The 221,653-nt window shown below is 52.3% G+C and overlaps 7 protein-coding genes, 3 long non-coding RNA genes, 1 other non-coding gene and 1 pseudogene across 73 annotated transcripts, besides 66 other annotated features; 4 read left to right on the plus strand and 8 right to left on the minus strand.

Moving 5' to 3' along the window:
- Positions 1 to 659: 659 nt before the first annotated feature.
- On the minus strand, positions 660 to 9,270 carry C1QL1 (complement C1q like 1). Its single transcript, NM_006688.5, has 2 exons — positions 8,419 to 9,270; positions 660 to 1,334 (listed from the first exon to the last, which is right to left on the minus strand). The coding sequence occupies exons 1-2, from the start codon at positions 9,013 to 9,015 to the stop codon at positions 1,155 to 1,157; spliced, it is 777 nt and encodes a 258-aa protein (NP_006679.1). The 5' UTR covers positions 9,016 to 9,270; the 3' UTR covers positions 660 to 1,154.
- Positions 2,685 to 3,185: an enhancer, noted in NCBI's record as "H3K4me1 hESC enhancer chr17:43039086-43039586 (GRCh37/hg19 assembly coordinates)". NCBI's record gives its function as "activates a minimal SCP1, AML or CMV promoter by ChIP-STARR-seq in naive H9 embryonic stem cells {active_cell/tissue: H9 hESC(naive)}" and the evidence as "EXISTENCE:reporter gene assay evidence [ECO:0000049][PMID:30033119]".
- Positions 9,201 to 9,560: a silencer, noted in NCBI's record as "silent region_8604". NCBI's record gives its function as "represses an Ori minimal core promoter by ATAC-STARR-seq in GM12878 lymphoblastoid cells {active_cell/tissue: GM12878}" and the evidence as "EXISTENCE:reporter gene assay evidence [ECO:0000049][PMID:35858748]".
- On the minus strand, positions 11,143 to 29,593 carry LOC112268183 (basic proline-rich protein-like; annotated as a pseudogene).
- Positions 11,397 to 11,466: a silencer, noted in NCBI's record as "silent region_8605". NCBI's record gives its function as "represses an Ori minimal core promoter by ATAC-STARR-seq in GM12878 lymphoblastoid cells {active_cell/tissue: GM12878}" and the evidence as "EXISTENCE:reporter gene assay evidence [ECO:0000049][PMID:35858748]".
- Positions 29,594 to 29,815: 222 nt separating the features above from the next.
- Positions 29,816 to 54,968, minus strand: LOC107987243 (uncharacterized). 2 transcript variants are annotated; one of them, XR_007065771.1, is made up of 6 exons: positions 54,454 to 54,968; positions 49,256 to 49,450; positions 39,179 to 39,224; positions 37,333 to 37,526; positions 33,022 to 33,132; positions 29,816 to 29,853 (listed from the first exon to the last, which is right to left on the minus strand). It is a non-coding gene; the product is annotated as an uncharacterized LOC107987243 (long non-coding RNA). The 2 variants fall into 2 exon arrangements; XR_007065772.1 differs by lacking the exons at positions 29,816 to 29,853; positions 33,022 to 33,132; positions 37,333 to 37,526; positions 39,179 to 39,224 and adding an exon at positions 43,527 to 45,195.
- Positions 38,387 to 39,139: an enhancer, noted in NCBI's record as "H3K4me1 hESC enhancer chr17:43074788-43075540 (GRCh37/hg19 assembly coordinates)". NCBI's record gives its function as "activates a minimal SCP1, AML or CMV promoter by ChIP-STARR-seq in naive H9 embryonic stem cells {active_cell/tissue: H9 hESC(naive)}" and the evidence as "EXISTENCE:reporter gene assay evidence [ECO:0000049][PMID:30033119]".
- Positions 44,562 to 45,325: an enhancer, noted in NCBI's record as "H3K4me1 hESC enhancer chr17:43080963-43081726 (GRCh37/hg19 assembly coordinates)". NCBI's record gives its function as "activates a minimal SCP1, AML or CMV promoter by ChIP-STARR-seq in naive H9 embryonic stem cells {active_cell/tissue: H9 hESC(naive)}" and the evidence as "EXISTENCE:reporter gene assay evidence [ECO:0000049][PMID:30033119]".
- Positions 46,615 to 47,571: an enhancer, noted in NCBI's record as "H3K4me1 hESC enhancer chr17:43083016-43083972 (GRCh37/hg19 assembly coordinates)". NCBI's record gives its function as "activates a minimal SCP1, AML or CMV promoter by ChIP-STARR-seq in naive and primed H9 embryonic stem cells {active_cell/tissue: H9 hESC(naive and primed)}" and the evidence as "EXISTENCE:reporter gene assay evidence [ECO:0000049][PMID:30033119]".
- Positions 49,102 to 49,602: an enhancer, noted in NCBI's record as "H3K4me1 hESC enhancer chr17:43085503-43086003 (GRCh37/hg19 assembly coordinates)". NCBI's record gives its function as "activates a minimal SCP1, AML or CMV promoter by ChIP-STARR-seq in primed H9 embryonic stem cells {active_cell/tissue: H9 hESC(primed)}" and the evidence as "EXISTENCE:reporter gene assay evidence [ECO:0000049][PMID:30033119]".
- Positions 53,591 to 54,377: an enhancer, noted in NCBI's record as "H3K4me1 hESC enhancer chr17:43089992-43090778 (GRCh37/hg19 assembly coordinates)". NCBI's record gives its function as "activates a minimal SCP1, AML or CMV promoter by ChIP-STARR-seq in primed H9 embryonic stem cells {active_cell/tissue: H9 hESC(primed)}" and the evidence as "EXISTENCE:reporter gene assay evidence [ECO:0000049][PMID:30033119]".
- Positions 59,593 to 59,722: an enhancer, noted in NCBI's record as "active region_12268". NCBI's record gives its function as "activates an Ori minimal core promoter by ATAC-STARR-seq in GM12878 lymphoblastoid cells {active_cell/tissue: GM12878}" and the evidence as "EXISTENCE:reporter gene assay evidence [ECO:0000049][PMID:35858748]".
- Positions 60,233 to 60,482: a silencer, noted in NCBI's record as "silent region_8606". NCBI's record gives its function as "represses an Ori minimal core promoter by ATAC-STARR-seq in GM12878 lymphoblastoid cells {active_cell/tissue: GM12878}" and the evidence as "EXISTENCE:reporter gene assay evidence [ECO:0000049][PMID:35858748]".
- Positions 60,233 to 60,518: a biological region, named in NCBI's record as "ReSE screen-validated silencer GRCh37_chr17:43096740-43096919".
- Positions 60,339 to 60,518: a silencer, noted in NCBI's record as "fragment chr17:43096740-43096919 (GRCh37/hg19 assembly coordinates)". NCBI's record gives its function as "represses an EF-1alpha promoter that drives an FKBP-Casp9 reporter gene in an ReSE screen in K562 erythroleukemia cells {active_cell/tissue: K562}" and the evidence as "EXISTENCE:reporter gene assay evidence [ECO:0000049][PMID:32094911]".
- Positions 62,999 to 63,348: a silencer, noted in NCBI's record as "silent region_8607". NCBI's record gives its function as "represses an Ori minimal core promoter by ATAC-STARR-seq in GM12878 lymphoblastoid cells {active_cell/tissue: GM12878}" and the evidence as "EXISTENCE:reporter gene assay evidence [ECO:0000049][PMID:35858748]".
- Positions 64,305 to 102,098, minus strand: DCAKD (dephospho-CoA kinase domain containing). Of its 9 annotated transcripts, none has more exon segments than NM_001288654.2 (5): positions 64,305 to 65,691; positions 71,059 to 71,146; positions 75,154 to 75,357; positions 75,741 to 75,969; positions 101,855 to 102,096. In NM_001288654.2, coding segments are annotated over 4 exon segments (696 nt in total). In that variant the 5' UTR covers positions 75,853 to 75,969; positions 101,855 to 102,096; the 3' UTR covers positions 64,305 to 65,399.
- Positions 71,474 to 71,523: an enhancer, noted in NCBI's record as "active region_12269". NCBI's record gives its function as "activates an Ori minimal core promoter by ATAC-STARR-seq in GM12878 lymphoblastoid cells {active_cell/tissue: GM12878}" and the evidence as "EXISTENCE:reporter gene assay evidence [ECO:0000049][PMID:35858748]".
- Positions 76,511 to 77,011: an enhancer, noted in NCBI's record as "H3K4me1 hESC enhancer chr17:43112912-43113412 (GRCh37/hg19 assembly coordinates)". NCBI's record gives its function as "activates a minimal SCP1, AML or CMV promoter by ChIP-STARR-seq in primed H9 embryonic stem cells {active_cell/tissue: H9 hESC(primed)}" and the evidence as "EXISTENCE:reporter gene assay evidence [ECO:0000049][PMID:30033119]".
- Positions 77,012 to 77,512: an enhancer, noted in NCBI's record as "H3K4me1 hESC enhancer chr17:43113413-43113913 (GRCh37/hg19 assembly coordinates)". NCBI's record gives its function as "activates a minimal SCP1, AML or CMV promoter by ChIP-STARR-seq in primed H9 embryonic stem cells {active_cell/tissue: H9 hESC(primed)}" and the evidence as "EXISTENCE:reporter gene assay evidence [ECO:0000049][PMID:30033119]".
- Positions 81,022 to 81,656: an enhancer, noted in NCBI's record as "OCT4-NANOG-H3K27ac-H3K4me1 hESC enhancer chr17:43117423-43118057 (GRCh37/hg19 assembly coordinates)". NCBI's record gives its function as "activates a minimal SCP1, AML or CMV promoter by ChIP-STARR-seq in naive H9 embryonic stem cells {active_cell/tissue: H9 hESC(naive)}" and the evidence as "EXISTENCE:reporter gene assay evidence [ECO:0000049][PMID:30033119]".
- Positions 81,657 to 82,291: an enhancer, noted in NCBI's record as "OCT4-NANOG-H3K4me1 hESC enhancer chr17:43118058-43118692 (GRCh37/hg19 assembly coordinates)". NCBI's record gives its function as "activates a minimal SCP1, AML or CMV promoter by ChIP-STARR-seq in naive H9 embryonic stem cells {active_cell/tissue: H9 hESC(naive)}" and the evidence as "EXISTENCE:reporter gene assay evidence [ECO:0000049][PMID:30033119]".
- Positions 82,292 to 82,926: an enhancer, noted in NCBI's record as "H3K4me1 hESC enhancer chr17:43118693-43119327 (GRCh37/hg19 assembly coordinates)". NCBI's record gives its function as "activates a minimal SCP1, AML or CMV promoter by ChIP-STARR-seq in naive H9 embryonic stem cells {active_cell/tissue: H9 hESC(naive)}" and the evidence as "EXISTENCE:reporter gene assay evidence [ECO:0000049][PMID:30033119]".
- Positions 84,081 to 84,966: an enhancer, noted in NCBI's record as "H3K27ac-H3K4me1 hESC enhancer chr17:43120482-43121367 (GRCh37/hg19 assembly coordinates)". NCBI's record gives its function as "activates a minimal SCP1, AML or CMV promoter by ChIP-STARR-seq in primed H9 embryonic stem cells {active_cell/tissue: H9 hESC(primed)}" and the evidence as "EXISTENCE:reporter gene assay evidence [ECO:0000049][PMID:30033119]".
- Positions 84,967 to 85,851: an enhancer, noted in NCBI's record as "H3K27ac-H3K4me1 hESC enhancer chr17:43121368-43122252 (GRCh37/hg19 assembly coordinates)". NCBI's record gives its function as "activates a minimal SCP1, AML or CMV promoter by ChIP-STARR-seq in primed H9 embryonic stem cells {active_cell/tissue: H9 hESC(primed)}" and the evidence as "EXISTENCE:reporter gene assay evidence [ECO:0000049][PMID:30033119]".
- Positions 88,091 to 88,623: an enhancer, noted in NCBI's record as "H3K27ac-H3K4me1 hESC enhancer chr17:43124492-43125024 (GRCh37/hg19 assembly coordinates)". NCBI's record gives its function as "activates a minimal SCP1, AML or CMV promoter by ChIP-STARR-seq in primed H9 embryonic stem cells {active_cell/tissue: H9 hESC(primed)}" and the evidence as "EXISTENCE:reporter gene assay evidence [ECO:0000049][PMID:30033119]".
- Positions 88,624 to 89,154: an enhancer, noted in NCBI's record as "H3K27ac-H3K4me1 hESC enhancer chr17:43125025-43125555 (GRCh37/hg19 assembly coordinates)". NCBI's record gives its function as "activates a minimal SCP1, AML or CMV promoter by ChIP-STARR-seq in primed H9 embryonic stem cells {active_cell/tissue: H9 hESC(primed)}" and the evidence as "EXISTENCE:reporter gene assay evidence [ECO:0000049][PMID:30033119]".
- Positions 92,240 to 92,739: a silencer, noted in NCBI's record as "silent region_8608". NCBI's record gives its function as "represses an Ori minimal core promoter by ATAC-STARR-seq in GM12878 lymphoblastoid cells {active_cell/tissue: GM12878}" and the evidence as "EXISTENCE:reporter gene assay evidence [ECO:0000049][PMID:35858748]".
- Positions 101,064 to 102,055: an enhancer, noted in NCBI's record as "H3K27ac hESC enhancer chr17:43137465-43138456 (GRCh37/hg19 assembly coordinates)". NCBI's record gives its function as "activates a minimal SCP1, AML or CMV promoter by ChIP-STARR-seq in primed H9 embryonic stem cells {active_cell/tissue: H9 hESC(primed)}" and the evidence as "EXISTENCE:reporter gene assay evidence [ECO:0000049][PMID:30033119]".
- Positions 101,064 to 102,094: a biological region, named in NCBI's record as "H3K27ac hESC enhancer GRCh37_chr17:43137465-43138456".
- Positions 101,915 to 102,094: an enhancer, noted in NCBI's record as "active region_12270". NCBI's record gives its function as "activates an Ori minimal core promoter by ATAC-STARR-seq in GM12878 lymphoblastoid cells {active_cell/tissue: GM12878}" and the evidence as "EXISTENCE:reporter gene assay evidence [ECO:0000049][PMID:35858748]".
- Positions 102,056 to 103,047: an enhancer, noted in NCBI's record as "H3K27ac hESC enhancer chr17:43138457-43139448 (GRCh37/hg19 assembly coordinates)". NCBI's record gives its function as "activates a minimal SCP1, AML or CMV promoter by ChIP-STARR-seq in primed H9 embryonic stem cells {active_cell/tissue: H9 hESC(primed)}" and the evidence as "EXISTENCE:reporter gene assay evidence [ECO:0000049][PMID:30033119]".
- Positions 102,195 to 102,554: an enhancer, noted in NCBI's record as "active region_12271". NCBI's record gives its function as "activates an Ori minimal core promoter by ATAC-STARR-seq in GM12878 lymphoblastoid cells {active_cell/tissue: GM12878}" and the evidence as "EXISTENCE:reporter gene assay evidence [ECO:0000049][PMID:35858748]".
- On the plus strand, positions 102,284 to 149,983 carry NMT1 (N-myristoyltransferase 1). The gene is made up of 12 exons (NM_021079.5): positions 102,284 to 102,427; positions 122,611 to 122,719; positions 127,475 to 127,619; positions 134,652 to 134,770; positions 137,161 to 137,252; positions 138,095 to 138,211; positions 139,349 to 139,519; positions 140,372 to 140,480; positions 143,918 to 144,088; positions 144,676 to 144,843; positions 145,826 to 145,963; positions 146,586 to 149,983. Exons 1-12 carry the CDS (start codon positions 102,297 to 102,299, stop codon positions 146,604 to 146,606), a joined length of 1,491 nt encoding a protein of 496 aa, NP_066565.1. The 5' UTR covers positions 102,284 to 102,296; the 3' UTR covers positions 146,607 to 149,983.
- Positions 102,408 to 102,702: an enhancer, noted in NCBI's record as "tiled region #28; HepG2 Activating non-DNase unmatched - State 1:Tss, and K562 Activating DNase unmatched - State 1:Tss". NCBI's record gives its function as "activates a minimal TATA promoter and a strong SV40 promoter by Sharpr-MPRA in HepG2 and K562 cells {active_cell/tissue: HepG2 | K562}" and the evidence as "EXISTENCE:reporter gene assay evidence [ECO:0000049][PMID:27701403]".
- Positions 102,645 to 102,724: an enhancer, noted in NCBI's record as "active region_12272". NCBI's record gives its function as "activates an Ori minimal core promoter by ATAC-STARR-seq in GM12878 lymphoblastoid cells {active_cell/tissue: GM12878}" and the evidence as "EXISTENCE:reporter gene assay evidence [ECO:0000049][PMID:35858748]".
- Positions 131,691 to 132,192: an enhancer, noted in NCBI's record as "OCT4-NANOG hESC enhancer chr17:43168092-43168593 (GRCh37/hg19 assembly coordinates)". NCBI's record gives its function as "activates a minimal SCP1, AML or CMV promoter by ChIP-STARR-seq in naive H9 embryonic stem cells {active_cell/tissue: H9 hESC(naive)}" and the evidence as "EXISTENCE:reporter gene assay evidence [ECO:0000049][PMID:30033119]".
- Positions 139,095 to 139,595: an enhancer, noted in NCBI's record as "H3K4me1 hESC enhancer chr17:43175496-43175996 (GRCh37/hg19 assembly coordinates)". NCBI's record gives its function as "activates a minimal SCP1, AML or CMV promoter by ChIP-STARR-seq in naive H9 embryonic stem cells {active_cell/tissue: H9 hESC(naive)}" and the evidence as "EXISTENCE:reporter gene assay evidence [ECO:0000049][PMID:30033119]".
- Positions 139,596 to 140,096: an enhancer, noted in NCBI's record as "H3K4me1 hESC enhancer chr17:43175997-43176497 (GRCh37/hg19 assembly coordinates)". NCBI's record gives its function as "activates a minimal SCP1, AML or CMV promoter by ChIP-STARR-seq in naive H9 embryonic stem cells {active_cell/tissue: H9 hESC(naive)}" and the evidence as "EXISTENCE:reporter gene assay evidence [ECO:0000049][PMID:30033119]".
- Positions 140,508 to 140,557: an enhancer, noted in NCBI's record as "active region_12273". NCBI's record gives its function as "activates an Ori minimal core promoter by ATAC-STARR-seq in GM12878 lymphoblastoid cells {active_cell/tissue: GM12878}" and the evidence as "EXISTENCE:reporter gene assay evidence [ECO:0000049][PMID:35858748]".
- Positions 144,493 to 144,993: an enhancer, noted in NCBI's record as "H3K4me1 hESC enhancer chr17:43180894-43181394 (GRCh37/hg19 assembly coordinates)". NCBI's record gives its function as "activates a minimal SCP1, AML or CMV promoter by ChIP-STARR-seq in primed H9 embryonic stem cells {active_cell/tissue: H9 hESC(primed)}" and the evidence as "EXISTENCE:reporter gene assay evidence [ECO:0000049][PMID:30033119]".
- Positions 147,826 to 148,327: an enhancer, noted in NCBI's record as "H3K4me1 hESC enhancer chr17:43184227-43184728 (GRCh37/hg19 assembly coordinates)". NCBI's record gives its function as "activates a minimal SCP1, AML or CMV promoter by ChIP-STARR-seq in naive H9 embryonic stem cells {active_cell/tissue: H9 hESC(naive)}" and the evidence as "EXISTENCE:reporter gene assay evidence [ECO:0000049][PMID:30033119]".
- Positions 149,926 to 173,482, minus strand: PLCD3 (phospholipase C delta 3). 3 transcript variants are annotated; one of them, NM_133373.5, is made up of 15 exons: positions 173,215 to 173,482; positions 162,178 to 162,339; positions 161,869 to 162,097; positions 161,292 to 161,421; positions 159,782 to 160,010; positions 159,258 to 159,459; positions 158,961 to 159,105; positions 157,599 to 157,751; positions 156,311 to 156,457; positions 156,061 to 156,211; positions 155,217 to 155,333; positions 154,406 to 154,572; positions 154,089 to 154,224; positions 153,830 to 153,979; positions 149,926 to 153,671 (listed from the first exon to the last, which is right to left on the minus strand). In NM_133373.5, the coding sequence occupies exons 1-15, from the start codon at positions 173,375 to 173,377 to the stop codon at positions 153,583 to 153,585; spliced, it is 2,370 nt and encodes a 789-aa protein (NP_588614.1). In that variant the 5' UTR covers positions 173,378 to 173,482; the 3' UTR covers positions 149,926 to 153,582. The 3 variants fall into 3 exon arrangements, with proteins under 3 accessions (NP_588614.1, XP_024306322.1, XP_011522555.1); XM_024450554.2 differs by having other exon boundaries at positions 155,217 to 155,468; XM_011524253.4 differs by lacking the exons at positions 149,926 to 153,671; positions 153,830 to 153,979; positions 154,089 to 154,224; ... (2 more) ...; positions 156,061 to 156,211; positions 156,311 to 156,457 and adding an exon at positions 156,476 to 156,553.
- Positions 152,897 to 153,762: an enhancer, noted in NCBI's record as "H3K4me1 hESC enhancer chr17:43189298-43190163 (GRCh37/hg19 assembly coordinates)". NCBI's record gives its function as "activates a minimal SCP1, AML or CMV promoter by ChIP-STARR-seq in naive H9 embryonic stem cells {active_cell/tissue: H9 hESC(naive)}" and the evidence as "EXISTENCE:reporter gene assay evidence [ECO:0000049][PMID:30033119]".
- Positions 153,763 to 154,627: an enhancer, noted in NCBI's record as "H3K27ac-H3K4me1 hESC enhancer chr17:43190164-43191028 (GRCh37/hg19 assembly coordinates)". NCBI's record gives its function as "activates a minimal SCP1, AML or CMV promoter by ChIP-STARR-seq in naive H9 embryonic stem cells {active_cell/tissue: H9 hESC(naive)}" and the evidence as "EXISTENCE:reporter gene assay evidence [ECO:0000049][PMID:30033119]".
- Positions 155,334 to 155,400, minus strand: MIR6784 (microRNA 6784). The gene has a single exon (NR_106842.1). It is a non-coding gene; the product is annotated as a microRNA 6784 (primary transcript).
- Positions 155,494 to 156,359: an enhancer, noted in NCBI's record as "H3K4me1 hESC enhancer chr17:43191895-43192759 (GRCh37/hg19 assembly coordinates)". NCBI's record gives its function as "activates a minimal SCP1, AML or CMV promoter by ChIP-STARR-seq in naive H9 embryonic stem cells {active_cell/tissue: H9 hESC(naive)}" and the evidence as "EXISTENCE:reporter gene assay evidence [ECO:0000049][PMID:30033119]".
- Positions 161,736 to 162,273: an enhancer, noted in NCBI's record as "H3K27ac-H3K4me1 hESC enhancer chr17:43198136-43198673 (GRCh37/hg19 assembly coordinates)". NCBI's record gives its function as "activates a minimal SCP1, AML or CMV promoter by ChIP-STARR-seq in naive H9 embryonic stem cells {active_cell/tissue: H9 hESC(naive)}" and the evidence as "EXISTENCE:reporter gene assay evidence [ECO:0000049][PMID:30033119]".
- Positions 172,564 to 185,143, plus strand: ACBD4 (acyl-CoA binding domain containing 4). Of its 37 annotated transcripts, none has more exons than XM_047436765.1 (12): positions 172,564 to 172,683; positions 176,308 to 176,559; positions 176,809 to 176,920; positions 177,075 to 177,199; positions 177,467 to 177,587; positions 177,659 to 177,743; positions 177,986 to 178,106; positions 178,335 to 178,421; positions 178,727 to 178,797; positions 178,880 to 178,955; positions 179,988 to 180,127; positions 184,410 to 185,143. In XM_047436765.1, the coding sequence occupies exons 4-12, from the start codon at positions 177,112 to 177,114 to the stop codon at positions 184,536 to 184,538; spliced, it is 918 nt and encodes a 305-aa protein (XP_047292721.1). In that variant the 5' UTR covers positions 172,564 to 172,683; positions 176,308 to 176,559; positions 176,809 to 176,920; positions 177,075 to 177,111; the 3' UTR covers positions 184,539 to 185,143. The 37 variants fall into 37 exon arrangements, with proteins under 37 accessions (XP_047292721.1, XP_016880581.1, XP_047292719.1 ...); XM_017025092.3 differs by lacking the exon at positions 172,564 to 172,683 and adding an exon at positions 173,586 to 174,168; XM_047436763.1 differs by lacking the exon at positions 172,564 to 172,683 and adding exons at positions 173,586 to 173,630; positions 173,998 to 174,168 and having other exon boundaries at positions 176,308 to 176,920.
- Positions 173,286 to 173,415: a silencer, noted in NCBI's record as "silent region_8609". NCBI's record gives its function as "represses an Ori minimal core promoter by ATAC-STARR-seq in GM12878 lymphoblastoid cells {active_cell/tissue: GM12878}" and the evidence as "EXISTENCE:reporter gene assay evidence [ECO:0000049][PMID:35858748]".
- Positions 173,516 to 173,735: a silencer, noted in NCBI's record as "silent region_8610". NCBI's record gives its function as "represses an Ori minimal core promoter by ATAC-STARR-seq in GM12878 lymphoblastoid cells {active_cell/tissue: GM12878}" and the evidence as "EXISTENCE:reporter gene assay evidence [ECO:0000049][PMID:35858748]".
- Positions 174,206 to 174,275: an enhancer, noted in NCBI's record as "active region_12274". NCBI's record gives its function as "activates an Ori minimal core promoter by ATAC-STARR-seq in GM12878 lymphoblastoid cells {active_cell/tissue: GM12878}" and the evidence as "EXISTENCE:reporter gene assay evidence [ECO:0000049][PMID:35858748]".
- Positions 183,920 to 184,642: an enhancer, noted in NCBI's record as "H3K27ac-H3K4me1 hESC enhancer chr17:43220320-43221042 (GRCh37/hg19 assembly coordinates)". NCBI's record gives its function as "activates a minimal SCP1, AML or CMV promoter by ChIP-STARR-seq in naive H9 embryonic stem cells {active_cell/tissue: H9 hESC(naive)}" and the evidence as "EXISTENCE:reporter gene assay evidence [ECO:0000049][PMID:30033119]".
- Positions 184,643 to 185,364: an enhancer, noted in NCBI's record as "H3K27ac-H3K4me1 hESC enhancer chr17:43221043-43221764 (GRCh37/hg19 assembly coordinates)". NCBI's record gives its function as "activates a minimal SCP1, AML or CMV promoter by ChIP-STARR-seq in naive H9 embryonic stem cells {active_cell/tissue: H9 hESC(naive)}" and the evidence as "EXISTENCE:reporter gene assay evidence [ECO:0000049][PMID:30033119]".
- Positions 184,643 to 185,529: a biological region, named in NCBI's record as "H3K27ac-H3K4me1 hESC enhancer GRCh37_chr17:43221043-43221764".
- Positions 185,290 to 185,529: a silencer, noted in NCBI's record as "silent region_8611". NCBI's record gives its function as "represses an Ori minimal core promoter by ATAC-STARR-seq in GM12878 lymphoblastoid cells {active_cell/tissue: GM12878}" and the evidence as "EXISTENCE:reporter gene assay evidence [ECO:0000049][PMID:35858748]".
- Positions 186,087 to 186,807: an enhancer, noted in NCBI's record as "H3K27ac-H3K4me1 hESC enhancer chr17:43222487-43223207 (GRCh37/hg19 assembly coordinates)". NCBI's record gives its function as "activates a minimal SCP1, AML or CMV promoter by ChIP-STARR-seq in naive H9 embryonic stem cells {active_cell/tissue: H9 hESC(naive)}" and the evidence as "EXISTENCE:reporter gene assay evidence [ECO:0000049][PMID:30033119]".
- Positions 188,545 to 189,427: an enhancer, noted in NCBI's record as "H3K27ac hESC enhancer chr17:43224945-43225827 (GRCh37/hg19 assembly coordinates)". NCBI's record gives its function as "activates a minimal SCP1, AML or CMV promoter by ChIP-STARR-seq in primed H9 embryonic stem cells {active_cell/tissue: H9 hESC(primed)}" and the evidence as "EXISTENCE:reporter gene assay evidence [ECO:0000049][PMID:30033119]".
- Positions 189,442 to 193,066, plus strand: HEXIM1 (HEXIM P-TEFb complex subunit 1). The gene has a single exon (NM_006460.3). It carries the CDS (start codon positions 190,158 to 190,160, stop codon positions 191,235 to 191,237), a length of 1,080 nt encoding a protein of 359 aa, NP_006451.1. The 5' UTR covers positions 189,442 to 190,157; the 3' UTR covers positions 191,238 to 193,066.
- Positions 189,831 to 189,880: an enhancer, noted in NCBI's record as "active region_12275". NCBI's record gives its function as "activates an Ori minimal core promoter by ATAC-STARR-seq in GM12878 lymphoblastoid cells {active_cell/tissue: GM12878}" and the evidence as "EXISTENCE:reporter gene assay evidence [ECO:0000049][PMID:35858748]".
- Positions 189,931 to 189,980: an enhancer, noted in NCBI's record as "active region_12276". NCBI's record gives its function as "activates an Ori minimal core promoter by ATAC-STARR-seq in GM12878 lymphoblastoid cells {active_cell/tissue: GM12878}" and the evidence as "EXISTENCE:reporter gene assay evidence [ECO:0000049][PMID:35858748]".
- Positions 190,031 to 190,140: an enhancer, noted in NCBI's record as "active region_12277". NCBI's record gives its function as "activates an Ori minimal core promoter by ATAC-STARR-seq in GM12878 lymphoblastoid cells {active_cell/tissue: GM12878}" and the evidence as "EXISTENCE:reporter gene assay evidence [ECO:0000049][PMID:35858748]".
- Positions 190,545 to 191,100: an enhancer, noted in NCBI's record as "H3K27ac hESC enhancer chr17:43226945-43227500 (GRCh37/hg19 assembly coordinates)". NCBI's record gives its function as "activates a minimal SCP1, AML or CMV promoter by ChIP-STARR-seq in naive H9 embryonic stem cells {active_cell/tissue: H9 hESC(naive)}" and the evidence as "EXISTENCE:reporter gene assay evidence [ECO:0000049][PMID:30033119]".
- On the minus strand, positions 190,629 to 202,505 carry HEXIM2-AS1 (HEXIM2 antisense RNA 1). 2 transcript variants are annotated; one of them, NR_186789.1, is made up of 3 exons: positions 202,428 to 202,505; positions 200,297 to 200,459; positions 190,629 to 191,886 (listed from the first exon to the last, which is right to left on the minus strand). It is a non-coding gene; the product is annotated as an HEXIM2 antisense RNA 1 (long non-coding RNA). The 2 variants fall into 2 exon arrangements; NR_186788.1 differs by lacking the exon at positions 200,297 to 200,459.
- Positions 190,771 to 190,830: an enhancer, noted in NCBI's record as "active region_12278". NCBI's record gives its function as "activates an Ori minimal core promoter by ATAC-STARR-seq in GM12878 lymphoblastoid cells {active_cell/tissue: GM12878}" and the evidence as "EXISTENCE:reporter gene assay evidence [ECO:0000049][PMID:35858748]".
- On the plus strand, positions 201,141 to 211,007 carry HEXIM2 (HEXIM P-TEFb complex subunit 2). Of its 15 annotated transcripts, XM_047435323.1 has the most exons (5): positions 201,141 to 201,910; positions 202,798 to 202,998; positions 203,455 to 203,602; positions 203,714 to 203,826; positions 209,982 to 211,007. In XM_047435323.1, exons 4-5 carry the CDS (start codon positions 203,761 to 203,763, stop codon positions 210,774 to 210,776), a joined length of 861 nt encoding a protein of 286 aa, XP_047291279.1. In that variant the 5' UTR covers positions 201,141 to 201,910; positions 202,798 to 202,998; positions 203,455 to 203,602; positions 203,714 to 203,760; the 3' UTR covers positions 210,777 to 211,007. The 15 variants fall into 15 exon arrangements, with proteins under 15 accessions (XP_047291279.1, XP_011522610.4, XP_011522609.4 ...); XM_011524308.4 differs by lacking the exon at positions 203,455 to 203,602 and having other exon boundaries at positions 201,141 to 202,215; positions 202,798 to 202,906; XM_011524307.4 differs by lacking the exon at positions 203,455 to 203,602 and having other exon boundaries at positions 201,141 to 202,215; positions 202,798 to 202,906; positions 203,717 to 203,826.
- Positions 201,477 to 202,092: an enhancer, noted in NCBI's record as "NANOG-H3K27ac-H3K4me1 hESC enhancer chr17:43237877-43238492 (GRCh37/hg19 assembly coordinates)". NCBI's record gives its function as "activates a minimal SCP1, AML or CMV promoter by ChIP-STARR-seq in naive H9 embryonic stem cells {active_cell/tissue: H9 hESC(naive)}" and the evidence as "EXISTENCE:reporter gene assay evidence [ECO:0000049][PMID:30033119]".
- Positions 202,093 to 202,708: an enhancer, noted in NCBI's record as "NANOG-H3K27ac-H3K4me1 hESC enhancer chr17:43238493-43239108 (GRCh37/hg19 assembly coordinates)". NCBI's record gives its function as "activates a minimal SCP1, AML or CMV promoter by ChIP-STARR-seq in primed H9 embryonic stem cells {active_cell/tissue: H9 hESC(primed)}" and the evidence as "EXISTENCE:reporter gene assay evidence [ECO:0000049][PMID:30033119]".
- Positions 202,362 to 202,591: an enhancer, noted in NCBI's record as "active region_12279". NCBI's record gives its function as "activates an Ori minimal core promoter by ATAC-STARR-seq in GM12878 lymphoblastoid cells {active_cell/tissue: GM12878}" and the evidence as "EXISTENCE:reporter gene assay evidence [ECO:0000049][PMID:35858748]".
- Positions 202,709 to 203,324: an enhancer, noted in NCBI's record as "NANOG-H3K27ac-H3K4me1 hESC enhancer chr17:43239109-43239724 (GRCh37/hg19 assembly coordinates)". NCBI's record gives its function as "activates a minimal SCP1, AML or CMV promoter by ChIP-STARR-seq in primed H9 embryonic stem cells {active_cell/tissue: H9 hESC(primed)}" and the evidence as "EXISTENCE:reporter gene assay evidence [ECO:0000049][PMID:30033119]".
- Positions 202,742 to 202,941: an enhancer, noted in NCBI's record as "active region_12280". NCBI's record gives its function as "activates an Ori minimal core promoter by ATAC-STARR-seq in GM12878 lymphoblastoid cells {active_cell/tissue: GM12878}" and the evidence as "EXISTENCE:reporter gene assay evidence [ECO:0000049][PMID:35858748]".
- Positions 202,952 to 203,081: an enhancer, noted in NCBI's record as "active region_12281". NCBI's record gives its function as "activates an Ori minimal core promoter by ATAC-STARR-seq in GM12878 lymphoblastoid cells {active_cell/tissue: GM12878}" and the evidence as "EXISTENCE:reporter gene assay evidence [ECO:0000049][PMID:35858748]".
- Positions 209,772 to 212,452, minus strand: HEXIM2-AS2 (HEXIM2 antisense RNA 2). The gene is made up of 2 exons (NR_135646.1): positions 211,931 to 212,452; positions 209,772 to 211,297 (listed from the first exon to the last, which is right to left on the minus strand). It is a non-coding gene; the product is annotated as an HEXIM2 antisense RNA 2 (long non-coding RNA).
- Positions 211,344 to 212,302: an enhancer, noted in NCBI's record as "H3K27ac-H3K4me1 hESC enhancer chr17:43247744-43248702 (GRCh37/hg19 assembly coordinates)". NCBI's record gives its function as "activates a minimal SCP1, AML or CMV promoter by ChIP-STARR-seq in primed H9 embryonic stem cells {active_cell/tissue: H9 hESC(primed)}" and the evidence as "EXISTENCE:reporter gene assay evidence [ECO:0000049][PMID:30033119]".
- Positions 212,389 to 212,683: an enhancer, noted in NCBI's record as "tiled region #8248; HepG2 Activating DNase unmatched - State 1:Tss". NCBI's record gives its function as "activates a minimal TATA promoter and a strong SV40 promoter by Sharpr-MPRA in HepG2 cells {active_cell/tissue: HepG2}" and the evidence as "EXISTENCE:reporter gene assay evidence [ECO:0000049][PMID:27701403]".
- Positions 212,849 to 213,143: a silencer, noted in NCBI's record as "tiled region #499; K562 Repressive non-DNase unmatched - State 7:EnhWF". NCBI's record gives its function as "represses a minimal TATA promoter and a strong SV40 promoter by Sharpr-MPRA in K562 cells {active_cell/tissue: K562}" and the evidence as "EXISTENCE:reporter gene assay evidence [ECO:0000049][PMID:27701403]".
- Positions 213,261 to 214,219: an enhancer, noted in NCBI's record as "H3K27ac-H3K4me1 hESC enhancer chr17:43249661-43250619 (GRCh37/hg19 assembly coordinates)". NCBI's record gives its function as "activates a minimal SCP1, AML or CMV promoter by ChIP-STARR-seq in naive H9 embryonic stem cells {active_cell/tissue: H9 hESC(naive)}" and the evidence as "EXISTENCE:reporter gene assay evidence [ECO:0000049][PMID:30033119]".
- Positions 214,220 to 215,177: an enhancer, noted in NCBI's record as "H3K27ac-H3K4me1 hESC enhancer chr17:43250620-43251577 (GRCh37/hg19 assembly coordinates)". NCBI's record gives its function as "activates a minimal SCP1, AML or CMV promoter by ChIP-STARR-seq in naive and primed H9 embryonic stem cells {active_cell/tissue: H9 hESC(naive and primed)}" and the evidence as "EXISTENCE:reporter gene assay evidence [ECO:0000049][PMID:30033119]".

Here is a 221,653-nt window from a genome sequence, read left to right on the forward strand (position 1 = left end):
ATGGCTGTCACTAATCCTAAATTGCGTTGAAAGAAGTGACTTGCCCAGGATCATACACGGTGGCCCAGAGCCGGACCTAGGTCTCCCTGTTTAAAGATCACCTGTGCCTGTGGAATGCTGATGCCACTTTCAGCGAGGCTCCCGCCTGTAATCCCAGCACTTTGGGAGGCTGAGGCAGGCGGATCATGAGGTCAGGAGATTGAGACCAGCCTGGCCAACATGGTGAAACCCCATCTCTACTAAAAATACAAAAATTAGCTGGGCGTGGTGGTGTGCGCCTGTATTCCCAGCTACTCGGGAGGCTGAGGCAGGAGAATCGCTTGAACCCGGGAGGCGGAGGTTGCAGGGAGCCGAGATCTTGCCATTGCACTCCAGCCTGGCAACAGAGCGAGACTCCGTCTAAAAAAAAAAAAAAAAAAAAAAGGAATGTGTCCACCATGGAAGATGATGAAGTAACTGGGCTGCTTCCCATCCCAGCTGCCCAGGCCCACTTGGGTTGTGGTGGGCTTTAGGCCCTTTGGCAACTTCTTCTTGGAGTAGCTCTGGCTCTGGCACCTGGTTTCCCCTAGAAACTTCCACCAGACCCCTTCCTAATCTGGAGGAGGGCACGGTCCACCGTCGCCTCCCGCAGCCCTCCCCAGGGCACAGACTGAAACCCCTGCGGGGTGAAAATGTTTTTATTATAACTTTGGTCAGACGGGGCACAGCCGGGCGGGGGCTCTGAGGGTGCTGGGAAGCTATCCAGCCCCCAACTCCCCCCTCCCCCGGGCGCGCCACCCCGGAGGGAGCGGAGGGCAGCTCATCTCAGAGCGCAGGAAGCAAACCCGCCGCCGCGACCTCTCCCCAGGCTGGGGTGGGCTGGCAGGCGGAGGTGGGCAGTAAACAGTCCTATTGTACAAATATATAGCGCGGGCTGGGCGGGGGCGGTCAACCCCGGTTCCCTGGCACGGGGACAGGGCGCGCTGGGCCCGGCTCTGCAGCGAGCCGGTGGGAGGGCCTAGCTGTGGCCCAGGCGGTGTTGAGCACGGGCCGGGGGCGTCATAGCCGGGGAGGGCCGGGCAGCGAGCGGGTGGGCGAGGGGCGAGTCATCGTCTGCCCCGCCCGGAGGGGACCCCGGCGGGTGAGGGACGTGGGTGGAGGGAGACGTGGGGAGCTCAGTCGGAGTAGATGATGAAGCCAGAGAACGTGCTGTATTTGTTGCTGTTGCCGCCGTGTGCTTTGCCTCCATCCAGCTTGATGAAGACCTCGTCGCCGGCGTCCAGGTGCAGGATCACGCTGTTGCTGGCGTAGTCGTAGTTCTGGTCCGCGTCCTGGGCAATAGCACTGGCCCGCACCTGCGGGTGGGGGACACGGGAGGGAGGGCGAGAGGAGAGAGAGGATGAGAAGGGAGGGAGGTGAGGCAGTCCCGTGGGGGAGGATCAGCAGACCCAGAAACCTGGCCTCCAGCCTCGCCTCATCCCTGCCACGCTCCCCCTCCCCCGCCCCCTTCCAATCATACAGGACTTGTTTCAGGAAAGGGGCAGAGAGGATCCCTGGATTTCTAGGGCAGGTCTGATCTGGGCCTGAATTGGGAGTCAAGGCAGAGTCTTCCTCCTTAACTCTTATAGGGCTTTCCCTCCAGCTGGCTGAGAACCTCAATACCTCCAGGAAGCCTGGAAGCCTGTCCTTGCAAAGAGGAATTCTCTGGACCTCCAGGGAATGGAGGGCCTTCCCTACTCTCATCATTCCTTCCTCTCTGCTTTCATAATGATGCCATCGTTTCAGCCACACCCGCTGGATCTTATGTCAGTGGATGGACACAAGGGCACACCTTGGCCCCACAGGTCAGGCAGCTGGACCAATGCCAGGCTGCCAGTCAGCAACCACCCTGGAACCAGGGCCAGGTCTTTGGTCTGAAGTGCATTCCAGAGTCTCTCCTGCTGCAGCAGTGAGACAGAAGGCCTGGTAATGCTTTCCCCTCCCAGAGTTTAGAAGGGGCCTGGGTGCCAGCCTCCATGGAGCTGTAGCTATGTACCTGTCACTACCCACCCAAAGAGGATTGTAGCTCCTCCTGTCTCACCTCAGGGTGGTAGAAAGGAACTGGGTGGGAAGAAGGGAATCCAGGCCTTACTTCCCTCTGGGATTCTCAGTCTGATGTGACATCCTTGCTGGTCCCTGCCTTGATGGGGGATGGGGAGGGACAGGCAGGATAATGGGTCAAGGGAGCACCAGCATTTGGGCTTGGAGCCTGCCGTCACTTTTGGGGGCTCTGACTATAATCATAAGAGATTGTGTGGTGGCTGCATACGGTGGCTCATGCCTGTGATCCCAGCACTTTGGGAGGCCCAGGCAGGTGGATCATTTGAGGTCAGGAGTTCGAGAACAGCCTGGCCAATATGGTGAGACCCCCATCTCTACTAAAAATACAAAAATTAGCTAGGCATAGTGGCACGCCTGTAATCCCAGCTCCTGGGGAGGCTGAGGCAGGAGAATCACTTGAACCTGGGAAATGGAGGCTGCAGTGAGCCGAGATCATGCCACTGCGCTCCAGCCTGGGCGACATAGTGAGACTCAGTCTCAAAAAAAAAAAAAGGCCAGGCGCGGTGGCTCACGCCTGTAATCCCAGCACTTTGGGAGGCCGAGGCGGGTGGATCATGAGGTCAGGAGATCGAGACCATCCTGGCTAACAAGGTGAAACCCCGTCTCTACTAAAAATACAAAAAATTAGCCGGGCGCGGTGGCGGGCGCCTGTAGTCCCAGCTACTGGGGAGGCTGAGGCAGGAGAATGGCGTGAACCCGGGAAGCGGAGCTTGCAGTGAGCCGAGATTGCGCCACTGCAGTCCGCAGTCCGGCCTGGGCGACAGAGCGAGACTCCGTCTCAAAAAAAAAAAAAAAAAAAGAGAGAGAGAGAGAGAGAGAGAGATTGTGTGGTGGTGAACGAATGATCTACAGACATTCAGCTAACAGGTATGGAAACATAAGTCCTGAGTTTGAGGATCGGGGCCTCTCCAGGGTATCCTGGGTAGAGACATGGAAGAGAAGCGCCCTCTCCAGGACTGTGGCTTGTGGTGTGGGGAGGCTGCACTGAGTGGAGTTCTCTCAGCCAGGTTTCTCCACGGCCCCTCTCTATCCTGTCCCTTCACTGAAGGCAGCTTACCATCCCAACTCCCAGGGCTGAAGTCTGGGTAGAACCAAGCCAAATTAGGGGAGGGGCCCATCCTCTCTCCTGGGCTGGAGGCAGCACTGCAGGTCAGCTGTGCCAGAGCTGCTGACTCAGCCGCGATGCTGCAATGAAGAGGACCCGACATATTTGCATGAGGGCCTCCCTTTAAAGCCCTTCTCCAGCCCCTTCTTTTCCCTCAACCTCTTCTTCCCAACCTGAGAAGAAACTCTTTGTGTGCTTAGCTGGGAAAACTGGTCTAGTTAAAGGTGGGAGGGAATAAATGAAGGGGGAGATGCTGTCTGCCAAGGAGCTCAGTTTCTCTGTCTAGAAAATGGATGAGAAGACTTTGCCTCACCACTGCCACCTCTGTAAAAGTCTTTTGATGATAAAGAAAAAAAAACATTAGATCTTGATGGGGCTTTGAGTTATTAGGGAAGAGCTGAAAGCAAACAGCCAACTTCTGTATTGTTCCCTGAGCCCTAATCCTGGTAATATTTATTATTACACATGCATTTCATTATCTTTGCTAATAAATTACTACTAATAACAATTATTTTTATTGCCCAGATTAATTTAGCCTTAACTCATTAAAACAGTGTGCTCCTTAATAGCCAAATCCATTGGAACAGAGTCATCTGTCATCAGGAATCTCCTGGTGATGTGACTGCATCAGAACTGTTATGCTTATGTTTATTATTTATTCATCACCATGATTGTTGCCGTAATTATCCTAATTATCCATGGAGGCAGAGAGAATTTATGCCCTTCCATCCTTAGATGGTGGGGGATCCAAGAATGGAACCCAGGGGTCCCAATTCTCTGCCTGACTGGAGACAGTTGAGGCCTGCAGCTCCTCCTGGGGTCCAAGGGGAAGTGTGGGGAAATGAGGTTGCCAAGGAAGCAGGAAAGCAGGTTTGGGCCTTGTTATGAGGGAGCGCTGTATAATCAGCTCCTCAAGGGCTGCCAGGAGGGGAAACTGAGGCAATGGTCTGACCAAGGGAACTGGGTGAGAGGGCATCCAGGAAACACGTTCCTGCCCTCAGATCAATGCTGGGGTCTTGGGTGTACAGATGTGGCTCCCATAGGGGAGCCAGCCTGGCCCATGGGGGACACTTGCATTTTCATACATACATTAACTGCATTCCCACTGTGCCAGGCACTGTGCTCTGTGTTGTGAAAGGTATTAGGGGCCAGAAAGGATAGCCAGGGGGCCATCTGCCACCACCAGGGGAGAGGCTGATCTCCTTAGGTCTTTTTTCTTTTTTGAGACAGAGTCTTGCTCTGTCACCCAGGATGGAGTGCAGTGGTGCGATCTTGGCTCACTGCAACTTCCACTTCCCAGGTTCAAGTGATTCTCCTACCTCAGCCTCCCGAGTAACTGGAATTACAGGCACCCACCACCACACCCGGCTATGTTTTTTTGTATTTTTAGTAGAGACAGGGTTTCACCATGTTAGACAGGCTGGTCTCGAACTCCTGACCTCTGGTGATCCGCCCGCCTCAGCCTCCCAAAGTGCTGGGATTACAGGCGTGAGCCACTGTGCACAGCCTTCTTAGGTCTTTATACCACCACCTTCAATTTATATATGCCAGCACCTCTCGCCACACTCAGATTCTGTTGTCAAACCCCTGGCCCATTGGTGATACTCACCTCCCCACAGCCTCCTACCCTGGATAAGCAGCACCCTGACCACAGGCCCTGGCACATCCTCACAAAGCCCCCTGCCCAGTTTATTAATTTTGTGTCCTCTCCAACCCACCTGAACTGTGGATCTTGGAGGCAGCTGCAGGCAACTCACCACACCCAGGGCCCCACTGCCAACCCAGAGTCCTTTCCCCAGGCTCCTTGCATCCTAATGGCCAGGACTTGGTGCCATCAGGGGTGCTGATGCAAGGCTACCCCTAAGGACTGGGGCCAGTGGGCCTCAGATAAGGACAGAGGGAGCCTCAGTGCCAGGCATGAAGGTGGTGCTCCCCATCCCGAACTTGCCCGGAGAGGAGGCAGAGCCCAGATTCAGCTCTGCCTCCCTAAAGAAATTCTGGAAGCCTCTCTACAGGCAGGAAGCCAGGAAGGAAAAGCGCAGTGCTCAGGGTGGCCCCTGGTTCTGAAGTCACAAGAGATACAAGCTTCTCTCTTTTGTTCCCATACATTGTCTGGTCCTGCCATTTTTTTCTCTGCTTATTTAAATGTCCTTGTCCACCTCTGAGCTGGCTTTCCCCTACACTTGACCTTTTATATTCTCCCTTGTGGTATCTCCTCACTTTGCAGACCAAGGTTCACCATCTTCTCCCCCTGCATCAGGTTGGTCTGCACCAGGGTAGGCCCTACTGAAGCACTCCCTCCCAGCCAACACATTTGGGGACCAAAGTCATCAGCTGGGCTCCCAGCCCACCTTTAACACAGTATTCGCTGGGGCGTGTGGTTGTATGTTATGAATGTTCCCCCTGCATAGGCCATGAGGTCTTGGAGGGCAAGTGGACTGAACTCCTACAAAGCCTCAAATCTGGCTCCTAGTAGGGGCTCAAAACTAACAAGTGGGATGGCTAGTGAGATCAAATGAGTCTCTTGGGCAATTTGGAAGAAGTCATAAAGGACATGGGAGAGGGGGCTACGGGCCCCACTATTTCTCCTGGTTTTCTTTTCTTTTCGTTTTTATCTTTTCTTTTCTTTTCTTTTTTTTTTGAGACAGAGTCTCACTCTGTTGCCCAGGCTAGAGTACAGTGGCGAGATCTCACCTCATTGCAACCTCTGCCTCCTGGGTTCAAGTTATTCTCTTGCCTCAGCCTCCTGACTAACTGGGATTACAGGTATGCACCATCACGCCCAGCTAATGTTTGTATTTTTTTTTTTTTTTGAGACGGAGTCTCGCTCTGTCACCCAGGCTGTAGTGCAGTGGCGCGATCTCAGCTCACTGCAAGCTCCGCCTCCCGGGTTCACGCCATTCTCCCGCCTTAGCCTCCCAAGTAGCTGGGACTACAGGTGCCTGCCACCACGCCCAGCTAATTTTTTGTATTTTTAGTAGAGATGGGGTTTCACCGTGTTAGCCAGGATGGTCTTGATCTCCTGACCTCATGATCCACTTGCCTCGGCCTCCCAAAGTGCTGGGATTACAGGCGTGAGCCACCGTGCCTGGCCTAATGTTTGTATTTTTAATAGAGATGGTGTTTCGCTGTGTTGGCCAGGATGATCTCAAACCCCTGACCTCAGTTGATCCATCTGCCTCAGCCTCCCAAAGTGCTGGGATTACAGACGTGAGCCACCAGGCCCAGCCTCTCCTGTTTTTCTTTTGAGGGGGCTGGTCTGAATAACTATTAAAGTGCTGGGCCTTTGAAACCCCTAGTTAAAGCCACCTCCTTTTTTCCTACTAGCCTGTGGTCCCATCTCCAGTGAGCACCCCTTCATCAGACTCTGTCAACACCCTGCCCCTGCTGGAGGGAAAAGGAGCTTTTGAGATGGTTTTACCTCCCAGTGACTGAAGCAAGTTCCCCATTCTAAGCACATAGCATCTCCGGGGCCTCTTGTTGCCTCATCTCTGGGGACCTGCTGGGACTTCCTGAGGTGGTGCAGGGTCTAGGGCCAACCTGTGGCCCAATGACTGCCTCCCTATCCAGGCAAGCTGCCAATCCCCTGAAACCTCAGCTCTGTGTCAGCCCAAACTTCTTTGGGAAAGGAAGACATTCCATTGATGAAGGTGACATTGCTGCATCCCTTATTGGTGATTAATAGGGGGAATCATGGGGCTGTCTGCAGAATGAGCCTTTGCTGGATACTGGGGCCTCCCATTTGGTCAGGAACCAAGGACAAAGAGGAGAGACACGGGGATGTCTGATAGACACACGTGGGAAAGAGAGACATACAAGGAATAGAGAAGAGTGGGGTTAGATCCGGGGAGGAGAGGCCAGAAACCCAGGGAGAGATGGAAAAGGCAGACACAGGAGAGAGATGGACAAGAAACAGCAAAATAGAAGAAAGAGGCAGGGGAGAGGCAGAAACCAGAGAAAAGGTGTTGGCGGGGCAGCAGCCAGGCAGAGGAAAGAGAAGAAGGGCTGACTTATAAGCACCTGGCAGGCTATCTGCTCACTTTCCCTGCCTGCCCCTGTCTCTGCCCCTAAGACTTGCAGACCCGCAGGCTGGCAGAGCCTCAGGGCAGTGCTGCTGTGGGAAGGGTTCCAACAAGGTCTTGTATCTTAATCGTGAGAGATTCCTTCTCAACTTCCACTAGCTCAGCTTTAGTTCTGACCAGTGGTCCCCTTCTTCGAAGAGAATGCTCAGCCTGACCACACCCCCAGGTCACAGGCCACCACGAGTGAGAGCACTGGGAAGGGAGGTGGTATCAAGAGAGCTGGCTAAAATTGTCACCCCAGGGCGGGGCTGGGTGGAGGCTGGTCCTGGGGTCGGCCATTCCAAGGAGAGCTACACGCACATGCGAGTCCCGGTACCAGAGTCCCCGACACACTCAGTGCTTTCCAGCTGCAGCGTCTGAGATGGGGACGGAGAATGGAGAGGACCCCACACACTCCAGAGTCAGGAGGGGCTGGAGCTGGGAGACCAAGAGGAGGGGGAGTTTCCATCTCTTCCACCACCCCCCACCCCCCACCCCCTCCCCGCCTCAGGAGGAAAAACTCCCCCGCCCCCCAGACTGCCTTCTTTTTGGGGAAGCTCTGCTACAGTGGGAAACAGCTCCCCAACTCCCGGATTTTGCAAAGGGTGTCAGATTCGCCCAATGGTCCCTTCTCCAGGGCAGGGGAGGCACTGCAGCCAGGGCTGTAAGCACCGGGCTCCCTTTGCCTTTGTGCCCCAAACATTTCCTGCAGCCAGCCTTCTCCGCTCGCGCCCATGGCCACGCGCCTAGGCGCCCGCGGGCGCGGATGCTGCTTCTCCCTGTTCCATACGCCAGAGCCCATCCTTGCCCTCCCCTTATCGCCCACTGCTGTCGGCCCGAATCCACTTCCCAAGGGGCAAGCCCCCAAGGGCAAGTCCGTGCACCTGGGAGCCCTGCGCTCTGACTAGTTGGGTTCATTTCCCGCATTTCCAGTAGCGTTCCAGACGGTGCCCAGCAGCGTCTGTCTTGGAGCGGGAACCCAGGAACTGAGGATCGGCGATGTCCGCTGGCTCCGACCATCCCCACACGTGATGACCAAGCGGGGCCGCTGTGGGGTGGGATCTCCACCTGCGTCCGCCTGGCGCCCCCGCCAACTCCGATCAGGTACCCATTTGCCCCGGGCTCCCTGGGTGCCCTGGGCCCAGCCCAGCCCCATGCCCCCGCCTGGCCCACCTGGCCATTCTTGCAGAGGTCTGCCCACATACTGGTGCCGTCGCCGCCGCGCATGAGGACATGGTAGGTGAAAAAGTAGGTGCCGGGAATGTTGCACGTAAACTTGCCGCTGGCCGCGTCGTAGTTGTTGCCTAGGTTGGTGACCACGTCGTCAAACTTGAGTACCTCGTAACCCTCGTGGGGGTTCTTGAGGCCGGCGTAGAAGGCCACGCGCGGCACCGTGGTGTAGGTGGCAGTGCTGATGGCGCCGCTGCCCCCCGCGCCCGGCAGCCCCGGAGGGCCCGGCTTGCCTGGCTCACCCTTCTCCCCCGGCGGCCCCACAGGGCCGGGAGGACCTGGGTCCCCGGGAGGCCCCGGAGGGCCGGGCTTGCCGGTGCGGCCCGGCTTCCCCTGGGGGCCCTGCACCAGCGTGGAAGGCGGGGGCGCGCCGCTCTGCTCGCTCAGGGCGTCGCCGCCGTCGGTCCGCGCGCCGGCGCCGGGGCCCCGCGCGGGGTAGGGGTCGCACACCATGCGGCAGGTGCCCAGCATCTCATAGTGGCCTTCCGGGCCGCCCGAGCTCACCAGCACGGGGATGAGCACCACCAGCACCAGCAGCATCACCACACCCGCGGCGGCCGCTAGCAGCGTCTTTCGGCCCGCGCGGAGCCTGGGGAGCGCCGGGCCGCCCGGCCGCGCCGTCGGGGCAATGGTGCCGGCGGGCAGGGGGCGCGGGCTAGGCGCCCGCGCTCAAGGACGGTCCGGCGGGGCTGCGGGCATGGGGCCGGGCCCGGGGCGCCGCGCTGCGCTGGCTGCGCTGCGGAGCCCAGCCGCCGGCTCCTGCCTCGCGCCTCCCTCCTGCTGCGCTGCCGGACTGAGCGCCGCGGCCGCCGCCTCCCGCCTCCCGCCTCCCGCCTGCAGCCTCCCGCCTGACTCCTCCCGCCTCCTTGAGCCGGGCCACCGCCCCCTCGGCCGGGCCCCGCCCCGCCAGCTCCGCGCGGCTCTGGGCTCTCTAGGGGTGGGGCTGCGGGCGGGGCCGGCGCCTAATTGGGCCGCGGGCGCCTCGAGGTGGGCGGGGCATAAGGGGGCGGGGCCGCGGAGACCCCGGGCGGGAGCAGGGAGAGGAAAGAAGAGACTGAGTACGCGGAGACCGAGATTCGGAAATGGGGTGGGGGCCGGGGTCCGAGAGACCCGAGAGGCGCTCCAAGGGAAGGGGAGAGTAGGGACCAAAATGCGAAAGGGAGAGAGGGCCACAGGGAGAGCTAGAGAGCTCCGAGGGGATCGGGAGAGGAGAGGCTTCGAGGGTCGGTCACCAGGAAAACAGAGGGACTGGGGTCGCGACGGGCCAAGACCCGCAGGGGGCGGAAGCGAGGGGATAGCGCCCAGGTCTGCAGGGGACAAAGAGCGATTGAGGGGAGGACGGAGCGGGGAGCTGGAAGGTAGGATGAGAAAGGGGGTTATGAAGCGAAGAAGAGGATACGGAGGGGACCATTTGGCACTCAGGCCTCGCAGACCACCCGTCTGGGAGATCCAGATATCGGATGAATGCCTGTCCGGGGGCCCAGCGGAGCCAGACGGCAGCCGCCTCCTCCTTTCTGGATCTGACTGTTCCGGGACCCGTCTCCCCCGAGGTGGGGCAGGAGCTTCCAACCCCTCCTCGCCTCTGCCCCTTCCTCACCGAACTGTGGCCAGGCTGCTTTTTCCTGGGCCCTTTTCTTCCATCTCCCTCTGCTCAATCCCTTTACTTCTGCCTCTAGACCAGGGAGAAAAGGGGATCCTAAAAAGGTGGGCACCCCCACGTTATTTCTCCATGCTGACAGATGCAAATACGTCCCTGAGGGGTAACCCCCTTTTCCAGCCTCCAGGATGAGGGGTGGATCTCATCCAGCCCCTCAGCTCCTCCTCCCTCACTCCCCAGCCTCCTCCGCCGCCCCCTAACTCTTCTCCCCATCAGGCTGTGGGAGGCTCTCCTCTTCCTCAAGTGCAGCAAAGTGTTTAGGTTGCATAAACCGAAACGTGTCTGCTTCCATCAAAATATTTGTCACATTATCTGAGGCCCAGGTCGGGCTGCTCCACCGCTCCTCCTTCGCCCTCCTTTATCCGGCCCACCGGGGAGGATTCAGCCATTCGGAGGCGACTGGCCGGCTGCTAAAGAATGACATCCCAGCCTCTCCTCTCCCGAGAGCTACCCCCCGCCGGCTCACACTCTCCCTGTTGACCCTTCACCATGGGCAAAATGATTCCCTGGCCTTCCCTACCCAAGGTTGAGGTCGCTCACCTCATCCAGGGCTGGGAGTAGAAGGACACAGGGACATCCAACGAGGGGGCTGTGAAAGAGGACCCTCCAAGCACTAATGGCTGAGGCCAGGTTGGAGTGACCCCACCACCACCAAGGAGGGAGCTAAAAAATTTTCAATAAGTAGCATTTATTCAGGGTTTACTCTGTGCTAGGCCCTGTGTTGAATGTTTTACATACATGATCACCCTTGATCTTCACATCAGTCCAAAGAAGTAAAATCCAAGATTATTTTAATTTTACAGATGGAGAACTGAGGCTCTGGGAAGTTAAGAGATTTGCTTAAAGTCACACAACTAATAAGTGGGAGAGCCGGGACTCAAACTCGTAGCCTGGCTCCAGGCTCTTCCAACCTCAGCGCGATAGAGTCTCTAGGTACCGTTTACTGCCCAAAGCCCAGGGGTAGGGGGCTCAGGGCAGCCAGACCTCCCTAGGCTCAGGAAGAGTAGTCTTCAGCGCTCGGCTGTCAGGCAATCCGGTCCCCGGTTCCCCACGGCGGTCTCCTCGGTGTGCCCCACCAAGAGCGACAGGGCTGGTGACCCGAGGGGCGCGTGCGCGGTCGTCAGCCTGGGATTTGCACGGACCCCCTTCTCCCTAGTACGCTCGCTCGGGGGCCCCTCCTCTGCTACGCCGCTGGGGCTCGCCCGCCACCCACAGCCCTCGCAGAGCCCTCCGGGCACACCGCGGCTGGCCGCCCGGGGCCAAGGATGGGGCGGGAGCGCCCACCCACCCCCGCGCCGGCCGGGGCATCCAAGAGGCGCGCTCGCAGCCACACGGCGCCCCGCCTCCCGCTCCGAAAAAGCTCCTGCTCCCCTGGCGCGGTGTGGCGTCTCCGTCAGCCCAGCCGGATTCTCCCCGCTTCGCTGGAGTGGAAAATAACGGCTTCAAACTTTGCAGAGAGGAGCTGGTGCCAGCACTTTAATTAACAGCCATCTTGGCCTGTGAGCTGGGGCCACCGGCTTGGCGCCTCCCCTGGGCTCGCCAAGCCCCGCCCTGGCTCCGCCCAGGCCCCCAAAGAAGCACCCCTTAACCACCTACCCGACCCTCCACCCCCATCCCCTGCTCTCAGCGCCCCTCTTTCCGGGAGATGAGGGCTTGGCTGATTGGGGAGAGAGTGCTGCCTTGAGGGGCATCTCCCAGCTTAACACCTGAAGACAGTCACAACCCCCCCATCCGCCATACTGCCCCCCAACATTGTTTAAAGCTGGACTGTTGAAGATTCTGAAATTAAAGACCTGAGTGCCAGCCGGGCGCGGTGGCTCACGTCTGTAATCCCAGCACTCTGGGAGGTTGAGGCCCGAGGATCGCTTGAGCTCAGGAGTTCCGAACAAGCCTGGGCAGCATAGGGAGATCCTGGCGTTGTGGCTTTTACCTGTAGTCCCAGCTACTCAGGAGGCTGAGGCGGGAGGATCGCTTGAGCCTGGGAGGTCGAGGCTGCAATAAGCTGAGATTGCGCCACTGCACTCCAGCCTGGGCGACAGAGCAAGACCCTGTCTCATTAAGAACAAAAACTAAAACGGCTTGCGTGCCAATCCTACCCGGTGATTTTAGGTAAATAGCCTACCCAGCAGCCCCTGGCATCCTTTGGTAAAAGGGTGGTTGTGAGGATTAAATGATGTATTACGTATGTAAAGTCCTGGGCTCAGTATCTGACCCTTATTATACACCTCGTAAATGGTAGCTAATATAACTATTTCACCTCAAGGCCAAGAAAGCCCTCTCAGGAGACCCCCGGGCCTTGGGTCTACTTGGTCCTGCCAGCTTCCTACCCATTGCTGTCCTTGACACTAGGAGAGGGGGACAATGGACCTAGGCTCCCAGGTTCAGAGATGGAACTGGATGAGTGAGGGAAGAACCCTGAAGTTCCGGCTTCCAGGCCTCTTCTTCAACCACCTGCTAAGAACAAGGACTCAGGTTTTCTTTTTTTTCTTTCTTTCTTTTTTTTTTTTTTGAGACTGAGTTTCGCCCTTGTTGCCCAGGCTGGAGTGCAACCGTGCGATCTCGGCTCACCCCAACTCCGCCTCCCAGGTTCCAGCCATTCTTCTGCCTCAGCCTCCCGAAGAGCTGAGATTACAGGCACGTGCCACCATGCCCAGCTAATTTTTGTATTTTTAGTACAGACATGGTTTCACCATGTTGGCCAGGCTGGTCTCAAACTCCTGAGCTCAGGTGATCTGCCTGCCTGGGCTTCCTGCTGGGATTACAGGCTTGAGCCAGCTTGCCCAGCCGGGGCCAGGACTCAGGTTTTCAGAAGCGAAAAGGGAGGGAGGGTTTCAAGGTAAGGAGGGCGGCTGCACTCTCTGTAGCTGGGATGCTGTCAGTGGGGGGCTGAAGGTCTAACTTTGCTTCCCGAACTTCTATGAGTGTGAGGGGTCACTCCCACAGCCCCCATCTGGAATGACCCTACCATAGGAACTCCTACAGTGAGGGGGTGGTGCCGACAGCCCCAGTCATTCCAGGCATTGAGGTAGATTGTGGAAGGTACAGGGAAGAGCGTAGGTAAGGCTTTTTACCCAGGCATGACTGGCACTGACTTTAGGAACTGAGTGACTGTTCTGTGGTATTTTGGGGTTCTTTGAATGAATGTGAGTGGGTGTGAATGTGTAAGAGGCTGTTGATGTTGCTGTGTGTCTGGGTTTGGGAGTGAGGAAGGGGGGTGCTGTGCCCTGACTCATCAGCTGCTGGATCTGCATTGAGTTGTTTTTACATTTACTGAAAACAGCTAGCTAGGTCCTGCCTGGGTGAAAACACCTAGCTAGGTGGTGATGGTGTGTCCCAAGATGAGTAGGACCGGAAGGCTGAGCGGTGCCCCTGAGGAGTTCACTGTTTGGTGGGGGACACGTGCAGAAAGATAGGATACTTTGCCACAATAATTACCATAGCTAACAGTTTTTGAGCACTTACAAAGTGCAAGATCCTGTTCTTTTTTTTTTTCTTAGATGGATTCTCTCTCTGTCGCCCAGGCTGGAGTGCCGTGGTGCGATCTCGGCTGACCGCAAGCTCTGCCTCCTGGGTTCACGCCATTCTCCTGCCTCGGCCTCCGGAGTAGCTGGGACTACAGGTGCCTGCCACTATGCCTGGCTAAGTTTTTTGTATTTTTAGTGGAAACAGGGTTTCACTATGTTAGCCAGGATGGTCTCGATCTCCTGACCTTGTGATCCACCCCCAATAGGCCTCCCAAAGTGCTAGGATTACAGGCATGAGCCACCGCGCCTGGCCAAGATCCTGTTCTTAAGCACTTTTATGGATTATCTCATTTACACTTAACCTATTATCATGGATTTAAAACTATTACATGGCTTATGTCACGTACTAGTATTAACCTCATGAGGTAGGTACTATCATTTTCCCCATTTTATGGCTGAGGAATCTAAGGCTTGGGTAGAAATTTGTAGGAGGTGTTACGAAGTCCAAATGACGCATAGATGAAGAATGTCCTGCCCAGGCTGGACACAGTGGCTCACTCCTACAATCCTAGCACTTTGGGATGCCAAAAGGCGGGAGGATGGCTTGAGTCCAGGAGTTTGAGACCAGCCTGGGCAACATAGTGAGAACCCTATCTCTACAAAAAATAAAAAATTAGTCGGGCCTGTAGTCTCTGCGACTTGGGAGGCTGAGGTGGGAGGATCGCTTGAGTTCAGGAGATTGAGACTGCAGTGAGCCATGTTTGTGCCACTGTACTTCAGCCTGGGCAACAGAGCGAGACCCTGTCTCAAAAATAAAAAATTAAAAATAATCCCCTGCTGGGTGCAGTGGCTCACGCCTATAGTCCCAGCACTTTGGGAGGCTGAGGAGGGTGGATCACTTGAGGCCAGGAGTTCGAGACCAGCCTGGCCAACATGATGAAACCCCATCTCTGCTAAAAATACAAAAATTAGCTGGGTGTGGTGACATGCACCTGTAGTCCCAGCTACTTGGGAGGCTGAGGCAGGAGAATCACTTGAACCCAGGAGGCGGAGGTTGCAGTGAGCTGACATCGTGCCACTGCACTTCAGCCTGGGTGATAGAGCGAGACTCCATTTCAATAATAATAATAATAATAATGCCCTGCCCAGAGGAGTCCAAGAAGACTTTACAGAGGAGGTGTCATTTTTTTCCATTTATCCATCCATCCATTCATCCATCCTCCATCCATTCTATAAACCATATTAGCTGACTGCCCACCACATCTCTTGTTATCACGGGACACAAAGATGAGCAAAAAAGACTTCTGTTTGGCTGGTAAGGTTGGGGAGAAAAAGAGAAAAGGCTCCTGACCTCATGTAGTTTACCATGTATTGCTGAAACCTGGACAATTAAACAAGCAACTGCTATCTAGCCTGACAAGGTCACTTAGAATGTGGAGTACTTTGGGCACACTCGGCAGTGTCACTTAAATTCATCTGGGGGCAGGGAATAATAGGAAACTTTCTAAAGGAGATGATATTTAAGGTAAGCCCTGAAAGGAGTCATCAAGGTGAAGAATATGGCCACTGGAGGTGGAGGAGGGAGAGAAAGAAAAGGATTATGGGTAGAGAGAACAGCATGTGCTAAGGACCATGCTTGCAGAGCCTCGTGGGCTGTGACAAGGAGTTTATAATTTGTCCTAAGGGTAATTAGAGATTACTGGAGGGCCTGGGCATGGTGGTTCATGCCTATAATCACCAGCGCTTTGGGAGGCCGTGATGGGTGGATCACCTGAGGTCAGGAGTTCGAGACTAGCCTGGCCAACATGGTGAAACCCCGTCTCTACTAAAAATAAAAAAAAATTAACCGGGTGTGGTGGTGGGCGCCTATAATCCTAGCTACTTGGGAGGCTGAGGCAGGAGAATCGCTTGAACTCAGGAGGCGGAGGTTGGATTGAGCCAAGATGGCACCACTGCACTCCAGCCTGGACAACAGAGCGAGACTGTCTCCACAAAAAAAAAAAAAAAAAAAAAAAAAAAATTACTGGAGGGTGTTAAGTGAATGAATAATATAATCAGATTTTTCAGATTAGAATGAGCACTCTGGCTACTGTGAGGACAAAGGATTAAAATAGAGTAAGAGTGCTGGTAGGGAGACTTAGTACCAGGCAGTTGCAGTGGTTCAGGTGACAGCTAATGATGGCCTGACTTGGGAAGGTAGGAGGTGGAATTGGCTGACTTATTGACAGATTAGTTGGGGATGGGGATGGAGTAGGGGGCAGGAGACTTCCAGGCTTCTGGAAGGATCTTGAGATGTTTATTGAATGAAGGATGGATGGATGCTATTGCTGTTGCCTGGGTACTGATATGTGCCAGGTGCTTCACATACTCTATTTCATTTACCCCTCACCAAAAGTCTAAGGAATATGCATGATCTCCATATTGGAGATAAGGATGCTGAGACTTAGAGAGGTTCAGTGACTGGCCCAGGATCATACAGCTGGTAAGAGGGAGAGCAGGATTGGAACTCAGGTCTGTTTGACCCCAGGTGGGGGCTCTTTACACTCCCACTCTACCTAGCCCAGCAGGCACACACCTGGTGGGGAAGACAAGGAAAGGTACTTTAGGGTCAAGACCCAGGAGTATAAAAGGCGTATTTTTGTTTTCTGGTTGAAGCCACCAGTCTACAGCCCTGGCTTGGGCAGGATGAGGAGCTGGGCACCAGGAGGCAGAGACCATCTCTCAAGGCCCAGTGAGGATACCAGTTTGCCATGTGTGTTTGGGGATGTCTCATCACGCCCATCCATTTCTTTCTCTGGGCTGGGTAATTTTCTGGCTCTGAGAGGCTGTATTTCTTACATTAAAGACAGCCCAACACTGGCATCCATTTATATATTTTTTTAGATGGAGTCTTGCTCTGTCGCCAGGCTGGAGCACAGTGGCACAATCTTGGCTCACTGCAACCTCTGCCTCCTGGGTTCAAGCGATTCCCCTGCCTCAGTCTCCCAAGTAGCTGGGACTACAGGTGCGGGCCACCATGCCTGGCTAATTTTTTGTATTTTAGTAAAGATGGGGTTTCACCATGTTGGCCAGGATGGTCTCGGTCTCCTGACCTTGTGATCCACCCGCCTTGGCCTCCCAAAGTGCTGGGATTACAGGCATGAGCCACCATGCCCAGCCCATTTTAAACCCCAAGATGACTTTTGAATTCAGACATTTCCAGATCCTTCTTGTGAAAACCCTCCATAATTTCAGCATCCTTTTGGAGAGGGGGACTTTGGCCAGAAAGTATGGGAGAATGGAAGTTGAGTTGCAATTTGGGGTGGGGGTTAGGGTATGCCTCAGTGGGCTGAACTAGGCTGGGTCTCAGAACTCCTGAGTCCGGATCAGGCCTCAGAGGTTGATGAGGGGAGTTTGTTCAGGGGCCTCTCTTCCCAGCTCCATCTTCTGAGGAGGAAAGAGTGGGATTCAGCTGGCAGAGCCCAAGTACCCAGGTCACAGGCAGATTTTCTTATGCCTCTCTCACCAGAGAACCCTGAGCCTTGTGTCTGGGGTTCCAGGGACCTGCCCGGTCCTGGGGGTCCTCCCTACCCATTCTGATCGGCAGCTGCCTGCTGCCCATTCCAAATTCAGTTCCAGGGACACAGCTCCGAAAAGGCCCCACGGGAGGGAGGGAGAGACCTAAGGGGAGGGGCTATCTCCCCTCAGCCCAGCCTGCGGCTCCCAGCTGCATGTATAAGTGATGAGGCTCCACAGCCCCAACAGGAACCAATATAATGGCAGGTGCGCCGGGTCAGCTGGAGAGACAGATAGCAGGACGCGGGAGTGACAGGCGGTGCAATTATGCTGAGCCTCCTGCAAAGGCGGCAGAGAAGGCCCCGCCTGGCCAGCATGGCCCGCAGCCTCCCCACTCCCTCCCACAGGCCTTCCAGCCCCACCAGCCCCCAGCCCCACTCCAAGGTAAGATGCGGGGAGGCAGAGGATCCAGGGCTAGTTGGGAGCAGCTGGTCTTCCTGATTTCTGGGTCTGAGGAGGGGGGTATCAGGGAGAAAGCCTCCTACTCCCCAGAAAGCTTCCTCTTTGGAAGCCCTGTCCCTTCTAGGGAAAATGTCCCTTCTTCTTCCCACCTCAGGAGATCATAGGACTTAAGGTCTGGAGAGGTCTTAGAGACCCCACCTTTGACAGACAGGGAAACTGAGGGCCTGAGAGGGAAATAGCTTGCCTAAGGTCATAGAGCCAATCTGAGGCGGAGCCAAACGGGAATCCCAGGGGCTCTTTCCAGGATGGATGAGAGACCCCAGGGTGAGGGGAGGAGGGCCAATTGCTGGCCTCTGTGCTTCGGGGAGCAGGGGGGTTCCTCACAGAGCCTCTGAGGGTGGACATGGAGGGTGAGGCTCAGGGAGGTCTTACAGCTGGGTGTGTGGTTGGAACTATGGCTGCAGCAGTATCCTTGCAGGGCACCAATCAGCCAGGGTTGGGGGTGGCCCAGCCCCCTTCCATGTTCAGAGAGGGGTCTTTGAGTACCTCATCTCCATACATTTGAGGACAGGGTCAGAGAGGGGGTCTCTGGTGTGGCAGAGCCAGAAGAGCTGAGCAGTGGGTGCTTAGTAAATGTTCATCAAACTGAACTCCTACACAGGGCCGGCTTCATAGATGTGCCACCTGTTGGTGGCAAGGGCCCCGCACACAAAAGGGACCTGAACTTGGTTTAATGCTCTGCTATCACCACCTTGAGATTCTTAATGATTTTTGAACAACAGACTCACATTTTCAGTTCCCACCGGGTCCCACAAGTTATGTAGCTGGTCCTGCCCCTGAAACAGAGATGTGGTTTGTTCTTTGGAAGGGCTCCCCTGCCTCATCCCTGCCCCAACCTCATCCCAAGATGCCCCAAGCAGAGGAGGACACAGAGCTAGGAAAAGCTGATGTTTGCTGAGCTTCTTGGAGGTCTCCCCGAGTCAGGGCTGACCAAGCATGTGTCAGGGCAGGAGAACTTGGCTGCTCTGTCCTGGCAGCCTTGCTCCCATGCACAGGCCTGCACCTTGCCTGTCTGTCCATCTGTATACCCCTATCCCTGACCCTGGCCAGGGCGGGGATGGAGGGCTGCTGGGCCACAGAGCTCCTGGTCCCAGGGGGGATTCCCTGTTGTTTGGGGAGACTTGGCCCCTCTGCTCACTCCTACCCCTGCCCCCACTAGGACGGGAGGGGTTGGTGGAGGGGGTGGGAGGCTTAATTAGCAGCCGAAGCCAGGCAGCAGGCAGGAGAGGTGGAGGGGGGCGCAGATCGGGCTGACTTTTCCCACTATAGATCTGCTCTCTGGGAGAGGCACTAGCTGGCTGGCTTAGGCTCTGGCTTGGCTATTTTAGGAATATTCTTAACCCTTTCCATGCCACTGCCATCATCAGACTTCTCTTCCAGAGCACAGAACATCAGGCTGTCCTCTCTCCCTGTTCCCTCCTCCCCAGTCCCTGCTGTTCCTCCCTGGCAGCTGAGAAGGTCAGAGTTTTCTCAGTGGTGGGGCCAGTTGACTTTTGCCAAGGAAAACTCGCAGCCCCTGAGCCCCCTTCTTTGTTCCACCCTGAGCCTTCTCCCTCTCCACTTCCTCACAGCTCTGGACTCAGAAAAGTGGCAGACTGAGCATGGCCTCAGCTCTTCTTCTCATTTTATAAAATTGGGAGGGTTAGACTCCCCCACCCAGGGGAAAACAGCTGACCTGGATCCCAAGAGTAAGATAGGAAGCGTAGTCCTGGCTTCCAGCCTCTGGCAGAGCAGCAGCCCCTGCCTGCCTGACTTTGACGCCCACTAGGGGCGAGTTTCCAGGGGGTGTCCCACACAGCAGCCAGAGCCCCTCAGTGTCATGAGATTCCCTTTGCCTGATTTATCTCCCACTCTAGGTCCTTCCCAGGGTCTCACTTCTTGGGAAAACCTAGGCTAGGATATAGGCACCGCCTGGGCAATGCGAAGGGGAGTCCCACTGGGGACCAGGAGGGCTCAACATTGATAAATCTGAAATTCCAGCCAAGATGGGAAAGAGATCTCGGCTCTCACTGTCAGGAGTTCCTGCATCCGAGATGGGCTAGACTGAGCTGGGAGGCCCAGGACATCTGGGCGCTGTGGTGCCATCCCTCAGGCACATGACTTCTGGGACTAGAAGTTGGAGTTTGCCACAAAGTGCTATTGGGAAAGCTTGCTTTGGAAATCGAGGCATATGGCTGATGATGCCACATAAATGCCCAAGGGCTTGGGGTGTGCCTGGCACTGTGCTGGGCACTGGGGATAGAGGATTGATAATCAAGAATCATTCTCTGCCTGAGAAAGGAAGCTCTCAGGGGCTGGTTCTCCAGGTGTCTGACCACCAGCCTGGGCCAAGTATTGACGGGCTCGGGGGAGTGAGTCCTCCCTACAGGTGCCACGTAACTCTCCCTCCTCCAGATTGTCACAACCAGCCCAGCTCCAGAAGTGACAGGGCTGGCTGGGGGTAGGGGTGAGGCCAGAAAAAATGCTTTAGTTCCTATCGGGGGCTACAGAAGGGGCTCTTGTGATGGGGGTCACTGAGCTGCAGGTCTTCCAGCTTCCAATCTAGAAAGAGCCTGATGGATTGATCGTGGGTCCAGGGAAAGATTTTGAGTTCAAAGACGTAATACCCTCCAGGGACTCCAGGAGAATTTTCTGTGTCATGTAAAAAGTAAGAAGAGGCTGAGTGTGGTGGCTCGGCCCTGTAATCCCAGTCCTTTGGGAGGCAGAGGCAGGAGGATTGCTTGAAGCCAGGAGTTGAGATCACAGGCTGGGCAACATGGCAAGACCTTGTCTCTACAGAAAAAAAAAAAAAACAAAAACACAAGAAGATCCCTCTCTTTGCCCCTAATTGAGAGACATGACTAGAAGGCAGGAGGTTGGCTGTCGAGTGGGGAGTGCTTATCAGGTAGGGGTGGGGCAGGTTTCCCATGTTATCTTGGAAGGTATTTCTGGCTCTACAGTTCCTGATGAAGACATACTCGAGCACTTTAGGCCAACCATTGGTAAAACTAGGAGCAGAACTCAGGAGTCCTGGATGCCTGCCTCTCCAGTCTCCAGTGCAGTCCCACCTCTCCTCCCCGCTGCTCCTCGATTGCTAGCTCCCTCCCTGCCAGTTTCCAGGCTGGGAGCCCCAGCTGGCGGAGGATGTCTTGCTCCTCAGCAGCTGGGATTTGTAAATATTTATAGGAACATGGAACAGATCAGTGGCTGACAGGCCCAGGGAGCGGGCAGGGCCCTGCCCGGAGCTCAGCAGCTTCACTCCCCCTTCCCACACCCTGGCCTGATTTGAGGGAGCCCAGGATGACAAAGAGGGGGTGATCAAGGAGGGTATGGGGCCGGCAGCCTCTATATCCAGGAACACGAGCTTGAAGGATGCGTTTGTCCATCTGCCCTGGGCTCCGCTTTCACACCCAGTCACTCACATCCTTCCACCCTCACCACAGCTCACCTGCGTGCTCATGTGGCCAAGGCCACACTGACCCCCACCCTCACTCTTTCAACACTTCACTGTCACACTCACACATGTACACACATGCTTTCCAACTCCCACGTCCACGTTGATACTCACTCTCATAGGCTCACACTTTTGCACACTCACCACCTCATGCTCACAGACCCACTGGGGGCCCAGATCCCAGCCACTCCCCATAGGTCTTAACACAGGTCCTGGGAGGGCAAGTCCTGTTTCCTATCTGAGGTGGGGTATGAGTGCGTGTGTGTGTGTGTGTGTGTGTGTGTGTGTGTGTGTGTATGTGTGTGTATGCATGCTTGTAGGGAGCAGGAGGGAACAGGTCCTGAAGTCAGGAAGTGAGGAAGAGGGAGGAGAGAGGGAGAGAGGCATGGACCAAGGGCCATTCAGAGCTGATAGAAGCCTGGTGTGGAAGCAAGGCAGAGACAAAGGCAAGGCAAAGAAATAGAGACTGACAAGGGTCAAGCCAGAGGGGGAAGGGGGTGGGGACCGAGGCCCCCCCACCCAGATGAGAAGCTGTCACATTGCTGCTCCGGTGGCCATGAGACCAGCACCACCCCCAGCTGGAGCCTTTCCCCTCTGGATCTTGTCACTGTGGCTTTGCTGCTTGGGCAGCCGGGAGTGGTGACAAGCAGGGAAGACAGTCCCCAGGGCAGCTGGCCATGCCACTCCAGCCTGGCTGCCAGCTCACCCATCACTGCCCATCTCATCACCCACAGGGGCCCAGATGAAACCAGGAATCGGCCTGGCTGCCCTTGCCTCCCAGTGTCACAGTAGAGAGCAGGGGAGCCACTGGCCCCCTCCCCAAAACGTGGGCAGTGTTAACCACACCTTGCCCAGGTCCCTGGACCTTGAAGCTGGACTTGGGGAGAATGGGCCAACTCTCTGCTCCCAGGCACCCAGGACCTGCTAGACAGGGAAGGAACTGGTGAATGAGACAGGGTGCTTGAGGAGGGGGTTGGGGAATGAAGCCACTATGAGGAACCCAGTGTGTTTTGGGCATAAACTTTTTATTTCGTCGCTTTACCATGCACAAGAATGATGACCCCACATGCCCCTGGTGCTGTGTTAAATAATCGTCCTTCTCGCCTCGGGTCTGTCTCACGGTATTAGTTCTGGGGCATCAATCAGCCAGTTTGTGCTCTGCAATCTGAGAACAATCATTTCTATAAAATCAGTAAGGCAAAAAAGGAATCATAATACAAAGGAGGGAAAGTTGCACTGACTGCTGTTTTCCTGTTTTTTTAATCAGCAGTGCAGCTTTCCGTCCAGGTTTTGATGTCCTGATTGATTCATGCTTTCACGGGTTCATTCATGTATTTACTCAACAACCATTGCTCATCCGAGTGCCAGGTCCTGAGCTGCGTCCTGGGAGCCAGTGAGAAAGCCAGACAAGGTTCTTGCTTACATAGTGTTTAGAGTTGATCAAAACCAAACAAACGCACAACAAAATGTGATTCCCCCAAGGGGCCAGAGAGCAGTGTCAGAGTGCCCAGCCTGGGGACCCAGACATTGGGCTCTTCCAGTGGAACACTTGGAAATCACCCAGAATTCTTCTCTCGTCCCAGGATCAACATCTTCCCATCCCTCTCCTGCCTTGGCAGTTTCGCTTTTCCTAACAATCAGGCCATCTGGTAATGGGGGGATGTACGAATGTGAAACTGAATCTCAGCTTGGACACTCGCTGGCCAGGTGACCTTAGGCAAATTGCTTCATCTCTGAGTCACAGTTTATTTACTTTTCTGTGAAACGCAGTAAGTAATACCCATCACCAGGGTACCATTGACTTTTTAAGTATATACGTCACCAAAGAAGGTGCCTGGTACACAGTAGGGCCTCGACCAGTGCTAGTACCTTTCCCTGCCCCTTTGCCAGTGATATATGCTGCATCTCTCCTCACAGGCAAGGAAAGGAAGCTTAGGGGGTATGGGGAGTGCAGGAGGACCCAGCATTCCATGTGCCATTAATCTATGTTTTATGCTGTCTTCCCAGGCATCTGATTCTGTTCTGCTCTATGGGAAGCCTCTTATTTAAGGGGAAGAGGGTGAAGAGGCCTGGCTTTGCCACCTGAACCACCTGAATACTCCAGAGAAACAGCCCCTTTCTTCACTGTTTCTTCTTTCTCTGGCTTTCAAGTTTATAAAAGCATATTGTGGGTCTGGTGGTTATGGAATGGTGGTGGTAACAGTGGTGTGATGGAAGTGGTGGTGGTGGTAATGATATTGGTGGTGGTGATGGAGGAGGTGGTGGTGGTAATGATATTGGTGGTGGTGATGGAGAAGGTGGTGGTGGTGGTAGTGATGGAGGTGCTATTGGTAATGATGGTATTGGTGGTGATGATGCAGGTGACGGTGGAGGTAGATAATAGAGGTGGTAATTGTGGTGGTGGTGGTAGAGATGGTGGTAGCGATGGAGGTGATGGAGGTAGTAGAGCTGGTGGTAGTGATGGAGGTGATGGAGGTGGCTGTGGTGGTGGTGGTGATAGTGATGGAGGTGATGTTGGTAATGATGGTATTGGTGGTGATGATGGAGGTGATGGTGGAGGTAGATAATGGAGGTGGTAATTGTGATGGTGGTGGCGATGGAGGTGGTAGTGGTGGTGATGATAATGATGGTAGCCATGGAGGTGATGGTGGTGGTAGAGATGGTGGAGGTGGTGATGGTGTTGGGAGTTTATCTCAAAATCCCATGCTCAGATTTTAAGAGCTAGAAGAGGGCTCCATTTCAGTGAATCTCTGAGGGCCAGCTATATGCCAGGCCCATGGTGCTCACCTCCTTTTCACAGCAATGCCCTGAGTTTACTATCTCCTTTTGCAGATAAGGACACTGAGACCAAATATCAAATGACCTGGTCAGAGGCATGGAGAAGTTTTTTTCTGTTTTTTTGTTTGTTTGTTTGTTTGTTTTTTGTTTTGTTTCTGTTTTTGTTTTTGTTTTGAGAGAGAGAGTCTTACTCTGTCACCCAGGCTGGAATGCAATGGAACGATCTCAGCTCAGCTCACTGCAACCTCCACCTTCTGGGTTCAAGTGATTCTCCTGCCTCAGTCTCCAGAGTAGCTTGGATTACAGGTGCCTGCCACCATGCCTGGCTAATTTTTGTATTTTTAGTAGAGACGAGGTTTCACCATGTTGGCCAGGGTGGTCCCGAACTCCTGACTTCAAGTGATCCACCCGCCTCGGCCTCCCAAAGTGCTGGGATTACAGACGTGAGCCACCTCGCCTGGCCTATGGAGATGTATTTAAAACCTGGGTCCTTTAACTTCTAGTCCATTTTTCTTCTCTATGCCATCATGATGCCACCCACATTTCACGGTAGGGGAAATGGAGATCCAGAGAGGTCAGGTAATTTGCCTAAGGTCATGCAGCAGTTAGAAGCAGAGCCTGGCCATTTCATCTGCACTCCTAGGTCTCAGCAGCCTTCTCATCACCAATGGCTGGGGGTCTCACTGAGAAGGTTAGAAGGACGACCAGCGCATTGCAGAGGCTCACAGCCATGACAGAGGCCCAGAGCCAGACCTCCTCAGGTTCCTGGGGCAGGCTCTCGATCTGCTGTCCTTCTGCCCCTGCACACTGTCAACTCCAATCTCCCCTCCAGCCTCAGAGTGAGAGTGACAGACAGGCCAGCCCTGGCCAGCCCATTAAACCTGACACCTCCTCTCCCAGATTTGGCTGTGGGCCTCCCTTAGCCTGAGCACCATGCTGCGGCAGCTCTGACTGGCACTGAGGTGGGGTGGCGGGGCTGGCATTCCTCTACTATCTCCTCCCCATCTGAGCTCTGAGGTGGTGAGCTTGGGGATCCAGTCATCTTGCTCTCCTTTTCCTTTACCAGTCTCAGACCTTAGTTTCCTGCCAAAAAAAAAAAAAAAAAAAAAAAAAAGAGTAGCTCTACCTTAACCCACTAGCAGTTAGTGAAAAAGGGAAGAGAGAGTAAGAATTGTGCCCAGGCTCTGTATCGTCCACAGGCCCCCTCCCCCAAGAAACCTTCTGGGACTCATCCCACCCCGTTCCACTCCCTCTGAACCCTCTGCACCATTTCTCCTATCTCAAAGCTATGTGTCTGGCTCTAATCTGAGTCATGATGATGATGGTGGTGGTGGTGGTGGTGGTGGTATTGGCAGTGGCAATGGAGGTGGTGGTATCGGTTGTGGCGATGGAGGTGGTGGTATCGGCTGTGGCGGCGGTGGTGGTGGTATCGGCTGTGGCGGCGGTGGTGGTGGTATCGGCTGTGGCGGCGGTGGTGGTGGTATCGGCTGTGGCGGCGGTGGTGGTGGTATCGGCTGTGGCGGCGGTGGTGGTGGTATCGGCTGTGGCGGCGGTGGTGGTGGTATCGGCTGTGGCGGCGGTGGTGGTGGTATCGGCTGTGGCGGCGGTGGTGGTGGTATCGGTTGTGGCGGCGGAGGTGGTGGTATCGGTTGTGGCGGCGGTGGTGGTGGTATCGGTTGTGGCGGCGGAGGTGGTGGTATCGGTTGTGGCGGCGGAGGTGGTGGTATCGGTTGTGGCGGCGGTGGTGGTGGTATCGGTTGTGGCGGCGGAGGTGGTGGTATCGGTTGTGGCGGCGGAGGTGGTGGTATCGGTTGTGGCGGCGGAGGTGGTGGTATCGGTTGTGGCGGCGGTGGTGGTGGTATCGGTTGTGCCGGCGGTGGTGGTGGTATCGGTTGTGCCGGCGGTGGTGGTGGTATCGGTTGTGGCGGCGGTGGTGGTGGTATCGGTTGTGGCGGCGGAGGTGGTGGTATCGGTTGTGCCGGCGGTGGTGGTGGTATCGGTTGTGGCGGCGGAGGTGGTGGTATCGGTTGTGGCGGCGGAGGTGGTGGTATCGGTTGTGGCGGCGGAGGTGGTGGTATCGGTTGTGGCGGCGGAGGTGGTGGTATTGGTTGTGGCGGCGGAGGTGGTGGTATTGGTTGTGGCGGCGGTGGTGGTGGTATTGGTTGTGGCGGTGGTGGTGGTGGAGGTGGTGGTATTGGTTGTGGCGGTGGTGGTGGTGGTATTGGTTGTGGTGGTGGAGGTGGTGGTATTGGTTGTGGCGGTGGTGGTGGTGGTATTGGTTGTGGTGGTGGAGGTGGTGGTATTGGTTGTGGTGGTGGTGGTAATGGCTGTGGCAATGGAGGTGGTGGTATTGGTTGTGGCAATGGAGGTGGTGGTATTGGTTGTGGTGATGGAGGTGGTGGTATTGGTTGTGGTGATGGTGGTGGTGGTATTGGTTGTGGTGATGGAGGTGGTGGTATTGGTTGTGGTGATGGTGGTGGTGGTGGTAGTGGTGATAGTAGTAATGGTAGAGGTGGTAGTGGTACTGATACAGAAGGAAAGTGCTGGGAAGGGAAGAGCATGGTCCCTTTAAATGATATGGAGGCGGGTAAGGAAAGTGCTGGGTAGAGGAGGGCGTGGTTCCTGACTAGGGCTCCACCCCCATGGATCTAGGTGAGGATAGGCATTCCTGTCCAAATGTTGCATTTCCCAAGACCACCCTGGCCTGCCATGCCCCATCCTCTGCCTATAAAATCCCCGAAATTCTAGCAGGCACCCACAAATGGCTGGACATCAAGAGGAGCATGTCAGAGGAGGAGCACGCGGGCTGCTGGATGTCGAGAGGAATGTACCGATAGTCCCTGGCATGATGGCAGGCCATCGACCATCGACCAGCTGAACTAGCAGAGTTTGGCTGAGGCAGAGTTTGGCTGGGAAGTCAGAGGAGAGTGGCCCAACTGCAGGGGAAAACCATCCCCCTTCTGGCTCCCCCATCTGCTGAGGGCTACTTCCACTCAATAAAACCTTGCACTCATTCTCCAAACCCATGCATGATCTGATTCTTCTGGTACACCAAGGCAAGAACCCCAGGACACAGAAAGCCCTCTGTCCTTGTGACAAGGTAGAGGATCTAATTGAGCTGGTTAACACAAGTCGTCTATAGACGGCAAAACTAAAAGAGCACATGGTAACACATGCCCACTAGGGCTTCAGGAACTGTAAGCATTCAACCCTAGACACTGCCATGGGGTCTAAGCCCATCTGTATGTTCCCCTAGAGGTTTGAGTAGTGGTGCGGGGCACTGCCAATCCCCCTGTGGCTACCTGTGAGGGAGACAAGGGAACTTTTCTCGTTTCAGTACTCTGGGATGGTCAGAGTTGGATAGGAACTCCTGGATGGAGGGGAGGTTGACTGGTTACTACCTTCCTCTATGTCTCCCCACCAACTCGTTTTTTTTTTTTTTTTTTTTTTTTTTTTTAGAGACAGGGTCTCGCTCTGTCACCCAGGCTGGAGTGCAGTGGCATGATGATAGCTCACTGTAGCCTTGAACTCTTGGGCTCAGGTGATCAATCCACCTCAACATCCCAAGTAGCTAGGACTGTAGGCACACACCACCATGCCTAGCTAATGTTTTAAGTTTTTGTAGAGATGGGGTCTTGCTGGTTACTCAGGCTGGTATCAAACTCCTGGGCTCAAGCGATCTTCCCACTTCAGCCTCCCAAATTGCTGGGATTACAGGTGTGAGTTACCATGCCTGTCTCCTGCCCTCAACTCTTTAATAAGATATTTATTGAGCATCACCCATAAAATAGGTACATGCTAAGCACCTTCCATGTAATAAATCATTTAATCCTTCCAACAATCAAGAGGTAGGTACTAATATTTTAGAGATGAGATAGCAGAATCACGGAGAGGTTGAATAATGTGCCCAAGGTCATACAGCTCACAAAATAGCAGAGCCTTGGCCAGGCATCGTGGTTCACACCTGTAATCCCAGCACTTTGGGAGGCTGAGGTGGGAAGATTGCTTGAGCCCAGGAGTTTGAGATCAGCCTGGGCAACATAGCAAGAACACATCTCTATTTTAAAAAATTAAAAATTGGCCGGGCACGGTGGCTCAGCCTGTAATCCCAGCACTTTGGGAGGCTGAGATGGGTGGATCACGAGGTCCTGGCCAACATGGTGAAACCCCGTGTCTACTAAAAATACAAAAATTAACTAGGTGTGGTGGCACGCGCCTATAATCCCAGCTACTCGGGAGGCTAAGGCAGGAGAATCGCTTGAATCTGGGAGGCAGAGATTGCAGTGAGCCAAGATCGCGCCGCTGCACTCCAGCCTGGTGACAGAGCAAGACTCCGTCTCAAAAAAAAAAAAAAAAAAAAATTAGGAGAGCCTAGACTCAGCCACAGCCCCACATCAGAGTCTCAGCTCCAACCCTGCTCTCTCTTCCTGTCTCCTGAGCAGAGCTCTCTCCATGGGGCAGAGCTGGTGGGTAAGTTGAGCTGGAGACTTCTAGGGGCTCCACTGTCTTGGGGTTTCCAGGGCTAGGCAGAGCCATTCTATCTTCCTGCCTCCACCCAGGCCTCCATCCCTTAGGAGCTCTGACAGGGGAGGTGGGATGGTGGATTGAGGGGGATGTTAGGCTCCTAGTGGCGCTGGTAGCAGTGGGGCGGGGCTCTGTCTGGCCCGGTGGGGCAGCTCACTCCACCTCCTGGCTGGGGCTCCCGCCCTTGGGAGTTCCATCCTGCCGGCCTCTCTCCCTCCCAGGATCTCATTATATCCCTAAGAGAAACTGACAGCCTTAATATCTTACTTTGCAAATATAGTTTATTCCTTCAATAAAGCCGCCAGCGCAGGGGAATGTTTAAGACTCGCTCTCCCCCGAGAGCCTCATTTGAATTTCTAAAGTCTTCAGTCGGCTTCTCCAATGGGGCAGCTGGGTGAGGAAAACGCAGCAGCCGCTTAGAGGGGATTCATTTCCTGTCTGGGTCTCCGCCGCCGCCGCCGTAGATGGGGGAGCTGAACTGACGGAAAGGACTGCTGGCTGCCTGGATGCTGGGGGGCAGAGGACAGGGAGGCCTTGGCCTGCGTCTGTCCTCTGGTTGGGGCGGGAGGGGGTGCATGCCTGGCTCATGCTCACGTGGGTGAATCTGTGCATTCACTCGGGGGCCTCCAGCCTCCATCCTTGTAGCCCAGGTTCTTCCTCGAGGGCCCAGCTCAGGGGCCCCTCCAAGGGACCTCTCAGCCCGGGAGCTACTCTATGGGATCCCCCTGCCTAGGGACCCCTCCGCTGGGTCTCTACGCCCAGGGGCCCCCAAACAGTATCTCTCAGAGGCCCAGGCCACCGATCCCTGGGGATGGGGCCTCCTCCCTGGCTGGACCCCCTCACTCCAGGGCAGCCCCCATCCCAGGCCCCCGTGGGAGTCTCTAATTAAAGGGCCGGCACGCCCCTTGGGGACTCATTAGGCCCACTGTGCAGAGAACATTTAATCATTGCTCAGAGCATCGATTGGAAAATCAATTTCTTTGTCTCTCCGCACGCGGCGCTGGAGAAGTGGGGGGAGCGCTGACCTCCTTCTGCTGCCATGTAAAGTGCTGCACATTTAATCAGGGAACAGAAATCAATTAGCCACTTACGAGGCTGGCTTTAGTTACCGAGTCGGCAGGGCCTGCGCTGCAGTTTGACGCTGACAGAAGCGAATCTCAGCGCGCTGGGCTGGTCAGCGCCGGCCCGTCCCCACAGCTGTCCAGGGCCCTCGGCTTCTCTTTCCCACGCACTAGCACCTGCCATCTAGAAAGGCCCCCTAGACCCGCCCCACAGAACCCCTGGGAAGGCTCCCAACCCCCCAGCCTCCCTCACTAACCTCCTTTCCTGTGCTCAGTTCTGCCAACCCTGAGAAGCCACCTGGAGACTCAGATGCAAATCTCAGCTGTGCTGCAGAACGCGGAGACGGGTGCCTGTAGTCCCAGCACTTTAGGAGGCCAAGCCTGGCGGATTGCTTGAGGTTAGGAGTTCGAGACCAGCCTTGCCAACATGGTGAAACCCCGTCTCTACAAAAAATAAATACAAAAATTAGCCGAGTGTGGTGATGCACACCTGTAATCTCAGCGACTCGGGAAGCTGAGGCACGAGAATGGCTTGAACACAGGAAGTGAGGTTGCAGTGAGCCGGGATCGCGCCATTGCATTCCAGCCTGGGCAACAGAGCGAGACTCTGTCTCAAAAAAAAAAAAAAAATTATATGGACATGGTGTTGCACACTTGTAGTCCCAGATACTGGGGGAGGAGGGATTGCTGAGCCCAGGAGGTCCAGACTGCAGTGAGCCATCATTGAGCCACTGCACTCCAGTCTAGGCAGCAAAGCAAAACCCTGTCTCAAAAATTAATTAAATTACACAAAATAAACACAGACCTCAGCTTTGCTTCCTACTGGCTTCCATGATATCAGTGAAGTTTTGAACTGGACTCTCAAGCACACTTTGCTCATCAAATGGGAATAGTAATAGTTACCTACCTTACCAGCGTGTTCTGGAAATTCAATGTGATCATCTTTATGAAGCTACTACCAAATCGAGCTCAATTGAAGAGAACTTTGAACTCAAATCAGCGGGACCGTGCCCTTGCCACCCCACAGTCAGCCAGGGCAGATGAGGGGACAGTGTGTGGGAGTGGGAAGGGGGACCTCTGGCCACTGCTCTCCTTCAGGACAAGGACAGGTGGGCCCAGTGTCCCCCTTTGCCCACTCTCGTTTCCCTACTGCCTCCTGGGGGTTGGGCCGGAAGCCCCTTTGCACCTACTCTCCACCTCCTATTTGTGCACCCCCTATAGCCACGCATGCTGGCTGCTCCCTCACCTGTGACTGTGCACTCCCCCCCCCAGGCTTTCCAGTGATGTCTCACGCACCCAGAGTTACATACACCCAATTACATAGAGTTGGACGCGGTCTGCACGGCCCATTGCACACCGTTTCGCAGTTTCTCCCACAGTCACAGTCCCAGCTTCCTGGTGCTCACACGCAGCTTCACACACAAGCACCCTCACCCAGCGCCACCCGCATGGGCTCACCCGTGGGCCCCCACCCCACAGAGTTGCACATTGGTGGCACACACGCATGCACACACACACGCACTCACACTGGTTCCGTAATAATATTAGACATGCCATTTCTTTTGCATGACAGTTCCAGTGGAGATGCTCAGAGCTGTCACTTGGATGAAAAATAATGCATAATCCTCATCTTCCTTCCTTCCCTTCCTTTTCTTTCTTCCCTGTTTAATGAGCTCCTAAAAATATTCCTTGCCGTCTCGCCGAGGCTGTGGGCTAACTATGAGTCGGGCCTCCCCCACCAACTGTCACCATCCTCGTTGCCTCCCTCAGCCCCCTGAGTGGGATGGAGGGTGAAGCGGTACAGTGAGTCCTGGTGGTTGGCCCAGTGGAGGTCAGGCCAAGGGGCTCTCACCCAGGCCTCCCGAAGATCTCAGAGTCCCACTTGTCCCCTCTCTTGGCTAGCCCACTTGAGCAGGGGATGAGAGAAACAGAGAGACATGGGGGAAGAAAGATAGGCAGGAATCTCCTTTCGGTACCTGACCACTCTCAGCTACCCCCTCTGCAGCGCCTGAGCAACTGCACAAGACCAAACTTACCTATCACCCCTTCTACCCCAAGAAGAAAAGGTCCCTCTCCACCCCCTTGCACACCTGGTTCATCCTCCCTCCCAGAACTCAAAGTGAAGGGGAATGGGAGAGACAGTCAGAGCCCCCTCTGACCCCCAGCTTCTCCCAGCACCTTATCTTGGCTCTGTTGGGAAAACTGCAGTGCTCAGTTTCCTCCAGTTCATCCTTTAAGCCCCAGATCAAAGTCAACTCCTCCCTGAAGCCTTCCTGATTCACACAGAAGGGGATATTTGTTCACTGCAGATATCAACACACTTTAATAATAATAAATTTACCAGCCAGGCACGGTGGCTCATGCCTGTAATCCCAGAACTTTGGGAGGCCAAGAAGGGCGGATCACCTGAGGTCAGGAGGTCAAGACCAGCCTGGCCAACCTGGTGAAACCCCGTCTCTACGAAAAATACAAAAGTAGCCAGGATTGGTGGTGCACCCCTGTAGTCCCAGCTACTCGGGAGTGGGAGGTGGAGGTGGAGGCAGGAGAGTCGCTTGAACCCCGGAGGCAGAGGTTGCGGTGAGCCAAGATAGTGCCACTACACTCCAGCCTGGGCGACAGAGCAAGACTCCATCTCAAAATAAATAATACATAAATAAATAAATTTGCCAAGGAAAGCTATTGTGTGTGGTACCTGGTGGGAACTCCTGTGTGTCGTTTCCTTATTTACGTGAGTCATTCTCACCGGATCTGAGTCCCTCCCAGCTGGGGACCTCACTAGGCCACCCAGCTCTGGCTAAGTGAGAGCTCATATTCCCCGAGCGGTTGGAGGGACAGATGGATGGATTCATGGACAGATGGATGGGAGATGGTGTAGGAGGAGGAGTTCAGGGTCCCGAGTCAGGGGCCTGAATGTTCACCCAGTTCCCGCCCACATTCACTGAGACTTGGGAAAGGCAAAGCTCTCTCTAGGCCTTGGTTTCTCCATCTGTAAAATGAGAGAGCTGGGTCAGGTGGTGTCTGAGAGCTCGGAGGTCTCTTGCAGCTCAGGTAATCTTCATTCTGTGATTCTCTACAGTGTCAAGCAGAGTAAGCCTTTCTAATGCTTTTCACTTCCCGCCTTACTGGCTGCAAGAGGCTGGGTGGTATGACGAACAGGACAAGGAGCTCTCTGCACAGCTATCTGGAGCTGTGTTTTCCCAGCCTGTCCTCTGTCTCCTACTTCTTCCATTTTTTTGTTCTAGTCTCCTTAATTCCACTTTTATGACTTCCTTTCATTCTGTTCCTTTTCTTGCTTTTTCTGGGCCCGCATCCTACCCATTAGTAGCTCATAGTGAGCAGCCCCCTCTGCCTCCTTTCCTCTGCCTCCCTCTCCCAGCTCCACCTGCTTCAGAAGCCCCCTCCCTGTGGCCTCCCCATCTCATCCCAGCAGCTCCAGTCCCGAAAGGTTAAGCTAATAGCAACTCCTTCCCCATCAGCTGCTCTTGTTTGCTCTACATAATTGCAGGAGAGGGGGGCTGAGATGGGAGGGCCCTCTCAGTGGTTACGAGGTATAGGGATGGGGCTGTGCAGCCTTGTCCCTGGGAAGCGGGGCTGGGGGAAGGTGGTACTTACAGAAATGCAGTGGTAGGCTGTGTGGGAGCTGATCCAATGGGACAAGAATTGGGCAGAAGGCCAGCTGCAGCATAGATGCCTAGAGAAGGGGGAGTGGAGTCCAGAGAGGGGCTACAAAGGAGGAAAATAATCATGACAGTGGCCATAAGTGGCATTTGTCAAGCACGTACTATTTGCCAGGCACTGTATCAAGCACTTTACTGGCGTTGTCTCACTGAATCTTCCCAACAGTCCCAGGAGGCAGGTTCAGCTCTTGTGAACATTATTTTTTTTTTCTTGTGCCCATTTTACAGGAAACTGAAGCTCCAGGAGGCTAAATCATTGTCTGAAGTCACGTGTTGCTAAATGGCAGAGCCTCAAGCAGAGACTGCTGTCAATCACTCCTGCTCAGAGACGGTCAGGGCTTGCAGGGACCTGGGAGGCCATTGGGTCCAACCCATTCATTATCCAGAGGGACAGAGGGAGATAGACTAGTCTAAATTCACACAGCAAGTTGTTGACACAACTACGCAGAGAATCCAGGCCTGATACAGAAGGAGTTGTTCATCTTCTGAGCCTAAGTCCCCCTGGAGACTTCCTGTGGATGGGTGCTTGGGTGAAGGGTGGTGATGTAGACAAGGCCAGCCCCAGCTGGAGAAGGCCATGTTGTGCGTGGTGTGTGCACAGTAGAGGGGAGGCCCACCTGGAGAGCTCCACCTGTCTGCCAGGGAGCAGCAGCCCTGGCCTTTTGCTGGGTTGAGTATCTCCAGTAATTCAACAGGAGCCTAGGGGAGCCCAAAGCAGCACACATGGAAGGTGGGGCAGGCTGTGTCACAGTCAGTGGGAGTGAATTTAGGTCAGCCCTGGGAAGTTGGATCAGGAAGTCAGTATGCCTGGGTCTCAGTCCATCACAGCTGCAGACTTGGGGCTGTGCTGGCCTCCACATTCCTGCCTCTCATCTCAGGTCCTGTCTCACTGGCACATCTGCTCCAATCAGGACAGCTTACCTCTTGTTTTCCTCCAAGCAATGGACACTCTCAAGGCAGGTACTTCCTCCCACTTTAGATTTGAGGGCTTCCCAAAGCAAGGACTCTTATCACACTGGAGCTTCGAGGACAGGGATTGAGTCTCCTCCATCAGAGTGGACATTCACCTAAGGCTGAGATTGTGTCTCCCCCATCAGAGGCCCCCTCCAGCCTCTACCCCTGTGATCTAATGGTCATAGCAGCTCCAGCATTGGCTCCATCCTGAAACATCCACCCCACCCCCGCCCCATCCCCATCTCACAGCAATGAGTTACCCTGTCCCTTCCCGGCTCCTGCCTGGGGACCCATGAGACTTTCCTTGCAGTGATGTGCTATCAGATGGGTTCAGCTCTGACCAAGTGGCCCCCTTCCCTCTGCCTGGACCCTTAGCAATGGTCGTCAGAGCAGCTACCCTCTGTCACTTCGTGGTGAGCATCCATAAGCCCTTGGCAGGGTATGACCCTTTCCCACCACTCACACCACAAATGGGACCCTCACAACAATATAGTGGCAGGGCTGGGGGAGAGGGGTGCCTCAAAGGCCATCTTTCTTGAGAGGGGGGGTCTTCTAGGCTCTGCTGGGACACACTGCCTCTTGAAGTAGGGAAGCTCTCTCTTATGGAGAATGACCTGCTTTTGGAGAAACTATCCTCAGAGGAAGCCAAAATCCATCTCCCTGTGACTGTCCCATGGAAACCCAATGCTCCCGCTCATCTGCCTGCAACTCTGCAGCTTGCCCAGTGCTGGGTTACTCCCATATCTGCAGCTCACCGCGTGCCCGGGTGCAGGCCCCCAGCTCCCACCAGCACTGCAGGGGGCAGCTGTGAAGGGCCTGGCGGATGAGCAGGCAATCTCATTTGTATTCTGAGTGGCCAGGCTGTGCCATGGCTTTCTCCAAGAGAACCCTATCCTCTCCCTCAGCTCCGTCTTTCAAAACTTCTCCAAGCAGCATCAATAATGGGAATCGATTCATCAATGAGCATCCTGGCCTCTCAGGCCCCATCCCCACTGTGGAGCTTTGCTGCATCCCTAAGTACTTCAGCTTCTTGCCCACTCCATCCCCCATGTCCCATGCAGCACTTCTAGGGACCTGGCCCTGCCTTCCAGCCTGCCAGGATCCCAGGAGACCAAGCCTCCACCTCTGCCTCCGGACAGCTTTACTTTGGCTGAGCAAGGAGGATAGCCTAGGCCTAGAGGAAGACATGAGGGCAGCGAACCTGGGGCTGAGCTCAGAGCTGCTTGAGCCCTTCAGGCCCCATTCAGAGTGGGAGAGGGGGTGTCATGCCTTAGAGATGTGGGGACTGACCCCCTTATCCCAGCCTCCAAACACTGACGACCCAACATCAACCTCTTAACACTGCCTAGCTAAGACTGATCATCCACCAAAGTACTGACCACCCACTGACCCAACCCAGCCTCCTAACACTGATGGCCCAGGCCCAGCCAACTGTCTAATGTCTCCCCAACCATCCACTGATCAGCTTGATGGCCCAACAGTACTATGGATGCACAACCAGAACCAACTGCCTGTCATGACCACCCATCACCGAGATCGCTACAATCAACATCCAATAATGACCTTCACTACAGACCTACCCTAATGGACCACCCCAAATTACCTGTCCGTAACCAGTCTCCACTGCCCATCTATCCAACAAGGATCCCCCAATCACTGATCATCATGTCACTTCCTGCTGGACCCTTGTGTGTCACCAGCAACTCTTCAGATGGCTGCTGGCTACAGCTAGATTTCCCTGGCACTGGCTGGAACTAATCTGAACCTCCTCCAGCTCCTAGGACTTGTCCAGTTGGCCAGTGGTGAAGCTGCTGGGTGTCTAGACCTGTCCCTCTCCTTCTCACCAGGCCCTATCGACTCCTACCAGCCAGTACTGCCCAGCTGCACTACAGTTGGGATGGGAAGAATTTTCTTCACTGCAGAGGAAGGAGGAGAGGGGAGGCAGAGGAGGCCCAGAAGGGCAGAGGCTGGGAGCAAGGGGAGGAGGGAACAAGGAGTTAAGAAATGGCCAGGGCAGGTCAGGCACGGTGGCTCATGCCTGTAATCCCAGCACTTTGGGAGGCCGAAGTGGGAGGATCACTTGCGGTCAGGAGTTCGAGACCAGCCTGGCCAACGTGGTAAAACCCTGTCTCTACTAAAAACACAAAAATTAGCTGGGTGTGGTGGCATATGCCTGTAATCTCAGCTACTCAGGAGGCTGAGGCTGGAGAATTGCTTGAACCTGGGAGGTGGAGGTTGCAGTGATCTGAGATCATGCCATTGCACTCCAGCCTGGGCGACAAGAGTGAAACTCCATCTCAAAAAGAAAGAAAGGAAGGAAGGAAGGAAGGAAGGAAGGAAGGAGGGAGGGAGGGAGGGAGGGAGGGAGGGAGGGAGGGAAGGAAGGAAGGAAGGAAGGAAGGAAGGGCGGGCCAGGGCAGAAAGGAGGCTGAGAGGTGGGAAGGGGGTGCAGTTCTCAGCATGTCGGCCCTGCGTGCTGCCTCGGCCCCTCCTGACCCCTCCTGGCTGCCCTTGCTTGATGGAAAGCTCCACAGAGACTTGGAGACTCAAGCAGAGCAAAAGCTCCTGATCCCCCTTCACCAGGGACTGAGGACCAGGGCCATTCATTAGACGAAGGAGCAGCTGCTCTGGGCCCAGGGACCGAGTGGCAGGAAATCACTCTGTCTCTGGAAGCTGTGGCCTGGCCCCGGCCTCCCGGGTTGGGAGGCTGTCTGTCCACCCTTGTGCTCTGTGGGGCCCACCCGGGGATCTGCATGTGCTAACTGTAATCCCTGCCTGCTGCCAACCTTGGAGCCAGGCCCAGGAGATTCCATATGCCCGAGGAGAAACCGGCTCCTGGACTGACTCTGACTTGCCATGGTCAAGTCATGTCCCTTCCCCAGGCCTCAGTTTCCCCATCATTCAATGAGGAGACTCAGTTCTTTCTCTGAGGAAGGAAGCTGTCTCTGGCTGCCCTGAGGGGGGATCTCTGGGCTCTCTTCGTCCTCTCGTGGGCACCACCATAGGCCCCCTGGACTTGTCTGGAGCTGAAACAAGGCTGAGCCCAGTGGCAATGACTTCTGGATTCTGGGTCCTTTATCTGCTCTCTAGCCCCGCTTTGGGAAGAGTCACCGTCTGCTCGGGTGCTGGACTCACATCACCGGCTGAAGCCGGCGGGGCTCAGGAGCTGGAAGGCTGCTCAGGGCTGCTGGCTCAAGACAGAGGGCGAATGTGGGAAGCACAAAGGGCTTGGGGAGCTGAGTAAATTGGAGATGGGGGAGATGGAAGGCAGGCCAAACGTCAAGATACCCACCCCGCTTCCACTGGCCACCTCCAGACGATACGGTGGAAACTCGTAGAGTGATGCAAGGACTGTCCTCTGTCATGAGAACGTTCTGAGTTGGTGGGAAGGAGACAAGATGTCCCAGTGGTTCCTCCCAGCTGCCGGCGTCTCTGAGGCTCGGAGTCTAATGCTGACCAGGCAGCAGCTGCCTGCTCTGCTGTTTCCTGCAGGGGTGGGGACAAGGGAGATGGATAAGATGTGGCTCCTGATGGATGGGGTCCTTTCTACCCAGTGGAGGAGATGGGACTGTTGTCCAAGAAATCACAGGAGTGCAGCATTCATTGAGCCTCTACGTGTAGATACACACACACACACACACACACACACACACACTCAAAGATGGCAGGAGTGAGGTTGCTTGGTATAAACCACAGGAGTTAAGGAAGGAAGAACTCAGGAGGCTTCAGACAGCTCGGAAGCCTTCAGCAGGAGGCAGGAGTTAGTCTGGGTCTTCAGGACTCCTGGGACATGGCTTCATGGAGAAGAGGGTAGTCATTCCAGGCAGAGGGAACAGCCCGTGCAAAGGCACAGAGAGGGGATGGTGGGAACACGGGCAACAGAACCAACTTGCAGGAGCCAAGGGAGCAAGCAGGATATGGAAGAAGCTGAGGAGGAGTGGTGGTTAGGGGACCTCTCAAATGCCCTTTTATTTTATTTTTACGTTTTATTGTTTTGAGATGGAGTCTCCCTTTGTCACCCAGGCTAGAGTGCAGTGGCGCGATCTCGGCTCACTGCAGCCTCCGCCTCCTGGGTTCAGGAGATTCTCCTGCCTCAGCCTCCCGAGTAGCTGGGACTAAGCACACACCACCATGCCTGGTTAATTTTTATATTTCTAGTAGTGACGGGGTTTCACGATGTTAGTCAGGCTGGTCTTGAACTGCTGACCTCAAATGATCCACCTGCCTCAGCCTCCCAAAGTGCTGGGATTACATGCGTGAGTCATCGTGCCTGGCCTCAAATGCTCTTTTAAGGCATGAAGATTCTTTTCTGATCCCCACATATGAGCATATGGTATGATTGGTTGTGTATGCTTAAGGGAGAGATAGGGCAAGATGTTTGAAATATGGGCCATTTTAGAAAAGCAGGCAATTTTGGCAGTGGAACCTTTTACTTTTGCATTTTCCCAGCCCTTCCTAACTTGCAGGTCATACCAGGTGGAGCTGGGGGCCATCTTCCAGGAACGTGCATCCCCAGAGGTGGATAGAGGAGGGGTACCATTTCCACAGGACACAGCCAAGGACCTCGTACCTACGTGAGGCACAGGGCCCTGGGTATCCTGCTTCCTGACTTTGCCTGCCTGCCCTAAACTAAGCTGCCCTTCCCACTTTAGTTCAAAACCAATCCTGTTCTTGCTGGTCCCAGGCCTCCTCTGAACAGGATGGAAATCAATGAACAACTTGCTGCTATTTGTAGATCTCATTTCCCTGCTGGTCCCCCAACCCTGGATGATCCTGACCAAGTTCAGCCCTGCCCATGCTACTCAGTCAGATGCACTGGCACTGTGCCCATCCACTCGGAGCCCAGTGCTCAGTACTGGGGCTGGCCCAGGGGAGCCGCAGCCCAGAGGCCCCTGCAGGGGGCAGGGCTTATCCTTTAGCTGGGACTAGAGGGTATGGATCCCTGAGAGCCTAGAGGAGATAAGGACAAAGCACAGACTCAGGAATCTGAACTGTTAAGAAAACCCTCCAAGGGATTCAAGGGAAGCTGGTGCAAGAATTGCTGGGAAATGAACAGCAAGCACTGGCTACTGTCAGCTTCCCTTCCACCTGCTAGCTGTGTGACTTTACTTACCTTCTCTGTGCCTCAGCATCCTCACCTGTGAAATGATGGCACGAAGAGCTCTGGCCTCGTTGAGCCTCTGCCTGGAGGGTTAACAGAGGAAACATAGGCATAGGGCTTAACTCAAAGCCGAGCACTTAACAGGCATTCGTCAGTGATTGACAGCAGCAAGTGAGACCAAGGGCCAGGAGCACCAGCACACTGGCCTTCTGCCTGGCCAGCCAGCCCCTCCTGGACACCCTTAGGGTCCCTGGGTGGGTAAGCTTGGTAACCTGTCCTAGAGCAGTGTGCCCATGCTGCACTCAAGGCCCATATTAGTCCCCTGGATGATGAGCGGGAGAGGCTCCCAGGAGGATGAGCAGGGGTAGGCTTGGCCTCGTGGAGGGAAACAAAACATTGACTCCCTAGGAGTTCCTGATCTGCCAGTCAGGATGATGCTGTTGAGGAAGCTGTAAGGTGTCGCCTTTAGGAGGGGTCAGGGAGGGGTCCCAGCAGGAGGCTAGACACTTCCATGGGTGCTCAGTCCCTCAGGTTAGAGGGAAAGCCATACAGAGCCTGGGGTGGTGGGGGCCAGTAAGGCAGAGGGGAGCTGGATGCTTCCTTCCCACTGGGGGTGGGTAGTCAATTCCAAAGAACCACAACCCTTTCTCTTCTTTGATCTCTCTCTCTCTCTTTGTTGCCTTGCCTGTATGTATGGTAAAGCTTTCTCTTCTTCAAAGGGGCCCCAGGTGCCCAAGACTCCCTTCCCACTACCTTGAGACACACAGGGCATAACAGTTACAAATGTGGAGTTCAGCTCAGCTTGCTTGGTTTCTTTTTTCAACTTTATTGAAGTATAATTTACATACAATAAAATGTACACATTTTAAGTGTTCAGTTTGATGAGTTTTGACAAATTTATAGACACATATAACTACCACTACAATGAAGATATAGGGCATTTGCATCATCCCAAAAAGCTCCCCTGTGCCTCTTCCCCGTAGTTCCCCACCCTTCCCCCAGCCCCCGGCAACCACTGATCTGCTTTCTGTCACTATAGATTAGATTTGTCTTTTCTGGATTTTCATATAAATGGAATTATGTAATATGTACTCTTGGTTTCTGGCTGCTTTAACTGAGCAGAATGTTGATGAGATTCATCCTTGTTTTTATGGTGGTACTTTATTCTTTTTGTTGCTCAGAAGTATCCCATTATTTGCACATACAACAATCTGGCCACTTGCTGATGGACATTTGTCTTGTTTCCAGGGTTTCAGTTGCTGTGAATGAAGCTACCATGAGCATGTGTGTACACACAGGTCTTTCAGTAAACATATATTTTCATTTTTCTTGGTTAAACACCTGAGAGTAGGATAACCGAATCTTGTGGTTATTGTATGCTTAACTTTTCAAGAAACTGACAAACTGTTTTCTGAAGTAGTTGCACCATTGTACATTTCCATTATCAGCATGTGAGAGTTCCAGTTGCTCCACAAGCTCATCAACACTTACCATGGTCAGTCTTCCAATGGCTGTGCAGTGTATGTAATTGTGGTTTTAATTTGCATTTCCCTGATAACGAATAATACTGAATTTTTTTTCATGCACATATTGGCCATCCTATCTCTTCTTTTGACCCTTTTACGATGGGATTGTTTGTCTTCTTCCTATTGAATTGTAAGAGTTTGCTGGATACAAGTTCTTTGTCAGATATATGTATTGCAAATATTTTCTCCCAGGATATGGCTTGCCTTATTTTCTTAGTTGTTTATATCTTGATTCTAGGCTGGGCATGGTGGCTCATGTCTGTAATCCCAGCAATTTAGGAGGCCAAAGTGGGTGGATCATCTGAGGTCAGGAGTTCGAGACCAGCCTGGCCCAACATGGTGAAACCCCATCTCTACTAAAAATACAAAAGTTAGCCGGGCATGGTGGCACATGCCTGTAATCCCAACTACTCAGGAGGCTGAGGAGTAGAATTACTTGAGCCCGGGAGGTAGAGTTAGCAGTGAGCCAAGATTGCACCACTGCACTCCAGCCTGGGTAACAAGAGTGAGACTGTCTCAAAAAAAAAAAAAGAAAGAAAAAAAAATCTTGATTCTATTAGTTCCATGTTGTGCACTCTTGAACAAGGTACTTAGTCTTTCTGACCCTTCATTTCCTTATCAATAAAATGGGTCTAAAAGTACCTAGCATATAGAAGTGTTGTGACATTTAACTCAATTAATATATGTAAAATACCTAAACCCAGAGGAGGTCTTCAACTCGTAGTGGTCATTACTGCTATTATTAGGCTGGTGCAAAAGTAATTTGCTATTAGTTTCAATGACAAAAACTGCAATAACTTTTACACCAACCTAATATTTTCAGGCAGTTAATGGCTTCTCTTTCCCCTCTCCTGGATCTGGCCCTGATAGGTTGATATCTCTTTTCTGTCCATCTAGCTCCTGAGGATCCCATGGGCAGGCAAGGCAGGGACAGGATGGAAATAGGATGATGACTTAAGTCATCCTGTGCCCATCCTGCCCAGACACACAAATTTGGGAACCACAAGGTACTGAGCCCAGGGGCCCACCATCCTGGAGCCTCAGAGAGAAGGAAAAAGTCTCTGGGACCCCATAGCTCCTACTTGTGGACCCATGCACATTCACAATTCCTTAGTCACAAAGTCTACACAAACATATGTATGCCACCCCATCACACTCTGCCTGGCACCTGCACAAACTCAGACACTTACACGGGAAGAGAAATGCAGCCATCACTCTACTCCCCAACCCCCACTGCCACTGATCAGGAAGAGCCAGCTTACTGGCCAGACCATGCATAATTCAGAGGTTTGGCCCAAAATAGTTCTATCAGGCCCAGATTCTCCAGTGGGGGCTAGGGGAGGAGCAGGAGCAGCAAAGGGAGTGGGGAGAGACATCTCAACTTGGAGAAGACCCTAGAGTCTGCCTCCTGCCCTAGGTGCCTGGGCAGAGCCTGGGGGCCAGGGGAACTTCAGCGCAGCCTGAAGCACTCACTTCCCAAGTTCCCTCTCCCCCCCACACATCCCCAAATCCTCCCACCCTGGGGAGACAGGGTCACCCGCAGGCAGCTGGGAGTGCCAACACCTGGCCATTCACACCTGCTGGGGCCTGGAGTCCTCACCTGTGTGTGTCAGGCTCCCCAGCACCTCCCCAGGGCCCAGGCTGAGAGGGACACTGCTGAGTTCTCAGGCATCTTTGTCCCAGGTCTCCTGTCTTCACTTCACCAATCAATCAGTTGATAAGTCCACAAATATTTACTGAGCACAAGCCCGGGCAAAGCTGGGTCCTAGGACTTCAGAGGGCACCTGGCTGTGCATGGAGAGGCTCAGAACTTGCTGAGGAGGCAGGAAATCCACAGAAAGGACAAAGACTGGGTCAGAGAGGGACAGGCCATGGAGCTAGGGATGCAGGCGGGGAAAAGCTTCCAGCTGAAAGCCTGACTTGAGCTGGGCCTGCCCAGGTGAAGGCCTGGATTCAGAGAGATGGAAAGGCAGGTGGGAGGGACAGGGTCGGCTGGATGGGGGCAGAGGGTCCGAGGCTATCTGGATGTTAGTAAGAAGATTGGCTGATGGAACTGGAGTCATGTGAGGAAGTCATGGGGCAGGACTGGCATGGCCTTCAACCTTTGGTAGTTCAACAAGGATGGGGACTGCACCATATACAACTCCCGGGGGTTTCCCAAGATTCTCCAACGTGATGTTAAGTGCTTTGCTTTGGAGTCAGCCTACTGGGATTCAAATCCCAAAATCACTATGTCATTGCCCCATGACTTTGGGCAAGTGACTTAAGGTGTGTTTCCTTATGTGTTAAATGGGGGTAATAACAGTTTGTACCAGCCGGGTGCAGTGGCTTACACCTGTAATCCCAGCACTTTGGGAGGCTGAGGTGGGTGGATCACTTGAGGTCAGAAGTTCAAGACCAGCCTGGCCAACATGGTGAAACCCTGTCTCACCAAAAATTAGCCGCGTGTGGTGGCACACGCCTGTAATCCCAGCTACTTGGGAGGCTGAGAGGCTGAGGCAAGAGAATCACTTGAACAAGGGAGGTGGAGGTTGTAGTGAGCCGAGATCGGGCCACTACACGCCAGCCTGGGTGACAAAGCTAGACTCCGTCTCAAAAAAAAAAAAAAAAAAAAAAAAGTCTGTACCTCTTGGCCCTGTCGAAGAGATTAAATAAGAAGTGGACATATATTGGGAGGCTGAGGTGGGCAGATCACCTGAGATCAAGAGTTCGAGCCAACATGGAGAAACCCCATCTCTACTAAAAATACAAAAAAATTAGCTGGGCCTGGTGGCAGATGCCTGTAATCTCAGCTACTCAGGAGGCCGACGCAGGAGAATTGCTTGAACCCGGGAGATGGAGGTTGCGGTGAGTTGAGATCGTGCCACTGCACTCTGGCCTGGGCAAAAGAGTGAGAGGCCGTCTCAAAAAAATTAATAAATAAAAAGAAGTGCACAAATAGTGCTCGGCTTGCCTCCCACGTTCTTCCCACCTGCGTGGAGACAGACGCAGCAGCACAGAGTGTCTTCAGGACCTGGGTGGCTGACCAGGAGAGAGTGTTACTGCCCAGCAGTGAAAAGATGGTGTTGGTGGGCCGGGTGCGGTGGCTCATGCCTGTAATCCCAGCACTTAGGGAAGCTGAGGCGGCGGGTGGATCATTTGAGGCCAGGAGTTTGAGACCAGCCTGGCCAACATGGCGAAACCCCGTCTCTACCTAAAAATACAAAAATTAGCTGAGTTTGGTGGTGCGCACCTGTAGTCCCAGCTACTCAGGAGGCTGAGACACAGGAATCGCTTGATCCCGTGAGGCGGAGGTTGCAGTGAGCTGAGACCACGCCACTGCCCTCCAGCCTGGGCGACAGAATGAGACTCCATCTCAAAAAAAAAAAAAAGAGAGAGAGAGAGATGGTGCTGGTGGACAGAAAGCAAGAGGGCCTTCTGACGGAGGAGGTCTTTCAGCTGTGATTTGAGACAAGGTGCCTGATCCAGAACTAGAGGCAATGTGAACTGGTGGGCCCAGTGATATGGGGGCCATGTAATCCGTGGAACACCACACTTTCCATGACACCCTGGGAGTCACAGGAGGGTTTTGGTTTTGCTTTCCTGTGTTTTTTCCCTGCACAGAGTCTGAATGAGGGTTGCTTTGACTCTACGTTCTGAAAGGCTCCTTTCCTCCTCTCCAGCTCGGGCTCCATCCATCTCTTTGGGCCTCTGGCTCAGTCTCTCCATCACTCTGCCTCCACCTCTTTTGGTCTTACTGATTTTGTCTTTCCCTGAGCCCCTTTCTCCCTCTCTTCCTGGTTCCAAGCCTCTCACAGGCTCTGATTCCATCTTCCCCACCTCTCCTTTGCGCTCTCTCTCTCTCTCTCTCTCTCTCTCTCTCTCTCTGTCGTCTCTCCAGGGACCTTTGTAAAACTCTGCACTCTCTTCCTGGAGACTGGGGGCAGCTGGGGAGTGGGGATCGGAGTCCCTGCCTCTAGGGGCCCATGCCCCAGGCCCAGCTCTGTTGATTAGGGCTTTTTTCAGAGGACTGGAGACATCAATGACTGTTACAAGCTTCACCAATGCTGCTAATATTAGCCCAGGAAGGCAGCTCACTGATGGATTAGGAGAAATTAAGAATTCAAATTCTGTAATTCGAATTGGAGGGCTGCTGCTTGCTGACAGCTAATACTTCCCCAGAAATTAATACTTCCCCAGAAATTAATGAGTGAAGGAGGGATGGCAGCACTGGTTTTCTTCTTTGACAATACAATTTTCCCCCGTGATCCACACCTTTGAAACCCCCATCTCCAGGCAGGCACTCGCCTGAAGGGCCGGGGTCCTGTTTGTCTCAGATCTTATTTGTGGATTCCAGAAATTCTCGGGAAGTGGCCTTCTCATTCCCAGCTGAGCCCTCTGCATCTGCCTGCTGGTGCCTCAGCATGAGGCCGGCTGGCTCTGGGAGAGGCAAGGTGAAGCTGGAGAAAGGACAGGGTCAGGGCACCGGCAGAGCTTGCTTTCAGTCCCCTCCTGGCTGTGTGTGACCCTGACAAAGGTCCGAACCTGTCTGTAAAATGGAAATTATAATTTCCCGCATTAGGGGATGTTGGAGGCACAGAGGCAAGCATCTCACAGCTACCTTCCTTCCTCTCTCACCGCTTCCCTTTCTCCCTGGGCATTTCTGCTGTTTGGTCCTTCAGAATACCCACCAACCTCCTCTCAGCCAAACCACACTGAGACCTCCTTGAAACTGCCTCCCCAGGAAGTCTGCCTGGGCTTCGTTCTGTTGAGATTGACTGGCTCCTGAGTGCTCACGGCCTCATTTCTGAACCATCTCTCCTGCTGTCTCAGAGTTTTAGATGATTTCTAAGAAGAGAGTGTCCTGTCTCCCAAACCAGATTGTTATTCTCCTGGAGGTGGCACTGGCCCTGTGCCTCAAACCCAATAGGTGCTCAGTACCTGGCAAATGAATTGAACCAACACCTTCTGTCCTCTTTGCGCCTGCCTCACTGTCCCTTCACCCATGCCCAGTGATGCTTGTTGATGGCAGGTGGGTGCTGGGGCTGGGGTCTGGCCAGTCTTCCCTGCAGTCCCAGTGCCCATGTCTTGGGTGGGGGGGAAGGGTGGTGGGGGAGACACATTCCTGCTGTGAGTAGTACATTCTCCAAAATGGCACCTTTAAGGCATTATATATATATATATATTATATATATATATAATATATATAATATATATATATGTTCTCAGTCTGTTGCCCAGGCTGGGGTGTAGTGGTGCCATCACAGCTCATTGCAGCCTTGACCTCCCAGGCTCAAGCAATCCTCCTCCTTTAGCCTCCTGAGTAGCTGAGACTATAGGCATGGCTGTACCCAGCTAAACTTTTTTTTCGTTTTTTTTTTTTTTGAGATGGAGTCTTGCTCTGTCACCCAGGATGGAGTGCAGTGGTGAGATCTCAGCTCACTGCAACCTTTGCCTCCTGGGTTCAAGCAATTCTCCTGCCTCAGCCTCCTGAGTAGCTGGGACTACAGGCACGCGCCACCACACCCGGCTAATTTTTGTATTTTTAGTAGAGACGGGGTTTCACCATATTGGCCAGGCTGGTCTCGAACTCCTGACCTCGTGATCTGCCTGCCTCGGCCTCCCAAGGTGCTGGGATCACAAGCATGAGCCACCACGCCCAGCCACCCAGCTAAATTTTTAAATGTTTTAACTTTTTTAGAGACTAGGTCTCCTAACACTGCCCAGGCTGGTCTCAAACTCCTGGGAACAAGTGATCCATCAGCCTCAGCCTCCCAAAGTGCTGAGATTACAGGCATGAGCCACCTAAGCGATTTTTTTTAAAAAGTGTTGAGTGAGGCAGGAGGATCACTTACGCCCAGGAGTTTGAAGTTACAGTGAGCAATGACTGGGCTACTGCACTCCAGCCTGGGTGACAGAGCAAGACCCTATCTCTAAAAAAATAAAAAATATTTAAAAAGCATTGGCTGGGCACTGTGGCTTATACTTGTAATCCCAGCATTTTGGAAGGCTAAGGTGGGAGGATCACTTGAGCTCAGGAGGTCAAGACTAGCCTAGGCAACATAGTAAGACCCCATTTCTACAAAAAATTTAAAATATTAGCCAGGCATGGTGGTGTGCACCTGTAGTTTCAGCTTCTCAGGAGGCTGAGGCAGGAGAATTGCTTGAACCCAGGAGGTAGAGGCTGCAGTGAACTATGATGGAGCCAATGCACCCGAGCCTGGGTAACAGAGCAAGACCTCATTTCTAAACAAAATAAACAATTTTTAAAGAAGTGTTGACATGGTGTTTGTTAAGGTGTGGAGAAAAGGAGTTACAGAGAGCCCTGAGAAAGCCAGACCTCAAGACCATGAAGATGCGTCCTTCCTCCTGGCCCCTCAACCTTTCAGCACACCCCTCCCCTCTCCTCCTGCCCCAATCCCAGGCCCACTCTCGCTCCTGGCACCTGGCTGAGCTCTGGCTCGGGGTGGGGAGGGACATCCTTAGCTGCGAGGCAGATGGGCTCTACAAGGCTCAGCGCCTACAAGCCCCTGCAGAATTGGCCACCAAAGAGTTGGTGCTGGACTTCTCTAGCCTCATGGAGAGCCAGAGCACAGGGAGAACCAGTGCAAATGGCTTCCTTCGTTCCTGGGAGGGGTCTTGGGGGTCACCTAGGACCCTCTCTTTGACAGATGGGAAAACCAAAGCTCAGAAAGGTTAGCATATGTTCAAACACCAGTCATCTGTCTAGCAGGGAGAAAGGGTGATCCCAGGAGCAGATAAATCCAAATCCCTTTCAAAGGCCCTCCTGGATCCTGGAAAATCAAATGTTCTTTCCAACTCTGCTTCCTTGGGCTAGTGTTTGAGCAAAAGTCTATTCCAGGTGGGCTGGGACTGGGGGCAGAGGAGGGAAGGAAATTGGCAGGAAAGTAGTTTTCTAAGTGGCTGATGGCTGCTTTGGGCAGGAGACAGGCTGCTAGGAACCTGTTCCCTCCAACCCCCTCCAACCCCCTCCAACCCCCTCCAACCCCTCCAACCCCCTCCAACCCCCTCCAACCCCCTCCAACCCCTCCAACCCCCTCCAACCCCCTCCAACCCCCCCAACCCCCTCCAACCCCCTCCAAACCCCCCCAACCCCCTCCAACCCCCTCCAACCCCCTCCAACCCCCTCCAACCCCCTCCACAACCCACTTGCCTGGGAAGCCTTTCTCCCCACACCCATTTTCTCTTTCCGGCTGAGGCTTACCCTCCATCTACGATGAACGTGGGGGGCCTGGGGAGAGGTAGGGGGCTGGGAAGCAGTCCTGTCTGCCTTTCGAACCTCATGGGCAGGTGGGGCTCCCCTGCCTGACATTCCTATGCTGCTCCCGCCCCCGCGTGGCTCCTCTGATGCCCAAATCGCCTTTTCCCAGATCCAATTAAAACAGCGTTTGGAGCAAGGTTGAAATAATCACATAATAATTTTCTCCAGTAAAGTTACTGGCTGGAGCCCGATTTGAAAGCTGAGCTGGTAATTGAATCTGAGGGGCAGCGACAGAAGAGGAGCTGGGGGGAGTGGTGGAGACTCCTTGTGGGGCCCAGAGGCTCCCGGCTGTGATTACCCCTCCCACCATTGGTAATAGGTGTTGCAACCCCCTCCTACTGTCCATCTCCATTTCACTCCCTCCCTCTAGTAACAGATGTCTCTTGGGGCTACAGAACTCCCAGACTTCAACAGGAGAACAGGCCCAGAGCCCATGCCATCAGACTTTCTCGGTTCACAGGCCAGACTGGGGAGGCCACATGCCCACAGTCACCCAGAGAGGTCAAGCAAAGCCAGGACTCCAACCCAGGTCTCGGACTCTCCAGCCACTGTTTTTTTTGTTTTTTTTTTTGACAGAATTTTGCTCTGTCGCCCAGGCTGGAGTGCAGTGGCACGATCTCAGCTCACTGCAACCTCTGCTTCCCGGGTTCAAGTGATTCTCCTGCCTCAGCCTCCCAAGTAGTTGGAATTACAGGCGCATGCCACCACACCCAGCTAATTTTTGTATTTTTAGTAGAGACGGGTTTCCACCATGTTGACCAGGCTTGTCTCAAACTCCTGATCTCAGGTGATCCACCTGCCTCAGCCTCCCAAAGTGCTGGGATCACAGATGTGAGCCACTGTGCCTGACCCAGCCACTGCTTTAATCTCCACTTCAGGTTTCCTGACTCCCAGGCCCTCCCCACTCTCTCCTGCTCTGCCCATCTTCCTCCACCATCTCCCAGGATTTCCTGGTCCCACCCTAACCTCTCTGCAGCAGGGAGGGGAAGTGACTACCTGCATGATCTCTGGGCCAGCGGGCTGTGCAGCAGGGGCTCCCTGCACATCAACAGCTGACATGACCAGACTGGGCAGCCCTGCTTGGTCCTCCACCATGTCCTCCCTCTCAGCATTTGACTGGGGGCTCAGACTATCTGCCATGTGTGGCTCATTCATTTCTTCCCTCCTCCCTTTCTTTCCTCCACTCTAAATATTCTTTATGTCCCTACTGCCTGTGAGGCCCTGAGCAGGATCCTCCCGCAATCGGGAGGTATAGACAGAGCGGCAGCTGTGCTCACAGGCCCGTGGCAGAGGTGAGCAAGTTAACACAACAAGAGGGGGCCCTCACCTGCAGCTGGGGGACGGGGCATCCTGGCTGAAGTGACCTCTAAGCTGACGTCTCAAAGCTGAAGAGAAGTGCGTGACTCAAGACAAATGCAAAGGCTGGGAAGCAGGAAACGCCCGGGTGTGATCTTGGGCAAGTTGAGGTCTCAGTTTCCTCATCTCTAGAATGAACTCCTGGCTCAGTTTGCCTCGTGAGATTCTGGGGAAGAACGAACATGGAGGTGTCTGTAAGATGGAAAATCCCACTTAACTGATGATCGTTTTTTGTTTTTTTTGAGACAAGATTCTACCCTTGTCAAGGCTGGAGTGCAGTGGTGTAATCACAGCTCACTGCAGCCTCGAACTCCTGGGCTCAAGCAATCCTCCTGCCTCAGCTTCCCCAGTAGCTGGGATTACAAACGTGAGCAACCTTACCTGGCTAATTTTCTTTCTTAAAATTTTGTGTAGAGACAGGGGTCTTGCTATGTTGCCTGGGCTGGTCTCAAACTACTGGCCTCAAGTGATCCTCCCACCTCAGCCTCCCAAGGTTGAGGATTAAGGCGTGATTAAGTGCTGGAATTACAGGAGTGACCCATTGTGCCCAGCCAATGATTGTTGCTAATGGAGGGCATTTGTCCCCTATCCTAGACAAGGGACAGAGTCTGGGGGCGGGGTGGGTCAGTGGTCGGGGTGGTGAGGGAGGCCGGAGGTGGGAGGAATGGGAATCGAGGACTTGCTCTGCAGAGTCCTTGTGGCTATTCGAGACTGGAAGCCAGCAGCTGGATGGGGGCGTTTTCTCACCACATGGCTGGGAGTTGTGGGGATGGAAGAAACCATAGGGTTTGGCCGGGTGCGGTGGTTCACACCTGTAATCCTAGCACTTTGGGAGGCTGAGGCAGGTGGATCACCTGAGGTCATGAGTTCGAGACCAGCCTGGCCAACATGGTGAAACCCCATCTCTACTAAAAATAAAAACCAGCTGGGCATGGTGGCGCGTGCCTGTAATCCCAGCTACTCGGGAGGCTGAGGCAGGAGGATCGACTGAACCTGGGAGATGGAGGTTGCAGTAAGCCAAGATCGCAGCATTGCACTCCAGCCTGGGCGACAGAGCAAAGAAACCACAGGGTTGGTGGCTGCTGGCAGGGCTAAGTCTGGTTCCTCTGGCCAGTGCCCAGCTTCCCCACGCTCACTATCCTCTGGGCCTGGGGCATGCTAAGCCCCAGGAGTCAAGGTGGGACTCTGAAGGGATCTACTCCCCTCCCTGCACCTCTCAGCCAATCAATGTCTGCTCTGCCCTCCCTGACTTCAGCAGAGTTGGTGCCAGATCCTGGAACTCACTGATTGGTTGAGGGAGCAACCCCTCTGCCCACCCCTCACCATGGAGGCTTTTGGAGAGACCTAGCCATGGGCAAGCTTTGTGCCCTGCAAATGGCTCAGTGGTACCAACCACTGAGCTGCCTGCCCCTGGGCCCTCATAAGACCATGTCTGCAGCCTCAGTGGCCTTCTGGGCACGGCTGGCCTCCTGGTCAGCAGCTGTAGGGGTGAGTCACGGCTCTCATTAGAGCTTAATTAATCAATTGAGCTAATCAGACAGCTGTGATGTGCTGTGGTTGCAGATGGGGGGGAGAGGGAGAGAGTTGGAGCGTGAGGGACTGGTAAGGCGAGCTGGGGCTGGCAGGGCCTGGAGTGGCGGCAGGGCCTGGAGTGGCAACAGAGTCTGGTGGGTTGGCAAGGGCGGAGGGCGCTGGAAAGGAGGATGAATGATCCTGACAAAGGCCCGTGATAGGTTGCTCTGAAAGGTGACCTTGGCAAGGTGCCAGAGACCGAGGCTGGGGGAGGAGGAAGCAGGACCTCTCCCACCTCCAGCTTCCTCTCTCATTTTTTATCTTGTTAAGTGTGTCTCCAAAGCTTTTTGAAATCCTCCACTGAATGGGATGGGAAAAGGAGACAAAGACAAAAAAAGGTAGGTCCTCACATTCCCAGTGATCCCAGTCTGATGGGGGAGGCCAGAGGTCTACTGGCAGCACAGACAGAGACCCAGACTAAGAGATGGAGACAGAGACACGGTGTCTCTCCAGGTGAGCTGCTCAGGCTTGGACATCTGGACTGGGTGGATGGGGAGGAGCCAGAGGGACCAGAGCCAAGGGTAGGCGGGAGTCCAGTAAGAATATTGGGAGGAGGGGAGCGCCTGAGCGGGTTTTACAATGTGATGTGCAAAATCTTGTTTCATCTATTTTTTTCTCACATCCGACCTTGGTGTTACCTTGGGGTGGGGAGCGAGCAGGGCAGGAAGTGCAATGGTGGGAAATGGGTTCCGAGAGGACTCATGGACAGCTGGGATAGCTCTGCCCTCCAGGGGCTTCCATTTCCAGAGGCTTACCGGGAGTCTGAGGCTGTGAGAGAGAAAGATCCAGGGCCTGGGACATGCAAGGGGCTACGGGAGATGGATCAGAGGAGGGCAAGCATTTCTGATGAGGCTACCTGGTAAGGATTCCTCCCAGAAGAGGTGGCATTTGAGCCAGGTCTTTCAGAATGGATGGATTTCAATCAGCAGAATTGGGTGTGGAGAGGAAGAAGGATGTTGCAGGAGGAGAAGCGGCCCAGGCAAAGGCAGAGAGGCTGGACAGCCTTAGGCAGGGCCAGTTGGCACAGCAAGTTGGGCCGGAAACAAGGTTACTGTTTGTGTCAGGTGGAAAGAGCTTGATGGTGAAGGGCTCTTGGAATCCCAAACCAAGGAGTTTGAAAGGGAATTTGGTAGACACTAGGAATCACTGTAAGTCTCTAACTGGGAAGAATAGGCTGAAAGTAGCTGTACAGAGAGGATGTCTATGGAAACAGTTCTTTGTAGGATGGAACCAAGAAGGAAGAAACCTGAAACAAGAAGAAAGAAATGGCAGGTGTGGTGACTCACACCTGTCATCCCAGCACTTTGGGAGGCTGAGGCAGGCAGATCACGAGGTCAGGAGTTCAAGACCAGCCTGGCCAACATAGCGAAACCCTGTCTCTACTAAAAATACAAAAATTAGCTGGGCATGGTGGCACATGCCTGTAGTCCCAGCTACCCGGGAGGCCGAGGCAGGAGAATCGCTTGAACCTGGGAGGTGGAGGTTGTGGTGAGCCAAGATTATGCCACTGCACTCTGGCCTGGGCAACAGAGTAAGACTCTATCTCAAAAAAAAAAAAAAAAAAAAAGAAGAAGAAGAAGAAGAAAGAAAGAAAGGCCGGGCGCGGTGGCTCATGCCTGTAATCCCAGCATTTTGGGAGGCCAAGGCGGGCGGATCACTTGAGGTTGGGAGTTCGAGACCAGCCTGACCAACATGGAGAAACCCTGTCTCTACTAAAAAATACAAAAGTAGGCAAGCATGGTGGTGCATGCCTGTAATCCCAGCTACTCAGGAGGCTGAGGCAGGAGGATCGCTTGAACCTGGGAGGGGGGAGGTTGCAGTGAGCCGAGATTGTGCCATTGCACTCTAGCCTGGGCAACAAGAGCAAAACTCCGTTTCAAAAAAAAAGAAAGGCCAAGTGCAGTGGCTCACACCTGTCATCACAACACTTTGGGAGGCAGAGGTGGGAGAATTACTTGAGGCCAGGAGTCCAAGGTCAGCCTGGGCAACATTGAGAAGCCCCATCTGCACAAAAAAAGAAAAAAAATTAGCTCGCTGTGCTAATGCACTACAGGTGCATGCACCTGTAGTCCTAGTTACTTGCAAGGCTGAGGAGGGAGGATCACTTGAGTCCAGCAGTTGTAGACTGCAGTGAGCTATGACCATGCCACTGTACTCCATCCTGGGTGACAGAGCAAGACCCTGTGTAAAAATAAATACATAAATAAGTAAAAGAAGAGGCTGGGCCAGGTGGCTCACACCTATAATCCCAGCACTTTGGGAGGCTGATGCAGGCAGATCATTTGAGCCCAGGAGTTTGAGACCAGCCTGGGTAACGTGGCAAAATCTGGTCTCTACCAAAAATACAAAAAATTAGCTAGATGTGGTGTTGCGTGCCTAGGGTCCCAGCTACTTGGGAGGCTGAGGTGGAAGGATCTCTTGAGCCCAGGATGTTGAGGCTGCCATGAGCCATGTTTGTGCCACTGCACTCCAGCCTGGGTGACTGAGGGAGATCCTGTCTAAAAATAAATAAATAAATAAATAAATAAATAAATAAATAAATAAAGTTAAATCCCAGATCTATCCCTTAGTTGCAGTCTGCAAAAGAAATAACTGAGGGGCTGGGCACCTCAAAGTGTAATCCTAGCACTTTGGGAGGCTGAGGCAGGTTGATCACCTGAGGTCAGGAGTTCAAGACCAGCCTGGCCAACATGGCAAAACCCCGTCTCTACTAAAAATACAAAAATTAGCGGGTATGGTGGTTTGACTATAATCCAGCTTCTCCGGAGGCTGAGGCAGGAGAATCGTTGAATTCTGGGGGCGGAGGTTGCAGTGAGCCAAGATTGCGCCACTTCACTCCAGCCTGGAAAGAGTGAAACTCAAAAACAAAAACAAAAACAAAGATATAACTGAGGGCTCACTGTGGCTCTCGGGACCTGGCAGGTGGGCTGGGGGCTTGGTCCTGGGGTAGCCTGGTGCTTCTCTCCACACTCCTCCCCAGGCAGGGCAATTGTGCAGCTAGGACAGGGAAGACCAGTGGGAAGTAGGGGCTGGGACCACTTGGGCACAAGATCAGCTGGCCCAGGTGTGAGATTCAGGTTTCCAGGTCCCCTTCCCTGGCTCCCAGCATCAGCAGAAAATGTCAGACTAGACCCACGAGGGCCTCCCAGCCAGCACTCGGCTGCCTTTGCATTGCCCTGAAATAGCCCTGTCCACTCCTTCCCACAAACCCTCGCGCCTAGAGCAGCTGAGAAGGAGGTCCTGGGTATCCTGGCCCCACCCCAGCGTGTCCAGCTCACCCACTGCTGGATGTGCTGTGTGGCTCTCAGAAAATCACACCCTTTCTGGGCCGCCCATCCTACCCTCTTTCTCCAGCCTCCCACTGAAGTTGGAGGGCCCCTGCAGACTCTGGGAGTACAGCCAGCAATAGCCAACCAAGGGAGGGGCGGCCTCAAAAGGGGCTCCCTCCCTCCCTCCTCACTTTCTCTTTTCCTCGCGCACGTTCATGGCTTACAAGCATACTGTCTTTGTATAAGAAACCTTTTTACAGCCTTTAAAGCAGGGTTGATCACAGCTATTCCCATTTGAGTGATGGTGCAGTTCCAAGAGGGGCCTTACCTTAGATGCTACAGCCAGAAGACTAGGCACTGACTGGGAATGAGAAGTACCCAAGCCCAGCTGTCAGGCTCTTCCCTCCAAACCAGCTGCTCTAGTTGCCAGGAGACTCTGGAAAGGAGAGCTCAGTGTCTGCCCCAGCCCGGCCCCTATCCTGGCGAAGTGGTCATTAGTCTGCCTCCCCCAGAGAGCCCCTGCTGGGGCACTGTAATGCCTCAGAGGCCAGAAAGTTGCTCCCACCCCCAGCAAAAGGGGGGCTCTGCCCTGTATTTCTCAGGGGCTCACTTCACCTTCTGCCTCCAGAGGTCCCTCCTCACTATCACAGGGAGGGGGCAGGGGTCGGGGCAGAAGCTCCTATCCTGTGGGCTTCTCATTCCAGATCTCTGCTGGCCCGGTGCGGTAGCTCCTGCCACATGTGGCTTCAGGGCACCTGGAATGTGGCTAGTGCCACATGCTGAAATGATATTTTAGATATATTGGGTTAAGTTAAAAAATATTATTTGAGGCCGGGCGCAGTGGCTCACACCTGTAATCTCAGCATTTTGGGAGGCCGAGGTGGGCAGATCACCTGAGGTCAGGAGTTTGAGACCAGCCTGACCAACATGAAGAAACCCCATCTCTACTAAAAATAGAAAATTAGCCAGGCGTGGTGGTGCATGCCTGTAATCCCAGCTACTCGGGAAGCTGAGGAAGGAGAATCACTTGAACCTGGGAGGTGGAGGTTCCAGTGAGCCGAAACTGCACCATTGCACTCCAGCCTGGACAACAAGAATGAAACTGTCTCAAAAAATATATATAATATATATATATAATATATATAATATTATATATATTATATACTATATATAATATATAATATATATAATATATACTATATATATTATATATAATATAATACATATTTAATTTGAATTAATTTGAAGTGTTTCTTTTCACATTTTTTTTTTTTTTTTTTAGACAGGGTCTCACTCTGTTGCCTAGAGTGCAGCAGTGCAATCACAGCTCACTGCAGCTTCGACCTCCTAGGCTCAAGTGATCCTCTCAGCTCAGCCTCTCATGTAGCTGAGACTACGGTATGCGCCACCACTCCTGGCTACTTTTTTTGTAGACGTGACATATCCCTATGTTGCCCAGGCTGGTCTTGAACTGATCCTCCTGCCTCAGCCTCCCAAAGTGTTGGGATTACAGGCGTGAACACCGTGCCTGGCCTGTTTTTACTTTTTTAAATGTGACTATTAGAACATTTAACAGTACATTGGCCGGGTGCGGTGCTTCACGCCTGTAATCCCAGCACTTTGGGAGGCCGAGGCAGGCGGATCATGAGGTCAAGAGATGGAGACCATTCTGGCCAACATGGTGAAACCCCGTCTCTACTAAAAGTACAAAAATAAGCAGGGCGTGGCAGTGCTCGCCTGTAGTCCCAGCTACTCAGAAGGCTGAGGCAGGAGAATTGCTTGAACCCAGGAGGCAGAGGTTGCAGTGAGCCGAGATCACACCACTGCACTCCAGCCTGGCGACAGAGCGAGACTCCGTCTCAAAAAAAAAAACCAAAAACAGTACATTGGCCTGGCATGGTGGCTCATGCCTGTAATCCCAGCATTTTGGGAGGCCAAGGTGGGTGGATCACCTGAGGTTGGGAGTTCGAGACCAGCCTGACCAATATGGAGAAACCCCATCTCTATGAAAAATACAAAATTAGCCGGGCATGGTGGCGTATGCCTGTAATCCCAGCTACTCGGGAGGTTGAGGAAGGAGAATTACTTGAACCCAGGAGGCAGAGGTGCGGTGAGTGGAGATTGCGCCATTGCACTCCAGCCTGGGCAACAAGAGCGAAACTCCGTCGTCAACAACAACAACAACAACAACAACAACAACAACAGAACATTTAACAGTACATATATGGGCTGGGTGCAGGGGCTCATTCCTGTAATCTCAACACTTTGGGAGACTGAGGTGGGAGGATCACTTGAGGCCAGGAATTTGAAACCAGTCCGGGCAACATAGTGAGAGCCCCATCTCTACAAAAAATACAAACAAATAAACAAGCAAAAAATCCCCCAAAACTAGCCAGGTGCTCAGGAGGCTAAGGTGAGAGGATTGTTCGAGCCCAGGAGGTTGAGGCTGTAATAAGCTATGATTGTGCCGCTGCACTGCAGCCTGGGCCACAGACGGAGACCTTGTCTCTTAAACAAATTAGTTTAAAAAAATTTTTTTAAGTGTATATGTGGCTTACAGTATATTTCTAGTGGGCAGGGCTCCCCAGATAACAATAGCCCCTCAGCCCTGTCCAGTGTTTTGTATAATCTCTTTTAAAAACTCTGAGACCAGTGGGGTAGGGGCCACCTGCCTCTATTTTACAGACAGGGAAGGTGAGACTCTATGAGGTCAGATGACTTGGTCAAGGTCATATAGCCAGGAAGGGGTGGAGGCCCAGGTTTTCCTGACTCTAGATCTGAGACAATCCAGAGAGATGTCCCTGCTTCCCCATGGGCATTGACCCACACTGGATCACTCACTACACCCAGCCCCTCCTGCAGCCACTGCCCCCTTCCCACACTCCAGGAATCTTCCACTAGAAACAGCCCCCTGACAAATCCCATTAAGACAAATGCCTCTTGGGCCTCTGTTGAAGCCGAAGTCTGATTTGAGTTAGACTCTGGCCTACGATTCCCCGTCAAAGCTGCTGCCTTCACCCTGCAACTAAAGCCATGGCTCCTTTGTACCTGCTGCCACTCACATACATCAGGGTAGAAGAAGCAATGGCCACTGCTCCCTGGGACATGCCCATTTCTCTCCCACCCATACTCCTCCACCTGGGTTCCGCCTTATCTAGCTACTCCTTGAAGATGGGCATATTCAGTGATTCTAGGGGACTGTTTCTTTAATTTCCCCCCCGTCTGTCCCTGGAACGTGATAAAAATACCCAGCATTGATCTTTTTTTCTTCCCTTTCTGCCAGGATAATGTTTACCCAGGTGTCAATCAGGAGAAGAATTTGGCTTCCTAATTTCTCTTCTCCTCCCTGGGGGCCGCACATCTCCCTGCCTCGCATGGACACTGAGCTGGAATCAAGGTTACTAATAATCCCCCAGCACACACAGACACCGAAAGCACATATATTAAAGTCACATATTGATTTATATTTTCGGGTCCCTCTGCCTTTCTGCCCAGCCTCAGCCTTTCTCTTTGCCAAGGAGAAAAAAGAATTACACAGCCATATTTTTCGCCAAGATGTTTAGTGTAAAGAGCATTGTGTCTGAAGGTAATTCCCGCTCTCCCACCCTCTTTGCGGGTATTTTAAAAAAATAGTGTGGCATTGCCTATCCATATGCATTTATCTTTTTGCTGTTCGTTGTTTCAATTTTCCCTGAGGGTACCAAAGAGAGATTTAAGGTAGACTGTCAGAAGGTCTTCCTGGCTTGACAAATGGTGGGCTGCCATCTCCAAAGAGGCTGGTTGTTTCGCCAGCAGAGATAATCCTATTGCAGGTAGGGGTGGAGTGGGTAAGAGTGAGTGTAGAAGGCAGGGCAATGGATTCAGCAGCCTCTAGAGGTCACCCCAGGCTGGGTGTGGTGACTCATGCCTGCAATCCCAGCATTTTGGGAGGTCGAGGCGGGAGCATCACTTGAGGCCAGGAGTTTGAAACCAGCCTGGGCAACATGGTAAGACCCTGTCTCTAAAAAAAAAAAAAAAAGAAAAAAATTAGCCACGCATGGTGGTGCACATCTGTAATCCTAGCTATTCGGGAGAGTCACCTGGGCCTAGAAGTTCAAGGTTACAGTGAGCTATGATGGCTCTGCTGCACTCTCATTTGGGCTAGAGTGAAACCCTGTCTCTAAAAAAATTAAAAAAATAATAAAAGGCCGGGCACAGTGGCTCACACCTGTAATCCCAGCATTTTGGGAGGTCAAGGCGGGCAGATCACGAGGTCAGGAGATCAAGACTATCTTGGCCAACATGGTGAAACCCCGTTTCTACTAAAATACAAAAAATTAGCCGGGCGTGGTGGCGCACACCTGTAGTCCCAGCTATTCTGGAGGCTGAGGCAGGGGAATCGCTTGAACCCAGGAGGCAGAGGTTGCAGTGAGCCGAGATCGCACCACTGCACTCCAGCCTGGTGACAGGGCAAGACTCTGCCTCAAAATAAATACATAAATAAATAAATAATAATAAAAGAGATTACCCACCAGTTCAAATAGCACCTCATAATTACTGGCTGTGGTCCCATTTCACAGATGGGAAAATCAAGGAGTGAGTTTGCTTCCCATTGGCAGGGAACTGAGGCTCTGGATTCCATATCAACCTTGCCTTTCCACCTGGATTCAGGATTTGATGGGAAAATAACTTTCCTCCAGGTGGGGCTGACTCTTGCACTGAGACCCTGGGGGCGGGACAGCTGGGGGGTAGTGCTGGCAGAGGAGGAGCCTCATTCTTTAAAAAGGGCTCTCAAAGCACTAAGCCTGAGGCTCACAGTCTTCCCCTAACCTCTCCTCCCACCCAGAGGCCCTGTCACTCTGGCAGAGCAGACAGTTAAAAATGCCAGGCTAGGCATTTGACTCCAGTTCCCTCAGGGGCTCTTGGGATGGGAGCAGTGTTGAGCATGGGAAAGGAGACTCCCACACAAACTTGGCCCCATCTTCTTCATGCTGGTTGTGAGTTTCCTCCCCTCTCCCATACTTCATTTGCTCCTCACAAATGCTCTGGGAGGTAGAGGGTGTCAGCCGCATTTTACACATGGGAAAATTGAAGTTAAGTACTTGACTAGCAACATGTAGCCAGGAGAAGGCAAAGCCTCAACTACAGCCCAGCTGTCCTGATTCCCCCCTGCCACAAGGCTGGCCTCCTGGTACTCAGCTTGGCAAGGGTCAGGAGCCCTTGGTGACCTTTTTCAGATCCCTCCGGCCTCCTTGCCTGGCTGTGGCCTTGGGATCATGGCTCTCTCATTCTCCACCCCTGGTACTGGAAAAGCGGCTTCTCTTTTGGTTGTGCCCAGATGCACTTGGGCTGGGGGTCAGGACTTTCCCTGATGGAGCTTGACCAGGGTCCTGGGGCCTGTCCAGCCCCTGCCAGAGACTCTGGGGATGCTGGCTGTCTGCTGCTTTCCCTTTGGTATTTTTCAGTGGCTTGGTTGAGTCGCCTCGAACTCACTGTCTCTCATTTCATTCTAGAGCCTGTTTTAACCCCTAGCAGGGTGAGAACTAATATCTGTGGAAAGTCACTGTGTGCCAGCCCTGGGCAGGGTGCTGTCCCTCCATGCTGTTGACCCCACAAGGTGAAGGTTGAGCCCCCATGTTATGGGGGACTCCGAGGCTCAGGGAGCATAAGTAACTTCCCCAAGGTCACCCAGCGGGTAAGGGGAGTTCCTATGACGGGGCCTGGTCTTCCTGACCCCAAGTCCTTGCTTTGAGCTCGCTCCACCCATCTGCTGTCTCCGTCAGACAAGCCAGGTGGGGGCAGGGGCCAGACAGCGCAGGGCGCGGCGGGAATCAGCAACAAGGACCCTCCCGGGGAACTTTTCCCATTGAAAATCTGTTCCCTCGCGGCCACGGGTGATGTCTGGCTGGAGCTGATGAAAAACGTGCAGTGTAATGGAGGAGGGCGGCGAGGGCGGCGAGGGCGGCGCGGGCGGCCCGGGCGGGGGCAGCGTGGCATTGAGATTCTGCGGGGCGCGGGGGGCGGCGAGGGCCCTGACACTGGCCGGGTAATTGATCTGGAGGTGCCAATTTGCAGCAACTAAATATTTGGTTTCTGCCTTTGCCCGCTCCGCGCTCTGCTCAAACAAACTTCAATTAAAAGCGAAAAGCGAGGGGTGGGGAGGCGGCTCACCCGGGTCCCTGCGGCCCGATCGATGGCGCGGAGCCCGCGGGCTGGCGAGCGCGGCGCGCCGGGCGGGGACACGGCGGACGTGGGCCGGGCGGGCGCCCTCTTCCGGATCGCCGAGCACCGGGCGCCCGGCCCGCGGGAGGCAGCGCCCGAGGGTGGGATGGCGGAGGCGGTGCTAGGAGCCCGGGAGCCGCGGCTTTAGCTCAGCTCAGCTGAGCGGAGGGGTGGCCACCGTGTGCCAAGCGGGGGTCACACACAGGGCCAACCCCAACACCTCCACCGCGGAGTGTGAGCCTGTGTACTAGGCTAGAAAACCCGGGGAAGGAGACGTCGCGGGGCGCTGACCCTGTTCTCCCTATGCACCTCTCCAAACAAACTTTGAAGATGACCTTGTTGTTCGGTGCAATCACTCAGGTCTTTCCTGAGCGCCACTGGGTGCTGGGTGCACTGGGCTCCAAAGCCAGTCTCCTCTTCCATGTCTGTCCACCCCTTTACTCTTGGGTTGGCAAAAGAGCTGCCAGTGAATCCATCCCAGGACCCAACCTTGGAGGGGTCTGAAGGGGAGGGCTTGGAATTGGGAGAAGAGTAGTGAGATCCTGGGGGTTTGGAGAGGGGTCCTGGGAGGTGGCCACAGCTTGGAGCAGAGGAGGAGATCATTGGGTCACAGTTGCCTTTTTTGGGGTTCAAGACAAACAGCAACAATAGTCATTCACTGGGTGAAGTTAGCCCACAGGGAAGTTTCTCTTCCTCAAGAATCTTCCAGTCCTTTGAGGGTAGAGGGGAAGGGCTGGGAAGAAGAGCTCACCACTGTGCGACAGGCAGAGCATCTCTGGTCAGCCGGGTAGGGCAGCCTGGGGCACAGGAACAGTTCTGGGAGAGATGTGATGGGAGGAGGTGGGGCTGGCAAAGAGGCATCCAGGTCGGCATAGAAGGCAGAGGTAGATTCAGATCCAAGGAAAGAGGAGGGGAGCTGGGGTCCTTTCATCTGAGTGAAATTTTCTTGAGGGCCAGAGGCAGGAGCTGAGGCAGAGGAGCTAGGAAGGTGAGGGAGGGGGCCCTTGGCCTTTCCCACATTTCTGTGCCCCACCTTCCAGGGTGGAAGACTTACTCCTTCACCAGATGAGGCTGCTGCTAGTTCACTCAGCTGTGGGCTGTGGCCCCTTTCCTTCCCGCTCCCTGTCGACCCCTTCCCCTGTCCTCCTAGGTACCCCGTGGCCCACAGCGGGCTGTTAGAGCACAGGTCTTGCTTGTGTGGACCCTAGCCTCCAGGCCCTCAGATGCCCACTCCTTGGTGCATAGGGCTCTGGGAGAGGGTGGTCCTGCTATCTCGGCTTCTATCCCTTTTGACACTAAGATGCCTCGCTTGCCGGACCCTCAACCACACTCAACTCCCAGCTCTGTCTCTCTTAGTGGCTTGGGGCACCAATCTCCCCATCACACAGAAGTTGGATCCAGAGCTCCGCATGAGGCTGAGGATGAGCCTAGGGCTGGCCTGCCCCTAGGAGCCTCCCCCACCCCCCACCCCTCAGGGGTGGGGGGCTGCAGCACTCCCAGCCTTCTGCCTGAAGCCCGTTCCCAGCCTGTAAGCTGGGCGCCTGCTCCCTTGAATTCCCTCCCTCCCTCTCCCTTCCTGAGCGCTGAGCTGTGGAGCAGAATGATTTCCTGTAATTGGCCAGCAATCCGGCCGCCCGACTTGTTCTATCGACATGCTGGTTAGCTGGAAATTGTATTGGAATCTAAGTGACTGGGAGCGGAGGGGAAGGTGGGGAGCAAAGAGAGGCGGTTTGGGTCCCAGCTGGGTGCAGCCTCAGCTCTGCAGGTGGGATGAGGAACCACCAGCCACGTCTCTCCTGGAAGGAGCAGGAAAGCAACCTATAGCACCACATCACCTCCTTCCTTTTGCTCCTTCTCTCCCACCATGTCCGGGGGTCTCCCTGCCCACTCCTATATGACCCCATGGCCTGAAGTCATCACTGCCATCGCATTCCCCCTCCTGCTCTGAGACTGTTTCCTTCTGACCTAAAGTGCCTTGGTGAGAACTAGGGGCGCTCAGCAGCGCGCCTATCCTGCTCCCATTCAATTTCTAGCCATGGAGGCTCATCATGGAAGGTCCTAAACCTTTCCCTGCCTCTGCCCTGCCCCCCATGAGGAGAGAGAGAGAATGAACATTTGAAGAAGAGTTGTCAATTACTAAAGAGCCAAAGTGTATAATGGGGGCAGTGCAGATAGCCGGAGGAGCACTGTACTGGGAGTCAAGAAGCTTGGTGGTTATACCTGTTGGCTACTTAGGCCCCTTGGCTCAACCTCTGAGCCTCTGTAAAATTCTGGACCTGTCTGCCTCACACAGCTGGGAGATTTCAAGGGGATAACTGGAACGTGCTTTGTAAACTGTGAAACTGCGAATGACCTTCGGGCCAGTCGGGCCTGGGGGTGGGGGTGTTTTAGAGGCCTGCCTGCGCCCTTCGTCCCCCGCCCAGAAGGCGTGTGCGTCTTCACCCTCGCTGGTGTCTTATTGCTCCGCTCCGGGTGCTAAGGCCCAAAGTGAGGGAACGGAACGCGGAGGCTGCAGGGTCCCGTCGCCGTCGCGGTGGGTGGGCAGGGGACACGCCCTTTGGCACCCAGGGCCCGCAGCCCAGGCTCAGAGGACGTGGGCGAACAACGCACCTTTTGAGTTAGCGCTCAGGGTCAGGCAGAGCCTCCGCGCCCACCTGGCCCGTGCTCCCGCGGCAGCTGCTCGGCAGGAGTCTGAGGCCGCCCGCGGCCTGGGAGGAGGAAGATTAGGCCGCTCGGCGAGCGCCCGCCGCGGAGGCCCGGCCCAGCCCGGGAGGGTGCTGCCACCTGCCGGCCGAACGGCAGGCCGCCGGCTCGGGCGCGGGCCTGGGTCCCGGAGGCCCGACCTCTGCAGTTGCTGAGCGGCCTCAACTTCAAGTCCCCTTCGGAGAAAGTAGTCCTTCTTTTAAGGCCGCCTTGGACCCCCAAGGCCGGGAAGGGGATCCTGGGGCAGGGAGGCAAGAGGAGCTGGAGAGGGAGCTCTGGCGAGGCCCGGGCAGGGCAGGGCTGAATTCGAGGTTTCTCCACACCTGCCATGCTCTGACATTCCTGCTTCAAACCCAGCTCACTGGGTCAGGGAAGGTTAATTCTCTGGAACTTTACAGTTTGCTAAGGGTTTTCAGTGTCCTCCACTATGAAGCCTAACGATGTATGAGTAGAAACTAAAGGCAGGAGGTCACATGGCAAGCGGAGCCGGAATGCGAGCCCAAGGCCCAACCCCAGGCTCCAGCTCCTCCTGACAAGAGGCTCAGGGCACAGGAGAGAGTTCAGAAGCCTGGCTCTGCAACCTGGACCAAATCCATCTTTCTGAGCCTGGGATGGAAATAATCAGTGTTATGTTAACTATAGGGTCTTACACATCCAGCAGTGCCTGGCATGCTGCCGATACTAGGAAGTGCCATTTCCTCAATTATTGGGGTGATAGGGCACTGTGGGGGTCCATACCTTCCCTCTCCTTTCTCCGTCCTGGCGGATCGCACCAAACCGAGGAAGTGGCAGGCTCCTGCCACCCTCATCCTGCCTGGCCACCCACCTGGCAGCCCACCACTGCCTTACCCGGCCCTTCTTTGCCCCTTAGGGGTTTGCAGCAAGTTAATGAGCTAGACTCAGCACAAGCGGCTCTGGGAAAGGGGGCACTAAGTATGGCCACCACAGCATTTGCATCCGTCACACTCATTTCTAGCCTTAATAGGCTTCTGGCTGCAGGATCAACACATCAGCAAGTCTGCAGGCCCTGGCAGGGAAGGCTTATGTCTGCGCTGGTCTAATTGGGTTGGGGAAGGCAGATGGGGAGGCGGGGCAAGAAGGTGTGACGCTGCCTCAGCCCTCTACCCACCTCCCACAAAGGTGCCTCGGGCCTGGCTGCAGTCCTCCTGGGACCCAGGGAGAAGCCTGATGGCAAGTGCACCTTCTGGGGCCCTCACCTCCCCCTGAGCTCCGGGAGGACTCCAGCCCAGTGTGGGAAGAAGCCAAGTCTGGGAATCTTGGTTGGTCTGGGGCATTTCAGATCAACACACTTTATTAAACACCAACAGCGGGCCAGGCTCTGCACTAAGAACACAGAGATGAATAAGACACTGTCCCTGTCCCTAGAGGGCTTACAGTCTAGTAGGAAAAACCAGGCAAGTTTCGGCTAATTACTGTACTGTTGGATTAAGGTAAAATGTTGAGGGGGAGTTGGTATCCTAGACCACCTAACCCAGCCTGGGGCTTTAGACAGTGCCTGAACTGAGAGCTAGTTGTAGGTTAAAAAAAAAAAAAAAAAAAAAAAGGAAGAAGAAATAAAAGAAAATAAAAGGTATCCCAGGCCAGGAGCAGCAGGTTGAAGGCACAGAGGCAAGAAACAGCAAGGATGGTGTACACGGAATACCAAGAGGTCCAGGCGAGAAGCAGGGGTGGCAGGCAATAAGCAGGATGTGGGAGCACTACACAAACCCTACGTGGGGAGAGGGGTCTCCCAGAAGAGGCTGGTCCTGCCTGGCTACAGCGTTACCCACGAGAGAATCCTTGCTGCTTGCTGGCAGCAAGCCATACTGGGGGGCCTGGGCCTTCAGTATAAAAAATATCTCAACCTAGGGGAGGGCCTTGTTGACTGTTTGAACATGGAAACCCTTGGTCCAACATGATTTCCCGTGGTCCACTGAGGAGGTTTAGGCCACAATGGGGTAGGTGCTTAGAGAGGATTCAAGCCCAGTGAACCCTTGGCCTCCCAGCTCTGAGGAGGGCCACAGAGCCAGTATTCCCTACCCCCACCCACAGAAATGTATAGCAGTCTCTGACTGTTGCTTTCACACACCATCACGGTTGCTGTTCTGTAGGTGCTGCTCAGGGAAGGTGGGAAGGACAGCAGGCTATTTCTTGATCTCAAATAGGATACACTCCAAAGACGGGATGGCCTGGCACAGAGGCCCAGCCCTGATTCGGAGAGTCCGTGTGTGTGTGTGTGTGTGTGTGTGTGTGTGTGTGTGTGTGTGTGTGTGTGTGGGGAGGGGGCTGAGAGGAAACAGGATGTGTTACCTGGCTTCAGCCTCCAAGGAGATAGATGGAGGCCTGGGGCTCCCTGCCTTGAGTGCCCCACTAGGCGTAAGGCAGAAGGTAGTGGGTGAGCAGGTAGAGGAGGCTGGCAATGGCAGCGAGCCCTGTGAGGACCCCAAACCTCAGCGGCAGGTACTCCAGGGAGCGCTCCAGCTCAGTGTGCAAGAGGATGACCTGGCGTTTGGTGACACTCCACTCGCCCGAGTTGTCTAGGACATGGCGGGCCATGCGGGCCTTGTCTGTCAGGGGCAGCTGGGCATTGATGCGGGCCTCTGCGTCCTTGCGGTTCAGGCTGTTCCGCCGCATCAGCCGTGCCAGCTGTGTGTCCCGGTCGCTAAGGATAGGGCAAAAGGGCACTGTAGGTCCTGCCTCCCTCTCACCCCAAGTTACAGGGATAGGCAGCCCTGCCAGGCCCAGCCTGAAACAGAGAGCATGGGGACTGGATCTTCCCTCCAACCCTACCCTGCTCTGGGCTACTTAGGGTCCCACAGCCAGGGAGGGAGGCTTGGAAGCTCACTGGCTGCCTCACACCCCACTCCACTCACTGTGAGGAACCCAGAGCTCTATGGGCTACGGAAGCCCCTTAATACAAACAAGGGGGGAACTTTGGCCACAGCTCTTTTTTTTTTTTTTTTTTTTGCCATCTGGGGTCTCTTTGCTTTGCTACTAGACCTGACATTCCCCAGTCATAAGGTGGGAAGATTTCATCACCTGGAACCAGCTACATCCTGGATCCCTGGATGGGTGACCTTTACTGAAAGGCCTATGCCTATGAGCTAGACGCTTCCTGCAGTTCCCCTGGGGGCCTGGGTCTTCAGTATCAAAAATACCTCCTTGGGCCATCACAGAGACCCCCTCTCCTTGCTGCTATACCCCTCCCCTGAACATTTAGAGTAAAAGGATTGTGCTAAGATGGTATCTCTTGTGCTTAATGCCACTGATGATGTGGGACAGACAAGCCCAAGGTGCTTCAAAGAGGATCAAGGACATGAGAATTGGTCCCCCTTAGTTGTGGGACAGGATTCAGCACTGCAGATTAGGTCGGACAATATCAAGTCTCCCAACTCCAAGAGAAATTCAAAGAATACCTCCTTCACCCACCCTGAGGTCACCATCTGGGTCCTTCCTCAGGAAACTCCCTCTCTTGCCTTGGGCTACAGTCAGTCCTCTGGAGCGGGGTTACCTCTAACACCCCTCTAGCTCTAAGAGCTACTTCAGCCCCTCAGTGAGGACAAGAGCACAAGGGGTTGCAGCAGCTGTTTTCTACCATTTGGGGTCTTTCTGCCTTGTCACGAGGCCTGAGTTTTCCCAGTTATAAAATGGAAGGGTTTGATCACTACATTTTGGTTCCTTCTTTTTTTTTTTTTTTTTTTTTTTTCCTGAGACAGTCTCACTCTGTCGCCCAGGCTGGAGTGCAGTGGCGTGATCTTGGCTCACTGCAACCTCTATCCTCCAGGTTCAAATGATTCTCCTGCCTCAGCCTCCTGAGTAGCTGGGATTACTGGCATGCGCCACTAAGCTCAGCTAATTTTTGTATTTTTTTTTTTTTTGAGACGGAGTCTCGCTTGCCCAGGCTGGAGTGCAGTGGCACAATCTCTGCTCACTGTAGCCTCTGTCTCTTGGGATCAAGAGGTCTTCCTGCCTCAGCCTCCCAAGTAGCTGGGATTACAGGCGTGCAACACCATGCCCAGCTAATTTTTGTATTTTTAGTAGAGACGGGATTTCACCATGTTGGCCAGGCTGGTCTTGAACTCCTGACCTCAGGTGATCCACCCGCCTTGGCCTCCCAAAGTGCTGGGATTACAGGCATAAGCCACCGCGCCTGGACTTTTTTTTTTTTTTTTTTTCTTTTTTTGAGATGGAGTCTTGCTCTTTCACCTAGGCTGGAGCGCAGTGGTGCGATCTCGGCTCACTGCAACCTCCGCCTCCCAGGTTCACGCCATTCTCCTGCCTCAGCCTCCCGAGTAACTGGGACTATAGGCGCCCGCCACCACACCTGGCTAATTTTTTGATTTTTAGTAGAGATGGGGTTTCACCATGTTAGCCAGGATGGTCTCGATCTCCTGACCTTGTGATCTGCCTGCCTCGGCCTCCCAAAGTGCTGGATTACAGGTGTGAGCCACCGCGCCTGGCTTTTTTATTTTTAAATAAATATAGAGACGAGGTCTTGCTGTGTTGCCTACACTGGTCTCAAACTCCTGGGCTTAAGTGATCCTCCCACCTTGGCAGTTTGGTCCCTTCTTAGGGATTCTGGGAAGCAGACCAAGTGAGGCCAAAAACAAATGCAGCCACTTGCCATGAAAATGAATTATACGAGCTATAGATTTCCTCTGTTACGGGGTCAGTGTACTGTGGCCATTGTGGGGCCAATACCCACCTCGCTGAGAACAAGGACTAAATCCAGCCTTCATCAGGGAGACCACATATCTGTGGGTGGGAGAATCTAGTGTGAGATTAGAGATGGCCTGGGGCTCCCAGTAGGTGCACATCCTCCTGAAGGTGTGGCCCAGACCACAGAGCCTCCTGGATGTGGGGCAGCACCTCCGACAGCCCTTCCTGGGGCTCAGAAATGGTCCTATTCTAGTTAGTCTAAGACTTGGTACAATTTGTTGTAATAGGATTTTTACCCACTTATTCCACAATTGACAAATTTTTCAAAAACATGAAATTGGCTGGGCACAGTGGCTCATGCCTATAATCCCAGCACTTTAGTAGGCCGAGGAGGAGGATCATTGAGCCCAGGAGCTTGAGACCAGCCTGGGCCACACAGCAAGACCCAATCTCTACAAAAAATAAAAAAATTAGTCAGATGTGATGCTGCATGCCTGCAATCCCAGCTACTCAAGAGGCTGAGGTGGAAGACTGCTTGAGCCCAGGAGTTTGAGGCTATAGTTAGCTGTGATTGTGCCACTGCACTCTAGCCTGAGCCCTGTCTCAAAAAAAAGAAACCAGCATGAAATCATGTTTTGGTATAATCACACTTCAGGAGATGTCCTAAGTAATTTCAAATGCACCAGGGGTAGTCTTTCAGTTAAAGAAATCCACAAGGGAGTCCTTATTTTTGTAAAGCCTAGATCCCTTTGGTGAAAAGCATCACCACCTCTCTGGCATCTCTCAAGAGTTATACACCCACACCCACTGAAAGCAGGGCATGAGTGGCACCCAGGACTCTGGCAAAGGCTCCTCTGGCCGGTGAGTGGGGCTGAAGGTCTCCTGGAGAGCACACACAATCAACAAAGCCCCACTCACCCACCAAAACCCATGGCCACCTCTGCTCTCGGCAAACAGACCAACCTCAAAGAACAGCACAGGAAGGGCCGGGCGCAGTGGCTCATGCCTGTAATCCCAGCACTTTGGGAGGCCGAGACAGGTAGATCACAAGGTCAGGAGTTCAAGACCAGCCTGACCAACATGGTGAAACCCTGTCTCTACTAAAAATACAAAACTTAGCCGGGCATGGTGGCGTGCGCCTGTAATCCCAGCTAATCAGGAGGCTGAGGCAGGAGAATCACTTGAACCTGGGAGGCAGAGGTTGCAGTGAGCTGAGATCGCGCCACTGTACTCCACCTTGGGTGACAGAGTGAGACTCCATCTCAATTTAAAAAAAAAAAAAAAAAGCAAAGCACAGGAAGGACAAATGGCCAGAGGTGGGCGCGGGGTCATCTGGTGAATGCACATGCAGGTGTCGGCCCCTGCTGTCTTCTCATCTACACTCTAAGATCCTTTTTTTTTTTTTGAGATGGAGTCTCGCTCTGTCGCCCAGGCTGGAGTGCAGTGGTGCGATCTCAGCTCACTCCAAGCTCCGCCTCCCAGGTTCACACCATTCTCCTGTCTCAGCCTCCCGAGTAGCTGGGACTACAGGCGCCCACCATGATGCCCAGCTAATTTTTTTTGTATTTTTAGTAGAGACAGGGTTTAACCGTGTTAGCCAGGATGGTCGCGATCTTCTGACCTCATGATCCGCCCACCTCGGCCTCCCAAAGTGCTGGGATTACAGGTATGAGCCACCACACCCGGCCTTTTTTTTTTTTTTTTTGAGACGGAGTTTCATTCTTGTTGCCCAGGCTGGAGTGCAATGGTACGATCTTGGCTCATTGCAACCTCTGCCTCCTGGGTTCAAGTGATTCTCCTGCCTCAGCCTCCCAAGTAGCTGGGATTACAGGCATGCACCACCATGCCTGGCTAATTTTTGTATTTTTAGTAGAGATGGGGTTTCTCCATGTTGGTCATGCCGCTCTCGAACTCCTGACCTCAGGTGATCCACCTGCCTCGGCCTCCCAAAGTGCTGGGATTATAGGCATGAGCCACTGCACCCAGCCTTTTTTTTGAGATGGAGTTTTGCTCACTCTTGTCGCCCAGGCTGGAGTGCAATGGTGCAATCTCTGCTCACTGCAACTTCCACCTCCTGGGTTCAAGCGATTCTCTGGCCTCAGCCTCCCAAGCGGCTGAGATTACAGGTGCCCGCCACAACACCGGGCTAGTTTTTATATTTTTAGTAGAGATGGGGTTTCACCATGTTGGCCAGGCTGGTCTCGAACTCCTGACCTCAGGTAATCCACCCACCTCGGCCTCCCAAAGTGCTGGGATTACAGGCGTGAGCCACTGCACCCGGCCTCTAAGATCCTTTAAAAAAAATGTTTTTATCCCTAAATACAAAGCTCCAATCGTGCTACTAAGGCAAAGAGAATTCCAGGTCTTCGTGGGGTTTGCCTGACCTTAGTTAGCCTCTCAAACAGGGAATGAAGAACCCAAAGAGGCTGCAGGTTTACTCACATAAGGCAGCACGGCCCAGTGCAGGAGCTGAGAGGATGCCTGCGTCCCTGCATTGGGCTCAAGGGATTCAGACTGGGCTTTCAACGACAGCCCATGGGGACCCAGGGGGAAAGGCAGGGGGATTTTCAGGGCACTGAGCACCACAGGCTCCGCCTCCAGCGTGCTGGGAGCCTCCAATGCCTTAGGCCCTTGAGGGCCAACCTATGCCCAAAATACCAGCAGAGCCAAGTGCCCACCTATGTGTCTGCTGTACTTGTGGGTGGCATCCGGGAAGCTTCTGGGTAGCAGAGATACCCTGCGGACTCATCTACTTTCACCCCACTGGGACAGGGACTCATTTTCCCCCCACAGGTTGATCCTCCTGTTTGTCAAACCTGGATTCTGGTTGGCTCCGTGTCCTGGGGAATTCTGAGAACAAAGTGCCTTCCTTAGCTGGGCTGACAGTCCCTTCCACGAAACCTTCTGTTCGTAACAGGTGTTGCCAAAGGGTGACCCTGGACACATTCTGTAACTGCCCCCTCTTTAATTTTATCTTCAGTAATAGGAATATCAACACCTGTCCTGACCACCTCCCACTGAGAGGTAAACTGTGCAAAGTAATAAAGGTGCTACAGGAGGAAGAAGGAGCCACTGAGTAACAGTGGCCCAGGGCGAGGCCAGGCATCTGGGCTGAAGTGCCTGCAATGGTCAGCGGGGGAGCGCTCCCCAAACACTAGAGAAGCCCGCGGGCTGTCCCTTCCCACACCTGCCCCCAGGACTATCCGCGTCAGGCACAAAGGTTGGTTTCTACAGACCCTGAGCACTGCTGCCCAAACCCCCATGCCTCTTGGCCGCCCCGTGGGGAAAGGGCAAAGTGCAAAATGATGTGGGCTGTTTCCCAGATACCCCCATGGTCCTCCCTTCCAGCCAGGGCATGCTACACACTCACCAGTATACTACCACGGTGTGCTTCATGTACTTGAGCAACTTCTTGGTCTCAAACAGCAGGGGGATATCCAGAATCACGTAGCGGTATCCTGGGGAGAGGTTGGAAATCCCCCAAGTTCAATTCTGCAAGCGCACACTGAGGACTGATGATATGCTGGGCCCCACCGTCCAGAGCGCCCAGCAGAGGGGCAGGCCTTCCAAGGACACACATACCCTGCACACTGGCCGGTTCCAATGCCGTGCAGAACAGAAGGCTGCAGAAAATTATTTCTGGATAGCTGATCAGGGAAGACCTTGTAGAAGGGCTGGCACTTGTGCTGGCCTTGAAAAGTGGGGGGCAGGTCTTTTGATACTTGAAAATGAGAAGGTGAAGGTGAGGATTCCACGAATGAGAACCACCACAGCACAGGGAGAGGGAGGCTCTACTGTGCGGGCTGAAGCAGAGGCCTCAGGCCGTGTGAGGCAAGGAGGTGATCAGGGCAGGCACTAAGGGTTTAGTTCACCTTGATCTTAAATCTCAAGTTGTTATTTCTCAGAAACAAACAAACAAACAAACAAAACACCCAAAAGATAGGTTCTCCCCAAAGAGCCAGGTGCAGGCCCAGCCCTGCTGACAAGAGCCAAGGTGGGCTGTCTCTACCAACTCTCCATGAGAGGCTCACGTTGGGGCGGCAGCAGCAGAAAGAAGCTGCTTCTCCCATCAGAGGCAGACCTACAGCCAGGGTAAGGCCTGGATCTGGAGTCAGAGCGGGCAGTTATGCCTAAAACTGTATTACACTCCTGCAGTGTAAAAGGCACTGGCTGGACCTCCCACCACAAGCCAAGGCCAGTCAAGGGCAGCACCCCCACCCACTGTGAGTGAGCACATCCGTAGGCTGCTGTGGGCTACACGCTCCTCGTTCTTTTTAGGTCAGTGACCCCTGTGCATGTGTACAAAGCTGGGAGGGCTCCAGGAGAGCAAGAAGGGTAAGAGATAGGAAAATGCTTCTCTGCCCAGAGACCCCTGGCCTGGCTGGGGCAGGAGACTGCACCCCTGGAGCATCCCACTCCAAACACTTCCAAGCACAGAACCAGACACACATCACACCAATTCCAAGGGTGTCACGGGAAACTTGCACTCAAAGTGATGCAGGGACAATGGCGGTGGGGGGGTGGCAATCTCAGCTGCTTGGTTTCCTGTTCCCCAAGACCTGCTGCTCAGGAAGCCCAAGAGAAGCCCACAGTTGAACAAGGGGGTTAAAACCATAGGCTCTGATGACACACCTTGGTTGGTAGCCCCCCCACCTTCCCCACCATGTGACCTTGGGCCCCCTTTTGTGTAAACCTCATCTGTGTAAATGAGTAAAAAGAATACCTACTTCACAGGATGATGGTAAAGATGAAATGAGCCTTGAAAATATGTGAACCATGCAGTACTACTCCTTCACCAGTCCCTCGCTAGGTGCCCCAAAATGATAGTTACTGTTGCAGGGGGAGGCCAACAGTGTGGTGCGCCTCCCTAACTTGGAGCAGAAGCCAAGACTAGATCCTCTCCGGGCCTCTTATCTCCCTTTCCTGTTCAGCTCCCATCACTTCCTCTCCCCTTGCTGTCCTTTCTCCGGCCCCTCTGGGGAGTACGTGGTCAGCTATTTGGTTCACCAGCAAAGGGCTATTCAGCTGTCACATCCCTCCTGTCTGATAAGCTCTGCAAACCATCCTGACTCTATTAAGACATCCGTCTGCCTACACAGAGAAGTCCCCAACAGCTGGTGATCTTATCTGACGTTTGATTATACCAACTTTGACAGTTGTATTTGTTATACTCATCAGGGAAAAACTGGGACTGTGGAAGCCACAGCTGTCGTCCTCATTTTTCACCTTATCGAGCTCAAAAGGGCTCTCTGGCTTTTATTTAAGTGGTGGTGGTTGGGGAGGCGGGAGGCTGGGTGGATGACACAGTGAAAGAGCTTTGGAGCTGGTGACATTATCCGATGTTTAATTTCAGAAGGGGAGAGCCACTGCCGCCTCGAAGCCCTGCAGATATACCAGTAACTGGCATGGGAGAGAATGCAGAAAGGGCAGGAATGAAAGGCAGATGACTTCACTCTGGGTGGGGGACGGGAAGGACACTGGCACAACATAGGAGGCAGCACAAAGAGTCCAGAGGGAGGACTCTTCTTGAGGGAGGCAGGGAGGAGGCCTGCGGCATGGTGCTGAGATGGAGCGCACACGCTGGTTCAGCAGAGAAGATGCGGGAGCCAGCTCCAGCCCGGACGGGAGGGGGTTGGGGTCAGCATCATGGATGTCTGTCGAGTCATCCCTCTTTTGGAGGGAGGTATTGGCCACAGGGGGATGAGGGTGGGGGGAGGTTGCTCACTCAAGGCATGACAGAATAAGGGGCTTGGCCATGGTCACAGTGTAAAAGGCTCCCCCAGCCAGGCACAGTGGCTCACGCTTGTATTCCCAGCACTTTGGGAGGGCGAGGCAGGCATATCATGAGGTCAGGAGTTTGAGACCAGCCTGGCCAATATAGTGAAACCCGATCTCTACTAAAAATACAAAAGTTAGCCAGGTTTGGTGGCATGTTCCTGTAGTCCCAGCTACTCGGGAGGCTGAGGGCAGAAGAATCGCTTGAACCCGGGAAGGGAGGTTGCAGTGAGCCGAGATCGCTCCACTGCACTCCAGCCTGGTGACAGAGCGAGACTCCATCTCAAAAAAAAAAAAAGGCTCCCCTATACCCTCGTGGAAGGAGAGTCTCAGTGTAGTGACTGAGAGTGGGGTGACAGGCAACCAGGCCTTCAACTCGGAGGCCCAGGCTGGAGGCCACATGTGCCAAAGGCTGGCATGCAAATCTCCAGCAGCCCTAGGCCAGCCTCTTGCCAGATCCCAAGCCACCGCCCTCTGTTCTCCCTCCCACTTCTGGTGACTGACCCCAACCTGTAAAGTAAGCATCAGGCCACCCCTGTGCAATGCTGTCCTGAAGAACATGGCTTAGGCCAGGTGTGGTGGCTCATGCCTGTAATCCCAGCACTTTGGGAGGACAAGGTGGGAGGATTGCTTGAGGCCAGGAGTTTGAGACCACTTTGGCCAGCATAGTGAGACCCCATCTCTAAAAATAAAATAAAATAAAATAAAATAAAAAAGAACAGGGCTTGAACCATGGCATATAGCTTGGAAGAAGGTTCTTGCCAACTGGCCCCAGGCCTCTGATTTCAAATACTCCCCTTCCCCTACCCACCCTGGCCATCTTGGTCCCTTCCCAATTTCCAGTCTACAAACTTGCTTTCCCAAATGGCTCAGCCAGAACCAAACCTGCCCCTGACTGCAGTTTACATGTGTGATTAACTGACAGTCACTGACCTGGACCCTCAGTCTTCCTAACATGCTCACGTTGGATTTTTTCTTTTTTTTGAGACGGAGTCTTGCTCTGTTGCCCAGACAGTCTGAGTATAGGGTGCAATCTCGGTTCACTGCAACCTCCACCTCCCAGGTTAAAGCGATTCTCCCGTCTCAGCCTCCCGAGTAGCTGGGATTACAGGTGCACACCACCATGCCCAGCTAATTTTTGTATTTTTAGTAGGGACGGGGTTTCACCATGTTGGCCAGGCTGGTCTCAAACTCCTGACCTCAAGTGATCTGCCTGCCTCGGCCTCCCAAAGTGCTGGGATTACAGGCATGAGCCACTGTGCCCAGCCTCATGTTGGATTATTATCCCCACTGCACAAATGAAAAAATGAGCTGAGGGCGAGATCACTCAATGAAGTCACACAGCTAGAAAGTCAGGGTTGGGATTTGAACTCAGATCTATGGCTCCATTATTCACCAGCTCTTATTACTCCCATCCCTACTAGAAAAACCAACTTACTTCCTGGGCTCATGGCTCGAAAGCCTCATGTGTCTCTTCTCATTAAACTGTCAGCCTCCTTAAGAGCTGAGGGAACGTGCTTCTTTCCTCTGGGGCTGGTACGGGGCTCTGTGTGGAGGGGATGCCAGTAAGCAGTATGAACTCATCAGCTGGGATAACCAGCTCCCCTACCCTGGCCAAACTTTCTGCAGAGGAGAAGGGCCCTGGCCCTGGAAGGAGGCCCCGCCCCCCGCCCCAGGCCCTGGCACTTACCCCGGAGGAAGTACTTGAACGTCTCCTTCATCATCTCCTTGCGAATCTCGGGGTGGGTGATGGCGTTGAGCAGCTGCCGCCGGTCAGGCTGGTTAAAGATCAGGTCCCCCAGGACCTTGCGATTTATGTCGCCGTTCTCCAGCAAGACCTCAGTGCCGAAGACCTCTACGATGCGCCGGTGGGCAGGGTATCCTGGCTGCACGACTGTGGCAGGAGGAAGAAGCTGGGTCACTCCCTGAAGCCTCAGGGCCAGTCAGAGGACCTCAGTGACCAGGGGCAAAATGATGGGGGAACTCGGGTGCTTCTTTCAGGTGGAGCAAAAGCAAAATGAGGGTAGAGAAAGCAGTGAAGGAAAAGAGCAGAGTGTACAGGATCCCTTGTGCTGGTAATGGGGTACAGCTGGGGGGTTTCTAAAAACAGAAAATAGAAGAGCAGAGAAGGCAAGCACGGGGCAGAGACAGAAGTCAGACCAGGGTCAACAGGAGCCTTCCCCTCCTCTGAGACTTATAAAAAAAGGAGGCATGGCAGAAGGCCGGAAGCGTGGGGAGCTGCTGTGCACGGCCCCCCAACCTGCCCCTCCAACTCACCGTGCCGGGCCATCACGTCCACGTCAATCACCGCACAGCCCAGCTGCTGGAACACCTGGATCACTGAGCTCTTGCCTGAGGCAATGCCCCCTGTCAGGCCCACCAGAAACATCTTCCAGGAAAGAGAGCTGTCCGCGAGACTACGGAGCCAGGAGCTACAGAATCACTGGAGAGCAGGGCAAGTGTGGCCGATGGGGGCGGTCCACCAGAGGAGTGCCAGAAGGACCTGCTTGGGAGAGGCCAGCGGGACTGATCAGTTTGGGCCAAAATAATTGGGAGAGAGGAGGCAAAGGAAGTAAAGGGAGACAGCTTGGCTGGGGAGGGACATGTCCTGAGCTTGGGGTGCTCTGGGGCCATCTGGAGAGGAGAAACCCTCCAGGAAAGGCCTCCAGTATTTTAAAAACACTCGCAAAGAAGGCAAATGTGGCCAGGAGTGGTGGCTCACACCTGTAATCCCAGCACTTTGGGAGGCCAAGGTGGGTGGATCACCTGAGGTCAGGAGTTTGAGACCAGCCTGGCCAACATGGTGGAACCCCATCTCTACTAAAAATACAAAAATTAGCTGGGCGTGGTGGCGTGCACCTAGAATTCCAGTTACTCAGAAGGCTGTGGCAGGAGGATCGCTTGAACCTGGGAGGTGGAGGTTGCGGTAAGCTGAGATCCCACCACTGCACTGCAGCCGTGGGTGACAGAACCAGATTCCTTCTAAAAAAAAAAAAAAAAAAAAAAGCAAACGAACACTATAAATTCAGCAATCAAAAGCTGAACAGGCAGGGCAAGGTCAGGTGCTGTTAGGCAGCATGCTTCCTGGACGAGGCAGGATCCCCTTGGAGGCCAACTTCCTAGAGGAAGGAGACACCTGTCTCTCTGTGGTAGACCCACAGCACTCTTCAGATGCCCACTGGTCCCCCTGGCCTTTACTTTCTAGTCTAGGAGACTGAGGCTCAAAGGAAAGAAATGGCCTGCCTGCAGCCATCCACGGAAGATGCAAAAGAGACCACAAATAGAGTCCAGGTGCCTGGGCCCTCTTTTGCCCCAAGGCCTCCTCCCCACAGAAGGTCCCATGGATCACTTCCCCTTGAACGCCAGCACTAGGACTGCCTGGGTAGCTGATATAGATGGAGACGCACAATCCTCTTGGCCCAGATGGGGAACTGAGCCGCAAGCAGTGGCTCGGCAGCCACTAAGGCCGAGGTTTAGAAAAGTACCACTCTTGCCAAGAAGGAATGTGAGGGAAAGGCCAGGAGGCTGGGCGATGCTGGTGGTGTGACTTTGAGCTGGCGTCGTGGTTTGTGGCGTCCTCAGACCAAGCAGCGGCAGCACGGCACAAAGGTTGGGGCATGGCTTCTTCACACCCAGCTCCTCCACTCACATGTGCTGCAACCCCGGGCAAGCCGCTTGCCTCCCTGAACCTCAGTTTTCTCATCCATAAAATGAGGTTTAGGATCATAAGACTGCCTTGGCTGGGCGTAGTGGCTCACGCCTGTAATCCCAGCACTTTGGGAGGCCGAGGCAGGCAGATCATGAGGTGAGGAGATCGAGACCATCCTGGCTAACATGGTAAAACCCCGTCTCTACTAAAAATACAAAAAATTAGCCAGGCCTGGTGGCGGGCGCCTGCAGTCCCAGCTACTCGGGAGGCTGAGGCAGGAGAATCGCTTGAACCCAGGAGGCGGAGGTTGCAGTGAGCGGAGATTGCGCCCCTGCACCCCAGCCTGGGTGACAGAGCGAGACTCCGTCTCAGAGAAAAAAAAAAAGAAAAAGAAAATGCATCTGCAGTCCATGGTATGTTGCTTGATAAATGGTAAATATCCCAAAAATGGAAGTGAGGATAGTGATACAGGGTGAAAAGTAGGAGTTACAGTTCCACTGCAAGGCATAGAAAGGAAAAAAAAAAAGACTTTCATGAAATCATGTCCCTATTCCTCCAACCTCAGACTATCACACCATAAACTTTTAAGGAGTCATGGTGCATTTTCTGGAGTAAATGAGGTTACCATGTCTTGGACTTTGTTCCCAGGCTGGAAGCAATTAAATCAAAGGCCAGGTCTCTCCCACCCTTCCTTCAGCCTCAAATCACTTCTCCAGGACTGTAAAATCTGCCATAGGACTTTTTTTGTTGCCGTTAAGCAGCAGATTTACTGTCCTAATTACACTTTGCTTGAGCTTACACTGAAATGAGTTTGCCTCCCGTGAGGACACACCAAATGACAGGGGAGGCAGCTGCTTGGATGTGGCTGAGTTGGTGCCTGGCTTGGGGCAGCAGGGGACCAACCTAGAAATTGAAATCTGCCACTGCTCATTCTCACCCCGGAAAGCCAGAGGTGGAGAGAGGAAACTATCCACCACGGAGTCATCATCCAAATGGAGAGACCTAGCTACATTAATCAACTATTTAACAATCATTTCTAGGCCACGCACGGTGTTCACGCCTGTAATCCCAGTGCTTTGGGAGGTTGAGGCAGGAGGATTGCTTGAGACCAGGAGTTCGAGGCCAGCCTGGGCAATACAGCAAGGCTCTCTCTCTATTAAAAAAAATAATAATTTCTCCTCCATCTCTCTGAGGCTGGTGATCTCCCTCTAGGTCACAAAAAGGACAGGGTTCAGTTGTAAAAACAAACAAACAAAACAAACAAACAAAATGTCAGCCACTCAGCTGAAGCTTTGAAATAGAAAATCTAGAAAGAATTTTTTTTTTTTTAGATGGAATTTCACTCTTGTCGTTGCCCAGGCTGGAGTGCAATGGCGCATCTCAGCTCACTGCAACCTCCGCCTCTCAGGTTCAAGCGATTCTCCTGCCTCAGACTCCCAAGTAGTTGGGATTACATGCAGCCGTCACCATGCCCAGCTAATTTTTGTATTTTTAGTAGACATGGGGTTTTGCCAGGTTGGCCATGGCTGGTCTCGAACTCCTGACCTCAGGTGATCCACCCACCTCAGCCTCCCAAAGTACTGGGATTACAGGCGTAAACCACCACGCCAAGCTTCAAGAGCTTTTTTTTTTTTTTTTTGAGACAGAGTCTCACTCTGTTGCCCAGGCTGGAGTGCAGTGGTGTGATCTCGGCTCACTGCAAGCTCTGCCTCCCGGGTTCACGCCATTCTCCTGCCTCAAACTCCCGAATAGCTGGGATTACAGGTGCCCACCACCATGCCTGGCTAATTTTTTTGTATTTTTAGTAGAGATGGGGTTTCACCATGTTGGTCAGGCTGGTCTCAAACTCCTGACTTCAGGTGATCCACCCACCTCGGCCTCCCAAAGTGCTGGGATTACAGGCGTGAGCCACCATGCCTGGCCTTTTTTTCTTTTCTTTTCTTTTCTTGAGACAAGAGTCTCTCTCTGTCCCCCAGGGTGGCGTGCAGCGGTGCAATCTGGGCCCACTGCAATCTCTGCCTCCTGGGTTCAAGAGATTGTCCTGCCTCAGCCTCCCGAGTAGCTAGGATTACAGGTATGCACCACCATGCCTGGCTGATTTTTTTGTATTTTTAGTAGAGACGAGGTTTCACCATGTTGGCCAGGCTGGCTCAAACTCCTGACCTCAGGTGATCTGCCCACCCAGGCAGTTCTGATGTGTAACAGCGCTCAGGATAAATTCTAACTCTTCTTTTACAGCAGTGGAGACTGAGGACCAGAGAAGGGAGGGGACTTCCCACCAGCAGCTATTATCAAAGGCTGGATGCAGTTCAGGGCTCCTAACCCCTAGTCTAGACCCCTGCCTTTAATGTACTCAAGGAATGAAAAATTAATTTACCTTTAGACTAATGAGACAAAGTAAGGAAGATGAATCTGTTTGTAGGCAAATCGATTCAGAGCCAAAGAGAAATAATTTCTTGATTATCATACTGTTTTCTTCCTGCAGAATGGGGGCTGAGGGGGTGTGTGGACAATGGCCAGAGCACAGATGGAAATTCCAGCCTCCCGGGTTACCTAATGAGTATCCTCCCTTCTCAGTGCCTTGACCGAGTGTCTGTGGAAACAGACCAACAGCTGCTTGGCCTCCATCAGGAAGGCCAAGCGGACAAAGGAGCACACGCCCAGGGAGGCTCCGGGTCCCCAACTTAAAAGGGCCTTGACAAATAACAGCTGTTCCTGTCCAACAAGCCCCTCTGTAGCTCATTCCTTCACTGACCATCCACTGAGCATCTCTGTGCTCTGCAGGAACGGTGCCAGGGACCTCTTGGGTAACCAGAGGAAAACACAAGTCTTGCCCCTTGGGAAAACTGGAGAGCTAGATAGTACCAGATGAAAACATCTGAGAACAGAGCGCTGACAGGTAAGCAGGAATGGTCAGGTGGTGCTGGCCCTGGGCCTGCTGTATGAGTGCCTTCCCACTCACTTGGCTGCGCACAGATCTACTGGGATCTGCCAGGGAGGAAGTTGCAGCCCACGGTGCTCCCAAAGCTCAGCAAGGAGGAAATAGAGGCTTAGGTACCCAGCGGCCTCCAAGTCACACCTAGACCTGCCAGCAGCTCCCTGTCAGGCCCACATGAACAAACGACCACCTTTGATCACCTGTGTTCATGACCCTCTTTCTGCTCTGGTCAAGTCATCATTCTCCAGAATCCGATCTGGCTTCCCACATTCCACTGCCGCTTACACAGAGGCAGTACATTCCTCACAGCAAGTGCTAAACCTGGCTATAATCTGAATTTACTGCGAAACTTACAAAAGGTACAGACACCCAGGCTCCATCTACCCCAGCCCACTGAATCTGAATCAGCTAGGCCCAGAACCATGGCTAAAATGAAAGGCTGTGGACTGGAAGTGGAAAGTCCTGGGTCCTGGTCTCTGAATTCTGTGATAAAACTACCCATGTGACTGCAGGAAGTCTTCTCTCCAGCCTGGCCCAGGGTGGTAAGGACTCCATACAAGAAACAGCTGAGCCCCGGGTGCCTTCCCTCCTCTGAGCCTCAGTCCCCACACTTGTGAGTGAGAGGGGCTGGAGTTTCAGTGCCAAGAACGGTGCAGCTCCCCAGGGAGGCTGAGAGTCACACTGGTGATTTCTTCCTCCCCTTCAGTGGTTCAGAGCTCTCCTGGGAGTGGTGAATAAATGCTCCCCTGGGGCCAGGCGCAGTGGCTGTAAGGCCAAGGTGGGCGGATCACTTGAGGCCAGGAGTTCGAGACCAGCCTGGCCAACATGGCGAAACCCCATCTCTACTAAAAATACAAAAATTAGCTGGGCGTGGTGGTGCATGCCTGTAATCCCACCTATTCGGAAGGCTGAGGCAGGAGAATTGCTTGAATCTGGGAAGCGGAGGTTGCAGTGAGCAGAGATCATGCCACTCTGGACTCCAGCTTGGGCAACAAAGTGAGACTCCATCTCAAAAAAAAAAAGGCCGGGTGTGGTGGCTCATGCCTGTAATCCCAGCACTTTGGGAGGCCAAGGCGGGAGGATCACCTGAGGTCAGGAGTTCGAGACCAGCCTGACCAACATGGAGAAACGCCATTTCTACTAAAAATACAAAATTAGCCAGGCATGGTGGCGCATGCCTGTAATCCCAGCTACTCGGGAGACTGAGGCAGGAGAATTGCTTGAACCCGGGAGGCGGAGGTTGCGGTGAGCCTAGATTGTGCCATTGCACTCCAGCCTGGGCAACAAGAGCAAGACTCCATCTCAAAAAAAAAAAAAAAAAAAAGCTCCCCTGGCAAACCAAGGGATGACATTACTGTTGGTGGCCTGGGAATCTTCCTCCTCAACACCAAAAGCTGTTCACAGAACTGGCTTGGCTGGAGGCGGAAGGACAACACCAAGTCCACAGTAACAGAGAAGGAGCCAATGCACTGTGCAGGAGAAATGGAAGCTGGATTCTGGGACCAATCCCAGGTATGGGATTCATCAGCCAAGGAGGAGCCAGAAAGAAAAGCAAGCCTCTGATCCCAGGGAAGCCACACCCCATCCTTTCTTTCCCTCATTCTCCATGTCAGTGAAAGGCAGCAGGGTGCAAAGAAAAGGGCAAGGAGTTTGGGTTAGAGCTGGTGCCTGCGCTCCAACTCTGCAGTGAAGCTCTAAGGCCTGTGAAATGACGATCAGATTCTATTGTGCTCCACAAGTGGTGGGCTCTTTTGCATCGGGTGTCTCCAAATTGCCTCTCAGTTTTTACTTCTTGGGCCCAGTAGCCCCAAGAAGAATAAATACATTCAGAGAATGGTCTGTCTTAGAATCTCCTCTGGCAGTGTTTCTCTTAGGGAAAAATTAATGGGCTAAATAAAGCCCTACTGCTCTGGGAGGTCTGGCCAAGTTCTAATCCCACTAGGCCCACTCTGTTAGCCTAAGCCACCAGCACCTGTGCCCTGACCACTCCAGTAGCCTCATGACCTGACCCCCTCGTCCCGGCCTGGCTTCTCCCCAAGGTAGCCAGGGTCATGGCTTAAAGGAGTCATCTGATCATGTCACTCCCATCTAAAACCTTCACTGCCTTCTCCCGCCTCCTCCTGGCCCTTCACAGAGGTCTCCAGGCCCTGTGTGACTCCCTCAGTCACTCCCTGTCCACGATGCCTGGTGCCTGTCACACTGATCTTCCTTCTGTCCCTGAACATGCGGGCTCTTTTTTTTTTTTTGAGACGGAGTCTGGCTCTGTCGCCCAGGCTGGAGTGCAGTGGTGCGATCTCGGCTCACTGCAACTCCGCCTCCCGGGTTCACGCCATTCTGCTGCCTCAGCCTCCCAAGCAGCTGAGGCTACAGGCGCCTGCCATCATGCCCGGCTAATTTTTTGTATTTTTAGTAGAGACGGGGTTTCACCATGTTAGCCAGGATGGTCTCAATCTCCTGACCTCGTGATCTGCCTGCCTCAGCCTCCCAAAGTGCTGGGATTACAGGCGTGAGCCACTGTGCCCAGCCACATGCGGGCTCTTTTCGACCCCAAAGCCTCTGTGCTGGTGTTCTCTCTGCCAGACTCACCTCAGGGCTAACTACTCTTCAGTCACCCTGTACTGACTGTGTCAACCAATCAGACACCAGGCACGAGAAGGGGTGGTGGGGGGAGCAGGGGAGGGGTAAAACAATAAACTCACAGTACCAGTAAGTGTGGTGGTGGTAAGTGGGTAAGGGTATCAAGAGCAATGGGGGGCCATGCATGGTGGCTCACGCCTGCAATCGCAGCACTTTGGGAGGCCAAGGTGGGAGGATCACTTGAGCCCAGGAGTTAGAGGCCAGCCTGGGCAACAAAGCGAGATCCTGTCTCTTAAAAAAAAAAAAATAGCTGGGCATGATGGCATATGTCTGTAGTCTCAGCTACTTGAGAGGCTGAGATGGGAGGACTGCTTGAGCCCAGGAGTTGGAGGCTGCAGTGAGCCATGACTGTACCACTGCACTCCAGCCTGGGTGCAGAATAAGACCTGACTTAAAAAAAAAAGAGTGACAGGCACATCATTGTCTGACCCAGGACCTGAAGCAGCATGGGAGCAAGTCACATCCCCTTGGAGGAGCCTCATCCAATCCCCCAACCCAAATGATGCCCCTGCCATCTCTCACCACTCCCTTTACTTTCCCTCCTTTGGACTCGTCATGCTTTGGACTTTCATTTCTGTTCATGTGACTTTTTTTTTCTTCTTTGAGACAGGGTCTCACTCTGTCACCTTCTTCCCTTGGGACAGCTCAGGACTTATGTTGGAGGCAAATTCTGTTCCTTCTCATCCCCCATTCAACAGACCCGCCCCTGCGTGTGCCAGGCCAGGACCTGGCTCCCTCGGCTTGCAGCCCCTGTCCTCCTCCCCTTGCCGCCTCTCAGGATTTCACACTGGGGCCGCCTGACTAGCCAGACAGAACTGCTTTCCTAAGGGGGTGTATCTGTTTTGCACCAATGATCAATATAATCATTCATGAAAACGAGTCATTTCCTGCCTTGGGACCCAATTATTTCTCGAGGAACCAGTGGTTGCAAAAATATATTGTTTTCCAGTTAACTATTAAGTGCTATTTTTGTATACGGCTTCCCCACTCCTAATCTTTCATTATTGGTGAGAGGTTGCTGTTTAAACCTTCAAGTCCAAGTTCTCTTCGTGGGCTAGGCCCATTAAGCCGCCACCTCCTCCAGGCTGCCAGTTACCTGGAGAGAGCCACAAGGAAAGGAGCTGGCGTCTGCCTCCCTCTGTGTCCTCCCTGCTCCCTTTGCCAACACCAAGGGCAGGGAGGGGACAGGTCTCTCTTCTCTACTTGAGCACTCTCCAAGCACAAACCATCACTCCAGCTTTCATGAATGAGCAGGGAGGCTGTTTGGACTGGACTACTTTGTTGCCATTTATGCAAAAAAAGGATCACAGGGACTGCACATTCTCAGAGGGTTCAGAGTCAAAGGGACCTTGGTTGGGATTAGCTCTGTCCCTTAACTAGCTGTATGGCTGTAGGCAATTTAATTCAGCATCCTGAGCTTCTCTTTCCTTGAGTATAAAATAGGATTTGCGCTTGAACCTGGGAGGCAGAGGTTGCAGTGAGCTGAGATCGCGCCACTGCACTCCAGCCTGGGTGACAGAGTGAGACTCTGTCTCCAAAAAAAAAAAAAAGATCTGTAATGACTACTCATGGGGTCGTGTCAGGATTAAATGAGGTGACAACATAGGTCACAGTCACCTCATCTTCCCCAACTCAGTGTGTGACATGTCACAGCCACTGCAGTCTACTCCATTTGTAGTGTGATGGGTTACTTAAGGGTGTATGTATGTCCGCCACTTGAACCCTGCAGGCTGGGCGGTAAGCCAAGGCCATGGTGCCCAGCTGAGGAGCACGTGTCCCTGAGAACCCAAACATCCTAGGGCATAGCTGGGCACATACCAAGGAAAATAGTCTCATCACACACACCGGAGGCAAAGAGCCAGAAAATTAGCTTAAAGGCAGCCTGGAGACGGGAGGCGGCACGGACGCCCAGAGCTGTCCTGCTGCCACTGAGGAGTGCCCTCCATTTAAGTCCTAATACGCTCACCTACTCACGAAGCTGGACTTGTCCGAATCATTCTTTGGTCTCTCGGCTCCCTCCGGATTTGGGGGAATGTTTTTCTATACAATTCTGGGTTTTTCTCATAACTCCATTTCCCTAAACAGTACCTCCCTCCTCCCTCCTTCCACTTGTATAGGCCAAAAGCCTCGGAATCCTCCTGGCCTCTCTCACACCCTCCATCCAACCCGCAGTGCCCGGCCAGCGCTACCTCCCACCTGCACAGCCCACAAGGAGCCCCCGGTGCATGAGCGCCACCATGTCGCTGCGGAAGCCCTGCAGCAGCCTCTGAGCCATTTCCTGCTGCACCTTTGCTCCAAAGTTAGGAACAAACTTTGTTTGCTCCTAACAAAGCAGCTAGTGTGATCCTTTGAAATGCAAGTCAGATCATGTCAGGCCTCTGCTCACAGCCGTCTAACAGTTACCATCTCAGTGAGTACAAGCCAAGTCCATGGAGAGTCCTACAGAAGCCTCATGAAAGAGGCCATCTATGTCCTCCCAGCATCTCCAACCACTCCCCCCTACATCACTGCCCTCAGGCCTGTGCCCCAATGTCCCCACAGTCCCAGACAAGGCTCTTCCCCAGAGGGCTGCCCCATTCACTCCCTTCTCTGCCCAATCGTCCCCCCATCAGAGACTGTCAGGTCCTGTCCCGCTGAACCCAACCCCCGTCTGGAACTGGCTGGAATCACCTTAAAAGCTGTGGCAAGCGGATGGGTGCGGTGGCTGACGCCTGTAATCCCAACACTTTCGGAGGCTGAGGCAGGCGGGTCACCTGAGGTCAGGAGTTCGGGACCAGCCTGGCCAACATAGCAAAATCCTGTCTCTACTAAAAATACAAAAATTAGCCAGGTGTGGTGGCACGTGCCTGTAGTCCCAGCTACTCAGGAGGCTGAGGCAGGACAATCACTTGAACCTAGAAGGCAGAGGTTGCAGTGAGCCGAGATTGTGCCATTGCACTCTAGCCTGGGAGACAGAGAGAGACTCCATCAATAAATAAATAAATAAATAAATAAATAAATAAATAAATAAATAAATAAAAGCTGTGGCAGAAGAGTTCCCACAAGGGAATGCCCTAAACTGTCTCAAGACAAGGCTGGTTGGGATTCTAAAGAAAGAACCACTAATCGCCAGGGTGATCAGTCCAAAGCATTTATAAGCATTCATTAGGGGAACTTCCTTACAGAGTGGGCTGCACCACTGCTCTCAATGGACAGCGAGAGAAATGAGGTGTTCTACCTAGGTATGTCGACAGCAAGAGGGTCAGGGCATGGAGTTTATATGAAGGTTTAAGGAATTTGGCTCAGGGCCAGGGCCAGTTTCTTTCAGTATTTTGGGCAACAACCTAGATACCTTTATCTAGGTATCTAGATATCTATAGGCACCTTTATCTAGGTATCTAGATATCTATAGGCACCTTTATCTAGGTATCTAGGTGCCTGGGAATGTTCAAGGACCCAGTTTGGATTCAACCCTGCAGCTAGCTGGATCACAGCCTGGTCAGGACACGGACAGAAAGCAGGGGAACTGGGGACCTTACAGAGAAACTGTCCCCAAATATATAAAACAGCACCCCTGCTTTATCCTGTAGCCTCCTTTTCTTCACAGCGCTGACCAACGTGTCACCACCCAACACATTACTTGGCTTTGTGTTGATATCTTGCAATCTGCCTCTCTCTAAATCTGGGTACTGCTGTATCCAAGGTGCCAAAAACAGGGCCTGACAAATAGGCCCTTAAAAGATACTTGTTAGCCAGGCACAGTGGCTCACATCTGTAATCCCAGCACTTTGGGAGGCTGAGGCAGATGGATCACTTGAGGTCAGGAGTTCAAGACCATCCTGGCCAATATGGTGAAACCCTGTCTCTATTAAAAATACAAAAGTTAGCCGGGCGTGGTGGCGTGTGCCTGTAGTCCCAGCTACTTGGGAAGCTGAAGAAGGAGAATCACTTGAACCCGGGAGGGGGAGGTTGCAGTGAGCAGAGATCGCACCACTGCGCTCCAGCCTGAGCAACAGAGCAAGACTCTGTCTCAAAAAAAAAAAAAAAAAAGATACTTGTTGAATTAATACATAAACCATGCAGCAAAATATTTAGCTCATGGGCAAGCTGGAACTCAACATTAACTTTTTTTGTTTTTGTTTTTGAGACGGAGCCTTGCTCTGTTGCCCAGGCTGGAATGCAATGGTGCGGTTTTGGCTTACTGCAACCTCTACCTCCTGGGTTAAAGCGATTCTCCTGCCTCAGCCTCCCGAGTAGCTGGATTACAGCCACTGCCACCACGCCCAGCTAATTTTTTTTGTATTTTTAGTAGAGACGGGATTTCACCACGTTGGCCAGGCTGGTTTCGAACTCCTGACCTCAAGTGATCCGCTTGCCTCGGCCTCCCACAAGTGCTAGGATTACAGGCGTGAGCCACTGTGCCTGGCAACATCAACTATTTTAAAATGAGAATCACAAAACCTTTCCACATTACTTCCCACCTCCACATTCCTGGACTGACAATATATTGGGCTAAAAGATGAGGAAAATGTGGGAGAGAGTGCCTAGGAAGGTGAGCTTCCCAGCAGGCGGAACTAGAGTGTAAGAGCAGCACTTTCTCAAAGTGAGGAAATGGAAGTTAAAAGAAGTTCTGGCTGGGCACGGCGGCTCACGCCTGCCTGTAATCCCAGCACTTTGGGAGGCCAAGGAGGGCTGATCACGAGGTCAGGAATTTGAGACCAGCCTGGCCAATATGGTGAAACCCCATCTCTACTAAAAATACAAAAATTAGCCAGGCGTGGTGGTGCGTGCCTGTAGTCCCAGCTACTCGGGAGGCTGAGGAAGAAGAATCGCTTAAACCTGGGAGGTGGAGGTTGCAGTGAGCCGAGATCGTGCCATTGCATTCCAGCCTGGGCGACAGAGCGAGATTCCATCTCAAAAAAAAAAAAAAAAAAAAAAAGCAGCTCTATGTTTGCCCACGGTAGTGCCAGGTGGCCTACACACAGGAGAATGAGAACACTTAGGTGATGCGTGAAGATTTTCTGAGAGGCACAAAGGTAGAGTTTCAGCGTCATAAATTTCCAACTCAATTCCCACTGGCTCTCCTACCCAGCTCCTCCTTCACACTCACCCATCTCCCATGTTTCAGAGAAAGGCATAACCATCCACCCATGCTAAATCATACTGAGGTGAGGTGCACGGTCCCACAGGGTGAAAATCCCCTGGGCACCAGAAAGGGCAATTCAAAAGGTCAGTATTCATGCTAAGAAAGTGACTGCCTACAGTGACTAAGGAACAAATCCTTGCATGAGTCAGGTGGTTTCTAAACCTTGGCCTTCAAGAAAGTTAAAGGAGGACCTAAAAGAACTGTGGACTGACAGATTATTAATAATTCAATGTGATTTTTCGGCCCATAATTCAGAAGGTGTTCAAAGAACTGAGTGATATTGCTGAAAAAAAAAAAAAGCCTTCAACTCCTGTGTATTTAATTTACATGAAGAAACTTTTTCAATGGTTACAGCCAAAGAAAAAAAAAAGCACTCTGCTCACTCTAGTAAATATACAAATAAACATGGATAGATACATGAGGTTTAAAAAGCTCCACCCAGCTTATTTTTTTCGAGGCAGAGTCTTACTCCATTGTCTAGGCTGGAATGCAGTGGTGTGATCACAGCTCAGTGAAGTTTCAACCCTCCTAGGCTCAGGTGATCCTGCCACTTCAGCCTCCCAAGTAGCTGGGACTACAGGCATGCACCAACACGCCCGGCTAATTTTTAAAAATTTTTTGTAGAGATGAGGTTTTGCTGGGTTGCCCTGGCTAGTCTCTTTTTTTTTTTTTTTTTTTGAGATGGAGTCTCACCCTGTTGCCCAGGCTGGAATGCAGTGGCGCGATCTTGGCTCACTGCAACCTCCGGCTCCCGGTTCAAATGATTCTCCTGCCTCAGCCTCCCCAGTAGCTGGGATTACAGGCACACGCCACCACACCCAGCTAATTTTTGTATCTTTAGTACAGACGGGGTTTCGGCATGTTGGTCAGGCTGGTCTTGAACTTGTGACCTTGTGATCCGCCCACCTTGGCCTCCCAAAGTGCTGGGTTTACAGGCGTGAGCCACCGCGTCTGGCCCCTGGCTAGTCTCAAACACCTGAGCTCAAGTAATCTGCCTGCTTTGGCCTCCCAAAATGTTGAGACTACAAGCATAAGCCACCACACCCGGCCCACTTAGCTTATTAAGAGAAATACTCAAATAAAACTTTGTTAACATTGTTTTTATCAATTGTGTATTTTATAATTGTGACAACTCAATCCAAAAGAAACATTTAATACTCATGATAACACAATTTTAAAAAAGTTTTAATTTTGTATGTATTTTTGTTGCAGAGAAATATGATAAACCAAAGGCTTTCAGGCATAAAATGTATTATTACATGGTCAGGCACAGTATCTCATGCATATAATCCCAGCACTTTGGGAAGTCAAGGCAGGAGGATCACTTGAGGCCAGGAGTTCAAGACCAGCCTGGGCAACATAGTGAGACTCTGTCTCTACAAAAAAATGGAAAAAAAAAAAAATTAGCTGGAATCCCAGCACTCTGGGAGGCAGATCACTTGAGGCCAGGAGTTTGAGACCAGCCTGCCTGGCCAATATGGCAAAAGCCCATCTCTACTAATAATACAAAAATTAGGCCAGGCATGTTGGCTCATGCCTGTAATCCCAGCACTTTGGGAGGCCGAGGGCGGATCACGAGGTCAGGAGTTTGAGACCTGCCTGGCCAATATGGTGAAACCCCGTCTCTACTAAAAATACAAAAATAGCCAGGCATGGTGGTACATGCCCATAGTCCCAGCTACTCAGGAGGCTGAGGCAGAAGAATCGCTTGAAACCGGGAGGCAGACGTTGCAGTAAGCCGAGATCGTGCCACTGCACTCCAGCCTGGGTGACAGAGCGAGACTCCATCTCAAAGAAAAACAAAACAAAAATTAGCCAGGCGTGGTGGCATGCACCTGTAATCCCAGCTACTCAGGAGGCTGAGGCTTGAGAAGCATTTGAACCTAGGAGGTAGAGGCTGCAGTGAGCCAAGACTGCGCCACTGCACTCCAGCCTGGGTGACAGAGTGAGACAGACTCTGTCTCAAAAAGAAAGAAAGAACCATAAAAATAGCCAACCAGCAGCACAAGGGCTGTTCTGCCTATGGTGTAGCCATTCTTTATTCCATTATTTTCCTAATAATCTTGCTTTCATTTGGAAAAAAAAAATTGGCTGAGCATGGTGGCGAAAGCCTGCAGTCCCAGCTACTGGGGAAGCTAAGGTGGGAGTATTGCTTGAGCCCAAGAGGTCAAGGCTGCAGTGAGCTGTGATCCCGCCACTGCACTACAGCCTGGGTGACAGAGACCCTGTCTCAAAAAAACAAAAACTATTACATTAGAAAAAACTTCTGTGAGGAAACAAAGTGGAAATATGAGTTCAAGAAGGAAAAAGGGCCAAGCATGGTGGCTTACACCTCTAATCCCAGCACTTTTGGAGGCTGAGATGCAAGGATCACTTGAGACCAGGAGTCAGCCGGGGCAACATAGCAAGACCTCGTCTCTACTAAAAATAAAAAGAAAAATCAGCCATATGTGGTGACAGACACCCGTACTCTTAGTTACTTTGGTGGCTAAGGTGGGAGGATTGAGCTCAGCAGGTCAAGGGTGCAGTAACCAGTGACTGCCACTGCACTCCAGCTTGAGCAACAGAGCAAGATCCCATCTCGGAAAAAATAAAGGAAAAAAAGAACGATTTGAAATTTCGATGGTTAAATAAAAAGTGGTTCTTTTTTTTTTTTTCAAAAGATGAGGGAAATCAAATCAAATGGTGTATATTTAGACTTCACTGCAGGTTTAAATGAGGATTTTAACAGCTTTATTTTAAAATATCAACATTCACAATTAACCAGAACTTTTATCCTCTGTAATCTTCAAAATAAAAATGTGAAAGTTTCAATCTAAAGCTATCAATCTAAAACTGTGCCAGCAGGTAATTTTCTTTTTCTTTTCCTTTTTTTTTTTTTTTTTTTTTTTGAAACAGAGTCTTGCTCTTGTCACCCAGGCTGGAGTGCAGTGGCACGATCTCAGCTCACTGCAACCTCTGCTTCCTGAGTTCAAGTGATTCTCCTACCTCGACCTCCTGAGTAGCTGGGATTGCAGGCACCCGCCACCACACCCAGCTAATTTTTTTGTATTTTTAGTAGAGATGGAGTTTCACCATGTTGGCCAGGCTGGTCTCAAACTCCTGACCTCAGGTGATCTGCCTGCCTCAGCCTCCCAAAATACTGGGATTACCAGGCGTGAGCCACCGCGCTCGGCCTCCCAGCAGGTAATTTTTTCTTTCTTTCTTTCTTTTGAGAAGGAGTCTCACTCTCTTGCCCAGGCTGGAGTGCAGTGGCACGATCTCGGCTCACTGCAACCTCAGCCTCCCGGGTTCAAGCGATTTTTCTGCCTCAGCCTCCCGAGTAGCTGGGACTACAGGCATGCACCACCATGTCCGGCTAATTTTTTTGCATTTTTAGTTGACACGGGGGTTTCACCATGTTGACCAGGCTGGTCTCGAACTCCTAACCTCGGGTGATCCACCCTCCTCAACCTACCAAAGCGCTGGGATTACAGGCGTGAGCCACCGTGCCCGGCCCAGAGGGTAATTTTCAAAACAAAGCTAAGTTCGTGGCTTGCCTGCCTTCAGCTATCAGCCCTCTTCTTCTCTCCTTAAGGTACAGGCACCAAGAGGGGCTCGGAGACCATTTAAACGTTATTTACCAAGGGGACAGATTCAGACCTTGGTGAAGACAGACAGAGGAGGATTTGGTGGGAATTTAGGGCCCTGCTGAGACAAAAACCACCCGAACCCGTCTGTCCACTTTCTATCCATCTACCAGATCTCTAGCATTTCACCCCTTTCCCCAGGCCTATGCCAGCACTGTGCCACACCAACTCAATCTTGATTTATTCAGGTAAAATGAGCACTCTCCCTCCTGCAAAAACAAACACGTTTAAGACATAAAACATATTCAAAGGCTTCCATTTCCTCACCGTTAGAATTGAGACTTAATGTCAAAGTTCACTTGGGTAGGTTGAATCATTTTCCCACAACTAAGGGAGAGTGAAAAATCTTTGAAAACTCTGTAAGCAAACACCTGAAATGCCAACGCCTCCTTTGCGGAGCTGGGGAAGGAAGAGACGGGTGGCCGGATGGCCTCCCTCACTAGTTGGTGGGCGTGAGATCCACGCCGCCCCAGTCCCGGGGGCCTTCACTAAAACCTTAACTGGCCTCCCAGGGGAGAGGGAAGCGGAGGAGAGGGGTCTGAAAATCGGAGATGATCACTCAGCTCAACAGTAAAGCACTTTATACCCACCCTATGGGACAGATACTGTAGCTTTATTCCCATTTTTCAGATGAGCAAACTTGGGATCGGAAAGATACCCCAAGGTCACACAACTGAAGTGGCAGAAGCTAGATTCAAGAATCAATCGGCCCGCAAAGTTCTAAAGGGCAGTGGCTTTGGTCTGATCCTGAGTTTGAATCCACAATCTCCAGCCCTTTCTAGCTGTAAACCTTCCTGCGCGTCCTCAGCCGTAAAACAGAGGAAATAACACGTTGCTTGGTAGGGTTGCTGTCAAGACAATGGGCCGTGGATATAAAAGCACTTGCCTTAGTGCTGGCCGCATACGACGCGCTCAATACATCGTAACTCAGGCTTTCAAAAGAGGCCCGTACGCCCCACTAGGCCGCGAAATTGGGTCGCCCGGGGCGGTGGCAGCCCCGCGTAGCAGCCGCGGCCAGGGCCCGCCCCCTCCCCGGCGCCCGGCTGGCTCTCACCGGCCCGCGTGGCGCGCTACGTACCCAGCGCCTCCGCCGTGGCCCAGGCCTCCGCCTCTAGCCCAATCTCCGCAGCGCTTACAGGCCGGCTCAGCGGGCGAGGCGGGACCTCGGGAGCGCGCGCCTGCAGACCGGACGTCCGGCCAGCAGGCGGGGCCGGGAGAGGTTGGACGGGCGGGGCCGGGAGAGGTTGGGTGGGCGGGCGGGGCCGGGAGAGGTTGGGCGGGCGGGCGGGCGGGGCCGGGAGAGGTTGGGCGGGCGGGCGGGCGGGGCCGGGAGAGGTTGGGCGGGCGGGCGGGCGGGGCCGGGAGAGGTTGGGCGGGCGGGCGGGCGGGGCCGGGAGAGGTTGGGCGGGCGGGCGGACGCGGGAGAGGTTGGGCGGGCGGGCGGACGCGGGAGAGGTTGGGCGGGCGGGCGGACGCGGGAGAGGTTGGGCGGGCGGGCGGACGCGGGAGAGGTTGGGCGGGCGGGCGGACGCGGGAGAGGTTGGGCGGGCGGGCGGACGCGGGAGAGGTTGGGCGGGCGGGCGGACGCGGGAGAGGTTGGGCGGGAGAGGTTGGGCGGGAGGGCGGCCGGACGGACGCGGGAGAGGCCGGCGGGGAGAGCTCGGCCCCGGAGCACGGCACAGAGGTCCCCCGCAACCCCCGACCCGGAGCCATAAATTTTCCTTTCCCCGGAGCCGGGAAGGAGAGGGAGAGAGAGGAGAGGGGCAAAACTGCAGGGTCCTAACTTCGGATATAAAGCTCGGCCACTCGCTACTTGTGCAGCCTTGGCAGAGGTGATCATGAGCACTTTCCACCTGCCAGGTCCTAAGAGCACTTTGTGGGATTATCTCAGCCCGCACAGTCCGCAGGGTGGATACTATCATCATCCCCATTTTACACAACAGGAAACTATGTTTAGCGGTTAATCCATTTGCCCTCTCATACAAAGTCATGTGATTGCAGAGCCCGCATCCTGTCCATACAAGCCTAGCAAGCCACTCAGCCTCTCATCCTGTCTCCTCTCAAAGTGGGGATAATCGCAGCCGTGCAGCGTTGTTGAAAGAATACATAAAAGCCGGGCACGGTGGCTCACACCTGTAATCTCAGCACTTTGGGAGGATCACTTGAGCCCAGGAGTTCGAGACCAGCCTAAACAAGAGTGAGACTAACCCCCGATCTCTACAAAAAAAAAAAACAAAAAACAAACTAGCCAGGCATGGTGACAGTGTGGTCTCATTTACTCGGGAGGCTGAGGCAGGAGGATGGCTTGAGCCCAGGAGGTCAAGGCTGCAGAGAGCCATGATGGTACCACTGCACTCCAGCCTGGGCAACAAAACGAGACCTTGCCTCAAAAAAAATAAAGCATCTAGGCCGGGCGCTGTGGCTCACGCCTGTAATCCCAGCACTTTGGGAGGCCAAGGCGGGTGGATCACCTGAGGTCAGGAGTTTGAGACCAGCCTGGCCAACATGGCAAAATCCCGTCTCTACTAAAAATACAAAATTAGCCGGGCGTGGTGGTGAATGCCTGTAATCCCAGCTACACGGGAGGCTGAGGCAGGAGGATTGCTTGAACCCGGGAGGTGGAGGTTGCAGTGAGCCCAAGATCCGGTCACTGCACTCCAGCCTGGGAGACTACAGCAAGACTCTGTCTCCAGTTAAAAAAAAAAAAAAAAAAAAAAAAAAACTAGTTATCTAGTTATGCCTCACATATAGCAGGAAGTTGTTTTTGTTTTTTTTTTGTTTGGTTTGTTTGTTTGTTTGTTGAGACAGAGTTTCGCTCTATTGCCCAGGCTGGGGTGCAGTGGCAGGATCTTGGCTCACTGCAGCCTCTGCCTCCCAGGTTCAAGCGATTCTCCTGCCACAGCTTCCCGAGTAGCTGGGACTAGAGGTGTGCGCCACCACATCCAGCTAATTTGTTTTGCTTTTGAGATGGAGTTTTGCTCTTGTTGCCCAGGCTGGAGTGCAGTGGCATGATCTCGGCTCACTGCAACCTCTACCTCCCGGGTTCAAGCGATTCTCCTGCCTCAGCCTCCCAAGTAGCTAGGATTACAGGCATGTACCACCACACTCGGCTAATTTTGTATTTTTAGTAGAGATGGGGTTTCACCACGTTGGCCGGGCTGGTCTGGAAATCCTGACCTAGGTGATCCACCCACCTCGGCCTCCCAAAGTGCTAGGATTACAGGCGTCAGCCACCATGCCCAGCACATCTGGCTAATTTTTGTATTTCTAGTAGAGATGGGGTTTGGCATGTTAGCCAGGCTGGTCTCAAACTCCTGACCTCAGGTGATCCACCCACCTCGGCCTCCCAAAGTGCTGGGATTATAGGCATGAGCCACGGTGCCTCACCAGCAGGAAGTTTTTAATTAACACCTACCCTGTCTCCCTTCCCTTTCCTTAAACTGTATCTCTATTCTCTACTTCCTTTAAGGTAGGAATCTTGCCTATCTACTACTACAATACCCAGTGCCCTGCACAGTAGGGATTCAGTATATTGAGGAATTAAGTAATTTAACATCTTTCTCAGATCACCTGAGTCCCTGAAAGCTTTCTTCCTGACTTCAACAGTCAAGGAGACCTACTGCCATCACCCAATAAAAAGGATTCCATCTTGTGTCCAAAAGGGCCATTTGGTACAAACACCCTGCCAGTATTTGAATCTCTTCCACATTATCTCTGCCATGTATACATGTACATGTCCCATGTTGGGGAACTCACTGCCACTCAAGACAGTTTTATTTATTTTTTTTTTTGAGACAGAGTCTGGCTCTGTTGCCTAGGCTGGAGTACAATGGCGTGATCTCAGCTCACTGCAACCTCCGCCTCCCGGGTTCAAGTGATTCTCCTGCCTCAGCTTCCCTAGTAGCTGGGATTACAGGTGCCTGCCACCATGCCAGGCTAATTTTTACATTTTTAGTAGAGATGGGGTTTCACCATGCTGGCCATGCTGGTCTCGAACTCCCAACCTCAGGCGATCTGCCTGCCTCAGCCTCCCAAAGTGCTGGGATTACAGGTGTGAGCCACCACACCTGGCTGACAGTTGTTATTTTTTCAAGTCCAGTCTTGGCAGTTAGAAAGTTCTTTCTTAGGCAGTATCTCTCCTAGTTTTAAACCGTGGGGCCATACAGAACAAATCTAATTCTATTTTATAGAGCCAGATTTAATGGCTCAATTCCCTTCCTTGATCAAACAATGTATAGCTAACCTAATCCTGTGGTTCTCACCCTTTTCCCTACTCCTGACACATCCAAGGGATACCCAGACTCCCACCAGTAATCATGGCTGGCCAAGACAGGGATAGGAACAGGCCTGGCCTGTCCCCCCAAATTATCTGGATCTTCCTGGGACACAGTGTTAGGAAACCGTCCAGATGACCCTACTTTTCTCAGATACTGCCTTACAGTATTATAACTATTCATGTACAAGTGAGAGCCTTGTCTTCCAAGGAGGTATCCTTGTGGTCCGATTTGCCAAAAGCAGCTGCACCTCTGCCCCAGGAAGATCCCATAGGAAAGGGTGAAGGGCTGCTACAGGGCCTTCAACCCAGGCACCTCCTCCATAATGAAACTTGGGCTTTGGAGTTTCCATGTGATGCCATCAAGGGCTTTTTCAGCTCAAATATATGTCTTTCATGATTCAGGATGGCAATAAGAAACTTTGAGCTGGCTGTAGCTACTTACACAATCTCATTTTATCCTGAGAGTGGCCTGCATCTCAGTCACCTCTGTGTCCTTAGCATTTAGCATGATGCCTGGAATACAGTTCTGCTTCTCATTTTGTTTGATGAACAACCCTGAGTCCATTAGAGATGACTCCTTTGGCTCCTGGTTTTAAATTTATTTTCTGTACGTTTATTTATTTATTTATTTATTTATTTATTTTTGAGACAGGGTCTCACTCTGTTACCCAGGTTAGTGCAGTGGCACGATCTTGGCTCACTGTGACCTCTGCCTCCCAGGCTCAAGTGATCCTCCCATCTCAGCCTCCCACTGAATAGCTGGAACCACAGGCACACACTCCTCACTTTCTAAGCTCCAGTCCTAAGTCATATCATTCTCATTGCCATACCTCAAAAGCACCCAAGTCTCAGGCACCTGGACTTTCTACCTAGAAGGTCCACCCCAGTTTGTTTACTGTCCTGATGAACATTCAGCTAAGCCACCATGTCCCCCCAGGATCTCCTGCCTCTGGACAGCCTGTGCTCCCCACTTTCTTAGGCACTGTGCTAGAACTGTTCTACCCCTGACTCTCCAGTTCCTGCCATAGAGGCTGACAAGTCATCAGTGTTCCCGAGGTTGGAATAAATGAATCACAATCTATCTCATGGCTTCGTAGGTCCACCAGAAGAAAGGTTATATGTGGCCGGGCACAGTGGCTCACACCTGTACTCCCAGCACTTTGGGAGGCCAAGGCAGGGGATCACCTGAGGTCAGGAGTTTGAGACTAGCCTGGCCAACATGGTGAAACCCCTTCTCTACTAAAAATACAAAAAATTAGCCAGGCATGGTGGCTCGCACCTGTAATCCCAGCTACTCAGGAGGCTGAGGCAGGAGAATCGCTTGAACTCAGGAGGCAGAGGTTGCAGTGAGGAGAGATTGCACCATTGCACTCCAGCCTAGGCAAAAAGAGCAAAGCTCCGTCTCAAAAAAAAAAAAAAAAGAAGGTTATCTCTGACATGCTGGAAGTACAGCAAAGGCCTTGATCTGTGATGGACATCATGAAGAAAACTTTTCTTTGGTTATCATACCAGTAATGCTGACTTCCTGGGAAGGGAAATACTAATTAAGTGGGTATTAATTCTGTCCTAGACACTTTTAGGGCTCTCTATGTAAGTCTTATTTTACAGATAATGACATCAAAGCTCAGAGGTTAAGTGACTTGCCTAAGGTCATTCATTAAGTCAGAGGCAGAGCCAGGATTTAGAACCCAGGGAGTCACACTCTGCCTGCACTCTTTTTTATATATATTTTTTTTTTCCCAAGACAGAGTCTTGCTCTGTCGCCCAGGTTGGAGTGCAATGGTGCGATCTCGGCTCACTGCAACCTCCACTTCCCGGGTTCAAGCAATTCTCCCTGCCTCAGCCTCCCGAGTAGCTGGGATTACAGGCGTCCACCACTGTGCCCAGCTAAATTTTGTATTTTTAGTAGAGACGGGGTTTCACCACGTTGGCCAGGCTGGTCTCAAACTCCTGACCTCAGGTGATCCGCCTGCCTTGGCCTCCCAAAGTGCTGGGATTATAGGCATGAGCCACCGTGCCTGGCCCTTTTTCCTTTGAGACAGAGCCTCGCTCTGTCACCCAGGCTGGAGTGCGGTGGCGTGATCTCCGCTCACTGCAAGCTCCGCCTCCCTGGTTTACACCGTTCTCCTGCCTCAGCCTACCAAGTAGCTGGGACTACAGACGCCCGCCACCACGTCTGGCTAATTTTTTGTATTTTCAGTAGAGACAGGGTTTCACCATGTTAGCCAGGATGGTCTCGATCCCCTGACCTCATGATCTGCCCGCCTTGGCCTCCCAAAGTACTGGGATTACAGGCGTGAGCCACTGCGCCTGGCCCTTTTTTCCTATTTATATAGAGACGGGGCCTTGCCATGTTGTCCGGGCTGGAGTGCAGTGGCATGATCCTGGGTTCCAGCGATCCTCCCACCTCAGCCTCCCAAGTAGCTAGAACCATAGGTGCATGCCACAATGCCACGCTAATTTTTGTATTTTTTTTAGAGACAGGGTCCTCTATGTTGCCCAGGCAGGTCTCACACTCCTGGGCTCAAGTGATCCACCCATCTCAGCCTCCCAAAGTGTTGGGATTACAGGCATGAGCCACCTCACCCAGCTATATTTCTGCATAACTCCATAAGGCAGAACCGGGCCAGCTTTTCACAAACCAAAATTGTTTCAAAGTGGAAAGCTCTCGGCTGGGCGCAGTGGCTCATGCCTGTAATCCCAGCACTTTGGGAGGCCGAGGCAGGCGGATTGCCTGAGCTCAGGAGTTGGAGACCAGCCTGGGCAACATGGTGAAACCCCGTCTCTACTAAAATACAAAAAATTAGCTGGGCATGGCGGTGTGTGCCTGTAATCCCAGCTACTCGGGAGGTTGAGGCAGGAGAACTGCTGGAATCCAGGAGGCAGAGGTTGCAGTGAGCCGAGATAGTGCCACTGCACTCCAGCCTGGGCAACAGAGTGCGACTCCATCTCAAAAAAAAAAAAAAAACAGTAATTCAGGCCAGGTGCAGTGTCTCACACCTGTAATCTCAGCACTTTGGGAGAGCGAGGTGGGCGGATCACCTGAGGTCAGGAGTTCGAGACCAGCCTGGCCAACGTGGTGAAACCCTGTCTCTACTAAAAGTACAAAAATTAGCTGGGCGTGGTGGCAGGCACCTGTAATCCCAGCTACTTGGGAGGCTGAGGCAGGAGAATCGCTTAAACCTGGAAGGCAGAGGTTGCAATGAGTCGAGATTGTGCCACTGCACTCCAACTTGGGTGACAGTGAGATTCCGTCTCAAAAAAAAAAAAAAAAAAAAAAAAGCCTGGGCGTGGTGGCTCACACCTGTAATTCCAGCACTTTGGGAGGCCAAGGCAGGTGGATTACCTGAGGTCAGGAGTTTAAGACCAGCCTGGCCAACGTGGTGAAACCCCATCTCTACTGTAAGTACAAAAATTAGCCAGGCATGGGGGTGCGCACCTGTAGTCCCAGCTACCGGGGAGGCTGAGGTGGCAGGATCACTTGAATCCAGGAGGCAGAGGTTGCAGCAAGCCGAGATTGCGCCATTGCACTCCAGCGTAGGCGACAGAGCGAGACAGTCTCAAAAATAATAATAAATAAAAATAACACACAAAATATCTTTTTATCTTTTATTTTATTATTGTAATCCCAAAGTGCTGGGATTACAGGCATGAGCCACCACGCCCAGCCTACTTTTTATTTTTTTTGAGACAGAGTCCCACTTTGTCACCCAGGCTGGAGTGCAGTGGCAGAATCTTGGCTTACTGCAACCTCCGCCTCCCAGGTTCAAAAGATTCTCGCGTCTCAGCCTCCCAAGTAGCTGGGATTATAGGCGCCCACCACTAAGCCCAGCTAATTTTTTTGTATTTTCAGTAGAGACGGGGTTTCGCCACGTTGGCCAGGCTGGTCTCGAACTCCTGACCTCAGGTGATCCACCCACCTCGGCTTCCCAAAGTGCTGGGATTACTGGCATAAGCCCCAGCGCCTGGCCTGGCTTTATTATTCTTCTTCTTACCTCTGACCCCCCCCTTCCCTGCAGCTGCAAATAGGGCAATCGCGTTGAACAGCAGTCTTAGACCCCGGAGAGTTGAGTGTGGTGACAGCTCTCAGACTGAGTGGGCATCTTTGACTGCCTTCCAAAGTCAAATATAAATGACTGAGGATTATCTGCTGCTTTGGATCATAATTACTTATGCTTATGCCATTGATATAAAAACAGAGTTGAGTTGGCCGGGCGCGGTGGCTCACGCCTGTAATCCCAGCACTTTGGGAGGCCGAGGCGGGCAGATCACGAGGTCAGGAGATCGAGCCCACCCTGGCTAACACGGTGAAACCCCGTCTCTACTAAAAATACAAAAAATTAGCCGGGTGAGGTGGCGGGCACCTGTAGTCCCAGCTACTTGGGAGGCTGAGGTAGGAGAATGGCGTGAACCCGGGAGGCAGAGCTTGCAGTGAGCCAAAATCGCGCCACTGCAATCCAGCCTGGGCGACAGAGCAAGAGAGCGAGACTCCGTCTCAGAAAAAAAAAAGAAAGAAAGAGTTGACTATATTTAGTTCTGTGTTTTATTTGTGTTTTCTTTCCCTGAGTCAGATGGGAACTGTTTCTTCCCGCCCTGCCATTCTTCCCATGTTGAGATCTTTCCCAAAGGCAAAGATCATTTCCCTTTTTGGCCATGGAGCACTCTGATGGTAAGAATTAGTCCTCTCATCACCCACCACACTCAACCCGAATAGGAAATTTCCAAGAATGGGAACCATGTCTTTGGGCACTTAGGCGAGATTACTCAATCAAAAGAGTGAGACTCAGGGACTGAAACATTCAATCAAGGTTAAAAACAGATTAAAATGTGGCAGTTACCTTTTTTCCCCTGATATAGAATACGCACTGGAGTCACAGTTACCTTTTAGTAACTGATTTCCTTGAGTGAATAGTGTATCAGAAAATGGGACTTTTATGGTGGCAAAGAATTCAGAGGGCCTGGGGCACACAGATCTGGATTTGTATACCGATTTGCCACTTAACCAGCTATGTGACTGTGCAATTTACCAACCTCTCAGGGCCACATTTTTTCATCTGTCAAAAAGGTCAATATGGCCAGGTACGGTGGCTCACACCTCTAATCCCAGCACTTTGGGAGGCCGAAATGGGCAGATCACGAGGTCAGGAGTTCGAGACCAGCCTGACCAACATGGTGAAACCCCGTCTCTACTAAAAATACAAAAATTAGCCAGGTGTGGTGGCGTGCGCCTTTAATCCCAGCTACTCAGGAGGCCGAGGCAAGAGAATCGCTTGAACCCAGGAGGCGAAGGTTGCAGTGAGCCGAGATCGCACCACTGCACTCCAGCCTGGGAGTCAGAGAGAGACTCCGTCTCAAAACAAAACAAAACAAAACAAAGGTTGAATAATAATAATAGGACCTATATTGTAGACTTGTTGAGAGGATTAAATGAGATAATGTACGAAATGCCTTACTACAGAGTCTGGCACTTATTAAAGAAAGAGTTGATGTGGGCTGGGTGCCGTGGCTCACGTCTGTAATCCCAGCACTTTGCGGGGTTGGGGTAGGAAGATCCTTAGAGGCCAGGAGTTCGAGACCAGCCTGGGCAACAAGGCGAGACCCTCGTCTCTACAAAAAATATATAAATTATCCGGGTGTGGTGGCTCATGCCTATAGTCCTAGGTACTTGGGAGGCTGAGGTGGGAGGATACCTTGATTGCAGTGAGCTGTGATCTTGAGCCATTGCGCTCCAGCCTGGGCGACAGAAGGCGGCCGTATTTAAAAAAGAAAAAAGAAAGAAAGAAAGAAAAGAAAAGAAAAAAAGGGTCGTTGTGGAAAATTCTTGTGGGGAATTAAAGGGACCACGTGTGCGCGAAAGAGCTTGGCGAAGATAAGTACCTGGAGGCCAAGATGAGGCGGCGAGCCCTGCCTCCCTAGCAGTGTGGTCTCCTGGCTTAGGGTCAGTGCTTCGCACAAAAAAATCCACTGCCTCTCATGAGACCTTGAACTGCCAATGACCGCAGGTTGCCCAGACTCCCGAGTGAGGAAGGCGGCCAGGAGTCAACTAGGCTTCTTGCGGAAAAGCCCACTCTAAGAAGGCCTGGGGCATTCCGGCTCCAGGCAGGTAGCACCCGCGGGCCTCAGGCCCTTTCACTTACCCGGGAAACGTAACGGTCCTTAACGGCAGCCAATAACGGCTCCCAGCGGCCCAGGCACTGGCAAGGGCAGGCTGAAATCAAACCTCGGATTTTGGAACCTCCACGCCTGAAACCCTAAACCAGCATCGAACTACAACTCCCATCATGCCAGGCGGCCGCCCGGTTCCCAAGGGTCGGTCCCACCAACCTTGCGCCCCTTCTTTCCTCAAAGCGTGGCCGAATGCCTAGGCTTCCGGGTATCAGTGGCCCCGCCTCTTAATCCGACCGGAGCCGTCCCTCGTGATTCCTGGGTATTGTAGTCAGTTTCCTGGGAAAGAGTCGCTCCTAGTGGCAGCTCGCTTCGCCAGAAAAACTACAAAACCCAGAATGCAGCGCAAATTCCCCTTGTCCAATAGGAACCCCCCATGTAGTGGGGCGCGGAGCCCTGCTCTCGCAACTCAAGATGGCGGACGAGAGTGAGACAGCAGTGAAGCCGCCGGCACCTCCGCTGCCGCAGATGATGGAAGGGAACGGGAACGGCCATGAGCACTGCAGCGATTGCGAGAATGAGGAGGACAACAGCTACAACCGGGGGTAACGAAATCCTCGGAGTCCAATTCCCGTCCAGCCTCCCACAACCTGGGTCTCTGGGGTGCGGGGAAGTCACCGGGAGCTTAGTCTAGCCCCACCCTCATGTTCTTATTGGCTAAGTCACTAGGATTCTGCCTGGCGATTGGTTATTGCCTTTGTCATTTACCAAGGGTGGGTGCTCTGGATATTAAGGGCCGGAGACGTTCAGTACTTTTATTATATAAAAGTTCTATGCAGTGTTCCACTCGTGTGCTTCAGGCCATTCCTGGGAAAAGAGCATGTTGGACGATGGTTTTCGATGGTACAACACAGGACAGTCTAGTAACAGTACAGTTCAAAGGGAACGTTACTTATAGACGTGTTGTTTGAACAACGTGACTAGCAATAAACGAATCATAAAACATTTCGCAGCAGTTCACCCTCAGTGAGGAAACTCATCAGACTATACAAACTGTATGTATAATTATATTGTAAAATATCACTACCAGAGAATCCCAAAATATAAACTCACCTTATAAACCTATGTAATTAACGGTATGGTAATGCTTTGATTTACATAGTTTCCATTGCTCCAAATAATCCATAAGTATCCTGAACGATATATTAATATAATTAAGTCTTCGAACATCTTTGCCTTGTTACCTTTGCAGAGCAGCCCCAGGCTTCAAGAAATGAGCGATGTTGTTTCTTGGAGAGTATTTGGAATCCTCGGGCTCCATACTGCCTATCCTGTACTTTAGGGTCTTGCCATTAGTTACTATTTGTTCCTAGGGATGAAGAAACACACCAGGCATTTGAATGTTGAATTCTTTTCCCAAATTAGTTTTTACTTCTGTAAGCCACAGCTTATTCATCTTTCTTCACATGGTTAGTGCCTGGCACTGGCACTCACGCTGTCTCTCCCCATCTTCCTGTCTATATTTGTAGATATATTTTTAAACTGAAAGTCGTGAGAGATTTTTGGGTGTATAACTTGCTGAGTCTGAGGTAGTCTGATTTTCGTAGCCAGCTTGTTATTCGCAGTATTGGTGGCAGTGCAGATATAAAGGTATAAAGACCAAGGACTGCGTAGAAGAGATGGTCCCACAAGATTATAGTACATATTTTTATTGTATCCTTTCTATGTTTAGGTATGCTTAGATACACAAATACTTACCATTGTATTATAGTTGCCTGCAGTACTCAGTAACATGCAGCAGCCTATTGCTCCTAGGCTACAAACCTGTATAGCATGTTACTGTAATGTACACCATATAGCCTAGGCATTTAGTAGGCTATACCATCTAGATTTGTGTAAGTACACCCTATAATGTTGGCAAGGCAAAAATCACCTAACCATGCATTTCCCAGCACATATGCCTGACGTTCAGTGAAGCATGACTGTATTTAAGTGGTTTATAATCTGCTTGTGGTAAATCTTAGGTTAAAAGATCTAGCTTTTATGTTCTTCAGCCGGCATTAAAAATCACAGGAAGGGCCGGGCATGGTGGCTCATGCCTGTAATCCCAGTACTTTGGGAGGCAGATCACGAGGTCAGGAGATCGAGACCATCCTGGCTAACACTGTGAAATCCCATCTCTACTAAAAATACAAAAAATTTAGCCGGGCGTGGTGGCGGGCGCCTGTAGTCCCAACTACTCGGGAGGCTAAGGCAGGAGAATGGCGTGAACCCAGGAGGCAGAGCTTGCAGTGAGCTGAGATCACGCCACTGCACTCCAGCCTGGGCGACAGAGCGAGACTCCGACTCAAAAAAAAAAAAAAAAAAAAAAAATCACAGGAAGAAAGTAGAGGAATAGGAAGCTTGCCAAATTTAGTTTTTATAAGACTGTTCTGTTGCTGTAACTCACAACAGATCTAATGTAATAAAAGTCTTCTTTTGAAGTTTGATATTCCTAAAAATGGAAGAGCTGAGAAAGAGGAAGTAGGAACAGGAAGAAGGGAAAGTGAAGCTCTCCTGAGTAGAGATCTGAATCACAGATGAGAGTTGGTGAATGTGAAAGTCATTCCAGAAGTGAAAGTGTGGCATTTTCTTTGCTCTTTTTGTAGTTGCTTTTATTTTTATCTTCTTAACTGTTGTCCTGACCAGTGTCCTTAGGTTTGTGCCCTATAATCTGTGAATCACTTTTCAAAACTGTGTGCCAGAAAGTTATTTTATTGGCCTGGCGTGGTAGCTCACACCTGTAATCCCAGCACTTTGGGAGGCCGAGGCAGGTGGATCACTTGAGGTCAGCAGTTCGAGAACAGCATGGCCAACATGGTGAAACCCCGTCTCCACTAAAAATACAAAATTTAGCTGGGCATGGTGGCGTACGCCTATAGTCCCAGCTACTCCGGAGACTGAGGCAGGAGAATCACTTGAACCTGGGAGGTGGAGGCTGCAGTGAGTTGAGATTGCACCACTGCACTCCAGCCTGGGCAATAGAGCAAAGCCCTGTCTCAGAAAAAAAAGTGGCACACAGTGGCTCATGCCTGTAATCCCATCACTCTGGGAGGCCGAGGCGGGTGGATCACGAGGTCAAGAGATTGAGACCATCCTGGCTAACATGGTGAAACCCTGTCTCTATTAAAAATAGAAAAATTAGCTGGGCATGGTGGTGCATACCTGTAGTCCCAGCTACTCGGGAGGCTGAGGCAGGAGAATCACTCGAACCCGGGAGGCGGAGGTTGCAGTGAGCTGAGATTGCGCCACTGCACACCAGCTTGGCAACGGAGCGAGACTCCATCTCAAAAAAATAAATAAATAAAATTATTTTATTTGTAGTAGAAGTAAGTGATAACCTTAAAAACTTTGACAGTTTGCAGTGGTGTCTCTGTGCATGGTTATGGTCTGGGTGAAAAAATTATGTTTATTAGCGTCCCAAATCTAAAGATCTGTGAAAATGAGTTTGGAGGTAGTAGGTGAAAAACCAAGGGCCTAGTCTGGAGGAGAGAGTCTAATTCTGGCACTAAGAATCTGGGGTAGAGTCAACATTTTTCCATGAACTTTGAGAGGAAATGGTTTTGGGGAGAAGCAGCAATGTGGGAAAATGCAGCACGGCACAGTAGAAAAGCATGGACTTTGGAATAATTTAAATCTGGTCTGAGGCCAGGCGCGGTGGCGCACATCTGTAATCCCAGCACTTTGGGAGGCTGAGGTGGGCAGATCGCTTGTGGTCAGGAGTTTGAGACCAGCCTGGCCAGCATAGTGAAACCTCATCTCTACTAAAAATACAAAAATTAGCTGGGCATGATGGCAGGCGCCTGTAATCCTAGCTACTTAGGAGGCTGAGGCAGGAGAATCACTTGAAAACAGGAGGCAGAGGTTGCACTGAGCTGAGATCTCTCCAGTGCACTCCAGCCTGGGCGACAGAGCAAGCCTCTGATCTCAAAATCTCATCTCAAAGCTTGGCTCTGACACTTAACAGTCCTGTGACCTTGGGAAAGGTACTTAACTCAGAGTTGTAGGGATTAATGAGATAACATCTGGAATGCACTCCTTTTCCTCCCTCCTCCTCTTTCTTCAGATCGTCCCTAACCTCCCAGCTTGCCCCTCTGCTCTTATCACATACTGTATTGTAGCTTTTATCGTAACAATAGTTATAATAACAATAAATATAACTACATGTTTGGTAATTTTTCTTAATGTGTCTGGTACCTGTCTCATCTGACAGTAAGGAGCATGTAAACAGGATTGTGTCTTCGAAATGCCTAGCACTTAGTGGGCATTAATGAGTATTTGCTGTATGAATGAATGGCAGATATTAAAGTGCCTAGCCCAGTATTAGTGGAGTTTCATCTCCCCTCACCAAGTGAGAGGATGTCAGATTTTTCTTACATACACATTTTCTCTCCCCAAATAATTCTCATTGTAAGCCTCACTACAGTTTTTATGAAATACCTACAGAGGCAGGGCATGGTGGCTCACACCTGTAATCCCAGCACTTTGGGAGGCTAAGGCGGGCGGGATCATGAGGTCAGGAGATCGAGACCATCCTGGCTAACACAGTGAAACCCCATCTCTAATAAAAATACAAAAAATTAGCCAGGTGTGGTGGCGCATGCCTGTAGTCCCAGCTACTCGGGAGGCTGAGGCAGGAGAATGGTGTGACCCTGTGAGGCGGAGCTTGCAGTGAGCCGAGATTGCGCCATTGCACTCCAGCCTGGGCGACAGAGCCAGACTCTGTCTCAAAAAAAAAAAAAAAAAAAAAGAAATACCTACAGAAACCAGGAAGCTCCAATTTGCTGTGGAGCTTTCCACTGTTGTGTGCTTTCCACTGTGTTTTGCTTCTTGAAATGTTTTTTGTCTTAATATTATTTAAAATGTTCTCAAAAATCATGTAAAAATTGACAGAGAAGTTTTCCTTTCAATGCTAGAGAGTCTAAAATGTGTAATATATAATAAAGGTTAATGATAGTTCGAGCTAACCCTTATTCTCCTGGGCCTTTTTTTTTTTTTAAAGAGACTGTGTCTCGCTATGTTGCTCAGACTAGTCTCAAACTCCTGGGTTCAAGTGATCCTCCTGCCTTAGCCTCCCAAAGTGCTGGGATTGTAAGCATGAGCCACCACACCCAGCCTCCTGCCCCTTTTTTTCAGGAACTAAAGTCATAGTACTCTATGCTAATAAAATGAGCTAAATTCATGTACTGGATTCTGTTGCCCGGGCTGGAGTGCTGTGGCGCGATCTTGGCTCACTGCAACCTCTGCCTCCCGGGTTCAAGAAATTCTCCTGCCTCAGCCTCCTGAGTAGCTGGGACTACAGGAGCACACTGCCACACCCGGCTAATTTTTCATATTTTAGTAGAGACGGGGTTTCACCGTTGTTGCCCAGGCTGGTCTTGAACTCCTGAGCTCAGGCAATCCACCTGCCTTGGCCTCCGAAAGTGCTAGGATTACAGGTGTGAGCCACCACGCCCGGCCAGTTGTATTAGTTACTTATGTCTCTTTGTATATGAATTTAGTTCTTGACTTTTCTGGTCTTGTGTTTCCTCCGTAATTAAATCAGCATAAACATTTGGTGAATATAAAACTTCATGTGGTTGTGTGTAGTGGCTCATGCCTGTAATCTCAGCACTTTGGGAGGCTGAGGCAGAAAAATCACTTGAGCTCAGGAGTTCGAGACCAGCCTGGGCAACATGGTGAGACCCCATCTCTATAAATAAAAACAAAAAAACCCAAACCCTTCATGTATACATATAGGTATACATGCATACATATGCAGTGTGTATGGGTGCGTCTCTTCAGTTTTTCTATTTAAAAATTTTTTAATTTAATTTTAAAATTATTGTTATTACTTTGGAAACAGGGCCTCGCTCTGTCGTCCAGGCTATAGTACAGTGGTGTGATCATGGCTTACTGCAGCCTTTGACCTGGGCTCAAGCGATCCTCCCACCTCAGCCTCCCAAGTAGCTAGGATTGTAGACATGCACCATCATCCCTGGCTAATTTTCTTTTTAAAAAGTTTCTGTAGAGATGGGGTCTCACTATTTAGCCCAGGCTGGTCTCAAACTGCTGGCCTCAAGTGATGCTGCCACCTTGGCCTCCCAAACTGCTGGGATTGTGGGCATAAGCTCCTGCATCCAGCTGGTTTTGTTTGTTTTTTTACTGCACTCAATTTCCCCCAGTTACGTGCCTAGCGTAATTATCCTGAACAATTGAGAGGAGAGTCAGATAAGATAACCTTTATGCAGCATCCCCCTGTAGTTCGTGATTCATCTATATGGTTTAATTTGATTTTTTTTTTTTTTTAATGAGAGTCTTTCCAAGAAGTATTGCCAAAGAATAAATCTCATCAGTTGGCAGATTTTAATTTGGGGGTAATAAGTGAAGATTGTCTGAGTGTTTTGGAACAAAAAAGAACTTTTAGACTATTGTGTTCTAGGAATCTTTCGGAATTTATTTTGCAGTGTCTTCAGTGTCATTGAGATCCTGGTAAGCACGGGTCAAGAGCCCTCTGACAAGAGGTGTCTCATCTCCATCCTGCTCTCTTACTCCCTGGGACAGGTTAACATGGATTCTTTATAAGTTCTCCTCATTTCCTGGTTGTGAGATACTATCCCTTATGAAAACTTAGGAGGAGAGAAAAGTCTTTCTGAAAATAAATTCCATAAAGCTAGCCTTACTTGTTTTTGTTTTTTTCTTCAGCTTCTCCAAGAGTCGTTCTTTCCCTATTTATTTGATGGCTTATAGCTGCAGCTAGCTCTTGGAAATAAGAAATCTTTTTAGTTCCTTTTTAATTTCTCCCTTCAACTTTTGGTTTTTCAAAACTAGATCAAAGCAGAATGGAAAGAGAAACCTCATCACTGATATCAAATAAGTGTTCTAATTTTGTTTCCCAATTAAATGGCAATTAAAAAGAAACTAATCAAGAGCTGCTTCAAAGAGAAGAGACTGGAAAGCAGAAGAAATGGAAAGTAAATGAGAGCCTATTTCAGGGACTCGCTGCTCATGGCACAGCAGTTTTGCTGATTTTTCACATTGTTCAACTAATATGCTCACGCTAAAATTCCCCAGCTTTACTAAGTTGGCAGTTAACCCTTTCCCTATAGAGCCCATAGATTTATGAGCCATACATTTAGTAACTTCAGGAGGATGCTTCTTTAACTCTTTCTCTTCAGCTTTTTATCTGAAATCTCTACCCTTCAGGCCTCTCTTCCAATTCCTCAAAGAAGATGTCCTTGTGATTGTTACATTTAAGGGACAAAAATATGGTGTTCTCTATTGAGAGCGCCAAAAATACTAAACCGGAATTCCTCCATAGGCTCAGTATTTGCCTCAAAAATGTCCCAGCACTTTGAGAGGCTGAAGTGCGCAGATCACTTGAGGTCAGGAGTTCGAGACCAGCCGGGCCAACATGGCAAAACCCCATCTCTACTAAAAATACAAAAATTAGCTGGGCGTGGTGGCACACACCTGTAGTCCCAGCTACATGGGAGGCTGAGACAAGAGAATCACTTGAACCCGGGAGGCAGAGGTTGCAGTGAGCCCAGATGGCGCCATTGCACTTCAGTCTGGGCGACAGAGAGAGCCTCCATCTCAAAAAAATAAACAGAACAACAACTTTCTAGAGCTGCTCTCTTGAGAGACAACTGAGGAGTCACTATGGTTAAGTGTTTAGTAAATGTTACTATTATTACTACGTAGTGGGCATTGTGCTAAGCCCTTTACTTGGATTATATCCTCCATGATTTCACTTATGAAGACTTTAGCGATTTTTGTTTGTTTGTTTCTTTTTTTGAGTCTCACTCTGTCGCCCAGGCTGGAGTACAGTGGCACGATCTTAGCTCACTACAACCTCTGCCTTACAGGTTCAAGCAATTCTTGTGTCTTAACCTCCCAAATAGCTGGGATCACAGGTGTGCACCACCATTCCCGGCTAATTTCTGTATTTTTAATAGAGACACGGTTTTGCCATGTTGGTCAGGCTGGTCTCGAACTCCTGGCCTCAAGCAGTCCACCTGCCTTGGCCTCCCAAAGTGCTGGGATTATTACAGGCGTGAGCCACCATGCCTGGACTTTAGTTTTTTGTTTTTTTGGGTTTTTTTGAGACAGAGTCTCACTCTGTCGCCCAGGCTGGAGTGCAGTGGCGCGATCTCGGCTCACTGCAACCTCTGCCACCCAGGTTCAAGCGACTCTCCTGCGTCAGCCTCCTAAGTAGCTGGGATTACAGGTGCCTGCCACTGTGCCTAACTAACTTTTGTAGTTTTAGTAGAGACGGGGTTTCACCATCTTGGCCAGGCTGGTCTTGAACTCCTGACCTCGTGATCCATCCTCCTTGTCCTCCCAAAGTGCTGGGATTACAGGCGTGAGCCACCATGCCTGGCCAGACTTTATTTTTTATTATTTATTTATTTATTTATTTATTTATTTATTTTTGAGACAGAGTCTCGCTCTGTTGCCCAGGCTGGAGTGCAGTGGCGTGATCTTGGCTCACCACAACCTCCACCTCCCAGGTTCCAGTGATTCTCCTGCCTCAGCCTCCTGGATAGCTGGGACTACAGGCACATGCCACCACGCCCAGCTGATTTTTGTATTTTTAGTAGAGATGGGGTTTCACCATCTTGGCCAGGCTGGTCTTGGAACTCCTAATCTCGTGATCTGCCCACCTCAGCCTCCCAAAGTGCTGGGATTACAGGCATGAGCCACCACTGCGCCCAGCTAGACTTTAGTTTTTATAGTGAGGCTTGAGATTTGCATCTCCACTGGTCTCTTTGACATCTCAGAGGATCCATTCTGAACTTGCTAGGTTTCTTTCCCCTGCTGAATTGAGTTCTGCATCTTGAGTCTGCAGCAGTGTGAATCCTATCTTTGGCTCCATTTAACAGCCTATGGACGTTCCCAAACTTGGGACCCAGTTTGTCTCTTCATGATAGACAAATATTATTTTCAGAAGTCATTCTAATCGCACCACTGCACTCCAGCCTGGCAACAGTGAGACTCCATCTCAAAAAAAAAAAAAAAAGTCATTCTAGTAGGTGAGATTTCTGCCAGCATTGAGCCACTGCTCAACATATTCTTGATAATGGTCTCTGAACAGCATTTGATTTTACCTTGGAGTTGCAAAGTCAAAGTCTAACTCGCCAAACAAACTCAGTGTGGAATATACACATTTGTCTCATTCCGGTTTTAAGGAGTTTAGTATACCAGAGCTTTTGTGACCTCTAAAAAGCAGTTATCGTCCATGACAAGAATTGGCTCGTTCACCCTCAGTACTCTGGCTTACTATCCCAGGGAGGGCCGAGGGTGGCAGCAAAAGTGGTCTTTTGTAATCCCTTTTTATAACCTGCTGTTCTCTTCACAGACCTCCCAGGGTACCTTTTTTTGTGTGTGTGTGTGTGAGATGGAGTCTCACTCTCACCCAGGCTGGAGTGCAGTGGCGTAATCTCGGCTCACTGCAACCTCTGCCTCCTGGGTTCAAACTATTCTCTTGCCTCAGCCTCTCAAGTAGCTGGGATTACAGGCACCCGCCACCATGCCTAGCTAATTTTTATTTTTTATTTTTGAGACAGAGTCTCGCTCTGTCACCCAGGCTGGAGTACAGTGGCGCGGTCTTGGCTCACTGCAAGCTGCGTCTCCCGGGCTCACGCCATTCTCCTGCCTCAGCCTCCTGGGTAGCTGGGACTGTAGTCGCCCGTCACCACGCCCGGCTAATTTTTTGTATTTTTAGTAGAGACGGGGTTTCACCGTATTAGCCAGGATGGTCTCGATCTCCTGACCTCATGATCCGCCCACCTCGGCCTCCCTAAGAGCTGGAATTACAGGCGTGAGCCACCGCGCCTGGCCAATTTTTGTAATTTTTAGTAGAGAAGGGTTTTGCTATGTTGGCCAGGCTTGTCTCGAGCTCCAGACCTTAGGTGATCTGCCCGCCTTGGCCTCCCAAAGTGCTGGGATTACAGGCATGAGCCACTGTGCCCAGCCCCAGGGTACCTTGATGGCAGTACTAAAGTGTTTTTATTTTTCCCATCATTTGGGATTCACAAGCAGTTTTTGATATAACTAATTGGTGGGAATGTGCGGAGTTGGGGGTATTGCACTGAGTGATCCTTAGCCGCAGAAGTACAGAGACTAGACAGCTGATACTGATTCATGCCATGTCATTTCCTTCTGGGCATCTTTGCCATTTCATTCACCTCTCTTTGGTCTTTCTGAGTACTAATAGGATTATTAGTGAACTTACCATACTTCAAGAGTTAATTGATTTGCAAAAGGATTTCCTGATGTCTAAAAGTAGAATCAAAAGGATATTAGAGGTTAGAGTTTATTTTAATAAGTTTCTCTGGAAAATTTGAATTTCTGCCCAAAAAATTCATTTTTTATTTGAGACAAGGTTTCACTCTGTCACCCAGATCGTAGTGCCATGGTGCAGTCCTCCTACTTCAGCCTCCCGAGTGACTGGGACTACAGGCTAATTTTTTTGTCTGTGTGTGTAGAGACAAGATCTCACTATGTTGCCCAGGCTGATCTCTAACTCCTGTCTTTTTGTTTTTCAGAGGTAGAAAACAAGTGGTGGCTGGTCCAAGTGCAGTGGTGTTTACGACTAATTTGTCATAACCAGTTATAGATTTCTTTGTTCCTTTTCCACTCCCACTGCTTCACTTGACTAGCCTTTGAAAAATAAAAGTAAAAAGCAAGTGGCCATGAGATCTGAGAGCTACAGTGAAAAAGAAAAGTGGCCAAATTTGTGAATTTTATTTCCCAAACTTTTTTTTCTTATGTTGTAAACCTGTGGTCTGTGTTTAAGACATTGAAACCATTAGAAGTAGTTACATTAGAGCTTTTTTGTTTGTGCTTTATTTACTTATTAGAGATGGGGTCTCACTTTGTCACCCAGGATGGAGTACAGTGGCTATTCACAAGCGTGGTCGTGGGGCACTACTACATCGTGAGACTCCTGGGCTCAAGAGATCCTCCCGCCTCAGCTTCCTCAGTAGCTGGGACTACAAGTTCACACCACCACACCTGGCTGGACCTGTTTTAGCTTCTCAAGGAGTAGGACAGAGCCTAAGGAGAGAGAAGACAATGAATAAGAAAATTAGGGCTGGACATGGTAGCTCACATCTGTAATCCCAGCATTTTGGGAAATTGAAGCAGGTGGATAGCTTGAGTCCAGGAATTCAAGACCAGCCTGGGCAACATAGAGAAACTTTGTCTCTACAAAACATATAAAAATTAGCCAGGTATGGTGGCGTACGCCTGTAGTCCCAGCTACGCAGGAGGCTGAGGTGAGATGATCGCTTGAACCTGGGAGGTTGAGGCTGCAGTGAGCCATGATTGTGCCACTGCACTCCAGCCTGGGTAACAGAGTAAGAAACTGTCTTTACAAAAAAAAAAAAACTCAGTATTTTTTTATTTGAGATGGAGTCTCACTCAGGCTGGAGTGCAGTAGTGTGATCTCAGCTCACTGCAACCTCCCCCTCCCAGGTTCAAGCGATTCTTCTGCCTCAGCCTCCCAAGTAGCTGGGATTACAGGCGTGTACCACCACCACACCTGGCTAATTTTTCTATTTTTTTAGTAGAGATGGGGTTTCGCCATGTTGGCCAGGCTGATCTGAAACTCCTGACCTCAGCTGATCCACCCACCTTGGTCTCCCAAAGTGCTGGGATTACAGGTGTGAGCCACCGCACCTGGCCTATTTTTTTTTTTGAGATGGAGTCTCTCTCTCTTGCCCAGGCTGGAGTGCAGTGGTGCGATCTCAGCTCACTGCAAGCTCCGCCTCCCGGGTTCACGCCATTCTCCTGCCTCAGCCTCCCGAGTAGCTGGGACTACAGGCGCCCGCCACGATGCCTGCCTAATTTTTTGCGTTTTTAGTAGAGACGGGGTTTCACCATGTTAGCCAGGATGGTCTCGATCTCCTGACGTCGTGATCCACCCGCCTCGGCCTCCCAAAGTGCTGGGATTACAGGCGTGAGCCACCGCGCCTGGCCTATTTTTTTTAATAAAAAAAGAAAGTTGATAATTTAAAATCCCAATCAGTAGCTCAAGAGCACAGCATTTCCATTGCTCTCATAGAATATTAACACAGCTGTCCTGTGCAAACAGAACTGAAGATGTTTTGCTGACCCTCTTTTGGGCTCTAGCTTTTCAAGGTCTTATTTTAGTCTATTATGCCTGTAAAGCATCAGTCAAGCATATAATTGTTGAACTGTTAACTGTGTGCTCAGCACAACTAGAGGCGCTGTGGGAAGCAGCTGTATAAGATGTAGTCTGGCCGGGCGCGGTGGCTCACACCCGTAATCCCAGCACTGTAGGAGGCTGAGGCAGATCACTTGAGGCCAGGAGTTCGAGACCAGCCTGGCCAACATGGTGAAACCCTGTCTCTACTAAAAATACAAAAATTAGCCAGGCATGATGGCACATGCCTGAAATCCCAGCTTTTCAGGAGGCTGAGGAAGAGAATCGCTTGAACCCAGGAGGCGGAGGTTGCAGTGAGCCAAGATCACGCCACTGCACTCCAGCCTGGGCAACAGAGCAAGACTCTGTCTCAAAAAAAAAAAAGATGTAGTCCCTATTCTTAGGAAATTGTTAATGTCATCGGGAAGCCAAGAAAGCAATATATTATTATATATTAAGTGTTTTAGGAGATTATAGTTTTAAAACAGGCAGACATCAGAGAACTAGAATAGTCAGAGCTGACTTTCTGGATAAAACATGACTCACTTTCCTCATTACTTCTAATGCTTGCTCCTCTCAAACACCAAAGCTGTGTTCTATAGCCCAGTGTGAGGAAACAATATTCTCTTGGCTTTGGAGGATTCTCAAATCAATTCTTACAGGGAACGAAGCCATAGCCTTTGGGGGGAAATGGCCCCAAGCCAAGTCTTTAGAGATTGATGGCTCCTCCCTAGATGCTAGTTGGTTGGTTGATAACCAATTTGCCTCACATCTCTGGGCCTTAGTTTCCTCATCTGTAAACAACAAGTTAAGCCAGATGGTTCTGAGATTCCAGTGTTGGAAGCTCAGCTTCCCCTCCCCTATGATAGAGCTTTTTCTTCCCAGGCATGCAGTTTTGAGCGGATTGCATCATCCAGTAAGACTGAGAGGAGGCCCACATATGGACCCTCGCTGCTCCTGTTGTCTAGAAGTTCCTCTTCTCCTGCTGTTCATCTGCCAGCTTACCCTTACCTCCCACCCGCTCACATACCCAGCATTGCGCTCTATTTCTAGAAATAAGTACTGAAGTTAGTTTTCCATCTCCTCCCCAAGGTCTGAATTTATACAGGAGCATCCTTAGGATGTCTTACATCTTTGAACTTGTAACATTTTGGTCTTCATTAAAAGATGACTTTTTTTTTTTTTTTGAGACAGAGTCTCGCTCAGTCGCCCAGGCCGGAGTGCAGTGGCTGGTTCTCTGCTCACTGCAAGCTCCGCCTCCTGGGTTCACGCCATTCTCCTGCCTCAGCCTCCCGAGTAGCTGGGACTACAGGCGCCCACCACCACGCCCAGCTAATTTTTTTGTATTGTTTTTTAGTAGAGACGGGGTTTCACCATGTTAGCCAGGATGGTCGCGATCTCCTGACCTCGTGATCTGCCCACCTCGGCCTCCCAAAGTGCTGGTATTACAGGCGTGAGCCATCGTGCCCGGCCGAGATGACATTTCTTGATTGCTTTTCTGCTCTGTTCCTGGATCTTTTATTCTAATTCACCCTGTATTTGCTAGGTTGGTCATTGATGACTTCTTGAGTTGATCAACTTTAGAATATAAGTCTCACAATTTTTGTATGAACTGCCATCTGCCTTCTGGGGGAGGAGGCACTTCTGTTGCTGCACCAAGGCAAACTTTACTGAATTCTCTACTCTTTATTTTGGAACCAAGTGAAACAAGTTGGACTTTGGTTTGCTGTATTCTAAGATTCTGGTTCTGGCCAATCTCAGTTTGAAATAAGGTGACTGGCAGCTTAGATCTGTGAGAGATTTCTATTTCAGTGTGCCGAATCGCAGCATGCCCTAGGATTCCCACCCAGTGGGTGTGGACTTCAAATCCCTTTAAAAAGGATGCCAGCCAGGCACGGTGGCTCATTCCCATAATCCCAGCACTTTTGGAGGCCAAGGCAGGAGGATTGCTTGAGCCCAGGAGTTTGAGCCCAGCCTAAAATTAGCCAGGCATGGTGGTGCACACCTGTAGCCCCAATTACTCAGGATGCTGAAGCAGGAGGATTGTTTGAGCCAGGAGTTGGAGGCAGGAGCTGGAGGCTGCAGTGAGCCATGATCGTGCCACTGCACTCCAGCCTGGGTGACAGAGCAAGACCCTGTCTCAAAAATGAACAAACAGCCAGGTGCGGTGGCTCACGCCTGTAATCCTAGCATGTTGGGAGGCTGAGGTGAGTGGATCACTTGAGGTCAGGAGTCCAAGACCAGACTGGCCAACATGGTGAAACCCCGTCTCTACTAAAAATATAAAAATTAGCTGGGCCTGATGCTGGGCGCCTGTAATCCCAGCTACTCAGGAGGCCGAGGTGTGAGGATTTGCTTGAACCTGGGAGGTGGAGGTTGCAGTGAGCCGAGATCACACCACTGCACTAGAGGCTGGGCAACAGAGCGAGACTCTTGTCTTAAAAAAAAAAAAATGGCTGGGCGTGGTGGCTCACGCCTGTAATCCCAGCACTTTGGGAGGCCAAGGCTGGCAGATCATGAGGTCAGGAGTTCAAGACCAGCCTGGCCAACATGGTGAAACCCCGTCTCTACTAAAAGTATGAAAAATTAGCCAGGCATGGTGGTAGTCCCAGCTACTCAGGAGGCTGAGGCAGGAGAATCGCTGAACCCAGGAGGCGGAGGTTGCAGTGAGCTGAGAACACGGCACTGCACTCCAGGCTGGCAACAGAGCAAGACTCCGTCTCAAAACAAAACAAAAAAAGAGGCCAGGCACGGTGGCTTACGCCTGTAATCCTAGCACTTTGAGCGGCTGAGGCAGGCAGATCACCTGAAGTCAGGAGTTCAAGACCAGCCTGACCAACATGGCGAGACCTCATCTCTACTAAAAATACACAGATTAGCTGGGTATGGTGGTATGTGCCTGTATTCCCAGCTACCCAGGAGGCTGAGGCAGAAGAATCACTGGAACCTGTGATGAGGAGGCTGCAGTGAGCCAAGATTGTGCCATTGTACTCCAGCCTGGGTGACAGAGCGAGACTCCATCTCAAAAACAAAAAACATGAATCAAGAAACAAACAAAAAATGATGCCAGATTCCTGGAGAAGGATTAGCCTGGCTTCTGTGGGGTCCTCTAGTTTTGTTTTCCCTTAGTCCAAATTGAGGCCATTCTTCTGTGAAGTGGCGTTGGCTTGCTAGGATGCTTTTTGAAGTTCTACTCTCAAGGCCTCTGAGCTTGGTTCCCTATGAATAATTAAAATTATTATAATTACCATGAAAGCTAACTGGAGTGGGCTCCTTGGAAGTCTGGTTTTGCTGAATTGGTTGTCTTCTGTTTGGGGGTGTTGACTGTAAGACTATGTGTACTCATAATGTGTCCTCACGGATGGGGCTCAATACTTGGTAGCTCAGTGAAAATGACTCATTAAAGAAAAAAAAAAAAAAGTGGCCAGGCACGGTGGCTCATGCCTGTAATCCTAGTACTTTGGGAAGCTGAGGCAGGTGAATCACCTGAGGTCAGGAGTTTGAGACCAGACTGACCAACTTGGTGAGACCCTGTCTCTACTAAAAATACAAAAATTAGCTGGGTGTGATGGCACATGCTTATAATCCCAACTACTTGGGAAGCTGAGGCAGGAGAATCCCTTGAACCTAGGAGGCGGAGGCTGCAGTGAGCTGAGATCGTGCCATTGCACTCCAGCCTGGGCAACAAGAGTGAAACTCTGTCTCAAAAAAAAAAAAAGAAAAGAAAAAACAACTTCCCTGTGTTCTTCAGCCGTGTGCTTGATGTACAAGTTGAAACAGGATTTTTGCTCAGTAACTGGCTGCTTGTACAAATTCAAGCCAATATAAAGAAAATGAAATTTGCTCTCTGATTTTAGTTTCGGTCTTGGAGATTTCTAGATACTTGTATTGGCAATGCATAAAGCAGAACAAGAGTTCAGCCCAAGATCCTTCCACAAAAATTGGGTTCATGAGGTGATAGCTACATGGAAGTATCTCCGCTAAATAGGAAGAACAAAGGCAGGAAGGTAGTTTTTACAGTGATTTTGCATATTTGTAAAGACTTTTAAAGTTGGAAGAAGTAATTATTTTCCCCATGTGAAATTATGTTTAGTAAGTATCCAGTTGGTTAATCTACAGCAGTTCTTCACCTTACCTTTTTGATTCTTTCTTTTGTAGAATTATAAAAAGTTATTCTTATGGTAATTCATATTACCATAATTTGTTCCATAAGCTGTTATGGAACCAGCTAATTTGTGGTTATGGACCAGATAATTTGTTCCATAAGCTGTTATGAATAAGAATTTATATTATAAATTGTATCCAACAATGGGACACTGCTTTGTCTCCTAATATCAGCCAGGTCTTGTTTGTTTGTTTTTTGAGATGGAGTTTTGATCTTCTTACCCAGGCTGTAGTATAGTGGTGCAATCTTGGCTTACCACAATCTTCACCTCCCAGGTTCAAGTGATTCTCCTGCCTCAGCCTCCCGAGTAGCTGGGATTACAGGCATGTGCCACCACGCCCGGCTAATTTTGTATTTTTAGTAGAGACAGGGTTTCTCCTTATTGGTCAGGCTGGTCTCGAACTCCCGACCTCAGGTGATCCGCCTGCCTTGGCCTCCCAAAGTGCTGAGATTACAGGCGTGAGCCACCGCACCCAGCCTATGAGCCAGTTTTTAAATCTTATAATGCTTCACGTAATCCTGAGACTGAAGTGAAAATATCTGGAGTAGGAAAACCACAGAGTTGTCCTAGGCTGCAGATGGTCCTGTGTGCAATAACAAAATTGAGTTACTAAGAAGAAGAAGTTATCTTTAGGCCATAAATGACTTTATGGTTTCTGTTGTTTGCCATGGCCTTGGGGGTTTTGCTGAGCATCTGGTTTTAAGGAAGTTACCTTATTTCCCCTTTGAATGTTCTCAGTCTTCCTTCCATGTTAATGCCTTCTGGGTCTCATTAATATCATACCAAGTAGGTGTACTTGCATCTAGACTTCATGACCTTATGCTTGGACTAAAGGAACCTTCAGACTTAACTGGATCTCTCCCTGTCACAGTCTTTCTGCATCAGGGGCACTGAGAGGCCCGGCCAGATGGAAGCTGTGGGAGGCAAGAGTGGACAGCGTAAGTGGGAAATGAGGGTGATAGGCCTAGGGAAAAATTGGGCTTGATACCTTCCAAGTTAAGAAGCCGCTGTTACTCTAGGATTTCAAGCATGGGGGGGACACATGGAAAGCCATTTTCACAGAGGTGAGTCCCACAGCTATATAGAGTTCAGGTGATGCAGAAAGATTGTGAAGGCAAAGAGATCCAGAAAAGGCTGGAGGTAACTTAAGTCCAAGGGTAAGGTCATGAAGTCTGGATGTGAGCATTCCTCCCAGGAACAGGAAGAGATAGGAGAATCTGAAGACATTCTGTGAAGAGAATTGGCAGCATGTGATTTCAGATCACTTTCTCCCTGTATATATATATATACACAGTATCTGTCTGTGAGATGATAGTAATATTCATAATAACTCCGAGGCATTTTGAGACCCTGAAGTCTTTCTGAATTATAAATTGTATTTAACATAATGTTAATGGAAAATTGTATTTTATATTGTTTTAATTCTTGGGGGTTTTGGTGTTTTTTTGTTTGTTTGTTTGTTTGTTTTGAGACAGTGTCTGGCTGTATTGCCCAGGCTGGAGTATAGTTGTGCGATTTTAGCTCACTGCAGGCTCCTCCTCCCAGGCTTCAAGCCAACCTCTCAACTCAGCCTCCCCAGTAGTTGGGACTACAAGTGTGCACCACCACACCTGGCTAATTTTTGGATTTGTGTTAGAGACGGGGTTTCGCCATGTTGCCCAGGCTGGTCTCAAACTCCTGAGCTCAAGTGATCCGCCTGCCTTTTCCTCCCAAAGTGTTGGGATTACAGGCATGACCCACCATGCTGGACCTTTCAATTATTTGAAAATTGATTGTCTAAAATATACAGTTAAAATTACCTCTGTGTTTAGCTGATTCTACAGATTAGGATTCACTGTACTCAGGTTGGACTCCTAATTTTGACTTTTCTTTTTTTCTTTTCTTTTCTTTTTCTTTTTTTTTTTTTCCCCAAGATGGAGTCTTGCTCTGTCGCCCAGAGCTGGAGTGCAATGGCATGATATTGGCTCACTGCAACCACAGCCTCCCGGGTTCAAGCAGTTCTCCTGCCTCAGCCTCCCAAGTAGCTGGGATTACAGGCGCATGCCTCCACGCCTGGCTAATTTTGTATTTTTAGTAGAGACGGGGTTTCACCATGTGGGTCAGGCTGGTCTCGAACTCCTGACCTCATGATCTGTCTGCCGCGGCTTCCCAAAGTGCTGGGATTACAGGCATAAGCCACCGCGCCCAGCCAATTTTGACTTTTCAGTGTGGCTAAGAGGCTGAGCATGGTGGCTCACACCTGTAATCCCAGCACTTTGGGAGTTCAAGGCAGCAGGATCACTCAAACCTAGAATTTGAGACCAGCCTGGGTAACATAGGGAGACCCCTGTCTCTATTTTTTAATTTAATAAAACATTAATGAGGCTAAGAAACTTTTTGCTTCATTCATGGGGTGTGTCATGTAGGGGAAAGCAGCACAAGGAAGTCCCCTTGATCACGTGCACACATGCACACGTGCATACACACAGACATGTTTCTTTTATTTATTTATTTATTTTTATTTTTTGAGACGGAGTCTCGCTCTGTCGCCCAGGCTGGAGTGCAGTGGCGCAATCTCGGCTCACTGCAAGCTCCGCCTCCCAGGTTCACGCCATTCTCCTACCTCAGCCTCCCAAGTAGCTGGGACTATAGGCGCCTGCCACCACGCCTGGCTAATTTTTTGTATTTTTAGTAGAGACGGTGTTTTACCATTTAGCCAGAATGGTCTCAATCTCCTGACCTAGTGATCCGCCCGCCTCGGCCTCCCAAAATACTGGGATTACAGGCGTGAGCCACTGCGCCCGGCCACATGTTTCTTGTAATCTCTCCATGGCAGGAGTAACTGGGTGCTATTGTTGTTTTAGTTTCCCAAGATTCCTAATGCTGGGTTTTGCCAGTGGTGATCCCTCAGTCTGAGCTTGCCGACAGTTGTCCTCAATCCTGCAGATCTGGTTTAGGCATTTCTTTTTTTTTTCCCTTTTTTTTTTGAGACGGAGTTTCGCTCTTGTTTCCCAGGCTGGAGTGCCGTGGCGCGATCTTGGCTCACAACAACCTCTGCCTCCTGGGTTCAAGCGATTCTCCTGCCTTAGCCTCCCGAGTAGCTGGGATTACAGGCATGCGCCACCATGCCCGGCTTATTTTGTATTTTTAGTAGAGACAGGCTTTCTCCATGTTGGTCAGGCTGGTCTCGAACTCTGCACCTCAGGTGATCCGCCTGCCTTGGCCTCCCAAAGTGCTGAGATTACAGGTGTGAGCCACCACACCCAGCCTTTTCCTTTTTTTTTTTTTTTTTTTTTGAGACAGAGTCTCGCTTTGTCACCCAGGCTGAAATGCAGTGGCATGATCTCGGCTCACTGCAAGCTCTACCTCCCAGGTTCACACCATTCTCCTGCCTCAGCCTCCCGAGTAGCTGGGACTACAGGCGCCCGCCACCGTGCCCGGCTAATTTTTTTGTATTTTTAGTAGAGATGGGGTTTCAACATGTTAGCCAGGATGGTCTTGATCTCCTGACCTCATGATCTGCCCGCCTCGGCCTCCCAAAGTGCTGAGATTACAGGTGTGAGCCACCGCGCATTGCTGCCTTTTCCTTTTTTTGAGACGAGGTCTGTCTCTGTCATACAGGCTGGAGTGCAATGACGTGATCTCAACTCACTGCAACCTCCACCTCCCGGGTTCAAGCAGTTCTCCTGCCTCGTCCTCCTGAGTAGCTGGGACTACAGGCATGTGCCACCAGGCCCCAGCTAATGTTTATATTTTTAGTAGAAACAGGGTTTTGCCATGTTGGCCAGTCTGGCCTTAAACTCCTGACCTCAAGTGATCCACCTGCCTCGGCCTCCCAAAGTGTTGGGATTACAGGTGTGAGCTACCACGCCTGGCTGATTTGGGCATTTCTCATGACTGACCATTTTGGACACAGATTGTGGCAATGTTAATGTGCCTTTTTCCTCATCCCTCACTCCCTTTTCATACTGTCTTGTGCTCCAGATCCAGCTGGGGAAAATCATGAAACCTAATACATTTGGGAGGTGGAGGAAGGAAGGGCAAAGCATTCCAGAAAGCCCATCACTGCCTTTTGGCTGTCATCCTTTTACATTCAGAGTTCAAGGAAGTATTGTGGTATGAATGCCTTGTTAACAATTATCATTCGTCTTTGGTGCCATTACCCTGGCAATATAAAGAAAATAAGCAACATAAAAGCAAGAACGGAAAAGGCCCTTTCACACAAATAGGACATCCCTTGCCCAGCACTCCCTCCCTGAAAGCCGAGGGGGCGCGAGTCAGGAGGAGTGCTGGTGTCCTCCAAATGCCCTTTCTGGACCTGGGTTCTTCAGCCTGCTTCTGAAGCCAACAGGCTTGATTAAGGAAGGTCTGGCTCCACAGAAAGCTCTTTGTCAGGGGTAGCACAAAACAGATTTTTTTTAAACCCTGCATTAGTATTTACTTTTTGTTACAGTGGTTTGAGTCCAGCCAATGACACTGGAGCCAAAAAGAAGAAAAAGAAACAAAAAAAGAAGAAAGAAAAAGGCAGTGAGACAGATTCAGCCCAGGATCAGCCTGTGAAGGTAACAAGGAGGTTCTGTTTTTTGTGACTCAGTCACTTTTTCACATGAGAGAGTTTTGAGGTGAATGTATAGGATCAACTTGGATTGACGTTCTCCACTGGTATTACTTCAAGATGGAAGAGTTGGATCCCAGTGCTGTCCTCTGCTGCCCTAGACCTAGGTGATGAAACTGCTCTCAGTACCCTAAAAGACACAGCAGGTCAGACACTGACTCCCAAGCATGGTGCCCATCAGAATGGACAGGTGCGTACTGCATGTGCTGCTGTGCCAGTGCCCTGGGGAGCTACGTGTGACAGCCCCTGGCGCCTAGAGCAGTGGTTCTCTGTCTTAAGTCCCCACCGCTCTGACAATGAAAGGCCCCCCCTTTCTTTTTGAGACAGAGTCTTACTCTGTTGCCCAGGCTAGAGTGTAGTTCATGATTATAGCTCACTGCAGCCTCCACTCCTGGGCTCAAGTGATCCTCCCACCTCAGCCTCCCAAGTAGCTGGGACTGCAGGTGCATGCCACCACACCTGTCCAGTTTTTTTTTTTTTTTAATTTTTTGTAAAGATGGAGTCTCACTATGTTACCCAAGCTGGGTCTTGAACTCCTGGGCTCAAGCAATCCTCCTGCCCTAGCCTCCCAAAGTGCTGGGATTACAAGCGTGAGCCACTGCATTCAGCCAAAGACTTCTTCTTAAGACCTTTATATATTTGCAAACATTCTCTTAATGCCATAGTCATTATAATGAAAGCCATGAGTCCCACAGAGTCTTTCTGAGTTCTACTCCATGAGAACCACTGGCCTAAAGGCTTACAACCTGAGAGTGATGCACTGGCATGAAACCCAGAGATATGGGTAAGGATTGTTTTGTTTCTTAAATAAAACAACATTACAAAATAAAACAATTGCAGGTAAGTGTTGTCTTCTTCAAAGTAGGCTGACAGAGGCAGGGGGACAACTCAAACATATTCATAATTCACCTTTTAAAACTGCCTCTGAGACCTGGGGTGGTGGTTTATGCCTGTAATACCAGCACTTTGGGAGGCCAAGGCGGGTGGATCACCTGAGGTCAGGAGTTCAAGACCACCCTGGCCAACATGGTAAAACCCTGTCTCTGCTAAAAATATAAAAAATTAGTTGGGCGTGGTGGCAGGCGCCTGTAATCCCAGCTACTTGGGAGGACAAGGCAGGAGAATCGCTTGAACCCAGGAGGCAGAGGTTGAAGTGAGCTGAGATCACGCCACTGCACTCCAGCCTGGGCAACAGAGTGAGACTCTGTCTCAAAAAATAAAAATTAAGTGGCCAGGCATGGTGGCTCACGCTTGTAATCTCAGCACTTTGGGAGGCCAAGGCGGGTGGATCACGAGGTCAGGAATTTGAGACCAGCCTGGCCAACATGGTGAAACCCTGCCTCTACTGAAGATACAAAAAAAAATTAGCCAGGCGTGGTGGCACGCACCTGTAATCTCAGCTACTCAGGAGGCTGAGACAGGAGAATCACTTGAACCCAGGCGGCAGAGGTTGCAGTGAGCCGAGATCACGCCATTGCACTTCAGCCTGGGCGAAAGGGTGAGACTTTGTCTCAAAAAAAAAAAAAAATTAAAAAAAAATTTAAAAAAAGGAACAGCCTCTGAAACAGTTTATAAGCCTCGCAAAAATCCATATTCATTCCAATATACCCACACTTTGCTGTATGCCTCAAATGTTATGCCTCAGCTTGAATCTGCTACCTTATTGAGATATGACTTCAAGTAATTTTTTTACTATTTCCAATATAAAACCCGCTATGAAAAAATACCATTATTATTTAATACCATGTTGCACTTCATTTAAATTAGCTCCAAACCATCACCATCCCTACAAGGTAGGTAGGGGTCTTCCCTTTTTATTCATTTAATTTATTTTTGAGACTCTGTCATTCAGGTTGGAGTGCAGAAGTACGAACATGGCTGACCGCAGCCTCAACCTCCTGGGCTCAAGCAATCTTCCCACCTCAGCCTCCCGAGTAGCCAGGACTACAGGTGTGCACCACGACACCCAGCTAATTTTTTTATTATTTGTAGACATGGGGTCTCCCTGCATTACTCAGGTTGATCTCTAACTCAGGCTCAAGAGATCTGCCTGCCATGGCCTCCTAAATTGCTGAGATTACAGGAGTGAGCCATCACACATGGCCGAGAATTTATTTAATAAACTGCAAGGGGAAGAAAATTAAAATGCCACTTCCCAGGCCTAAGCAATATGAACATACTGGTTTATATTCTTTCTTTCCTTTATAATCTAAGTGAAAAACAGAAAACTAAATAAAAATATTAGAAGAAAATGTATGTAGTTTTATTAATCTAAGTCTGACATAGGACCCAGAAGCCATAAAACAGAAATTGACAAATTTAAAACTTTGTAGAAGTCAAAAGATAAACAATAATCTGGGAAAATATTTGCAACATATGTATTAGTTTAAAATAATTGAATGAATAGGCAGTTCAGAAAGAAAAAATGTGTAATCAGTAAATAATAAGATGGTTAAAGTCATAATGGAAGAAATGACCATTAAAGCAATAATTATTTCTCTTAGATTGGCATAGATTAAGGCTTGGTAAACTTTTTTTTTTTTTTGCGAGACGGAGTCTCGCTCTGTCGCCCAGGCTAGAGTGCAGTGGCGCAGTCTTGGCTCACTGCCAGCTCCACCTCCTGGGTTCACGCCATTCTCCTGCCTCAGCCTCCCGAGTAGCTGGGACTACAGCCGCCCGTGACCACACTGGCTAATTTTTTGTATTTTTAGTAGGGACGGGGTTTCACTGTGTTAGCCAGGATGGTCTCGATCTCCTGACCTCGTGATCCACCCGCCTCGACCTCCCAAAGTGCTAGGATTACAGGCGTGAGCCACCGCGCCCGGCCACTTTTTTTTTTTTAATAGGGACAGGGGTCTCACTATATTGCCCAGGCTGGCCTTGAACTCCTGGGCTTAAGCAGTCCTCCCGCCTCAGCCTCCCAAAGTGCTGGGATTACAGGTGTGAGCCACCAAGCTCAGCTGAGGCTTGGTAAATCTAATGGTGAGGGTCAGGAGCTACTCTCATACACTGTTCGTTGGATTACTGATAGTCTCTTTTTAGAGAGCAAATTGATGATAAATCATTTCAAAAGTGCATACCTTTTGACCCAGCAGGCCTCTTTCTTAACTTCATCCTACAGAAATATATATCCCAGTGGGTAAAAATAGATGTATAAGAAAATTTATGCTGGGTGTGGTGGCCTGTAATCCCAGCATTTTGGGAGGCTGAGTTGGGCAGATCGCTTGAGCCCAGGAGTTCGAGGCCAGCCCAGGCAACATAGTGAGACCCCGTCTCGACAAAAAAACAAACAAAAAAATTACCTGGGCCTGGTGGCACACGCCTATAGTTCCAGCTACTCAAGAGGCTGAAGTGGGAGAATCCCTTCAGCCCATGAGGTTGAAGCCGCAGTAAGCCATGATTGTGCCACTGCACTCCAGCCTGGGCAACAGAGCGAGACCCTGTCTCAAAAAAAAAAGAAATTCACTGCAACATTGTTGTATTACTAAAGAACAAAATCACCAAAATGCCCATGAGTAGGGGGCTGGCTAAATATACTGTGGTCCATACATACAGTGGACTTGGTAGAATGGGTAGGTCCAGGTGTTTTCACCTGGAAAGGTCTCTAAGACAGTCTTTAAAGAGCAGTTTGTACGATAATATTATATGATCCAATTTTAGTTTTTGAAAAGTGTGTGTGCATTTGGAACTTGTATGCAAAAAAGTCTGGAATTATATTTGCCTCTTCTCACCTTCCCAAGTGAAGACTATTGATCACAAAGATTATATTTGGGGGATGGGATTGTGGGTGTTTACTTTCTATGTGTCTTACACATTTCTGCATTGTTTGAAATTTACATTGAGCATGTATTACTTTTGCCATCAAACAACATAAGACTAATAAGGGGAGAAACCCTGCGGGCAGCACCCACCCATCATATAGCTCATTGTCAACCACTTTTTCTCTGGTTGTAATGACCTCTGGGATTAGGACAGAGGAACCAAACCCCTTCTTTGAATTGTACCCTTTAACTCTTTTTTTTTTTTTCTTTTTTGAGATGGATTCTTGCTCTGTCACCCAGGCTGGAGTGCAGTGGTGTGATCTTAGCTTACTGCAACATCTGCCTCCCAGGTTCAAGCAATTCTCGTGTCTCAGCCTCCTGAGTAGCTGGGATTACAGGGACACGCCGCCATGCCTGGCTAATTTTTTGTATTTTAGTAGAGACAGGGTTTCACCATGTTGCCCAGGCTGGTCTTGAACTCCTGAGCTCAGGCAATCCACCTCCCTCGGCCTCCCAAAGTGCTGGGATTACAGGCATGAGCCACTGCGCCCAGCACTCTTTTTTTTTTTTTTTTTGAGACGGAGTCTAGCTTTGTCGCCCAGGCTGGAGTGCAATGGCGCCATCTCGGTTCACTGCATCCTCTGCCTCCCAGGTTCAAGTGATTCTCCTGCCTCAGCCTCCCAAAATAGCTAGGATTACAGGTGCCCGCCACCACGCCTGGCTAATTTTTGTATTTTTAGTAGAGACAGGGTTTCACCATGTTGGTCAGGTGGGTCTCGAACTCCTAACCTCAAGTGATCTGCCCGCCTTGGCCTCCCAAAATGTTGGGATTACAGGCATGAGCCACTGCACCCAGCTCCCCTTAACTCTTGAACTCATAATTAATCAAAAGTCTTACTAACATAATGGGCCTTTTTTCTCCCCAACTTTGTCTTGTCCAGATGAACTCTTTGCCAGCAGAGAGGATCCAGGAAATACAGAAGGCCATTGAGCTGTTCTCAGTGGGTCAGGGACCTGCCAAAACCATGGAGGAGGCTAGCAAGCGAAGCTACCAGTTCTGGGATACGCAGCCCGTCCCCAAGCTGGGTATGTACATGCTTGCTTTCTTTGCCAGGTCAGGGGCGAGGGATCTGCCTCAGCTGTGCCTTCATGAGGGTTTCATGCTGAATTACTGTAGGGAGGGCAGTAGAGTCCTGGAGTTCCTTGGTAGTTGTTTTCAGAGGGTGGTTTTTAAAAATGCAGCATAAAGACTATCATTCAGAGACCTTACCATTTTATAGCAGCACACCTTGAGAACAAATAATGATTCTTGCCAACAGCACTGGCTCACACCTATAATCTCAGCACTTTGGGAGGCCGAGGTGGGAGGATTGTTTGAGCCCAAAAGTTCGAGACCAGCCTGGGCAACATAGACCTTGTTTCCACAAAAAGTAAAAAAAAAAAAAATAGCCAGGCATAGTGACATGCACCTGTAGTCCCAGCTACTCAGGAGGCTGAGGTGGGAAGATCACTTGAACCTGGGAGGTCAAGGCGGCAGTGAGCTGAGATCACGCCACCGCACTCCAGCCTATGTGACAGGAGTGAGACCCCCAACTCAAAAAACGAACAAACCAAAAAACCCAAAAAAAAAACAAAACAAAACTATTGGCACATGAAGAGTGGGAATGTCTGCCCAGAGGTCTTTTTTCCACTTAGGTTTATAGAGACTTTGTCTTGTTTGTCTGGGCACATGTTTATTCCTGGAATGGGCAAAGTCCCCAGCCTCTTCCCCTTTGTCTCCTAGCCAATGCATGCTTACTAAATGCAAAGTGGTTTGAGATTTTGCTTAGCAGTGATGGTTCAACAACAGGAATACTATATATAGATTTCATTAGCACCCCTTAAAAAAGCTATAATGAATTGCTAAAGGGGTGGAATAGGCAGAATATCTAAAAGGATTCTGGAAGGGACTGGATCCTGTTAGACGTGCCTGCCAAGACTGAGCCAAGCCAACCTTGATGGCTGACTTCAGGACTCAGCTGACAAAGTTTCTGAAGTGGTTGTAACATGATTCTGGACCCATTGGTGGCCTAGTTCCTGTTTTCTTTGTGACTGGGAAAGTAAGTATGTTGAAAAAAACATATTCCAACACCAAATGTAAATGACTTTCAGCTTGTCCACATTACTGCTCCCCTCCAGAAACACAATGAGACTTCACTAGTATGTTCGGTGCAGAGGAGGAGGGTGGGGCAGGGCCAGACAGGGTAGGGCTAAAGACTGGTGAGGTGAGGAAGGCAGCTGTGCCCAAGGAGATTTGTTTGCTGCAGAGGTTGGGAGCAGCTAATCCATGAGGCCTGCAGACCTGCAGGATGGGCATTGCCTAATTGCTAGTAGAAATGCAGTTTGTCGGGCCCCACCCCAAAGCTGCAGAATCAGAACTGCCAGAGGATTTCTGTCCACTTTGAAAGTTTGAGAAGCTCTGCTCTAGAGCGGATGCAGTTCTTAGAAGCTTGGTCACAATAGAAGCAAGCTGAGGAGGTGCATCCCCACGGGTGAGGGAGAGCAGAGCACTGCCCAGGTGGACAAGAGGGGTGCTGATTCCCCCATCACCGTGTGTGTTTGGCTGCCCTCATCGGCCAGGTCCCAGGCCCACTGGCTAAGCCCTCCAGCAAGGCTTTGGGCCACAGGGTAGGGTCCCAGTGACCAGTTTCTCGCTGAGGAGCAGGAAAGATGCAGAGAGCCACACATCTCACCTCTGAATGAAATCCCTGATGAGGTGTTGTGTGGTGGCTGCCATGTATCTTGGCTCTGTTTTCAGATGGCATTTTGGAGTTTTGGTTTGATTTTATTTTTCCTGAGGAATTTGCAAATGAGTAACCTTGCTACATTCTTCACAGATAGTGGCACTTGGGAAAGAGGCAGATTGAGGCTGGGCGCAGTGGCTCACGCCTGTAATCCCAGCACTTTGGGAGGTCGAGGCAGGCGGATGACCTGAGGTCAGGAGTTCGAGACCAGCCTGGCCAACATGGTAAAACCTCGTCTCTACTAAAAATACAAAAACTAGCTGGGCTGGTGGCATGGGCCTGTGATCCCAGCTACTTGAGAGTCTGAGGTGGGAGAATCACTTGAACCTAGGAGACAGAGGTTGCAGTAAGCTGAGATCGCACCACTGCACTCCAGCCTGGGCAGCAGAGCAAGAATGCATCTCAAAAATGAATTTAAAAAAAAAAAAAAAGAGGCAGCTTGGGATTAATTTGCTTCTGTTCCTCTTCAGCCCAGCATACTTTGTTTTCCTTTCACCTGTAAATGTAGAAAGTGCTTCAGTTTAGTTCTCAGAAAGCTCAAGAGAAAACCACACAGTTGCTCATACGGGCCCTGACACTTTGAGGAAGGAGGAACAAGGTCTGGTTTTATTTCTTCTGGCTTTGCCTTCTGTGCAGTGTGTGGTGTCGGACTCCATGGAAGAGCAGTCACCCTGAGCATCTGACTAGTCTGCCTTTGAGGTCCAGGGTCAGTCAAGCCCCAGTTAGATTCCTGTGTTTGTGTCAGCCTGTAAAAAGTGCCACCTTGGCAGGCGTGTTAGCCTGCATGGCTGAGGCGTCACCCTAGTTCTGAGTTTTCTCAGGGGTGGTGGTACCTACAGCTTCTTGCCCTAATTTTTTTTTCACTTAATTGGAGGACTAATGATTATAAATCTCGTGCATATCAGCTGCACTGTGTTTTTACAGTACTCTCCACCTTCTTGGGAGAGTTTTAATTAGATGGTATTCCACTAAAGAAACCTACAAGTCTCTCTGATTTATTTATTTATTTATGAGACAGAGTCTCACTCTGTCGCCCAGGCTGGAGTGCAGTGGCGTTTTCTCGGCTCACTGCAACCTCTGCCTCCCAGGTTCAAGCAGTTCTCTGCCTCAGCCTCCCGAGTAGTTGGGATTACAGGTGCCCACCACCACGCCCGGCTAATTTTTGTATTTTTAGTAGAGACAGGGTTTCACCATCTTGGCCAGGCTGGTCTTGAACTCCTGACCTCGTGATCCACGTGCCTTGGCCTCCCAAAGTGCTAGGATTACAGGCATGAGCTACCGCACCCGGCCCTCTCTTTTATTTTCTTGAGACAGGATCTCGCTCTGCTGCCCAGGCTGGAGTGCAGTGGTATGATCATGGCTCACTGCAGCCTTGATCTCCTGGGCTCAAGCAATCCTCCCACCTTAGCCTCCTGAGTAGCTGGGACTACAGGTGCCTGCCACATGCCTGGCTAATTTTTAAATTTTTTGTGGAGACATGGTTTCACTATGTTGACCAGGCTGGTCTCAAACTCCTAGGCTCAAGCTGTCCTCCTGTCTTAGCCTCCCAAAGTGCTGGGATTATAGGCGTGAGCCACTGCACCTGACTGAGACCTGCAATTCTTTAGAAGCTTAAAATTATCCTAGGTTTACCATGGAAAGGCCTTCTTAGGCCGGGTGTAGTGGCTCAATGCCTGTAATCCCAGCACTTTGGGAGGCCAAGGCAGGAGGATTGCTTGAGCCCAGCAGCTCAAGACCAGCCTGGACAACAGGGAAAGACCTCGTCTCTACAAAAAAATTTAAAAATTAGCCAGACATGGTAGCACATGCCTATGGTCCCAGTTTCTCAGGAGACTGAGGTGGGAGGATCGTTTGAGTCCTGGAGGTCGAGGCTGTAGTGAGCCATGATCGTGCCACTGCACTCTAGCCTGGGTGACAAAGCGAGTCCCTGTCTCAAAGATTAAAAAATAAATAAATAAAAATGAAAGGCCTTCTTAGCAGAAGTGTTTTAGTCTGTGTAACAACTGTAAGAGCCGCAGATGAACTTTTGATCCCCCACTCGAGATCATGTCGTTCTTCTTTTTAAAGTCACCCCTTTCCCACTCATGTCAACGGAAGCAGTATCCTTTTCTGTCTTTGGTCAGTGGAATGCAGTGTGGCCACTCTGTTTTAAAAAGTCACTATCAAAGGGAGGATGTGCACTCACCTGGTTTCCATGGGTCCCAGAGAGAAGCTTCCCCTCTCTTTTTCCTCTCCTTGGCCTTTGTTTGGTTTAATGTTTTCCGCATCTCAGACATTCTCATTTCTCCGAAGTCCTTCACAGTTGCACCGCATTGCTTAGTTTTGGGTCTCTGATGTTTGATGTCATGGAGAGAATTTTGAGGGAAGAGTGTGCAGAAAGAAACCCATTGAAAGCTCAGGGTTTTCTTTAAACTTCCAGATTCTTTTAAAGCAAGTTCGAAGTGTCATCCTTAGTCATTTATTGGTTCATGTTGGCCTTGAGAGAATCAGCTGCATTCTTGCTGTGCTCTGCAGAGCAGCCTTCCACCCCTGCTCAGCAGGAGGTACTCAAAGGCCATTGTAAGGGAGAAGGCAGGCTGCTCCCCACAGAGCAGGACAAGCAGAGGCCATGATGCTGGCACCACACCGAGGACAGCACAGGAGCCTTGGGCTGCTTCTTGGCATCGAGGGCACTCCACAGTGGGAGTCTAGTAAAAGTGGCTGCTCCCTTTTCAGTGTTTCCTGTAGCTCTACTTTTTCACACCCACCCTGCCCCACATAGTCCACCTGCAGCCTGGCTGATTCCTAATTATCCTTGAGGTCTTGTCGTTAGATATTTCCTCTGAGAGGTCTTTCCTGACACACACACACACACACACACACACACACACACACACACACACACACACGTCCCATAGCACCCTGTACTTCATTCTTACTGGCCCTCACCATGCCGGGTGGCATGTGCATCCTTGCTCATCTCTTTGGTGTCCATGATGGTGAGGACCTGTGTCTGTTTCATTCGCCAGCCCCTGCCACAGAACTGGCACATTCTAGGATTCAGTGAACACTTGGTGAAGGAGTGAGTGAATGGAAGTGCCTGTTGCGTGTAGGACCTAGTAGCCAGCCTAAATGAGAAGATTTAGCCTTGAGGTTATTTTAGTACAATAGGGAAGACCATCAGTATTCTTGGCCATGGAAATAATTCAGGGGGAAAAAAAGAAGGTTCTGAAGTGTATAGGAAAAGGTATAAATTCAATACAAGTTGGGAAATTAGCACCTAGATAAGACTAGAGGGTCTGGCCCTCAGTTTTGTAGGCTCAAAAATGTTTTTTTAATATACATAGCTGTCAGTTGGAAGCGGATTGACTTAAATTCACAAGAGCTACTTTATGAATAATCAAATGGTGGGTTTTGGCTGGGCGCCGTGGCTCATGCTATAATCCCAGCATTTTGGGAGGCCAAGGCAGGAGGATCACTTGAGTCTAGGAGTTTGAGACCAGCCTGGGCAACAGTGAGACCTCATCTCTATGAAAAATAAAATTAGCCAGGCGTAGTGGCGCATGCCTATAGTCCCAACCACTCGAGAGGCTGAGATGGGAGGATCGTTTGGGCCTAGGAGGTCGAGGCTGTAGTGAACCAAGGTTACGCCACTGCATTCCAGCCTGGGCAACAGAGCAAGACCCCATCTCGCCAGTCATGAGTTTCCTAACTAGGGAAGAAAAATATGACCTCTCTCCCAAGCAAACCTGTTGGGAAGCCTGATTACCAACAGAGCAGGCTGCTTCCCTGTTGTGTGTCCCTGCACTTTCCAGATCCTGACCTGCAGCACGTGGATAATGACTCATTTATTTACTATTTCCCCAGAAGATGGTATGTCTCATGAGGACAGGGACTTGGTCCTTTTTCCTGCTGTACACTAGGGGCTGGCATGGTCACTGAGTCACTGGTGCACGGTTGGTGCTCAGTAATGTGTCTGATGGAAGAGGGTGAGATGATCAGTGCCAGCGGTGGTGTCGTGTGCTGCAGCCTGATGCAGCCCTTTCCACCACACTTGCCCCACAGATTATCATTCTGGGAAGGTCTAGAGCTTCCTGTTACATGTTAGAATGAAATGTTTGGACTTTGGGAGGCCGAGGCGGGTGGATCACTTGAGGCCAGGGGTTTGAAACCAGCCTGGCCAACATGGTGAAACTCCATCTCTACTGAAAAAAAAAAAACAAAACACCAAAATTAGCCAGCGTGGTGGCGGACACCTGTAATTCCAGCCACTCGGGAGTCTGAGGCAGGAGAATTGCTTGAACCAGGGAGGTGAAGGTTGCAGTGAGCCAAGATCGCACCACTGTACTCCAACCTGGGCGACAGAATGAGACTGTCTCAAAAAAAAAAAAAAGAAAAGAAAAGAAAAAAAAAATATTTGGGATCAGGAGTCTGAAAGTCAGTAAAAGCATGAATTGAGTGCCTAGTCTATACAGAGCCCTTTGCTAGGAACACTGTTACTGGGTTGGTCCCTTTTGAAGACTCCATTTTCCAAAATGCACTAAACATTGCATTCTTCCCAGTGTAAACATGAGTGAGCCCATTGTAGAACCGAAATCATCCCAAGGGCCAGAATTCAGTGGTGAATCTCTCAGCATATATGAGTCCGATTGAGCTCTGGATAGGAATGAGGGCTGTGTCTTTGGAGCACTCCCCACATGCTCCCACAGAGGAGGGGCCTATCCTGCTCAGGGAGGGGATGTTGTGTCAGGGTGACTTCCCGGCAGCACTATGTAGACTTGGTGATTCAGCCCAAAGGCACTTGCAGGACTCTAAACACTGAGGGCCTGAGTTGGCAGTAGCAGTTAACTGGCTCACGCTGCTGAAAGCCAAGGCTGGCAGGGCCACGATTGAGCCTGGCGCCTAGAAGCCATCATCTGGTTCAGAAATGGGCCCAGTACATTGTTGTTGCTGTTGACACAAAAGCAGCCTTGTTGTGACTCCTTACAAACCCATCCAGACTGATGGGCCTGGGCCAGGGCCCTGACAGCACTCTTTACACCAACCAGGAGGCAGGAAGCCAAATTACTAAAGATAAATGTTTGTCATTCAGTGACCCAAGGGAGATTTAAATGGATTTCCAAAACACGAACCACCTTGGATCCCAGTGATTGTCCTGAGGTTTTGCCATGAATTGGCCCTCAGTTAGGGGCTAAGGGTAGCTGGAAAGACGGTTTGCAGTTGCCAAGCACAGAATGTTCTTCAGATAGAGGGCTCCTAGGGACAGGAGGAATTTGCTCTGGTTGAGTTTTGAACTGAGCCCTTTACTGCCCCGAGGGGGCAAAGGGTGAGGCTCACAGCTGTGCTCTTCTTTCAGGCGAAGTGGTGAACACCCATGGCCCCGTGGAGCCTGACAAGGACAATATCCGCCAGGAGCCCTACACCCTGCCCCAGGGCTTCACCTGGGATGCTTTGGACCTGGGCGATCGTGGTGTGGTGAGTGGGCCCTCAGAAGGTTACACCTGCGGGTAGGAGCCACTTTCACAGTAAGCCCTGCAGTCTCACCTAGACTACGTTTACTCGAGCCCTAGAGAGCTGAGCCAAGGAGGTCTGAACAGACTCCCGTCTGTAACTTCCTGGGGCATGGCCAAGACTCCACATAAATAGCTCTTAGCTTTTCTGGCAGGTTGGAAGTTAACCTCTGTAGGTCCCCGATGTGGATACCTGTTTTTCATTTATTCTTTTTTGTTCATTCATTTCCTCATTTTCTTTCTAGTCTGTCTCCTGACTGGAGCAGCTGGGGCTGCTAAATGAGGCCCTGTCCTCCCCTTTCCACCCCGGCCACCCAGAGCCCCTTGTTTTGACCTGAGGGATTTATTTCCCTTATAAAGAATGATGAAAATGTCGCCGGGCGTGGTGGCTCACACCTGTAATCCCACCGTTTTGGGAGGCTGAGGCAGGCGGATCATGAGGTCAGGAGTTTGAGACCAGTCTGACCAACATAATAAAACCCCATTTCTACTAAAAATACAAAAAATTAGCCAGGTGTGGTGGTGTACGCCTGTATCCCAGCTACTCAGGAGGCTGAGGCAGGAGAATCTCGTGAACCTGGGAGGGGGATGTTGTAGTGAACTGAGATCTCACCATTGCACTCCAGCCCAGGTGACAGTGCGAGACTCTTTGTCTCAAAAAAAAAAAAAAGTCAACAGAATTTTTTTTTTTTTTGAGATGGAGTCTCGCTCTGTTGCCCAGGCTGGAGTGCAGTGACACCATCTCAGTTCACTGCAGTCTCTGCCTCCTGGGTTCAAGCGATTCTCCTGCCTCAGCCTCCCGAGTAGCTGGGATTACAGGTGAGTGCCACCACGCCCAGCTAATTTTTATATTTTTAGAAAAGATGGTGTTTCACCATGTTGGCCAGGCTGGTTTCGAACTCCTGACCTCAGGTGATCTGCCCATCTTGGCCTCCCAAAGTGCTGGGATTACAGGCAATGAGCCACTAGGCCTGGCTTTTTTTTTTTTTTTTGAGACAGAGTCTGGTTCTGTTGCCCAGGCTGGAGTGCAGTGGCGCGATCTTGGCTTACCCCAACCTCCACCTTCCAGGTTCAAGTGATTCTCCTGCCTCAGCCTCCCAGGTAGCTGAGATTACAACCATCTGTCACCATGCATGGATAATTTTTGTATTTTTAGTAGAGATGGGGTTTCACTGTGTTGGCCAGTCTGGTCTCGAACTCCTGACCTCATGATCCACCCATCTCGGCCTCCCAAAGTGCTGGGATTACAGGCATGAGCCACTGCGCCCAGTCTTTTTTTTTTTTTTGAGATGGAGTCTTGCTCTGTTGCTCAGACTGGAGTGCAATGGCACAATCTTGGCTCACTGCAACGTCCACCTCCTGTGTTCAAGCAATTCTCCTGCCTCAGCCTCCCCAGTGGCTGGGATTACAGGTGTCTGTCACCACGCCAGGCTAATTTTTTTATTTTTTAGTAGAGATGGGGTTTCACCACATTGGCCAGGCTGGTCTTAAACTTCTGACCTCAGGTGATCCGCCCACCTCAGCCTCCCAAAGTGCTGGGATTACAGGCTTGAGCCACCACACCGGGCCAACAGAATTTTTTAATACCAAAGTTGGGCCAGCAGATGGAGATAGCTGAGAAGGCAGAAAAAGGCCTTTGTGGTTGGGTGTGGTGGCTCACACCTGTAATTCCAACAATTTGGGAGTCTAAGGTGGGAAGATCGATTGAGCCCAGGAGTTCAAAATCAATCAGCCGGGTCAATATAGTGAGACTGCCCCCGCTACAAAAGAAAAAAATTTAATAATTAGCCGGACATGGTAGTATGCCCCAGTAGTCTCAGCTACCCAGGAGGCTGAAGTAGGAGGATCGCTTGAAACCAGGAGTTGGAGGCTGCAGTGAGCCATGATCACACCAGTGCACTCCAGCCTGGGTAACAGAGTGAGACTCTATCTTGAAAAGAAAGGAAAAAAGGCCTTTGTTTGGGCCAGATGGTAAAAAATCAGACAAGGTGGGAAACAGCAGTGACTCTCCGTGGTAATTCCTTGACTAGCTTCGAGAGTCGTCCCTCTATAGCACTTCACAGAAGTTGAGACCAGTGGCTCTCCATTGTTGATGGCGCAGAATGATGAAGTGGTTGGTTAGTTAGGTGGCATTCTCGGTCTGCCACTCTACCACGTGATGGCTCAGTTTTCTACTATAACTAGGGTGTTTGCTCCAAGAGTTCCTACCATGCCAGGGGGCAGAAGGATTTGTGAGACTCCACGTCGTTTTTGGTAGTTTGCTTCATCCTTCTGAAAAGCCTAGAGCCCCAGGGTATTGGAGTTGGTCTACTACCTGGCAGAATACCTCCAAGTGAGCTGCTTATTTCTTTACAGCTAAAAGAACTGTACACCCTCCTGAATGAGAACTATGTGGAAGATGATGACAACATGTTCCGATTTGATTATTCCCCGGAGTTTCTTTTGTGGTAAGTTGTGGGGGCTTTCTTGAGGTTCTTGAGAGGAAGGCATAGAGCAGATCCACCAGAGGGCACCAGAGTTTTCATCCCTGCCAGGGGCCAACCTTTGAATGGCAAATTAGTGTGTCATTTTTGAGTTCCTGCATCTGAAGGACACTTGCTTTCATTAGCACTTAGAATTGCAGCCTTGTTTAAGACAATTGACTGGGTGAGGGAGACCTTCGTAGAGCTAGTACCCAGGGAAGAGGTATTCATTGTCTGGTGACTTTATATAAGAAAGGAACGGGCATGAGACCTACTAAGACTGAAAGAAAAGAAGGCACATTTTCTATCTAGTTCCTGAGCATGCTCAGTTGTATAGCCTTGCCTGGCTGAGCCATCCACCTGCCCAGGCCACGTTTAATATCCAGGAAGAGAGAGGCATGGGCCGAAATGGAGAGGGACTACCTGAAAGGGAAGGAAGAATTTGTACCAGAAAGAGGGAGACAGGACACCAGAGCTCCAGGGTTGCCACAGTCAGCTCTCAACCATGGGACCCACTGGCCTCCGAACCAAAGATGCCAGTACCTTGGTTCAAGCTGTCAAAGTGAACACAGAAATTGGATCAGGCATGAAATCCTCAGTATGATAACCTTGGGTTGGATGAGTAACTAGGCCAAATGGGATGAGCAGCCAGAAATGGTGATGGCTCGATTCTGTGTGTCCAGGAGGGCTTGGCCCTAAAGAGAATCCAGCTATTAACCCTCAGGGAGGTGGTAGCACCAGGTCCGAACCAAATTTGGCTGTGGAGCCCAAGCGGCTTGTCCAGCCTGCCGGCAAGCAGCACAACCACCCCAGCCTCTCTTTTCCAGGGCTCTCCGGCCACCCGGCTGGCTCCCCCAGTGGCACTGTGGGGTTCGAGTGGTCTCAAGTCGGAAATTGGTTGGGTTCATTAGCGCCATCCCAGCAAACATCCATATCTATGACACGTAAGCACCTGCACCTACCCCCACCCCCCACAACACCGCCATCCTGCTTGGTCTGGGAGAGAGTAGAAAAAGGCTGCACAATGTGCCCCATGAAAGGAAGAGGGAAGGTCTCAGGAAGGGAGGATGCCCAGGTGCGGGGACTGCAGATTCATCCTAGGAACCACCTGTTCTGCTCAGAGTCCCAGCCAGCTCCCTTGTTTGTGGCCCAGGTTGGAAGGAGCCCACCCTGAGGCCTGGTGTGCCTGCTCAGCAGAGGCTTGTTTTTGTTTTTGTTTATTATTTTTTACATTTTATAGAGGCAAGGTCTTGCTATGTTGCCCACGCTAGTCTCAAACTCCTGAGCTCAAGTGATCCACTCACCTCTGCCTCCCAAGAGTGTTGGGAATATAGACGTGAGCCATTGTGCCTGGCCAGAGGCTTTTCTTAGTCTCACTCTGTTGCCCGGGCTGGAGTGCAGTGGTGCGATCTTGGTTCACTGCAAGCTCCACCTCCAGGGTTCAAACGATTCTCCTGCCTCAGCCTCCCAAGTAGCTGGGATTACAGGCATGCGCCACCACACCTGGCTAATCAGAGGCTCATTTTTGAACGCCTGTACCAGTCACACATGGAAGCACTTGAACAGCAGCAGAAATGGGCCAGAGCGAGTGTGACCCAGATTCAGATAGTCCTTGGGGCCTGTGATCTCTGCTCTTCATTTTCCCTGGAAGTGTTGAAACCATCTGCCTGCCACAGTCTTCAGGGCTTATTACCAGCTGTGTTCTTGAGGGAATCAGAACCCTTGAAACCCTAGAATTGCCTTGACCTGCCCCGTGGGTTCCCTGTGCTGCTTCCCTGCATGCTAAAGGTGGGATTCCCCAGCCAACTCCTAGGGACTCATCAGGGAGATGCTGGTGGTACCTTCAAATAAAGGTGTTTGCTTGGGTCCCACCTTCCTTTGGAAATAGATTCTGTTGAAGTGAGGCAGGCTCCTTGCCTGGTGGAGTGTGGTGGGGAGTCCCAGTACTGAGTGCAGGTGGCAGCTAAAAGTACACCCGTGCTGCAGACCTGGTCCTTCTAGGTGTGGCTGCACGTGCTTGATGGGATCACCATTCCCTTCCCTGTTAAAAACCTTGTCACCTGGATTTTTCCCCCTCTTAGAGAGAAGAAGATGGTAGAGATCAACTTCCTGTGTGTCCACAAGAAGCTGCGTTCCAAGAGGGTTGCTCCAGTTCTGATCCGAGAGATCACCAGGCGGGTTCACCTGGAGGGCATCTTCCAAGCAGTTTACACTGCCGGGGTGGTACTACCAAAGCCCGTTGGCACCTGCAGGTAAAACTGTCTTCCTGTAAGGCCCCAAAAATGCGGGTGTCTGCACTGTAGTTGAGGAGCATGTGCCACTGTGAGTCACAGCTCCGCCCTTAGCATCCCACCTCTGGCGTATCTGGTAAGGCGGGCACTTGGTGCCTGCAGGAGCCAGATGGGGAGCATGGAGAGGGCGGGAGGGTTGTAGGGATGGCAGATTGGCAAGTCCCTGCCTTGTCTGGAGGGCTCTTGGTGTCTGCTGGCTGCTGCCATTTGGAGATGGTGGGGGGCGGTACTGGTGGTTTGTTTTTGTTTTTAGGGATGAGCCCAAATCTGGATTTTTATGGGAAATGTCCTAAAGTTTTAAATGGTTGGCTCAAATTGTTTTGAATATTGTGTGCACCAAATAGAGCAAGTCAGCTATGTGATCTAAGGGCAACCTCTGCCTTAGAAAGTTGTTTAAAACAATTGAATAATCTCTCCTTAGAGAACTTTAAAAGTAAAAACACCAGGTGTGAAAGCAGAAGGGGAGGAGGGAGGAGGGTGAGTGCCTCTGCCATCATCTTCTGGGCATGACTACAGTCCTTTTCCGTTGACTTGATTCTAGGAGTGAGGATTGGTCTCCCCAGACAACCGCTGTAGCAAAGGAATAGTTTTTGAAATTGAGCAAGAAAAATAGGGAGAAAGAAAATCCAGGAGGAGCTTTGGCAGCACTCACTGTGGGGAGGGGGAGGCTGGAGAGCAGGGTGACACCACTGACTCCGGAGGCACCTGATGTGTCTCTCACGCCACCTGCTGGCCAGCTGGGGTCTCCCTGCCATTGTCCTTGTAATAGGGATTGGCCAGAACCCTGAGGACAGGACATTTGTGTCCCCACAGGTATTGGCATCGGTCCCTAAACCCACGGAAGCTGATTGAAGTGAAGTTCTCCCACCTGAGCAGAAATATGACCATGCAGCGCACCATGAAGCTCTACCGACTGCCAGAGGCCAGTGCTGCCCCGGGTGGTGGGCAGGGGGCAGAGAGAGGGCAAGGAGAGCCTGGCTGTCAGCAGGAGAGAAGGGCTCTGGGTGGAGAGGGAGCTTTCTCCTACTGGAAAAGCGAACCAGCCCATAGTCTTCAGATTTCCTGGACTTTCTATTTCTGTTATCTGAAGCAGGATTTTATTTTAGTTTAACTTTCTCAGTTCCTCTGAGTCTGTGCCTGGACTAGCTTCTCTGCCATCTGTTGAAAGGCTCAGAGAACACCTATTCTCTGTAATTTTAGCCTAAGTAAAGCATAAATAGAATGATGAATCCACTTAGTGAACCTTCATACACACGGCAGCGCGTTCCAAAGCCCAGCGCAGATGCACTACAGGGTCTGTGACGCCCCTCTGCCGGGTCAGGTAAAGGGTGACCTGAGCTTGTGAGGGATCCCCGATTTCTAATCCCAATTTCCCCACCCAGATTTGGCTGAAGGACTGGGCAACCTTAAAGTGAGCTGCTTTTCTGTTCTGGGTCTCAGTTTTCCTAGTTTCCCAAAGAAACAAATGCTCCAACTGTGGCTGGCTTCAGGTAGGGATTCTTTTTTTTTTGTTTTGAGACAGGGTCTCATTCTGTTGCCCAGGCTGGAGTGCAGTGGCACAGTCACAGCTCACTGCAGCCTCGACCTCCCAGACTCAACTGATTCTCCCACCTCAGCCTCCCAAGTAGCTGGGACTACAGGCGTGTGCCGCCATGCCCGGCCAATTTTTGTTTTTATAGAAACGGGGTTTTGCTGCCAGGCGCAGTGGCTCACGCCTGTAATCCCAGCACTTTGGGAGGCTGAGGTGGGCAGATCACGAGATCAGGAGATCAAGACCATCCTGGCTAACACGGTGAAACCCCGTCTCTAGTAAAAATATAAAAAATTAGCCAGTCGTGGTGTGGTGGGTGCCTGTAGTCCCAGCTACTTGGGAGGCTGAGGCAGGAGAATGGCATGGACCCGGGAGGTGGAGCTTGCAGTGAGCCAAGATCACGTCATTGCACTCCAGCCTAGGCGACAGAGCGAGACTCCGTCTCAAAATAAAAGAAGCCTGGGCGTGGTGGCTCACGCCTGTAATCCCAGCACTTTGGGAGGCCAAGGCAGGCGGATCACGAGGTCAGGAGATCGAGACCATCCTGGCCAACACGGTGAAACCCTGTCTCTAATAAAAATACAAAAAATTAGCTGGTCGTGGCGTGGCGGGCACCTGTAGTCCCAGCTACTTGGGAGGCTGAGGCAGGAGAATGGCATGAACCTGGGAGGCGGAGCTTGCAGTGAGCCAAGATCGCACCACTGCACTCCAACCTAGGCAACAGAGCAAGACTCCGTCTCAAAAAAAAAAAAAAAAAAAAAAAAAAAAAAAAAAGAAGGCCAGGCGCGGTGGCTCACACCTGTAATCCCAGCACTTTGGGAGGCCTAGGCGAGTGGATCACGAGGTCAGGAGATCGAGACCATCCTGGCTAACATGGTGAAACCCCGTCTCTACTAAAAATACAAAAAAAAATTAGCCGGGCTTGGTGGTGGGCGCCTGTAGTCCCAGCTACTCGGGAGGCTGAGGCAGGAGAATGGCGTGAACCCGGGAGGCGGAGCTTGCAGTGAGCTGAGATAGCGCCATTGCACTCCAGCCTGGCCCACAGAGCGAGACTCCATCTCAAAAAAAACAACAACAACAAAAAAAGGATTTTGCCATGTTGCCCAGGCTCATCTGAATTCCTGGGCTCAAGTGATCCACCCACCTCAGCCTCTCAAAGTGCTGGGATTACAGGCATGAGCCACTGTGCCCATCCCAGTAGGGATTCTTAAAATCCCTTCTCAGGTGGGCGGTGGCTCACGCCTGTAATCCCAGCACTTTGGCAGGACAAGGCGGGTGGATCACGAGGTCAAGAGATTGAGACCATCCTGCCAACATGGTGAAACCCTGTCTCTACTAAAAACACAAAAATTAGCTGGGTGTGGTATGTGCCTGTAATCCCAGCTACTTGGGAAGCTGAGGCAGCAGAGTTGCTTGAACCTGGGAGGCAGAGGTTGCAGCGAGCCGAGATCGCACCATTGGACTCCAGCCTGGCGACAGAGCAAGACTCCGTCGCAAAAAAAAAAAAAAAAAAAAAAGGAAAGAAAGAAAAAATCTCTTCTCTTTCCTCGGAGTGCTTCTTCCTATTGGTCATCAGTGCACACAGTCACTGCGTTCCTGCTGACATGAGGCTGCCTGCCTGGACTCCTCAGCCTCTAAACAGGATTGATCACTCTGAAATCAGGCTAATCCACCTAGTGATTGGGGTCATTAGTGTCCCATCTTGAGAGACTGCTGCAGTACCGTTAGACACTGCCAAAAGCACAGGCTTGGGGGACTGTGGTATGTGTCTTCTCCCTTCTGTTCTCATGACAGATCTGCCTTGCGTTCTAGGCCGGTGGGCAGGCAGGCAGAGAGCATTCTTAGAGTGCTGCAGCAGCAGAAGAATGTCTCACCCATGTCTGGGTGGAAACCCCAGCATGGCTGTGTTTTCAGTCCAGGATTTGAGGTATCATTGTGGGAGCTGCCATGTAGAATGAGGTCATTGAGCGTTCCCCTAAAGAGACGAGGATTTAGCAAGGAATTTTAGAGGCTGGAGGTTCTAGAACTGAAGTTTTAAAAGCAATTCCTGCACTGGGAAGCATTGTGTCAGGCACTGACTGAGGCCTGTAAACTGTGACACCACCCTGTTTGCAGATTGCCCCAAGGCCACCTTTGTGTATCTGAGCCTCTGGGGATGTTCTACCAGCCCCGGTATTTGCTCCACAGGATCACATGGTTTCATTCCACTGAAGCATTTTTCTAGCAAAAGCAGCTGCCGGGTGGGACGCTGACTGGGGATAAAATCCTGGGAGTATGCTGCTTTTCTTCTGAATGTAACCCACAGCCGTGTCTCTCTGGGAAGTACTGGTGTAATAGTGTCTGGGTGGGCAGACCCTGGCTGGGCCCTGGGGTCTGTCCGCGAAGTGCTCTAAGTCTAGCAGAGAAAGAGCAGTGAGTGTGGGATGGCATCAGTCACAGTTCAGTGAGAAGCCTGTGAGGACTGTTGGGCTGCGTGGGCAGAAGGTACAGCTAGAAAGGCCAACCTGGCCCAAGGGTAGAAATTCTTGTCTTCTGGGGTGGGGAGTTTGAAACAAGGGTGGAGCATGAAGGGTTGTGTTTTCTTAGGGAGTCAGCCTGGGGCCATGTAGATGGTTGATTGATGTAGCAGTCTGAGTCTGCCTGGACTAGGAGGGAAAGGGCCAGAAGATACGGAAGAGGCAGGCCCTGTGCCTGAGGAGATATGCACGGGGGTGCAGGGAGCCGCCGAATGACCAGGGATTCTCTCTTGAGGGCCTGATCTGTCCTTGCCATGGATAGATCCAGGGTGATCAGCTCATCTCACTCCATCTCTTCTGTCTTGCCTCCAGACTCCCAAGACAGCTGGGCTGCGACCAATGGAAACAAAGGACATTCCAGTAGTGCACCAGCTCCTCACCAGGTACTTGAAGCAATTTCACCTTACGCCCGTCATGAGCCAGGAGGAGGTGGAGCACTGGTTCTACCCCCAGGAGAATATCATCGACACTTTCGTGGTGGAGGTGAGTCAGGGAGTGGTGTTCCAGGTCTCTAACACGTTCCCAGAGAGGCACCCCCCTGAGTGGCCGGGTTCCCAGGGCTCGAGTGTTGGCACCTTAGACTTCCTTGACCATCCGTGTTTGGTCCTCCCTAAAAACAGGGAGTTGGTGCTTGAATTTGCTGAAAAGATACCTCTGGATCTGGCTTGAGCCCTTCTCCCCCTCTGCCCCACTTTGATAACACAAAATAGAGAGAACTGAGCCCCGCTTAATCCTTCAGGAAAGCCTGCAATTCCCTGCCTGTCCCAGCTTAACCCAGTGCTGACCAGACATAGGAGACACAGTCTGGGGGGATGTGAGCTGCAAGAAGAGGTCCCTGGCGGTGCCCATGCTGGGAAAGAGGTCTGGCAGGTTCAGCCCACGATCACGGCTCTGTCCTCAAGTGCCCTGAGCCAATGTCCCTCCTCCTCCCCACATGTCCTGTTGCAGTTTCCAGCCATTTATCTAGAGGGGCAGAGCTGCCTGAAGGTGGAGTGAGAGAAACATTTTGTTCCCGGGCCGCAGTGCCACTGTGCATGCTTGACATTGCCTCTTTATTGCCTTCCCTTCAGAACGCAAACGGAGAGGTGACAGATTTCCTGAGCTTTTATACGCTGCCCTCCACCATCATGAACCATCCAACCCACAAGAGTCTCAAAGCTGCTTATTCTTTCTACAACGTTCACACCCAGACCCCTCTTCTAGACCTCATGAGCGACGCCCTTGTCCTCGCCAAAATGGTGAGGAGCAGACGGGGGGGTCTCTGGAGATGTGCAGGGAAGAGGCAGTGGAGCCATGGTGAGCACAGCTCCCGGGACGCAGCCTCCCATGGGCTGGAGGCTCTGAGCCCTCCTCATCTGTTCTGCTTAGGCAGGGTTCCCGCAGTTTTTAGGCAGAAACTCAAAACTTGGAGGGAACAAGGAGCATCCGAAGTGAAGGCATTGAACTCCTCCTGATTCATTTCAGTGAGTTTCGTTCTCACAGGAGGCGCCACCAAGGAGCCTGAATAGCCAGGCCTTCCCTGGGAGGACAGGGCTTCTCCTCACAGCTTTCCCAGCGTGGGAAAGGGGTGATTGCTGTCTGTCGTGGTGAGTCATTGGAGCATCCAACTGCCAGTAGCGGATGGCGAGCCCGTCTGTCAGTGCTTTGCTGTGGGTTCTGGTAACCTGTGCCCAGCCCAGCCCAGCCTGCTGTAGGCAATCTGGTCCCTGCCCTGTGAGAGCTTCTGCTCCAGTTGGTGAGGTTTAGGAAGCATCTTCACAGTCTCCAAGCAACACAGCAGGTGTCATACAACATGAGGTGCACTGAGGGCCTGAGAGTTGGGGCATCCATGGAGTAAGGAAGCAACACAAACCCCATGTAGCTGACCAGAGCCAGCTTCTCAGAGGAATGGGCTCAGGGTTTGGACTCCAGAGAGGACTGTGGAAATTACTAGAGTTTCAGGGAGGCATAACCAGGAATAGCAAGAGCCCCGGCCTGGACACTGAGTACATATGTGTACACTCTGAGGGACACTGGGCAGAGGCCAGGCTGGAGGGGGCGCTCAGAGTGTCCTGAGAACCACCCGGAGAGCGGGGATTAACGTGGAAGCAGCGGAGCTTCTGAGGGAACCTTGTTCTTGTGGCTGCCCACAGGACAGCTTTGAAATGGCAGCAAAGGGGTAGGAAGGAGGCTGTCCCCACCTGTCCTCACCTGTTCTTGTTTGTCCCTGCTGCTTTGCAGAAAGGGTTTGATGTGTTCAATGCACTGGATCTCATGGAGAACAAAACCTTCCTGGAGAAGCTCAAGTTTGGCATAGGGGACGGCAACCTGCAGTATTACCTTTACAATTGGAAATGCCCCAGCATGGGGGCAGAGAAGGTAGGCGACACATAGCCAGAGTCCAGGCTGCCCGGCCCAGGGTGTCCATGTCTCCAGCAGAAACCGGGCCATGGGTTGAGGAGACAGCCGCAGTCTGGGTCCTTGTTACCTCGAGTTGAACCTTTGAAAATGCCCTCCCTCTGCTGGCCAGACCAGCAGGTCAGCGTTCCCCTCTCAGCAACTGGTGTGAGGATGGCAGAGGGGACAGAGCCACACAGTAGCACGAAGATCATCTCCAATGAGGCCTTCCCACGTGAGGGAACCGTGGAAGTTGAGTTGCCCACGGTTTGCCAGGAGGGTAGGGCTGGGGGAACTCTGAGGAGGTTTCCTCTCCTGAGCTGCTGCCCTCTTCTGGCATGACACTTTCTTAGCCCTTCCTCCCCCAGTGCCACAGGGGACATAGGGGTGAGCTGGAGCGTGGGCCAGTTTTCCCTGGGAGGTCTGATGGACGTGTGAACCCTGGTGTGGAGGTTGAGTGTGGGGCCGGCTGGGTGTGAGTCTGCTCCCACAGCACAGGCGGTGGACCCGGGCCCAGCCACTCGGAACTTCAGGGATAGGGGGTGTGGGAGAGTCTTTGGGCCACTGTCAACTCAGCTCTGCCTCTCCCTGTTGGCTTTCCTAGGTTGGACTGGTGCTACAATAACCAGTCACCAGTGCGATTCTGGATAAAGCCACTGAAAATTCGAACCAGGAAATGGAACCCCACCACTGTTGGTCCAATTTTCACACACGTGAGAATCCCTGGCAAAGGGAGCAGAACTGAACCGGCTTTACCAAACCGCCAGCGAACTTGACAATTGTATTGCGATGGCGTGGGCTGCGTGACGTCACCTCCGGTCGTGTCTCTGGTCTCCGTGTTTTCCAGTTAATTACATCCTCATGCAGCCGTGATCAAGGGAATGTAACTGCTGAAAACTAGCTCGTGATTGGCATATAATGGAGTTAACGGGTGAATAATAAAAGTATATATATATATTATATATATATAAATATTTTAAATATCTTTCATGTTCCAAATGTACAAGGATGTTTGGTCTTTAATGAAAAGCTGAATCCAGATCATTCCTCAGAATGAGGACCCGAGGACAGTGGCAGACAGACGCGTTGGCACAGTTCATGGTTTCCTCCAGAGGAGACATTGGCTTATCATGGGGAAAAAGAGGATCTGGAGAACCTCATCCAGCTCCCCTTCTGAATCAGCTGGGATGACTGGCTTTGAGAAGGAAGGGAAGATGGAACAGGCTCAGATCTCATGGGATAGCACGTGGAGCTCTTGGCTGGGGCTGACCCTGGGCAGGGACTTTCCTGCAGGGCCAGACCTGCCTGCATTCTGAGACAAAGCAATGGACGGTCCGCAGAAGCAGACCTCATTGATTGAGTCCTTTCTTCCATCCCCTTGGCCTGCTCCCTGTAGGAAGTCATCCTGCCAACTGATTTAAAAGGGCTCTTTAGCCAGTTGTTGCCAACCTTATAGGGATGAGTCCCCTGTGAGATTTTGCTTTTCCACTGCCTGGGATGATGCAGTTTGAAGAGGCCCTTGGACCTCCTTGTAACATCAGGGACCTTTGGAGACCATTATCAGTGTAAGCCCTGCTTAGCTCATCTTAGAGCAAAGAGCCAGCACCCTGATGTCCCTGGGGTGGCTAGGCAGGAGTGGCGTGGGGCCAATACCCAGACCCCTTCAGCCACCAGCCCCTGGCCTGTGCCTTCCAACCCATTAGCCATTTCTTGTTGTGCCCCTTTCCAAGATACAGCCTGCAAGTGGTAGCAAGAAGTGATTAGAGGCAGATCTGGACTTGGCAACAGAAGTGGTTTCCCATCTCCATTGTCTGAGTCTGATTTTCGCTGATGCTGTTTTGTGGATTTTTGTGGTAGTGATGGTTGTCAGTGCTGCCAGTTTCCCAAAACGTAATCAAGCCTCTGGTCACATGGCTGTCGATGTAGGCATTCTGGAGTGGTGTTCAGCCAAGTGACCGGGCAAAATTGGGCTGTGAAATTGTACTTCCAGGCTTGGATGTAATTTTTGCTCTAGAGAGAAGCAAGTGGTGGGAAGGAGGTAGCATGACGTGTGGTGTGCGGGTTTCCTTGCTGCCGTCACCTCTCCGCTCATACAGGAATGAAGCCTTAGCCAGGAGGCCAGGCTCAGCCCTGTGCCACTCACCGAAGCCACTTTCTACAGGCCAGCAGGGGCTTGTTGCAGGCTGTGGGTTTTGGTGTGGTTTGTCAGAGGCTAATTCTGCAGAGTTTCCAAAACCAGAAGACATCGTATGCTTGGGATGGGGGCCGTGCCACCCGTGGGAATGCTGCCCGCTCTGCAGACTGCTGCTAGAGCCAGCAACTCCACTAAGGTGGATTTTCATCAGGGGCCTGCAGGGCCCTCCCTTTTCCCATTGTTCCTGCGCTGCAAATTGCAGGCCCCAGCAATCGTGACTGACGTTTGCTCCTTGACTCCAAGAAACTGAGACCAAAGAAGCTGCTGTTCTTAGCAAGATGCGCACTGCATTCCACAGGTGGGAGGAGTCGGAGAGGCAGGGGCTTGCTTTGCAGCCCCACAGACAACAGTTGCACAGTGCCTCAAGCCCCAGAGTGGCTCACCCTGTCCAGACCTTTGAGGATATCAAAGGACAAAGTGCCCAAGTCTTTCCTACCTTGGGGGAACCTGGAACTTGGAAAGGCTCCCTGTCCTAGTCTTGATCTGTTCTGGGCCAGGTCCCAGCTTGAGCTGCCTCTGAGATTTGGGCTGTGCGGATCTCTGGAGTGAGCTCTGTTTCGGTTGACCCAGGTCATGGAATGGAAACGGTGAGGCCCCAGTGGCTGTTCTGGAAGAAACAGATCTCCTGGCAAAGGCCCCAGCATCTCCCTCACTGAAACCAGGTGGCCGGCTCCTCGGACTCTGCTTTATGTTGCGGTGAGAACTCTGCCCAGGTGTGCAGGGTTTGGCTTGTGGGCTGCTTGCTGCTCATCTGATTTTTGTCCCAGTAGTCCCTGCGTTCTTCATTCAACCCCTTCTGGGACTTCAGCTCAGAGAGCACCATCCCGGGGGTCAGGGCCTCCCCACAGGAGCCCTGCAGTGTGGTAGCGCCATGGCTGTCTCAAACCAAGCAAAGGAAGGACCCTGAGGCCTTCACGCTAACCGTCCTCGAGCAACTGCTGTTGGAAGGCCTCCCTGGGCCTGGCCCCCACCCTCTGCCACCCAGTCCTCCCAGCTGCCATGTTTCAAAGACGACCTTTACCTCCTGCCTTTGGATTGACTCTGCATTTGACCACGGACTCCAGTCTGTGTGTAGGGAGAGAGCTGAGTAGGAGGCCTCCACTCCGGATCGAGGCCTGTATAGGGCTCGTTTCCCCACACATGCCTATTTCTGAAGAGGCTTCTGTCTTATTTGAAGGCCAGCCCACACCCAGCTACTTTAACACCAGGTTTATGGAAAATGTCAGGCCTTCCCCACAACTCCTGTCTAACTGCTGTCGCCCCCCTACTTGCTGGCTCTCAGAAGCCTAGGGGAGTCCCTGTGGTCCTGAATTCTTTCCCCAAAGACGACCAGCATTTAACCAACCTAAGGGCCCAAAGGCCTTGGACAACTGCATGGAGCTGCACTCTAGGAGAAGGAGGGGAACCAGATGTTAGATCAGGGGAGGGAGCAGGAGTGTCCCTCCCGTCAGTGCCTACCCACCTGTGAGGCAGCCTTCTGATGGCCTGGCCCACCTTCCCCAGAACCAGGGGAGGCCTGAGGCTTCAGTTTTACTCTGCTGCAAAATGAAGGCGGGCCTGCAAGCCGACTACACCTACGGAGGCTGTTGAGGACAATTTCATTCCATTAAATTAAAAAATACTGACTGGCTGGCAGGCAGGTGCCATGTCTGGGAACAGGGACGGGGGAGCTTCACCTTTTTGTCTTGGCTTTTCTTTGGGCTGTGGGGGGGCATCCATTTCCAGGGTCGGGGAGGAAATACCAAATGCATTGTTGTTCTGCTCAATACATCTCACTTGTTTCTAATAAAGAAAGCAGCTGAACAAAACCTTCTGTCCTGGTATTCCTGGTCAGCAGGTGGCAGTGGAAGAAATGGAGTGCTGGAGCCTAGGCTGGAGCCAGGACGACAGGGCTTGGACACAAAGTCCCTCAAGCCCACAGCACCAGGCCAGCTTCCAAAGGCCTTCCTTTAAGGCTGCCCTTCTTCCAGGGCAAACTTGGTGTTGTCAGACCCTTCCCACCCGCCAGAGACGAGCTGCTATTGACCCAGGTTCACTCCAAGTTAGAGCAGCAACTGGGCTCTCAGCCAGCACCTGAGCACCTCAGCACAGGAGCCGGCCCAGGCTTCCCTAGCTGGGCACAGAGCAGCCCCCTTGGTCCAGGTCAGCAGTGGCTCCTCTGGTGGAGGTGCAGGCCCCGTGCCTTCCCACTGTGCCCAGGTGCCACATCTCTCCTCCTGCACCACTGGCCGGGTGGTTCTTTGAGTCACTAGGGGTGCATTTTAACATGGCAAGTTGCTGGGCCCCAGTAGCTGTGTTTAAGACTTCCCATTCCCCCTCTTCTCATCCTCTGGAACTTACCCATTCCCTGACCCCCTGATCCTTTCAGGTCCATGACTGGTGCCTCCAAGCCCCTTTCCAGGGAAACTGAGAGGACACAGGACCTGCCTGACCCCTCTAAAGCCCCCCAACCCTCCTGTCCCAAACCAAGTCACTCAGGCTCCTATGGCCCATGCCTTTTTTCCTGCCCTTAGCTTTGGGCTGAGAGAACATAGCCCTATGTGTTGTTTCTACCCATGGGCCTCTGGGATAAAAAGCTGTGATTTCAGGCTGGGCATGGTGGCTCACGCCTGTAATCCCAGCACTTTGGGAGGGCGAGGCGGGTGGATCACGAGGTCAGGAGATCGAGACCATCCTGGCTAACACTATGAAACCCTGTCTCTACTAAAAACACAAAAAAATTAGCCGGGCATGGTGGTGGGCGCCTGTAGTCCCAGCTACTTGGGAAGCTGAGGCAGGAGAATGGTGTGAACCCGGGAGGCGGAGCTTGCAGTGAGCCAAGGTCGTGCCACTGCACTCTAGCCTAGGCGACAGAGCGAGACTCCATCTCAAAAAAACAAACAAAAAAAAAACCCTGTGATTTCTCCCTTGCTTCTGCTTCCCAGTTCACTTCCTTAAAGACTCTTGCCCTTTTGGCTGGGTGCAGTGGCTCACGCCTGTAATCCCAGCACTTTGGGAGGTCAAGGCGGGTGGATCACCTGAGGTCAGGAGTTCGAGACCAGCCTGGCCAACATGGTGAAACCCCGTCTCTACTAAAAATACAAAAATTAGCTGGGTATGGTGGCGGGCGCCTGTAATCCCAGCTACTCCGGAGGCTGAGGCAAGAGAATCGCTTGAACCCGGGAGGCAGAGGTTGCAGTGAGCCGAGATCACGCCATCGCACTCCATCCTGGGGGACGAGCAAGACTTTGTCTCAAAAGAAAAAAAAAAAAGACTCTTGCCCTTTCAAGGCAGCCTTCTCAGTATTGGGCCCTCATCCTAGCCTTCACCCCTTCCTCTTGGTACCAGATACGAAACCAGAGAAGCCAAGCAGGATGGGCACTCAGCCCTGGGTCTGGTGCTCACCTGACCCAGACCCCCCAGCCAGCCCCTGGCCAGACCTGGCTCTGCAGGGGCTGGGCAATGCTAATGGCTCTTCATTTGCTAAAACTGGACTTAGCCTCACTGTGCCTCCCATCCTGAGGCTGCAGTTTGGCAGCCTGACCCTCTGACAGCCCTGAGTGCCAGATGCCCGGGCTGCCTGGCCCGGCCCGCCTGGCTCGGCCCATTCCTTCTGGGCCCTTTTGATTCTGATTATCCTCTTTCAGACACACAAATTAACCAGAGCCAAACGCCACTCCCAGCATGAAGGAGCGGGGGACACTGCCACTTTCTGCATTAGTTCTTGGAGTTGCTAGAAGGTGGAGTCTGCCCCAGCCCTGTGTTTTGGTTTCTGTGGGGCTTGGGGCCAGTTCAAGGCCTATCCCAGCCCAGTTCCAGGCCACCCTCTGGGGACTAATGTCAAGTTCTGCCCTTGTCCAGTGCCGGCACTGTTGGCTGGCAGAACCTAAAACACCAGGCCTCCACATTTCACCCTGCTGGCAGGGGCGGGTGCAGGATTTTCTCCAGATTCTGTCGCCTAGTGTCCAGTGCGCTCTCCTGGCATTTCTATAGAGGCGGCCCAAGCAGCGTTTCCAGCCTTTGTGTAAAAGGCTGGCTGGCTGGAGGAAGGGAAGCCCGTGTCCTTGGGATTTGCCCTACTGAGCAGACAGGGGCCTTGAGCCCAGCCAAGCCTGGAGAGTGGCAGTCTGAGGGTCCCTCAGACTCCTGTCTCCTCCTCATTCAAGGCCCCTCTGTGTATGTGTGAGTGTGTGTGTGTGTGTGTGTGTGTGTGTGTTGTGGGGAGGCGCTGACCTGCTGAATTGGCATCCTCAGACAGTCTTGTGATACTCGCAGCAGCTTTAAGCCAGGAGCAGGGATCGGGCTATTTAGAGCTGTGGCATCTCCTGCTGCCACCCCCTGGCTGTCTTAGCCAAGTCCATGCCCTGTTGAGGGGAGAGGCCCAAGAAACTCATCCAGCCCTGTCCCTCCTCATGGGCCTGTGGGGGTGGCAGCATAGAGGTGCTCAGGGAGTGGCGGTGGTGAAATCAACGTGCTTCTTTATTTTTTAAACTAGATAGGCTCATTCTACTGTCTTCTCCAGGGCTCTTCTATGAAACAGTTACAAACCTACGGCCAGGCCAGGCAGTGGCTCACACCTGTAATCCCAGCACTTTGGAATGCTGGGGCAGGAGGATCACTTGAGGTCAGGAGCTCGAGACCAGCCTGGGCAACATAGGGAGACCCCCGCCCCCCCCGCCATCTCTACATAAAATTTAAACATTAGCCAGGTTTGGTGGCCTGTGCCTGTAGTCCCAGCTACTCAGGAGGCTGAGATGGGAGGATCGCTTGAGCCTGGGAGTTCAAAGCTGCAGTGAGCCATGATTGCAACATTGCACTCCAGCCTGGGCGACGGAGCGAGACCCTGTCTCAAAAAATAAAAACCAAAACCTACTGCCAGTTTCCCCAGGGCTTCATGCCTCAGCGCTCCCTTCTTGCTTTGAGAAGGGAAGGGGAGCTCAGGTTCCGGAGCTGGAGGGAGGAGTCCAGGAAGGCCTGGGGTAAAGGAGGGCTTAGGGGCTAAGCTCGGGGTCGGGGCCAAGTGGAGTGACTGCGCTCCTCTGGGGGAAGGAGGCTGGGATGGCCCACGGGAGGACAGAGGGGAACTGAGGGCCCACAAGTGTCCTGCTCCCCAAGTCTCCTGGCAGCAACAGGCTTGCTCCTCATAAGTCACAATGAGGGGTGGGCTGAGGACAAGAGGAGCTGGGGCCATCTCAGGGCCCCAGGGTTGGAGCTCACTGAAGTCACATGAACACCTTTCTGTTCTTCAGGAGGGGCCCAGGCAGCCCTCAGCACCCAGGTGAGACCAGCGCCTGGTGAATGGGCTGAGTGGGCCAAGTGGGTGGGCTGGGGGGCTGGTACTCCCACCACCTGACTCCAGAGGAGGAGAGGGCTCTGCAGGGGATGTGGACTGGCACTCGCAGAACCCCAAGGCGAGTGAGGTGGGCCCTCAGGAGCGCTGGATGCGGATTTGGATGAAGAGCGTGGCTGGTGACAGTGAGGCCCCGTCCTTGGAAAGCAGGTGTATGTGGCGGTACCCTGTAGGGAGGACAGCCAGGCCTCAGGTCCTCTGTGCACCCTGGGGGTCTGGCCCAGCCCGGGCCTGCTTCAGGGCAGGAAATTCGAGGCACAAAGGTGAACAGGGTCTGCAGGACCTGGACCCACATCCCTCTCCATCCCCACCAGCCTCCACCAACCTTGCTTTAGGCTGCTAAGAGGCAGTGTAAACTGGCCCACAAAGTCATTGGGGGAGGTGGCGTCATAATCTTCCACCACAAACCGGACCAGTGCCAGCTCCGGAGCCCGCAGCTGGAACTGCAGGGTCTGCCCCCAGCGGGGGTTGAAGCCTAGGGCACAGGGATGGCAGTCAGAGCCCAGGGGCCCCAGGACCCACCCTGCACCACCCTTCGCTCTCTGCAGTCTCCCCCAACCCCACTTCCGCCAGTGGCTGCCCACCATTGTTGAGCACGTAGTCAGTCTCCTGCCGGGCACAGTCTGCGGGCACCCCATGGATCTCAATGCGCACCAGGGGGTCCACAATGGAGTGTGGCTTCTCGGCATTCAGCTTGGGCAGCTGCTGTGCAGTCAGCACCTGTGGGTGAGGGAGGGAGTGGCTGGGGCCCACGCCCACCTTGGCCATCCCCTCATGGGCCTCAAGCTCACACCACCCTCACTTCCAAATGTCCCCAGCCTCCCTTGCCTTCCTCCACCTCACAAAGAGCCTTTCTAGAACCAGTCTGACCCCACACTGGGGCCCGTTCCAGCCTGCTGACCTGGATGCTGAGAGTGGTTCTGGGAGGTCCTGGGTACTCGGGGTCAAAGGTCGAGTCAGGTTGCCGCAGGCAGGCAGGTTTTAGGACGTAGCCACACTGCCCATTGACTAGGAAGCGCCCGGCATTGAGGTCCATCTCGTAGCCTGGCGTCTGGAAGTTCAAGGCCACTGTGGACACAGCAGGGTCAGAGCAGGGGCTCTTAGCGGCCCTGTTCTCACTACTCAGTTTCAGGGGACTGCATTCCTCTCTACAAAGGGCCTGGGGTCCCACTGTCTGCTTAGTGCTGCTCTGCTCCCACCATGACTTTAGGGGAGGGGGTCATGGACCCAGCCCCCACTGTCACCTGTACTTCTGCCCTGGGATCCCTCAAGACTGGGGTGGGAGGTACTAAAAAAGCCCCCACCCTCAGGGCCAGGCTTGGGTCAGAGCCAGGGGTCTGAGGAAGCCTGGGGTTTCCATCCTTACCCCAAGGAGACGATACAGCCCTCCTTTGGTGGGGCTCAGCGTCCCCCAGAGCCCACCCTTGTCAGTGTTGACTTAGTGGGACTGCCAGGTGTGTGGGGGTTGTGTGTGTCCGGGGGACATGGGAGTGGAGATTTTAATTTCTACCATGATAAAAATGCGAGACCTGTACACTGTCAAGAACAAACGAGCCTGATTTGATTTTCCCACCTACATTGCTGGCAACTTTAAAAATAATCAACAAAATGCGTGTTTCCACCGTCTGGAAGGCTGTGTGGGCCCCTCACTGCTGAGGCCTCCCCCACACTGTGGCACCCCGCCTGCTCTCATTCCTGTGGCCCCCACTTACCCAGCTGACAGCCCGAGTTCCACATCTCCTGGGGACTGTAGTTGGCTGAGTTCATCCGCAGCCCCAGCGGGTACACGCGGGTCAGCTGGCGGGCATTGTGCCTGACAAAGCTGTTCCCTGGGGCAGAGTTGGGGTGAGACCGTGACAGACTCCGGGGGTCCCTCACCCAAAGCCCCGGCCTGTAACCTCCAGGGAACAGAGCCCAAGCCCGTCCCCAGGTCACCCTGCCCCCGCTCCTCACTCTCTTCTGACCTAGAGTGAGAGGGGAGCTCACTGAGGAGGCTGCAGGGACCCCCTCCAGCCACACAGCCTGGCCCTGCATCCCCAGCCCCCAATTCCCAGCTCCTGACAAAGTTCCAACCAAGTACACTGAATGCCCACGGCCCTCCAGCTCCACTGTGGTTCCTGGAATTCTTCTCCAGGCCAAGGCCCCAGGCCTTCAACAACCTGTTCCTCCTGTCTGGAAAGCGCTCTCCCCTCTTCACCTGGCTGCTTCCTAGTCCTCCAGGTGATGTGTCCTCTCAGCATCACCTGCCCCAGGAATTCCTCCCCAGTGTTGCAGCAGCTGCTGGGCTCCCCCAGCCCCCAGCCCAGCCTGACCCATCACCCTCTATGGCCGGCCCCACCACAGGGCTCTGAAGGCAGACAGCAGGCCGCCCTCAGCGTGCCACTCCCCTCCATCCACCCTGGCATGTGCGGGGCCCTCATTCCCTCAGCCCAGCCCCTCTTTGGGGTCCTCTTGACCTCTTTACTGTCCCCCAAAGCCCCCTCAACTCCTTTCCAGACTCCCTTCAGGAGGTCTCTCACCCTCTCGCCCCCAGACACCCAGTGCCCCAGCTCCTACCTGCCTCCCGAATGAGTTTCTTGGCTTTGCGCTCGCTGAGGGAGCTGACCTGGCAGGGTTGTGGGGCGTTGGGGGCAGGGTGCAGGGTCCGCAGGCGGGTGGCGTGGCAGTACACAGCCAGGGCCGACAGCTCCGGGGAGATCTGCTTGGCCTAGGAGACCAGGCTCAGCGGGGTTCAGCTGGCCCCCGCTTCCCACATCCGTCCTCCCACCTTCCCCCCCTTCCCCACCCCACCCATCCCAGCTCTCACCAGCCGCCTCTGCGCTGCAGCCTCCACCTCCTCTTCTTCCTCCTCGTCATCCTCCTCCTCCTCCTCCCGATCCGACAGAGCCCGGCCATCCTCGCTCCGAGCAGCGGGCAACTTCTTTCCCTTCACCAGGACCCGGCCCTTCAGCTGCTGTGGGGGCCAACGTGGAGGATGAAGGGTTAGGCCTTCTCGCCCCTGTGGCAGCCAGTCAGTCAGTTATTCAACCACCGCCTTGTGAGGGGCTGGCTAGGGGTGGGAGGCAGGAAAGGAGACACAGAGATGAGCGATGTTTCTAATAGGAAAGAGTGGAGAATGGCCCGGGAGGCCATCAGGAAGGGATGCTTAATAAGGTCCCTCAACATCAGAATATACACAGCAGCCACTACAATGCACGCGACAGCTCAGGACTGAAAGGAAAGGGACCCTCTTCAAAGAAGATCTTACGTGGAAGAAGTGAGGCTACAACCTGGAATCACATGTCCTTTTTTGGTACCATTTAAAAGAGAAGACAGTACACATATGTACACAGGTAATGTGTGTGGGGAAATTCTTGAAGGACATGCAAGAAAGTTAGAGATGGTTACTTCTTGTGAAAGAGGACAGGTCAGTGGAGGGAGGGGAGCACTGCTCATCGCGTCCCTTAGTACAGCTCAGTTTTCTTTTACCATACGGGTGTGATTTTCACAGTAATAACAAAAATCACATCTCACACACACACGAGGGTGAGTCAACCCTGCCTGCATGTTGGGGATTGGAAGTAGGAGGAGAGTTTTCTCAAGGAGCCCGACAGGATAAATGTCTGGAGAGAGCCGAGGACGCGCTCTGGTGTCTGGGGGAGAGCAGGAGGCCGCCTCAGGCCCGAGAGTTGGGGAAGTGGATAAGGCCACAGGAAGAGGCGGCTGAAGTTGAGCTGAATTCTAAGCAGGTGACGCTTGGCAAGTGTGGATGGCCGAGAAGGGACTTCCAGGTGGAGAAAGTGTCAAGCGGGGCCTTGCAGGTGGGAATGGCAGAGCCTGCAGGACTCTACGGGCAGGGACACAGGGCCAGCAGGGCAAAGCCAGGTTACAGAAGAGGGTGTGTGTGTGGGGGGGTCTAGTCAAGAATGGAGAGCCAGAGGGCAGCAGAAGGACAAGACCAGGGGATGGCAGACCTCAGATGAACAGAGGAACAGAGAAAAGTTAAGGCAGCAAGAGGTGAGGGGTCCTGAGCCACAGAGGTGGCACGAGCAGTGCGGGGAGGCGGACTCCCACCAGACCTCCCTCCACCCAGGCTAGGGGCTGGGGGGCGTCACCTCTGGGGATGGCAGCTCCTCGGGATTTGGGGAGTCCAGCGCCTGTGTCACCAGCATGTCCCCCAGGATGGTGCAGAGGTGGCGGGCCATGGCAGCCTGCTGCTCCAGCCCGCAGTGGTTCTCCAGGGATAGGATGACAGGGTAAGGGGACAGCTGTGGGGGGAAGGGCAGCAGCTCAGAGCCACTCCCCTCCCTCTGCCAGTATCTCCCAACATCTGGCTCCCAGACCCTTCAGGACAGGCAGGCAAAGGCAGGGCTCTGGAGAACCCAGGGAAGCAGCAGACTGTCCAGGAGGCTGAGGGCGGCTGCAGGAATTATTTTTTTTTTCTTTGAGATGGAGTGTTGCTCTGTCGCCCATGCTGGAGTATAGTGGTGCAATCTCAGCTCACTACAATTCCATCTCCCGGGTTCAAGCGATTCTCCCTGCCTCAGCCTCCTAAGTAGCTGGGATTACAGGCGCCCGCCACCACACCCGGCTAATTTTTGTATTTTTAATAGAGATGAGGTTTCACCATGTTGGCCAGGCTGGTCTCAAACTCCTGACCTCAGGTGATCTGCCCACCTCAGCCTCCCAAAGTGCTGGGATTACAGGTGAGAGCCACCACGCCTGGCCGATTTTTTGTTGTTGTTGTCTATGCTTTGGTCTCTCTCCATCACCCAGGCTGAAGTGCAGTGGCACAGTCAGTCTCCCTGTGTTCTCCAGTCCTGGGCTCAAGTGATCCCCCCACCTCAGCCTCCTGAGTAACTCAGCCTACAGGCACATGCCCCCACACTCAGCTAATTTTTATTTTTGTTGAGACAGGATGTAGCTATTTGCTCAGGCTGGTCTGGAATTCCTGGCCTCAAGTGATCCTCGCGTCAGCCTCCCAGAGTGCTGGGAATACGGGTGTGAGCCACCGCACCTGGTCCCATAAATGCTTTTTACATGTGAATGACATTGACTATGTCAGTGATGTGAAAACTCTCCTCCCATCATTTGCTGATGGGAAGATTTGCACACTGTGACCAAAGTTGCAGTGTTTATGCAGATGCCACTGGTGAGCTTCTCTTACAGCTTATTTATTCTTTGGAAGTCATGATTAAAATGTCCTTCCCTCCCCCAAAGGTTTTCTTCTGGAAACTCTGTGATTTTTAGGACATTTCCCAAATATGAGAGAGGGAACATATTTCCCAAATATGAGGGTGGCATCTCATTCAGCTTTATGCCACCCCATTGGCCACTTATCCCAGCAGCACTTGGTGAATGAATGATTCTCTGGGCAAGGGTTTCCTCTGGAAGGACGGAGGGCAGCTGGCATGTGAGTGCGGACGGAGGTCATTGGGAAGGCTGTGGGGCTGGGGCTGGGCATCCCAGGGGCTCACCGTGAAGGCATGGTCGCGCACGGCTTGGACCACGTCCCGGAAGAGAATCTTGGAGGTGAGGGTATGGCCATGATAGATGACGGGCTCCCCTCCTGGCCCCTCCCAGCAGTCCAGCTCCACGCAGCGGCATCCCTGGGCAAAGGCCCTGTGTGTGGACAGATGGGTGGACGGGCAAGGTGTTGCCAGAGTGCCACAGAGCAGGGCAGCAGGCAGGCTGGGCCAGGAAGGCCCCAGGAAGCCAGCCCATGTCTCTCCCCAGGTGGGGCTCCCGGAAACATTCACCCCCTGCTACAGTACCTAACATAGGCCTCGGTGCTGCTGGGCCCCCCGATCTGGGAGTCAGTCAGATAGGTGTTGTGGGAGGAAGAGATGAAGTAGTGGGCAAGGGGCTGGTTCATGTCCTGGAACACACACGTGTGGGTGTTGTCCAAGGCAGCCCCCTCCGGCGACAACAGGTACATCATGAAGCCATCCAGTGTCATCAGCTCATGCTGCTTGGCTGCAGGGGTGGCAGGAGAGGGCATCAGGCCACATAGGGATCCCCCATGTCCAGCTTCCAATGCCCCCAAGGCCCACTCAGCTTAGGAATAATGACTAGACAATCTACTGACTAGACTCCATGTAAGTCATGCCACTTAACCTTCGACCAGACCCTGGGAGGAAGACAAACTGTTGTGCCATTTTACACATGTGGAAGCTGAGTCTGGAGGAGGTGAGGTAACCTGCCCGAGATGATGCCCGCGCCAGCCCGCAGCAGAACCCGCTTAGCTGGGAACACAGCCCTTTCAGGTGCCACGACCTGGCCGTGCCACCCCCCCCACCTGTCTCGTTGAGCTCATAGGTCTGAATGAGCTGCTGGGCGCGGGCCAGTGTGGCGCCCTCCTCGCCCTGGTCCTCCAGGAACTCCAGCAGCTCAGGGGCACTCAGCACGCGGTCCTCGCCCGAGTACTGATGGAAGATCTCCTCCAGCTCCGGCCGCTTCAGCAGCCGCCGCAGGAACTCCTCGATCTCAGCCCCCTCTAGACGGTCGTTGTTGGAGTGGTCACACTCCTGGGGAGCAGCAGGAGAAGCTCAGAGGAGGCAGACACTCCAGGAAACCTGGCCCCTTTGACCCATCTGTCATCTACCACATCTGAGAAGGCAATGGTCCCCATTTCACAGGTGGAAAAACAGAGTAAGACTTGTGACTCTAGCTCACACAGCTGGTAAATTACAGGGCAGGATTTTTTGGTTTGTTTTTTAGGTTTGTTTGTTTGTTTGGTCTTGCTCTGTTACCCAGGCTGGAGCGCAGTGGCATGATCATAGCTCACTGCAGCTTCCAACGCGTGATCTCAAGTGATCCTCCCACCTCAGCCTTCCAAATAGCTGGACAGCTGGGACCACTGGTGTGCACCACTGCACCTGGCTAATTTTTGTATTTTTTGTAGAGATGGGGTCTTGCTGTGTTGCCCAAGCTGATCTCAAACTCCTGGCTTCAAGCAATCCTCCCGCCTAGGCCTCTCAAAGTGCTGGGATGACAGGGGTGAGCCACTGAGCCTGGCCGGCAGGGCTGGACTTAAAAGGTCTCTCTGGTTCAGTGCCTGCCCCTCTGCACCATGACCTACCCCAGGAATCAAGATGTGGAAGGAAAAATGGTGACCCTGGGCCAAGACAGGGCCCTTGGGCCCTCACACTCCCCTAGGTGGACACGTTACTATCCTGACATGCACATATTCACACCCAGCATCATTGAACAAGTCAATGAGAATTCATGGAGCATCCCTGTGAAGCTGTGGCCCAGGGGTCCAGCTGCCATGGGCTCTCCTGTCTTTCGGGGTCACAGGTGGGTCCCACCATCCACATGCACACAGAGGTCTGCCATGGGCTCCAGCTGGGCCATAGCTGCAGAGCCCACTCCTGTGTGCCCCTGTGCTCCCATGCATGAGGTGCCAACACGTGCCACAGTGGAGGGTCTGCGTGGAGAAGGGTGCACACGTGTATCCGTGCACATGCACACCTGTAGGCTGGCTCCTGCCTGTGCCCCCACGTGCAAAAGGTGCCTTGCAGACTCAGGGAAATGAAAACAGCTTTGCTGCTCACTTTGGAGGGGTAGGAACTGAGGATGAGGAAAGTTCTGGGCCCCGGCTCCCCACTCCCTTCCTGGCCCAGTGGCCTCAGGGGAGGCAAAAGGCTAACTAACCCCAGATGTTGCCTTTGTGCAGGGAAAGGCTGCTCGCTCCAAAAAAGCTGCAGGTGGAGAGGGCAGGGGAGCTGATGATTCAGATGGCTGGGGGCAGGCAGAGGTCAGAGTGATGGCAGAGCCAGGGGCTGGGGTTCAGGGCGGAAGCCCACCTTGAAGAGGAGGTAGGCGTACATGTCGTTCATGTCCACGTTGACCATTCTCAGCAGGCTCTTGATCTCCTTGAAGCTCATCTTGCTGTCCTGGTTGGAGTCAGCCCGGTGCAGATAGGAGTGGATCCAGGTGTGGGTGCTCAGGAAATAACAGCAACACGCCAGGCTGCCCCCAGCCCTCAGGTAACTGGCTGGTAAGTCACCCCCACCTGGGTCTGGGGGATCCCCAGTTTAGGGGCTGTACTTTCCCCTTGGCCTGTGCACTCCCCGAGCACGGTAGCAGTGTCTCCTCCGCAGGACTGGGGCTTACCAAAGACAGGAGGCCCTGTCTTCACCCTCAGAAGGCCTCAGGCCTCCCTGAAGGAGGCGCCGCGCCACCCCTCCTGGTGGGAGCTTGGGCCTAGCCAGGGCGCGTGTCCCCACCCTCAGTTTCGAAGACCAAGGGCTCCGACCCAGACCGTGCGCCCTCAGGACAGGGCCCTGCCTTCCCTGGGCGTGGGGGCTCTCCAAGGATGGGGCTCTCCAAGGTTAGGGCTCTCCAAGGATGGGGCCCTCCCTCCCAGCCCCGGCAGGATATTGGTCTAGCCGCTCGCGCTGGCTCATGGCGTCCAGGCGCGCGCGGAGCTTGGTCAGACCGCGCACCCAGCGCTGCGCTTCCTCAGCCGTGGGCGCCGCCAGGTCCAGGTTCTTGCGGCGGCCCTTGAAGGCGATGGTGAGGCAGCGCGCTGGCGCGAAGGCACCCCCGAAGCGCCGCAGGCCCTCGGACTGGTGGCCCTCGCGGACCGCCTCGATGTGCTGCACGAAGACTGAGAGGAGGGCCGGGTCAGGGCGGAGGACCGGGCCTGTCCCCACCTCCCTGTCCGCCCGGCGCTCCCCGGCCTCTCACAGATGTGCTGCGATGGCGCACGCGGGATGCGCCGCTGGAACCACACGCTCAGGCCGTCCTCCTGCAGCCGGTACAGCCGCTCCTTGTGCCACGTGCGCGAGCGGATCTTGCGGAGCCGGGAGCCCCGCAGCATGGCGCGCACGTCCTCGTCCTCCGTCAGGCCTGGCGGGGCGGGAGGACCCGGGGCGTCAGGCCGTACCTGCCCAGAGGCTCCCCTGCCCTCCCCCGCTAGGACCTGCTGCCCCATCCTCCAGCCTCTCCAAACCCAGGCCTTCATCCCACAGTAAGCTTCCCTCCCCCTCACAGGACTCCCCTCCTCCCCGATTGTAAGAAGCCTCCTGCACTGGGTTTGGCTTTAGGCTTTGGAGCCCTAAACGCCCCCCAACCCGTACCCCATCTCCCTCCTTCCTTCCAAGCAGCGGCCTCTGCAGTCCCTCAGTGTGGAACTGCCCTCGGACAATGCCTGGGACTCAGGCCTCACTAAAGGTTGCCCTTTCTGGCAGGGCGCGGTGGCTCACGCCTATAATCTCAGCACTTGGGAGGCCGAGGTGGGTGGATCACTTGAGGTCGGGAGTTCGAGACCAGCCTGGCCAACATGGTGCAACCCCACCTCTACTAAAAATACAAAATTAGCTGGGTGTGGTGGCACATGCCTGTAATCCCAGCTACTTAGGAGGCTGAGGTTGCCATGAGCCAAGATTGTGCCACTGCACTGCAGCCTAAGCGACAGAGTGAGACTGCGTCTTAACAAAAAAAAAAAAAAATTGCCTTTTCTGCCACTATCCCCCACCACATGGCTTCCAGCCTTCAAGTCCAGAATTTGCCACCAACAGCCTTTTTCCCTTGATGTGAAACCGTAGCCATCAGGAAGGTCTCACCATCTAACCTAGATCTCTCTTGCTGTAACCCAAGCACCTTGCCTCTGCTTTCCCAAAGACAAGGAGGACAGCAGAGGCCACCCTGGCTCCAGGGTCACAGGCCAAGGACTCCAGGATCAGCCCTGCCCAGCTGATCTCCAGGCATGGGAGGCTGAGGCATGAGAATCACTTGAATCCGGGAGGCGGAGGTTGCAGTGAGCCAAGATTGCGCCACTGCACTCCAGCTTGGGCAACAGAGTGAGACTCTGTCTCTAAAAAATAAATAAATAAAAGCATCTCCTGTGTGCAGGCCCTGCTCATGTACTAATAGACAAGGAAACTGAGGCTCAGGGAAGCTTAAGTAAGTTGTCAGAATTCCATACTGGTAGAAGCCACTTTGGGCTCTGGAGGTCGGGGTCCAGCGCCTCTGACCTTTGGCCCTGCACTGCACGGCTCTTCTAGTGCTTCTAAATTCCGAAGTCTGGGGAGTAAGTCTCAACACTGTCACTTCCCAGTTATTTAATACATGGCCCCAGTGGCACTAACCTGTCACTAAGCCTCATGTTCTCCATCCATAAAATGGAGACCACAATCATACCTGCTGCAAAATCCAAAATTCAGAGGTTTCTACAGCGTGACCGACACTGTGCCCCGGAGAGTTTCGGCCCTCTCCTGGCTCTGGCCCCCTGGAACACGTGATGCCCAGCCCAAACAGTGCCACACCCTGCTCTACAATGCCTCAACGAGAGTCACAACCAAAGATTTTTGAGTCAGAGGACAATAGAGGAGGTGGGAACTGGGTAAACGGAGAGTCCATGGCCTTTGGAGGTGGGGCACAGCCCGGAGTGAATGAGGGCCCAGAGTTTCCAGAGAACCGAATATAGATCTGTGTGTGAAGCCTCCAGATATTCTAATGTTGACAACGAAATCAAATTGAAAAAAAATAAAAATCAATAACCCCTGTGTGGGCCAAAAGAAGTAAGACAGAGGGCCTCTCTTCCTCCCTTTATTTCGACAAGCCCCTAATACTGGGTTTGGCTTTGTGACCCCAAGGCCCTGGCTTGCCCAATTGCAAATTCTGACCTAAGGAATTGAGTCTATATCTCTGGACCATCTCCTCTCACCCTCTCTTGGACCCTTTTGTAGGATCCTTCTCCCTTCTCTTCCTCCTATCTGAGTCCTTGAAGGACCAGTTCAGATATCACCTCCTCCAGGAACCCTTCCTTGATTTGTCCTCAAGTGGACATTCTCCCTCTCTGACCACTAACAGCACTTTTTGCTTTAATTAAAATAAAACACAAAACCCACCTATATACTTTAATAAATCTGAGGGCGGAATGAGGTCTTATCTCCTCACCACAGTGCTCATCCCAGAGCCAGGATACCAGCTAGTGTTGACTGAAGGGGCAGACAGGTAGACGGACAGATGGGGGGACTAAGTGAATTCTATCCCCAGCTCTGCCCCATCTGTCCAGAGTTCAGGACAGAGGCCTCGCAGGGCAGAGGCCTCGCAGGTCAGGGTTTCTCAACCTTAGCTGTGCATCGGAATTACCCAGGGGAGGCTGCAGACACCACAGCCCAGGGCATCTCACCCAGCTGGTGTGGGATGGGGCCTGGGCATCTGTATTTTTAAAACCCACTTTGACCATGACTGAAAATCAGGGTCTCAGGGGCAAGAGGAGAAATCCACCTCCTTAAGAGGCCATGACCCCTTGGGGCCAGCCTGTGGCCCTAACAGCTCCAGAGGGTCCCTCAGGGTCTAGACTGTGGCCCTCTGAGTGAATGCCCACTCGGTACCCCCTGGTCAGGAAGGGGAAAGTGGAACCCTCCTCTTTCCAGACAAAGAGCTGGGTGTACACGGCACGTGCCAGGCCGAGGGGCTCACCAGACCCCCCCCCCAACCAGGTCCAGGTAGCCTCTAAATGGTCCCATCCTGAGCAATGACACGGTGAGGGCAGAGGGGAGCCTGCAGCGCCACTACACTTAGGCACATCCTCCTACACCCCCTTGGCCATGGGAAGGGGGACTGCTCATTGCCATGACAACCAGGCTCTGCAGCTGGGGCTGCCTCCCCTACCTAGGCCAGCCCTCTGATGCCAAGCCCATGGGTGTGGGGGAGATGAGTGACTAAGGCCGGAAATGGGGGTGAGTCACCGGGGCCTGCTCTGTCCAGAGCCTTCTGCAAACAGGCCATCAACACAGGCAGCCTGAACGCCTGACTGGGCCCCCACTTGGGCAGGCTCCCAATGGAGGGGGCCCCTACTTCTGGCCCCTTACCCTCAGCTCCCCAGGAACCTGTTGGGGGAAGGGGTGACATTCCAGGCTGCCCCGCAAACTGGCACTGCCCCCCAAACACACACCCAGTGGAAAAGCCAAACAGAAGGAGGGTGCAGTCCCAGGCGGGGCCAGGTGCTGAGTCCCTGGTTGGGTGCTTCTGTGTCCCCACTGCTCGTGCTTCTGAACCCTGGGGCAGTGAGAGGACTGGGGTGTCCAGCAGGAAGGGCAGGGCCAACAGAGGTAAGGAGGCAAGGTCAGAGGGAGGGCTCAGGGCCAGGGCAGCGATGCTGCGAGGACCGTGGCTCTCCATCCAGCCACCCAGTAGACATTTATAGGTCCTGCCAGGCCCAAGCCCACAGATGTCGCCTTGACCTTGTTCCTACCTGCTCTGAGCAGGTGCACAAGCCGCCCACCTCCTACTGTTCCTGTGGGGTTTGTATCTACTTGAACCATCTCTGCCTTGATCCTGTAGCTGCCGGGCCAGTGACTGAGTGGGTGGAGACAATCACAAAATAATAGCAGTGAAAATGAGGGCAAACGAAAGCCAAAAGGTGGAAACAACCCGAGTGCTCATCAACAGATGAGCCTGTAATCCCAGCACTTTGGGAGGCCAAGGCAGGCGGGTCATTTGAGGTCAGGAGTTCAAGACCAGCCTGACCAATATGGTGAAACCCTGTCTCTACAAAAAATAAAAAACATTAGCTGGGCATGGTGGCTCACACCTGTAATCCCAGTACTTTGGAAGGCCGAAGCAGGCAGATCATTTGAGGTCAGGAGTTCAAGACCAGCCTGACCAACATGGTGAAACCCTGTTTCTGTTTAAAATATAAAACATCAGCCGGGCATGGTGGCTCACACCTGCAATCCCAGCACTTTGGGAGGCTGAGGCATGTGGATCATTTGAGGCAAGGAGTTCGAGACCAGCCTAACCAACATGGTGAAACCCTGTCTCTACTAAAAACATAAAACATTAGCTGGGCATGGTGGCTCACACCTGTAATCCCAGCACTTTGGGAGGCCGAGGCAGGCAGATCATTTGAGGTCAGGAGTTCGAGACCAGCCTGACCAACATGGTGAAACCCCGTCTCTACTAAAAATAGAAAACAGCCGAGCATGGTGGCCCACGCCTGTAATCTCAGCTACTAGGGAGGCTAAGGCAGGAGAATGCTTGAACCCGGAAGGCAGAGGTTGCAGCGAGCTGAGATTGTGCCACTATACTCCAGCCTGGGAGACATGGCGAGACTCCGTCTCAAAAAACAAAACAAAACAAAACAAACAAAAAACATATGAGACAGATGAGTGCATAAGCAAAATATGGTTTATCGATACAATGGAATAGTATTCAGCCATGTAAAGGAGTGAAATCTGATGCACGCTACAACATGGATGAACCTTGAAAACATCATGCTAAGTGAAAGAAGCCAGACCCCAAACGACAAATACTATGTGATTCCACCCATGTGAGGTACCCAGAGCGGCAAGTTCATAGAGACAGAAAGTAGCTGGGAGGGTACCAGGGGCTGGAATGGGGAGGTAATGGAGAGTTATTGCTTGATGGTTAGTTTCTGTTTGGATGATGAAAAAGTTTTGGAAATAGGCAACAGTAATAGTTGCACAACAGCGTGAATGTAATTAATGCCAGTGAATTAACCACTTAAAAATGGTTGCAATGGCCAATTTCATTATATATATTTTACCATATTTTTTTTTTTTTTTTGAGATGGAGTCTCGCTCTGTTGCCCAGGCTGGAGTGCAGTAGCACGAACTTGGCTCACTGCAAGCTCCGCCTCCTGGGTTCACGCCATTCTCCTGCCTCAGCCTCCTGAGTAGCTAGGACTGCAGGTGCCCGCCACCACACCTGGCTAATTTTTTTTGTATTTTTTAGTAGAGACGGGGTTTCACCGTGTTAGCCAGGATGGTCTTGATATCCTGACCTCATGATCCGCCCACCTCAGCCTCCCAAAGTGCTGGGATTACAGGCATGAGCCACTGCGCCCAGCCTATTTTTTTTTTTTTTTTTTTTTTTTGAGACAGCATCTCGTTCTGTTGCCCAGGCTGGAGTGCAGTGGCACGATCTCAGCTCACTGCAACCCCCACCTCCCGGGTTCAAGTGATTTCCGGCTAATTGTTGTATTTTTAGTAGAGATGGGGTTTCACCATGTTGGCCAGGCTGGTCTCGAACTCCTGACTTCAAGTGATCCACTCGCCTCGGCCTCCCAAAGTGCTAGGATTACAGGCGTGAGCCACAGCACCCGGCCTATTTTACCATAATTTTTAAAGTTTAATGATATAATATGCTGGAAACCATTGTATACTTTTTTTTTTTTTCTGAGACAGGGTCTTGCTCTGTAGCCAGGCTGGGGTGCAGTGGCACAATAATGGCTCACTGCAGCAGCCTCAAACTCTTGGGCTCAAACAATCCACCTACCTCAGCCTCCCGAGGAGCTGGGACTACAGACTTGCACTACCAGGCCTGAATAATTTTTAAATTTTTTTGTAGAGTTGGGGTCACACTATGATGCCCAGGCTGGTCTCAAACTCCTGGCCTCAAGTGATTCAACAGCCTCTGCCTCCCAAAGTGCTCCGCACTGTGTACTTTCAATGGATAAATTATAAGGTATGTGAATGAATATCTCAAAAATGCTGTTAAAGAAGCAGACAGCCAGGTCGGCACCCGGTGGGGCTGAAATGTGGTGGAAGTTGGGGGAGTCTGACCCCAAAGGGCTGTGTGTGGCCACAACAGGCACAAGCACATGGAGCCTGGTTTAGGCCTGGCCCATAGTGGGTGCTCAGTAAATGATCACAAAGAAGGAAACTGAGGCAGGGCTCTGGGGAAGTGAGTTAGTGCCCCGGGTGGAAAGAGGCACCCACGTGTTCTGATCCATCTGTCCCCTTAGTCCCATGGCCTCCAGGGGGTACCTTCCCCAGACCAGGACAGCGGCACCTCCCGCCCAATTCAGTGTTGTCAGCTGGGGCTCAGACACCTTCCCAAGCTGCCCGCTTATCTCAGCCTCAGAGAGGGGTCAGGCGTGCTGAGGAAAGGGCAGGCCCAGTTTCTCAACTTCCACCTGCAGCCCGGGCGGTTTGGGGCGTGGATGGTCTGGGGCCTGAGCAGTTCTGTAAGGGTAGCCAAGACCAGGGACCAGAAACTACCTCATGTCAGAGCTGGAAGGGGCCCCAAATCCCACCCTTTTCACAGGTGCACCACTGAGCTCAGAGAGGACAAGCCCTGTGTGCTGAAGATAGTGCAGGTCGCCCCCAGGCAGGGATGGATATAGAGGCTGTGCAGTGGAGACAGGCGCCAGGGCAGCTGGCAGGGAGGGTGGGAGTTCTGTCCAGGCGTGTCCCGGAGGGGTGGCATGCAGGCAGGGCAGGGTGTGTGTGGGGTGTATGCATAGGTGGGGAGTGTGTGTGTGCGTGAGACAGTGTGTGTGTATGAGTGTGAGTGAATGTGTGTGAGTGTGTGCGTGTGAGTGTGTGTGTGCGTACAGGGTTCATGGGTGGAGAGGGTGGAAGGTGGGCCAGCCAGGGGGAAATAGGCGGCTCGCACTCGGGAGGTGCACACAGGGCTCCACAGGAATGCGAGTCATGCAGGGAACTGCTACAGCCAGCAGCTGTGGCCAAGGCCGAGCAGGGAGTAGAGAAAGAGCGTTTCCAGGTGGCCGGGGCTGTGAGGCTCTAGGAGAGGACACACAATGGCGAGGGGTCCCAAAGACCCTCCCACCCTAATCCTTTAGCCAGCAGGCAGCCTCCACACCTCAGGCACCAAGCATGTCCCCCGTGACCCAGCTGGCTGCCACACCCAGGGCTGGAGCCTGGCGGGGGCTCGGTGCCAGAGTCCATAACATTCCTTGGAGAATCAACAAAGTCAGGAAAGGCAGGCGGTGCTTCCCTTGGCCCCGGGTGGGACACAGCAAGTGGGGGTGGCAGCACCCTTTTCTCTGGGGCCAGAACAGGCATGAAACCTGGTTGGGTGCGGAAGTCAGGGTAGGGGACAGGGAAAGATGTGAGGGGGACCACAGGGCCTGGCAGAGCCAGCCCCCTAGTCCCACCTGGCATGCCCCTGCTTAGACTGGAGGGCCACCCAGCTTACCCACCACCCAGGCCAGGCACCTGCCAGGGCTGGGGGTTGTTCTGAAGACCCTCACCTGCCAAGTCACCCACAGCAGTCCCACTCACCCTGCGGAAGACATCCCAGGCAGGCCATGGGCCGAGCCCTCTCGCTCAGGGGCACTTGGTAGTGTGTGTAGGCTGGGGAGGCAAGGGGGCAGGATTCTGCCCACTCAGGCCTCTGCCCATGGGGAGGATGAGGGGCAGGGGCGGAGCATCAGGGCACAGGCACACACGGGGCTGTGGGGACACAGGGTGGCCAGAGAAAATCCAGGACACCCGTTAAATGTGAAATTCAGATAAAGAATAATTTTTTAGTATAAATACATTCCATATTCCGCATTTAGCGGAATTCCAAACTTAACCGGGTGTTCTGTATTTTATTTGGCAGCCCTGTGAGGACGCTCCTGGGGGCTGGCAGGGCCCCCATGGGAGAGGAGCGGCCAGGAGGCCCCCTGCAGGTATCAGCTTCTCTATCAGTCACTGTGTGACAAGCACGGACTCTGGGCCACACTGCCTGGGTTCAAATTTTCTCTCAGCTACTTCCCAGCTTTGAACCCTAGGCAAGTTACCAAATCTCTCTGAGTCTTAGTTTCCTCATCTGTAAGAGAAGGCTACTGGTACCACCTACCTCATATTAGTGTGAGCATTACATGAGATAATATGCGAAAAGCGCCTGGGACAGTGACAAAATTGTTCATTAGTATTCATCAGGCTAGCCAAGAATGGTGGCTTACACCTGTAATCCCAGCACTTTGGGAATCCAAGGCAGGAGGATTCTTTTAGCCCAGGAGTTCAAGACCAGCCTGGACAACACAGTGAGACCCCAACTCTACAAAAAACAGAAACAAAATTAGCTGGATGTGGTGGTACCCAGTCTCCCAGTCTCCTGAGTCCCAGCTACTTGGGAGACTGAGGTGGGAGGATCACTTGAGGTCAGGAATTTGAGGTTGCAGTGAGCCATGATCATGCCACTGCACTCCAGCCTGGGTGACAGAATGAGACCCTGTCTCATAAACAACTAACAACAACAGCAACAACAAAAAGTATTCACTGGGAGCCATCATGGAAAACTAGGCTCTGGCAGCAGGCAGGCATGTGGCCTTGGGCGGTGATTTCACCCCTCCGCCTTGAGCTTCCCGTCTGTAATGTGACATGAGGACAGCACCTCCCGCACAGGGATGCCTGAGGATTAAGCAGGATCAGGTCTGATGCAAGCTCAGCACAGTGCCTCACGCATGGCGGGTGCTCACTGGGCTCTAGCGCTCCTCTCTCTTCAATGATTCCCTGCAAGTCCGCAGCCCAGCCCAGGAGCGGGGGACTGGAGGGGGGACAAAGGACTCCCACTCACTGTGGGGGTGTTTTCTTCCTCCTTCCCCGCTCATCTGGGTCTCCCTAGTGTGGCCCTAAAGGATTTTCCTTCCTCAGGCCCCTCTAAGCCACTCCCTGCCCTAGTCCCTTGACCTGATTTGATATAAAATCTATTCTCTGTTAGGCTAAGGGGTGTGGTGATGGCAGGGGCAGAGCGAGGCGGGGGAGGCTACCTGGGTGACAGGCCTAGGCCTTGGCCTCTGATGGCCCAAGGGGCTGGGCCCCAAGACTGGGTTTCCTTCTCCACCCTGTCCCTGGACTCCCTATGGCCTGGGGAAGGGACATTCCCAACAGACTCGGACTCAACATTCCTCTCTCTGCAGTCACTCAGCAGGACAGGGCAGTGGTGAGGAATGAGGGTGACCTAGATGACATTCTGATATCTATGTAGTTCCCGAGAGTGTCACCTTGATGAGGTGCCCAGAGCTCCCGTGCAGCCTTACTCAGCTGATGAGTACCGAGGCCCGGGCTCAGCTGTAATTATTTGTCTGCATGTGACTCTGCCCACTAAACTGTGCACTCCCTGAGGGCAAAGCTCTGTGCTACTCATCTCTGTAGCCCCAGCCCCTGGCACAGCACCCTGGCCCACTAATGGCGCTCAGCAAACGTGTGGGATGAAGAGGCCAATGGGCATGGGGCCTCCCCTCAGCCCTTCCGCGGCACCCGTGACCCTGCCAGGGCTGACTCCCAGGGCTGCCCTCAGCCATCCCCAAACCACACCATTTCTTAGCCCAGAGAATGACACCTGTCGATCACAGAGTCCAGCCCAGTCTATCTCCTGGGAGTTCTGGGGTCCATCCTGGGTGTCCCCCAAGTCTGGTCCCCACCCCTTGCCCAACTAACTCCTCAGCCTCCCTCCTTGGGTCTCCCTGTTTCGCCCCTGCCTTCATCCAACCTGCCCCCCACTCTCCACACTCACTCCTGCCCAAGCCCTTTCTGGGGCTCCTGATGCCCTCCAGATAAAGTCCATGACTCTCCAGGGAGGGCCTGGAGGAGCTCCTCCCACCCCCAGCCTCTCCCCTTTGCCACTCCCGTCTTCCTCAGCTGGGGCCAGCCAGGGCCTGCTGGCTCCCCAGCCCCTCATGTGCTGCCCCCTGTTCCCCCACCCCCAAGGTCCTGTTCCTTTGTTTCACTGTCTGATCTCCCTGCTGGAACCTCAGCTCTCTAATGCAAGAGCCCCAGGGTGGAGCATACCATAGGCACTCCACAAGTGCTTGTACCATAGTACCATACCATGGGCACCGCATAAGTGCTTGTCCAATGCATGCACAGTTGAATGGATGGCAGGGTAGAGATGGTGTCCTATGTCTCAGTAACCAGAGTGCCAGGCACAGCGCCCAGACATAGTCAGCGCTCAGGTGGAATGAGTCGAGGTAACAAGAAGGCAAAACTGGCAATCAGGACCCCTGAATTCTGCCCCAAGTTCTACACGGGGTCCCTGGCAGCCTTGTCCTTCTGTTCCGGAGTTCCACACCTAGCCTCTCCATCACTGACTATTCTACCAATGGCAGGTCCAACGCAGCACTTCAGTGGCGCGGTCCTTTCCACGTCAGACAACATTCTCGCACACACCCTCTCATTCAAGCCCTCCACTGCCCTGCGGGTCCCACTTTTCCCAGACTCTGAGAGGGTACCAGGGCCCATGTGGTGGGGCACCACCGGGGTGCCAGTCACACTTTGCCCTTTGTTGGCTGTGTGGTCATAGGCAAATTCCTTGCCGTCTCTGAGTCAGTTTCCTCACTTGTGAAATGAGGATTCACCTCCCACCTAGGAAGTCGAGGAAGATTGCAAGACACCACCTGTGTAACCCACCCAGTGCCAGCTGCCTCTGTGATGTTCCAATGAGCCACAGTTACATTCCTTCTCCACGACTGACTTCCCCAAATCTGAGGTGAGAGCCTTGGCTGTCGGACGTAGGCTGTTAGACCAGTCCTGCCAGAGCAGTGTGGCTGTGGCCGCCTCTGTGGGGCCGCGGCTTGGAGGGCTGCTGTGGAGGCCAGCCTCTTCTGCGGAGGCCGACCGCAAACTCGCATCCTTCCTAAGGGCTGCCAAGACCCCGAGACACCCTGGCAGAACCTAGATACTGCTGGGGAGCCGGACGAGGGACACCCCAAGCCTCCCTCTCCCGCTCCATTCTCCTTGGAGACCCCACCAGCGCCCCGTGCCCGAATTCGCGCTTCAGACGCCCCGCGAGCGCCCCCTGGTGGGAAGCAAAGAACACCCTGGGCGCCCGGCTCGCCCCGGGACCCTCGGATGACCCCAGGTGCGACCCCCAGCTGGAGGGAGCTGGCCCTCCGCCCCTAGCCATAGCCTCCCAGCCCCGTGCAGCCTGGGGAATCCACGAACTGCTCCCTGGAGCGCCCCAGACTGGGCCTCTGGGAACGGTCCGCGCCCACCCCACCGCCCCTTGCCCGTCACTGACCCATCTTCTTCAGCGCCCGCAGCCCGGGCCTCTTGGTGCCGCCATCGGAGGGAGTCGGCGGGGACGGGAGAGCGACCGGCGCCGCGACTTGGGCTGCGACCTGGGCGGCCACCGGGGGCTCCTCGGGCGGGCGGCGGCAACGCCTCCAGCGGCCGCACAGCATGGCTTGGCGGGGGGCCGGGGCCGGGCCCGGGGTCTGCACGCGGGGACAGGGCAGCGGGGCGCCGCTCTGGCCCGGCCCCGGCTCTGAGCGAGGCGGCGAGCGAAGAAACTTAGCGGCGCGGGAGGGAGTCGGAGGAGGCAGCAGGAGGTGGGGCGGGGCGGGGCGGGAAGGGAAGGGGGCGGGGCCGGGGCGGTGCGAGGGCGGGGCCAGGCGGTGGCCTGGAAGCCCGGAGCCTCAGCGCTCGCCCCTGCTCGTGAGTCCGTCTCCCCTTAGTCCGGGCGAGCCTCTGATCTTGGCCGCAAGGGTGACTAGAGCCCCCATGCTGCGGGGCTGGGGGTGGGAGCCGGCACCGGGGACGAGGGCCATCCTCTGGCACAGACACCCTCTCCTTCCCGGGGGCCCTGACTCGAGGCTGACGCAGGACCCCCTCCTCCTTCCCTTCCGCGTCCCCGTCGCGCCGCAGGCCTCAGCAGGGAACCAGAGCCGGGACAGGACGCAGGGCCGGGAGCGAAGGCAGAACCCCGGGAGCTGAGCCGCTCGGGGCAGCGCGAACCCGAAGGGATGGGCATGGGGGTGGGGAGGTTGGCAGTGACGTCATAGGATTAACCTCCCTGTGCCAGGCCAGGTGCTGCCCCCTCGGAGAGCCACAGTCTCGGAGCTGACGGACCTGGGGAGCGTGAGGCGGAGCCGAGCCTGGAGTCCCCAGCAACTGGTTCTGGGTTCGAGGCTTGGACAGGCCGGCACCCCAGCCCGGCACCCGCGGTGTAGTTGTCCGCGACGTCAACCCGTGGGTGGGCATCCGTGTGCAGGTTCTGGTGGCCGAGTCGGGTGTGCACTTACTATTTATATGCAAGCACCAGAGTGCGTGCGCGAAGTGGGGGACGTCCAGGTGGCAGCGTTTCTGCGGCCGGTGGCCTGGGTCCGGCAGAGACATGGGCGCACACCGCCACTTTGCGGCGGCCAGCGGCGTGGCATCCTACAGAGAGGCTAGTGCTCAGGGCCTGATTTGCCACCTACTTGCCCTGCTCTACCCCATCCTCAGATCTCCCAGGCCCAGAGATTCTGCACACTGGCTTGGGTCCCTACGCCACTCTGGGGTCCTGAATTTTCTTTTTTTTTTTTTTTTTTTTTTTTTTTTTGAGACGGAGTCTCGCTCCGTCGCCCAGGCTGGAGTGCAGTGGCGGGATCTCGGCTCACTGCAAGCTCCGCCTCCCGGGTTCACGCCATTCTCCTGCCTCAGCCTCCCAAGTAGCTGGGACTACAGGCGCCCGCCACTACGCCCGGCTAATTTTTTGTATTTTTAGTAGAGACGGGGTTTCACCGTTTTAGCCGGGATGGTCTCGATCTCCTGACCTCGTGATCCGCCCGCCTCGGCCTCCCAAAGTGCTGGGATTACAGGCGTGAGCCACCGCGCCCGGCCCTGAATTTTCTTCTTGATTATCGTATTCGCCTTTGTGCTTTTGATCCTGCCGTTCCTTCCTCCAGAAACAACCTTCCTTATTCTCCTGGTTTACCCTTTTGTTATTCTTGTTGTTGGATAGGCTAAGTCTACATTTCTTTTAATTGTTATGGACACTTAATAGTTGCAGAGAATTATGGAGAGGCATGTAATGTTTTGATACAGGTATAAAATGTGTAATGATCAAATCAAGGTAATTGAAGTAACCATCACCTCAAGCATTTATCATTCCTTTGTATTAGGAACATTCCAATTCCGCTTTTAGTTATTTGTATTTGTATTTTATTTGTTTATTAGAGACAAGGTCTCACTACTTGGTTGCCCAGGGTGGAGTGCAGTGGCATGATCATAGCTCACTGCAGCCTCAAAGCAATTCTCTTGCCTTGGCCTCCCAAAGTGTTGGGACTACAGGCCTGAGCCACCACTTCCCGCCCAGTTATTTTGAAATATACAATAAATTGGCCGGATGCGGTGGCTCACGCCTGTAATCCCAGCACTTTGGGAGGCAGAGGTGGGATGATCACTTGAGGCCAGGTATTGAATGAAGACCAGCCTGGGCAACATAATGAGACTTCTGCCTCTACAAAAATTGTTTTTAAAATAATTAATTTAAAAAGATACAATAGGCCGGGCGCGGTGGCTCACGCCTGTAATCCCAACACTTTGGGAGGCCGAGGTCGGCGGATCACGAGGTCAGGAGATCGAGACCATCCTGGCTAATATGGTGAAACCCCGTCTCTACTAAAAAATACAAAAAATTAGCTGGGCGTGGTGGCGAGCGCCTGTAATCCCAGTTGCTCGGGAGGCTGAGGCAGGAGAATGGCGTGAACCCGGGAGGCGGAGATTGCAGTGAGCCGAGATCACGCCACTGCACTCCAGCCCGGGAGAGAGTGAGACTCCGTCTCAAAAAAATAAATAAATAAAATAAAATAAACAAAATAAAAAGATACAATAAATTATTGGTAACTATAATCGTTGTATTGTGCTACCGAACACTGGATCTCATTCATTCTAACTGTATTTTTGTACCCATTTCCCCCCCTCCCCAGTACCCTTCCCAGCCTCTGGTAACCATCATTCTGCGATGTCCATTTTGCTTACTCTTTTTTTTTTTTTGAGATGGAGTCTCACTCTCGCCCAGGCTGGAGTGCAGTGGGGCAATCTTGGCTCACTGCAATCTCCACCTCCCGGGTTCAAGCGATTCTCCTGCCTCAGCCTCCCGTGTAGCTGGGATTACAGGCGCGCGCCACCACGCCCGGCTAATTTGTGTATTTTTAGTAGAGATGGGGTTTCACTATGTTGGCCCGGCTGGTCTCGAACTCCTGACCTCAGGTGATCCGCCCGCCTTGGCCTCCCAAAGTTCTGGGATTACAGGCATGAGCCACCGTGCCCGACCATCTTCCAAAACTGAGCTGTGATGTCCTTCCTCTAGAACACCTGACCACAGGACATGACTTTTTTTAATCCCCAGTGCCTAAGTGTCTAGAGAGCTGAGTGGGTTGCCTCGGATCGGCCAGGCCTGGATATCAGCGAACAGATGCGGATTTCCACCAGGGGGCGCTAGGACGCCACGACCTTTCACTATGTGCACCAGGGGGCGCTGCCGCCCGCCTTGGCCATCCCGGGCTGGGAAGTCCGACCCTTCGATTAAGCCCCGCCTGATTGGGAAAGGCTCTGAGAAACTATTTGCATGATCTTGAAAGAGCTGTGCTGAATGGTTGAGGTAGGTAAGCCGAATGTGAAACAGGCTCTCTCATTGGCCTAAATTCCCCCCCTCGATCTGCGTCGCCATCCCGGCCCTGCTGGACCCCGGGGTCAGTAGGAAGCCGCGGGGTGGTGGCGAGAGAGGACCCAGGTGTCCTGGCAGTGGGCGCCGCGGGGCACACGCTGGGCCAAGGTGCAGGCGGCCAGGGTGGGAGACTGTTCGCCCCGCCCTGAGTACTCCTATCTTGTTTCTCCACCTGTTCGGGAGTTGGAGATGTGCACCTAAAGGAGGCGCATCTGGGGACGGACACATCTGGCACTGAGGCCCTCGCCACCTGCCTCGCCACCTGGCGACCCTGACCCCACCACACTGCCTTGAGGTAGGAAAAGGAGGCTCCTCAACCACAACTTCTGACCTCCCAGGGTGTCTGAGGCCTCTAAAGAGCTTAGTTTGCCCCTCTGGGAAGTGAATCCTTGGCTTATGGTGCCGGGGGGACCCTGGAGGCCCCCTCACACGAAGGCTGCTTCTTGCAGAGTCGCTCAAAAGTAGGGCCCCAGGGCTCGCAGCAGCATGGGCACCGAGAAAGAAAGCCCAGAGCCCGACTGCCAGAAACAGTTCCAGGCTGCAGTGAGCGTCATCCAGAACCTGCCCAAGAACGGTGAGGCTGCGGGGACTCGCATTTGGACTCGCATTCAGGACGCCTGGGGTCTGACTCTGAAGAAAGAATGGTCCTGATCACTGCAGTTTTTGCAGACAAGCCCCTGCCTGGGCTGTCCTGGGGGTTCCCTCCGCTTCCTATCCTAGTCCAGATGCCCTGGGTGGGACCCATCACCACCTCTGCCCTTTCCAAGCAGGGTTCTCCCGCCCCTCCGCCCCTTGGAGCTGGGAGTGATGCTTTGCCCTGGCTTCCCAACTCTCTGCCCAGGTTCTTACCGCCCCTCCTATGAAGAGATGCTGCGATTCTACAGTTACTACAAGCAGGCCACCATGGGGCCCTGCCTGGTCCCCCGGCCCGGGTTCTGGGACCCCATTGGACGATATAAGTGGTGAGCTCCCTGCTGGCTGGGCAGACAAGCCTCAGCTGTCAAGCAGCCCTCTCACAGCCCTCTGCCCCCAGGGACGCCTGGAACAGTCTGGGCAAGATGAGCAGGGAGGAGGCCATGTCTGCCTACATCACTGAAATGAAACTGGTGGCACAGAAGGTAAGGGCTGCAGGTTCTCTGTCCCCAGGCTCCTGGCCAGGTGGCCTCACCCTTCCAGTTCTGACCCCCACTACGTTTCCTACACATGGACCCCCTCATGGGAATCACCACCTTCATGTTACCCCCAACCCTGCCTATCTTTGGCCCCTGACTGGGCACAGGGTGGAGGTGTGTGACAGGGCAGGAGCAGGGAGGAAGGGACAGGAGGCCACTCCGTCCCCAACAGACCCCCTCCCCTACAGGTGATCGACACAGTGCCCCTGGGTGAGGTGGCAGAGGACATGTTTGGTTACTTCGAGCCCCTGTACCAGGTGATCCCTGACATGCCGAGGCCCCCAGAGACCTTCCTGAGAAGGGTCACAGGTCAGACTCCCAGGCTGGGAGCTCCAAAAGTGCTGAGTGAACCGTCTTAGGTCTAGGCTGAGGTGGGCTGGGGGCAGAGGGCTCCAGGCGACATCCCTGTTAGGGCCCCCAAGCCCCCGAGAGGTGGATCCCAGGCAGCATCCACGGCTCATCACGAGTAGGGGCTTGATCACACTGGGAGGTGCCAGCCTCTCCCCAGGCCCACCTCTGGGTGCTGTGTCTTGGCAGGTTGGAAAGAGCAGGTTGTGAATGGAGATGTTGGGGCTGTTTCAGAGCCTCCCTGCCTCCCCAAGGAACCGGCACCCCCAAGCCCAGGTTAGTGCTTGAGCAGGAGGGGTGGACCAAACTCAGGCTGGGGGAGGGCTGGAGGGGAGAAGGCTGGATGCCACGCTGTGCCCTCCACAGACACTGAGACTTCCTGTGCTCCCAAAGGTGGGGACCGGGGTCTAGGATTCCTGTTCCAGGGCCTTGCTTCTGGCGCCCATCTGTGCCTCAGGTGTTGATATCTCTAGTGCCTCGTATCTCTAGTGTCTCCTAAACAGGTGCTTCTGCCCAGTGCACACTCCTGCTCTCCCTCCACAGCTTCCCTCTGGGCAGTAACTCTACCAACCCCTCCACAGAGTCCCATTCACCCAGGGACCTGGACTCCGAGGTTTTCTGTGATTCCCTGGAGCAGCTGGAGCCTGAGCTGGTGAGCCCAGTCCCCATTCCCCCCTTTTCCCACCCCACTGTGCTCCCACTCCCACCCTCAGCTCTCTGACTCATCTCAGCAGGTTTGGACAGAGCAGCGGGCAGCATCTGGAGGAAAGCGTGATCCCAGGAACAGCCCCGTGCCCCCCACAAAGAAAGGTGAGCTCCTACCCAACCTCTCACCCACTTCTGCCCTTTCCCGTGGTCCTGGCACCCCAGGCTTTCTCTTGGCTGCCTTCCTAGGGCAGAGTTGAAAGTCCATTGCTGGGCACTGAGCGAGAAGCCTCTGTCCAGGAAGGGCTGCCAACCAGCCAGATACCTGCCTGGATGGGCAAAGTCCCCGCCCTCCCTCCTCTCCCCAAAGGGCACCCAGGAGTCTGCACCCTCTGCAGGTCCTGAGTAAGGCCAGCGGGATGGGAGTCCTAGCCCAGTTCTCCCACCTACAGCTGCACAGCCTCAGGAAGTCATCCATATTCTCTGGACTCCCCCGTTTGGAAATCTCAGAAGACAATGAGTTCTGCCCTCTTCCCTTCTAGAACTCCTGTTGTGTGTCAGGTCCTGTATGGACATTTTGAAAAGTTTCTCCTTTTTTCCTCTGAGCAAGCAGCCCTGTGAGAGAAATGACATCTTCTCCTAATTTTTAGATGACAAAATGATGCCCAGAGAAGTTAATGACTTTGGCCGGGCACGATGGCTCACGCCTGTAATCCCAGCACTTTGGGAGGCCAAGGCAGGCAGATCACCTGAGGTCAGGAGTTTGAGACCAGCCTGGCCAACATGGTGAAACCCTGTCTGTATTAAAAATACAAATATTAGCCGGGTGTGGTGGGCACCTATAATCCCAGGTATTCGGGAGGCTGAGGCAGGAGAATCGCTTGAATCCAGGAGGCGGAGGTTGCAGTGAGCCGAGGTCATTGTGCCACTGCACTCCAGCCTGGGCAACAGAGCAAGACTGTCTAAAAAAAAAAAAAAAAAGGTAATGACTTGATCTGTGTCATAAGCGGCCATGCTGGGATTAAACCCATAGCAGCCCATTACTCAGCTACATAGATGGACTTTGCAAGAATCACACTTGGTACAGCGACTGGGTTCCACTCCTACACTTTCCTGGGCTTGCCCCAGCCTGCCCCCACCCTGCCCAGAGCTGAATTGCCTCCTGAGCCCCCTTCCCTGTGTGTCTGTGCTCCGCAGAGGGGTTGCGGGGCAGCCCGCCGGGGCCCCAGGAGTTGGACGTGTGGCTGCTGGGGACAGTTCGAGCACTACAGGAGAGCATGCAGGAGGTGCAGGCGAGGGTGCAGAGCCTGGAGAGCATGCCCCGGCCCCCTGAGCAGGTAGAGTCCCCCACCCCATAGGACAAGATGATGGCAGAATCCGGTCTTTATTCTGGGCTCCTCTTCCAGCCACTTTTGTTTTTGTCCTCACGCCTCCACCTGCCCACATCTCTCTCCAGAGAATGGCATGGCTCCTGCTACAGGCAGGAGGTGGGGGTGAGGGTGGAGGGGGCTGACATGCTTCTACTCTGAAGGCACAGTGGGTGGGGCCCTTTGCCGTTCTCCCCTCCCTCTGCCTGGAGAGAAGCTAAGCCTCAGGACTAATCCCGTGTGGGAAGGGCCATGATGTGTCTGCTCTGGGCATTGAGGATGCGGGTCCCTATTGCCCCTCAGTCAGGACTTCCATTCCCAGAATTAGGATTTGCCCCAAATGGTTCAGCCCTTGCATCCCTCTCCTCAACTCCTAGCTCTGCTTGCCTCTGACACTTGGGATCCTGGGCTCCTGCAAACTAAATAACAGCTGCCATTGCTGGAGCCCCGCTGGGTGCGAAACACTCATGGGCATCTTCCCACTGAATCCACACAACAGCCCTATGAGATAGAGTTTCTTTTCACCTCCCTTTTAGAGAGGGAAACTAAAGCTCCAAGGGGCTAATTTGCCTGAGGGCACACAGCCTGGGAGAGCCTCTCTGAGCTACTGTGAGGATTCAACCATGCATGTTGGTGCTTCAGTGGTGCCCACCAAACAGAAAGCCTTCTCCAGTCGGTTCTGTTGCTACTATTGCTGTTAATATTAACATTAAGCGATGGAGTTGGCAGTGGCCCCTATTCTGTCTCCCTGCAAAGCTGGTACCCACCATTAACTCTGAGTGGGTCTGTTCTTGAAAAGCCTGAGGTAGTGGGGGCAGAGAGGGCTGGGTTCCCAGATGTGAGGCATCTCTGGGGTGACCGCTAATCCACTCAGCACAGCAGGTGTGAGCCCACAGCAGCAGGATTTCCTCAGATCCACGATGGCTAACTTTTCAACACTGCTCCTCCCCCTCAACAGGGCTTTCTTTCTTTTCTTCTGTTTTTTTTTTTTTCTTTTTGTTTTTTGTTTTTGAGATAGAGTCTTGCTCTGTCGCCCAGGCTGAAGTACAGTGGCATGATCTCGGCTCACTGCAACCTCCGCCTCCCGGGTTCAAGTGATTCTCCTGCCTCAGCCTCCGGAGTAGCTGGGACTACAGGCAGCACCACCATGCCCAGATACTTTTTGTATTTTTAGTAGAGACGGGGTTTCACCACGGTCCCCAGGATGGTATCAATCTCTTGACCTCGTAATCCACCTGCCTCAGCCTCCCAAAGTGCTGGGATTACAGGTGTGAGCCACCACGCCTGGCCCCCTTTTCTTTTTTTCCTACCATTTACTACTTTTAAATGTTGAAGATTTTAAAGTAGATTACAGGCCAGCGTGGTGGCTCACACCTGTAATCCCAGCACTTTGGGAGGCTGAGGAGGGAGGATCTCTTGAGCCTGGGAGTTCGAGACCAGCCTAGGCAACATAGCAAGATCCTGCCTCAAAAAAAAAAAAAAAGATTCTAAACATCATGATGTTCCACCCCGAAAGAGTTGGGTTCATATTCTCAAAATAGGCTGGGCGTGGTGGCTCACGCCTGTAATCCTAGCACTTTGGGAGGCCAAGGCGTGTGGATCACCTGAGGTCAGGAGTTCCAGACCAGCCTGGCCAACATGGCAAAACCCCGTCTCTACTAAAAATACAAAACTTAGCTGGGCGAGGTGGCAGGCACCTGTAATCCCAGCTACTCAGGAGGCTGAGGCAGGAGAATCACTTGAAACTGGCAGGCAGAGGTTGCAGTGAGCTGAGATGGTGCCATTGCACTCCAGCCTGAGCTACAGAGCAAGACTCCATCTCAAAAACAAACAAACAAAAAACCATATCTCTCAAAATAAGAACATTCTACCTAGCCCAAACAACATTTTATTACACACAATTATTAATTTCTTAATATCATCAAATATCCAATCTAAATTCCAGTTTCTCCAGTTATCCTGAAACCGCCTTTTCCAGCTGCTCTGTTTTTCCAGGCTAGGACCACACATTGCATTTGTTCCCCTTTCAATTCTCTTTTAATCTAGCCCAGTCCTTCTCCTTGCTATTGACTTGCTGACCAGTCTGGGCTGGTGTCCTATAGAATGTTCCACCTTTTGGGTCTAATTACATCCTCATGGGTGGTTCCTCGATACACATTTCCTGTGAACTGGAGGTTAGATCTAAACACTTGATTAGAGTCACATTAAACATTTGGGCTGGGCATGGTGGCTCACGCCTGTAATCCCAGCACTTTGGGAGGCTGAGGCAGGCAGATCGCTTGAGCCCAGGAGCTTGAGACCAGTCTGGGTAACATAGTGAGACCCTGTCTCCACAAAATATATGTTTAAAAATTAGCTGGGTGTGGACTGAAGCAGGAGGATCACTTGAGCCCAGGAGATTGAGGCTGCAGTGAACTATGATGGTGTCACTGCACTCCAGCTTGGGTGACAGAGTGAGACCCTGTCTCAAAAAAACGCAAAGCACAAAAAACCACAACATTTTGGACCAGACTACATCAGAGGTGATGTTTTTTCATGGCAGAGGACACATGCTATCTGGATGTCCCATTATTAGTAACTCTAGCATGGACCACTGGCATGGTTGAAGGGGGTCTGATCCCACCATTGTAAAGTCATGTTTTCCTCCTGCAGTCGGAGAATATCCAGTCCCCCATCAACTCCATTTGCTAGTTTTTGACAATTGCTAATCCTTGCCTGAGTCAATAATTTAGTAATTGCCAAAAAAAAAAAAGCTGACTTTTAAATGCTATGATTCCTTTAACATCTACTAGCTATCAGCTATCATTTGTATACTCTTTCCTTCATCATCTTGGGTTTCCCTGAAATACAGTGGAAAGGCAAGATAAATACTTCATTCTTTCTCTTTAGTTATCTATTTTTAAAGTAAGAAATTAATTTAGGCTGGGTACGGTGGCTCACGCCTGTAATCCTAGCACTTTGGGAGGCTGAGGTGGGTGGATCACCCGAGGTCAGGAGTTCGAGACCAGCCTGACCAACATGGTGAAACCCTGTGTCTTCTAAAAATACAAAAATTAGCTAGGCATGGTGGCAGGTTTCTGTAATCCCAGCTACTCAGGAGGCTGATGCGGGAGAATCGCTTGAACCCAGGAGGCGGAGGTTGCACTGAGCCGAGATCACGCCATTGCACTCTAGCCTGGGAGACAGAGCAAGACTCCTCAAAAAAAAAAAAAAAAAAAAAAAAAAAAAAGAAAGAAAGAAAGAAAAAGAAAGAAATTAATTTAAAAGCCACCTAAATGGTGACAAAAATTCCAGTTTTCTCTTGAGTATCACTGTGGGCTCATGGATTTCACAGATTCAGTATTCCCAGGAGCCACAGTAATTCTTTTTTTTTTTTTTTTTTTGAGATGCAGTCTCACTCTGTCGGTCAGACTGGAGTGAAGTGGCGTGAACTCAGCTCACTGCAACCTCCGCCTCCCCGGGTTCAAGCAATTCTCTGCCTCAGCCTCCCGAGTAGCTGGGATTACAGGCGCCCACCACCATGCCCGGCTAATTTTTTTTGTATTTTTAGTAGAGACGGGGTTTCACCATCTTGGCCACGCTGGTCTTGAACTCCTGACCTCGTGACCACCTGCCTCGGCCTCCCAAAGTGCTGGGATGACAGGCGTGAGCCATCCCACCCGGTCTGCCACAGTCATTCTTTTTTATGCTCAGACAGTCACAACTTTGGCCATTCAAGACCCTTTCATACCGGATCTTATGTTCTTATAACACGACCTGATGAATCTTTAAAAGCGACCTTGCTTTCCTGGTACAAGGCGCCCCACATTCACTCCCACCTTCCCTGCCCCAGGCCTGGAACCAGCCACTTCTCCAAGGAGCCTTGGCTCCTTTTTAGTGGAGAATGATACTTGGAAACTAAAATCTAGGTACCCAGGGTCCTCATTTGACATATGTGGCACATCCTTAACAACACAGGTCTTCAGGTCATACCAAGGGTCATTGCTTTGTGGCCCAGAGAAGATGGCATGGAAGCCGCTCCCTCTACCCGCAGCCCCGCCAGCCTCTCTTGATACTGGGATTGCCCTGGGGAGGAAGATGTGGGAGGGAGTTGGCATTCAACCTGTCAGGACCACCTGGGGGCCACTTCCTTTCTAGTGGTGCAGACTTAGGGGCAGGGTCTTTCCAATCTTCCACTGAATTGGAAGCAGGTTCCTAGGGAGGCTGTGCTGAGGCCTGGACTGGCCTCTGACTCCCTCCCTCTTGGCTGCAGAGGCCGCAGCCCAGGCCCAGTGCTCGGCCATGGCCCCTTGGGCTCCCGGGGCCCGCGCTGCTCTTCTTCCTCCTGTGGCCCTTCGTCGTCCAGTGGCTCTTCCGAATGTTTCGGACCCAAAAGAGGTGACTGTCAGTGGAGGGGTCTCTGCAGCCAACTGAGACTATCTTGCTGTGCCCTGAGCCTTCCTAGGGTTTAGAAGAACAGCATTCAAAATTCCCCGTCCTGTCAGTGTTTGCCTTCGCACCTCCTCCCCTAAAGCAGCGCGGGGGGCAAATAAGACCCCACCCCTCCCTGCAGCTTCACAGGGACGCTTCCTTCCCTCCCCGCAACCACCCCAGGCTCCCCTGGGAGGCTGCAGTTGTGGTACACGTCCCCGGTGCTGGGTTGGCCGTGACTCGGGGGCGGGGCGATCGGGTCTCAGCCCCTGCCTTCCCCAGTCTCTGGGTCACCCGAATTTTCCCACCCCTGCTTCTCCCCGAGGAGGTTGAGCTCTTGAGCAAGTTGGGACTTGGGCCGGGGCCTGGAAGAATGATTGGCTGGGAGGCCGCGGGAGGGAGGCCAGGAGGCCCGGACCAGTTGGGAGGAGTGAGCAGGCCCCGGGGGAGGGGGATGAGCGCAGTTTGCTCGCTTTCCTCCCCTGCCGGCCCCCTCCGCCCCCACACACACTCGGGACGTCTTCATTGAAGATTCACTTACAAAGGAATGTTTCACTAAATAAAAGAAAACCAGAATCTTCTGCTGTCTGGTCCCCTACGGAGGGAGCGGGGAGCGGGGCCCGGCGCGAGCGAGGCACAAGTCCCTTTCCTGCTCCCCACCCAATGCCCCCCTGATGGCCCTGAAAGAAGCCAGCGGTTGGTGTTTCTGAATGGGGAATATTTTCCCTCCTCCCCGGGCAAGCGAAGGGAAAACAGGCCTCTGTGTGGAGGGGAGAGGGAGGGGAACCAAGGGTGGCCCGGGCTGGGAGCGGGGCGCCCTTGGGAAGGCGGGGCCAATGCGGGGGGCCGAGGGCGCGGCCCAGCCCGCCGCCCCGTCGGGGACGCGGGGTCCGAGCGAGCTGGGGGTGGCGGGGAGGAGCGGAGCACGGCTGGGCGGGGCCGAGGAGCTGGTTTGGCCCCCGCCCAAAGCGGACCGCGGCTGCTCCAGCTCCGCGCCCCGGGCGTAGAGATGGGGTTCCGAGCCCCCGGCCCCAGAAATGTCCGCTGCCCCCTCCTCAGCTGCCTCAGTTCCCGGTGCCCCACCTTGACCTCCGGGCCTGGGCCTTCCCAGGGGATTTTCTGGGAGGCCAAGGCCCAGCGAGAGCCTCGTCCTCGCCCCGCCCTGAGTAGGGAGCAGGGCCCTGCGCGCCTGGAAGCCCCTGTCGGGGTGGGCCGAGCGCCCGCGTGCAGTCGCCGTCGGGGGGTACGGGCCAGAAGCCTTGGCCTCCCTCTGTCCAGCACAAGCCCTGTCGTCCGTGGGCCGTCTTGGCTCAAGCCTCGGTCCGGCCTGTATTCAGTGGCGAAACTGGCCGCTCTGAGGGCCGCCTGGTGCCAGCGCCTCCAAGTCCACTGGCCAGGGTCTCTACCGCAGTCCCCCGCCGCTGCCACCACCTGGGCCCTAGGACCTTCCTACCCCTGGGTAAGGAAGAGGCAGTTCTGAAGGCCCCTGGCTGAGATCCTTAAACTCCTGAGTTCCCTGTCAGCCTCTAGTCTCGACCACCGTCCCAGGCTTCGCCATCATTGGCCCCACTGGAAGCCACAGTCACTCTTTAGTCGTCAGTCCTCTCAAAGCCGGGAAGGCATCCCTGAGGCTAGACGGTGCGCTCTGCACCTGCACGGCTCAGCCCAGGGTCACAAGCACAGGCTGAATAGCCCCTGTGATAAGGCTGGACTGCAGCAAGCAGGACAGACAACAGCAGGGCCACCTTGGTGGGGGATGCAGGCCTGGAGCTGAAGCCAGCTCCACCACTTGCACAGTAGCTGTGGAACTTGGGTAAGATATTTTTTTTTTTTTTTTTTTTTTGAGACCGAGTCTCGCTTTGTTGTCAGGCTGGAGTGCAGTGGCGCGATCTCGGCTCATTGCAACCTCCGCCTCCCAGATTCAAGCGATTCTCCTGCCTCAGCCTCCCGGAAGTAGCTGGGACTACAGGCGGGGGCCACCACGCCCGGCTAATTTTTTGTATTTTTAGTAGAGATGGGGTTTCACCATGTTAGCCAGGATGGTCTCGATCTCCTGACCTCGTGATCCGCCCACCTCGGCCTCCCAAAGTGCTAGGATTACAGGCGTGAGCCACCGCGCCCGGCCCCCTTGGGGAAGATTCTTAACTGCTCTGGCCTTGGGTGGCCTCTTTTGTGAAATAGAGTTGATCTCTTTTTCATAAGGCAGTCCTGGGGTTTACCAGTGATGGGGCATGTTAAATGCCTGGCAAAGGGTTAGAACCCAGCTAACAGTAAGGTTGCCTGGCCCCTTGACAGAATTCTAGAATTCCACAACCTATTCGTCAGTCCACCTCTCCCCCAATAGAACACGAGACCATACAGTGGAGCCCAGTCCAGGACACTGAGGCTAGGCTCAGCAGTGCCTTCCAAATGCCCTGACTGGGGGTACCCCAGAATCCTCTGGAGTCTGAAGATGGGGTAACAATTTGGAGGTCTCTGTGATAACTCTCTGTGATAACCAAGTTATCTGCAAAATCCCTTTTTCCTCCAGGAGTGCTCTGAGGGGCAGTTCTTGCTCTCAGGAAGCCTCCTAAGGGATGAAGCCACACGGAGTGGCGAACTTTTCAGGTGGACCCGAATTCTTGGAAGCCCAGAGAAAACAAATGAAGGTGTTCATTTTCAGAACATATAGCTGTGCCCAGAGGCCCGCGTGCTTGCGGCTCCCCTTAGAGGCATCTACATTGGCCATGCCCATCACCACTGGCCCCCACCCCCGATATCTCACACTGCCCAGAGCCACCGAAGTCCCAGACTAGCCCTTTCCTGGCACATGATGCTTGGGCTTCCTAAAATGCCCCTCTTCGTGCCACTTTGCCTGAAAGCTCTTCATCCTTCAGAGCCAGCCAGGAAGTCACTTGCTCCTGACACTTGTCCATAATTCCCAGCTCCCATGCACTCGGCTCATCAGCTCCCACCAGGATTTCCCTCACTTGCCATTTAGGCTGGCTGTGGTCTGATGGCCTCTCCACAGTCCAGGAGCAACTTGAAGGCAAGAATGGCATCCCACCCCTCTTTGTACCCTCCTGTTTGCCAAGTGATATAGGGGCTGAATAAGGTTGAAGTTGTTGGGAATAAAAAGAACGAAATCCAGAGTATTCCCCGATTTTAAGAAAAAATGGGTTTTGTGTTTGTGACAGAAAGAAAAATGGCACGGGGGGGGTCACAAAGACCAGCGCTCTAGCCAGAACTGCCCCATGGTTGTCATGTGACCTTGGACAAGTCACTTATTTTCCAGTGTCTTAGAGATGCCTTATCTGTAAAATGGAGACACTCATTCCTATCGTGTCTAACTTGCCAGGCTGTGGTGAGGTCACATGGCTCTGTGCGTAAAAGGTACACAGTGCAAACGTGCTGGAATGTCAGGGATGCTATTAAGGAAGCAATAAGAAGAAAGGGTCACTGGGTGTGTGGCGAAGGAGAAGTGGAAAGGGCGCCAAGATTTTAGGCCTCAGTGACTGGTATGGAGGGTTCTCTGGGTCCTCTCAGTCCCTGTTTATGGAGGGCTGGGGGCTTGGGTCTAGAGAATTTCTCTCTGAGAAACTACGCCCCCGGGGGAATCGGCCCCCCCAGCCCTGCGCCAGAATCCCCTGCAGCAAGTTTCGGAGCAAGGCCTCCTCCATGCTTCCCTCCCAGTCTTGCCCAGCGCCCACTGATGAGGAAGGGCCTCTGCGGGTGAGACCTGCTTCCCTCTCGGATAGCCAGGGCTGATGATTTCAACTCATTAATCATTCCGAACTCTTCCCAACAAACAGCCTCATGGCTGTCCCGGACCTCCTCTGTCCCGGCTCAGGAAATGATCTCGGTCGGAAGTGAAAAGACCAAATCGGCCCCAGGAGGCCATTTTCTTCGACAGAAGCTGAGGCGTGGGGGCGTGGCCTTCCCCCGCTTCCCCCTCCACTCCCCCGCCCGCCCCCGGCCCCGGCTTTCCGATCTCGGCCCAGGGAAGAGCCTTGGTCGCGAATCACCAGTTTGCATTTGCCCCTGGGGCGGGGGCGGCTTTCTGAGACCAGGCTGGGGCTGGGACTCCGCCACCTTCAGCTAAGGGTACCGAGGTCAGTCCGGGAGTCGCGTCACCGGGACTCGAACCCGCCTCTTCGTCTTCCGAGGCCTAGTGCGAGCCTGCGGCGCTAAACGCAGTCACACTGTCCCTTTAAGGCGGCACTTTTTATTCTTCATTTGTTTACTTCTTCATGCGCTCTTCGGTCTTTACAAAATGTGCTCGCGATATCCTTCCGCAAGTGTCAGTCTCAGGCACTCACCACCCGCCTTGAAGCCATTTCTATAATCTTAAGACTCGCGAGTTAGCAGCCGTGGGCCGACGTCTCTCTTTATAGGATTTAATTCTTTTACATTTTAGGGACTACTTTTTAGGAATAAACCATTCTTGCGTTAGTTAATAAAGGTTCATAACCTTCGGAACCCCTCCGCTGAGAACAAAATACGATAATAGCCTTTATAACGCACCTTTTCATAAAAATATTCTGTGAGGACTCTCATAGGCCATCGAATCTTCTCGTATTCCTGAAACAGAATGGTACGGTCCAGAACCCGCCCCATCTTCTCTGCGATTGGCCGTCCTTCCTCAGCGAGTCGTGTGATTTTTCACCAATGGCCGCTCGCGTTTCTTTAGCGAGGTCTAAGCGATGGAAGGTGGCGGCCAGGGAGACGCCCCCTACGCGTCCTGGGATTGGCTACGTCGCACGGCGCGCGAGGGCGGCGGGCCCGAAAGATAAGAACTACGACTCCCGGCGCCCCGCAAAGGGAACTCCGTTACGCATGCGCACGGGCGGGGCGAAAAAGCTTCTATATAAAAGGGGCGCAGAGGACTGGGAGACAGCAGTTGGAAGTTGGCAGGTGGAGAGGCAGGTTGGGAGGGAAAGTCGGGGGAGGACGCGGAAGAGGAGCTGTGGGAAGGGGGAGGAGGGAGGGAGGAAAAGAGGAGGAGGCGGAGGAGAACTGAGCAGAGCAGAGCATCGAGCCAAAGGGGAGATGAGTTTGTCTGTCCTCTGCTGAGGCTACGGCCGGGCCTAGGGAACTGGGAGCTTGGGTGGAAGCGACACCCGTGGAAGTGGGAGGAGGTGGCGCCGGGACTTTAACCCCTTGTGGGCTCTGCGGCAGGGGATTTAACCCTTTGTGGATCTGGCCCCTCGGAGGCAGCGTCATCGGTAGTTTTAACCCCTTCGGGGCTGGGTTTCACGCACTGGACTTACCCTCATCACCTTGCTCACCAACTCCTTTATTGGGGTGCTCCGCTTGGAGGTTTGAGGCCCACCTCCGCCCATTACGTACTGTTCCTGCCGCTGCACCCCCTTGGACCCGCTAGCTGGCCGCACTGTGGGCGCTTAACCCTTTACTGACTTGAGCTCCCCAGATTGCAGTTGGAGTTTGCTGATAGAAGGACTAGCTAAAGGCGTCACTGCAGGAATTACAAACTGAAGAGGACTCTGTTGGACTGTTTTTTTTTTCTTTTTCTTTTTTTTAAGAAAAACCCATTTTTTTCCTTAAGGACTTACTAGCCAAAATTTCTTAAACTTCGAGGACTCTACTAGCCATGGCCGAGCCATTCTTGTCAGAATATCAACACCAGCCTCAAACTAGCAACTGTACAGGTGCTGCTGCTGTCCAGGAAGAGCTGAACCCTGAGCGCCCCCCAGGCGCGGAGGAGCGGGTGCCCGAGGAGGACAGTAGGTGGCAATCGAGAGCGTTCCCCCAGTTGGGTGGCCGTCCGGGGCCGGAGGGGGAAGGGAGCCTGGAATCCCAACCACCTCCCTTGCAGACCCAGGCCTGTCCAGAATCTAGCTGCCTGAGAGAGGGCGAGAAGGGCCAGAATGGGGACGACTCGTCCGCTGGCGGCGACTTCCCGCCGCCGGCAGAAGTGGAACCGACGCCCGAGGCCGAGCTGCTCGCCCAGCCTTGTCATGACTCCGAGGCCAGTAAGTTGGGGGCTCCTGCCGCAGGGGGCGAAGAGGAGTGGGGACAGCAGCAGAGACAGCTGGGGAAGAAAAAACATAGGAGACGCCCGTCCAAGAAGAAGCGGCATTGGAAACCGTACTACAAGCTGACCTGGGAAGAGAAGAAAAAGTTCGACGAGAAACAGAGCCTTCGAGCTTCAAGGATCCGAGCCGAGATGTTCGCCAAGGGCCAGCCGGTCGCGCCCTATAACACCACGCAGTTCCTCATGGATGATCACGACCAGGAGGAGCCGGATCTCAAAACCGGCCTGTACTCCAAGCGGGCCGCCGCCAAATCCGACGACACCAGCGATGACGACTTCATGGAAGAAGGGGGTGAGGAGGATGGGGGCAGCGATGGGATGGGAGGGGACGGCAGCGAGTTTCTGCAGCGGGACTTCTCGGAGACGTACGAGCGGTACCACACGGAGAGCCTGCAGAACATGAGCAAGCAGGAGCTCATCAAGGAGTACCTGGAACTGGAGAAGTGCCTCTCGCGCATGGAGGACGAGAACAACCGGCTGCGGCTGGAGAGCAAGCGGCTGGGTGGCGACGACGCGCGTGTGCGGGAGCTGGAGCTGGAGCTGGACCGGCTGCGCGCCGAGAACCTCCAGCTGCTGACCGAGAACGAACTGCACCGGCAGCAGGAGCGAGCGCCGCTTTCCAAGTTTGGAGACTAGACTGAAACTTTTTTGGGGGAGGGGGCAAAGGGGACTTTTTACAGTGATGGAATGTAACATTATATACATGTGTATATAAGACAGTGGACCTTTTTATGACACATAATCAGAAGAGAAATCCCCCTGGCTTTGGTTTCGTAAATTTAGCTATATGTAGCTTGCGTGCTTTCTCCTGTTCTTTTAATTATGTGAAACTGAAGAGTTGCTTTTCTTGTTTTCCTTTTTAGAAGTTTTTTTCCTTAATGTGAAAGTAATTTGACCAAGTTATAATGCATTTTTGTTTTTAACAAATCCCCTCCTTAAACGGAGCTATAAGGTGGCCAAATCTGAGAACAATTAAATTCATTTTAGTTATAATAAATTTAATATTTGTAAATGTAACATAGTTTCAGTGTGATTTCTAGAGCTAATTCAAAATAGTATTGATATATTTTATGTGACTGCATTTTTGGGGAGGGGTACCGAAATCGTTAAATTTGTCAGTTTGCAAAAATATCAATCTTTAATGGGAGAATTTTCAATTTGCCAATTTTTTCCTTGAATGGGTTTAAGTATGCTACAATATACAGTTCAGGCAAAATTTAAGATGTAATTATCTTCAATACTTAAGTGTGCTTGCTTTCTAGTGCCTTGGTTTTCTTTCTTGATGCTGGAAAAATAAACAAACCGGTATTGAGTGTTTAGGCGAGTGGAAAGTGGCTACAATCCAAAATTTTAAATTTAACTCTGCCTCGGCCATTCAAAAGTCTAATAACAAAAAATGTAAACCTAATTTGGCAGTTTGTTAGGTTAGACAACTGACAGCCTCATTTCATTCCTACAAGTTGGTTTTCAGTAATCTCTTCCTTCCCCCCAGTAAGGCTGGAAGAGGCTCTTGGCAAACTTCTTAGTGCAAGCAATGGTTAGATTAATTTGTGAGGCAGCTCTTTAAGACGTTCAGAGGTAAGAAATACTGGATTTATAAAGCAAATGGCTGTTTGGGGGATTCCAAGGATTTACCTAATTGTCCAATTCTACGTGCTCTCTATACCAAAACAAAAAAAAAAAGCTATCCACCTTTCCATGTGGGTCAAACTAAAATTAGAAATGTCCCCTCACTGCAGATCAAATGTAAAGCTTCCAGTTAAGGAGCTAAATGAGGTCCTCAGCTGAATGAGGAACCCTGTACATCCCCTTGCACAGCCCTATTCTAAATCGCTTAAACTATGCTGATAGCTGCTTAGGTTCTTGAGTAGTTCTGCTCTTAAACGTAGGGAGGCCCTGAGAACTAAATTTTGCCCCAAAATAAAAACAGAAATTATGAGATTGCCTCCTGTCATTTTGGTTAACCCAGTCCTTCACCTGCCCTGTGTCAGTGTCTTCTGAGGGCAATTGCGTTGCTCAAATCACTAGCACAGAGGTTCCTTAATTTGGGGCCTTAGAAACCATTGTGGGCCTTGGGGTCCATGAACCCCATGAAATTATTTGTAGACTTGTATGTACATTTTTCTGGGGAGAAGGTTCAAGAGATTCATAAGATTGTCAAACTCCTTGAAGGTTCAGAACCTCTGCAGGGAAGGGGGAAGAAAACCCTCCCATTAGGAAGCATGCTTTTGCAGTTAAATGGCGATGGTGGAGGTGATAGGGACTTCAAGAGTAAAATGCACCTTGTATTGCATAAGAAGCATACACAAATCAATAAATCAAGGGAGATTATACCAGTAGGACTGAATCAGGGCCTTCAAAGCTGGACTGAGTTGGTCCTGTTCTGGCACATATGGTCCACTGGAGACAATGTATGATTGAGTTTTTCTTTGGTCTAAAAATTATATTAAACATTTATTTTGAAATAGTTTTCTTCGTGTTTTTTTCTTCTGCTATGACGTCATGCAGCAGCCCCAGAAAAACAGCTGCTTGGAAAGGCAGCAACAGTGCCCTCTGGCTTTACAGTGCAGAGCTGAAGCCTCATTTTGACTGAACTGTAAGATGCAGCAGTGATTATCTCTGATATTAGACCCTTTTTCTTTATTTTTTTTTTTTTTTGAGACGGAGTTTCGCTCTTGTTGCCCAGGCTGGAGTGCAATGGTGCAATCTTGGCTCACCGCAACCTCTGCCTCCCAGGTTCAAGCGATTCTCCTGCCTCAGCCTCCCTAGTAGCTGGGATTACAGGCATGTGCCACCACCCCCAGCTAATTTTGTATTTTTAGTAGAGACGTAGTTTCTCCATGTTGGTCAGGGTGCTCTCGAACTCACGACCTCAGGTGATCCGCCCGCCTCGGCCTCCCAAAGTGCTGGGATTACAGGCATGAGCCACTGCGCCCAGCCCAGACCCTCTTCTTAAAGAGGGATTCAGCTATGAAAATCTTATTTCCCCTAGTATTAGAAAAATGATATTTAGAAAATGAATCTTGGAAAGACTATAAATGCATTTATCATCAGAAAAAGTATGTTTTAGAAGACAAATTCAGCCCAGTCTTCAAATATACAGATATCTAGGCTGGGCACAGTGGCTCATGCCTGTAATCCCAGCACTTTGGGAGGCTGAGGTGGGCAGATCACCTGAGGTCAGGAGTTAAGAGACCAGCCTGACCAACATACAGAAGCCCCGTCTCTACTAAAAATACAAAAATTAGCCGGGTGTGGTGGCACATGCCTGTAATCCCAGCTACTCGGGAGGCTGAGGCAGCAGAATCGTTTGAACCCGGGAGGTGGAGGTTGCAGTGAGAGGAGATCGCGCCATTGCACTCCAGCCTAGGCAAGAAGAGCGAAACTGTCTCAAAAATATATATATACACAAATATCTAATTACAAATAACTCTCATACATCAATTTACCTTAAGCTATGCAAGTATGTCTGAATTTTGCTTTCAAAGGCACTAGCATTTTACCTTTTTTTTTGCATTTATATTCTCACAATGATGAGGTTTATTCAAAATTTCAGTTTTAACACTTTCTATACTTTTTTTTTTTTTTTGAGACGGAGTCTCACTCTGTCGCCAGGCTGGAGTGCAGTAGCGTGATTTCGGCTCACTGCAACCTCAGCCTCCTGGGTTCAACCGATTCTCCTGCCTCAGCCTCCCGAGTAGCTGGGATTACAGGTGCACGCCACTGCAACTGGCTAATTTTTCTATTTTTAGTAGAGACGGGGTCTCGCCATGGTTGCCAGGCTGGTCTCGAACTCCTGACTTCAAGTGATCCGCCCGTCTCAGCCTCCCAAAGTGTTGGCAATATAGGCATAAGCCACCGCGCCTGGCTTTTTTTTTTTTTTTTTTTTGAGATGGGTCTTGCTCTGTTGCCTAGGCTGGAGTGCAGTGTCGCGATCTGGACTTACGGCAACCTCCACTTCCCAGGCTAAAGCGATCCTCCCACTGCAGCCTCCTGAGTAGCTGGTACTTGCCACCACGCCTGGCTATTTTTTTTTTTTTTTTTTTTTTTTTGGAGAGACAGGGTTTCACCCTGTTGCACAGGCTGGTCTCAAACTCCTGGGCTCAAACTCCTGGGCTCAAGCAATGCGCCCTCCTCCGCCTCCCAAAATTACAGTTGTGAGCCACCAAGCCCAGCCTATTCCTACACTTTTCTTTTTTTTGGGGGGGGGGTGAGGGATGGAGTCTTGCTCTGTCGCCCAGGCTGGAGTGCAGTGGCGCGATCTCGGCTCACTGCAAGTTCCGCCTCTCAGGTTCATGCCATTCTCCTGCCTCAGCCTCTCAAGTAGCTGGGACTACAGGCACCCGCCACCACGCTCAGCTAATTTTTTTTTTGTAGTTTTAGTAGAGACGGGGTTTCACCGTGTTAGCCAGGATGATCTCGATCTCCTGACCTCGTGATCCACCTGCCTCGGCCTCCCAAAGTGCTGGGATGATGGGTGTGAGCCACCACACCCGGCCTCCTATTTCTTCACTTTCTATTGAAACATTTAACTAGCATATTGCTCTCCTGGCAGAGAAAACAATTAGTTACCTATATTTTAATTTAAAAAAAAAAAGGTTGGGCCGGGCGTGGTGGTTCATGCCTATAATCTCAGCACTTTGGGAGGCTGAGGTGGGTGGATCTCTTGAGATCTGGAGTTAAGAGACCAGCCTGACCAATATGGAGAAACCTCATCTCTACTAAAAATACAAAATACAAAATTAGCCGAGCATGGTGGCAGGTGCCTGTAGTCCCAGCTACTTGAGAGGCTGAGGCAGGAGAATGGCATGAACCCGGGATGCGGAGTTTGCAGTGAGCCGAGATCGCCCCATTGTGCTCCGGCCTGGGCAACAGGAGTGAAACTCAGCCTCAAAAAAAAAAAAAAAAAAAGGCCGGGCGCAGTGGCTCACGCCTGTAATCCCAGCACTTTGGGAGGCCGAGGCAGGCAGATCACCTGAGGTCAAGAGTTCCAGACCAGCCTGGCCAACATGGTGAAACCCTGTCTCTACTAAAAATACAAAAATTGGCCAGGTGTGGTGGCTCACGCCTGTAATCCCAGCACTTTGGGAGGCCAAGGCGGGCGGATCACGAGGTCAGGAGATCGAGACCATCCTGGCTAACATGGTGAAACCCCGTCTCTACTAAAAATACAAAAAATTAGCTGGGTGTGGTGGCGGGCGCCTTTAGTCCCAGCTACTCGGGAGGCTAAGACAGGAGAATGGCGTGAACCCGGAAGGCAGAGCTTGCAGTGGGCCGAGATCACACCACTGCACTCCAGCCTGGGCAACAGAGCGAGACTCCGTCTCAAAAACAAAAACAACAACAAAAAAACACAAAAATTAGCTGGGCATGGTGGTGGGTGCCTGTAATCCCAGCTACTTGGGAGGCTGAGGCAGGAGAATCACTTGAATCCGGGAGGCAAAGGTTGCAGTGAGCCAACATCACGCCACACTGCACTCCAGCCTAGGTGGCAGAATAAGACTCTGTCTCAAAAAAAAAAAAAAAAAAAGCTTTTTTTTTTTTTTTAAAGAATTGGGGTTTCAACAGGCCCGGTGACTCACACCTGTAACCCTAGCACTTTGGAAGGCCAAGGTGGGCAGAATCCTTGAGCTCAGTAGTTTGAGACCAGCCTGGGTAACATAGTGAAACCCTGTCTCAAAAAAAAAAAAAAAGTTGAAAAAAAAAAAAAAAGATGGGGTCTCCCTCAGTTGCCCAAGCTAGACTGCAGTGGCGCTATCATATCTCACTGCAGCCTCAAATTCCTGGGCTTGAGTGATCCTCCCACCTCAGGTTCCTGAGTAGCTGGGACTAAAGGTGGATACCAACACACCCCGCTGATTTACCTACATTGAACAGGGGGCTTTGATGATAAATGAACCCCAAGCCCACTCTAGCCTTTCACTTAAGTCCTCTGTCAAGCATTTTAACTGAGCTGCTCAAAAGACCAGGCTTACAAATTAGCAATTTCAGTTTGTTCCCTTTTTCCTACTGGGGCCTAGGTATTCAATCAGGAAAAACTGCTTCTCAAACTGACACAGCTAGCTGGACAGCTTTTCTTAGAGCCCTCAGGAGACAGGGTCCTCTAGACTTCAGAGTTTTAGGAGAGAGAGCCAGGGAGTTCCAGATTGGTTTAGTTCTGAAAAACAGACTAAGTATCTCTAAAGAGGGGAAGCATAATAAAGATTAGACAGGCCAGGCGCAGTGGCTTCATGCCTGTAATCCTAACACTTTGGGAAGCCAAGGCAGGAGGGTCACTTGAGCTCAAGCACTTGACACCAGCCTAGGCAACACAGTTACCAACACAGGCAACATAACCAGCCTCGTCTCTATTAAAAAGTAAATTTAGGCCAGGCATGGTGGCTCACGCCTGTAATCCCAGCACGTTGGGAGGCCAAGGCAGATGGATCACTTGAGGTCAAAAGTTCGAAACCAGCCTGGCCAACATGGCAAAATCTCGTCTCTATTAAAAATACAAAAATTAGCCAGGCATCGTGGCGGGTATCTGTAATCCCAGCTACTCGGGAGGCTGAGGCAGGACAATTGCTTGAACCTGGGAGGCAGAGGTTGTAGTGAGCCGAGATCGCGCCACCGTACTCCAGCCTGGGCAACAGAGCAAGACTTTGCTTGGAGAAATGTAAATAAATATACTCTGCCCTAATGACTGCAAAAGTTAAAGAAACCAAAGAGGGACTCCACAGACTTAAACAACAAAACCCACAACCAAATACTCTACCTACTTAAGGGCTGGCTATATTTAGTCAAGCATTAGGTAATGCATCAGTTCTTCCCTTGATCACTTATACCCATAACAGCTAGCAACAAATATTCACAACAGTGTGGTGGAAAAGTTGGTTATAGTTAAAAAGTACTTGAACGTTAAGTACTTAAGTACACTTGAGTTTGTGGGGTTTCGAGGTTTGTTTTTTTGGGGGAAGTACTATTTCTCACATTTGCACAACATCACTGGAATAACAATTCCACTTTATTATTCTTTCTCAAGCAAAGTGTAAATGGTTGAGGCTAGAAATAAAAAGTTATTTTTTTAAAAAAAGAGAATGTTGCCAGGTACGGTGGCTCACGCCTGTAATCCCAGCACTTTGGGAGGCCGAGGCGGGCGCATCACAAGGTCAAGAGATCGAGACCATCCTGGCCAATATGGTAAAACTCCGTCTCTACTAAAAATACAGAAAAAAAATTAGCTAGGCATGGTGGTGCCCACCCGTAGTCCCAGCTACTTGGGAAGCTGAGGCAGGAGAATTGCTTGAACCCAGGAGGCAGAGGTTGCAGTGAGCCGAGACTGCGCCACTGCACTCCAGTCTGGTGACAGAGTGAGACTCTCAAAAACAAACAAACAAACAAAAAAAGCTACAAAAATTAGCCGGGTGTGGTGGTGGGCGCCTGTAATCCCAGATATTTGGGAGGCTGAGGCAGGGAGAACTGCTTGAAGCCGGGAGGCAGAGGTTGCGGCAAGCCGAGATCGTGCCACTGCACTCCAGCCTGGGCAACAGAGCTAGACTCCATCTCAAAAAGAAAAAAAAAAAAGAATGTCAAATTCAGGCCCTAAACACCATGGGAACTGCTGACCAAAGGATAAAAGTCATACTTTGCAACTGGAGCAAAATATATGGTCCAGGAGGCAAAATTTCAATCTTTGGCCAAATTTTTGCCAAAAAAGATCAAGAACAGGATGTTGGGGCCTAAACACAGGAGGGTAAAAAACTGATTAACTGGCCAGGCACCGTAGCTCACGCCTGCAATCCTAGCACACTGGGAGGCCGAGGTGGGCGGACCACCTGAGGTCAGGAGTTGGAGACCAGCCTGGCCAACATGGTAAAACCCTGTCTCTACTAAAAATACAAATACAGGCCGGGCACAGTGGCTCACTGACTGTAATCCCAGCACTTTGGGAGGCCAAGGTGGGAGGATCACCTGAGGTTGGGAGTTCAAGACCAGCCTGACCAACATGGAGAAACCCCATCTCTACTAAAAATACAAAACTAGCCGTGCATGGTGGCGCATGCCTATAGTCCCAGCTCCTTGGGAGGCTGAGGCAGGAGAATCGCTTGAACCCAGGAGGCAGAGGTTGTGGTGAGCCAAGATCACACCATCGCGCTCCAGCCTTGGCAACCAGGTGAAACTCCGTTCCAGAAAAAAATAAAATGCAAAAATTAGCCAGGCATGGTGGTGAGTGCCTGTAATCCTAGCTACGCGGGAGGCTGAGGCAGGAGAATCGCTTAAACCTGGGAGGTGGAGGTTGCAGTGGGCGAAATCGCGCCACTGCACTCCAGCCTGGGCGACAGAGCAAGATTCCATCTCAAAAGAAAAGGAAAAAAAATTGATTTAACTGTGGAAACCAAACAGAAGCAAGCATCTTCATCCCGAAGAGGGGGAATTACTGTAAAGAATCACTCCTTTTCTGCAATTATACAGGCAGCAGGAAAAAAAAACAAAAAAAAAACCTCCTACCTCTGTCAACGAATCCTACTCACACATAGTCACTGCTCCCTAGGATTTGGCCATCAGGCAAAATGAGTGTCCAGGACTTCACAGCCACAACCAGTGGGCACCCTGAGAGACTGATCCTCATTCAGCCTACTTGGATGGCTCTTTTGTGATGCTATGGACAACTAAGGCCACACTTTGGTAAGGCAGGCTTTCCAACTGCCCCAATGATCTTTGAAGCATTCCTTGTGAAGTTCTCATATAACAAAGTTACAAGGAGTAAGTGTTTACATAGCGACTTAAGACTAGTTACTCCTCTAGGTATTTATGAGGGAGACAGTGCTGATACCATTTTCAAATGAATATAGAGTTTGTAGAATTTGTCATAAAAGCATAATGCAACTCATCTGAGAGGGGAGAGCTGAAAAGGAAGTTGAAAGTCTGGTTGAACAGTAGATGAACAATAGACTAAGCAGCAAAATGACCAGTTTGGCCTCATTATCAGTATTTGGCCTCTGGCCAAGTCAACCAAGTTAAGGGCAGCACACACAGAAACAGAGCTCGGAGTTCCTAATTTTCAGTCCTACAGTCCTGTGTTTTCCTTAGATAACCAGGAGGCCACTAATAAGCTGGTTTTATTCCCATTTTTTCTTTTTTTTTTTTTGAGACAGAATCTTGCTCTGTCACCCAGGCTGGAGTGCAGTGGCACGATCTCGGCTCACTGCAACCTCCAGCCCCGGGGTTCAAGCAATTCTCCTGCCTCAGCTTCCCAAGTAGCTGTGACTACAGGTGCACACCACCACACTCAGCTAATTTTTGTATTTTTAGTAGAGATGGGGTTTCACCATGTCTGCCAGGACGGTCTCAATCTCTTGACCTCGTGATCTGCCCGCCTTGGCCTCCCAAAGTGCTGGGATTACAGGCGTGAGCCACTGTGCCCGGCCTATTCCCAATTTTTCTTAGCAAAGAATGGAAAAGCTTGTGGGTCAACCTTAAGGATAGTAAGTTTCATTTACAAATGAGTAACAAATTTCTGCTGCTGGTACAGTATTTGCCACTCAGTAGCATCCAAAAATTTCACTAGATTACTTCATAATGGAGGATGAATCCCAAGTGTCTAGGATCCTCCATTAAATTCTTGACAGAAGACCCACAAAGATCGTCTTTAAAAGCCTTTTCTGTTCCTATGACTATTTAAGTCCTACCAAGTTAGTTAGCTTTTTTAAACTCACATCTCTTGATCAGTGTAGAGCGAACATGTCATATGTAGGTAAAAAATCAAACCACAGTAGGCATCAAGTGTACTGAAGCTTCAGTTAGGAGTAAGTGGTTCCAGTTTTGGATTGAGGACCCTAGTCAATGATGATCCTATTTTGTAATCCAGTTGTAAAACATCTGGGGAGCAGAGGGAAAAAAGTTAATGCTATGGAGTTGTCACTCCAACTGAAGAAAAATTATTAATAGGAGGAGCAGAACTTCAGTTCTGGAAAACTTTTTTTTTTTTTTGAGACAGAGTCTTACTCTGTCACCCAGGCTGGAGTGCAACGGTGAGAGGCTCATGGCAAACTCTGCCTCCTGGGTTCAAGCGATTCTCCTGCCTCAGCCTCCCGAGTAGCTGGGATTACAGGCACGCAACTCCACACCCGGCTAATTTTGTATTTTTAGTAGAGAAGGGGCTTCACCATGTTGGCCAGGTTGGTCTCAAACTCCTGACCTCAGGTGATCCACCCGCCTCCACCTCCCAAAGGGCTGGGATTACAGGTGTGAGCCACCGCGCCAGGCCAAGTTCTGTTAAACTTTTAGTAAGGCTGAAGGCTTAGGCATGTTTTGACCATTTGTAACTGATAATAAGACTCATCACAAGGTACCCACAAAATTCACTGCCAGTCACTCTGCTACGTCAAAGCCTCTCCTACTTCAGCACCTACCTAGGCATAATTTTAACTGACATTTTAGCAATAAAACTTTTATTTGAAGATATCCTTGAGCCACAAATCTCTCTGGATTTAGATTTCAAGCAGTAGGAAGTAAGATGGTTTAACCTGCAATTCAATAAAAGAACTTCACATCAAACTTCAATCTTTAAGAAGCTGCTACAGCTATAATGTAAGGTTAAGAGTTTATTCTTTCAAAGCAGGTCTCCTCATCTCTTAAACGCTATACATATGAAGTAGATAAAAACTGGTTTCTTTTTTGGTAGCATTTAGGATCTACAAAAGTGATCCTTCAATTACTTGGAATTTCAAAAAATTGAGGTTACCTAGTAACAATGCACCAGTAGAACACAAAATACTCTGACTTTGTTTAGTCTGTGGGAAAAGAAAAATCTTTAAACTGGAAAGATTTTGTAGTCTTACAAAGATTACATTGGAATTGGAATTACTGTAGTTCGTTTTTCCCTCTAGGAGGGCAGCCATTTCTCTAAAAGTTGTGTAAAAGTTAAGACTAGGATTTCAAAATGCAAGCAGATGTTGATGAAGCATACGAAATGGGCAACTCCGTTTCTATTTCGGAGCCGCAGCGACTCCGACTTTGTGCCCCAACCCTGTAAAGGGCAAAACCTCATCCCTTCGGTGTAAACTTTCAAGAGAAGTGGGGCAGCACACTTTAGGCGTTTCACCAAGAGGCTGGCGACATGCTAGGTCAGGTTGTCCGGAGAATCGGGGCTGAATGGGAGAGATCTTGAGGGCAAGAGCCTCAGAGACCTTCAGGCACCGAGCTCGTGAAGGTTTCCAAGTGCCCCTCTCTAGCTGCTCCCAGGGGGAATTAGTGGTTGCTACAGTAGTTTAAGAGGGTCGTGGTTTTTCGCAACCCGGGCGGCGAGATGGCGCTTTGGTGTAAGCGAGGTAAGGTGGGTGCACTGGGATCTCCGCTCTCGGAGCCTCCAGCTGACTGCCACGCCGACTTGTGGCCAGACCTGCGACCTCCGCCCTCCCCCGCGGCGCCAGCCTCTGGAATCTGGCGTCGCCCCCACCTCTCCAGTCGAAGTGGGAGTCCCTCTGTGCGGGGCCTCGCCGCCATACCCAGGCCGAATGGGGGTGGGGAGGGAAGCTGGCAGAGCTCGGCCTCAGGATCCGCGCCCCTGTGGAAAGACCGCAGAGGGAAGCCGTTTCACCAGCCTCTCCCCTTCTGGGGTCTCGGGAAACACGCGGTAATTACCGAAGAACCCCGCACTCTGTGAGAGGCGAGGCTGCGGGGCTGCCGGGACGGTTTGAGGACCGGGCTCGGCCGAGGAGACTCCAACCTTCACCCTCCCTGGCCCCCGGTCCCACTTCCCGCCGTCTCCCGGCGCCGCCACTTCAGGTAGCCCACTCGGCCCGGCCTCTCCCCGCGCCCGGACCACCCCCCACGGGGTGCTCTCACTGCGCAGCGAGTCCCTCCGCTGCCTCCTCCCAGCCCAAAATGGCGGCGATGGCCGCCGAGCTTCTCGTCGCCTTCCTCAAAGGCCAAGGATCCCTCCGCGCCTGCTGCCCCGCCCACCTTAGCCGGATCTATTTTCTGCCCCGTAAAGATTAACGCCATCAATGAACTCTTTAATTGAGTTCGGAGAAGGCGGGTCCAGTTGTGCCTCCTCACAGCTAATCGTTGCCAAAAAAGCGAGAATATTGGCAGAAGGCTTGACCAATCAAAGAAGGCAGTGATGCGCGCGCGGTCTGCCCCCGCGCAAGGGTAGATGGGTTTTGGAGTCTCGGGTGTGGCTGTTGACGTTACAGGCCCTTGGATCGCTTTTCAGGCCAGAAGAACTACAATCCCCAGCAGGCACCGCGCGTCCAGGCTCTCTCTTCCCCCCCATCTTAGTGGCCTGAGCGGCTTGACCAGAGCTGCTGCAACTGCAGCAAGAGGTAGGGCTCAGGCGTTGGGAATTGCACCGACAGGCAGTCGCACAGAAAGGCACACAGATGTAGTGGTGTGCATAGCCCTTGACAGCGAATAGGTCAGTTCCACCTTTGCAAAACCTCTTTCCATGACTGTCTCCCTTCTTCCAAGAAATCCATCCTTATCCTAGTTGGGTTTCCCTCCCAGCTGCATGTAGTGCAAAGACCTCTTTCCCCTTTTCTCCTGTTTCCCTTTCTGAGAGGAAGGAGGGAGGCAGGCCAGGACCTTAGAGGAAAAGTCCTCAGCACTAGGCTGGCCCAGGTCCCAGCTGTGCTTCTGGCCTTTGGAGCCCAGCTTGGGGAGAAGGTTGGGGGTGCAGGGCTGCATCAAGATTGGGGCCACTGGAGACAGTGGGGAAGGACTCGTGAGCTTGCTCCATGTTCTCCCGTGGCAGCAGCAGCCCCGCTGCACTCCCAGCCTCCCCAGGCAGTCCTCCTTTGCCCCTTTGGTGGTTGGGGAAACAAAACTTACACCTGGCTTCCTGGCTGCCAACCTGGGCCTCGGTGACTTCCAGGAGGACAGTACAGGACATGAGTCCTGGTGAGGGACCCGAGGAGCAGGACAGAGAAGACGGCCCCTGAATCCCATTTGGCCCCTTGCTGGCTGGAGGTGTGAAAACCAGCGGTGGAGGCAGCCTTCGGGGCCTGCATTTGAGAATAAGGGTATGAAGGGCTGGGGTACAAAATGGCTGCCACTGCCTGGGCAAACAATTCTGGGCAGCCAGAGTATTCCTGACGTTCCTTCAGGATTTAGGTTTCTGTTGTTGTTCAAAGCAGGTGTCACTAGTTCCAGGCGTCTGCTGAAAGATTTGGAACAGAAGATGATGGCCACTCCGAACCAGACCGCCTGTAATGCAGAGTCACCAGTGGCCCTGGAGGAGGCCAAGGTAAGTCCCTGCCCTCCTGCCCACCCAAGCACCACGAGCACGGGTCCCACAGCTGAGATCCAAACTTCTTGTCCCAGATGTGTTGGTAGATTTGGAAAACCAGTATTTTGACGAATCAGTACTATGCACTAGGCAATAGGCCGGAATCCCAGTCTATGCTAGCTGATGAAATCTTAGTAACTGGCCGGGTGCGGTGGCTCACACCTGTAATCCCAGCACTTTGGGAGGCCTAGGTGGGTGGATCACCTGAGGTCAGGAGTTCGAGACCAGCCTGACCAACATGGCAAAACCCTGGCTGTACTGAAAATGCAAAATTAGCCTGGCATAGTGGTGGCGCATGCCTGTGATCCCAGCTACTTGGGAGGTTGAGGCAGGAGAATCGCTTGAACCCAGGGGTCGGAGGTTGCAGTGAGCCAAGATCTCGCAATTGCACTCCAGCCTGGGCGTCAGAGCGAGACTCCGTCTCAAAAAAAAAAAAAAAAAAAAAAAATCCTAGTAACCCTTTCAGGTAGGAATTATTTCCAATTCCCAGAAGCTAAGGTTCTGAGACCTGAAATACCTGTTCCAGAATCATGCTATCTACAAGCAACAGACCCAGGGTTTAAACTTAGGGCCTTCTGACAACAGAACATTGCCTTGACCTCAAGTCCAAAGAGGGCATGGAGGGACTGGGTTGAATGTTTACATTTTGTCCAGGCTAAGAACCAAGTCTGAAGCAGGAAGAAGAGTTTTTGGTTCATAATTTGGAATGGACCCAGGCAGGCAATTCACTTGAGACCAGAAGTTCAAGACCAGCCTGGCCAACATGGTGAAACCTCATCTCTACTAAAAATACAAAAATTAGCTGGGCATGGTGGCACATGCCTGTAATACCAGCTACTCAGGAGGCTGATGCACCAGAATCACTTGAACCCAGGATGCAGAGGTTGCAGTGAGCTGAGATCACACCACTGCACTTTAGCCTGGGCGACAGAGTGACACTCCATCTCAAAAAAGAAACAAAAACAAAAACAGGCCAGGCGCAGTGGCTCACGCCTGTAATCCTAGCACTTTTGGAGGCTGAGGTGGGTGGATCACCTGAGGTCAAGAGTTCAAGACCAGCCTGGCCAACATGGTGAAACTCTGTCTCTACTAAAAATACAAAAATTAGATGGGCGTAATGACAGGCGGCTGTAATCCCAGCGACTCAGGAGGCTGAAGCAGGAGAATCACTTGAACCCATGAGGCAGAAGTTGCAGTGAGCTGAGATTGTGCCATTGCACTCCAGCTTGGGCAACAAGAACAAAACTCTCTCAAAAAAAAAAAAATGCTGGAAGCCGGGTGCAGTGGCTCACGCCTGTAATCCCAGCACTTTGGGAGGCCGAGGTGGGCGGATCACCTGAGGTCACGAGTTCGAGACCAGCCTGACCAACATGGAGAAACCCCATCTCTACTAAAAATACAAAATTAGCCAGGCGTGGTGGCACATTTCTATAATCCCAGCTAGTTGGGAGGCTGAGGCAGGAGAATCGCTTGAAACTGGGAGGCGGAGTTTGCAGTGAACTGAGATCACGCCCCTGCACTCCAGCCTGGGCAACAGAGCGAGACTCCGTCTCAAAAAAAAACCAAAAAAACAAAAAAACCTGAAATTAGCCCGGCGTGGTGGTGCATGCCTGTAATCCCAGCTGCTTGGGAGGCTGAGGCATGATAATCACTTGAACCCAGGAGGCAGAGGTTGCACTGAGCTGAGATCATGCCACTGCACTCCAGCCTGGGTGACAAAGTCAGACTTTCTCAAAAATAATAATAATTTGTAATGGAGGTGGGGGTAGGATATAACCCACGAAAGAGGAGAGAGAAAGATCATATCAGGCCCTCAGAGGATGGCACTTCCCAACCTGGCAACAGGAACCCATGCTTGTTCGGCCCATGTTCTCTCAGTACCTGCCCTTACCCATTCTTCCTTAGTCCACGACTCCCTATAGATGAGCAGGGGGCTTAGGACAGAGGTCAGAGAGCTTCTGACCCACCCTGCCTAGCCCATTCCGTGTTTTCTGGATTGACTGAATTCGGAATTCATGACATGTCAGGGCTACAATGTTCAGCCAGGTCACACAGCTTATCTACAGTAGTGGTCATGGTGGTAGAGGGCCAAGTCTTCAGGAGGGAGGCAGCAGGTAGGGCTAGGGGGCTGGGCTCGCTTGGGTGAGGGTGGAGGATCAATAGGGCACTTCTACTGAGGGCTGGGAGCATGTGACTGATTGTGCACACCAACAAGCCACCATGCCTTGGCATCCCAGTGGCCTTGCCTGTCCCAGCTGGGGCAACAGCTCTGTCTTATTTGGCCCAAGCCACTGGTGGAGACAAGGGCTATTGCTTTTATTTCGTGATCTCCCTGCAGGTGAAGTAACACAACAAACTCCACATACGTACACACCCCACACACATACACACCCTGACATACCTCCTTTTCCCTGAAATTCTCTTCGGGGTCTGCAAAACACACATGACATATGCCTGGCTCTTAAGGGCCGCGCATACACCACATTCCTCAGTACACACCCTGTGTGCATGGACCACGCTCACATGTCTCTGAACTGCGTTGCATATTATTCAACAACATACCAGTGGTAGTGGTTATTATTAGAAATTGCCCAAACCACAAACTTAGAGCAATTCATTTCCCATCTCCCACACCCAGTACTCCCACCCTTCCCACAACAGAGATAAACAGATGCCCTGAACATACACTCTCTTGACAGCCTTTATACCTCTTAGATAAGTTCTGGAACTCTCTCACTGCAGACTGGAGGCTGACCCTCCCTCTCTTTGGAGAGGATCTCTTTCCTGCCATTCATATTGGAGAGTGATACCACCTACCAACTTCTGCCTGGAATAAATATGTTCCATCATTTTATTTTATTTTATTTTTTAATTTAATTTAATTTAATTTAATTATTTTATTTTATTTTTTGAGCCAGAGTCTTACTCTGTTGCCCAGGCTGGAGTGCAGTGGCGTGATCTCGCCTCACTGCAACCTCCGCCTCCCAGGTTCAAGCGATTCTCCTACCTCAGCCTCCCAAGTAGCTGGGATTACAGGTGCGTGCCACCACACCCGGCCAATTTTTTTGTATTTTTAGTAGAGACGGGGTTTGGCCATGTTGGTCAGGCTGGTCTCAAACTCCTGAACTCAGGTGATCTACCTGCCTTGGCCTCCCAAAGTGCTGGGATTACAGGCGTGAGCCACCACGCCCGGCCCGCTGCATCTTCTTTATGCCAGAAGGATAGAGAAGGGGAGTCTTTTTTTTGAGACTCCAGCTCTGTCACTCAGGCTGGAGCGCAGTGGCGCAATCACAGCTCACTGCAGCCTCAACCTTCTGGACTCAAGTGATCCTCCCACTTCAGCCTCCCAAGCAGCTGGGATTACAGGTGCTCACCACCATGCCTGGCTAATTTTTTGTAATTTTTGGTAGAGATGGGGTTTCGCCATGTTGCCCAGGCTGGTCTTGAACTCCTGGGCTTGAGCAATCCACCCTCCTTGGCCTCCCAAAGTGCTAGGATTACCAGCGTGAGCCACTACACCCGGCCGTAAGTCTTATTTCCCAATATCTTTTGGATCTCCCTATCCTATAATCTTTAGTCCACTTAACAGATATTTACTGAGCACTGCCCTTGTGCTGTGCATAGGAATATAGTGGTGACTTGGACAGACAGACGAGATGCGTTCTCACATGAGGAAGACAGATGTTAAATGGCCATATGCTAAATGCTATGTGCTAACTGTGTGATGTGATAGAATCACTAGGGAGGCGAGATGGGGGAGTCTACATTAGGTAGGGTGGTCAAGGAGGGGCTCCCTAAGGAAGTGACATTGGAACTAAGCTCTAAAAGATGAAAAAAGGTAGCTGGCAGTGGTGGCTCACACCTGTAATCCCAGTACTTTGGGAGGCCGAGGCGGGTGGATCACTTGATGTCAGGAGTTTGAGACCAGCCTGGCCAACATGGTGAAACCCCATCTCTACTAAAAATACAAAAAATTAGCTGGGCATGGTAGTGGGCACCTGTGATCCCAGCTACTCTGGAGGCTGAGGCAGGATAATCGCTTGAACCTGGGAGGTGGAGGTTGCAGTGAGCTGAGGTCGGGCCACTGCACTCCAGCCTGGGTGACAGAGCAAGACTCTGTCTCAAAAAAAAAAAAAAAAAAAGCCCAGGTGCAGTGGCTCATGCCTATAATCCCAGCACTTTGGGAGGCCAAGGTGGGCAGATTACTTGAGGTCAGGAGTTCCACACCAGCCTGGCCAACATGGTGAAACCCCATCTGTACTAAAAATACTAAAATTAGCCTGGCATGGTGGTACACGCCTGTAGTCCCAGCTACTCAGGAGGCTGAGGCAGGAGAATCGCTTGAACCTGGAAGGCGGAGGTTGCAGTGAGCTGAGATGGCAACACTGCACTCCAGCCTGGGCAACAGAGCAAGACTCTCACACACACACAAAAAAAAAGATGAAAAAAAAGCCATGCAAATAGCTGGAAGCAGGATCAGCTGCATAATTTGTGGGGCCCAGTGCAAAAGGGCACCTTATTCAAAAATTATTAAAAAGTTAAAGACAGTGGCCAGGTGTGGTGGCGCATGCCTGTAGATCCAGTTACTTGAGAGGCTAAGGCAAGAGGATTGCTTGAGTCTAGGAGTTTGAGGCTGCAGGGAGTTATTATTGCACCTCACTGCATTCTTGCCTGGGCAACAGAGTAAGACCCTGTCTCTAAAAATAAGAGTCTTTTTTGTTTGTTTGTTTGTTTGTTTGTTTCGAGATGGAGTCTCACTCTGTCGCCCAGGCTGAAGTGCAGTGGCGCGATCTCAGCTCACTGCAAGCTCCGCGTCCCGACTAGCTGGGACTACAGGCGCCCGCCATCACACCCAGCTAATTTTTTTTGTATTTTTAGTAGAGATGGGGTTTCACCACATTAACTAGGATAGTCTCGATCTCCTGACCTCGTGATTCACCCATCTTGGCCTCCCAAAGTGCTGGGATTACAGGTGTGAGCCACCTCGCCCGGCCTGTTTGTTTGTTTTTGAGATGGAGTCTCGCTCTGTCACCCAGGCTGGAGTGCAGTGGTGTAATCTTGGCTCACTGCAACTTCCGCCGCCCACATTCTCCAGCCTCAGCCTCCTGCATAGCTGGGATCACAGGCACGTGCCACCACGCCCGGCTTATTTTTGTATTTTTCGTAGACATAGGGTTTCACCATGTTGGCCATCCTAGTCTCGAACTCCTGACCTCAGGTGATCCGCCCACCTCGGCCTCCCAAAGTGCTGGGATTACAGGCCTGAGCCACCATGCTGAGCCTAAAAAACTTATTTTAGGCCTTGCGCGGTGGCTCACACCTGTAATCTCAGCACTTTGGGAGGCCGAGGCGGGTGGATCACCTGAGGTCAGGAGTTTGAGACTAGGCTGGCCAACATGGTGAAACCCTGTCTCTACTAAAAATACAAAAAATTAGCCAGGCGTGGTGGCACGTGCCTGTGATCCCAGCTACGCGGGAGGCTGAGGCTGGAGAATTCCGGAGGCAGAGGTTACAGTGAGCCGAGATTGCACCACTGCACTCCAGCCTGGGTGACAGAGCGAGACTCCATCTCAAAAAATGAAATAAAATAAGGTTTTTTTTTTTTTTGAATAACATGTTTAAGAGAAGGACAGCATGAAGCCAGGTGTGGGGCCTCTGTGGGACTTCACAGGTCACCTGCCCATGAAGCCAGTGGTGTTTGAAAGTCAGGTTTTCTGGGAAGAGGGAAGAGCCGGTGCCATTTGGGCTTCTGATCAAGCAAATGCATCAAGATCCACCTTCTATCCCAGTTTTCTTCTTCTCCTACTTTACTCATTTGGACAGTATTTATGGAACTCCTACTCAGTGCCAGGTATTATTCTAGGCATTGAAATTACAGAGTGAAACACACAGGCAAAATTCCTGCTCTCACCATGAGTTTACTTGGGGAAGGTTGGGGGACAGACAGTAGACAGGTCTCTTTGTAAACAAATGGTTCCAAAAGGTTGAGGGGCTAAGAGTGACCAAGTTAGCTGAGTGTAGGAAGGTAGGCTTCAGGCTAGGTAGAGAGGGAAAGGTTCCACCTCCAAGGACAGGCTGTCTGATCCATCCTTCTTCCTCCTCCCTCTCTTTAGACCTCTGGTGCCCCGGGGAGCCCCCAAACACCCCCTGAGCGTCATGACTCTGGTGGTTCCCTGCCCCTGACACCGCGGATGGAGAGCCACTCAGAGGATGAAGATCTTGCTGGGGCTGTCGGTGGCCTGGGCTGGAACAGTAGGAGTCCCCGGACCCAGAGCCCAGGGGGCTGCTCAGCGGAGGCTGTGCTGGCCCGGAAGAAACACCGTCGGCGGCCATCGAAGCGCAAAAGGCACTGGCGACCCTACCTGGAGCTGAGCTGGGCTGAGAAACAACAGCGGGATGAGAGGCAGAGCCAGAGGGCCTCCCGGGTCCGCGAAGAGATGTTCGCCAAAGGCCAGCCCGTGGCCCCCTACAACACCACCCAGTTCCTGATGAATGACAGGGACCCGGAGGAGCCCAACTTGGATGTGCCCCATGGGATCTCCCACCCAGGTTCCAGTGGGGAGAGTGAGGCCGGGGACAGTGATGGGCGGGGCCGAGCGCACGGTGAGTTCCAGCGGAAGGACTTCTCTGAGACTTACGAACGCTTCCACACCGAGAGCCTGCAGGGCCGCAGCAAGCAGGAGCTGGTGCGAGACTACCTGGAGCTGGAGAAGCGGCTGTCGCAGGCGGAGGAGGAGACTAGGAGGCTGCAGCAGCTGCAGGCGTGCACCGGCCAGCAGTCCTGCCGCCAGGTGGAGGAGCTGGCTGCCGAGGTCCAGAGGCTCCGGACCGAAAACCAGCGGCTTCGTCAGGAGAACCAGATGTGGAACCGAGAGGGCTGCCGCTGTGATGAGGAGCCGGGTACCTAGGGGTGCCTCCCAGCCTGGTGGACCCAAGGAGAAGGTCCCATTTCGTGCACACTCAGGCCAGCTGGGTCTCAAGGAGGCAGGTGGCAGATGAAAACCACCGTCAACACCCTGTGCGCCCTGAGAACAGCTAAATCGGTTCAGACTCCCACCTCACCGTTTCCATAGTTGGCTCTTTTGTGTCATCTTACCCTTTACAGAGAAATTAAATGGCCTTGGTGGGACCAAATGGGAGTATCTAGGATTGATTTCACTAGGGCTGTTGTGAGAACCAAAACATTTGCCCCAGAGAGGTCTGAGTGGGGTCCCAGTCCCTGCTGCCCCAAGCCTGGCAGGACAGCAGACCTCTGGATGGGGACCTCCCAAGGTCTCCGGGATACCTGAATCCTGCTCTGTGGGTGTTGGAGCAATCAGACTGCACAGAAGGTTTTCTAGGTGGGAGGGAGTTCAGTCAGGAGCCCCCAGTTTCGGCCAGAAACTGACGCTCAAGATACCAGATCGCTGTGAGGAGTTGTGAGCTTTCCCTGGAGGAGAGAACGGGGGTTTTCGGAGAAGACCCAGGCCCAGGGGTTCCTTCAGAGTTTGCTCCTGAGCTCCCTGTATTCTCCCCACAGTTTAAAGGCTGGACTAGACGGGTTCTGGGTGCCTTGTGCCTCCTTGTTCTTGACAGCCCCCAACCCTGACCCCTCTCTGCAGGGGGTTGGGCCTGAGGTTAGTCATCATGTGTTTGTGTTTGTCCCTTACCTCCCAAGGGTAATAAGGGAGGCGCTCTCCTGATGGAAAATAAAGTCAAGAGACAGAGGGGGACAGCACATGGATCGCCAGCAGAGCAGAGCAGCCTGGCTCTCCTGGTGCCTGCCATGTGTCTGTGCGTCCTGCTCCTCTCAGCCTCATCATGTGGGTGTGAATTCTCTGAAGTGTGTGAGGCCCTCGCCTGTCTGCATCAGAGAGAGCTGGGTCAGCCTGGGTAACGCAGATACCACCAGCCAGCGTCAGGCTCTGAGACAAGCTCACCCACCCCCTCGCACTCAGACCCACCCTTCCCCAGACACCCTGTCTCTTCCATCCCCTCCTGGTGCCCTTGCAGACTGGTGTTGGGTGTCAGGCAGCAATGAACATGGACAACTAATGGTGGCGGAGGAAATTAGTCAACTCACCAGTGAGCCAGTGCTGGCTGTGCCACCAGGCAAGGGGAGGGGCAGAGGCCTGGCTGCCCAGTCTGGCTTCTCTTCCAGGCCGTCATCTTGACAGGCCACACTGGGCAAGATGAGGCTTGGCCCAGGAGCTGCTGGGGATGGAAATGTTGATGAAATCTTGTGTGTTGCCAGGACAACTTTCATTTCTATCCTGCCACACCCAGGCCTGGCCAGAGCCTCCTACAATGAAACACAGAACAGATTCTAGGAACGCATGGGTTTCAAGAGAAAGCAAAATCTCATCCTGGGAGACCTGCCCCTGGAACCCTGGGTCCTCAGACAGCTCAGTCAGGAAGGGCAGCAGGAATGATCATCGCCACTTTGCAGACGGGAAACCGGAGGCTTAGCGAGGAAGTGGCTTTTTGGATTCCAGGAGAGCCTCTGGAGGCCTGCCTGCCCCTGTGGGGTGCTGTGGGGTGCTAGCCTGGGACCCAGAGGCCCCTTGGCATTTGCTGGCAGCCTCCCAGCTGCATTCCTCAGCATGGAGCCCGAGGGAGAGAGGAGGCCTGGGACAAAGGTGGACAAAGGTTGTTTACCCGGAGGTGCCTCTGTGTGTGTGTGTCTAGGAGGTGAGAGAAGATTCCAGAGGGCTGCTGGAGTGTCGGGGGAGGGGTGTGGGTGAGGGTGCTGGGTGCTCATTGTGGGCTGGTTATGCCAGGGAGGGGCAGGTGAAGAGTTTGGCCTTTCTTGGCCCAGAAGCTGAGGAGCCTGGAGGCAGGGAAGCTGCCAGCTGCTCCTCCAACATCCCCCTTACACGTAAAAGGCTGAAGGGCGCAAATAGGGCAGCACCTCGGTGGGTTAATTCCCGCACCCCCACCTCACCCCGCTGGAGGGCGGGTGGGGCAAGAAGAGAACAAAGGAGAGGATGCTAGCCGGGAGTGTGGGAGGGCCTGAACCCAAATGGGAGGGGTCCGTGAAAAGGGTCCCTGTCTGCCCCTCCCCCTGTCTGGCTCCCTGATTCCTGGGTAAGGGGTGTGCAGGGAGGAGATCGTCCTGGGGCCAGAGCTGGGGCTTAGCACTGGAGAGAACCGGCTCAGCTGTGGGTGGGAGCCAGGCCTGGGTCCCTCGGTGCCCCGCCCCCTTCGCTGCTTCCAGTTGTTCCCACACCTGCTGCTTGGTCTTGAAGCCTGGGCCTCCACTCCGCCTACTGCAATGGTGGAAGCTCCAGTTTACAAGACACCCCCACCCCCACATCACACGCCCTAGCTGGGGAAGTTGGGCTTGGACACAGCCTCCCTGGGCCTTTCCACAGCTGCCCTCACGCCCTGTGCTTTCTGGGACCCTCTTGGTCAACTGGGCCGGGGAAGGGAAGCGCAGAGAACATATGTTTCATGGGAGTGACTGTTGAAGCCTCCCACCACCCCTGCCCAGCCTGTCTTAGGATCCCTCTTTCTTCCCCGGCAGGAACTGCCCGACCCCAGGTGGAAACTCCTGTGCCCAGTGGACAGACCCTGCCTGCAATAGGGTCAGAGTATGAGGGAGAGGGGTAGGCAGAGATTGGTGGGCTGGGGCAGGAAGAAGCTGCCAGGGAGTGGGGGGAGGGGGTCCAAAGGGAAGTAACGGTATTGGGGGGAAAGGTGGCCAGGTCCCATTGCCCTTGTTGGGAACAGGCAAGTGTGGCACTGGCCCTTTAAGTGGGGGTGCCAGTCAGTGCCCTCCCCCAACCAACCCAATTCATGGGCACACTGAGCATGTGCAGGGGCTGTGCATGTGGGGAGGGGAGGAGAGGGGAGGGGAGAGGGGGGCATACATTCCGGAGGGAGCTTCTCATCCCCCTACTTCCGGTAGCTGCCCCCACTCTCCTTCCTGGGTCTGACAAAGGAGCCCATGGTGCTCACCCAATCCCTTCCCCCACCCCAGGCCCCAGGGGGTGCTGCCCTCTGCAAGTGCTGAAGCTGCCATGGGTGCTGGGCAGGCCCTCTCTGCCCTGGGGAGTCTCCTGGCCGCCTGGAGGTGGCACACATGCAGCCCAGTGCCGGCCTCACTTCCCTGGTGTGGGCGGCGGCGAATCTTCCTGCTGCCTACGTGTTCCATTTCATTCCATTGGTGCCAGGGTTTTTAAAAGAACCATCCACCTGTGATGCCACTTTGAAAGTGAAACAGCTCAAAGGATGCAGGCCCTACCCCCTAACCAGGACCTTCCAGTCAGAGAGGAAGCAAACAGCCCAGAGGCTGCAAGGGCCTTCCTTGAATCCCGCTCCTTCTGCTTCTCCCCTGCTGGCCAAGGGATCAAAGTCAGCTTCCTCCAGACTACCTTCACCTGCAGCCTGGGACCTTCCCTCAAACCTTTCCACCACCTAAACCTTACCTGTTTCTGCCAAGTCTTCCCCTCTCCCAGCCCTCAGCCCCTCCTGTTACCACCCCTACCTCTTTAGCACTTGTCCACTCTTAGCTACTGGTACCATTCTTTTTATTTTTTATTTATTTATTTTTTTTTGAGACAGAGTCTCACTGTTGCTCAGGCTGGAGTGCAGTGGTGCGATCTCAGCTCACTGCAACCTCTGCCCCCCCAGGTTCAAGCAATTCTCCTGCCTCAGCCTCCCGAGTAGCTGGGATTACGGGCACCTGCCACGACGCCCAGCTTATTTTTGTATTTTTAGTAGAGACGGGTTTACATCCTGTTGGCCAGGCTGGTCTCAAAAACTCCTGACCTCAGGTGATCTGCCCATCTCAGCCTCCCAAAGTGCTGGGATTATAGGCATGAGCCACCATGCCCAGCTTATTTTTCATTCTTTTTTTGTTTGTTGTTTTGGTTTTTGAGACGCAGTTTCACTCTTGTTGCCCAGGCTGGAGTGCAATGGCGCAGTCTCAGCTCACTGCAACCTCCGCCTCCCAGGTTCAAGCAATTCTCCTGCCTCAGCCTCCGATGTAGCTGGGATTACAGGTGCCCGCCACCATGCCCAGCTAGTTTTTGTATTTTTAGTAGAGACAGAGTTTCAGCCTGTTGGCCAGGCTGGTCTCAAAAACTCCTGGCCAGGCGCAGTGGCTCACGCCTGTAATCCCAGCACTTTGGGAGGCTGAGGTGGGCGGATCACGAGGTCAGGAGATCGAGACCATCCTGGCTAACACTGTGAAACACTGTCTCTACTGAAAATACAAAAAAATAACCGGGTGTGCTGGCGGGCGCCTGTAGTCCCAGCTACCGGGAGGCTGAGGCAGGAGAATGGCATGAACCTGGGAGGCGGAGCTTGCAGTGAGCCGAGATCGCGCCACTGCACTCCAGCCTGGGCGACAGAGCCAGACTCCGTCTCAAAAAAAAAAAAAACAAAAAACTCCTGACCTCAGGTGATCCGTCCACCTTGGCCTCCCAAAGTGCCAGGATTAAAGGCGTGAGCCACCGCACCCAGCCTATTTTTCATTCTTGAAGTGAAATTTACATGCCACAAAATCACCCCTTTAAAAGTGAACAAAGGGCGGGTGTGGGTGGCTCATGCCTGTAATCCCAGCACTTTGGGAGGCTGAGGTGGGCGGATTACCTGAGGTCAGGAGTTCGAGACCAGCCTGGCCAACAGGGTGAAACCCCATCTCTACTAAAAAATATAAAAATTAAGTCAGGCACGCTGGCTCACACCTGTAATCCCAGCACTTTGGGAGGCCAAAGCAAGTGGATCATGAGGTCAGTAGTTTGAGACCAGCATGACCAACATGGTGAAACCCCGTCTCTACTAAAAATACAAAAATTAGCCGGGTGTGGTGGCGTGCACCTGTAATCCCAGCTACTCAGGAGGCTGAGGCAGGAGAATCACTTGAACCCGGGAGGTGGAGGTTGCAGTGAGCTGAGATCGCACCACTGCACTCCAGCCTGGGCAGCAGAGTGAGACTCCGTCTCAAAAAAACAAAAAAAAAAAAAAAGAAAAAAGAAAAAAAATTAGTTGAGCGTGGCGGCATGTGCCTATAATCCCAGCTTCTTGGGAGGCTGAGGCAGGACAATCTCTTGAACCCAGGAGGCGGAGGTTGCAGTGAGCCGAGATCGCACCACTGTACTCCAGCCTGGGCGACAGAGCGAGACTCCTTTTAAAAAAAAAAAAAAAGAAAAGAAAAAAAGTGAATAAGGCCAGGGCATGGTGGCTCACATGTGTAATCCCAGCACTTTGAGAGGCCCAGGTGGGAAGATTGCTTGAGCCCGAGTTCGAGACCAACCTGTGCAACATGATGAGACCCTGTCTCTACCAAAAAAAAAAAAAAACAACCAAACAAAACATTCAGGTGTGTTGGTGCACATCTGTAGTCCCAGCTACTCAGGAAGCTGAGGTGGAAGGATTGCTTAAACCCAGAAGGTCAAGGATGCAGTGAGCTGTGATTGCGTCACTGCACTCCATCCTGGGTGACAGTGAGACCTTGCCTCAAAAAAAAAAAAAAAAAAAAAAAAGGCTGGGCTCAGTGGCTCATGTCTGTAATCCCAGCACTTTGGGAGGCCGAGGCGGGTGGATCGTGAGGTCAGGGGATGGAGATCATCCTGTCCAATGTGGTGAAACCCTGTCTCCACTAAAAATACAAAAAATTAGCTGGGTGTGGGTGGCGCGCGCCTGTAGTCCCAGCTACTCAGGAGGCTGAGGCAGGAGAATCGCTTGAACCCAGGCGGTGGAGGTTGCAGTGAGCCAAGATCGCGCCACTGCCCTCCAGCCTGGCGACAGAGCAAGACTCCGTCTCAAAAAAAAACAAAAACAAAAACGTGAACAACCCAGTGGCATTTAGTACATATTCATGATGTGTGCAACTGCCACTTCTAGTTTCAAACATTATCACTCCAAAAGGAAACCCTGTACCCATTAAGCATTTACTCCCCATTCCGTCCTTCCCTAGTCTGGCAGCCACCAATCTGCTTTTTGTTTCTATGGGTTTACTCATTCTGGATATTCTGGTGGTAGAGCCACGAGGGGAAAACTCTCTGGTCTCTTGGTGTCTGTACCTGAAACACACAGACTCCCCGAGGGTGCTGCTGTAGAGGGAGCACTGGACCAGGAGTCCTGAGCCCTGTGATCCATCCCAGTTCTTCTTCTCACTCAGGGGCTCTTTTTCTTCATTTGTTCAAAGGGTTGGGAGGTGGCCTCAGGCCAGTTTAGGATCCTGCATCCTCCAGGACCCATCCCTGGCCAGGGGGCTTCTACCTGGAACAATGCTGCCTGGCCAACCACCCCGTTGATCTCCTGCCTCCTCCCTGTGAGTCCAGGCAGTGAAGGTGGAGCCAGGGGACAGTGTGATTAATACTGTGGGGTTTAGGGTAAGACACAGGAGATGAAGAAACTTGAGCTCAGAGAGGTTGAGAAACTTGCCCAAGGCCACACAATTCCTGCCATACTGGAGCCTTAGCCGGTTCTCTGATTGTAGTTTGAGCCCTTGACCACCTTAGTCTCCTATCTTCAAAGAGATAAAGTAAATTAAAGGCTTAGCCAAGTGCCAGCTGTGTGGGAGGTGTGCTCAGATGGAAGCAGCCATACATTTTACGACTTCCAGGACATTGTGTAATCATGAGTAGCTCTATTACAAGGTGGTTCTTGGGAGTTCTCACTGTCTCCCTCCCTTAACTTTTTTCTTTTTTCTTTTTTTTTTTTTTCTTGAGACAGAGTCTCGCTCTGTTGCCAGGCTGGAGTGCAGTGGCGCGATCTTGGCTCACTGCAACCTCCTACTCCCTGCTACTCCCTGGTTCAAGCAATTCTCCTGCCTTGGCCTCCCGAGTAGCTGAGATTACAGGCACAGGCCACCACGCCCAGCTAATTTTTGTATTTTTAGTAGAGATGGGGTTTCACCGTGTTGGCCAGGATGATCTCGATCATGAGCCACCGCTCCCGGCCCTCCCTCCCTTAACTTTGGGAGCAGGTTTCCTCTCTGCCCTCTCTACCAGCCTCTCTAGGAAGACAGCTTTTTCTTTCTTTCTTTCTTTCTTTCTTTCTTTCTTTCTTTCTTTCTTTCTTTCTTTCTTTCTTTCTTTCTTTCTTTCTTTCTTTTCTTTCTTTCTTTCTTTTTTTTTTTTTTTGAGATGGAGTCTCGCTGTGTCACCCAGGCTGGAGTGCAGTGGTGCAATCTCGGCTCACCGCAACCTCTGCCTCCCAGGTTCACTCCATTCTCCTGCCTTGGCCTCCCAAGTAGCTGGAACCACAGGCACCCGCCACCAGGCCTGGCTAATTTTTTGTATTTTTAATAGAGATGGGGTTTCACCATGTTAGCCAGGATGATCTCGATCTCCTGACCTCGTGATCCACCTGCCTCAGCCTCCCAAAGTGCTGGGATTACAGGCATGAGCCACCACGCCTGGCCTTTTTTTTTTTTTTTAATTGAGACAGAGTCTCGCTCTGTTGCCCACGCTGGAGTGCAGTGGCATGATCTCGACTCACTGCAATTTCTGCCTCCTGGGTTCAAGCAATTCTCCTGTCTCAGTCTCCTGAGTAGCTGGGACTACAGGCGCCCGCCACCACGCCTGGCTAATTTTTGTATTTTTAGTAGAAACGGGTTTTTACCTTGTTGGTCAGGCTGGTCTTGAACTCCTGACCTCAGGTGATCCACCGGCCTCGGCCTCCCAAAGTGCTGGGATTACAGGCGTGAGCCACTGCGCCAGGCTGAGGACAGCCTTCGTGGGGGCTGGGAGGGGGCCCTGGACCCCGAGCCCTTCAGGCAAGTGGATGTGTGGGAAGCATTGTTTTTCTTCCCCCTCAAATAAGGAGATTTTATTGTTCCTCCCCGCATCCCTTCAAACTGTATTTATCCATATTTTCATGGCTGAACCTCCACCCTTGCCCCTCAAAGAGGAAGTCTTTTGTGGAGCCAGAGAAAGGAGGGGACTGCTCAGGCCTGGCCTGTCAGGGGGACAGGCTGCACAGCTGACACCCAGTTGGCCACTGTGTCCCGGCGGCTTGTGAGCATGGACATTCCAGAGACCACCTGCCCCAGAAGCCCCCTCTAGACCCCGTTTAAGATGGAAAACCCCAGACGAGCCCTCAAGGCACCTGCTGTGTCCTGCCTCAGGGCATCCATGACAGGTCCCTCTCCTTACCTGATGCCTCAGGAGGATGTGCTCAAGGAGACTAAGTCATGAGATGGACATTGTGACCCACGTGAGCCTCAGTCAGCCATGTGGTGACTGCTTTGCCACAGTTTGAGGACCTGGACAGGCTCCCTCGTGGCCCGTACCTTGAGCCGAGCCCTGTGGCTGCCGGGCTGGCAAGTTCCCAGCCTGAGGACCACGAAGTCCCCAGGCCCCACATCCTTAAGGGCTTGACCTCCATGCCTTTGCTTCTCAGCACCAGCCAGCTGTTTCCCTCTTGAGCCTCTGAGAAAGAGGATCTTTTTTCTCTGGGCCCCTGGTCCCACTGTCCTCACTTGTAATTCACATTAGTTGTGTTTGTTGCCACAGGTCTATACCCTTCCTCCCAGGCTCTCTCCTGAACAACCCTGGCTTCCCTGGCCTCCCCAGGCAGCAATCCCCTGCTCCCTCTCCTCCCCTCTTTCCCTGAGCTCCAGATTCTAGCAGATTTTAAAAATTATTGTTGTAGGCCGGGCGCGGTGGCTCACGCCTGTAATCCCAGCACTTTGGGAGGCTGAGGCAGGCAGATCACGATGTCAGGAGATCGAGACCATCCTGGCTAACATGGTGAAACCCGTCTCCACTAAAAATACAAAAAAAAAAAAAATTAGCCGGGTGTGGTGGCGGGCGCCTGTAGTCCCAGCTACTCAGGAGGCTGAGGCAGGAGAGTGGTGTGAACCCAGGAGGCGGAGGTTGCAGTGAGCCGAGATTGCACCACTGCACTTCAGCCTGGGCAACAGAGTGAGACTCCATCTCAAAAAAAAAAAAAAAAATTGTTGTAGGCTGGGCATGGTGGCTCATGCCTGTAATCCCAGCACTTTGGGAGGCTGAGGCAGGTGGATCACGAGGTCAGGAGTTTGAGACCAGCCTGGCCAAGATGGTGAAACCCCGTCTCTACTAAAAATACAAGAATTAGCTGGGCGTGGTGTCAGGCGCCTGTAATCCCAGCTACGCAGGAGGCTGAGGCAGGAGGCTTGAACCCAGGAGTTGGAGGTTGCAGTGAGTTGAGATGGCACCACTGCACTCCAGACTGGGCAACAGAGCTAGACTCTCTCTCTCTCTGTCTCTCTCTCTCTCACACACACACACACACACACACACAAAATTATTGTTGTAGTCTTAATTTTTCCAAATGGCTATACAGGCCGGGCATGGTGGCTCACACCTGTAATTCCAGCACTTTGAGAGGCCGAGGCAGAGGGATCGCTTGAGGTCAGGAGTTCTAGACTAGCTTGGGCAACACAAGGAGATCCCATCTCTACTAAAAGTAAAAAACAAACAAAAACAAATGGACTGGGCACAGTGGCTCACACCTATAAGCCCAGCACTTTGGGAGGACGAGGCAGGTGGATCACTTGAGGTTAGGAGTTTGAGCCCAGCCTGGCCAACATGGTGAAAGCCCATCTCTACTAAAAATACAAAAATTATCCGGGTGTGGTGGTGCACACCTGGAGGCTGAGGTGGGAGGATCACTTGAACCCAGGAGGTTGAGGCTGCAGTGAGCTGTGATCGCGGCACTGCACTCTAGCCTGGGTGACAGAGTGAGACCCTGTCTCAAAAAAAAAAAAAAGATTAGATGGGTGGACAGATAGATGTGCAGATATAGACACAGATATAGATGTGTTGGAAAGAGACATGCGAGATACTCATAGACGTTAGCTAATTCAACATCCTAGCTTTAGGCTGGATTAAATATCTGCCTAAATCTATGACTCTCTCTTTTATTTTTCTTTTATTGTTAGAAATATACATTATATATACATTACATAAAATTTGCCATTTTAACCATTTTATTAATATATATTTTTTGAGACAGTCTTGCTCTATCGCCCAGGCTAGAGTGCAATGGCACGATTTTGGCTCACTGCAACCTCCACCTCCCCGGTTCAAGCAATTCTCTCACCTCCGACTCCCAAATAGGTGGGACTACAGGCATGCACCACCATGCCCGGCTAATGTTTCACCGTGTTGGCCAGGCTGGTCTCAAACTCCTGACCTCAAGTGATCTGCCCACCTTGGCCTTCCAAACTGTTAGGATTGCAGGCGTGAGCCACCGCTCTCAGCCCATTTTAATCGTTTTTGTTTGTTTGTTTTTTGACACAGAGTCTCACTCTGTCGCCCAGGCTGGAGTGCAGTGGCGTGATCTCGGCTCACTGCAAACTTCACCCCCCGGGTTCAAGCCATTCTCCTGTCTCAGCCTCCCGAGTAGCTGGGACTACAGGCGCCCGCCACCACGCCCAGCTAATTTTTTGTGTTTTTAGTAGAGACGGGGTTTCACCGTGTTAGCCAGGATGGTCTCGATCTCCTGACCTCGTGATCCGCCCGCCTTGGCCTCCCAAAGTGCTGGGATTACAGGCGTGAGCCACCGCGCCCAGCCAGTCATTTTCAAGTGTACAATTCACCCCGGGCATGGTGGCTCACGCCTGTAAATCCCAGCACTTTGGGAGGCCAAGGTGGGTGGATCACGAGGTCAGGAGATCGAGACCATCCTGGCTAACACGGTGAAACCCCGTCTCAAAAAAAAATTAAAAAATGAAGTGTACAATTCAGTGGCATTAAATACATTCAAATTGTTCTGTAACCTCGCCATCATCCATCTCTCTTCATCTTCTCAACTAAGACTCTATACACATTAAACAATAACTCATCATTTCCCACGTTCTTCT

The sequence above is a fragment of the Homo sapiens genome, chromosome 17 (genome assembly GCF_000001405.40).
Source record: "Homo sapiens chromosome 17, GRCh38.p14 Primary Assembly".
Classification (NCBI taxonomy): domain Eukaryota; kingdom Metazoa; phylum Chordata; class Mammalia; order Primates; family Hominidae; genus Homo; species Homo sapiens.

Bases quoted from the DNA above. Each gene is read 5' to 3' on its own strand.
- C1QL1 (NM_006688.5), bottom strand. From the start codon at position 9,015: ATGCTGCTGGTGCTGGTGGTGCTCATCCCCGTGCTGGTGAGCTCGGGC. The intron at 1,335-8,418 runs GTGGGCCAGGCG...CCCCACCCGCAG, and splicing joins ACCTCTGCAAGAATGGCCAG to GTGCGGGCCAGTGCTATTGC.
- DCAKD (XM_011525262.3), bottom strand. From the start codon at position 75,852: ATGTTTCTGGTGGGCCTGACAGGGGGCATTGCCTCAGGCAAGAGCTCA. The intron at 71,147-75,153 runs GTAAGTGCCAGG...ACCTCTCCCCAG, and splicing joins GTTCAAGTACTTCCTCCGGG to GATACCGCTACGTGATTCTG. The intron at 65,692-71,058 runs GTGAGTGTGTAG...CCCTATCCTTAG, and splicing joins CACACCGTGGTAGTATACTG to CGACCGGGACACACAGCTGG.
- NMT1 (NM_021079.5), top strand. From the start codon at position 102,297: ATGGCGGACGAGAGTGAGACAGCAGTGAAGCCGCCGGCACCTCCGCTG. The intron at 144,089-144,675 runs GTGAGTCAGGGA...CCTTCCCTTCAG, and splicing joins TCGACACTTTCGTGGTGGAG to AACGCAAACGGAGAGGTGAC. The intron at 145,964-146,585 runs GTAGGCGACACA...TGGCTTTCCTAG, and splicing joins CCAGCATGGGGGCAGAGAAG to GTTGGACTGGTGCTACAATA.
- PLCD3 (XM_024450554.2), bottom strand. From the start codon at position 173,377: ATGCTGTGCGGCCGCTGGAGGCGTTGCCGCCGCCCGCCCGAGGAGCCC. The intron at 160,011-161,291 runs GTGGGCTTCCGC...GCTGCTCCCCAG, and splicing joins ACGCCTACCTCCTCTTCAAG to GAGTGTGACCACTCCAACAA. The intron at 154,573-155,216 runs GTAAGTGGGGGC...CTGTGTCCACAG, and splicing joins GAACTCGGGCTGTCAGCTGG to TGGCCTTGAACTTCCAGACG.
- ACBD4 (XM_017025084.2), top strand. From the start codon at position 177,112: ATGGGCACCGAGAAAGAAAGCCCAGAGCCCGACTGCCAGAAACAGTTC. The intron at 178,956-179,987 runs GTGAGCTCCTAC...TGTGCTCCGCAG, and splicing joins CGTGCCCCCCACAAAGAAAG to AGGGGTTGCGGGGCAGCCCG. The intron at 180,128-184,409 runs GTAGAGTCCCCC...TCTTGGCTGCAG, and splicing joins TGCCCCGGCCCCCTGAGCAG to AGGCCGCAGCCCAGGCCCAG.
- HEXIM1 (NM_006460.3), top strand. From the start codon at position 190,158: ATGGCCGAGCCATTCTTGTCAGAATATCAACACCAGCCTCAAACTAGC.
- HEXIM2 (XM_011524308.4), top strand. From the start codon at position 201,889: ATGGCGCTTTGGTGTAAGCGAGGTAAGGTGGGTGCACTGGGATCTCCG. The intron at 202,216-202,797 runs GTAATTACCGAA...ATCGCTTTTCAG, and splicing joins GGGGTCTCGGGAAACACGCG to GCCAGAAGAACTACAATCCC. The intron at 202,907-203,713 runs GTAGGGCTCAGG...TGTTGTTCAAAG, and splicing joins TGCTGCAACTGCAGCAAGAG to CAGGTGTCACTAGTTCCAGG.